The 262,157-nt window shown below is 41.2% G+C and overlaps 22 protein-coding genes and 1 non-coding gene across 34 annotated transcripts in view; 5 read left to right on the top strand and 18 right to left on the bottom strand.

The window, feature by feature from the left end:
- Window positions 1-72,165: 72,165 nt before the first annotated feature.
- On the bottom strand, window positions 72,166-75,394 carry LOC121976517 (wall-associated receptor kinase 3-like). The gene is made up of 3 exons (XM_042528707.1): window positions 74,492-75,394; window positions 74,214-74,339; window positions 72,166-73,629 (listed from the first exon to the last, which is right to left on the bottom strand). Exons 1-3 carry the CDS (start codon window positions 75,345-75,347, stop codon window positions 72,413-72,415), a joined length of 2,199 nt encoding a protein of 732 aa, XP_042384641.1. The 5' UTR covers window positions 75,348-75,394; the 3' UTR covers window positions 72,166-72,412.
- A 744-nt stretch (window positions 75,395-76,138) lies between these two features.
- On the bottom strand, window positions 76,139-77,415 carry LOC121978651 (wall-associated receptor kinase-like 8). Its single transcript, XM_042530967.1, has 2 exons — window positions 77,400-77,415; window positions 76,139-77,337 (listed from the first exon to the last, which is right to left on the bottom strand). Exons 1-2 carry the CDS (start codon window positions 77,413-77,415, stop codon window positions 76,139-76,141), a joined length of 1,215 nt encoding a protein of 404 aa, XP_042386901.1.
- LOC121976518 (wall-associated receptor kinase 3-like) lies at window positions 77,285-79,066 on the bottom strand. The gene is made up of 3 exons (XM_042528708.1): window positions 78,144-79,066; window positions 77,716-77,843; window positions 77,285-77,337 (listed from the first exon to the last, which is right to left on the bottom strand). The coding sequence occupies exons 1-2, from the start codon at window positions 79,048-79,050 to the stop codon at window positions 77,731-77,733; spliced, it is 1,020 nt and encodes a 339-aa protein (XP_042384642.1). The 5' UTR covers window positions 79,051-79,066; the 3' UTR covers window positions 77,285-77,337; window positions 77,716-77,730.
- Window positions 79,067-98,579: 19,513 nt separating this feature from the next.
- Window positions 98,580-102,329, bottom strand: LOC121978650 (wall-associated receptor kinase 3-like). Its single transcript, XM_042530966.1, has 2 exons — window positions 101,405-102,329; window positions 98,580-99,796 (listed from the first exon to the last, which is right to left on the bottom strand). Exons 1-2 carry the CDS (start codon window positions 102,327-102,329, stop codon window positions 98,580-98,582), a joined length of 2,142 nt encoding a protein of 713 aa, XP_042386900.1.
- Window positions 102,330-104,513: 2,184 nt separating this feature from the next.
- LOC121976516 (ALBINO3-like protein 1, chloroplastic) lies at window positions 104,514-126,090 on the bottom strand. Of its 4 annotated transcripts, XM_042528705.1 has the most exons (14): window positions 125,603-126,090; window positions 124,514-124,624; window positions 123,534-123,608; window positions 121,976-122,036; window positions 120,630-120,703; window positions 120,449-120,553; window positions 119,645-119,752; window positions 118,540-118,643; window positions 106,025-106,255; window positions 105,777-105,945; window positions 105,585-105,695; window positions 104,972-105,425; window positions 104,846-104,895; window positions 104,514-104,732 (listed from the first exon to the last, which is right to left on the bottom strand). In XM_042528705.1, the coding sequence occupies exons 1-12, from the start codon at window positions 125,966-125,968 to the stop codon at window positions 105,357-105,359; spliced, it is 1,584 nt and encodes a 527-aa protein (XP_042384639.1). In that variant the 5' UTR covers window positions 125,969-126,090; the 3' UTR covers window positions 104,514-104,732; window positions 104,846-104,895; window positions 104,972-105,356. The 4 variants fall into 4 exon arrangements, with proteins under 4 accessions (XP_042384639.1, XP_042384637.1, XP_042384638.1 ...); XM_042528703.1 differs by having other exon boundaries at window positions 104,514-104,895; XM_042528704.1 differs by having other exon boundaries at window positions 104,514-104,890.
- Window positions 126,091-126,287: 197 nt separating this feature from the next.
- Window positions 126,288-126,360, bottom strand: TRNAA-AGC. The gene has a single exon. It is a non-coding gene; the product is annotated as a tRNA-Ala (tRNA).
- Window positions 126,361-126,423: 63 nt separating this feature from the next.
- On the top strand, window positions 126,424-127,825 carry LOC121976514 (28 kDa ribonucleoprotein, chloroplastic-like). The gene is made up of 4 exons (XM_042528701.1): window positions 126,424-126,925; window positions 127,072-127,173; window positions 127,240-127,506; window positions 127,572-127,825. Exons 1-4 carry the CDS (start codon window positions 126,467-126,469, stop codon window positions 127,635-127,637), a joined length of 894 nt encoding a protein of 297 aa, XP_042384635.1. The 5' UTR covers window positions 126,424-126,466; the 3' UTR covers window positions 127,638-127,825.
- A 101-nt stretch (window positions 127,826-127,926) lies between these two features.
- LOC121976513 (E3 ubiquitin-protein ligase RGLG2-like) lies at window positions 127,927-131,041 on the bottom strand. The gene is made up of 11 exons (XM_042528700.1): window positions 130,542-131,041; window positions 130,188-130,272; window positions 129,949-130,092; window positions 129,769-129,882; window positions 129,586-129,683; window positions 129,290-129,369; window positions 129,025-129,130; window positions 128,804-128,931; window positions 128,528-128,711; window positions 128,262-128,318; window positions 127,927-128,165 (listed from the first exon to the last, which is right to left on the bottom strand). Exons 1-11 carry the CDS (start codon window positions 130,737-130,739, stop codon window positions 128,085-128,087), a joined length of 1,275 nt encoding a protein of 424 aa, XP_042384634.1. The 5' UTR covers window positions 130,740-131,041; the 3' UTR covers window positions 127,927-128,084.
- Window positions 131,042-132,495: 1,454 nt separating this feature from the next.
- On the bottom strand, window positions 132,496-135,838 carry LOC121978649. The gene is made up of 4 exons (XM_042530965.1): window positions 135,425-135,838; window positions 133,655-134,086; window positions 133,243-133,543; window positions 132,496-132,734 (listed from the first exon to the last, which is right to left on the bottom strand). The coding sequence occupies exons 1-4, from the start codon at window positions 135,836-135,838 to the stop codon at window positions 132,562-132,564; spliced, it is 1,320 nt and encodes a 439-aa protein (XP_042386899.1). The 3' UTR covers window positions 132,496-132,561.
- Window positions 135,839-136,590: 752 nt separating this feature from the next.
- LOC121976512 lies at window positions 136,591-168,504 on the top strand. Of its 5 annotated transcripts, none has more exons than XR_006110648.1 (14): window positions 151,151-151,643; window positions 152,567-152,708; window positions 154,693-154,906; window positions 154,993-155,093; window positions 155,840-155,961; window positions 156,042-156,133; window positions 156,601-156,706; window positions 157,812-157,966; window positions 158,458-158,585; window positions 163,395-163,525; window positions 164,490-164,587; window positions 164,667-165,482; window positions 167,644-168,074; window positions 168,294-168,504. XR_006110648.1 is itself a non-coding variant. In XM_042528699.1 (13 exons), the coding sequence occupies exons 1-13, from the start codon at window positions 136,775-136,777 to the stop codon at window positions 167,732-167,734; spliced, it is 2,484 nt and encodes an 827-aa protein (XP_042384633.1). In that variant the 5' UTR covers window positions 136,591-136,774; the 3' UTR covers window positions 167,735-168,504. The 5 variants fall into 5 exon arrangements, 2 of the variants coding, with proteins under 2 accessions (XP_042384633.1, XP_042384632.1); XR_006110647.1 differs by having other exon boundaries at window positions 168,232-168,504; XR_006110646.1 differs by having other exon boundaries at window positions 168,145-168,504.
- Window positions 168,505-170,616: 2,112 nt separating this feature from the next.
- Window positions 170,617-175,050, bottom strand: LOC121976511. 4 transcript variants are annotated; one of them, XM_042528697.1, is made up of 8 exons: window positions 174,912-175,050; window positions 174,232-174,498; window positions 173,852-173,942; window positions 173,450-173,755; window positions 173,273-173,373; window positions 171,442-171,529; window positions 171,202-171,300; window positions 170,617-170,880 (listed from the first exon to the last, which is right to left on the bottom strand). In XM_042528697.1, exons 3-8 carry the CDS (start codon window positions 173,904-173,906, stop codon window positions 170,876-170,878), a joined length of 654 nt encoding a protein of 217 aa, XP_042384631.1. In that variant the 5' UTR covers window positions 173,907-173,942; window positions 174,232-174,498; window positions 174,912-175,050; the 3' UTR covers window positions 170,617-170,875. The 4 variants fall into 4 exon arrangements, with proteins under 4 accessions (XP_042384631.1, XP_042384628.1, XP_042384630.1 ...); XM_042528694.1 differs by having other exon boundaries at window positions 170,617-170,796; XM_042528696.1 differs by having other exon boundaries at window positions 170,617-170,784.
- On the bottom strand, window positions 174,891-177,417 carry LOC121976510 (thioredoxin-like fold domain-containing protein MRL7L homolog, chloroplastic). Its single transcript, XM_042528692.1, has 6 exons — window positions 177,094-177,417; window positions 176,473-176,999; window positions 175,922-176,003; window positions 175,721-175,832; window positions 175,462-175,633; window positions 174,891-175,071 (listed from the first exon to the last, which is right to left on the bottom strand). Exons 1-5 carry the CDS (start codon window positions 177,274-177,276, stop codon window positions 175,512-175,514), a joined length of 1,026 nt encoding a protein of 341 aa, XP_042384626.1. The 5' UTR covers window positions 177,277-177,417; the 3' UTR covers window positions 174,891-175,071; window positions 175,462-175,511.
- A 216-nt stretch (window positions 177,418-177,633) lies between these two features.
- LOC121976507 (alcohol dehydrogenase-like) lies at window positions 177,634-182,162 on the top strand. Its single transcript, XM_042528689.1, has 8 exons — window positions 177,634-177,983; window positions 178,322-178,457; window positions 178,556-178,625; window positions 178,757-178,850; window positions 179,143-179,356; window positions 179,932-180,073; window positions 180,979-181,149; window positions 181,843-182,162. The coding sequence occupies exons 1-8, from the start codon at window positions 177,734-177,736 to the stop codon at window positions 182,032-182,034; spliced, it is 1,269 nt and encodes a 422-aa protein (XP_042384623.1). The 5' UTR covers window positions 177,634-177,733; the 3' UTR covers window positions 182,035-182,162.
- Window positions 182,163-182,507: 345 nt separating this feature from the next.
- Window positions 182,508-184,400, bottom strand: LOC121976506 (pentatricopeptide repeat-containing protein At1g10270-like). Its single transcript, XM_042528688.1, has one exon. The coding sequence runs from the start codon at window positions 184,278-184,280 to the stop codon at window positions 182,583-182,585; it is 1,698 nt and encodes a 565-aa protein (XP_042384622.1). The 5' UTR covers window positions 184,281-184,400; the 3' UTR covers window positions 182,508-182,582.
- A 379-nt stretch (window positions 184,401-184,779) lies between these two features.
- Window positions 184,780-189,049, bottom strand: LOC121976509 (PHD finger protein ALFIN-LIKE 8-like). The gene is made up of 5 exons (XM_042528691.1): window positions 188,729-189,049; window positions 188,599-188,631; window positions 185,855-186,083; window positions 185,339-185,465; window positions 184,780-185,252 (listed from the first exon to the last, which is right to left on the bottom strand). The coding sequence occupies exons 1-5, from the start codon at window positions 188,811-188,813 to the stop codon at window positions 184,998-185,000; spliced, it is 729 nt and encodes a 242-aa protein (XP_042384625.1). The 5' UTR covers window positions 188,814-189,049; the 3' UTR covers window positions 184,780-184,997.
- A 2,030-nt stretch (window positions 189,050-191,079) lies between these two features.
- On the top strand, window positions 191,080-196,459 carry LOC121976508 (probable magnesium transporter NIPA4). The gene is made up of 9 exons (XM_042528690.1): window positions 191,080-191,667; window positions 193,536-193,592; window positions 193,805-193,895; window positions 193,983-194,143; window positions 194,254-194,381; window positions 194,464-194,601; window positions 194,849-194,941; window positions 195,894-195,999; window positions 196,087-196,459. Exons 1-9 carry the CDS (start codon window positions 191,502-191,504, stop codon window positions 196,212-196,214), a joined length of 1,068 nt encoding a protein of 355 aa, XP_042384624.1. The 5' UTR covers window positions 191,080-191,501; the 3' UTR covers window positions 196,215-196,459.
- A 1,021-nt stretch (window positions 196,460-197,480) lies between these two features.
- On the top strand, window positions 197,481-199,727 carry LOC121976505 (probable receptor-like protein kinase At1g11050). Its single transcript, XM_042528687.1, has one exon. The coding sequence runs from the start codon at window positions 197,575-197,577 to the stop codon at window positions 199,459-199,461; it is 1,887 nt and encodes a 628-aa protein (XP_042384621.1). The 5' UTR covers window positions 197,481-197,574; the 3' UTR covers window positions 199,462-199,727.
- Window positions 199,728-211,843: 12,116 nt separating this feature from the next.
- Window positions 211,844-216,054, bottom strand: LOC121978648 (beta-galactosidase 7-like). The gene is made up of 19 exons (XM_042530964.1): window positions 215,872-216,054; window positions 215,530-215,625; window positions 215,336-215,448; window positions 215,176-215,242; window positions 215,017-215,109; window positions 214,803-214,946; window positions 214,620-214,714; window positions 214,438-214,546; window positions 214,277-214,361; window positions 214,085-214,203; window positions 213,824-213,988; window positions 213,584-213,765; window positions 213,416-213,507; window positions 213,229-213,338; window positions 212,875-212,982; window positions 212,672-212,779; window positions 212,426-212,571; window positions 212,047-212,359; window positions 211,844-211,954 (listed from the first exon to the last, which is right to left on the bottom strand). Exons 1-19 carry the CDS (start codon window positions 216,052-216,054, stop codon window positions 211,844-211,846), a joined length of 2,439 nt encoding a protein of 812 aa, XP_042386898.1.
- A 1,057-nt stretch (window positions 216,055-217,111) lies between these two features.
- Window positions 217,112-220,837, bottom strand: LOC121976504 (bifunctional aspartate aminotransferase and glutamate/aspartate-prephenate aminotransferase-like). The gene is made up of 10 exons (XM_042528685.1): window positions 220,646-220,837; window positions 220,363-220,585; window positions 220,199-220,292; window positions 220,013-220,116; window positions 219,050-219,298; window positions 218,842-218,955; window positions 218,418-218,501; window positions 217,755-217,925; window positions 217,551-217,664; window positions 217,112-217,456 (listed from the first exon to the last, which is right to left on the bottom strand). The coding sequence occupies exons 1-10, from the start codon at window positions 220,753-220,755 to the stop codon at window positions 217,316-217,318; spliced, it is 1,404 nt and encodes a 467-aa protein (XP_042384619.1). The 5' UTR covers window positions 220,756-220,837; the 3' UTR covers window positions 217,112-217,315.
- A 151-nt stretch (window positions 220,838-220,988) lies between these two features.
- Window positions 220,989-224,649, bottom strand: LOC121976503 (ammonium transporter 3 member 1-like). The gene is made up of 3 exons (XM_042528684.1): window positions 223,926-224,649; window positions 223,553-223,838; window positions 220,989-221,620 (listed from the first exon to the last, which is right to left on the bottom strand). The coding sequence occupies exons 1-3, from the start codon at window positions 224,568-224,570 to the stop codon at window positions 221,091-221,093; spliced, it is 1,461 nt and encodes a 486-aa protein (XP_042384618.1). The 5' UTR covers window positions 224,571-224,649; the 3' UTR covers window positions 220,989-221,090.
- A 25,479-nt stretch (window positions 224,650-250,128) lies between these two features.
- On the bottom strand, window positions 250,129-250,920 carry LOC121977928 (transcription repressor OFP13-like). The gene has a single exon (XM_042530329.1). The coding sequence runs from the start codon at window positions 250,649-250,651 to the stop codon at window positions 250,136-250,138; it is 516 nt and encodes a 171-aa protein (XP_042386263.1). The 5' UTR covers window positions 250,652-250,920; the 3' UTR covers window positions 250,129-250,135.
- Window positions 250,921-251,839: 919 nt separating this feature from the next.
- On the bottom strand, window positions 251,840-253,238 carry LOC121976501. 2 transcript variants are annotated; one of them, XM_042528681.1, is made up of 2 exons: window positions 253,074-253,238; window positions 251,840-252,988 (listed from the first exon to the last, which is right to left on the bottom strand). In XM_042528681.1, exon 2 carries the CDS (start codon window positions 252,766-252,768, stop codon window positions 251,962-251,964), a length of 807 nt encoding a protein of 268 aa, XP_042384615.1. In that variant the 5' UTR covers window positions 252,769-252,988; window positions 253,074-253,238; the 3' UTR covers window positions 251,840-251,961. The 2 variants fall into 2 exon arrangements, with proteins under 2 accessions (XP_042384615.1, XP_042384616.1); XM_042528682.1 differs by having other exon boundaries at window positions 251,840-252,985.
- Window positions 253,239-254,103: 865 nt separating this feature from the next.
- The window catches only part of LOC121976502, an 11,406-nt gene continuing 3,352 nt past the window's right edge, over window positions 254,104-262,157 (bottom strand). The window contains exons 3-4 of the mRNA XM_042528683.1: window positions 255,234-255,320; window positions 254,104-254,408 (exon numbers count right to left, since the gene is read on the bottom strand). Of these exons, the coding sequence (XP_042384617.1) occupies window positions 254,315-254,408; window positions 255,234-255,320 (181 nt within the window). The 3' untranslated portion in view covers window positions 254,104-254,314. The remainder of the gene's footprint in view (window positions 254,409-255,233; window positions 255,321-262,157) is intronic.

Below are 262,157 nucleotides of genomic sequence, written 5' to 3'. Positions count from 1 at the left end.
ATTTAAAAATTGATTTATGAGCTTAACGAATATGTTCACGAGCTAACGAGCCGAATATTATGAAGTTTGAGCTTGGTTTATTTATCTTAATGAGCTTAATTAAACGAGTTTAAACGAGCTTTTATCGAATCGAGCTTCGAATAGCTCACGAGCGGCTTGACTTATTTATACCTCTACACTCAACCATTAAAATTAATTTATGTGTAAAATACTCGATCCTTAGATATCTAATTTTTTTTTTAAAAAAATACCTTAGTGGACTGCTGGTTACCATTGTGTTTTTAAAGAACGAGATCAAAATGGAATTGAATTACTTTGATCGGATTCACTAGTTAAATCTGCACAAATGGATGAGATTTGATGAAGAAAATAACAAATCAATGTAAATGATAATATGACAAAAGGTGATTTGTTCGTCCCAATATTTTCATTAATTTGTCTCTAAATTAATACAGAGAAGATAAATCATAAATGACTATTAATTATTAATATAAATGGTCAAGACATTAAAAAAAAAAAAAAAAACTCAAGACACATTAAATTTTGATTTTAAAATTTTATATAATAATACCTCATATTTCAATCATTGCACAATCCCAAAGGACACTACTACAATAGAGCATCTTGCAAATAATATTATTGGCGAAAATAAAAAATGAACAGCTATATATTTTTTTTGGAATAGTCGGAGAGGACGGCGTCTCTTTTTAATTTATTTTTAATGAAAAGAACATTCTATCTTATCAATCACCTGATAAAATTATATAGCTGCCCTTACGTTCCTGTGGCAATCATTAAATCTTGATTCTGGAATGAATTCACACTAAATGTGTCTCCGTATTTAATCATCATGTAAATCTTTTATGTACTTATATAGTAAGGATAGATCGGTTCATCTGAGGAGAGTCTTTTTCATGATCACACCTAAATGATGTTATGCATGAACATGTTGTTGAAAAATTTGAATGAAAATACGACGTATGGGTTGTAATCCCACAACGATTGAAAGCAAGGCTTTTTGACTCATTCGGAACAAAAGGGGTTGGAAATCCAGGGCCCGGAGGACATCAATCCATTACTCGTAAAAATCAGTCAGGACACAGTATGTCTACATAAGGTAATTTGTTGGCCAGTATGACAAGCTTGTTTGCACGTCACGTGACAGGCCACGTGGCAAGTTTGCAAGAGCTTGCAAGCCACTTAGCCAACAGCAAGCCACGTTGTGGCTTGCTGGCAAGCATGCAAGCCACAACGTGGCTTGCTGTGCTTGCAAGCCTTGTAGCAGGCAAGGTCTATATAAGAGACCTTAAGTGGACTTCAAGAGAGCAGAGCAAAATTCAAGAGAGCAGAGCAGAATAAAAAGCTCAGTGAGCTTTGTGAGCGAAGTTGAAGTGGGCTTTGTGTGCTCCTCCATTCCTCTTTGAATCCCCATATTTCTTTCCCCATAGTTTCGAATATTTCATCTATTTTATAGACAACTATTCAAAATACGGGGTACAATTACTTGATGAGTCGCAAGTCTAAGTGCTTTAATAAGTTCAAAGAGTATTAGACTGATATGGAGTAACGTCAAGGTAAAAGTATCAAGACACTACGTTGAGATCGCAGTGGCAATTACCTCTTGGAGAGTTTAGGAGTTACTTATCAGAAGTCGGGATTTAATCCCAACTAACTGCACATGGTATACCCCAACAGAATGGTGTAGTAAGAAGGTATAGGACTTTTATAGAAATAGTTAGATCAATGATAAGTTATTCAGAATTACCAAAATTCGTTTTGAGGATATATACTGGAAACGGATGTGAACATAGTACATTCTAATTCAGAACTCTCTACTCCCATAGAATTGCAGAATGGACGTAAGCCTAGTCTGAAGCATATTCGGATTTGGGTGGTCTAGCACATAAGAGACACTGATAAGTTGGACAGGAGTTCACTTGTTTGTAGGTTATCCTAGAAAAACGAAAGGAGGTTTATAGTCCTAAAAATCAGAAGTTCATTGTTAGTACCAATGCACGATTTTTAAAAGAGGACTATGTAATAAACCATAAACCCATAAGTAAATTTGTTCTTAAGGAAATAATAAAGGACACGTCTAATCTAGTACCAATTGTATAAGATGGAATATCACAAGAAACTACAACACGTATCACAGATGATACACAATTGCAAAAAGTGCCTCGTCATAGTGGGAGGGTAGTTAGGCAACCTAAATATTCATGTTTTGGGAGAATCTTTGGACTTGATCCCTGGTAAATATAAACCTAATTCCCGGACATATGACGAAGCGCTCTGCGCTCCAAGATAAAGATTCAGCATCTTTGAAAAGAGCAATGAATACAGAAATAGAATATATGTATTCTAATAAAGTCTGGGAGCTTGTAAAACCACCGAATGGTGTAAAAACCATTGGGTGTAAATAGGTCTACAATAGGAAAAGATGGATAGATAGGAAGGTGGAAACTTTCAAAGCAAGACTTGTTGAAAAAGAAAACTTTTTCGCCGGTAGCCATGCTTAAGTCTATCCGGATTCTTTTATCTATAAGGACTATGAGATTTGGTAAGTGGATGTCAAGATAACTTTCCTTAATAGAAGTCTTGAAGAAAATATCCATATAAAGCAACCAGAAAGATTCATTACAAAGGGCAAAGAGCATCTTGTATGCAAGCTCAATCAGTCTATGGACTGAAGCAAAGTTTCAAGGTCTTGGAACATCCGGTTCAATAAAGTAATCTAGACCTACGGATTTAATAACCGGATAAGTCTTGTGTATACAAGAAGTGTGATAGAAACATGGTGGTATTTCTTTTTGATCCTGTCCGAACGCTGAATCGATGGACGCTGGGCACATGGTGCTCTTCCAACCGATGGCGGGGATCTCTGACCGACCGTATGGATCTCCGGCGAACCTGTAAAGAAGTCAGGCCGGGAAGGGGTTCCCGGCGATGACCCTCCGACGCTCAAGACAGACAAGAGGAAAATGATAGTGGCTTCGAAGATGTGAAATTGCGTGATCGTGTACCTCCGCCGAAATCTGAGGGCACTTATATAGAGCTGTGGGGAGGCTCAGGCACACCTAACGAGGCGTATACGTGTCCTTTGCCCATACCTTAGCATGGGCTTACCATAGGAGCATGCCTAACACCATACTGCTACAGTCCGAGAACCTCTCTGATGGGACAACAGAACCTTCTGTCGTAAGATTTTGCGTATGGTTTGATCGTTGAACATGCCGGTTGTCAGAAGATGTCTCCCAATGTCCCCTTGTCCTTTTGTCTCTTCTTTCCCCGCGCTGAGCGTTCATCCGCTCGGCAGGCATCAGTCCGACCGGTGAGATTCCACTCCACGTTCTCCGGTCGGCTTAGACGGTTCCTCCACCATTGCTGCTTTATGCTTCGGCCGAGCGGGCTGCTCGCTCGGCCCCGCGACCCTGTTCACCATGAGCGTCGGAAACCCAACTCCCCGTCGGGCTGTCTTTGATTCCGCTCGGAGCCTTCCGGCCGGTCGACCCTACTTTTCTTCGATCGGCCATTTGACTTTTGACCTCTACGTGTCATTGACTCCCCTCAAAGGGGGTCCCGCGTCCGTACCGACAGATCACTTGCCTCCCCTTCAAGTCTAGTCGAAGGAAGCGATTAGTCCGACTGACTGGACCGTCAGTCACGCCGAGCGGCGTCTATATGCAACTATCCTCCGCTCGGCCCCCACGGGGGTAGCTATAAGGTCAGTCAACGCCAACATTCCTCGGATCTCTTCGAAGTTTGCGCCAATCTCCATCATTAAGGCCGAGCACACGCTCATTAAATGCGCTCCAGTAACTGAACGCCACGTGGCAATGCTGCCGTCATCGTACGGCGACGGCGTGGTGTCCGACGGGATCGAGGCGGTTCGAAATGGATGGCCCGATGCGTGCTTCGGTTCCCGTGACCTGCATCCGACGGTGGAGGCCGCTCGGGCCCAACCCTATAAAGCCTTCGCCTTCTTCCCCAGCCGCATCTTTGCCTTCGCGTGCTCCCCCGTAGCTTCCTTTGGCGTTTCAATGCTCTGGTGATCTCGTTGCTACTTCTTCCGGTGACTCCGTGTTCCTCCTCGATCTCTATTTTTCTCTGTAAGGCTCTTCTTCTTTCCTATCTTTGATTTTCTTTGTGTTTCTTTCCCGAGTTTTGGTCCTCTGGGCGCTGTCTCGCTTGTCGTCCTCTTCTTTCTATCATCTGCCTTTTGTGGTTTCGTCCGTTCGGACAATGGCTAGCTCCTCTCAGCCTCAAGACCAAGCCCTCGGCCCATGGTATACTACCATGGAGTCGCGCTTCGATCGGCGCGACGCCGATATTCTGATGGACTCTTTTGAAATCCCTTCTGATTTTGAACTTATCTTACCCTCCCCCTCCGCTCGGCCACACAAGCCGCCGCGCGGAGCTTTCGGTGTTTTCCGAGACCAGTTCATAGCCGGTCTGCGCTTTCCAATCCATCCCTTCATTGTTGAAGTTTGTAATTTTTTCGACATTCCGCTTGGAAGCCTAGTCCCTAACACTTTCCGCCTTCTATGCGGCGTCATCGTCTTGTTCAAAATCCACAATATCCCCCTCCGTCCGGAGGTTTTCTATTATTTTTATTACCCTAAACAGTCCGAGCTGGGCACATACATGTTCCAGGCTCGGCTCGGTTTAGTTTTCTTCAATAAACTGCCCTCTTCCAATAAACATTGGAAAGAGTTCTACTTCTATCTTCGTCTCCCCGAGCGGGCCGCTTTCCGAACCCAGTGGCAGGTCGGACCGCTAATCTCCCCAGAGCTCAAAAGGTTCGAGACCCGACCGGATTATCTGCACGCTACCAACATGTTAGCCGGTCTGAAGTTTGACATCAATAAGTTCCTGCCTGAAGGGGTGATGTACATATTCGGCCTAAGTCCGATCAGGACCCCCCTTCCGAGTGGCTTCGGTAAGAATTTTACTTGTGCATTCGCTTTGATTGCTAAATGATTTTCTCTTTTTTCCTTTGCAGCGGACATCGTCCTGGAGTCCGTGATGGCCGGCATTTTGAAGAGGAAAGCGGCGGCGCTCGAGGCCGCGGCTGCCAAAGAGATGGAGGCGCTGGGCATTGAGCCGGTCGGCTCACACGAAGGAGAGAGCGACACGAATGCGGGGGAGTCGGCCGCTCAGGCTTCTCTCCCGGAGCCGGCGGTTGGCATAACTTCCAGCCGAGGGCCTTCCGCTCGGGAGGAAGGCTTCGCTCAGGAGGAAGAGCGCCCTCTTCGACAAAAAAGGCGCCGAGCGGAGACACCCCTGCGATCGGCCACTTCCGCGGTGCAGCCGTCCGAGCGGGCCATCGCCAATTCTCGCGGCAAAGCCCCAGCGGTTGAGGCGATTTCGTCCGATCGGACCCCATCTCAGCTGGATGCGTCCACGGACCCCCTCGAGGCCATTCCCGTCAGCGTTCTTCCGCCCGCTCCCCGCCAAGTTCAACGTTCGGCAATTTTGTCCTAGATGTCTGCGCCGGCCTCCGATCCTTCTCCAGCTTCCGCTCAGACGACTCCCGGACGGCACCGTACTATCAGGGTCTCCCTGCATCTTCCCACCGAAGAGCTGTTGCCCGAGTCCGCTCGGCCAACCGCGCCCGAGCACATGATCACAATGAAGGTGCCCTTGGCCGAGATGTGGGCCGACGCTCGGGCGCGCGTCGCGATGATTCCGCTCAGCAATATGGCCAACAGCCACATGTAGCAGGCCACTGGGGTAAGTATGTTTTCTTTGAAGTCTTTTACGTATTCTTTCCGATCAGCCACTAACAATCTTGCTTATGTCAGCGATGGGTGGAGGAGATCGCAGTCTCCAATCGTCTGGCTATGGTGGACGAGGAGCTAAAAAGGTTGAAGGCTTCGGGTGGCACGCTCGGCTCTCAAGGCCCCTCATACGCCGAGCTGCAGAAAGAACTCAAAAAGACTCAAGACCTATTGGCGGATGAGCAAAAAAAGACGGCCGATCAAGCCCATACTCTAGCCGAACTCGAGCGACAGGTCAAATCACGGGACCGCAAAATAAGCCAGCCACCGAGCGGAAGAACATGGCTATCGCCGATCTGGAGAAGAAGAATGTCGAGGCTCGGGGCCTGGAGCAAAGAGTCAAGGAGCTGATGGAGCAGCTAGATGGTGAGAAGGCAAGCCGCTCGGCCGAGGCGATTAAACATAAAGATGAATTGAAGACATTGCAGGAGTCTCTCGAAGCTTCTCAAGTCGCCTTCAAGGAATACCAAGAGGCGGAACCTCGCCGAGTCGCCACCCTGAGGCTGAATTACATCCGCTCGACCGAATTTTCTGAAAAAGTGTGCGAGTGGATGTATAATGCTTTTGAGCTTGCCATCACCGCTACAACGGACTACCTGAAGTCCAAGGCTCAGCTTCCCGACTCCACAACTATCCTAGCCGAAGATTATGTGGCGCTTCTCTCCTCCATCCCAAAGGACATTTATGATTTTCTTGAGTAGAAGTCTTCATGTAATTCGGCTGCTCGGCCAAAAACTATCCTTGTTTTGTAATTCGGCCGCTCGGCCTTAATTTCTCTAATGATATGCTATCCTTTCGCCTGCTTTTTCTTTTGCTAATCAATACGCGTGCTGTCCGCTCGGCTCACCAACCACCATTGTTCATGTTCCCGTACTTCTCCCCGTTATTCGCCTCTCATCCCACTTGTCTTGGGTGCGAAAGGGGTTTTTTACAAAGTATTTTGCATACCTAGTCCACTCGGCTGAATATATCTTGTTTCGCAAATGAACTTTTCGCTAGATGTTCATGAAGTACTTTTGGTTACTTGGTTGATCGGCCAAACGACTCACAAGTCGACTTCTTTATTGTTTTCTTCCGACCAGAGGATTTATAGTCGCCGGCGCGACTCTCGATATTTAACGTCGGATCTCGACGGTCTTCCGGCCGGAGGGTTTATAGTCGCCGGCGCGACTCTCGATTTTTAATGTCGGAGCTCGACGGTCTTCAGGCCGGAGGGTTTATAGTCGCCGGCGCGACTCTCGATTTTTAACGTCGGAGCTCGACGGTCTTCCGGCCGGAGGGTTTATAGTCGCCGGCGCGACTCTCGATTTTTAACGTCGGAGCTCGACGGTCTTCCGGCCGGAGGGTTTATAGTCGCCAGCGCGGAAGGTTTATAGTCGCCGGTGCGACTCTCGATTTTTAACGTCGGAGCTCGACGGTCTTCCGGCCGGAGGGTTTATAGTCGCCGGCGCGACTCTCGATTTTTAACGTCGGAGCTCGACGATCTTCTGGCCGTAGGGTTTATAGTCGCCGGTGCGACACTCGATATTTAACGTCGGAGCTTGACGGTTTTCCGACCGGAGGGTTTATAGTCGCCGGCGCGACTCTTAATTTTTAACGTCGGAGCTCGACGATCTTTCGGTTCGGCTGACGATGCCTTATACTTGCGCTAATTTTCCGATTTTTACTCCTGCATTTCAAATATACAGCCGAACGGAAAATATACAACATACATTACATTGGCGCACCTTTCACCCCGCCCGGTAAGGCTGGAGATGGTTCGCGCTCCATGGTCAATCCAGTTGTCGTCCGTCTTCATCCTCCAGATAATATGCACTCGAGCGGAGCTTTTCGATGACTTTGAAGGCGCCAGCCCAAGGAGCCTCCAGCTTGCCAACGTCCCCGACCGACTTTACTTTCTTCCACACTAGGTCGCCGACCTAAAACGCTCTAGGGATCACGCGCCGGTTGTAGTTCTGCTTTATTCTCTGCCGGTATGCCATCAGCTGGACGGATGCTTTGGCTCGCTCTTCGTTGATCAAGTCCAACTCCATGTTCCTCCGCTCGGTGTTGTCATCATCATAGTTTTGGATCCGGACGGTCTCCACGCCAACTTCAACTGGGATAACTGCTTTGCCGCCATACACTAAATGGAACGGCCTGACGCCCGTTCCCTCCATTGGAATTGTGCGGATAGCCCATAGGACGGCGAATTTTCTGAAAAAGTGTGCGAGCGGATGTATAATGCTTTTGAGCTTGCCATCACCGCTACAACGGACTACCTGAAGTCCAAGGCTCAGCTTCCCGACTCCACAACTATCCTAGCCGAAGATTATGTGGCGCTTCTTTCCTCCATCCCAAAGGACCTTTATGATTTTCTTGAGTAGAAGTCTTCATGTAATTCGGCTGCTCGGCCAAAAACTATCCTTGTTTTGTAATTCGGCCGCTCGGCCTTAATTTCTCTAATGATATGCTATCCTTTCGCCTGCTTTTTCTTTTGCTAATCAATACGCGTGCTGTCCGCTCGGCTCACCAACCACCATTGTTCATGTTCCCGTACTTCTCCCTGTTATTCGCCTCTCATCCCACTTGTCTTGGGTGCGAAAGGGGTTTTTTACAAAGTATTTTGCATAGCTAGTCCGCTCGGCTGAATATATCTTGTTTCGCAAATGAACTTTTCGCTAGATGTTCATGAAGTACTTTTGGTTACTTGGCTGATCGGCCAAACGACTCACAAGTCGACTTCTTTATTGTTTTCTTCCGACCAGAGGGTTTATAGTCGCCGGCGCGACTCTCGATATTTAACGTCGGATCTCGACGGTCTTCCGGCCGGAGGGTTTATAGTCGCCGGCGCGACTCTCGATTTTTAATGTCGGAGCTCGACGGTCTTCAGGCCGGAGGGTTTATAATCGCCGACGCGACTCTCGATTTTTAACGTCGGAGCTTGACGGTCTTCCGGCCGGAGGGTTTATAGTCGCCGACTCGATTCTTGATTTGGCTCGACGGTCTTCCGCCGGAGGGTTTATAGTCGCCATGAAGGTTTATAGTCGCCACGACTCGATTTTAATGTCGAGCTGACGGTCTTCCGGCCGGAGGGTTTATAGTCGCCGGCGCGACTCTCGATTTTTAACGTCGGAGCTCGACGGTCTTCCGGCCGGAGGGTTTATAGTCGCCGGCACGACTCTCGATTTTTAACGTCGGAGCTTGACGGTCTTCTGGCCGTAGGGTTTATAGTCGCCGGTGCGACACTCGATATTTAACGTCGGAGCTTGACGGTCTTCCGACCGGAGGGTTTATAGTCGCCGGCGCGACTCTTATTTTTTAACGTCGGAGCTCGACGGTCTTTCGGTTCGGTTGACGATGCCTTATACTTACGCTAATTTTCCGATTTTTACTCCTGCATTTCAAATATACAGCCGAACGGAAAATATACAACATACATTACATTGGCGCACCTTTCACCCCGCCCGGTAAGGCTGGAGGTGGTTCGCGCTCCATGGTCAATCCAGTTGTCGTCCGTCTTCATCCTCCAGATAATATGCACTCGAGCGGAGCTTTTCGATGACTTTGAAGGCGCCAGCCCAAGGAGCCTCCAGCTTGCCAACGTCCCCGACCGACTTTACTTTCTTCCACACTAGTTCGCCGACCTAGAACGCTCTAGGGATTACGCGTCGGTTGTAGTTCTGCTTCATTCTCTGCTGGTACGCCATCAGCCGGACGGATGCTTTGGCTCGCTCTTCGTTGATCAAGTCCAACTCCATGTTCCTCCGCTCGGTGTTGTCATCATCATAGTTTTGGATCCGGACGGTCTCCACGCCGACTTCAACTGGGATAACTGCTTCGCCGCCATACACTAAATGGAACGGCCTGACGCCCGTTCCCTCCATTGGAATCGTGCGGATAGCCCATAGGACGCCGAATTTTCTGAAAAAGTGTGCGAGCGGATGTATAATGCTTTTGAGCTTGCCATCACCGCTACAACGGACTACCTGAAGTCCAAGGCTCAGCTTCCCGACTCCACAACTATCCTAGCCGAAGATTATGTGGCGCTTCTCTCCTCCATCCCAAAGGACATTTATGATTTTCTTGAGATGTAATTCGGCTGCTCGGCCAAAAACTATCCTTGTTTTGTAATTCGGCCGCTCGGCCTTAATTTCTCTAATGATATGCTATCCTTTCGCCTGCTTTTTCTTTTGCTAATTAATACGCGTGCTGTCCGCTCGGCTCACCAACCACCATTGTTCATGTTCCCGTACTTCTCCCCGTTATTCGCCTCTCATCCCACTTGTCTTGGGTGCGAAAGGGGTTTTTTACAAAGTATTTTGCATACCTAGTCCACTCGGCTGAATATATCTTGTTTCGCAAATGAACTTTTCGCTAGATGTTCATGAAGTACTTTTGGTTACTTGGCTGATTGGCCAAACGATTCACAAGTCGACTTCTTTATTGTCTTCTTCCGACCAGAGGGTTTATAGTCGCCGGCGCGACTCTCGATTTTTAATGTCGGAGCTCGACGGTCTTCAGGCCGGTGGGTTTATAATCGCCGGCGCGACTCTCGATTTTTAACGTCGGAGCTCGACGGTCTTCCGGCCGGAGGGTTTATAGTCGCCGGCGCGACTCTCGATTTTTAACGTCGGAGCTCGACGGTCTTTCGGCCGGAGGGTTTATAGTTGCCTGCGAGAAAGGTTTATAGTCGCCAGCGCGACTCTCAATTTTTAATGTCGGAGCTCGACGGTCTTCCGGCCGGAGGGTTTAAAGTCGCCGACGCGACTCTCGATTTTTAACGTCGGAGCTCGACGGTCTTCCGGCCGGAGGGTTTATAGTCGCCGGTATGACATTCGATATTTAACGTCGGAGCTCGACGGTCTTCCGGCCGGAGGGTTTATAGTCGCCGGCGCGACTCTCAATTTTTAACGTCGGAGCTCGACGGTCTTTCGGTTCGGCTGACGATGCCTTATACTTGCGCTAATTTTCCGTTTTTTACTCCTGCATTTCAAATATACAGCCGAACGGAAAATATACAACATACATTACATTGGCGCACCTTTCACCCCGCCCTGTATGGCTGGAGGTGGTTCGCGCTCCATGGTCAATCCAGTTGTCGTCCGTCTTCATCCTCCAGATAATAGGTACCCGAGCGGAGCTTTTCGATGACTTTGAAGGCGATCGCCCAAGGAGCCTCCAGTTTACCAACGTCCCCGACCGGCTTTACTTTCTTCCACACTAGGTCGCCGACCTGGAACGCTCTAGGGATCACGCGCCGGTTGTAGTTCTGCTTCATTCTCTGCTGGTACACCATCAGCCGAACGGATGCTTTGGCTCGCTCTTCGTCGATCAAGTCCAACTCCATGTTCCTCCGCTCGGTGTTGTCATCATCATAGTTTTGGATCCGGACGGTCTCCACACCGACTTCAACTGGGATAACTGCTTCGCCGCCATACACTAAATGGAACGGCCTGACGCCCGTTCCCTCCTTTGTAATCGTGCGGATAGCCCATAGGACGCCTGGCAGCTCGTCCACCCAGCTTCCTCCCATATGGTCGTGCCGAGCCCGAAGAATGAGAAGAATCTCCCGGTTGGCTACTTCGGTTTGACCATTACTCTGGGGATACGCCACGGAAGTAAAATGTTGTTCGATGCCATAACTTTTGCACCATTCTTCGAGTTGCTTCCCGACGAACTGTCGCCCGTTATCACATATGAGCCGGCGAGGAACGTCGAACCGACAGATTATATACTGCCAGATAAACTTTTTGACCATCTGCTCGGTGATCTTGGCCAGTGGTTCGGCCTCCACCCATTTGGAAAAGTAGTCGACCGCCACCAGTAGAAACTTCCGTTGACCGGTCGCCATAGGAAACGGACCCACAATATCCATTCCCCACTGATCGAACGGATAGGATACCGTAGACGCTTTCATCTCCTCTGCCAGTCGGTGGGAGAAGTTGTGGTAATTCTGGCAGGAGAGGCACGTCGCGACGGTCCGATTGGCATCTTCTTGCAGTGTTGGCCAGAAGTACCCAGCCAGCAGGATCTTCCTAGCCAGCGATCGTCCGCCTGGATGTCCTCCGCACGATCCTTGGTGCACTTCCTGGAGTATGTACGCCGTGTCTTCCCAGCTCACACATTTCAAAAGTGGGCGGGAGAAAGCCTTCTTGTAGAGTTGGTCTCCCACGAGTGTGAACCGACCGGTTCTCCTCCTTAATAGCTAGGCTTCCTCCCGATCGGAAGGTGTAGCGCCCGAGCGGAGAAACTCCATGATGGCTATCCTCCAATCGCTCGGGAATGCGAGGCCTTCCATCCGGTCGATGTGCGCCACCAAGGATACTTGCTCAATTGGCAGCTGGATGACGACCGGTGATATTGCACTTGCGAGTTTGGCTAACTCATCTGCCGCCTGGTTCTCCGCTCGGGGTATCTTCTGGATAATAACTTCTCTGAAGTGGGCCTTGAGCTTTTCGAAGGCCTCAGCGTAGAGCTTGAGCCGAGCGTTGTTAATCTCAAAAGTGCTTGAGAGCTGTTGGGCGGCCAGCTGAGAGTCTGAATGGAGTGTCACTCGACCGGCTCCTACATGCCGGGCTGCCTGCAAGCCGGCTATGAGGGTCTCATACTCCGCTTCGTTATTGGTGGCTTTGTAGTCTAGCCGAACGGACAGGTGCATCCGTTCTTCTTGGGGAGAAAGTAATAGCACACCAATCCCGCTCCCGAGCCGAGTAGGCGATCCATCCACAAATAATTTCCACATAGCTTCGGGCTCGAGATTTTGGACTTCGGTAACAAATTCTGCTAAGGACTGCGCCTTTATCGCCGACTGGGGTTGATACTGAATGTCAAATTCGCTTAACTCCGTTGTCCATTTGATGAGCCGTCCGGATACTTCTGGGTTCAGCAGCACTCTTCCCAATGGGCTATTTGTCTGGACGATGATTGTATGTGCTAGGAAATAAGGACGAAGTCTCCGAGCTGCGAGGACCAAAGCAAAAGTCAACTTCTCGAGTCTAGTGTAGCGAGATTCAGCGTCTTTTAGAATATGGCTTAAGAAGTATATGGGTTGTTCTTCACCGCTCGTCCTCACTAATGCCGAGCCTACTGCCCGCTCGGTTGAAGATAAATAGATACAGAGCGGCTCACCTACAGCTGGCTTGGCTAGCACGGGCAAGGAATTCAAGTATGTCTTCAGCTCCTCAAACGTCCGATCGCATTCCTCGTCCCAATGAAACTTAGTAGCTTTGCGCAAGATATTGAAAAAAGGGAGGCTCCGGTCGGCAGTCTTGGAGATGAATCTTGATAATGCAGTTATCCGACCGGTCAGGCGCTGTACTTCCCTTAGATTTCTTGGGGGTGACATATCTTGTAACGCTTTTACCTTGCTGGGATTTGCCTCTATGCCCCGCTCGGTCACTATATATCCCAAGAAATGCTCGCCTTTTGCTCCGAATAGACATTTTTGAAGGTTCAGCTTGATTCCATACTTCCTCAGCGTTCGGAAGGTCTCCTCCATGTCCGTAAAAAGATCAGCCGCTCGGACGGACTTGATGAGAATATCATCCACGTACACTTCTAAATTGTGTCCGATCTGCTCCTTGAATACTTTGTTCATCAAGCGCTAGTAAGTTGCTCCCGCGTTCTTCAGTCCGAACGACATTACATTGTAGCAGTAAGTGTCGTCGGCTGTGATGAAGCTGACCTTCTCTTGATCTTCTCGGGCGAGCGGCACTTGATGGTAGCCCTGATAGGCGTCTAGCATGCATATCAGCTCGCAGCCGGCTATGGAGTCCACTAGTTGATCAATCTGGGGCAGAGGGTAAAAATCCTTTGGGCATGCTTTGTTAAGATCCCTAAAATCGATGCAAACCCTCCACTTGTTGCCCGGCTTGGAGACTAGCACTACATTTGCGAGCTAGCTCGGGAACTGGACCTCCCTTATATGGCCGGCCTCCAGGAGCTTCTCGACCTCCGCTCGGATGATGTCGTTTTGTTCGGCGCTGAAGTCCCTCTTCCTTTGTTTCACCGGCCGAGCGTCCGATCGGACATGAAGCTCATGCTGTGCGATACTTGGCGAAATTCCTGGCAGCTCATGCGTAGACCAAACGAAGACATCACAGTTTCTCTGGAGACATTTGATCACCTCCTTTTTCTGGCTTACCTCCAGATCGGCCGCAATAAATGTGGTGGCCTCCGATCGGGTCGGGTGAATCTGCACTTCCTCTTTTTCTTCATAAACCAAAGAGGGTGGTTTTCGGTTATGGCGTTCACCTCGATCCGTGGCGTCTTCTGAGCGGAGTTAGCTTCGGCTCGGACCATCTCGACGTAGCATAGCCGAGCCGCCAGCTGGTCTCCTCGCACTTCTCCAACTTTATCTTCAACCGGGAACTTAATTTTTTGGTAGAAGGTGGAGACAGCTGCTCAGAACTCACTGAGCGCCGGTCGCCCCAAGATAACATTGTATGCTGAAGGAGAGTCGACCACGACGAAGTTGGCAGTCCGCGTCCTTCTGAGCGGCTCTTCTCCCAGCGAAATAGCCAGTCGGACCTGTCCGATCGGCAGAACTTCATTGCCCGTAAACCCGTAGAGGGGGGCTGTCATGGGCAGCAACTCAGCTCGATCAATTTGCAGTTGGTCGAAAGCCTTCTTAAATATAATGTTGACCGAGCTGCCTGTATCGATAAAAATGCGGTGAATAGTATAATTAGCTATTACCGCTTTGATGAGGAGGGCGTCGTCATATGGCACTTCGATTCCCTCAAGGTCCCTGGGCCCGAAACTGATTTCGGGCCCGCTCACCCGTTCTTGACTACAACCAACCGCATGGATCTGGAGCTGCCTGACACTTGCCTTCCTTGCTCTGTTGGAGTCTCCTCCGGTCGGCCCGCCAGCGATTATGTTGATTTCGCCGCGGGACGTGTTGCCTCTATTTTCTTCCTCCCGTGCGACAGCCTAGGCCGCTCCTTAGATACCCGGGGATTGTCCTCGTGCCTCTGAGGATGATACCGCTCGGGAGACTGTCGTCGATCATCTTCACGGTGTCACTGTCGCCTGTCAGATGATGGCGATCGACGGTGGCTACTTCGGGGAACGGGGTGGGCGATCAGGGGAAGGCTTCGGCAATCTCTTGTGTTATGCGTGTCGGTCCGGTGGAACGAGCAAAACATGGGGGTCCATACCTTCTTTTTTGGTTTGGGCCGCTCGGCTGATACCTCTTGGATGACGTGGGATCTTGCATGTTGCTGAGGGCGGGCTGCTTCAGCTCGCGGTCCTCTGAGCGGCTGGTGGCCAGTGGGCGGCTTCCGCTCGGCAGGTGCTAGCCGCTCGGTTGGAGCTTCTTTCCTTCGGGCCGCCTGTGCTTCCTCCACATTAATGTACTCATTGGCCCGGTGTAACATATGATCATAGTCTCGAGGCGGCTTTCGAATAAGTGAGCGGAAGAAGTCACAATCCACGAGGCCTTGCGTGAACGCATTCATCATCGTTTCTGAGGTGGCAGTTGGAATATCCATGGCCACCCGGTTGAATCGCTGGATATAAGCTCGGAGCGACTCCCTGGGCTCTTGTTTGATGGCGAATAGACTAACACTAGTCTTCTGGTAACGCCGACTGCTTGCAAAATGGTGGAGGAAGGCTGTGCGAAACTCCTTGAAACTTGTAATGGATCCGTCTAGCAGCCTCCGAAACCACCATTGCGCGGATCCCGAGAGGGTGGTAAGGAACACCCGACACTTTACTCTATCTGTGTATTGATGTAGAGTAGCTGTGTTGTCGAACTTACCCAGATGGTCGTCCGGGTCGGTGGTTCCGTTGTATTCCCCGATCGTCGGTGGAACATAATGTTTTGGCAGAGGATCCCGCAGGATGGCCACTGAAAATTTCCGGTTGATCCGCTCGGGGGAGGCGTCCGTTCGGGGAGCCTTGCCTTTTCTGTTGTCTCGCATGGGCGCCTCGTCGGACGAAGATCCTCGGTCACGATTAACTGTTGCGGCTTCAGGAGGCGTACGAAATAGGGCCCGATGAAATGGAACCGTGGCTGGTGGTGCTTCCGCTCGGCCTCCCGACGCAGACGTCACTTGTTGCTCCATCCGCTCGGCTTGCGCCTTCTGTTTCTGTTGTTCCACAAGCTTAGCTGCTCTTGCCTCGATCAGAGCGTCGAGCTCCTCCTGGGAGAGCATCACGGCGTGCTGTCGTCCAGCTTCGTCCATCTCTTCCGCTCAGATGCAGGTGCATTCCCACAGACGACGCCAATTTGATCCTGTCGGAACGCTGAATCGATGGACGCTGGGCACGTGGCGCTCTTCCAACCGATGACGGGGATCTCTGACCGGCCGTATGGATCTCCGGCGAACCTGCAAAGAAGTCAGGCCGGGAAGGGGTTCCCGGCGATAACCCTCCGACGCTCAAGTCAGACAAGAGGAAAATGATAGTGGCTTCGAAGATGTGAAATCGCGTGATCGCGTACCTCCGCCGAAGTCTGAGGGCTCTTATATAGAGCTGTGGGGAGGCTCAGGCACACCTAACGAGGCGTATACGTGTCCTTTGCCCATACCTTAGCATGGGCTTACCAGAGGAGCATGCCTAACACCATACTGCTATAGTCCGAGAACCTCTCTGATGGGACAACAGAACCTTCTGTCGTAAGATTTTGCGTATGGTTTGATCGTTGAACATGCCGGTTGTCAGAAGATGTCTCCCAATGTCCCCTTGTCCTTTTGTCTCTTCTTTCCCCGCGCCAAGCGTTTATCCGCTCGGCAGGCATCAGTCCGACCGGTGAGATTCCACTCCACGTTCTCCGGTCGGCTGAGACGGTTCCTCCACCATTGTTGCTTTACGCTTCGGCCGAGCGGGCTGCTCGCTCGGCCCCGCGACCCTGTTCACCATGAGCGTCGGAAACCCAACTCCCCGTCGGGCTGTCTTTGATTCCGCTCGGAGCCTTCCGGCCGGTCGACCCTACTCCCCTCCGATCGGCCATTTGACTTTTGACCTCTACGTGTCATTGACTCCCCTCAAAGGGGTGTTGGTTGCTACTCGGAAAACCTAATGGTTCCACTGTACAAAAATTTTGTACAAAGGTCTGAACATTTTTCTTAGCTACCATGTGTTCTTTTAAATTAAACTTGGATCGCCTGCGGAACTTAACACGTTTGATCCAAATTTAATCTATTTGTTCTTTTAGGTTTTGACTTGGATCTCCTGCGGAACTTAACACGTTCGATTCAAATCACCTAGGTTATTAATTCCATTAAATATTAATTTCCAAAATTAGTTTCCAGTACTGACGTGGCGAGGCACATGACCTTCTTGGATATGGGAGCAACCACCACCGACTAGACAAAACCTTTTAAGGAAAACTAATATTTAATTTCCTAAAATAACTTTAGGTCAACCGAAAAGAACAATCAAATCACAAGGAAAAGAAAAATAAAAGAACATTACATCGAAAATAAATTCGAAACACTAAAATCGTATGACTATTGTATTTGGTATTATTTCCAAAAATAACTAGTATGATACGGAAAGAAAAATACTAGTTATACCTTCTAGAAAAACCTCTTGATCTTCTACCGTATTCCTCTTCTAACCTCGGACGTTGTGTGGACAATGATCTTCCGAGATGAGAAACCACCAAAGCACCTTCTTCTCCTCCTTGCTAGGTTCGGCCAACTCAAGTGCACCTCCAAGGATGAAGAGAAAACACCACCAATGCTCAAAGGGATATAAGCTTTCTCTCCTTCTTCTCCAAGCTTGTATCCGACCACAACTTGATCTCCAAAAGAAAGAAGAGGTTCGGTCACAACAAGGAGAAGAGAAAGCTTGAAGGAGCCGACCACACCAAGGAAGAAAAGAGGGAGAAGAATAATAGAGGTTGTGTCTCATGAAGGCACCCGAACCCCCTCTTTTATATTCCTTAGCTTTGGTAAATAAGGAAATTTAATTACAATAAAATTTTCTTAATTTTCCTTGACATGAATTAATTGAGAAAAAAAAATAAAATTTTCCAATTAAACTTGTAATGGCCGACCACCTCATGGAGAGCAAACAAGACAATTTTCAATCAACAATTAAAAATTTCTTATTTGTCTTCGAAAATTTTAAAAAAATAAAATTTCCCTTTAAAATCCCTTCATGGTTGATAAAAAGAAATTTTTATAATTTTAATTTTTCAACATGTGAATAATTTTCAAAGAGAAAAAATAAAATATCTTTCCTATCTACAAATAAGGAAAGAGATCTAATCTCTTTTCTTAATCTTTTGTAGAAGAGATATTTAAATTTTAATTTTCTTCAATAAATTATATCTTCCACATAAGAAAAATTTTAAATTAAAATTCTTTTAAATTTAATGGGGGCCGGCCACCTAAGCTTGGGTTCAAGCTAGGGCCGGCCACCCATGAACCAAGGCTTGGCTGGCCCTAGCTTGAACCACAAGCTAGCTTGGCCGGCCCCCTTATCATGGGTATGAAGGTGGGTATAGGTGGGTATAATACTCTATAAATAAGAGGCTACGATAGGGACCGAGAGGAGGAATTTGTTTTGGTCTCCCGATAAAATTATGCATCCCGTGTTCGCCCCGAACACACAACTTAATTTTATCAATAATAATTCATTCCACTAGAGAACTATTATTGAACTACCGCACCAATCCCAAATTATATTTTTGGGCTCCTTCTTATTATGAGTGTGTTAGTCTCCCTGTGTTTAAGATGTCGAATGTCCACTAATTAAGTGAGTTACTGACAACACATTTAATTAATATCTTAATCCAAGAATAGTACCACTCAACCTTATCGTCATGTCGGACTAAGTCCACCTGCAGGGTTTAACATGACAATCTTTATGAGCTCATCTTGGGGACATTATCAACCTAGATTACTAGGACACAGTTTCCTTCTATAATCAACAACACACACTATAATTGATATCATTTCCCAACTTATCGGGCTTATTGATTTATCAAACTAAATCTCACCCATTGATAAATTAAAGAAATAAATATCAAATATATGTGCTTGTTATTATATTAGGATTAAGAGCACACACTTCCATAATAACTGAGGTCTTTGTTCCTTTATAAAGTCAGTATAAAAGAAACTACCTTGAATGATCCTACTCAATACACTCTAAGTGTACTAGTGTAATTATATAGTTAAGATAAACTAATTCTTAATTACACTTCGACCTTCCAATGGTTTGTTCCTTTCTATTTTGGTCGTGAGCTACTGTTTATAATTTATAAGGTACTGATAACATCATCTTTTGTATGTGACACCACATACTATGTTATCTATAATATAAATCAATTGAACAACTACAACAAATGTAGACGATTTGACCAAATGTGATTCTTTATTCAAAATAAATGTTCACAAAAGCTTAGACTTTCAGTATACACTCTAACAATCTCCCACTTATACTAATGACTAAGCTGCCATATATCTGATTCTCATTCCCTCCACATGCCGATCAAAAGCTTTTGCCGGAAGGGCCTTAGTGAAAGGATCTGCCAGGTTATCTGCTGATGCAATCTTGGCGATGACAACTTCTCCTCGCTTCATGATATCTCGTATCTAACTTAGCCTATATGTTTACTCGCCTTATGGGCTCGTGGTTCCTTCGAGTTTGTAACTGCATCGCTATTATCACAATAAATTGTGATGATTTTGGGCAAACCAGGAATCACATCTAAGTCCATTAGAAAGTTCCTCAGCCATATTGCTTCTTTGGCTGCCTCAGAGGCTGGTAACATACTCAGTTTCCATGGTTGAGTCTGAAACGCATTTCTGCTTAACACTCCTCCATGCAATGGCTCCACCTCCTAAAGTAAACACATAGTCTGATGTAGACTTACTGTTGTCCCTATCTAATTAGATATCTAAATCCGTGTAACCCACAGGGAGCAAATCGTCTGCTTGGTAAACTAGCATATAATCTCTAGTCCTTCTCAGGTACTTCAATATATGCTTTACAGCAGTCCAATGTCCTTGTCCATGGTTACTCTGATATCTGCTAACCATGCCCACGGTAAAACAGATATTAGGTCTCGTACACAGCATTGCATACATAAGGCTTCCTACAGCCGAAGCATAAGGAACTGCCTTCAAATCCTCTATCTCCTTTGATGTCTTCGGAGACATCTCTTTAGATAGAACTACTCCATGCCTAAAAGGTAAGAAACCTTTCTTGGAATCCTGCATGCTAAAACGAGCAAGGATTGTATCTATATATGAAGCTTGGGACAGACACAACATTCTTTTCTTGCGATCCCTTATAACTTTGATCCCAAGAATGTGTGCACAATCTCCTAAGTCCTTCATATCAAATTGTTTGGACAACCATACCCTTACGTCCGATAATACCTTGACATTGTTGCCAATTAACGAAATATCATCTACGTATAGTACAAGAAATACCACCACGTTTCTGTTACACTTCTTGTATACACAAGACTCATCTGGACACTGAATAAATCCATATGACTGGATTACTTCATTAAACCAAATGTTCCAAGACCTTGAAGCTCGCTTTAGTTCATAAATGGACCGATTGAGCTTGCACACTAGATGCTCTTTGCCTTTTTCAATGAACCCTTCTGGTTGCTTCATATGGATGTTCTCTTCAAGACTTCCATTAAGGAAAGCTGTCTTGACATTCATTTGCCAAATCTCATAATCCATATGAGCAGCAATGGATAAGAGTATCCGGATAGACTTAAGCATGACTACCGGTGAAAAGGTCTCCTCATAATCGATTCCCTCTTTCTGAGTGTACCCTTTCACAATAAGCCTAGCTTTGAAGGTTTCTACTTTCCCGTCTGTCCCTCTTTTCCTTTTGTAGATCCACTTGCATCCAACGGCTTTTACACCATCGGTGGTTCTACAAGCTCCTGCACCTTATTAGAGTACATAGACTCTATTTTAATTCATTGCCTTTTGCCAAGATGTCGATCTATATCTTGGAGTGCTTCATATGTTCGGGGATCAGGTTCATGTTTACCCGGATCAAGTCCAAGACTCTCCCAAAACATGAATCTTTCAGTCGCCTTACAACCCTCCCCATTACGACGAGGCACTATCGTGGTTGTGTATCATGTGACACGTGTTGCGCTCTTGTGGTACTTCATCTTGTAATGTTGGTACTCAAGTAGACGTGTCCTCTAAGTTCTTCTAAAACAACTTTACATCGGGCTTGTGATCCATTATATAGTCTTCTTCTAAAAATGGGCATTGGTGCTAACAATGACCTTCCGGTCTTTAGGACTATAAAATAAACCACCTTTCGCTCCTTTGGGATACCCCACAAACACGCGAACTTCTGACGAGATTCTAACTTATCAAGATCTGGTTTCAAGACATGTGCCGGACTACCCCAAACCGAATATGTCTTAGACTGGGCTTCCATTCCATAATTCTGTGGGAGTAGAAGAAACCGATTTAGAAGATACTAAGTTCAGAATGTACTGCCGTTTCCAGAGCGTATCCTCAAAACGAATTTGGTAATCAATAACTCATCATCGATCTAACCATCTCCATAAGAGTCTTATTCCTTCGCTCGCCACACCATTCCGTTGGTGTACCAAGTGCGACAGCTGGGATTGAATCCCTACCGATAAGTAATTCCTAAACTCTCCTAAGAGGTATTCGCCACCACGATCAGACTGTAGTGTCTTGATACTTTTACCTAGTCGTTTCTCCACATCAGCCTTGTATTCTTTGAACTTATCAAAGCACTCGGACTTGCGGCGCATTAGGTAAATGTATCCGTATCTTGAATAATCGTTTATAAAAGAGACAAAATATTCAAAACCTCCTCTTGCCTGGACAGACATAGGACCACACTAATCAGAATGAACCAATTCTAACACTTCTTTGGCTCTATACCCCTTGGCCTTGAAAAGTCTCTTGGTCATTTTACCTTCTAAGCAAGATTCACAAGTTGGAAAATTTTCCAACTCTAATGAACCCAAAAGTCCATCGACTATAAGCCTCTGAATCCTACTTAAGTTAATATGACCAAGCCTTAGATGCCAAAGATATGCTTGGTTCATTTCCGAAGGTTCTTTTCTCTTATTCGAGTTAGAAGATGAGTTATAAATTTCCATGTTTTGCTTTGTGGAAGAAATTGGATTTAAAATATACAAATTACCAACTAATGCATCAAAACAGATAATTACTTTATTTCTCTTAATAACTACATCGTTACTAAATGAAACTGAATATCCATCCAAAAATAGTTTAGAAACTGAAATTAAATTCTTTCTAAAACTGGGTACATAAAGACAATTTCTTAAAACTAAATTTCTATTCCTATTAAAAGATAAGTAGACATCTCCCACTGCAACAGCCGCCACCTTAGTAGCATTGCCCATGTAAACAGTAATCTCTCCTTCAGATAGTCGTCAGGTTTCCTGGAACCCCTGCAAGGAATTGCAGACATGATCAGTGGCTCCCGTATCTACACACCAGGTGCTGGTAGATAACACCGCTAAACATGTTTCAACAACTAGAGCATGAGATATACCTTTGTTGTTCTGATTCCTACGAGGACAGTCCGCCTTCCAATGCCCTGACTGCTTGCAGATGAAGCACTTTCCCTTCGACTTCTTCATTCCAGCTTTAGGTCCTGTACTCTGAGATTTATTCACTTTCTTTGCTGAACCAACTTGTTTCTTCTTCTTCTTTCCTTTCGGTTTAGAAGTAGAACCATTTTCAGCATAGTGAATATGAGAATTGTGACGAAACAAACCTTCTGCTGCCTGAAGTTCTGTCAGTAGTTCCGCCAATGAATATACCCTTTTGTTCATATTGTAATTCAGGCGGAATTGCTCAAAACTTCTAGGTAGTGTTTGGAGGATCATATCGATCTGGGCTTCCCCATCAATTTCTCCTCCAAGGATCTGTATTTCGTTCAGATAAGCCATCATCTTTAGGATATGATCCCTCACAGGAGTACCCTCTTGCATAGTGGCTGTCATTATCTTTCTCATGGCTTCTTGTCTAGAAGCCCGATCTTGATGACCAAAGAGTTCTTTGAGATTGTTCATAATATCATAAGCTGTTGGTAAATCTTGATGCTGATGTTGCAATACATTTGACATTGAAGCCAAAATGTAGCATCGCGCCATCTCATCTGCCTTTACCCATTTCCTATGATATTCAATCTCCTCTTGGGTAGATTCACCAGTGAGTGCATCAGGACAAGGCTCAGTCAGTACAAACTTATAGCTTTCAGCAGTAAGAACAATGTCCAGGTTCCTTTTCCAATCTATGTAGTTAGGACCAGTAAGTCTATTCTGTTGTAGTATGATGGACAGTGGGTTGAAAGTCATCCTAAGAATCACAAATAACTTTTGGTCAGAACTCTAAATTTAGAATAATATTGATTCCTCAAACAATACTATTTTAAATTAACCAACACCTCAAAACACCGTGAATTTTGTATGCCACGATAGTGTGGACGTATACAAATTCAACATTTGTAAAAGGAGGGTTTTAACCCATTAATTTTATTATCTTGTCAACCTAACTTTTGACAAATAAAATTAATAGTTGGTTTCTTTTGGTCACACAAATAACAACAGTGACTCCGATGGGGAGGATACTATTATATGTGTCTAAGTGTATACCATTACTTAACACTAAGTCCATTAATAATATTATGCCTCTTCCGATGGGGAAGATCACACACTCTTAATTAACTTCCTATAGTCATCCAAAATAGAAGTCTGTTCTAGTGATCCACAAACAAGCTCATCCGATATGGAGGAAGGCACTCAGAGCCAACGCACAAGCTTGTTTGCATCACTTACAAACCAGTAATGGAGACCATGAGATCTACTTATAAATCCCTCTCCCACTTAGTTATTTATAAATGAGGAATTTTAACTATGCTAGCCTACTAAAACTGTATACTAACATACACACACAGCACAATATAAAAGAAATAAATAGAAAAATCTAATTTTCAACTATTATGGCTTTTATCTATGGTTGTCCTCCATGTGTTGTCATCCCAAGCTGCTGCCATATATGGCCACCGCCGCCGGGTCTAGATGTCGCATCCATCTTGCTCCTTGTTCCGCTGCGCCTCTGGTTCTCAAAAGGTTCCACGCTTTGCAAGATTCGATTCGCGACATAAATAAAGTTTTACATTTTTCGATCCTATATTCCTCGAAGGAATGTACATGTAAACTAGATCGAACATAAAATAAAAATTTACATTCATCGATCCTATATTCCATAAAAGGAATGTACATGTAACTAGATCAAAAATAAAATCCTAATAAAACTAAATACAGCTCCTACTGTATTTTATAATACAATCATGCACACACATATAATTGCCCTTGACATGTCCAAGGGTCCAATCACACACATAAAAACTATAAGCCATAATAGTTGGATCCTGCATCCACAAAGTTAGCACATCCTACTATTAACCTGCATAAATTATGTATGACATGTGCATAATTAAACTAATACCAAATACACAGAGGCAAAACCCTAGCTCTGATACCAATTGTTGGTTGTTACTCGGAAAACCTAATGGTTCTACTGTACAAAAATTTTGTACAAAAGTCTGAACCTTTTTCCTAGCTACCATGTGTTCTTTTAAATTAAACTTGGATCGCCTGCGGAACTTAACACGTTTGATCCAAATTTAATCTATTTGTTCTTTTAGGTTTTGACTTGGATCTCCTGTGGAACTTAACACGTTCGATCCAAATCACCTAGGTTATTAATTCCATTAAATATTAATTTCTAAAATTAGTTTCCAGTACTGACGTGGCGAGGCACATGGCCTTCTTGGATATGAGAGCAACTACCACCGACTAGACAAAACTTTTTAAGGAAAACTAATATTTAATTTCCTAAAATAACTTTAGGTCAACCGAAAAGAACAATCAAATCACAAGGAAAAGAAAAACAAAAGAACATTATATCGAAAACAAATTCGAAACACTAAAATCGTATGCCTCTTGTATTTGGTATTATTTCCAAAAATAACTAGTATGATGCGGAAAGAAAAATACTAGTTATACCTTCTAGAAAAATCTCTTGATCTTCTACCGTATTCCTCTTCTAATCTCGGGCGTTGTGTGGGCAACGATCTTCCGAGATGAGAAACCACCAAAGCATCTTCTTCTCCTCCTTGCTAGGTTCGGCCAACTCAAGTGCACCTCCAAGGATGAAGAGAAAACACCACCAATGCTCCAAGGGATATAAGCTTTCTCTCCTTCTTCTGCAAGCTTGTATCCGGCCACAACTTGATCTCCAAAAGAAAGAAGAGGTTCGGCCACAACAAGGAGAAGAGAAAGCTTGAAGGGGCCGGCCACACCAAGGAAGAAAAGAGGGAGAAGAATAATAGAGGTTGTGTCTCATGAAGGCACCCGAACCCCCTCTTTTATATTCCTTAGCTTTGGTAAATAAGGAAATTTAATTACAATAAAATTTCCTTATTTTCCTTGACATGAATTAATTGAGAAAAATAAAATAAAATTTTCCAATTAAACTTGTAATGGCCGGCCACCTCATGGAGAGCAAACAAGACAATTTTCAATTAACAATTAAAAATTTCTTATTTGTCTTCGGAAATTTTAAAAAATAAAATTTTCCTTTAAAATCTCTTCATGGTTGATAAAAAGAAATTTCTATAATTTTAATTTTTCAACATGTGAATAATTTTCAAAGAGAAAAAATAAAATATCTTTCCTATCTACAAATAAGGAAAGAGATCTAATATCTTTTCTTAATCTTTTGTAGAAGAGATATTTTAATTTTAATTCTCTTCAATAAATTATATCTTCCACATAAGAAAAATTTTAAATTAAAATTCTTTTAAATTTAATGGGGGCCGACCACCTAAGCTTGGGTTCAAGCTAGGGCCGGCCACCCATGAACCAAGGCTTGGCCGACCCTAGCTTGAACCACAAGCTAGCTTGGCCGGCCCCCTTATCATGGGTATGAAGGTGGGTATAGGTGGGTATAGTACTCTATAAATAAGAGGCTACGATAGGGATCGAGAGGAGGAATTGGTTTTGGTCTCCCGATAAAATTATGCATCCCGTGTTCGCCCCGAACACACAACTTAATTTTATCAATAATAATTCATTCCACTAGAGAACTATTATTGAACTACCGCACCAATCCCAAATTACATTTTTGGGCTCCTTCTTATTATGAGTGTGTTAGTCCCCCTGTGTTTAAGATGTCGAATGCCCACTAATTAAGTGAGTTACTGACAACTCATTTAATTAATATCTTAATCCAAGAATAGTACCACTCAACCTTATCGTTATGTCGGACTAAGTCCACCTGCAGGGTTTAACATGACAATCTTTATGAGCTCATCTTGGGGACATTATCAACCTAGATTGCTAGGACACAGTTTCCTTCTATAATCAACAACACACACTATAATTGATATCATTTCCCAACTTATCGAGCTTATTGATTTATCGAACTAAATCTCACCCATTGATAAATTAAAGAAATAAATATCAAATATATGTGCTTGTTATTATATTAGGATTAAGAGCACACACTTCCATAATAACTGAGGTCTTTGTTCCTTTATAAAGTCAGTATAAAAGAAACGACCTCGAATGGTCCTACTCAATACACTCTAAGTATATTAGTGTAATTATATAGTTAAGATAAACTAATTCTTAATTACACTTCGACCTTCCAATGGTTTGTTCCTTTCTATTTTGGTCGTGAGCTACTGTTTATAATTTATAAGGTACTGATAACATCATCTTCTATATGTGACACCACATACTATGTTATCTACAATATAAATTAATTGAACAACTACAACAAATGTAGACGATTTGACCAAATGTGATTCTTTATTCAAAATAAATGTTTAGAAAAGCTTAGGCTTTCAGTATACACTCTAACAAGGGGGTCCCACGTCCGTACCGCCGGATCACTTGTACTATACGTAGATAACATTTTTGGTAGTTGGAAACAATATCAAAGTGTTGTCGGAAGTAAGGGTATGGTTGTCCAAATAATTCGATATGAAGGACATGGGAGAATGCATATATTCTTGGGATCAAAGTAATAAGGAATCGCAAGAAAAGACTATTTCGCTTATCCCAAGCTTCATATATCGAAACAATCCTTGCTCGTTTTAGCATTCAAGACTCCAAGAAAGGTTTTCTACCTTTTAGGCATGGAGTAGCTTTATCTAAAGAAATGTCTCCGAAGACATCAAAGGAGATAAAGGACATGAAGGCAGTTCCTTATGCTTCGGCTATCGGAAGCCTAATTTATATAATACTGTGTACAAGACTGGATATCTGTTTTGGCCAAGGCATAGTTAGCAGATATCAAAGTAACCCAGGACCAGGACACTAGACTGCCGTAAAGCATATATTAAAGTACCCTAAAGGGACTAGAGATTATATGCTAGGCAGATAATTTGATCCCTCTGGGTTACACGGATTTTGACTTCCAATCAGATAGGGACAATAGTAAGTCGACCTCGGGGTTTTGTGTTTACTTTAGGAGGTAAAGTCATAACAATGGAGGAGTGTTAAGCATAGATATTTTTCGGTCTCCACCATAGAAGCTGAGTATGTGGCAGCCTCTAAGGCAACTATAGAAGTTGTATGGCTCAGAAACTTCATGATGGACTTAGATATGTTTTCTGGTTTGTCCAAAAATTATTATAATTTATTGTAATAATAGTGGTGCAGTAGCAAACTCGAAGAAAACATAAGTCCATAAGACAAGTAAACACAATAGAGCGTAAGTACCACACAATACGAGACATCGTATAACGAGAAGAAGTTGTTGCCGCCTAGATTGCATCAGGTGATAACCTATAGATCCTTTCACTAAGGTCCTTAAGGCAAGAGCTTTCGATGGACCTGTTGAAGGGTTGGGAATTAGATGTATGACAACATTTATAGCAGCATATTCTTTTTAGTATAAGTGAGAGATTGTTGGAATGTATACTAAAAGCCTAGCTTTTGTAAACATTTATTTTGAAATAAAGAATCACATTGGTCAAAAATTATCTATGATCCGGTGGTAAGGATGGGGGACCCTCGTTGGCGAGAGGTCAACGACACGTGAAGGTCAATGGTCAAGAGGGTCAACCCCAAGGTCGTGCCGAGCGGATAGAGTTCATGCCGAGCGGACTAGCGAACCGACCGAGCATCCGGCCGACCAAACATCCGGCCAGGAGTCTCCCAGGCCGGACGAAAGACAACCCAACCAGGGGTCAGGTTTCCGATGCTCAAGTTGAAAGAGTCTCTGGGCCGAGCGGACAGGCCGCTCGGCCAAGCCACAGGACAATAAGGCGCAATCCCATCCGAGCACATGAGCAGGGCTTTCTCGTCCGGTCCGAGGTATGCGCATTCCCGGAGGTCATGAGCGCCGAGCGACCGATCCGCTCGGCCCGGGAATAGGCAAGAGGTGCAAAGGGACAAAAGGGACAGCTGGTAACATCGTCCTCGAGACACCTGCCGCCGACAAACAGCATGGTCGGCAGCCGAAGCGGACAGAGTATCGTACGGTGGAAGTTTCCATCGTCACGTCAGGGATATGCCCGGACGATTGCAGAATGGCGTCAGACATGCTTTTCTGACACAACCCTACTGAGGTATGTTTGGGGAAGCGTGCACGCATCGAGAAGCGTGCCCGCGCCTCTCCGGGGTCCTATATAAGGACCCCCGGCCTTCGACGGAGGTATGTGATTCTCATCACTATAGTCACAGTAGCGTTACTTTGCTCCTCTTCTTCTTCATTGCCTGACTTGCGCGTCGGAGGGTCATCACCGGGAAACCCCTCCCTGCTCGGCTTCTTTGTAGGTTCGCCGGAGGTCTACACCATCATCAGAGGATAGCGGAGAGCGACACGTCCCCAGCGTCCATCGACTCAGCATTCGGACAGGATCAAACCCCCCGGTCGGAAGACCGTCGAGCGACGACGTTAAACTCCAGAGTCGAACCGGCGACTATAAACCCCCCGGCTCGAAGACCGTCGAGCGGGGACGTTAAACTCTAGGGTCGGACCGGCGACTATAAACCCCCCGGACGGGACAGCGTCGCGCAGATATACTAAGGCCCAACGTCTAGGGCCGATGATCAGCAAGCCTTGATCCTAAGGACAAGGAGAAAACAATGGCGTGCGCCTACTAACGCCGACCAGCGAAAAGCTAACGGAATGGAAGGTCGTTCGACCGAGCGGCGCAGTTGAGAAAAATGCTTCAACGAAAAACTAACAGAAGTTCCATGTGGAATGAAGGTCGTTCGACCGAGCAGTGCAGTTACAAGAAACGCTTCAACAAAAAACTAGCAGAGCAAAAATTGACATGCTAAAGTTACATTTATAAGTTCGCCGATTGGGAGGATTACAGAAAACACTTCATTCAAGATAATTGAAAACATGTTTCGGAATGGTGGTGAGAAGCGCCACATGCTCCGTAGCAGGGATGACCACGGATTCGGGGAGCTGACCCTTGGACTTCAGATAGTCCACCGTGGCGGTGATAGCCAACTCGAAGGCAATGACCATACGAGCGCAGACCTTCTAAGCAAATTCCGCCGAGCGGATGTACTTCTGCCTCAAGGTGGCGACACGGCCTGGTTCCGCCTCCTGGTACTCCTTGAAGGCGGCACGGGAAGCGTCAAGAGCCTCCTGCAAGGCCTTCAAGTCATCCTTGAGGGTCGCCGCCTCAACCGAACGACCCTTCTTCTCGCGGTCCAGCAGATTTGCCAACTCCTTTACCCGCTGTTCCAGGGCGCGGGCCTCCACATTCTTTGCTTCCATATCGGCGATAGCGGTATTTTTCCGAGTGGTTGCGAGTTCTATCTTGCGGTCATAAGTTTTGACCTGCTGTTCGAGCTGGGTCAGCATGTATGCCTGGTCAGCCGTCTTCTTCCGCTCGGTCTCCAGCATGTCCTTGGTCTTCGTAAGCTCTTTCTGCAGCTCGACATATGACGAGCTTTGAGAAGAAGATGGGCCGCCTGGACTCTTCAATCTCTTCAGCTCCTCCTCCACCATGGTCAAATGGTTGGCGATAACGATGTTTTCCACCCATCTCTGATGTACACAGGAGTGTTAAAACGCCGACCGGGAAGACTACATAAAAGAGCAGAAATGAGGCTTACCCCTGTGGACTGCTGCATGTGACTATCAGCCAGTTTGTCGAGTGGTATCATGGCAACACGGGTCCGGGCGTCCGCCCACATCTCAGCAAGGGGCCCCTTGATAGTGATCATGTGTTCAGGAGCCGTCGGCTGATCAGACTCGACCATAAACGCCTCAGTGGGGAGGTGCAGGGCGACCTTAATAGCGTGGCGCTGGCCCAGAGTCGTGTGAGCGGACGCCGAGGGATCGGAGGTCGGGCTGGACATCGAGGACAGAATGCCCGAGCGGCGGACTCGGCGGGGTACAGGAGGAAGAGAGCTGACCGGCACCGCTTCGATGGGGTCCGCAGGCAGATCCAGTTAGGAGGGGGCCCGGTCGGAGGAGAGTGCCTCGACCGATGGCGCTTTACCGCGGGGAGATGCGGTGCCCGTCCGCTCGGACGCTTGCACTGCGGAGGTGGCCGAACGGAGTGACATCTCAACACGTCGTCTCTTCTGGCTGAGGGGGAGTTCGTCGTCCGGCTCAGAGTTATCCTCCCGAATGGAAGGGTCCTTGCTGGACGTTGTACCACCAGTCGCTTCCACAGGTGAAGCTCGAGCGGCCGACTCCCCTGCATTTGCCTCGCTCTCACCCTCATGAGAGCCGACCGGAGCAATGCCCAACTGCTCCATTTCCTTGGGCGCTGCCGCCTCGAGTGTGATCGCTTTTCTCTTCAAGATCCTAAACAACACAGACTCCATTACGATGTTCGCTGCAAGGAAAAGAGAAGAAAATCAGTTAGAACTCAAGGCAAATGCACAAGTAAATTTCTTACCAAAGCTGCTCGGGAGGGGGGTCCGGCTCGGACTCAAGCCAAACATATACATCACGCCTTCAGGAAGAAGCTTGTTGATGTTGAGCTTCAGACCGGCGAGCATATTGGCTGCCTGAAGATAATCCGGTCGGGTTTTATACCTCTTCAGTTCGGGGGAGGTGGGCGGTCCGACCTGCCATTTAGTACGGAAAGGGAGCCACCCGGGAAGACGAAGAAAGAAGAAGTTCTCTTTCCAATGTTTGTTGGAAGAGGGCAGTTTATCAAAAAAGACCAAACCAGGCCGAGCCTGAAACAAATAAGTGTCCGGCTCAGACTGCTTGGGATAGTAAAAATAATAGAAGACTTCCGGGTGGAGGGGAATGTTGTGTATATTAAATAATACCACAACTCCGCACAGAAGGCGAAAAGTGTTGGGAATCAACTGGGCGAGCGGAATTCCGAAGAAATTGCAAACTTCGGCGATGAAGGGATGGAAAGGAAACCGCAGACCGGATGTGAATTGGTCGCGGAAGAAACAAATAGCGTCGCGCGGCGGTTTGTGCGGCCGAGCGGAAGGCGAGGGTAAAATCAGTTCGAAATCAGAAGGGATGCCAAAAGCGTTTATCAGGCTCTCGGTATCACGCTGATTGAACCGCGACTCCATGGTAGTATACCATGGGCCGAGAGCAAGGTCCGCGGGCTGGGAAGAGCTAGCCATTGCCAGAATAGTGGAGGAGGCAGGGATCGGAAGAAAACGCAAAGGCTTAGGGAAGACGAACGGAACAGTGACCGAAAGGAAAGAACGCGGCAAGGAACGCAAAGAAAACACAAGAACCGAAGGGAGAAAGGTAGAGAACCTTACAGAAAAGATGAGGATCGAAAGAAGAGGGCAAGGGGTCACCGGAGTGCTGAGGAACGAGGTCACCGGAGCAAGGAGCGCAGGAAAAGGATTCTGAGCACGTGACGGCAAAAGTGCGACGGAAGAAGTCGATGAGAGCTTTATAAGGGTGGGCTCGATCCGCCCAAGCCGTCGGATGCAGGTCACATGACCCGAGGCCCGCATCCAACCGTCCATTTCAAACCGATGAACGTCGCATCGGGCGTAAGGCAGCGGTCGTACAATGACGTCAACAGCGCCACGTGACACTCGGTCAGAGGAGGGCATTTATTGAGCCCCATCACGAGGCAGAACTTGCGTGCTCAACCATAATGGCGGAGATTTGCATGCATTCCGAGAAGATCCCACGGACATCGTCACAAGGCATTGATAGGCCAGTTGGGCAGCCCTCGGCAATTAGTCGATCGGCACTATTCGACCCCATAGTGGCCGAGCGGAGGTACACTTTTGGAAGTGGCAGGATGGTTGTCGCTTGGCCAAACTCATAGTCCAATCAGTCGGACTTAGCGCCTCCTTCGACTAGACTTGAGGGGGAGACATGTGATCCGGTGGTAAGGATGGGAGACCCTCATTGGTGGGAGGTCAACGACACGTGGAGGTCAATGGTCAAGAGGGTCAACCCCAAGGTCGTGCCGAGCGGACTGGTGAGCCGACCAAGCATTCGGTCGACAGAACATCCGGCCAGGAGTCTCCCAGGCCAGACGAAAGACAGCCCAACCAGGGGTCGGGTTTCTGATGCTCAAGGTGAAAGAGTCTCTGGGCCGGGCGGACAGGCTGCTCGGCCAAGCCACAGGACAATATGGCGCAATCCCATCCGAGCACATGAGCAGGGCTTCCCCACCCGGTCCGAGGTATGCGCATTCCCAGAGGTCATGAGCGTCGAGCGACCTGTCCGCTCGGCCTGGGAATAGGCAAGAGGTGCAAAGGGACAGCTGGTAACATCGTCCTCGAGACACCTGCCGCCGACAAACAGCATGGTCGGCGGCCGGAGCGGACAAAGTATCGTACGGTGGAAATTTCCACCGTCACGTCAGGGATATGCTCGGACGATTGCGGAATGACGTCAAGCATGCTTTTTTGACACAACTCTACTAAGGTATGTTTGGGGAAGCGTGCACGCATCGAGAAGCGTGCCCGTGCCTCCCCGGGGTCCTATATAAGGACCCCCGGATTTCGACGGAGGTATACGATTCTCATCACTATAGCCACAGTAGCGTTACTTTGCTCCTCTTCTTCTTCACTGTCTGACTTGAGCGTCGGAGAGTCGTTGTCAGGAAACCTCTCCCGGCTCAGCTTCTTTGCAGGTTCGCTAGAGGTCTACACCATCATCAGAGGATAGCGGAGAGCGCCACGTCCCCAGCGTTCATCGACTCAGCACTCGGACAGGATCAATCTACATTTATGTTAAGTGTAGTTGTTCAATTAATTTATATCGTAGATAACATGGTGTGTGGTGTCATGCACAGAAGATCATGTTATCAGTTCTTTATAAATTATAAACAGTTGCTCACGACTAAGATGGAAAGAAACAAACTGTCAGTAAAGTCGTAGTGTGATTAGGGATTAGTTTATCTTGACTAATAAATTACACTAGCACACTCTAAGTATATTGAGTATGACTATTTTAGGTAAGTTCTTTTTATACTGACTTGATAAAAGAACTAGACCTTAGTTATTATGGAAGTGTATGCACTTTATCCTAATATAATAACAAACACATATATTTAGTATTTATTTCTTTGACTTATCAATGGGTGAGATTTAGCTCGATAAATCAATAAGCCCGATAAGTTGGGAAATGATATTACTTATAGTGTGTGTTGTTGATTATAGAAGGAAATTGTGTCATAGTAATCTAGGTTGATAATGTCCCCAAGAGGAGCTCATAAGGATTGTCATGTTAAACCCTGGAGGTGGACTTAGTCCGACATGACGATAAGGTTGAGTGGTACTACTCTTGGACTGAGATATTAATTAAAATGAGTTGTCAGTAACTCAATTAATTAGTGGGCATCCGACATCTTAAACATAGGGAGACTAACACACTCATAATAAGAAGGAGCCCAAAATGTAATTTGGCATTGGTGCGGTAGTTCAATAATAATTTTTTAGTGGTATGAATTATTATTGATGAAGTTAAGTTGTGTGTTCGGGGCGAACACGAGAAGCTTAATTTCATCGGGAGACCAAAACCAATTCCACCTCTCGGTCCCTATCGTAGCCTCTTGTATATAGAGATTTATACCCACCACATACCCACTTCTTACCCAACCCAAGGGGGCCGACCAAGCTAGCTTGGAACCCAAGGTAGGGTCGGCCAAGACCAAGTGGTTGAGCCAAGTTGGTGGCCGGCCAATGCTTGGAATCCAAGCATGATGTGGCCGACCACATCACATTAAAAGGGATTTTATTTATAAATTTTTCTTATGTGGATTCTATGTTTTTAAAAAGAGTTTAAAATTTAAATCTTTCCTTTTATAGCTTTATACAAAAGATTAAGAAAAGATTTGAAATCTTTCCTTATTTGTAGATTGAAAGGTAGATTTTAATTTTGAGAAAACTTTCCTTTTTTAACCATGTTCATGATTTAAAAGATAGTTTAAAAATTAAATATTTCTTTTATAATAAAGTTTCTACAAAAGATTAAAAAAAGATTTGATATCTTTCCTTATTTGTAGATTAAAAGGAGATTTTAATTTTTAGAGATAACTTTCCTTTTTGAAAATCATCCACATGTTTAAAAGAAAGATTTTAAATTATAAAATTTCCTTTTTATAATCCACCATGAAGGGAAAAATTATTGGAGAATTTTTTTAAAAATTTTCGGAAACAAATTAGGAAGTTTTAATTCTTGTGTTGATTAAAACTCTCATTGTTTGGGATTAGAAGGTGGCCGACCATGTTTATAATGAAAAGAAAATTGATTTTTAAATTAATTAATTTTTCTTTTCATGGTAAAAGAATTAAGGAAGTTTTTATTTAAATTTCCTTATTTGCCAAGGCCAAGAATTATAAAAGAGGGGGTAGAGATGCCTTCATGTAAGCGAACTCTATTTTATTTTTCTCTCCCTCTCTTCCTTGGTGTGGTCGGCCCTTCAAGTTCTTCCCTCTCCTTTTTCTTTCTTCTCCTTGGTGGCTGAATCTCTTCAACCTTTGAAGCTTGGAAGGTGGTCGGATCTTGCTTGGAGAAGAAGGAGGAAAATGAGGCTTTGTTTCTAGCATCCCTTGGAGCTTGGTGGTGGTGGCCGGACCTCTACTTCTCATGGAGAATTCTTGGTGGCCGAATCTAGCTTGAAGAAGAAGGAGCTTGGTGGTTCTCATCTCGAAAGATCGTTGCCCACACAACGTCTGAGATTAGAAGAGGAATACGGTAGAAGATCAAAAGGTTATTTGCTTATAAAGAAAGGTATAACTAGTAATTATTTTCCGCATCATACTAGTTTTCTTTGTATAGTTATTTTTGGAAATACCAAACACAAGAGCCATATGATTCTAGAGTTTTTCAAATTTGTTTCGAATTTGTGTTTTTCTTTGTTTTTCGAATTTGTGATTCGATTGTTCCTTTTGGTTAAACCTAGAGCTATATAAGGAAATTAAATATTAGCTTTCCTTAAAAGGTTTTGTCTAGGCGGTGGTGGGTGCTCCCATACCCAAGAAGGCAATGTGCCTCGTCATGCAGTCCTGGAAGCCAATTTTAGAAATTAATATTTAATTAAATTTATAACATAGGTTGATTTGGATCAATAGTGTTAAGTTCCGCTTGCGATCCAAGTCTAAACCATTAAGAATAGATAAGTTAAATTTGGAATCAATAATGTTAAGTTCCATTTGCGATTCCTAATTTAACTTCTAAAGAACACAATAGGTTGTTTAGGAAAAGGTTCGACACTTGTACAAAACTTTTATACAGTGGAACCGGTACGATTCTCCTAGGACCAACCAACATATACCTCAAGTACCTAAGTACTCTTATTATGCCTTTCCAGTGTTCGACATCGGGATTACTCATGTATTTACTCAGTTTACTTACAGTGTAAGTTAAGTCTGGTCGTATATAACTCATCAGGTATAACAAACTTTTAATTAATCGAGAATACTCCATCTGAGATATAATTCTCCTTGATTCTTCGATAGATGTTGACTCATATCTGTCGGTGTTCGTGCCAATGCAGTATCATCCTTGGTGAATTTCTCAAGAAACTTGTTTATATAATGAGATTGACTAAGAACAAGTCCTTCTGATGTTCTAAGAATTTTGATTCCTAGAATCACATCAGTTAGGCTCGTGTCTTTAATGCCAAATCTTAAGTTTAACATGTCTTTAGTGAATTTGATTATCTTATCATTACTCCTAAGATAAGTATGTCATCTACATATAGGCACAAGATGATATAATTATTCTCTGTGGCTTTTATATAGATACATTTATCACATTCATTGATCTTGAATTCACATTCTTAATTTAATGACATTATCAAATTTCTCATGTCACTACTTTGGTGCTTGTTTCAAGCTGTATAACGACTTCACTAATCTCTAAATCTTATTTTTTACCCTGACATAGAAAACCCCTCAGGTTGCTCCATATAGATTTGTTCTTCTAAATTCCTATTTAGAAAGGTTGTCTTTACATTCATCTGATGTATTACCAGATTGCATAGAGCGGTAATAGCAAATAATACTCTAATAAAAGTTATTCTTGATATCGAATAATACGTATCAAAGTAATCAAGACATTCTCATTGTTAGTATTTTTTTAATTACCAATATGACCTTATACTTATTAATTGTAGCATCTGATTTTATTTTCTTCTTGAAGATTCACTTGCAACCTAGTGGTTTACTTCCATAAGGAAGATCCATAAGTTCTCAAGTGTGATTTTGCAAGATAGAGTCTATCTGAGATGTAATTACCTTTTTCCAATGAGGTCCATTAGAAGACCTTATTGCTTCTAAGTAACTATAAGGCTCACTTTCCAATGAGGTTCATTCCATAGGATTTTTCTATCCGAGCTCTTTTACTTTGACTGAGCTCAATCTCAACTGGTTCATCTTCTTCTTCTTCTTCTTGTATTTCATATGTTTGTTTTAAGGAGCTAACTTCCTCTCGAGTTTTATACGAAAATACATGTGCGAGTTCTTATGTATATTCGACATTTGTGACTCATACATAAAAAATTTAGATCAGGCACTAAAATCGATACACACTGCTATTATGAGCATATCAAATAAATATATAATCAATAGTTTTTGGTCCTATCTTAATCCTTTTTAGATTAGACACTAAAAATTTAGCAAGACACCCCCACATTCGTAAATATTTATAGAACAGTTATCTTCCATTCCACAACTCATAAGGGCACTTATCTATTTTCTTTTAGGGTACCTTATTTAAAAGATAATTAGCTGTTAACACAGTTTTCCACACATGAACTCTGGCAGCCCAGAGCTCAATAGAATAACATTCATCATCTCCTTTAGAGTGTGATTCTTTCACTGAGAAACTCCATTTTGCTAAGGAGTATAAGGAGCTATTATTTCATGTCTGTTTTCATGTTCAACACACAACTCAGCCAATGGTGATACATGTTCACCGCATCAGTTACTTCGAGTCACTTAATCTTTTTATTAAGTTGGTTTATAACCTCATTCTTATAAAGAATAAATTTCTCTATAACTTTATCCTTACTTTTGAACAGATACACATAATAGTATTTTATGTTAACATCTATAAAAGTGATGAAATATTTATTCCCACCACATGTTGGTGTACCTTTTAGGTGGTACACATCGATATGAATTAGCCGAGTGGTTCGCTACTTCTTTCAACATGTTGAAAGGATGACCTTGTTATTTTCACTTCAATACAAATTTCACACTTGTGTTTTGGGTCAAGGAGGAATGTAGGTATGCTTTGTATGTTAATTAATTTATGTAACACATCGTAGTTAACATGTTCTAGTTTACAATACTACAAACACGAAGAATCAAGCATAGAAACAGAAGGGTTTGCAATTTTATTAATCTTTGGCGTAATAACCATTACACTGAGCTTAAATAGCCCTTCAGTTATATAATCCTTCCTAAAAATATTTCATTTTGAACAGAACAACTCTGTCTGACTCAAAAATAATGTAGAAGTCATACTTGCTTAACAGCAATCTAAATATTAAATTCTTCCAAATCTCTGGAACATACAACACATTATTTAGAGTTAACTCCTTTCCCAAGATTAGCTTCACTTTTCCTTGGCCTACGATGTCCAAGGTTACTAAGCTCCCCATGAATAGCTTGTTCCCATCTTTGATGTCTTCAAAGTTATGGAGCAACTCCTTGTTGCAACATATATGTTTGGTGGCTCTAGTATCGATCCACCATTGCAGTGGATTTAAACCCACCAAGTTTAGTTCAGAGACCACGGTACAAAAGTCGTTCATTTTTTGTTCCTCGTTTAGATTGACCTCTTGCTTCTTCTTCGTCTTTCAGCACTCTGAAGATTTATGACCAATTCAGTCATAATTGAAGCACTTCTCAGAGGATTTCTTCTTACTTATGTCTTCTCTGGGTCCTAGCTTGGAAGACTTGGGATTCTTTCGTTTCAAGTTTTGACCATTCTTGATCACATTGACTTTCATAGTAGCCTAAGATAATAACTTTCTGTCTAAACTCTTGTTGTCTTCTTCAATTCGAAATCTAACAAGGAGTTCTTCCATATTTATTTCCTTCCGCTTATGCTTTAGGTAGTTTTTCAAGTCCTTCCAACCGGGAGGTAGCTTCTTAATGATTGTTGCCACCTAGAATGGTTCACTCAAAACTATACTTTCCAAGTGAATCTTGTGAAGGATCACCTGAAGCTCTTGGACTTGGCTGATCGCTCATAATTTTGGAGTCAATCATCTTGTAGTCCAGGAATCGGCCCATAATGAATTTTTTTCGCCCTCGCATCTTCCGTCTCATACTTCTTGTCTAGGGACTCCCACAACTCTTTCGTCGTTCTCTTTATGTTGTACATAACATACAATGAGTTACCAAGGCAATTAAGAATGTTGTTTTGATATATGAATTCAGAATAAGTCCATGCCCCCACCACACTGATGGTTTAAATATCGGCATCTTCAGCATACTTGGGAGGGTCTTCGATCAAGTACCGAGTCAGAGTAAGTGTGGTTAAGTAGAAGAGTATCTTCTACGGCCATTTCTTAAAATTCAACTCAGTGAACTTCTATAGCCTTTTCCCATGATTGATTGAAACATTTCTAATTGGGGCAGAGGGGCCTCCGTGTGATGAGTCTACTATACCTCAGCACTTTCTATGGCCATCTCAACAAAACGACTCTATTTTAAGATTGTTGGATAATTTTGTTGGAGATAGAGGGGAAGTAGTCCTAATTGAAATTACAGATCAAATCAAACTTAATTATCTATTGAATTGACTTGTGTTGATAATCTCATGTTGTCAAGCAGAGAAGGAAGAGCTGTTTAGGATGGCTAAGTTGGTTGGAAAATTAGGTTGCCTTGTATGCCCGAGTGTAGACTCCAGATTGTTGAGTCCGAGTGCAGACTCTCGACTCTCAAGTGTAAACTCTAGACTGCAGACTCTCGACTGCCAATTGTCGACTCCGAGTGTAGACTCCTGAGTCCGAGTGCAGGAAAGAAGATGTTGATACCTACTTTCAAATAGTTTCCTTCAAACAGATTCGTCTTTCTTCGATTGTGCTTTGAGATTATGATAGACGTCTATTTATCAAGATACAATAATAGAACCACGTATACAACCAAGCACTGGTTGCTCGTAATGAACTGAGAAAGTACCTGATTACTATCATAGGCAAACCACTAAGAGAAAATATATGGCAGAGAGAAGATTTGGGAGAACAACTGTAGAGAAAAATCTTTGCTATTAGCTCTCTCTTTGCTCTTGGTCATAACCTCGTTATATAGAAGCTTAGACCCTTATAGTATTTAAAGGCCGAATTAAAGTCATTTACTGCTCATTAACTCATCTGAAGGTTACAAATTCTTCATTAATCATCGATTAATATTTTTGTTATATTTGAAAAATAAGCAAAAATATTCATGTGGTAAAATATTGATTTCTTTGCTTAGACAAATTTTGTTCTGACTAGTCCAACATTCGACACATATAAATTATACTCGCACACGAGTCAACTGACTTCCCCTAAATTTTGGTAAAGATTATACTAGAGTAAAAATGAAAAGACTCTTTCAACAGCTAGTATTGAATAGTTTTCAAAAAAAAAAGTCATATATAGTATAGACTGTTTTATTTTCTTCCGCATGCATACGAAGTTAAGAACTAATGCGGTAGTTAACTATGAGAGAAAATTATTTTTTTTTTACAATAATTATTCATATGCATGGGTGATCCGGCGGTAAGAACAGGGACCCCCCATCTGAGGGAAGTCAACGCCACGTGGAAGTCAAAGGGTCGAACGGCCGACCAGAGAAGAGGAGACCGGTCGGCCGAGCGGGGTCTCATCAGAGTCAAAGGCACCCGGCGAGGAGTCAGGGTTCCGACGCTCGTTGAACAAGATTGTACGGCCGAGCGGGTAGCCCACTCGGCCGAAGGCATAAGGTAGCAATACTGCGAACAGTCTCCATAGAGCACACTACCAGGAATATCCTAAGTGGACCAGCACACATGATCGGCCAGACGCAAGGGGACTGCCGACCGGCCGGACACTCGGCACGGAGTAAGAAGAGACAACAGGACAAGGAAACATCCTCTGACAGCGGGTATGTTCGAGGAGCAGGCCATACGCAGGATCTTATTGTTGGAGTGTATACTGAAAGCCTAAGCTTTGTAAACATTCATTATGAATAAAGAATCACATTTGGTCTAATTATCTACATTTGTATGTAGTTGTTCATTTAATTTATATTGTAGATAACATAGTATGTGGTGTCACATACAGAAGATGATGTTATCAGTACCTTATAAATTATAAACAGTAGCTCACGACCAGAATGGAAAGGAACAAACCATTAAAAAGTCGTAGTGTAATTAGGTATTAGTTTATCTTGACTATATAATTACACTAGTACACTCAGAGTGTATTGAGTAGGACCATTTGAGGTCGTTCCTTTTATACTGACTTTATAAAGGAACAAAGACCTCAGTTATTATGGAAGTGTGTGCTCTTAATCCTAATATAATAACAAGCATATATGTTTGATATTTATTTCTTTAATTTATCAATGGGTGAGATTTAGTTCGATGAATCAATAAACCCGATAAATTGGGAAATGGTATCACTCATAGTGTGTGTTGTTGATTATAGAAGGAAACTGTGTCCTAGTGATACTGGGTTGATAATGTCCTCAAGAGGAGCTCATAAAGATTGTCATGTTAAACCCTGAAGGTGGACTTAGTCCGACATGATAATAAGGTTGAGTGGTACTACTCTTGGACTTAGATATTAATTAAATGAGTTGTCAGTAACTCACTTAATTAGTGGACATTCGATATCTTAAACACAGGGAGACTAACATACTCATAATAAGAAGGAGCCCAAAAATATAATTTGGGATTGGTGCGGTAGTTCAATGATAGTTCTCTAGTGGAATGAATTATCATTGATAAAGTTAAGTTGTGTGTTCGGGGCGAACATGGGATACTTAATTTTATCGGGAGACCAAAACCAATTCCTCCTCTCGGTCCCTATCGTAGCCTCTTATTTATAGAGTACTATACCCACATATACCCACCTTCTATACCCACCTAAAGGGGGCCGGCCAAGCTAGCTTGGGAACCAAGCTAGGGCCGGCCTAAGCTTGGGTTTAAGGTGGCCGGCCCTAGCTTGAACCCAAGCTAGTAGGGCCGGCCATAATTAATTAAAAAGAAAATTTAATTTTAATGTTTATTATTATGTGGAAGATTTAATTTAAAAGAGAATTAAAATTAAAATATCTCTCTTGTAAAAGATTTACAAAAGATTAAAGAAAGAGATTAGATCTCTTTCCTTATTTGTAGATTGGAGAGATGTTTTATTTTCTCTTTAAAATTATTCACATGTTAATAAAATTAAAATTATAGATATTTCCTTTTATTAACCATGAAGAGATTTTAAAGAGAAATTTTATTTTTTAAAATTTCTGGAAACAAATAAGGAAAGTTTTAATTGTTGATTGAAACTTGTCCAATTTGCTTCCTATTGATTTGGCCGGCCATCATTGTTTAATTGGGGAAATATTATTTTATTTTTCTCAATTAAATCATGTCAAGGAAATTAAGGAAAATTTATTGTAATTATGTTTCCTAATTTGCCTAGGCCAAGGAATATAAAAGAAGGGGTGAGGGTGCCTTCACAAGACACAACATCTATTATTCCTCTCCCTCTCTTGTTCCTTGTGGTGGCCGGTCCATCCTCTCCCTCTCTTCCTCTTGTGGTGGCCGAACCTCTCTCCCCTCCTTGGAGCTCTTGTGGTGGCCGGATACTACTTGGAGAAGAAGAAGAAGAAGAAGGAGAGAAAGCTAGCATCTCTTGGAGCTTGGTTAGTATTTTGGTTTTTCTCCTTGGTGAAGCTTTTCTTTTGTGGCCGAACCTTGCTTGGAGAAGAAGAAGGTGGTTGGTGGTTTCTCATCTTGGAAGATCGTTGCCCACACAACGTCCGAGGTTAGAAGAGGAATACGGTAGAAGATCAAGAGGTTTTTCTACAAGGTATAACTAGTAATTTCTATTTCCGCATCATGCTAGTTATTTATGGAAATAATACCAAATACAAGAGGCTTACGTTCTAGAATTTCGAATATGTTTTTCGAAGTTGTGTTCTTTTGTTTTTCTTTTCCTTGTGATTTGATTGTTCTCTTTGGTTAACCTAAAGTTATTTTAGGAAATTAAATATTAGCTTTCTATAAAAGGTTTTGTCTAGGCGGTGGTGTTTGCTCCCATATCTAAGAAGGTCATGTACCTCGCCACTTCAGTACTGAGAACCATTTATGGAAATTAATATTTAATGGAATTAATAACTTAAGGAGACTTGGGTCGAACGTGTTAAGTTCCGCAGGAGATCCAAGTCAAAACCTAAAAGAACAAATAGATTAAGTTTTGGATCAAACGTGTTAAGTTCCGCAGGCGATCCAAAATTTAATTTAAAAGAACACATGGTAGCTAGGAAAAGATTCAGATCTTTGTACAAAATTTTTGTACAGTGGAACCTCTAGGTTTTCCGAGTAGCAACCAACAATTTGTATCAGAGCTAGGGTTTTGCCTCTGTGTATTTGGTATTAATTTAATTATGCACATGTCATACATAATTTAGGCAGGATAATAGTAGGATGTGCTAACTTTGTGGATGCAGGATCCAACTATTATGACTTTTAGTTATTATGTGTGTGATTGGACCCTTGGACATGTCAAGGGTATTTATATGTGTGTGCATGATTGTATTAAAATATAGCAGGAGCTGTATTTAGTTTTATTAGGATTTTATTTTTGATCTAGATACATGTACATTCCTTTTATGGAATATAGGATCAAAATGTAAAATTCTATTTATGCCGCGGATCGAATCTTGCAACGCGTGGAACCTTCCAAGGACCAGAGGCGCAGTGGAACTAGGAGCAAGATGGATGCGACATCTAGACCCGGTGGCGGTGGCCAAATATGGCAGTAGCTTGGGATGACAACACACGGAGGACAACTAGAGACAAAAGACATAATAGTTGAAAATTAAATTTTCTATTTATTGCTTTTATATTGTGCCGTGTGTGCATGTTAGTTTACAAGTTTAGTAGGCTAGCATAGTTAAAATTCCTCATTTATAAATAACTAAGTGGGAGAAGGATTTTTAAGTAAATCCCATGGTCTCCATTACTGGTTTGTAAGTGATGCAAACAAGCTTGCGCGTTGAGTGCCTTCCTCCATAACGGATGAGCTTGTTTGCGGATCACTAGAACAGACTTCCATTTTGGATGACTATAGGAAGTTAATTAAGAGCGTGTGATCTTCCCCAACGGAAGGGGCATAATCTTATTAATGGAATTAGTGTCAAGTAATGGTGTACACTTAGACACATCTAATAGTATCCTCCCCAACGGAGTCATTGCTATTATTTGTGTGACCAATAATACCAACTATTAATTTTATTTGTCAAAAGTTAGGTTGACAAGATAATAAAATTAATGGGTTAAAACCTCCTTTACAAATGTTGAATTTGTATCGTCCACACTAACGTGGCATACAAAATTCACGATGTTTTAAGGTGTTGGTTAATTTAAAATAGTATTGTTTGAGGAATCAATATTATTCTAAATTTAGAGTTCACCAAAAGTTATTTGTGATTCTTAGGATGTCTTTCAACCCACTGTCCATCATACTTCAACAAAATAGACTTACTGGACCTAACTACATAGATTGGAAAAGAAATTCTGACTGCTGAAAGCTATAAATTTGTCTGACCGAGCATTGCCTGATGCACCCACTGGTGAATCTACCCAAGAGGAGATTGAATATCATAGGAAATGGGTAAAAGCGTATGAGATGGCGCGGTGTTACATTTGGCTTCAATGTCAAATGTATTGCAACATCAAGATTTTACCAACAACCTATGATATCATGAACAATCTCAAGGAACTCTTTGGTCATCGGGATAGGCTTCTAGGCAAGAAGCCATGAGAAAGATAATGACAGCCACCAAGAGGGTACTCCTGTGAAGGATCATATCCTAAAGATGATGGCTTATCCGAACGAAATACGATCCTTGGAGGAGAAATTGATGGGGAAACCCAGATCGATATGATCCTCCAAACCCTACCTAGAAGTTTTGAGCAGCGACTGAACTATAATATGAATAAAAGGATTTATTCATTAGGGGAACCACCGATGTAACTTCAGAAGGGTTATTTCGTCACAATGCTCAAATTCACTATGAAAATGGTTCTACTTCTAAACCGAAAGGAAAGATGAAGAAGAAACAAACTGGTTCAAGAAAGAAAGTGAATAAATCTCAGTGTACGGGATTTAAAGCTGAAGCCGAAGGGCAAGTGCTTCATCCGCAAGCAGGCAGGACAAGCGGACTGTCCTCGTAAGAACCAAAACAAAGGTATATCTCATACTCTAGTTGTTAAAACATGTTTAGCGGTGTTATCTACTAGCACCTGGTGTGTAGATACGGGAGCCACTGATCATGTCTGCAATTCCTTGCAGGGGTTCCAGGAAACCCGACGACTATCTGAAGGGGAGATTACCGTCTACATGGGCAATGCTGCTAAGGTGGCAGCTATTGCAGTGGGAGACGTCTACTTGTCTTTTAGTAGAAATAGAAATTTGGTTTTAAGAAATTATCTTTATGTACCCAGTTTTAGAAAGAATTTAATTTCAGTTTCTAAACTGTTTTTAGATGGATATTCAGTTTCTTTCAGTAACGATGTAGTTATTAAAAGAAATAAAGTGATTATCTGTTCTGGTGCATTAGTTGGCAATTTGTATATTTTAAATCCAATTTCTTCCACAAAGCAAAACATGGAAATTTATAACTCATCTTCTAATTCTAATAAGAGAAAAGAACCTTCAGAAATGAACCAAGCATATCTTTGGCATCTAAGACTTGGTCATATTAATTTAAGTAGGATTCAGAGGCTTATAGCCGATGGACTTTTGAGTTCATTAGAGTTGGAAAATTTTCCAACTTGTGAATCTTGCTTAGAAGGTAAATGACCAAGAGGCCGTTCAAGGCCAAGGGGTATAGAGCCAAAGAAGTGTTAGAGTTGGTTCACTCTGATTTGTGTGGTCCTATGTCTGTCCGGGCAAGAGGAGGTTTTGAATATTTTGTCTCTTTCATAGACGATTATTCAAGATATGGATACATTTATCTAATGCGCCGCAAGTCCGAATGCTTTGACAAGTTCAAAGAATACAAGGCTGATGTGGAGAAACGATTAGGTAAAAGTATCAAGACACTACGATCTGATCGTGGTGGCGAATACCTCTTAGGAGAGTTTAGGAATTACTTATCAGAGGTCGATTCAATCCCAATTGTCTGAACACCCCAATAGAATGGTGTAGCGTAACGAAGGAATAGGACTCTTATGGAGATGGTTAGATCGATGATGAGTTATTCAAATTACCAAATTCGCTTTGGGGATATGCTCCTGAAACGGCATGATATCGTTCCGAACTTAGTACCTTCTAAATCGTTTCTTCTACTCCCATAGAATTGTGGAATGGGCGAAACCCGTCTAAGACATATTCGATTTGGTAGTCCAACATGTGAAACCAGATCGATAAGTTAGAATCTCGCATGAGTTCGTGTTTGTAGGATATCCCAAAGGAACGAAAGGTGGTTTATTTTATAGTCCTAAAGACCAAGGTCATTGTTAGCACCAATGCCCAGCTTTTAGAAGAAGACTATATAATGGATCACAAGCCCAGAAGTAAAGTCGTTTTAGAAGAACTTAGAGAGGACATGTCTACTTCAGAACCAACAGGACAAGATGAAGTACCACAAGAGACGCAACACGATCACACATGATACACAACCACGAGACTGTGTAGTGGGAGGGTTGTGAGGCAACTAAAGATTCATGTTTTGGGAGAGTCTTCGACTTGATCCCGGGTAAACGATCCCCGTCCATATGATGAAGCACTCCAAGATATAGATGCAGATCTTGGCAAAAGGCAATGAATTCAAATAGAGTCCATGTACTCTAATAAGGTCAGGAGCTTGTAGAACCACCGATGGTGTAAAAGCCGTTGGATGCAAGTGGATCTACAAAGGAAAAGAGGGATGACGGAAGGTAGAAACCTTCAAAGCTAGGCTTGTTGCAAAGAGTACACTCGTAAAGAGGGAATCGATTATGAGGAAACCTTTTCACCGGTAGCCATGCTTAAGTCTATCCGGATACTCTTATCCATTCACGCTCATATGGATTATGAGATTTGGCAAATGGATGTCAAGACTTTCCTTAATGGAAGTCTTGAAGAAAACATCCATATGAAGCAACCGGAAGGATTTATTGAAAAGGCAAAGAGCATCTAGTATGCAAGCTCAATTGGTCCATTTATGGATCAAGCAAGCTTCAAGGTCTTGGAACATCCGGTTTAATGAAGTAATCCAAATATGGATTTATTCAAAGTCCGGATGAGTCTTGTGTATATAAGAAGTGTAACGGAAACGTGGTGATATTTCTTGTACTATACGTAGATGATATTTTGTTAATTGGCAACAATGTCAAGGTATTATAGACGTAAGGGTATGGTTGTCCAAACAATTTGATATGAAGGACTTAGGAGAATGTGCACACATTCTTGGGATCAAAGTTATAAGAGATCGCAAGAAAAGAATGTTGTGTCTATCCCAAGCTTCATATATAGATACAATCCTTGCTCGCTTTAGCATGCAAGACTCCAAGAAAGGTTTCTTACCTTTAGACATGGAGTAGCTCTATCTAAAGAGATCTCTCAAAGACATCAAAAGAGATAGAGGACATGAAAGCGGTTCCTGCTTGAGGGAAGCCTAATGTATGCAATGTTATATACGAGACCCGATATCTGTTTAGGCATGGTCAGCAGATCGAGTAACCCTGGACAAGGACATTGGACTGCGGTAAAGCATATATTAAAGTACCGAGAAGGACTAGGATTATATGCTAGTTTACCAAGCGGATGATTTGGGTTACATGGATTTTGATTTTCAATCGATAGGGACAATAGTAAGTCTACATCGGGCTATGTGTTTACTTTAGGAGGTGGAGCCATTTCATGGAGGAGTGTTAAGGAAATGCGCTTCGGACTCAACCATGGAAGTCGAGTATGTAGCAGCCTCTGAGGCTAAAGAAGCAGTATGGCTCAGAACTTTCTAATGGACTTAGATGTGATTCCGGTTTGCCCAAAATCATCACAATTTATTGTGATAACAAACTCGAAGGAACCACGAGCCTATAAGGCGAGTAAACATATAGAGCGCAAGTACCACCGATACGAGATATCGTGAAGCGAGGAGAAGTTGCCATCGCCAAGATTGCATCACGGATAACTGGCATCCTTTCACTAAGGCCCTTCCGAAAGCTTTCGATCGGCATGTGGGGAATGGGAATCGGATGTATGGTAGAAGATATGGCGGCTTAGTCATTAGTATAAGTGGGAGATTGTTGGAGTGTATCTGAAAGCCTAAGCTTTGTAAACATTCATTATGAATAAAGAATCACATTTGGTCTAATTATCTACATTTGTATGTAGTTGTTCATTTAATTTATATTGTAGATAACATAGTATGTGGTGTCACATACGAAGATGATGTTATCAGTACCTTAAATTATAAACAGTAGCTCACGACCAGAATGGAAAGGAACAAACCATTAAAAAGTCGTAGTGTAATTAGGTATTAGTTTATCTTGACTATATAATTACACTAGTACACCGTGAGTGTATTGAGTAGGACCATTTGAGGTCGTTCCTTTTATCCGACTTTATAAAGGAACAAAGACCTCGTTATTATGGAAGTGTGTGCTCTTAATCCTAATATAATAACAAGCATATATGTTTGATATTTATTTCTTTAATTTATCAATGGGTGAGATTTAGTTCGATGAATCAATAAACCCGATAAATTGGGAAATGGTATCACTCATAGTGTGTGTTGTTGATTATAGAAGGAAACTGTGTCCTAGTGATACTGGGTTGATAATGTCCTCAAGAGGAGCTCATAAAGATTGTCATGTTAAACCCTGCAGGTGGACTTAGTCCGACATGATAATAAGGTTGAGTGGTACTACTCTTGGACTTAGATATTAATTAAATGAGTTGTCAGTAACTCACTTAATTAGTGGACATTCGATATCTTAAACACAGGGAGACTAACATACTCATAATAAGAAGGAGCCCAAAAATATAATTTGGGATTGGTGCGGTAGTTCAATGATAGTTCTCTAGTGGAATGAATTATCATTGATAAAGTTAAGTTGTGTGTTCGGGGCGAACATGGGATACTTAATTTTATCGGGAGACCAAAACCAATTCCTCCTCTCGGTCCCTATCGTAGCCTCTTATTTATAGAGTACTATACCCACATATACCCACCTTCTATACCCACCTAAAGGGGCCGGCCAAGCTAGCTTGGGAACCAAGCTAGGGCCGGCCTAGGTTTAAGGTGGCCGGCCCTAGCTTGAACCCAAGCTAGTAGGGCCGGCCATAATTAATTAAAAGAAAATTTAATTTTAATGTTTATTATTATGTGGAAGATTTAATTTAAAAGAGAATTAAAATTAAAATATCTCTCTTGTAAAAGATTTACAAAGATTAAAGAAAGAGATTAGATCTCTTTCCTTATTTGTAGATTGGAGAGATGTTTTATTTTCTCTTTAAAATTATTCACATGTTAATAAAATTAAAATTATAGATATTTCCTTTTATTAACCATGAAGAGATTTTAAAGAGAAATTTTATTTTTTAAAATTTCTGGAAACAAATAAGGAAAGTTTTAATTGTTGATTGAAACTTGTCCAATTTGCTTCCTATTGATTTGGCCGGCCATCATTGTTTAATTGGGGAAATATTATTTTATTTTTCTCAATTAAATCATGTCAAGGAAATTAAGGAAAATTTATTGTAATTATGTTTCCTAATTTGCCTAGGCCAAGGAATATAAAAGAAGGGGTGAGGGTGCCTTCACAAGACACAACATCTATTATTCCTCTCCCTCTCTTGTTCCTTGTGGTGGCCGGTCCATCCTCTCCCTCTCTTCCTCTTGTGGTGGCCGAACCTCTCTCCCCTCCTTGGAGCTCTTGTGGTGGCCGGATACTACTTGGAGAAGAAGAAGAAGAAGAAGGAGAGAAAGCTAGCATCTCTTGGAGCTTGGTTAGTATTTTGGTTTTTCTCCTTGGTGAAGTTTTTCTTTTGTGGCCGAACCTTGCTTGGAGAAGAAGAAGGTGGTTGGTGGTTTCTCATCTTGGAAGATCGTTGCCCACACAACGTCCGAGGTTATAAGAGGAATACGGTAGAAGATCAAGAGGTTTTTCTACAAGGTATAACTAGTAATTTCTATTTCCGCATCATGCTAGTTATTTATGGAAATAATACCAAATACAAGAGGCTTACGTTCTAGAATTTCGAATATGTTTTTTCGAAGTTGTGTTCTTTTGTTTTTTCTTTTCCTTGTGATTTGATTGTTCTCTTTGGTTTTTCTTTTCCTTGTGATTTGATTGTTCTCTTTGGTTAACCTAAAGTTATTTTAGGAAATTAAATATTAGTTTTCTATTAAAGGTTTTGTCTAGTCGGTGGTGGTTGCTCCCATATCCAAGAAGGCCATGTGCCTCGCCACGTCAGTACTGGGAACCTTTTATGGAAATTAATATTTAATGGAATTAATAACTTAAGGAGACTTGGGTCGAACGTGTTAAGTTCCGCAGGAGATCCAAGTCAAAACCTAAAAGAACAAATAGATTAAGTTTTGGATCAAACGTGTTAAGTTCCGCAGGCGATCCAAAATTTAATTTAAAAGAACACATGGTAGCTAGGAAAAGGTTCAGATCTTTGTACAAAATTTTTGTACAGTGGAACCTATAGGTTTTCCGAGTAGCAACCAACACTTATGACAGGAGTCTGCTGTCCCATCAAAGACGTGCTCGGACTGTAGCAGTAAGGGGTCAGGTAAGCTTTTCTGACAAGCCCATATTGAAATATGGGCTGAGGACACGTATTCGTCTCAATATGTGTGCGTGAGCCCCTTCCCAGCCCTATATAAAGGGTCTCACCCTTCACCGGATGTACGCATTCTACGATATTGAGAGCCACTTCTTTGTTGTCCACTTGTCTGACTTGAGCGTCGGAGGATCGTCGCCGGGAACCCCTTCCCGGCCCGATTTCTTTGCAGGTTTGCCAGAGGTTCGTACGACCGGTCGGGGATCTACGTCAGCAACGTGGACAGCGCCACGTGCCCAGCGTCCGTTGATTCAGCGTCCGGACAGGATCAATTTGGCGCCGTGTGTGGGAATTCTCCTGCATCCAATCGGAAACAATAGACGAAGCTGGACGACCGCACTCGGTGATGCTCTTGACAGAAGAACTAGATCCTCTGATCGAAACACGAGCAGCTAAGCTTGTGGAACAAAGGCAGAAGTCGCAGGCCGAGCGGATTGAGCAGCAAGCAACATCAACATCAGGAGGCCGAGCGGAAGCACCGCAGGCCACGGTTCCATTTCATCGGGCCCTATTTCGCACTCCTCCTGAAGCCGCAGCAGTTAATCGGGATCGAGGATCTTCATCAGATGAAGTACTAAGACGAGACAGCAGAAAAGGCAAGGCTCCCCGAGCGGATGCCTCGCCCGAACGGATCAACCGTCAATTCTCAGAGGCCATCCTGCGGGACCCTCTGCCAAAGCACTATGTGCCTCCGGCGATCGGTGAATACAACGGAACCATCGACTCGGACGATCATTTGGGTAAGTTCGACAACACCGCTACCCTTCATCAGTACACAGATGGAGTGAAGTGTCGAGTTTTCCTTACCACCCTCTCGGGATCGGCTCAACGGTGGTTTCGAAGGCTTCCGGACGGATCCATCACAAGTTTCAAAGACTTCCGAACGACCTTCCTCCACCATTTTGCAAGCAGTCGGCACTACCAGAAGACTAGCGTGAGCTTATTCGCCATCAAGCAAGAGCCCAGAGAGTCGCTCAGAGCTTATATCCAGTGATTCAACCAGGTGGCAATGGACATTCCAACGACCACCTCCGAGACGATGATGAACACATTTACGCAAGGCCTCGTGGACGGGGACTTCTTCCGCTCGCTCATTTGGAAGTCGCCCCGAGACTACGACCATATGCTGCACCGGGCCAACGAATACATTAATGTGGAGGAAGCTCAAGCAGCCCGAAGGAAGGAAACTCCAACCGAGCGGGCTCCCATTGCCGAGCGGAAGCCGCACATGGCTAATCAGCCACCCAGAGGACCGCGAGCTGAAGCAGCTCGCCCCCTACAACATGTAAGATCCCACGCCATTCAAGCAGTGTCTGCCGAGCGACCCAAGCCTAAAAAGAAATGGACGCCTATGTTCTGCTCATTCCACCGGACGGACACGCACAATACAAGAGATTGCCGAAGCCTTCCCCTGATCGCTCACCCTGTCCCCAAGAGCGGTGGCCGTCGATCGCCATCATCCGATAGGCGACAACGCCCTCGTGAAGCCGATCGGATGATATCTGATAGGCGACAAAGATAGATTCCCGAGCGGCACCATACTCCGAGGCGTGAGGACAATCCCTGGAGGTCTAGGGAGCAGCCTAGGCCGTCGGCTCGGGAAGAAGAAAATAGAAACAACACTTCCCGAGGCGAAATCAACATTATAGATGGTGGGCCGACCCGAGGATACTCTAACCGAGCAAGGAAGGCTAGCGTCAGGTAGCTACAGATCCATGTGGTCGGCAGCAGCCAAGAAAGGGCGAGCGGACCCGAAATCAATTTCAGGCCCAAGGACTTGGAGGGAGTCGAAGTGCCACATGATGACGCTCTCCTCATCAAAGAGGTAATAGCCAACTACACTATTCACCGCGTTTTCATTGATACAGGAAGCTCGGTCAACATCATATTCAAAAAGGCCTTCGACCAACTACAAATTGATCGAGCCGAGCTGCTGCCCATGACAACCCCGCTCTATGGGTTTACGGGCAACGAAGTTCTACCGATTGGACAAGTCTGATTGGCGATTTCGCTGGGAGAGGAGCCGCTCAGAAGGACGCGGACTGCAAACTTCGTCGTGGTGGACTCTCTGTCGGCATACAACGTAATATTGGGACGACCGGCTCTCAGTGAATTCCGAGCGACCGTCTCCACTTTCCACCAGAAGATCAAGTTCCCGGTCGAAGACAAAGTTGGAGAAGTGCGAGGAGATCAACTGGCAGCTCGGCGATGCTACGTCGAGATGGTACGGGCAGAGGCCAATTCCGCTCGGAAAGCGCCCCGGATCGAGGTAAACGCCATAACCGAAAAATCACCCTCTTTGGTGTATGAAGAAAAAGAGGAAGTGCAGATTCACTCGACCCGACCGAAGGCCACCACTTTCATTACGGCCGATCTGGAGGCGAGCCAAAAAGAGGAAGTGATCCAATGCCTCCGGAGAAACTGTGATGTCTTCGTCTGGTCGACACATGAGCTGCCCGGAATTCCGCCGAGTATAGCGCAGCATGAGCTCCACGTCCGACCGGACGCTCGACCGGTGAAGCAAAGAAAAAGGGATTTCAGCGCTGAGCAGAATACCATCATCCGAGCGGAGGTTGAGAAGCTCCTAGAAGCCGGCCATATACGCGAGGTCCAGTTCCCGAGTTGGCTGGCGAACGTAGTATTAGTCTCCAAGCCGGGCAATAAGTGGAGAGTATGCATCGATTTCCGGGATCTTAACAAGGCGTGCCCAAAGGATTTTTATCCCCTGCCCCGGATCGATCAACTGGTGGACTCCACAGCCGGCTGCGAGTTGATATGCATGCTCGACGCTTATCAGGGCTACCATCAAGTGCCGCTCGCCCGAGAAGATCAAGAGAAGGTTAGCTTCGTTACAACTGACGGCACGTACTGCTACAATGTGATGTCGTTCGGACTAAAGAATGCGGGAGCAACTTACCAGCGCTTGATGAACAAAGTGTTCAAGGAGCAGATCGGGCGAAATCTGGAAGTATATGTGAATGACATTCTCATCAAGTCGGTCCGAGCGGCCGATCTCTTTAAAGACATGGAGGAGACTTTCCGAACGCTGAGGAGGTATGGAGTTAAGCTGAACCCTCAGAAGTGTCTGTTCGGAGCAAAAGGCGGGCGTTTCTTGGGATACATAGTGACCGAGCGGGGCATCGAGGCAAATCCCAGCAAAGTGAAAGCACTACAAGATATGCCGCTCCCAAGAAATATGAGGGAAGTGCAGCGCTTGACCGGTCGGATAACAGCATTGTCCAAATTCATCTCGAAGACGGCCGATCGGAGTATCCCGTTTTTCAAAATTTTGCGCAAGGCCACCAAGTTTCATTGGGGTGAAGAATGTGATCGGGCATTCGAAGAGCTGAAGGCATATCTGAACTCTCTGCCCGTGCTAGCCAAGCCAGCTGTGGGTGAGCCACTTTGTATCTATTTATCTTCAACTGAGCAAGCAGTCGGCTCGGCACTAGTAAGGGCGAGCAGAGAAGAACCTGTATATCTTCTAAGCCACATTTTAAAAGATGCTGAATCTCGCTACACTGGGCTCGAGAAGCTGGCTTTTGCGTTGGTCCTCGCCGCTCGGCGCCTCCGTCCCTATTTCTTGGCTCATACTATCATCGTCTGGACGAATAGTCCATTGGGAAGAGTGTTGTTGAATCCAGAAGCGGTCGGACGGCTCATCAAATGAACAACGGAATTGAGCAAATTTGGCATTCAATACCAGCCCCATTCGGCGATAAAGGCACAATCCTTAGCAGATTTTGTCACCGAAGTACAAAGGCCAGAGCCCGAAGCCATGTGGAAGATATTTGTGGATGGATCATCTACTCGGCTTGGCAGCGGAATTGGGGTATTGTTGCTCTCTCCACAAGAAGAACGAATGCATCTGTCCGTTTGGCTGGATTATAGAGCCACAAACAACGAAGCAGAGTATGAAGCTCTCATAGCCGGGTTGCAGGCCGCCCGGCATGTGGGGGCCGGACGGGTGACACTGCATTCAGACTCTCAGTTGGCCGCTCAGCAGCTCTCTGGTACTTTTGAGATTAACAACGCTCGGCTCAAACTCTACGCTGAAGCCTTCGAAAAGCTTAAAGTCAATTTCAGAGAAGTCATTATCCAGAAGATACCCCGAGCGGAAAATCAGGCGGCAGATGAGTTAGCCAAACTCGCAAGTTCAATAACGCCGGTCGTCATCCAGCAGCCAATTGAGCAAGTATCTTTGGTGGCGCACGTCGATTAGATGGAGGGCCTCGAGTTTCCGAGCGACTGGAGAACAGCCATCATGGAGTTTCTTCGATCAGGTGCAACACCATCCGATCGGGAAGCATCCCAGCAACTAAGGAGAAGAGTCGGTCGGTTCACGCTCATCGGAGACCAACTCTACAAGAAGGCTTTCTCCCGTCCGCTTCTAAAATGTGTGAGCTTGGAAGACGCGGCGTACATCCTCCAAGAAGTGCATCAAGGATCGTGTGGGGGGCATCCGGGCGGACGATGGTTGGCTAAGAAGATCCTGCTGGCCGGATACTTCTGGCCAACCTTGCAAGCAGACGCCGCTCGGACCTTCGCGACGTGCCTTTCTTGCCAGAAGTATCACAACTTCTCCCACCGACCGGCGGAGGAAATGAAAGTAGCTACCGTGTCCTGTCCGTTCGGCCAATGGGGAATGGATATTGTGGGTTTGTTTCCTATGGCGACCCGTCAGCGGAAATTTCTACTAGTGGCGGTCGATTATTTTTCTAAATGGGTGGAGGCCGAGCCGCTAGCCAAGATCACCGAGCAGATGGTCAAGAAGTTTATTTGGCAACATATCATCTGCCGGTTCGGCATCCCCCGTCGACTTGTTTCCGATAACGGACAGCAGTTCACGGGAAAGTTGCTTGAAGATTGGTGCAAAAGCTACGGCATCGAGCAACACTTCACGTCCGTGGCGTATCCCCAAAGCAATGGTCAAGCCGAAGTAGCCAACCGGAAAATTCTTCGCATTCTGCGCGCTCGGCTAGACCATTTGGGAGGAAGCTGGGTGGATGAAGTGCCAGGCGTCTTATGGGCCATCCGAACGACACCAAAGGAAGGAACGGGCGTCACGCCTTTCCATTTGGTGTATGGAGGCGAAGCGGTTATTCCTGTCGAAGTCGGCGTCGAGTCCGTCCGGATCCAGAATTATGACGATGATAACGCCGAGCGGAGGAACATGGAGCTGGATTTGGTCGATGAAGAGCAAGCCAAGGCGTCCGTCCGGCTGATGGTGTACTGGCAACGGATGAAGCAAAACTACAACCGACGCGTAATTCCCAGAGCATTCCAGGTTGGTGACCTTGTCTGGAAGAAAGTAAAGCCGGTCGGCGACGTAGGCAAGCTGGAAGCTCCTTGGGCGGGCCCCTTCAAAGTCATCGAAAAGCTCCGCTCGGGTGCTTATTATTTGGAGGATAAAGACGGTCGGCGGCTAGAGCGACCATGGAGCGCGAATCATCTCCAGCCGTACCGAGCTGGGTGAGAGGTGCGTTGATGTAATTTTATATATGTTTTGGTCGCCTATGTCCTTGTAATGCAGGAAGCAGAAATAATTAAAGGATGGCAAATAGCTTCGCCAAACGACAGTGTCAAAATTAGCCTTAATGGTCGTCGAGCTCCGACGTTAAAAATTGAGAGACGAGCCGGCGTCTATAAACCCCCCGAGCGGAAGACAGTCGAGCTCCGATGTTAAAAATCGAGAGACGAGCCGACGTCTATAAACCCCCTGAGCGGAAGACCGTTGAGCTCCGACGTTAAAAATCGAGAGACGAGCCGACGTCTATAAATCTTCCGAGCGGAAGGTCGTCGAGCTCCGACGTTAAAAATCGAGAGACGAGCCGGCGTCTATAAATCTTTCGAGCGAAAGGTCGTCGAGCTCCGACGTTAAAAATCGAGAGATGAGCCGGCGTCTATAAACCCCCCGAGCGGAAGACCGTCGAGCTCCGATGTTAAAAATCGAGAGACGAGCCGGCGTCTATAAATCTTCCGAGCGGAAGGCCGTCGAGCTCCGACGTTAAAAATCGAGAGACGAGCCGGCGTCTATAAACCCCCCGAGCGGAAGACCGTCGAGCTCCGACGTTAAAAATCGAGAGACGAGCCGGCGTCTATAAATCTTCCGAGCGGAAGGCCGTCGAGCTCCGACGTTAAAAATCGAGAGACGAGCCGGCGTCTATAAACCCCCCGAGCGGAAGACCGTCGAGCTCCGACGTTAAAAACCGAGAGACGAGTCGGCGTCTATAAATCTTCCGAGCGGAAGGCCGTCGAGCTCCGACGTTAAAAATCGAGAGACGAGCCGACGTCTATAAACTCCCTGAGCGGAAGACCGTCGAGCTCCGACGTTAAAACTCGAGAGACGAGTCGGCGTCTATAAACCCCCCGAGCGGAAGACCGTCGAGCTCCGACGTTAAAAATCGAGAGACGAGTCGGCGTCTATAAATCTTCTGAGCGGAAGGCCGTCGAGCTCCGACGTCAAAAATTGAGAGACCAACCGGCGTCTATAAACCCCCCGAGCGGAAGACCGTCGAGCTCCGACGTTAAAAATCGAGAGACGAGCCGGCGTCTATAAATCTTCCGAACGGAAGGCCGTCGAGCTCCGACGTTAAAAATCGAGAGAGCCGGCGTCTATAAACCCCCCGAGCGGAAGACCGTCGAGCTCCGGCGTTAAAAATCGAGTTGCGTCGGACAAGACAATAAAGTCGCCGATCGGCCAGGTAACCAAAGGTACTCGGCGAACAGCTAGTGTAAATTTCAGTTGCGAAAAAGTATACATTCATCCGAGCAGACTATCCACGCGAAATACTTCGTAAAAACCCCTTTCGAACACAAGAAAGGTGGGATGAAGGGAGAATTACGAGGAGAAGCAGGCGAATATAAACGGTAGTTACCGAGCCGAGCGGACAACACGCATATGGATTAGCAAAGGGAAAGTCATAGCATTATAGAAAATAAGGCCGAACGGCCTAGTTACAAAAAGTGATAGTTTTTTTTAGTCGGGTGGCTGGATTACATACAAACTACTCCAAATAATCATAAAGCGTCGTCGGGATGCCGTTGAGAAGTGTCGCCTGGTCCTTAGCCGGGATGACCGCGGAGTCGGGAAGTTGCTGTAGGACCGTTGGGCCGGCTAGAAGGGGGGGTTGAATAGCCCTGAATAAAACACAACCCTTTCTCGGACAATTAAGCTAACACTTGAAAAATAGATTAAGCAGAAAATAAAGCATAAAAACGAGGCACCGGATTTGACTTGGTTACAACCGGGGAGGTTGTTAATCCAAGGAAGATGGTTGCACTAAGAACTCCTTCAGGCGGAGAAGCCTCGTTTACAGCAGTGTAGGCACAAAAAGAATGAAGCTAATCAAAGCAGTGGAAGCACACAAGTGTTGTTACAATTTTTTAACTGATGAAAAGCTTCTGGACCAAGGCTATATTTATAGCCTTGGTCGGGGCGCCTGGAAGGGCTCCGCTGGAGGATAAAGTTTTATCCCCAACGCTCGATCACGTAAATCGCGATCTTGGTCAAAATCGGGGTCCGGGCGCCCCGTGCGCCCCGAAGCAAAAAGTCAACTACGGTTGACTTTTTGTCCGGGACCACTTCTCCGTTAAGTCCCCGTCTCGGTCCGGGTCTTCTGCTCCGGATCCACTTGATTGGGTGATCTCTGACATCCGGAATAGGGCTCACCCGAACCCATCTTCCGGTCTTCTCGAGCATGCTTCCCTCCGGCTTCTCGTTCCTCGGAATTGTCGCGTGTCCCTTCTCGTCCACCAGCGTACTCATCCGCAGACTTCGTCCCTCGATCGCACCCCGTGCCGACCTTCGCGCTAGCTGCGTCTCTTGCTCCCCGAGCAATCTTCCGCAGCGCCTCGTCCCTCGGACGCACCGCGTGCCGTCCTTCTCGCTAGCTGCGTCTTCCGCTCGAGTACCTGTGCTCCTAAGCTCCTGCACACTTAGACACAAGGTTAAATACAACGCAGGACCTAACTTAACTTGTTGATCACACCAAAACAACCTTGGGGTTCCAACAATCTCCCCCTTTTTGGTGTGATCAACCCAAGTTAAGCTAGGGTCAACAATAGATATGAAATTAATTGCAATAATATGCAACATGATAGAAAAAATTAAAATTTCAAATTTTAATTTACAATTTTTTCTACCTCCCCCTAGACTTATACTTTCCCTTCTCCCCCTTTGATCACAATAAAAATGGGGTTCCAAAAAAAACAATCTAAGGGTAAAAGACTTAAAAAATATTTCAATAAATTTCTAAGTTTTTAAGAAATTTAGAAAGTTTTTCTAAGTAATTTAAGCTGAGATTTCTTGTTTAAAAAGATTCTTAACAAAAAAAAATGATTTTTGAGAATAAAGAGATTCTAAGCAAGTAAATTTCTAATTTGAAATAAAATGTTTTGAATAACCTTTTTCAAGCACTAATTAATTCTTGTATTAATGCTTCATTAGTAAGTTAATTAAACATTTATTTCAATATTTTGGCTTCCAGGTCGTGGCGAGGCACTAGGCCTTCTTGGTTATTGGAACAACAACCACTTCCTTAGACAAAGCCTCATAAAGAAATTCTTTGTTTAATTTTCTCACTTAAAGCTCAAATTTTAATTTTAAAATTAATTTAAGCATGATTTAGGAACCTAATATAGGTTCCAACTTACTGGATTAACTAAAAAGTTTTTAGGAACATATTTTCTTGAAATGTTCCTAATTTGTCCAGGGTGATATTTAAAGTACCAATTTAAATTATTGAATCTTCTAACATTGGTTTTAGATGAACATGCATGGTTTTTCAAGTTGTCTACTTGAATTTTCAAATCATTATTTTCACGTTTCAATTTTTCATTTGCTAGTTTTAATTTATTTAATTCTTCTAAGGGACAAGACTTAGCTAGAATTACTTTTAAAATTTTATTTTCACTTTCTAATTTGCAGCAATCTTTTGTTAAAAGTTTAACAAACTTAAACATTTTATCGGGAGGAAGAGATCGTACCTGACTTACCTTGTCGATCTCGTTGTCCGTTTCTCCCCCTGAGCTGCTGCTTTCTTCCGACGTGTCTCCCCCTTCATCGATGCTCTCGATGCTCATTTCGGAAGAGCTTGAATCGCAGTCGTCGTCTTGATGACTCGCCATCAGTGCGAGTCCGGAGAATGCTTCGACTTCCGATTCGGACGACGTATCGCCCCACGTCGCCTTCAGGGCCTTTCGTTTTTGAATAGGCTTCTTACCCTTTTCCTTGTCTTTGTTCTTCAGCTTGAGGCAGTTGTCCTTGACATGCCCTTCTTCGTCGCAATGGTAGCAGCGGATCGTTCTTTTATTTCTACCCTGTGGATGGTTAGTTTTTCTAGAATTATATAACTTCTTAAATCGTCTTACCATCATTACCATTTCCTCGTCGTCGAGAGAAGATTCCGATTCAGGTTCGTCTCTCGAAGCTTTGAGGGCGACGTTGTTCTTTGGCTCTCTCATTCCTGCACATCTTGACTCATGCACTTCAAATGTTGAAAAAAATTCTTCTAATGAAATTTTTTCTAAGTCCTTCGAAATGTAAAAGGCATCTACTAATGATGCCCATTTTGAATTTCTAGGGAAGGAATTTAAAGCGTACCTGAGCGAATCTCGGTTACTTACCTCTTCTCCGAGATTCGAAAGTCTGGTGATGAGCTCCTGTATCCTCGAGTGTAGATGTGCAATTGTTTCACCTTCTTCAAGATGGAGGTTGGTGAGTTGGTTAAGTCCCGTCTCGCAAGCTTGGCTTCGGATGTTCCTTCGTGTAATTCAAGGAACTTCTCCCAAAGCTCCTTTGCCGAATTGTAGGTGCCGACACGGTTGACTTCTTGTGGAGGAAGTACGGTTAGCAGATGGAATTCTGCTTTCTTGTTTGCCACGTATTCGGCCTGCTCTTTCTTTGTCCATTGACTTTTTGTTTTGCCCTCGGGAGCTTCAAAACCGAGTTCCATTATTAATAATAAATCAAAATCGGTACCGAAAAATACCTCCATGAGCTTCTTCCATCTTGCAAAGTCCCCCTCGAATTTTGGCGGGTGGATGTTAGATCCGGCCATCTCGTTGCTTCGTTCGGCGGTTAGTCCTCCTGAAGTGTCTCTGCTCTGATACCACTTGTAGGACCGTTGGGCCGGCTAGAAGGGGGGTTGAATAGCCCTGAATAAAACACAACCCTTTCTCGGACAATTAAGCTAACACTTGAAAAATAGATTAAGCAGAAAATAAAGCATAAAAACGAGGCACCGGATTTGACTTGGTTACAACCGGGGAGGTTGTTAATCAAGGAAGATGGTTGCACTAAGAACTCCTTCAGGCGGAGAAACCTCGTTTACAGCAGTGTAGGTGCAAAAAGAATGAAGCTAATCAAAGCAATGGAAGCATACAAGTGTTGTTACAATTTTTTAACTGATGAAAAGCTTCTGGACCAAGGCTATATTTATAGCCTTGGTCGGGGCGCCTGGAAGGGCTCCGGGCGCCCTGGGGGGATAAAGTTTTATCCCCCAACGTTCAGATCGCGTAAATCGCGATCTTGGTCAAAATCAGGGTCCGAGCGCCCGGAAGCATTCCGGGCGCCCCGGAGCAAAAAGTCAACTGCAGTTGACTTTTTGTCCGGGGCCACTTCTCCGTTAAGTCCCCGTCTCGGTCCGGGTCTTCTGCCCCGGATCCGCTTGATTGGGTGATCTCTGACATCCGGAATATGGCTCACCCGAACCCATCTTCCGGTCTTCTCGAGCATGCTTCCATCCGGCTTCTCGTCCCTCGGAATTGCCACGTGTTCTCCGCAGACTTCGTCCCTCGATCGCACCCCGTGCCGACCTTCGCGCTAGCTGCGTCTCTTGCTCCCCGAGCAATCTTCCGCTCCGGCTTTCGTACCTCGGAACCATCGCGCGCACTTCCTTCTCGTCTGCCGGTGTACTCTTCCGCAGCGCCTCGTCCCTCGGACGCACCGCGTGCCGTCCTTCTCGCTAGCTGCGTCTTCCGCTCGAGTACCTGTGCTCCTAAGCTCCTACACACTTAGACACAAGGTTAAATACAATGCAGGACCTAACTTAACTTGTTGATCACACCAAAACAACCTTGGGGTTCCAACAGTTGCCCCTTGGACTTCAAGTATTCCGTCGTGGCCTTCATGGCAAGCTCGAAGGCCATGTACATCCGCTCGCAGACCTTCTCCGAAAATTCGGCCGAATGGATGTATTTTGTTGGATTGAGATGCGCTAGAGGGGGGGTGAATAGCGCTCGTGGCTATTTTGTTCGATTATCAGAATCGTAAAACGTTCGTAGAGTAATTAAAACCTCGTTCGGAAATTAATGCAGCGGAAATAGAAAAGAAACAAACACAAACAGAAGGACACAGAGATTTACTTCGTTCGGAGCCTGTGACGACTCCTACTCGAAGGCCCGCGATCCTTGATCGCTTCCGATGGGCAACAACTATAAGCTCGTTAAAAGATTACAATTATGAGTACAATTAAAAACTATAAGTATTATACCGACAACAAGAAATGCTAAATCTGAAGCTTCGGGTCGTCGGGCACTTGTAGCAGCACTTCGGAGTGTCTTTTGGAGCAGCACGTTGATGAGAGATCACTTGATATTCGTTGTCATGAAGTGCTGGTCGAAACCCCCTTATAAAGGGTGTTCAAGGCGCCTTGAAGGCTGTTCAAGGCGCCTTGAAGGCTGTTTAAGGCGCCTCCATGCAGCCTGGTCTTCCGCGTGGATCAAATCTGATCTGGTCGAACTTCATCCATTCAAGGCGCCTTAAACCACACTCAAGGCGCCTTCCAAGGCGCCTTCTGCCTTCTTCAAGGCGCCTCCAATGGTGCCGAGGCACCTCCAAGCTCCATGGAGGCGCCTCGGACACTGTTCATCCGAGGGAAAACTACCTTATTTTGTACCTGCAAGACTTGTTAGTCCCAAACAATATCCTGCAACACAAAATTAGCACAAAATAACAGTATGAATAATAAAAGAATGTTTATGACAGTCTCGGACTGTCCGGGTTGACTTCGGGTTTCCAACCGGAAACCCTAGGTCGACCCGACGCCTACTGTTCCCTCTATGGGGAACGCGTCCTCACTTACTCCCCTCAGGAGAGATTACCTTATGCCAGTCCGGTCCTCCAGACCGACTGGACTTTCTGCCTAGGGTTACCACCCCCTAGGACCTAAGGTTGCCGCCCCTTAGGGTTTTCCTCCACCTAGGGTTACCGCCCCCTAGGACCTAAGGTTGCCGCCCCTTAGGGTTTTCCTCCACCTAGGGTTACAGTCCCCTAGGACCTAAGGTTACCCCCCCTTAGGATTTTCCTTCACCTAGGGTTACCACCCCCTAGGACCTAAGGTTACCCCCCCCCCCCCTTAGGATTTTCCTTCACCTAGGGTTACCACCCCCTAGGACCTAAGGTTACCCCCCCTTAGGATTTTCCCTTGCCTAACCGCAGTTAGGACTTTCCTGAAACCTTATTTAACCATGTTAGATAACAAGGAATCTTAACTTTGAATCCCTTTGCCATTATCAAAACTGAGGTTTGATCGTCGGATGCTTACTGCACCAACAATCTCCCCCTTTTTGATTATGGCAACCGAAATTCAAAGTTAAGTAAAAATGCAATAAAGATACGCATAAATAAGCACAGGCATAAATAAAGCATAGGCACATTCACAACAAAATTTTCGTTTTAATTTTCTTTGAATTTCTTCCTACTCTCCCCCTTTGTCATATATCAAAATACCCAAGAGAGTGACGAAAATCTAGGCCTTAGCTTAACTTTCAAAGATAATTTTCAATCTTATCTTTCAAAGAGAATAAAAGAGGGTTAAGCATACTTTTGATAAACACTTAGTTTTTCTTGTAAGACTTTTAGCTAGGTGAAATCATAATTTTGAAAGCAAAATTCTTCCTTTAGTTTGAGAGATACTTTTAGCTAAATTTGAAAATACTTAGCTATGTTTTTATCTTAAAAATGATTGCGTTGAGAAAATATCTTGCCAAGTAGCTAAGTTTAGAAAATAATTTAACTAAGTTTAGTTAGAGAAAACTTAATTAAGTACTTAGCTTTGAAAACATTTAGCTTATAGAGGAGTTATAATTTAAAAGTCAGGTCATAAATAATTTTAATTTTAAAGCTAAGTTAAAACTAGCTTGAATTTTCGAAGATTTGCCAAAAATAGTTTTTAATTTTGAGGTCAAGTCAAAATTTTTAAAGAAAAACTAATTTTAAAACCGACTCAAAATCACTCCCCCTTAATTAATGCCTTAATAAATTTTTGAGTTCAGGAGTTCAAGCATGAGAGGTTAAAAAATTATTTTTCTAATTTTTCATCTCAGTCATTCTAGATTAACAAGCATGTTTAGCATATGAGTGAGTGTGTGATGGAGTTTACTTTAATTTACAACATTGAAAATATCAGTTAGAATTCCAAATAAGTGACCATTATTTTGAAGATTTAAAAATTAATTGAGTTTAGAATTTCAAAGAATTTAATAACTTCTGAAAAGGGTTTTGAAATTAATTTTTTAGAGGATATTTCAAATGATTTTTCAAATAATTTTTTAAGTAGTTTTGAAATAATTTTGAAATTAATTTTTCAAGGGATTTTTCAAATAATTTTGAAATGATCATTTTTCAAATGATTTTACAAATAACTTTTAAAATTAAGTTTTAAAAGATTTTTAAAATGATTTTTAAAAGGTTCTTCAAATAATTAAGTTTCAAAAGATTTTTAAAATAATTTTTCAAAGATTTTTCTAATAATTTTTAAATGATTTCTTAAAATATTTTTCAAATAATTTTGAAATGAAGTTTTAAGATTTTGAAATGATTTTAAAAAGATTTTTCAAATAAATTTAAAAGAATTTTGAAATTAAGTTTTAAAAAGATTTTGAAATTAAGTTTTAAAAAAGATTTTGAAATTAAGTTTTAAAATAATTTTGAAATTAAGTTTTGAAAAGATTTTGAAATTAAGTTTAAAAAAGATTTTGAAATTAAGTTTTAAAAAGATTTTGAAATGATTTTAAAAAGATTTTTCAAATAAATTTTAAATGATTTTGAAATTCAGTTTTAGATTTTGAAATCATTTTGAAAAGATTTTTCAAATAAATTTTAAAAGAATTTTAAAATTAAGTTTTAGAGATTTTGAAATGATTTTAAAAAGATTTTTCAAATAAATTTTAAAAGAATTTTGAAATTAAGTTTTAAAGATTTTGAAATGATTTTTAAAAGATTTTGAAATTAAGTTTTAGAGAGATTTTGAAATTATGTTTTAGATTTTTTTGAATAACTATCAGTTTGAATTTTTTTTTTTTTTAATTTCCTTAGTCATCTCACCCATCTAAATTTTCAATCAGGAAATCCTATAATTTTTGTGAGATGAATTGAGGTTCAATTTAAGGGTTTGGTTTAACTTTGTGTTAGATTCAGGTTTAGCTTTGGGTTCAACAAGTAAGCATTCTTTGGATAAACTTCTGGGCTATGGTGAGTCACAAGGAACTCATTAAAGTAACCATGTCTTCGAGGTTTCCCAAATAGTCCTACCCATTGAACTTAATATTAAACTTTGGTCTAACTAGTTAGGATCCATTTAAGGGTAGCTTCGGTCAGTTCCACTTGGCCAAATGCACCAGGTCGAAGCCATATCTTCCTAGACATGCGATGCCCAAGCTTCCCTAACGTACTATCATCCAAAAACTTCACCAGTACCATTGGTTAAGTTAAATCTAATCCATTTTAATCTAACCTTAATTACCCTGCCGGGTAATGTACTCTTGTTTACCCTTATCAGGTGGATTAATTTCGGAGGTGCCAGCTATTCTGGAGCCTCCTCCTATGTTATTGATTTATGTTTTATTAAGTTAAGTAAATAAAAGGTACTTGATTATAACTTGGTTTGTACTGTTTAAGTTTTACTTTAGATTTATAGCCCAAGTCTAAATTTCGTGATTTGACTAAATTATTAACAATCTTCTCTAATTTATCAATTTTATCTTTTAAAATATTATTTTGTATTTCTACTTTTCTAAGAGTTAATTTCTTATTTTTATTTGAATTAATTTTGTTCATTACATTATTAGCATGCATATCTAATTTTGAAGAGAAATCTATACTAGAGCAAGCAGGATTAGTTAAGCTAGTGCGATCATGTGTTGCAAAAACTGGATTTTCATATAATGTAAATGTACTAACCTTGATTTCTCCCTCTGGATTCTTGGGTCTTCTTTTTGGGCATTGTCTTTTGCAGTGACCCATTAGTTTGCATTTGGAGCATTTGATGGATTTCTTCCTTCTCATGATCATTTTCTCCTTCTCCTCCGATTGTGCCGGTCGAGTCTTACGAGTGGGGCAGTCGTTTCTATAGTGTCCTCTCTCCCTACACTTAAAACAGATTATGAGAGATTTACAATTTGAATTTACAATTTTACCTTTTAGATCCGTGATAGGATCCTCCCCCTTGACTGTTGCCATTTCAAATTCTGACTCAGATTCAGATATCTCGTCTTTGGCCATCAGTGCTATGATATCGGTTTGCTCTGATTTTTCTGAGTCTGGTTCGGAGGTTGACTCTAAGGATTCAATTTCAAATTCGGACTCAGGTTCTATTCGATCTTCTAACTCTGAAGGGATCTCATAAAGCTTGAGCACTTTCTCCCAAAGCTCCTTAGCATTGTTGAACTTTCCAACTCGATCAAGATCTGAATTTGTTAGTCCGCATAGGAGAATGTAAGTTGCTTTTGCATTTGCCTCGAATGTCCTTATTGTTTGTGCATCCCACTTGTCACAGGTGATGGGTACACCTTCTTTAGTGGGAAGAGTGAATCCAATATGGACTATGGTCCATATTTCTGCTTCGGTCTTTAATTGATGCTCCACCTGGTCTTTCCAGTATCTGAGGTTCTCGTCAGACAGCAGTGGTAGGCATGTGGAGTTGTACCCATCTTCGTAGGCCATTAGAAGGAATCTCGCAAAATAAACATAATAAAACTTGTTCCAAGACTTGGTCTTGGATTAGTAGTGCGGGAGAGAAAAAAAATAGTAATTCAGGAATTTTGAGAAAAAATAATAAAATATTATTAAAATATTACTACAAATTTTTGAAAACACGATATTTCACTAATTCCAATCAATGGTGAAAAGATGAAAATGGATTTTTTGAAAACAGTTTTTCAACCTATACAAACGACAAAGCCACGAAAAATGCTTGAATGGTGGTTGCAACAGTTCAAAGCGACCCCGCTCTGATACCAATTGTTGGATCGAGATGCGCTAGAGGGGGGGTGAATAGCGCTCGTGGCTATTTTGTTCGATTATCGGAATCGTAAAACGTTCGTAGAGTAATTAAAACATCGTTCAGAAATTAATGCAGCGGAAATAGAAAAGAAACAAACACAAACAGAAGGACACAGAGATTTACTTCGTTCGGAGCCTGTGACGACTCCTACTCGAAGGCCCGCGATCCTTGATCGCTTCCGATGGGCAACAACTATAAGCTCATTAAAAGATTACAATTATGAGTACAATTAAAAGCTATAAGTATTATACCGACAACAAGAAATGCTAAATCTGAAGCTTCGGGTCGTCGGGCACTTGTAGCAGCATTTCGGAGTGTCTTTTGGAGCAGCACGTTGATGAGAGATCACTTGATATTTGTTGTCATGAAGTGCTGGTCGAAACCCCCTTATAAAGGGTGTTCAAGGCGCCTCCATGCTGCCTAGTCTTCCACGTGGATCAAATCTGATCTGGTCGAACTTCATCCATTCAAGGCGCCTTAAACCTCACTCAAGGCACCTTCCAAGGCGTCTTCTGCCTTCTTCAAGGCGCCTTCTGCCTTCTTCAAGGCGCCTCCAATGGTGCTTCGCAGCCAGCTCATCCTTTGCACCCGAGGCGCCTCCAAGCTCCATGGAGGCGCCTCGGACACTGTTCATCCGAGGGAAAACTACCTTATTTTGTACCTGCAAGACTTGTTAGTCCCAAACAATATCCTGCAACACAAAATTAGCACAAAATAACAGTATGAATAATAAAAGAATGTTTATGACAATCTCCGGACTGTCCGGGTCTGACTTCGGGTTTCCAACCAGAAACCCTAGGTCGACCCGACGCCTACTGTTCCCTCTATGGGGAACGCGTCCTCACCTACTCCCCTCAGGAGAGATTACCTTATGCCAGTCCGGTCCTCCAGACCGACTGGACTTTCTGCCTAGGGTTACCACCCCTTAGGACCTAGGGTTACCGCCCCCTAGGGTTTTTCTCCAACTATGGTTACCACCCCCTAGGACCTAAGGTTGCCGCCCCTTAGGGTTTTCCTCCACCTAGGGTTACCGCCCCCTAGGACCTAAGGTTACCGCCCCTTAGGGTTTTCCTCCACCTAGGGTTACAGTCCCCTAGGACCTAAGGTTACCCCCCCTTAAGATTTTCCTTCACCTAGGGTTACCACTCCCTAGGACCTAAGGTTACCCCCCCTTAGGATTTTCCTTCACCTAGGGTTACCACCCCCTAGGACCTAAGGTTACCCCCCCCCTTAGGATTTTCCCTTGCCTAACTGCAGTTAGGACTTTCCTGAAACCTTATTTAACCATGTTAGATAACAAGGAATCTTAACTTTGAATCCCTTTGCCATTATCAAAACTGAGGTTCGATCGTCGGATGATTACTGCACCAACATATTTCTATTGCAGGGCAGCGACTCGGCTTGGTTCGGCCTCCTGGTATTCTTTAAAGGCCGCTCGGGAAGCATCGGCGATTGCCTTGTGCTCTTGTAAAGCCGCCTTGAGCTTTGCCACCTCGTCCGTTCGGGCAACCTTCTCTTTGGCCAGTTGGTCCATCAGCTCCTTCACTTTCTGCTCAAGACCCCGGGTCTCGACATTCTTTTTCTCCAGATCGGAGATGGCCGTGTTTTTCCGAGTGGTGGCCAAGGTTATCTTTTGGTCGAGCGTCTTGACTTGCCGCTCGAGCTCACCCAAAGTATGGGCCTGATCGGCCGTCTTCTTCTGCTCGGCCGCCAGCAAAGCTTGAGCCTTCTTCAGCTCCTTCTGCAACTCGGCATACGAGGGGCCTTGAGAGCCGGATGGACCGCTTGCAGCCTTCAGTTGTCTCAATTCCTCGTCCACCATCGCCAGGCGGTTGGAGACAGCTATCTCCTCCACCCATCTCTGACGAAAAAGAAAGAAAATAGAAGTTGTTAGTGGCCGATCGGAAGGAAGGCATACAAAACGTGGAAGAAAACGAACTTACCCCCGTGGCCTCTTGCATATGGCTGTTAGCCAAATTGTGGAGGGGGATCATCGCGACGTGCGCCCGAGCGTCGGTCCACATCTCGGTTAGTGGCCCCTTCAGGGTGATTGTGTGCTCGGGCGCGGTTGGGCGATCGGCCTCGGGTAGCAATTCTTCAGTCGGAAGGTGAAGTGTAACTCGGACAGTGCGGCCATGACCGGGGGTCGTCCGAGCGGATGATGGAAGAGGATCGGAAGCTGGCGCCGAAAATTGAGATAAAATTGTTGAACGCTGGACTCGGTGGGGAGCGGGCGGAAGAACGCTGACAGGGACGGCCTCAAGAGGATCCGCCGGTGCATCCAATTGAGATGGGGTCCGGTCGGACGAAATAGCCTCGACCTCTGCAGACTTTCCGTGAGCGCTTGCAGTGGGCCGGGCGGACGGCTGAACCGCGGACGTGGCTGACCGAAGAGGAGTCTCCACTCGGCGCCTCTTTTGTTGGAGAGGTCGCTCTTCTTCCGGAACGGAGCCCTCTCCCCGAGCGGAAGGCTCTTGGATAGCACTTGCGCCAGCCGCTGGCTCGGGGAGAGAAGCCTGAGCGGCCGACTCCCCAGTATTTGTCCCGCTCTCTTCTTCGTTAGAGCCGACCGGCTGGATGCCAAGCGTCTCCATTTCCTTGGCCGCCGCGGCTTCAAGTGCCGCCGCCTTCTTTTTCAGAATTCTAGCCATCACCGACTCCATGACAATGGTGCTGCAAAGGAAAAAGGAGGAAATTAGTTAGCAATCAAAGCGAATGCACAAGTAAAATTCTTACCGAAGCCGCTCGGAAGGGGGGTTCTGATCGGACTCAAGCCGAATATGTACATAACCCCTTCTGGGAGGAATTTGTTGATGTCGAACCGCAGACCGGCAAGCATATTGGCAGCGTGTAGATAATCCGGCCGGGTCTTGAATCTTTTGAGCTCCGGGGAGGTTGGTGGGTCGATCTGCCACTTCGTCAAGAAGGGGGCCCGCTCGGGCATGCGGAGGTAGAAATAAAATTCTTTCCAATGCTTATTGGAAGAAAGAAGTTTATTGAAGAAAACTAGGCCGGGTCGAGCCTGGAACATATATGTGCCCAGCTCGGACTGTTTAGGGTAATAAAAATAGTAGAAACCTCCAGTTGGAGGGGGATATTGTGGATTTTGAACAGGACAACAACGCCGCATAAAAGGCGGAAGGTATTGGGGACTAGGCTTCCGAGCGGAATGCCGAAAAAGTTGCAGACGCCAACGATGAAAGGATGGATGGGAAATCACAGACCGGCTGTGAACTGGTCGCAGAAAACACAAAAGGCTCCGCGCGGCGGTTTATGAGGCCGAGCGGAGGGACCGGGTAAAATGACTTCGAAATCAGAAGGGATGTCAAAACTTTCTATTAAAAGATCGGCATCGCGCCGATCGAAGTGCGACTCCATGGTAGTATACCATGGGCCGAGGGTTTGGTCTTCGGGTTGAGAGGATTGGGCCATGGTCTGAACGGACGAAATTGAAAGAAAATGAAAGGATAAAAGGAAGAAGATGGCAACGAAACAGTACCCCGAGGAAGAAAACTTGGGAAAGAAGTGCAAAGAAAATGCTAGAACCAAAGAAAGAAAGGAAAAGAACCTTACAATGAAGAAGAAGATCGAGGGAAGAGCACCAGAGATCGTCGGAAACAGAAGCGTGAGATCGCCGGGAGTCTGGAACGCAAGAGGAAGCAGTGAACTCGTGCAGACGCAGATGCAGTGAAGGGGAGAAAGCGAAGACTTTATAGGGCGGAGCCCGAGCGGCCTCCGCCGTTGGATCCAGGTCGCGAGAATCGGAGCATGAATCGCGCCGTTCATTTCGAACCGCCTCGATCTCATTAGAACACCACGCCGTCGTCGTACGATGACGGCAGCACCGCCACGTTGCATTCAACCACTGGAGCGCATTTAATGAGCGCGTGCTAGACCTTAATGATGGAGATTGGCGGAAAAGTCGAAGAGATGCTGAGTAATATTGGCGTTGACTGACGTTTTGGCTGCCCCTTGTTTTCGAGCGGATAGTAGTTTCAGTACGCCGCTCGGCCCAACTGATGGTCCAGTCAGTCGGACTAATCGCCTCCTTCGACTAGACTTGAAGGGGAGGCAAGTGATCCGGCGGTAAGAACAGGGACCCCCCCCTCTGAGGGAAGTCAACGCCACGTGGAAATCAAAGGGCTGACCGGAGAAGAGGAGACCGGTCGGCCGAGCGGGGTCTCATCGGAGTCAAAGGCACCCGACGAGGAGTCAGGGTTCCGACGCTCGTTGAACAGGATTGTACGGCCGAGCGGGTAGCCCACTCGGCCGAAGGCATAAGGTAGCAATACTGCGAACAGTCTCCACAGAGCACACTACCGGGAATATCCTAAGTGGACCAACACACATGACCGGCCGGACGCAAGGGGACTGTTGACCGGCCGGACACTCGACACAGAGTAAGAAGAGACAACAGGACAAGGAAACATCCTCTGACAGCGGGTATGTTCGAGGAGCAGGTCATACGCAGGATCTTATGACAGGAGTCCGTTGTCCCATCAAAGACGTGCTCGGACTGTAGCAGTAAGGGGTCAGGTAAGCTTTTCTGACAAACCCATATTGAAGTATGGGCTGAGGACACGTATTCGCCTCGATATGTGTGCGTGAGCCCCTTCCCAGCCTTATATAAAGGGTCTCACCCTTCACCGGAGGTACGCATTCTACGATATTGAGAGACACTTCTTTGTTGTCCACTTGCCTGACTTGAGCATCGGAGGATCGTCGCCGGGAACCCCTTCCCGGCCTGATTTCTTTGCAGGTTCGCCGGAGGTTCGTACGACCGGTCGGGGATCTACGTCAGCAACACGGAGAGTGTCACATGCCCAACGTCCGTTGATTTAACTTTTGGACAGAATCAATTCATATATATGGGGAAAAAACTTATACGGATATGTTGTGCGGAAGAAGTCAAGTAATCTGGTCTCTAGCCAACTGCCAAAATGTCCAATTGTCATCTCCTACTTTAATTCAATGACATCCTCATTAAATGATCGAAACAGAGTACCGTGTATTGTTAGGAGTTTTTTATAACAATCTTGGATCAACTATTTATGCTAACCTGATCAATTATTCTGATCAGAGAAGAAAATAATTCAAAGATGTATAGTGCACATGGAAACTTACAAAGATGTCATTAGGGCCGGCCCTAGATTTTAAAAGCTCTAGTATATATAAAAAAAAAACTTTTTTAATTTAAGTAAAAAATTTTTTATCTAAATTGAAGAATTTAAGTGTATACACTAATGTGTTATATTGGTGGACGAGAATGGCGATGTGACGATGCGACAATGGTTACGTTGGATTATGACTATCGATGTGGACGAAGAATTTGAGGATGAACTAAAATAGATTTCGAAAGATTAGAATTTAGAGAGATATAAATAGGAAAAGATTCGTGAATGAGGAATAAAATATTTATTTTCATATGTATTTTTCTTTTTTCGGAGCACTTTTATACAGAAAAAATCTATAATATTTTAGAATTTATAATTAGATTTTTTAATTTTTTTCCAATAAATACAGAATTTATTAAATTATCTTTTATAAAAAAAATATATACAAAAATTATTTTAAAAGAAAATGGCCCATCGGAAGGTGGGGCTCTGTGCACCGGCCCCACCTTGACAATCCCTAGGCCTGCTCAGGATGCCATACGTCTTGCGTTGCAAAGTAGCTGATAAAGGGCAAATAATGACTAAATATTATACTTTCAAAGAAGTAATGCATTGTACAGACAACCAAATACACACAGATTGACCATAAAAGGGACAGCAGAAACATTAGCAAACTTAAAGGAAGGAAATCTTTCAAGCGAGTTTAGCACCTATGTGTTTTCACCAATATATGCATTGTCTTCTTAAGCCCATATATACCACTGTACTTCACTTATCTATGAGTTGACTGGTGTTGCAAGCCATATTGTTACTACATGGAACTATCAATTAATGCAGTTTCTTCAAGACTATTAGCTTCAAGATCCAAGCAAGTATAAAAAAAAGATGAAGTTCCTCCAAGGCTATTAACACCGAGATCTAAGCAAGATGCAGTTACTCCGGGGCCATTAGGATTAGCTTTTGGTTTCTTTGCTCTCATAGCTTCGAGTTCCTCCTCCACTTCCTTCATTGTTGGTCGTTCAGTCCCATTCAGTTTGAGGCACCTCTCTATGAGCCTTGAAAATTTTCCAAGAATTTCTTCTTTTGCTTCCTCTAAAACTAGAGGATCGAGGATCTCAGGAAGTGAATTATCCTTCAATGAAGCAATGAAGTCCATAACTAGGTGTCTCACCTCGTTATTTATTTGGTAAGGAATTGCCGTTGTCCCAGTCAAAAGTTCTGCAAGAATAACTCCAAAGCTATAGACATCACTCTTGTCAGTTAATCTTCCTGTTTGATGGTACTCAGGATCTAAGTATCCATAAGTTCCTTGAACAATAGTAGTTACTGAATTTGTATCGCAAGTGACAGCCCTTGAAGCACCAAAATCTGCTAGTTTTGCAGTATTTCTTTCATCAAGTAGAATGTTAGATGATTTAACATCTCTATGGAAAATTGTTATGGAAGCTTCTGAGTGTATATAGGATAATGCTCTAGCAACTTCGTAGGCAATCCTTAAACGTTCTTCAAATGATAAAGGCGAGAATTGCTCATGATTAAGAAGATGATCAGAGAGTGTTCCGCCTGATATGAACTCAAATACAAGCAAAGGGACTTCAGTTTCCAAGCAACATCCCATGAATTTAACCACATTTCTATGGTTGGTTTGAGAAAGAATGAAGACCTCATTAATGAATTGCCCAAGCTCACATTCATTTGTTATCTTGGGCTTTTTGATGGCCACGATACGTTGATCTGATAAAATTCCTTTGTACACTTTTCCATGACCTCCGCCCCCAACAACTCGAGTTTTATCAAAATAATTGGTAGCTTTTTCCAATTCATCTAGCTCGTAGATCTTCATCCTTTCGGTAACAATTTCATCCAGAGAAGATTGTTCTTTTTTTAGCAAATCTAAATTTTTACTATAGAATTTCTTCTTTCTGTTTTGAAGATTTCTTTTTTTAATAATTCTCCACATCGCTATAATAGCAAATCCAATAAGCACACTGCCTCCGGCACTTGCACTAATAATCATAAGAATGTTTCCTACAATGGCACAAATAACACACAAGATTTCAAACATACCTTAAATTTAGCATTATATTATATGCTAAATTGCTACAACAATGATAAATGAGTACTTGAGTGTGAGTTATATATTCAAGTCAAATATGTACGAGCATCAAATCCCCTATGTTTAGTTTGTGTACTTAGTTTGTAAAATTACATGCTTGAATCTTGTGCTAGATTGTGTGGCTTGTAACTGTAAATGTTTGTAATGACGCGCCACCCAATTGTTTGAAGGAGAATTCAAATCCTACAGAGGGTTCCTTTTTGAAAGTCGAACGTAACCTAGAGGCAGTTAGTTAATCTCAATTGTTGACTATTGATTAACCTTGGATAGAACTCTCATTCATAGAAATTGAATTATAAGTGTTAGTTTTGGCCAAGGATCTTTAATTTCTCAACAGATTTAGTGGTGCTAGTTAGTTTATATGAGCTTTTGTTTCATCGTACTCAAATAACACTGGATCACATAACCAAAATTAATGGAAAAAAAAAGAAATGTTTAATGTTATTTTGATTTAAGAAGAATAAGATATATTGAATTAACGGGAGAGAAAACTTACTCATCCTGGTGTCTTTTGCATTGCATCCGTTGGGTCGATAAGGATTCCCACTCTTGCCTGGGGGGCATCTACAAGTTTTGTTCTCAGGACACACCCCATAACAGCCGGGCACATGACATGTACCAACTGTAACAAAATAATAAGAGTATCAAATAAAATCACTTTTGCCACGTTATTAAAACCATGTACAATCAAACAAAACGATCAAGCTTCCTTTCATTGTTAATTAATTATATATATATTTTTTGAATTGTGTAAATAGATATATTTGTACGTACCGGAACATCCGTCTTCTATGTAAGGATTGCCTTCGTAATAATAATCGCAGTGGCAGTCGTATCCGTGGGAGGATCGGTGACAGAAGCTGTTGAGACTCCGACACGCATAGGTTGTGGGATTGAGCTTAGCTTCGGCGCATGACACATTGGCGATGGTCCAGTCGACGGCGACCGGAACCTGTCCTTGGCCGTCCGACGACGACAAGTTGAAAGATTCCCGATCCACAATGAACGAGTGGCGGCACGAATTTTGTGACGAGAGGACGTTAAATCCGGCGAAGTCGAGGATGAAGTAGGAAGTGAATTGCTGCATTTCATCGGGTAAGGAGTTGATCAGGCAGCATCCGTCGGCGCCAGAGCAAGTATCTTTAAGGTCGACGGAGTCAACGTCGTCGCAGAGACTGGCGCAGGAAAATCCATCTTGAATGTCGGAGGAAGGGCTGGCGGTCGACGTGTTGAAGAAGGCGACGGCGTTGCAGCCAAAGGCGGCGAAGATGTTGCGCTCACTGGAGAAGCTGAAGGGCGAGCCGGTGAGGTCCATCTCCGTCGAAGTTATAAGGACTTCATTGGAGTTGTTGTTCTTACGGGAGCAGTCGGGCTCGATTTTCTGGAGTATTGTGGCTTGGGACTTGTTGGGATTGATGTTGAGGAGTTGGATGTCGCCGGAGTAGAGTTTGGAGGAGGAGTTGCAGACGACGTGGAAGCCGGGAAGGAAGCAGCCCTGCTCGATGCCGAAGGGGAAGAGGATGTCGACGTCGCCGCAACGCCTGGTACAGGTCGACTCTGCACTACTAATTGCTAAGAGCAAAAGAAACAGACAAAACATGCAAATTACATACTTCTTCGACATCATCATCAATCTCTCTTTCTCTCTTCTCTAATTTTGCAAGTAGCAAGCTCGATCGACGTGAGCTAGTCTTATTTCAACATACTTTTTTTTGGAAATTAATAATAATATGATTTCACTTCCACAGTCTCCATCGTTGGCATTATTATATATGCGACTGGAATTGGTCGCGATAAGGATTGCGTGGGTTTTGGTGGTTGGCAGTCGGATGAAGAAGACATGCAAATTTAAGTTCAATTAGCCGACGACTTGCATACGAAAGAGAAAGGAAAGGTGCCATAGTCATTTATATTTAGACTTATCATTTTCCCCTGATTTGGGTGGTTGGTCGCCCCTGGGTTGAGTAGTCTTCTGAGTCGACTTCTAACGACTGTTTCCACGGTTATAATTATTAATCATGTTTAAATTTTGAACAAAAAGTCATCTATAAACAGTTTGGTTGTCTGCCATATGATTACGAAATTAACAACTACTAATGTGGTATTGCACAATGGGAGAAAAAAAAATAATTAACAATCCTGGATCAGTTATGCTATGCTGTGCAATCAGAGAATAAAATAGTTCAAAGATTGCTAGTGCATATGGAAACTTGCAAAGAGATGCCATATTTGTTGTGGTACAAAGTAACTGATAAAGGGCAAATAATGACTAAATATTAGACTTTCAAATGAGTAGTACAGTGTGCAGGCAACCAAATACGCACAGACCGACAGTAAAGGAGTAGCGAGACATTAGCAAACTTATATACCTTTCTAAGTGTTTTCACCAAAATATACTGTTACTACATGGAACTATCAATATCAAAGACTACTATTAACTTCGATACCAAAGCAAGTATCGAAAGATGATGTTCCTCCAAGAATATCAACACCAAGATCGAATCTCCTCATATAAATTGATGCAGTTCCTCCGAGGCCATCAAGATCAACTTTCAGTTTCTTTTCTCTCATAGCTTCGAGTTCCTCCTCCACTCCCTTCATTGTTGGCCGTTCATTCCCATTCATTTTGAGGCATCTCTCAATGAGCCTTGCAATTTTTTCAAAAATTTCCTCTTTTGCTTCCTCTAAAACTAGAGGATCCAGAATCTCAAGAAGTGAATTGTCCTTCAATGAATCTACGAAGTCCATAACTAGGTGCCTCACCTCATTATTTTTTTGATAAGGAATTGCCGTCTTCCCAGTCAAAAGCTCTGCAAGAATAACACCAAAGCTATAGACGTCACTCTTGTCGGTTAATCTTCCAGTTTGATGGTACTCAGGATCTAAGTATCCATAAGTTCCTTGAACAATAGTAGTTACTGAATTCTTATCGCAAGTAACAGCCCTCGAAGCACCAAAATCCGCTAGTTTTGCAATATTTCTTTCATCAAGTAGAATGTTAGATGATTTAACATCTCTGTGGAATATTGTTACCGAAGCTTCAGAATGTATATAAGATAATGCTCTAGCAATTTCGTAGGCAATCCTTAAACGTTCTTCAAATGATAAAGGCAAGAATTGCTCATGATTAAGAAGATGATCAGAGAGTGTTCCGCCTGATATGAACTCAAATACAAGCAAAGGAACTTCAGTTTCCAAGCAACACCCCATGAACTTAACCACATTTCTATGGTTGGTTTGAGAAAGAATGAAGACCTCATTAATGAATTGTCCAAGCTCACTTTCACCTGTTATCTTTGGTTTTTTGATGGCAACTATGCGTTGATCCGATAAAATTCCTTTATATACTTTTCCATGACCTCCACCGCCAACAACTCGAGTTTTATCAAAACAATTGGTAGCTTTTTCCAATTCATCTAGCTCATAGATCTTCATCCTTTCAGTAACAATTTCATCGGTAGATGATTGTTCCTTTTTTAACAAATCTAAATTTCTACGGTAGAATTTCCTCTTTCTGTTTTGAAGATTTCTTTTTTTCAGAATTCTCAACAACACGATAACAGCAAAAAGAATAAGCACACACCCTCCAACACTTGCACTTATAATCAAAAAGATGTTTCCTGCAATGCAGACATAACAAAAGTTTCAGACATACTTTAAATTCAACATTATATTCACTAACTCTGAGCCAGAACCATAAATGAATACTTGAATCTCGCTTATATTGTCCTAATGATCTCAACATATTTAACCAATCTGTTTGACCAGGTTCATGAGCTTTGAATTTTAGATGTCAAGGTTAAGTTTTTGATCCAACCTGTGATGTTTTCATAAACAGCATTATTCTTTTTCTCTCTCTCCACTGTTTAGTCATATTTAAACAACACTTGGTCACATAATCAAAATGAAAAGAAAAAAAAAAATCAAAAGGAGAGGAATGTTTAATTCTATTTTAATTTTATATAAAAAATATGAATTAAAGGAAGAGAAAAACTTACTTGCCGGAGTGACTTCTACACCACATCCGATTGGATGAAACGGATCCCCTCCCATGCCTGGCGGGCAAAAGCATTGCCCGCCCTTTGGACACACTCCATAACAGCCGGGTGTAGATCGCATTTACTAACTGTAATAAAATAAAAAGTATCATGTAAAAATAAATATTTTTAATTAGCATTTGTATACGAAAACCATAATTAAAATGAAATAAAATGATAAAGGGCGACCAAGCATCCTTTCACGTGATTAAATTATGAAGGAAGGGGAATTCATTTGAGTTGTCTTTTACTGTAATTTGATCTTTGTCGTCGTACGCAAGCGAACAGTCAAAGATCAAATTAGTCGCAGTCGGATCATACAGCTAGCTAGCTCTAGTCCCTTCATTTTTATTTTGAATATTTTAATTTTCTAAATATTTAATTTGTACCAGAACATCCGCCTGCCTTGTAGGGATTGCCTTTGTAATATTCACTGCAGCTGCAGGTGTATCCTTTGAAGGAGGAATAGGGTTCGTAACACTCGCTGTTCTGACTCCGGCACGCATAGGCGGTGGGATTGAGCTTAGCTTCATGGCACGACGCGTTGGTAATGGTCCAGTCGACGGAGACCGGAACCTGTCCTTGGAATAGCTCAAATAAGTCACGCCCGCGAAGGTCCGACGACGAATTGAAATAGGACTGAGACACGAGGGTCGAGAAGAGGAACGACGAATTTTGTGACGACAAGCCGCCGCTAAATCCGGCGAAGTCAAGGATCAAGTAGGAAGTTAGTTGCTGCATTTCCCGGGGAATGTTGGTGATCTGGCAGCAGCCGTCGGCGCCGGAGCAAGTACCGTTAAGGTGGATGTAGTTGACGTCGTTGCAGAGAGCGGCGCAGGAATGCCGTCCGTATCCAGTATCGGAAATTTTGCCGGGGATGGATGTGTTGAAGAAGGCGATGACGTTGCAGCCGAAGGCGGCGAAGATGTTGCGGCTCTCGGAGAAGCGGAAGGGCGAGCCGGTGAGGTTCATCGCCGTTGAGATGTGGACTCCGGTAGTGGAGTTGTTGTTGTTTTGTGGGTCGACGAGTGCGATTTTCTGGAGTATGTGGGCATGAGACTTGTCGGGATTGATGTTGAGGATTTGGATGCCGCCGGAGTAGAGTTTGGAGTTGTTGCAGACGACGTGGAAGCCGGGAAGGAAGCAGTCCGACTCGATGCCAAAGGGGAAGGGGATGTCGACGTTGCCGCAACGCCTGGTGCATGAATTGATCGACGACTCTGCTCTACTAATTGCTAAGAGCAAAAGCAACAGGAGACACATGCAAATTACAGACTTCTTCATCATCGTCATCATCAATCTCCTTCGCTAATTTTCCTGGTAGCAATTAAGCTCGACGTGAGGCTCGATCACTAAATGCAAATAGAAATAAATAAATAAATAGAAAAACCAAGTTTTTTCAAAGACGAGGATATTTTGGCGTTTGCAGAAAAATCTAACCATAAAATAGGTCTTGTTTAAATGTTTTTTTGGGGAAATAATAAATCTTTCATTTCCATAGCCTCCATCGTTGACATTTGATATGAGCAATTGGATGATCGGTCAATACGAATCGAGTGACTTTTGGTGGTTGGCAGTGGAAGGAAGAAGACGTGCAAATTTGAACTGACAATTTGACTTAGTAAAGAGAAAGATGCCATATGCATTTATATTTCGGCTTATATTTTAATGCGATGGCTAAATTTTGGAAATGTCTTCTCGGTCGCCATCCCGTGACTTGGTGGTTGCGCCGTCGAGACCGGCGTTCGTTGCATCAAAGTGGAGTGGTCGAAAAAGTCCACTACATACGTACGAGTCTCTTGTCTGATACAAACATGAAACATGGATATAAAAAAGATGAATTATAAAACACATCTTCCATTAATTTATCTTCATTTTTCAAAAACTAAATCAAAATGGAATTGAATCTCTTTGATCGGATTCACCAGTTAAATCTCGGCATAAATGGGTAAGATATGATGAAAAAAAGAATAATCAATGCAAACAAAGAAGGATCAATGCTATAGTAGAACATCTTACAAATAATAAGATTCATAAGGTAACTGATGAAACTAAATATAGAATGTTATGTAGAGACTAGAACGCAAATCAATTGTTGTTATGGCCAATTGAGAAATTTACAACCACGAGGAATCAAGAGCCAACCTTAAATCTCATCAATGTCGGACTGGAAGTGATTGTGAAGTTATTTCACACCTTTATAAAGATTATGGAGATTCAGCTGATTTTGATAAGGAGGTGAAAGTCTAGTTGTTAGTAGATTTTATTGATTTAATGTTAGAGAATCTTCCTCTTAGATTATCAAATGATATTATTATGAACATGAGGATGAGTTTTTTCAACCAGAGACAATTGATACATGAGAAATCGAAGTTTCATCTTTTATATTTTTGATTTTGAGTCCATTTAAAGTTTTAAGGATTTTGAGTTTATTAAGACTATTTGATTTTTTTTTTCATTCTGTTAAGATTTTTATTTCCTTTTCTTTTGCATTTTAGGATTTTGTTTATTTAAGCCATTGTCTAGTTAATGTTAAAAAATAAATTGGATAAATAATATTTTTAGTTATACGTTTATGTTTTCCCCCTATTTCCTAATATTATTCCTAATTAACATATTTTAGAAAATTATTTTTGATGTTCATGATCGAATTAACTGAATCAGTACAGACCATAGGATAATCGTTATTTTATCCGACATCAATTTTTTTTTATTTGTCGATTTATCATTTTGCTCTTGTCGTGGTTCTTTTCATATTGTAGCTTATATTAATAGGATAATCGTTATTAATACAAGTATTTATCATTTTAATATTATTTGATGATTTGAATTTTTTTGGAGAACATATTGTCTGGCGTTTCTTCTCGAAAACAAAGAGTAGAGAGTAGAGAGTGATGGTCAAAGAGACCAGCACAAGGATAATGTTTTCATTATATCTCAATATATTTATATTTAGAAAAGTTTTAAGTTGATTTAAAAATATCTTGCCCAAGGTTTGAGTAGTTTGATTATGTCAAAAGTAAGATGAGACAGCACAGTATAAATCGAGAGTAACATCGGACAACACTTTGTGAAAAGTTAAAGTAATCTAAGTTAAGTTAGGATATCAATAATTTGTTTTATATGAACAACTCAAGTTAAAATAAATTAACATAAAATAAAAATAAAAATTTTGTAATCAAAATGCAAAAGAAGTGAAAATTTGAAATTAGTATCTCCCACTAGATTTAATCTTCCCTTCTCCTTTGATCACATAAAAAATGGGGTACCAAAAAAATCTAAAGATTAAGTTTTTCAAAAAAAAATGATTTTCAATATTTTGAAAAATTCTGAAACTTTTAAAAATTATTTTGATAGTATTTAAAATAATTTTAGAAATTTTTTTTGATATCATAAAAAAAATATAAATAATTTCTTAAGTTTGTAAAAGCTAATTTTGCAGAAATAATTTTGGAAAAAGTAAAGCTAATATTTAAAAAAACTTTTAAGTTAAAATTTCTAAATTTTAAAAAATTAGAAAACAATGAGTAACTATTTAAAGTATTTTTCAATTATAATTAAATATTTTATTTTATTAATTAGCTTCCAAGCTACGGCGAGACACTAGACCTTCTTGGTTATTATATCATCAACCACTTCTAGACAAAGCCTCATAATGAAATCAAATATTTAATGTACTCTCTAAAAGCCCTAAGTCTAATTAAACTTTAATTTAGACAAGTCTTTGGAACCCAATATAGGTTCTTCCAACTGAGTTAACTAGAAATTTTTTTGGTATACTTTCCGAGAAATTTTTCTAATTTATCCTTTGTGGTAATAAAAATACTAACTTAGACCATTAAATTTTCTACTACTTATATTATATGAGCATGCATGATTTTTCAAGCTCTTTATTTCTTTTTGTAAAATATCATTTTCCAATCTTACTTTATCAAATTCTTCTAATAGATAAGATTTTGCTAGAATTAATTTCAACTCTTTATTTTATTTTTCAAGTTTGCAATCATCTTTAGTTAATAATTTAATACATTTAAATAACTTATCAGGTGGAAAAGATCATACCTGACTTACCTTGTCAATCTCGTTGTCTGTAGCTCCCCTTGAACTGTTGATACTCCCTCTTCATCGATGCTCATTTCGGAAGAGCTTGCTTCATCTTCTGGTAGGTCCATTCAAAGCCTAGTGACACTTTTCTTGATATGTAAAGTATTCCAACCATAGACACACATAAGGAAGGAAAACTTTATTACTTAATTGTCAATAAATATTGTGTTACAGTTTACACAATCCCATATTTCTAATATGGGTTATAAATGCCTCCCTCGGGATTTGTTTAGTTAGTGGATCAGCTAACATATGACCTATTGAAATGTGTCGAAGAACCACCAACTCCTTTGCAACTAAATCCCGAATGTAGTGATAACGAATGTCAATGTGTTTGGTTCGTCCATGGTATTTAGGGTCTTTAGCATAGGCCAAGGCCGATGTGCTATTAACATACAACACCACCGCCTCCTTTGTTAATTGTGTCATGGTCAATCGCTGTAGGAAACTTTGCAACCAAACAACCTCTTGACATGTAGCAAAACAAGCCACATATTATGATTCCATGGTGGATAAAGCAATGCATGTTGTTTCTTGCTACTCCAAGCTAGAAATGGCTCCTCCACCCAACATAAACACATAACCTGAGGTGGATTTGCGTTCATCTTTGTCACCTGCCCAATCAACATCATTGTAACCTCTCAATCTTAAGTCACCTCCTTTGTAACATAAGACAAGGTCCGAAGTACCAAGACCCACCACAAAGCTAATGTCTAGCCGGATACATAACATGACATACATTAGGCTTCCAATTGCAGCAGCATATGGTACTTTAGACATTCCATTCTTTTCCTTATCAGTTTGTGGACATTGACTAATACTTAAAATATAACTCTTATCAACTGGAGTATCGATGAGTTTAGAATAATGCATCCGAAATCACTCAAGAATCTTGTTTATATAAGTCTCCTGTGACAAACACAGAAGTTTATTCGAGCGATCTCTGGTGATCTTTATTCCCAGCACATAATTTGCTTCACCCATGTCTTTTATCTCAAAGACAAAAGACAACCATTTTCGAGTGACTTTGATAGATTCCATATCATTTCCTGCCAATAAAATGTCATCAACATACAATGACAAAATAAGAATCTTTTCCGCCATATGTTTAACATACACACAGTGGTCTTCTTCAATCATCTCAAAACCAAATGAGATAATAGATTTGTGAAATCTGAAATACCACTGTCTACATGATTGTTTGAGGCCATAAATGGAACATTTGAGATGGCAAATTTTGTGCTCCTGTCCTTTTGCCTCAAAACCTTCCGGTTGAATCATATAAATTTCTACATCTAGTTCTCCATTGAGAAACGTTGTTTTAACGTCCATCTGGAAAAGTTCTAAGTCTAAATGTGCAACCATAGCTATAATAAGGCTAACTGATGTGAATATCACCACTGAGGAGAATGTCTCATTAAAATTTATACCCTCCTTTTGAGTATATCCTTTCACTACAAGTCGAGCTTTATATTTGTCAATTGATCCATCCGCCTTGCGTTTGACTTTGAAAATCTATTTATTTTCAATAGCCTTACGCCCTAGAGGGATGTTGACAAGTTCCCAAACTTGATTCTTACTCATAAAGTCCATCTCATCTTGCATTGCTTCCTTCCACTCATTACTAGCAGATGAAGTTAATACTTCTTTAACAAAAGTAGGTGTTGGAACCCTAAAGTTATTTTTGGTGTGATCAACCAAGTTAGGTTAGGTCCTGTTATGTTTTGATTCATGTGTCTAAGTGTGCTGGAGCTTAGGAGTACAGGAAGTCGAACGGAAGACGCGGCTAGCGAGAAGGACAGCACGGGAGAGAGCCGATGAGCTCGGTGCGTCCGAGGGATGAGATGCTGCGGAAGAGTATAGCGGTGGACGAGAAGGGTGTGCTCGACGTTCGAGGGACGAGAAGCCAGAGCCGAAGCCTGCTCGAGGAGAAGGTCGGAATTTGGATTTCGGTGAGCGCTATTTCGGTTGACCGAAATCACCTAGGCGATCGAAGTAGAAGAAGAGCTAGAGTGGAGCTATGGAGCTGCTAGAGGTGCCTTCAACAGGAGTTGAAGGCGCCTCCGCGACTTTCATGCAGAATGCGCCTTCAATGGCTGAAGGTGCCTTCAACAAGCCATGGAAGGGGCCTTCCATGGCCATGGGAGGCTCTTTCGACCAAGTAATTTTGGTCGTTGCGGAAAGGATAAAGTTTTATCCTTTGGCCTCACTGGAGGCGCCTTTTAGCCCTATGGAAGGCGCCTTCAGCCTGTGGATAAGTTTTCTCAGGGGCTATAAAAAGACCCATGGACCTAGGAAAGAAGTAACAACTTGTGTATTCATTTCCTAGCAATAGTCTGAGCTATTAACGAGTGTAAGAGGCTTCTTCACCTTCACCGAAGGAGACTTTTTAAGAGCTTTCATTTGTCTTGGATTAACAACCACCTAGATTATAACCAAGTAAATTCTGATGCCTCTTTCTTTAGTTTATTATTGTTTAATTTTATTTGCTATTGCTATTAACCTGAGTTGAAAGATCGAGAAGGTATTGTTTTAGTGTTTCAGGCAACTCAATCATCTTCAGCCTACTTACCCAAACCAACAGTAGGCTCATCATCATCAGCAAGCTGGCACACAAGGGCTTCCTCTTCAATCTCAAATTGATGACGAGGTATGTGTCCACGTTTGCTAGGCGTATCTGATCGTCTTGTTCTTCTATAGGTGTGCTCCCACTGGGCACAAAGCCCCCACTATCATGATCATCTCTACTATCTCCGGCAGCTTCCTAGTTAGGAAATAATTCCCTCCCTTTGTTGGAAGATGGTAGAATATCATTAGAGTCATCCAACTCATGGAGACCAAGACTCTTTCCAGTGTCGTCGATACTAGAAAATTCTGTTTATAAGAAAACAACTTCTCAAACATCATTTTCTATCATTCCTCCATTCGGATGTTGTCCGTACATGATATAACCCTTAGAGCCTCCGGGATATCTTATAAAGATAAATTTTCTAGCTTTAGGGCCAAGTTTTTCAAACTTGTGAGAAGTGTCATGGACATATCCCGCTAAACCCCATGGGCGTAGATTATCTAAATTTAGTTTTTCACCACACCATAACTCATAAGGGGTGGAAGGAACTAATTGTGAAGGTATACGGTTAAGGATATAGGCCGCAATCATTATAGCATCCCCCCAAAAGGATATTAGAAGGTTGGTATACGCCATCATCGACCTAACCATATCCAGCGGTGTTCTATTCCGTCTTTCAGTAACACCATTTTGTTGCGATGTATTTGGCATAATTAATTGCATGTGTATTCCTTTTTCTTCACATAAAGTTTGGAATTCATCCGAAAGATATTCACGTCCTCGATCTGTCCGACGAACTTTTATGGTTTTGCCTAGCTAATTGATTCTCAACCTCTACTTAGAAGTGTTTGAAGCTATCTAATGCTTCATAGCGATGAGCGATCAAATAGACATATCCATATCGTGAATAATTATCTATAAATGTGAGGAAATATGAAGCCCCTTGACGAATCTTCACACTCATGGATCCGCAAATGTCGGAGTGGATCAATTGTAAGAGTTCAGTGATTCTCTTAGCCTTTCCGAAAGGCTTGTGACATGCTTTACCGGCTAAACATGATGCACACGTAGGAAGATTGACTTTAGCAAGTGAGCCTAGCAAGCCTTCTCGAGCTAACCTTGTCATTCTATCTTGTCCTATGTGTCCTAGCCGAGCATGCTAAATTTTTAAATCAAGGTTATCATTAGTATTCACCACATAAGACACATGATAATCCAAATCTAATTTAAACAAACCATCCATGAATAAAGCATGACCATATATAACATTCTTCAAACAAATGTCAACTTGGTTGCTAGCAAAAGAAAAAAGAAGTCTAATGCCAATAATTATGAGACTGATAGTAGATTCTGCTGAACTCTAGGCTCATAGAGTACGTCATGGAGGGTTAAGACTCTTTCAGTCTTTAACTTGAGTTGATACACACCAACTCCAAGACTTCCTCACTGGAACTATTTCCCTTGTATACTCTTTGTGATCCCGCTGAGATTCGACGATAGTCCATGAATCCTGCTCGATCCCTTGTTATGTGCCTAGTCGCTCCTGAATCCACTATCCATTCAGGATTTGTTCGAGCAACTAAAATATGCGAACAAACATGCACAGTTGGAGAGCAAAGAAATTGGAATACCTTTTTCGGCTCAGTGCATTCACGAGCAAAATGCCCCAATTGTCCACAATTATAGCATTTGGTCTTCGACTTGTCTCTCTTTCCACTGTGCTCGCCTCTTCGGCACTTCGGTGTCTGCCCCTCTTTGGAAGTGGATGCAACATTTTGCCTCTTCCTCTTGAAGTTCTTCTTTGGACCCTTTTTGCCATGTTGTCTGCCTCCCTGGCGACAAGGGCAGTAGCGTGCATAGCTTCCTCGTGCTTAGCCTCTAACTCCACATGGCGAGAAATGTTAGAAAAATTCTTAATGCTCTCGTTGTGAGTGAGGATTTGTTTCATGTGAGTCCAAGAGTCTGGCAAAGATCTTATGACAGCCTGCACCTGCTGCTCATCAGTGAGATCGTGACCTGCAAACTTCAAGTCGTGGATCATGCTTGACATCATCTTGAGATGCTCAGTCATGTTCTGTCAGGGATCTTTTCGGAGGCCTCAAATTTCAAAACAAGAGCCCTTAACCTCGTGGTAGAGATTGCTCCAAAAGCAAATTTCAAGTTATCCCACATATCATTGGCAATCTTACACTTTTCAAACTCACCAATCCAATCATCCTGCATGATGCTTAACAGTGTAAAGCGCGTGCTGCGATCTTTGTTGAACTATGAGATGTAAGCCTCTTGATCTCGTCGGTGTAGAGTAGTGTTGTTTTCTGCATCAGTGTTGTTTTCTGCAAGTGGGTCATGAAAATAATAATGTGATCAAGTAACTCTTGCTCGTTTAAAAGATATTGGATTTCGATGCCATATGTCATAGTAAGCCATAATAAGATCAGGCAGCACCCTGTAAATCAAGAGTAAGATCGGACAACACCTTGTGAAAAGCCAAAGCCAAAGGTCAAAGCAATATCATATCAGGAAAAAATAAATAAATAGATAATTTTTTAACCTGAAGCAAGAAAGACATCATTTAACCCAAATTAAACAATCAATTGAGGATACTCAGTTAAACAAGTTCTGACCTGAAGTTTGACGATGTAAAAGTCGAGTCAACTCAGAAACATCATGTAGCAGAACAATCAGTGTTAACAGGTGCACATCAGTAACTCAGTTGCCAAGTAGGGAAAGTTACAAACACAAAATTATGGCTATCTATACAACAAAATGATCAACTGCCTTGATGGACGATGAATAAAATGTTTGAATGTTACTTTAGGAACTACAAAATTTTATATTATTTGGGGCAATCAGTATTCCTGCTTTACCCTATGAAACTCGACAATAACAATAATCAACAACAAAACATTTATTCTACTAAGTGGGGTTTGCTAGAAACTCTCATGATACAAGTGTGAAGATATTTCCTGAAAACTTATTAACGTCACAATATTCTCTAATAATGAAACGAATACAATTTCATAACACATGAACCAAAACACGCCAAATCCCCAGTGTAAAACAATTAGTTGGGTGTGATGGCTGTGGTCACTGAATATTAATTTCAATTGATTAAGTGCCTCCAAGCCTATTGACATCTTATCTTGTTCGAAAGGCGAAAAGACGGTAGACTGAGAACATGGCTCTATGGTTGACCTGATGAAGACTCCTCACTATCTTGCAAAACTAGGAGCATTAATGCTGGACCAGGAAGAGGTTCCTGGCGTTGGCCCTTTGACGTTCAAATCAGTTCCTGGCTCCGTGGAGAGTAGTAGAAAAACTGTAGCAACGAGCGTGTTGAATAGTAAAGTAACACATACCTCCGTCTGTGGATGGAAACTCCTTTTTATAGTGTTACTGTAGCATCTGTGCATGCATCTCAAAGCGTGTGCACGTTTTCCAAAATGTCCTAGAAAAAGATAAGTCAAAAAGTATTCATGACACTTTTCCTTAAGCAGACACACAAATCTTTGATGTGACATACTAGAAGCTTTTAAAGTATGATTTGCATGCTAGACATACTCTATTGTCGACGACACAAACTTCCAAAAGGGTACGATGAGATATATATAGATGCGTCCCACTGTAGGCCGATCGGATGTCGCTCGACGGGACATCCCAGCTCGGTGGTACTGAACAGAGCTATCTTTCTTCACTTGAATTTCCTGTTGTTGAGGGTTGCCTTTTGTTCGATTGAGAATGTCGTCCACTCATTAGGGACAGTGGGCCGAGAGATTTACCGTTTGTCTCTTAATCCAGTTGCAAACTTTTAGTGAATGGCTATTCGGACGATCACGTCCGATCGACATTAGAGGCACGTTCAGCCAACTTCGCCTGATATATGGATCTGGGCTTTTGACTGTTTTGACTTTGACCTCCTTCTCAGTCGCTCTTCCCTATTTTGACCCATCTTTAGCGGGGTCCCTCTTTATCACCATATCAAGTATCAAGATCAAAGTACCTACCCATTGATGCAATGCCTCCAAGACTACTACTATCATCAAGATCAACTCTGGATTTCCCGTTTGAATTTGAGGCACTTCTCAACAAGCTGTGTGATCCTTTCAACAATCTCTTCTTTAGTTTCCTTCATTGAAGCTACAAAATTCATAACTAGGTGTGTCACCTTATTGCTTTTTTGGTAATTAAGGAAATGCAATCTTTCCACTTTTAATAATTCCAAAGCTATAATATCACTCTTCTCAATTAATCTTCTTGGGTTATGGTACTCAGTATTCAATTATGCATAAGTTCTTTGAACAATAGTAGTTATGGATTTTCTTTTTGTAAGTAACAACCCTTGGAGCATCAAAATCTATTAATTTTTCAACATTTATTTCCCAAGCTCACTTTCATTTGATTGCAACTACACTATAACCTCCGTCACTAACAATTCAAGTTTTATCAAAGTAATTGGTAGATTTTTTTTTCTTAATTCATCTAGCTCATAGATCTCCTACTTTCAAAATGCTCAAAACTGAACTTTCACTCTCCATAAATTCAGAATACTATCAATTTCATGAACTGAATCTTTGAATTTTATAAGTATTTTGCGAACTTATTAGCGACAGATTTTTTTTCCCGTCGGTAACTTTAGCAATGGAAAAAACTCGGAAAGTTTATTTCTTTCTATTGCTTAATTAGCGACGGATTAGCGATGAAAATAAATTCTGCTGTTAATTTTCAGTAAAATTTTGATAGCACCTCCTTTAATTGAGTTTTCAATCTTGTTTCCACATATCAACGATATCTAACAATGATATCACATCAACAATGATATCAACATTAACAACGATGATACGGTGCATAAAAGTAGGGCTCGATAAGGTTAGACAGTCAGAAGTCAAGGGGACATGACAGTCAGAAGTCAAAGGGACATGACAGTCAAGGATATTCAGAAGTCAAAGGGGCGTGACAGCCAGCAGTTAGGAGGAAAAAGAAGGAGTTAAATCGCCTAATGTTATCAGCCGCATAATTACCGGTCGGGTGCAGACAGATCAGGGTCCTAGATCTGAGACATAAGATGCAGCCTGGAGTAATGCCTGGTCAACCCCAACTAGTCGGGTTTCCTCAGCTTGGTCTGCATAGCCAGGCCTAGTACTTTCAGTAAAACAACTCCCGGTCGGTCCTTTAGTGATCTAAGCGTGACAGATGGGACCCTTGTCATATCTTGTCTCCCTCATTAAGACTCGAGTCAGCTAGCACACCCGAACGGTCATCCTGAGCTATCCGTAGCTAAACTTGGTCGGGATAGAAAGCATTAGGAGACAACAATGTCAGGGAATTGTAACCTCTTGTGAGGGAATAATTGTCATACGTCAAGAAATATTCTAATGGTCTGCTATCATCTGCGAATGGAACCTTCTTTCCACCAATAGGAGGCCATCGTACACCTTCTCTCACCCGACAGACCCTGACACTCGACATTCTCTGACAACATGCAGGCTTTGAGGGTACGCACTCGTCTTCTACAGTTCTTTTTTCCTTTGTACACTATTCTTCTGGGAAAAAGGACCCGACTTAAGGGTCGGAAGGCCTGCGCCAGAGATTTTTTTTCCCGGTTTCTAGTCTCTAATGTTCCGTGTGTTTGTCTAAGTATGCGCAGAGCCTAAGTACCACTGGTCTCGTCACCACTGTCCTTGAACTCCATATGGAGGTCTGCCTTTCCAGTGTACATACGCTAGGTGTGTCCAAGTCGCCTCTCTGTCAATACCAACGTCATCTCAGCCGGCCTTCGTCTGACTCAGATTACGAATAGAATCAATTTGGCGTCATCTGTAAGAACTTCCTTCGCTTGTTCAGGAGCATGACGATGGAGGATACTAGAAGGATCAACGTCACCATGACAACAAGAGAGTACGAGTTATTCAAGGAGGGCAAGAGGCGAGCGGCTTCCAAAAAATAGACTACTGCTTCACAACCACCCAAGATGCCTGCAGTTTCAAAGGATTAGACCCATGTTTCTGACAGGGGGTCTAAGAGGAAATAGCCCGAGACTTTCCCCCAAGCCTTTTATCGCGAGCCCTGCTCGGACTATTATAATAAGGGCCCGAACTATTATAATAAGAAAGAGCAGAACCAGGCCTCCACGGCCAAGAGTTCCCCGCCCAGAGATCCGAAGAAGGGGAAAGCTATAGTTCTTCGGGAGGAGTTGAGGGAGATGCCTGAGGAGCAAGTGTCATTCTCTCTAAGGGTACTCGAGGAGAAGCTACCGAAGGGGTACAAACCCCCAACTATTGGAGAATACGATAGTAGCAAGGACCCGAAGGATCATCTCTGAAAATTTTGGAATGCTACGTTGCTGCACCAATATAGCGACGTCATCAAGTACCGAGTGCTCTTAAACACTCTGTCTGGCTCAGCACAAAAGTGGTTCGATGGATTGTCGAATGGATCTATCGCTTGCTTTCAAGACTTCAAGAACACTTTCCTGCATCATTTCGCCAGTAGCAGGAAGTATCAGAAGACAGACCACTGTCTTTTCGCCCTCAAGCAAGGGTCCACGGAACCTTTGAGAAGTTATATTAAACGCTTCAACCAGGTAGCCCAGGACATCCCGTCCGTTACCTAAGAAATCTTGATGAGTGTCTTCTCCCACGGTCTTGTAGAGGGTGAGTTCTTTTAGGCCCTCATCCGGGAACCAGTAAAGAATTTTGATGAGATGTTGGGAAAGGCAACCAGCTATATCAATGTGGAAGAAGCTCAGGCGGCTCGGCGGAAAGCAGACAAGATGCCTGCTCCTGCCAACAAATCGGAGAAAAGACCGCCTCAACCTTTAGCTCGACCCCTTTCCCCGCTCCAAGGATGCCCGACCAGGATATCCGCCCGGTCAGGAATCCAGGGCGACACATTGAGCTGAAACTGTCCAAGCCCCCATACCTAGTTAGTAGGGGCCCCATTATTGCACCTACCATAGGTCTCACACCCATTCCATGGGAGATTACGTCAAGTTCACCTAAGATTCTCACAGGATGACTGAACTAGGTCTGCCTCCGCCTAAAATCGCACTCAATCTTTAGAAGTTTTAGCCAACTTGCCTGCAGCCACAGGGCAATCAGGTAAACCTTGCCTAATAATGCACGTTATGGAACCCAGTAGCCAGGTTAGGGCAAGGAGCCAATGGAATCCCTTGAGGAGGAGAACAGAGAAAATATCACCATCCAGGAGATTGGCATAATCTTTGGAGGGCCCACAGATGGAGATTCTGCTAGAGCTCGGAAATCTCATGAACGCTACTTGGAGATACATGAGGTAGGATGTAGCCGAGAACAAGTTGCAGGGCCCGTAATTAGCTTCGGGCCACAATACTTAAAGGGATTGGAGCTCCCTCATGATGATGCCCTTATAATCAAAGTCGTCATCGCCAACAACCACGAGGCCAGAGTTTCGTTGACACCGGAAGCTATGTCAATGTGCTATTCAAGAATGCCTTCGAAGGCATGCAGATCGACGCTAGTGAGCTCCAACCCGTAGCTACTTCCTTGTATGAGTTCACTGGCAATAAGGTACGACCAATGGGTCAAATTAAGCTAGCCATATCTTTAGGTAGAGAACCATTGGTAAGAAGACAGAGGAGCACTTTCATCATAGTGGATTCTCCATTCTCCTATAATGTCATCCTGGGAAGACCCGCACTGCAAGAGTTCCGAGCAATAGTCTCCACCTTCCATCAGAAGATTAAATTCCCTGTGTGAGACCAAGTCAGGGAAGTCAGAGGCAAGTAACTGGTCTCTCGGAGGTGTTATATCGACATGGTGAAGGTCGAGGCTCGCAAGCCTCAAAAACCCAGGATGGAGGAATCCACGTCATCCAGGAGGAGTCTCTTCCTATAGCCGAAGAACTCATCCCTTGGGAGGAGGTTCAGCTCTACCCTGAGCATCCGGAGAGCATCACCCGCATATCCAACGACCTACCAATCGAAATCAAGATGGATCTAGTCGAATGTTTGACGCGTAACAGGGACGTCTTCGCTTGGTCCTCCAAGGAGCTACCGAGAGTCAAGCAAACCCAACAATAAGTGGAGGGTCTACATCGACTTCCGAGACCTTAACCAAGCTAGCCCTAAGGTCTGCTACTCGCTACCAAGGATCAACCAGATGGTGGACTCAACCTCGGGTTGCAAGAGGATCTGCATACTTGATGCTTATCAAGGATACCACCAGATTCCTCTCTCCCAGGAAGATCAAGAGAAAGTTAGCTTCATCACTGCTGATGGTACTTTATGTTATAGAGTTACGTCGTTCGGTCTATGCAACGCAGGAGCTACTTATCAACGGATGATGGACAAAATCTTCCGGGAGCAAATCGGGCGGAACGTGGAAGTTTGTGTAGACGATGTTGGTACCGAATTTGAAATTTGGTTATCATGTTTCTACACTCCTATGCACAACAAAAATTTAAAATTTTATTTATGATTTAACAATTAAATCAAAGGAGTGTTCGTATGGTTTTTAAAATAAACATAAACATGATTTTTATCTAAGCATGCATTACAATCTAACCATATAAATGAGATTATAAAAGCATAACAAAGATAAACTATCATGTGATTGATTTATATAATACTCATTTAATCATTTTATTTAGACATGTTAAACTATCTAAAATAACCATATTAGATCATTTAAGCATAACCTAAATAAAACTATTAACACATGCATTAATAAACATATGAATCAAAGTACAAACATAAGCATATCTTCCAAACAACCTGTGTTTAGGGATGACTCCAACTATTCTAGTTGTAGCGAAATAACTCCTCATTGTTGTCACGAGCTCGTACTTCCTTCGTTTAATCCGATCCATGATCGGAGTCCTCTTTCTAACACTTGATCGCACTAGAGGTTAAGTGTTGTTTTTTCATCGAGACGATCAAAACGATTTCCTCGAATATGAGGAAGGGGTTGCCCAATTACCCATTCACAAAGGGTTGTCTAATAGCCCTCAACAAGAGGCTATGCCTTCCAAAATTCTGCAAGAAGGTGGGTGGCAACATTGCTTCTCGAAGAGGAGAAGCAATAACAATGAGATAGGACTTTTCGATGGAAGAGAGAGAGAAGATCTCTATCTTCTTTCTTTAGAGGGTGCTGTCAAAATTTTCCAAATAGATTAGAGGATATGACTGTCGAAACTCCAAATAAAGGAAGAAGAAGGTTGTTGTCTGAAATTTAGCAAGCTCTCAAAATGTTGCTGCCAAAAATCCTTTCTCCAAAAATGAAGCCCTAATTTTCATCAAGAGTTTCACAAGAGAGCTTTCTTCTCTAATAGTTTCAAAAGCAAGAAGGAAAGAAAAAAAAACGTTGAGTGAGTGGGAAAGTGGATTAATGGAGAAAATGTGCTCCATTATTTCCAAAACGTGGAGGTTAAGGGAAAAAGAAAAATAATTTTTCTTTTTTATTTCATGTCACGTTGAATTTTTTTTCCATGATGCAATTTAATTTAAATTGCATTTCCTTTTAGCTTAAATTTTCAAAGCTCAATATCTTTTCCATTTTTACCTATTAAATTTTTAGAATTTTTCTAGAACCCAATAATATGAATCCATTGTAATCATATCAACGATCCAATATTGTTGATATGACAAACACATTTGCTCGCTATTATAATAATATAAATTTAATTTATAGACTTTGTGTGGAACTCTTCCACTCTCCTCTGAAACCCTATCAGATCTATATTTAATTGATAAATTACAAGGGAGTGCCCCTCAAAATCTCATTCTAACAGCGTGGTAGGAGCAAATCTCGGTATGGATCTGGTAACAACAACAAGACTCGTTCTAAGTCGAGAAGGAAGAAGGTGATCACGTGCTACAAGTGTGGAAGTAAAGGTCATATTAAGAGAGATTGTCAAGAGATAAAGAAATATGTTGTAGAGAACAAAGGTAGTTTGGCAAAGTCTGCAAACATAGTTGAAGAGGAAAATTCAGAGAGCAGTGATGAAGATATGTTATCAGTTATGTCAAGTTCAGAGTAGCTAACGGATGCATGGATCTTAGACTCTGCATGTTCATATCACATGACTCTAAACAATGAGTGGTTTGACACCTATAGGGCAGTGGATTCTGGTTCAGTGTTGATGGGAAACGATGCGTCATGCAAAGTTATTGGCATAGGGAACGTTAGAATCAAGATGTTTGATGGTGTGATCAGAACCCTATATGATGTCAGATATATACTAGAGCTAAGGAAGAACTTGATCTCACTAGGCACACTGGATGATATTGGTTGCAATTACAAATCAGTGAGTGGAGTGATGAAGGTCAGCAAGGGAGCTTTGACGGTAATGAAAAGACAAAAGGTAGCAGGAAACATTGACAAGTTGATAGAGACTACAGTTGTAGGTAGAGTCGCCTCGGTGGAGTCTGAATTAGATAGTACTGTCTTGTGGCATATGTGGCTAGGGTATATGGGTGAAAGTGGGATGCTAGAACTTCACAAGAGAGATTTGTTGAAGGGTGTTAAGACGTGCAAGTTTGAATTCCGTAAATTCTGTATTCTTGGGAAACAAAGCAAATTACAATTCAAGACGACACTAAACAAGATGGAGGGGATTCTGGACTACGTACATACGGATCTCTGGGGACCAGCCAATGTAGCTTCACGTGGAGATCACTTGTATTTTGTGAGTTTTACTAATGATTTCTTACGAAAGGTCTGGGTATATTTTATGCATCACAAGTCATAAACTTTTGCAAAGTTTAAACTGTGGAAAACTGAAGTGGAGAACTAGACCGGAAGGAAAATCAAATACCTTAGGTCAAACAATGGAACTGAGTACACAGATTCAAAGTTTCAAGAATTTTGTGAGCAACATGAGATAATAAGGTATTTCTCGGTTCGCATGACACCTCAACAGAACGGGGTGGCGGAAAGGTTAAATAGTATAATCATTGAGAAGGCAAGATGTCTCAGGCTAAATACAAAGCTTGCAAAGAATTTCTGGGCAGAAGCGGTTAACATAACATGTTATCTCATTAATAGATCACCAAGGGCAGCACTAGAAGCTAAAGTATCAGAGGAAGTATGGACAAGGAATCAAGTACATTACTCTCATCTTTGAGTTTTTGGATGTCTAGTCTATATGCACATATCTAGTGAGGAAAGATCAAAGCTGGATGTGAAGTCAAAGCAGTGCATTTTTCTGAGATATCAAAAAGGAGTTAAAGGCTTCGAGCTTTGGGATCCTAAGTCAAACAAGGTGGTGATCAGTAGAGATGTGGTGTTTGACGAAAAAACTATGCTACAACGTACTCAGGAAGAAGGAAAGGAAATACCACAAGCAACATGGAGAAAGATGTAATACAAGTGGAGCTAGAGACTCATGACTTCGATATATGATTCTAGCTCAGAGCAGATGGAGCATTGTACTATATCTAGTGATAGAATGAGACAAGTCGTAAAACCACCCACCAGATACGGATTCGAAGACTTGGTATCTTAGCCGCTTATCACTAGTAGCGGAGACCCTACATCTTTTCAGGAGGCAATACATAGCTCTAAGAATGACAGGAGGACGAGTGCTATGGCAGAGGAGATGGAGTCGTTGTATAAGAACCAAACGTGGGATCTAATGGAATGTCCTGAAGAAGAGAAAGTTATAGGGTGCAAGTGGATATTTAAGAAGAAAGAAGTAATGTCAGAGGGAGAAGAAGTGAAGTTCAAGGTTTGATTGGTAAAAAAAAGTGATATTCACAGAAAAAGGGAATTGACTATTAAGAAATTTTCTCTCCAGTGGTAAGACATACCTCAATTAGAGTTGTGTTGGCTTTGGTGGCACATCACGATTTGCAGCTGGAGCAAATGGATGTGAAGACGACATTTCTTCATAGAAATTTAGAGGAGCAGATTTTTATGTTACAACCCGAGGGATTTGGTCAACCCGGACAAGAACAGTTGGTTTGCAAGTTGAAGAAATCACTCTATGAATTGAAACAATCTCCTAGGTAATGATACAAAAATTTTGATTCATACATGATTCAAAAGGGATATAGGAGATGTGAGTATGACTGCTGGATATATGTGAAGAACTTTGAAGATAAATCACTGGTTTTCTTACTACTATACATAGATGACATGCTCATTGTTGTGAATAAGATAAAAGAGGTTGACAAAGTAAAGAGGCTACTAAGCAAGGAATTTGACATAAAAGATTTGGGAGAGGCCAAGAAGATTCTTGGGATGGAGATTCATGGGGATAGAGCTGCAAAGAGATTATGGTTGTCTCAACATAGCTATGTGGAGAAGGTGCTAGATATGTTCAACATGAAGAATGCAAAGTCGGTGAGCACACCCCTGGCGTATCACTTCAAGTTATCCATTACACAGTGTCAAAAGACGAATGACGAGATCCAAGAGATATAAAAGGTTCCTTATATCAGTGCAGTTGGTTGTCTGATGTATGTTGTAGTCTGCACGAGACTAGATTTGGCGTAAGCAGTTTGTATGGTAAGCAAGTTTCTCTTAAATCCTGATCGACCACATTGGGATGCAGTGAAGTGGATTTTTATATACTTGAGAAATACAACTGATTATAGCATCATGTTCAGTAGACAACCGGAAGATCCTTCAGTTGCTGTGTACGTGGATGCGAACTATGCAGGAGATTAGATAACATGAGGTCTAGTACAGGATACGTGTTCACTGTGGTAGGAGAATCTATTTGTTGGAAATCTATGATACAATCTATTGTTGCATTGTCTACTACGGAATCGGAGTACATGGCAGCAGCGAAGGAAGCTTTATGGCTTATAGGGTTGGCCAGAAAACTGGGTGTTCAACAAGTCGGAGTCAAGTTGTTATGCGATAGTCAGAGTGCTATCTATTTGGCAAAGAATCAGGTGTATCATGCGAGAACCAAGCACATTGATGTGAGGCTTCACAAGATCATAGAGTTGATTGTTTCTGGGAAAATTCAACTTGAGAAGGTTCACACTGCAGACATGCTGACAAAGCCAATGACTATAAAAAAGTTCAAGAACTTAATCCATATCTCTAGATATTAGAGGAAGGAAGCCCAGACCCAGAAATTCAGATGGAGCTTTATTCAGATACTTGTGTTCTTCGAAGGGGTGAATATTCGTCAAGCTGGAGATTGTTGATGGATGGCTTATATTTGGATGAAGGCCAATGCGATGGATGCTATGGACGAAAAATCTGTTAAGATTTTTCGTAATAAAATTCTGTTACGATTTTATATAATAGAATTCTGTTACAATTTTTCCGGGTCTGCGATTTATGCATTATTTATAGGAATCATTGTAAAATTATTGTAAAATAACAATCACAAGAATAATGTAATATGATTCTCTTGTGTAGAAAGAATTCTAATAAAGGTTCGGCCGTTTTGTGGAGTAGGTGCGTCGCCGAACCACGGTAACTCTTCTTCTTCCTCTTCTTCTTCTTCTACTTCTCCTTCCTCGTGTTTGCTATCCTTTTGTGCATCTTTGTCTTGTTGCTCTACGTAATCTCTTTCTCTTCTTTCACTTTAGAGATTGAAATATGTTGCCCTCTCTTTGCGCAACAGAGAGAATATTATTTTTTTTTACAATAATTATTCATATACATTGGGAGAAATTTTATATGGATATGATGTGCTGAAGAAGCCAAGTATGTTGGTCTCTAGCCAACTGCTGAATCTCCAACTGCCATCTCCTACTTCAAATTCAATGACATCCTCATCAAATGATCCAGAACAGAGTGTAGTGTAGTGTTATCATTAGGAGTTTTTGATAACCATCTTAGATCAACTATGTATGCTAATCTAGGGTCAATTATGTTGGCCAGAGAATAAAATAGTTCAAAGATTGCTAATGCACATGGAAACTTGCAGAGAGATGCCATACTTCTTGTGTTGCAAAGTAGCTGATAAAGGGCAAATAATGACTAAATATTATACTTTCAAATAAGTAATACATTGTACAGACAACCAAATACACACAGATTGACAGTAAAGGGACAACAGAACATTAACAAACTTAAAGGAAGGAAATATTTCAAGCAAGTTTAGCACCTATGTGTTTTCACCAATATATATATACATTGTCTTCATGAGCGAATACTCCACTATACTTCAATTATATATAAGTTGACTGGTGTTGCAAGCCCTTCTGTTGCTACATGGAACTATCAATTAATGCAGTTTCTTCAAGACTATTAGCTTCAAGATCCAAGCAAGTATAAAAAAAAGCTGAAGTTCCTCCAAGGCTATTAACACCGAGATCTAAGCAAGATGCAGTTACTCCGGGGCCATTAGGACTAGCTTTTGGTTTCTTTGCTCTCATAGCTTCGAGTTCCTCCTCCACTTCCTTCATTGTTGGTCGTTCAGTCCCATTCAGTTTGAGGCACCTCTCTATGAGCCTTGAAAATTTTCCAAGAATTTCTTCTTTTGCTTCCTCTAAAACTAGAGGATCGAGGATCTCAGGAAGTGAATTATCCTTCAGTGAAGCAATGAAGTCCATAACTAGGTGTCTCACCTCATTATTTATTTGGTAAGGAATTGCAGTTGTCCCAGTCAAAAGTTCTGCAAGAATGACTCCAAAGCTATAGACATCACTCTTGTCAGTTAATCTTCCTGTTTGATGGTACTCGGGATCTAAGTATCCATAAGTTCCTTGAACAATAGTAGTTACTGAATTTGTATCGCAAGTGACAGCCCTTGAAGCACCAAAATCTGCTAGTTTTGCAATATTTCTTTCATCAAGTAGAATGTTAGATGATTTAACATCTCTATGGAAAATTGTTATGGAAGCTTCTGAGTGTATATAGGATAATGCTCTAGCAACTTCGTAGGCAATCCTTAAACGATCTTCAAATGATAAAGGCGAGAATTGTTCATGATTAAGAAGATGATCAGAGAGTGTTCCGCCTGATATGAACTCAAATACAAGCAAAGGGACTTCAGTTTCCAAGCAGCATCCCATGAACTTAACCACATTTCTATGGTTGGTTTGAGAAAGAATGAAAACCTCATTAATGAACTGTCCAAGCTCACTTTCATTTGTTATCTTTGGCATTTTGATGGCAACTACGCGTTGATCCAATAAAATTCCTTTATACACTTTTCCATGACCTCCGCCCCCTACCACTCGAGTTTTGTCAAAATAATTGGTAGCCTTTTCCAATTCATCTAGCTCGTAGATCTTCATTCTTTCAGTGACAATTTCATCCGTAGAAGATTGTTCTTTTTTTAACAAATCTAAATTTCTACGGTAAAACTTCTTCTTTCTGTTTTGAAGATTTCTTTTTTTCAGAATTCTCCATAGTGCAACAATAGCAGAACAAATAAGCACGCTGCCACCAGCACTTGCACTAATAATCATAAAGATGTTTCCTATAATGACAGAAGATTTCAAACATACTTTAATTTTAGCATTATATGATATGAAACAATTACTGGACTAATTAATCAGCTAATCTTACCCCGCAATGATAAATATGTATGAGCATCAAATCCCCCATGTTTAGTTTGTGTATATCCTTAGTTTATAAAATTACATGCTTGAATCATGTGCTAGATTGTGTGGCCTGTAACTGTATATATGTATGTTTGTAATAGCTATATATACATCAAACCCACTAGCATTTAATCTCAATTGCTGACTATTAATTAACCTCAGACAACATTCTTCATATAAAATTTGCATGTGTGTTCTAATTGTCTTAGCTAAATAGGATCTCAACAGATTTAGTGCAGGTTCATGGGCTTTTGAATTTTAGACTGCAAGGTCGAGTTTCTGATCCAACCTGTGATGTTTTTTTTTTTTTTTGTTTTGTCGTACTCAAAAAAACAGTGGATCGGTAAATTAGAGAAAAATCCTCAATCACAATGTTAACTTTGCATGCAATCTTCATGTCCAAAAAATTTTATTTCCACTCCCTGCATGTAAAATATTATTTGTTGCAAACTCTCTCATGCAAATATTGATACCTAAATTGTCCCTCAAATTTTTTAGGTACAAAGGTCTAAAATTGAGTACAAAAAGTCCAAAAATGAATATAATTCTTCTTAAAGTCAGTACTTTATATTAAAAATCGAATATATTTTCTATCAAAATTGTCCCTCTTATTTTTTAGGTATAAAAAGTCTAAAAATAAGTATAATTCCTATTAAATTCAGCACTTTACACTATAATCTAGTACTCTATACTAGGATCGAGTATATTTTCTATCGAAATTAACCCTCATATTTTTCGGTATAAATAATCTAAAAATGAGTATAATTCCTATCAAATTCAACACATTAAACTAAAATCGAGTATATTTTGAGGTGAAAAAAGAATCGTACTTAATTTTGATAGAAAATATACTAGATTCTAATTTAATATACTGAATTTAAGAGGATTTATACTGATTTTTAGATTTTTTGTACCTAAAAATATCATGGACAATTAGGTAAATATGTTTGACTGGGGAGTGAAAACAAAGATTTTCATCGATAGACTGCATGCAAAGATTTATTTATCAATAGGGACTGCATGCAAAATTACCCATAGTGGATCATGTAATTAAAATGGGAAAGGAACAATAAAAAAGAAATAGATGTTTAGTTCTATTTTGATTCTAGAAGAATACAATTGGATTAACTGGAGATAAAAACTTACTTATTCTCGTGTTTTTTTCACTGCATCCGTTCGGTCGTGAAGGGTCTCCTCTCGTGCCTGGTGGGCATTCACATGTCCTGTTATCAAGGCACATCCCATAACAGCCGGGAATATGACATACACTAACTGTGACAAAATAAAAGTATCAAAAATTTGCACATACAAAAAAAAATAAATTATTAATAATTTAAATATAATTAATATAATTAAAATGTAATAAAATGATAAAGAGTTAGGATGAAAGCATGTTCATGCGCCTTCACTTTTTAATTTGAAAATTTGAATTGTGAAAATAAATATATTGGCACCAGAACATCCGTCTTCTATGTAAGGATTGCCTTCGTAAGCATAATTGCAGCTGCAGCTGTATCCGGGGAAAGGGTCGTTACAGTAGCTGTTTCGACTCCGGCACGCATAGGTGGTGGGATTGAGCTTAGCATCCTCGCACGACGCGTTGGAGATGGACCAGTCGACGGCGACCGGAAACTGTCCTTGGTATAGCTCATACAAGTCACACCCACGAAGGTCCGACGACGCGTTGAAAGAGTACCGATCCACGAGGGTCGAGAAGAGGCACGATGAATTTTGTGATGGCGAACCGCTAAATCCAGCGAAGTCAAGGATGATGTAGGAAGTGAATTGCTGCATTCCCCAGGGGATATCGCCGATCTGGCAGCAGCCGTCGGCGCCAGAGCAAGAACCATTAATTACGTCGATGTAGTTGGCGGCGTCGTTGCACAGAGCGGCGCAGGAACGTCCATATCGAGTGTCGACAAAAGCGTCGAGGGTCGACGTGTTGAAGAAGGCGACGACGTTGCAGCCGACGGCGGCGAAATTGTTGCGGTACTCGGAGAAGCGGAAGGGCGAGCCGGTGAGGTCCATCTCCGATGAGATGTGGACTCCAGTGGAGTTGTTGTTATCTTGTGGGTGGACGAGTGGGACTTTCTGGAGTCTTGTGGCTCGGGACGCATCGGGGTAGATGTTGAGGATTTGGATGTCGCCGTAGTAGAGTTTGGAGGAGTTGCAGACGACGTGGAAGCGGGAGAGGAAGCAGTCTTGCTCGATGCCGAAGGGGAAGGGGATGTCGACGTCGCCGCAACGCCTCGTGCAGGTCGATTCTACTGCTGCACTAATTGCTAAGAGAAAAGGCAACAGATGACAAATGCAAATTACAGGCTTCGTCTCCTTCATGATCACCCTCATCAATCTGACAATCTCTCTCTCCTCTAATTTTCCCGGTAGCAAGCACGACGGGAGCTCCATGACTAGCTACAAATAGCAATAAATAAGGATGGGTTGTTTTCAAAGATGATGATATTTTGGCGCGTGCAGAAAAAGTCTTATTCGACCATTATTATTATTATTATTATTATTATTATTTTTTTTTTGAAATAATAGATATTTCACTTCCATAGTCTCCATTATTGCCCAATAAGAATCGAGTGACTTCAGGTGGCCGGCAACGGAAGAAGACATGCCAACGTAGTAAGTTCGTTTTGACGACGACTTGGACTTTCTATGGAAATGATAACGATAATTTAGACTTATATTTTCCCCTTAAGCAATCTCCGTAAGTAATAAGATAACTGATACAGTGATAAGGATGACACCTGCTTGGTAGAGGGGCATCGTCACGTGAAGGATCACGGTCAAAGTGATCAATGTCCCGGGCAGGAGTCCGATCGAGCGAACCACCTTCCCAGTCAGCATAAAGAGTAATCAATACGACACTTCGACAGCTCGATCGAATACTGAGCTTCCGACGCTCATAAAATCTCAAGCAGGGAAGGACGAAGACTGAGCGGGCATCTCGCTCGGTTGAACAGTGGACGCAGCCCCAACCAAGCGAGCACGGCTCCCTCGCTCGACCAGACAAAGCCGAGACAGCGGACCATTGGCCAAGCGGACTCTCCCGCTCGGCCCGGCCATGAGGTCACCCGGACGGCAGATTGGCCGAACGGCTCTCCCGCTCAGCCCAGCCATGAGGTCACCCGGACGACAGATTGGCAGAATGGCTCTCCCGCTCGGCCCAATAATAAACAAAAAGATCAATTAATGATATCTTCCTAGGAACCAGTGTCACCAACAAGCGGCATGGTTGGCGGCATAGCCAGCGGAGAATCGTACGGTGAAAGCTTCCACTGTTATGTCAGGAATATACTCGAGCTGTTAAGGTATGGCATCAAACGCGCTTTTCCGACACGTCCTTTCCAGATATGCTTTGAGGAGCGTGTGCGCCTGGGGAAGTATGCACGTACCTCCCGGGAGCCTTATATAAAGACCCTCAGGCTTCGACGGAGGTATGTTCACTTCTACTGTGGCTACAGTTACGCTGCTGTTCTTTTTCTCTACTTCATTCGCTTGCCGTCGGTGATTGACTTGAGCGTCAGAAGATCATCGTCGGAGAACTTCTCCCCGGCTCGGCACTAATGACTTGTGGTTGCAGGCTTAGCTCATCGGAAGTCCACGTCATCTTCAGTTTACATTCAGTCAACGTGAACATCATCTCCCCAGCGTCCGTCGATTCGACTCACTCTCGAATAGGATCAATAACTATATTTTTAGGAATGTCTCGTCAGTCGTCATTCTGTGACTTCATGGTGCGGGTGCACCAGCGAGACCGGCGTTCGTTGCACCAAAGTGGAGTGTATGGAATTAGTCTTCTTACACAAACACAACACGTAAAAATGAATTGTAAGAGTCGATCGATGTACATGGCAGCTTGCAGCGTACCATACACGTCTACCATTAATCCATCTTGATTTCGAATTGAATCCCTAATTAGATCGGATTCAAGTAGAGAAAATAATCATTTCATATATGAACAAGAGTACACTAATCGTACAGAATGAAGGTAGAATGCAATAATCACACAAGAGAGGATCCTAATATCACATCTTTTGTTAATGTTTGGTGTTTCAAGTGCAAGATATATGATTACTGTAATAGCAATCATTTGGAGAGTGCAAATGTCTAGTTAATCAAGGAAGATGTTTCTGCTTGCCATCTTGAAGAAAAAGAATACAGCTTCTTAATTAGCCTTTTGTTTGATTCTTTTAATTGAGACTTTGATCGTGATGTGACTCAGACGTGGAGCTCCAAGATGTTGGCATATCACATGGTTCGTGATATAAAGGCATATTCACATGCGAAAAAGATTGAAAAAAAAAAAAAAGATATAACGCACATCTCTAAAAGACATAAGATTGTTAGGTCACGCTAAGTAATATTTAGATCCATATATGTATTGTTCGAGGATTATGAAAAACCATATTCGAAGAGATCCATCATATTTAGATCTATATATGTATTGGTTTGGATAACATAGTCTATCAACCAGTGCTTGATAGATCTGCCATTTTGTGTCAATAAAACAGGAGGCTTCAACCAGAAATGTCAGACTAATGTTTTTCACAGAACAGAGGAAGAGAAATTTAAGATTATTAATAAAAAAAGCAAAGTCAAAACATGATTCAGTGATATGTACGGAAGCAAGGGTCATCAACATTTGAAATAGTGTGATCCAAGTAGGCAAACTCATTTCATAACAGGAACAGAATAAAAAAATGTTTTTATCCACTAGCTGTTTCTAAATCAAAAGAGTTAGATCCAACGTGTTTCTGCCTGGGAGAAGCCTGCAAGTCAAAAGTAAGATCAGACAGCACCCTGTAAATCAAGAGTAAGATCAGACAGCACCTTGTGAAAAGACAAAGCATGAGCAATATCACAACAGGAGAAAAATAAAGATAGAATTTTCATCTTTCATTCAGTTGCATAACTTTGTGCTCAAATATAGCAATGACAGAAAGCATGCGACCACAAATCTAACCTGAAGCAAAAAAAGACACCATTTAGAAGATTACTCGAACAATCAACTGAGTAGAAACAAGTAAACAAGTCCTGACCTGAAATTCGAGTCAACTTAGAAATTGTGTAGCAGAACAATCAGTCACCAGGTGCACATCAGTAACTCAGCTTGCCAAACAGGGAAAGTTACAAAGACAAAATTATGGCTATCTATATACAACAAAATGACCAGTTGCCTGGATGGATGATGAGCATAATGTTTAAATGTTACAGTAGGAGCTACAAAACTTTATATCTACATGATGAAGAACTAAAGACAGCTGGAGCAATTTGCCGTGCATAATAGGGTGGTCATGACTACAGTGAAATTCTGCCAGTAAAATTGGCAAAGAAAAATTGACAGCCCTTTCTGCTTTCAGGTTAATACAAGAAACACTTTGATGTATGCAATTTACTTTGTGAGAAGATGTTGACCGATGAAATTTAATCTCTTTCTCTTTCATCAAGGGGGGACTGTGATGTCCGCTCGCTGGTCAAACTAGCAGTTTCTTCCTGAAGAGAAGGCATCATTGATAATGAGAATAGATACAACTTAAAATAGAGGCAATGCCAGATTCATTATACATTAATTTAGAATGACAGCTCTTATACACATCTATGTAAAACCAAACCGTCATTTAGTGCATAGAACCTTGATATAAAGACAGTTACCTTTATAACATTCCCAGTTCCTATGTTATCTTCATTGGACATCCTAGTTTTGGAATTGAGCCCTCCATTTTCAGTCACAGACAAATGCACTTCCTTTTCCTTCTTTAGGACCTGTTTAATTAGCCAAGTAAAATCCTATTCTTTGAAAACAGAGGGTATAAGGAAACACATTTTTAAGCATTTGAGAAACACCTGTATATCTGCATTCTCAATGGGTTCATCACTAGTTTCAATTGATGTGGCTTCCAAGCTTATCTGCTTGATGGCTATATCAGAATGTTCAGTTGCCTCGAGAGCTCTCTTCTTTGCTTCTTCCCTTTGTTTTCTCCTACGTGCTTCTTCCTCCTTGATTTGCTTGAACCTGTTTCAAAAATCAGGAACTCATGCAATAGGAAAAATGACATTAAGATCTGCCACTGAGAAGCTAAATATATATTGACCTTTCACCAGGACGTAATCCGCCTGTTATTTCATTTTGTTGGCCTTGACTGGGGTTTGACAAATCAGCTCCTACATCAGAAACAGTCTTCTGTGCAGTAGAAATAGTCTTCTGTCTAGTGGAGCTATCATCTCTGGTTGTAATATTTATGTAATCTTGAACTGGATTCTTAGCACCTCCAAGCTTTTGAAGCCATATTTGCTGCGCAGTGCTCAAAATATTATTTGTCAGCCTGTAAATCAAAATACAACCAAATTGATGAGACCTAATTTGATCATGATTATATTTTTTTTTTACTTTAACCAAGAGCTAGATTGCGACAAACCACATCAAAATAGAATTGCAGGCTTATGAGTCATCCTACCACAATTATAAAATTACTACAATTGAGAAGTTCATAAGAAAAAGGTCATCTGCTTTCTGCCAGTTTAGCAGTTTTCCTTCACTTTTTCCTTCTTTGATCCAAATATCAATCAAGATTTGAAACTAACAACTCCCTTATGAAAGACACATAACCTTAGCAAGATGGTGGGCATGGTTTTAAAAACCATTCCATGCCAATTGACATAGGTGAAAGTTGTCATTTCACCCCAACCAGCATGTGAAACAGGCTTGAAACTTTGAGAAGATCAGGTTTCCCCAAAGGAGCTTCCATGTGGGCTAGGCTTCCACAGGCGTAAGGTTTGGGACTTCCATTTCGCAACAGGGCTGCTGCGATGACACTTCAACAACAAGGTAGCCCAAGGGAAGGGATCTTCTACAAACGTGATTCCTGCTTATGAGTCATCCTACCAATGGTTTAAAGTGTCGTGCCGAAACGGTCGAAACGGGCGAAACGTCTCGTTCTGCTCGACAACCGGCACCGGCACGACCCCGGCACCAAACCCACGACAGGTGCGACGTGTTGCGTGACCCCGTCGTCACAGCAAAGGGGTCGCTCGACCCTGCAACAGTAGCGGAGAGGTCGCATAACCCTTCCGCTGCCGCCGTAGAGGCATCGTACGACCCTGCGGTCAATGCAGAGGGGTTGCATGACCAACGTGGTCGCGTCGAAGGAGTCATGCAATCCCTGCGTCCATGGCAGGTTGCGCAACCCTGCGACAGCACCGAATTCGTGCGGGCTCGCGAGGGTGTCGGATTTCAGATTTTTTTAAATTAAATTTAGATTAATTTTTTTAATCAACTCCTTGTTATAGTGGAGATAATCTAAAGAGACTTTATTAAACCCTAATAAAATTATCTAATTAATTTTATATTTCATTTATTTTAATTTAAAAATTATAATAAAATTTTTATTTATTTATTTATCTATTTTCATATCTGATCCGGTAGTAAAAATCCGGAATCCCATAAGGAGTCAACGCCGAGGGTAGGTCAAAGGATCTAGTGGTTCGCCGGAAAAGGGCAAGCCGACCGGACTCAGAAGAAAGGGAAATCTGATAGTAAAAGGCACCCTGGTATGGACCAGGGTTCCGACGCTCAAATAAAACAGTGCGTAAGGACCGAGCGGAAGGAAGTGCCGCCTGGACGGCGCAAAGAATCAAGCTCGTCCGGACGACGTTCATCGCCCGCTCGGCGGGCCGGACACCCCAGTCAGACGGCGGGTAAAAGACTGGGATATCTGCTGACAGCCGTCAAGTCGTATGGCTATGCCATACTTCTAGTCTGACAACGGGTGGTCCTGCCGTCACATCAAAGAACATGCTCGACTGTGGCAGCATGGTGTCAGGTAAGCTCTCTGACAAGTGCATACCAGGGTATGGGCTGCTGACACGTACGCGCCTCGGTATACATGCATCAGTTCCTTCTCCATCCTATAAAGGTACGCATAATACAAATTTGGCAGCCACTTTCTCCACCACTTACCTGACTTGAGCGTCGGAGGGTCGTCGCCGGGAACCCTTCCCGGCTAGACTTTTGTGCAGGATCGCCGGAGCTTCGTTCGACTAGCCGGAAGTTCACTCCAACGATTGGGAGCGTGCCGCGTGCCCAGTGTCCCTTGGTTCAGCGATTCGGACAGGATCAAATTGGCGCCGTCTGTGGGAACGCTCCTGCATCCGATCAGAAACAATGGACGAGGCTGGACGACAACACACGGTGACGCTTTCTAGGGAAGAACTCGACGCTCTGGTCGAGATAAGGGCCGCCAAAATTGTTGAACAAAGCCGAACGGCCCGAGCAACAAGCAACATCTGTCGGGTGGCCGAGCGGAAGCACCTCCGACCACCGTCGATTCCACCGGCCTTACCTGACGCCGGACCAGCTCGGAGAGATAGAGACTCTTCTTCAGACGAAATGCCAAGGCGAGATGACAGAAAAGGGAAAGCTCACCGGGCGGATTCATCTCCCGAGCGGACCAATCGCCAATTCTCGGAGGCTATTCTACGAGACCCTCTACCCAAGCACTACGTGCCTCCGACGATAGGCGAGTACAATGGAACAACGGACCCGGATGACCATCTGGGTAAGTTTGACAACACAGCCACGCTCCATCAATACACCGATGGAGTGAAATGCCGCGTCTTTCTTACCACTCTCTCGGGATCCGCTCAACGGTGGTTCCGGAAGCTTCACGACGGATCCATCACGAGCTTCAAGGAATTCGAACGGCCTTCCTCCACCACTTCGCCAAGAGTCGATGCAAAAGACAAGTGTCGACTTGTTCGCCATCAAGCAAGAGCCGAGAGAATCGCTTCGAGCTTACATTCAGCGATTCAACCAAGTGGCGATGGACATCCCAACGGCCACTTCGGAGACGATGATGAACGCCTTCACACAAGGCCTTGCGGATGGGGACTTCTTCCGGTCGCTCATCCGAAAGCCGCCCCGAGATTATGATCACATGCTACATCGAGCCAACGAATATATAAATGTGGAAGAAGCGCAAGCCGCTCGGAAAAAGGAAGCTCCGCCGAGCGGGCATCTACTCACGCCGAGCGGAAACAGCACCGCTCAGCAGCCGCCTAGAGGACCGAGGGCCGATGCAATCCGATCCCCCCATGCCAGATCTCACGTACAAGAGGTGGCTGCCGCTCGGCCCAAGCCAAAGAAGAGGTGGACCCCTATGTTCTGCACCTTCCACCAGACGGATACGCACAACACGAGGGATTGCCGAAGCCTTCCCTTTGTATCCAATCCTGTTCCCAGGAAAGCCGAACGACGATCTCCTCCCATCGACAGGAGACATAGGACCCATGAAACGGACCGGACCCGCACCGAGAGACGACATCAGCAGACACCCGAGCGGCACCGATCTCCAAGGCAGGAGAATCGCCGGGCGTCCAGAGAACGGTCACGACCGTCCGCTCGGGAAGAGGAAAATCAGCGTTATTGCCGGCGGACCGACCGGAGGAGACTCCAATCGAGCCAGAAAGGCGGGCGTCCGACAGCTGCAGATCCACGCGGTCGGCTGTAGCCAAGAGCGGGCAAGTGGACCGAAAATCACTTTCGGACCCGAGGACTTGGAAGGAGTAGAAGTGCCCCACGACGACGCGCTGCTCATTAAAGCGGTAGTAGCAAATTATACCATTCACCGCATATTTGTTGACACAGGGAGCTCGGTCAACATCATATTCAAGAAGGCGTTCGATCAGCTGCAAATTGATCGAGCCGAGCTGCTACCCATGATACGAAATTCAGCCGGTCGGACAGATCCGACTAGCCACCTCACTGGGAGAGGAGCCGCTCAAGAGGAACAGGACAATAAACTTCGTGGTGGTCGACTCTCCATCATCCTACAACGTCATTTTGGGACGACCGGCGCTCGGCGAATTCCGAGCGGTTGTCTCAACCTTCCACCAGAAGATAAAGTTCCCCGTGGAGGACAAAGTAGGAGAAGTGAGTGGAGATCAGCTAGCGGCTCGGCGGTCCGAGCAGAAGCTTGCTCCGCTCGGAAGGCGCCCCGAATCGAGGTAAATGCCATAACCGAGAAACCTCCCGCTTTAATTTATGATGAAAAGGAGGAAGTTCAGATCCATCCGACCCAACCGGAGGCCACGACTTTTATCGCCTCGGATCCGGAGGAAGAGCGAAGGAGAAGCTGATCCAATGCCTCCAATGAAATCACGATGTCTTTGTCTGGTCGACACATGAGTTGAGGAATTTCGCCAAGCCTAGCGCAGCATGAGTTGCATGTCCGACCGGACGCTCGGAAAAGGGACTTCAGCGTCGAACAAAATGCCATCATCCAGCGGAAGTAGAAAAACTTCAAGGCCGCCACATACGCGAGGTGCAGTTCCCGAGCTGGCTGGCCAACGTAGTCTCTGGAGGTCTGCATCGACTTTCGAGACCTAAACAAAGCATGCCCAAGGACTTTTATCCTCTCCCCGGATAGATCAGTTGGTGGACTCTGCTGCGAATTAATTTGCATGCTTGACGCCTACCAAGGATATCATCAAGCCCGGGAGGATCAAGAAAAGGTAAGCTTCATCGACGGCACATATTGCTATAAAGTGATGCCGTTCGGAAGAATGCGGGGCCACCTATCAACGCTTGATGAACAAGGTGTTCAAGGAGCAAATCGGGCGGAATCTGAAGTTTATGTGGACGACATTCTTATCAAATCCGTCCGAGAGGCCGATCTTTTCAAGGATATGGAAGAAACGAACGCTGCGCAAATACGGAGTCAAGCTAAATCCCGAAGTGCCTGTTCGGAGCTAAAGGCGTTTTGGGGTATATAGTGACCGAGCGGGAATCAAGCAAATCCTAAGAAGGTGAAAGCACTGCAAGACACGCCGCCAAGAAATACAAGAGAAGTGCAAAGGTTGCGACGGTCGGATAATTGCTTTATCCGATTCATCTCCGAATCACCGGAGCCGCCATTCTTCAAGATCTCAAGGCTACTAAGTTCCGTGGGATGAAGAGTGACCAAGCATTCAAGAGTGAAGACATATCTAAATTCTCTGCTTGTCTTGCCAAGCCGATCGTGGGTGAGTCACTGTATATGTATCTGTCGTAATGAGCATCTGTAGGCTCAAGACTTGTGAGGGCGAACGGCGAAGAGCACCGGTGTATTTTCTAAGCCACATTTTAAAAGACGCTGAATCTCGTTACACTGGGCTCGAGAAGTTGGCCTTAGCTTTGGTTCTAGCCGCCCGGCGCCTTCGACCGTATTTCTTGGCTCACACCATCATTGTCCGAACGAACAGTCCACTCGGCCTGTTGAATCCAGAAGCGTCCGGACGGCTTATCAAGTGGACAATGAATTAAGTGAATTTGACATCTAATATCAGCCCCGGATGGCCATCGATTTTGTGACCGAAGTGCAAAGACCAGAGCCGGAGGCTATGTGGAGAATATATGTGGATGGATCCTCCACCCGGTAGGGATCGGAATATTACTACTCTCACCTCGGGAGGAAAAGATGCACTTATCCATCCGGCTAGATTACAAAGCGACTAACAATGAATGAGTACGAGGCCCTTATAGCCGGATTGCAGGCCGCTCGGCATGGGGCCGGTCGGGTGACACTTTATTCGGATTCCCTGTTAGCCGCTCAGCAACTCTCCGGCACCTTTGAAATCAACGTTCGGCTTAAGCTCTACGCTGAGGCCTTTGAAAAACTCAAAGCTACTTTCCGAGAGGTGCTTATTCGGAAGATTCCCGAACGGAGAACCAGGCGGCCGATGAGTCAGCCAAACTCGCGAGCTCAATAACACCGGTCGCCATTCAGCAACGCTGCTGGTGGCGCATGTCGACCGGATGCAAGGCCTCACATTTCCAAGAGACTGGAGGACACCTATTATAGAATTTCTCAGTTCGGGCACCACACCATCCGATGAATATGCAGCCCGGCTCCTCAGAAGAAGAGCCGGTCGATTTACACTCATCGGAGATCAGCTTTACAAGAAAGCTTTCTCGCGTCCTCTGCTGAAATGTGTAAGCTCGGAGGACTCAGCTTACATCCTCCAGGAAGTACATCAAGGATCATGCGGAGGTCATCCGGGAGGACGCTCGTTAGCCAAAAAGATCCTCTTAGCCGGATACTTTTGGCCAACTTTACAAACAGATGCCGCTCGGATAGTATCTACTTGCCTTTCATGCCGAGTATCACAACTTCTCTCACCGACCGGCAGAGGAGATGAAGGCATCAACCATCTCATGTCCGTTCGATCAATGGGGAATGGATATTGTGGGTCCATTTCCGATGGCGACCGGGCAGAGGAAATTCTTACTAGTGGCGGTGGATTACTTCTCCAAGTGGGTGGAGGCCGAGCCGCAAGATTATTGAACAAATGGTTAAAAATTCATCGGCAACACATCATTTGCCGGTTCGGATCCTCGCCGACTAGTGTCCGGCAACCGGCGTGATTCAGGAAGATGTTAGAGGATCGCAAGAGCTACGATTGAGCAACATTTCACATCCGTGGCCTATCCTTCGAGCAACGGTCAAGCCGAAGTCGCCAACCGGAAATTCTTCGATTCGGCTCGACCATTTGGGAGGGAGTTGGCCGGATGCCGACGTCCATGGGCCATCCGAACGATGCCGAAAGAAGGAACAGGAGTCACACCGTTCCATTTGGTATATGGCGGTGAGGTTGTCATTCCGGTCGAAGTCGGAGTTGAGTCAATCCGGATCCAGAGCTACGATGATGACAACGCCGAACGAAGAAACATGGAGCTGGACTTGGTAGAAGAGGAGAGGGCGAAGGCAGCCGTTCGGCTGATGGCATACCGCCAGCGGATGAAGCAAAACTACAACCGGCGCGTCATTCCCAGATCATTCCAGGTCGGCGATCTTGTGTGGAAGAAGATCAGCCGGTTGGTGACGTCGGCAAGCTTGAAGCTCCATTCATCGAAAAGCTCCGCTCGGGCGCGTATTATCCGGAGGACAAGGACGGTCGGCAGTTAGATAGACCGTGGAGTGCGAACCACCTCCACCTTACCGGCGGGGTGAAAGGTGTATCACAGTAAATCACCATGTGTACATTTTTCGACTGATTACTGAAAATGCAGAAATGAAAAGTCAAAAGAGCGAAAATAAGGCATTATCATCGAAAACGAAGGCCCCGTGCCGCTCGGCCGGAGGTATATGGGTCGAGCCAAGCGCTCAAAATCGGGGGCCCCGTACCGTTCGAACGGAGGTAAATTATCCGAGCCAAATGCTCGACGAAATAGACCATGAGCCGTTCGGTCGGAGTACGTTCTCCTAGCTGGGTGACAAGTGCGCTAAATATAAATGTATATACTTTTTCGTCGCTTATATGCTTGCGATGCAAGCAAAAGATAAAAACACATTGAGCATTCTCCGATGAACGGTTCGCCCGTAAGGTTCATATCCGAGCCGGAGCTTGGACTCGAGGCCGGGCTGCGTATAGAATATAAGCATCGATCGAACTCAAGACCCGAGCTGTTCGGCCGCTGCATACTAGGGTGGCGAAAGAAAACCAAAACCGCTACCGATCGGGTGATAGCGGAGGTTATTGCTCGAACGAAGGCCCGAGCTGCTCGGCCGTGTGTAGTCTCATCGACGCGCGACGAGCCCCGCGTTAAAAATCGAGAGCCGCACCGGCGACTAAAACCGCGCCGTCGAGCTCCGACGATAAATATCGAGAGACAAGCCGCCGTCTATAAATAATCCGAGCGGAAGCCCGTCGTTAAAATCGAGAGCCGCGCCGATAAAAACCGCCGAGCTCCGACGATAAATATCGAGAGACGAGCCGGCTAATAATCCGAGCGGACGCGTCGACGAGCCCCGTCGTTAAAAATCGAGAGCCGCGCCGACCGGCTATAAAAACCGCGCCGTCGAGCTCCGACGATAAATATCGAGAGACGAGCCGGCGTCTATAAATAATCCGAGCGGACGCGTCGATGAGCTCCGTCGTTAAAAATCGAGAGCCGCGCCGACCGGCTATAAATATCGAGAGACGAGCCGGCGTCTATAAATAATCCGAGCGGACGCGTCGACGAGCCCCGTCGTTAAAAATCGAGAGCCGCGCCGACCGGCTATAAATACCCGCGCCGTCGAGCTCCGACGATAAAGATCGGAAGACGAGCCGACGTCTATAAATGTCCGAGCGGGAAGCCAGGCGAAAATCCAGCAAAAACCCCTTTGAGGCGAGGCGCGAAGTAATAGACGGTTAATCAGAAAAAAAAAAAAAAAAAAAAAGGGGGCGAACAAGTGAACGAGCGCCATCAATGGTGCCGAGCGGAAGAGTTTTAAGAAACACTTAAAAGTTGGGACGAGGGAAAAATTTCTCGCTAAAATAGGAAGGAACCGAAGATTGTCTAATATGCAAGCCGAAAAGGTCATTACACAGATAATCGGGGCCGAACGGCGGGAATTCAAAGAGAAGTTAAACAGAAACGCTCCTCACACATCAAAATCAAAAAGAGCGTCGGGGATGTTGTCCATCACGCTCGCCAGGTCCTCATCGGGGATGGTCAGCTCGGCAGGCAGATGACCTTTGGTCTTCAGATAGCCCACCGCCGCCTTAATGGCCTCCTCGAACGTGAGGGATATCTTGTCAGTAAACTTCTCTCCGAAGTCTTCTGAGCGGAGGAACGCCTTCCTCACTTCGTCCGAGCGGGCCGACTCCCCCGCTTGATATTCTTTGAGCGCGGCGTGGGCAGCGTCGCTAGCAGCTTGGAGATCCTTCAAGTCCCCATCGAATCTTTGGAGATCAGCCGAGCGGCTCTCTTTTTCGGTGGCCAGCAGAGCGTCGAGGTCCTTGATGCGTTGCTCCAGCCCCCGGATCTCCACCTTCATGTGGTCCATATCGTTGATGGCCTGTTGCTTCCGAGTGGTCACCGTCCGGATCTCCTTGTCTCGTTGTTTAATCATTGCTTCGAGCCGAACGACCTTGCTCGCCAGATCAGCAGCTCGTTTTCGCTCGGCTTCTAGCGATTTCTTGGCCTTCTCCAGAGCGGCCGTCGATGCGTTTTTTCAGTTCCTCCTCCAGCTCGGCCAACCGATCGCTAATGGCGATCTGCTCCACCCAGTTCTGCTAGCAAACACGAGCAGGTTAAAAACTTCAAATATGAGAGAAAGTAAGAGGAGGGGCCATACCCCAGTAGCTGATTGAAGGTTGCTGTCGCCGAGCTGCCCGGGAGTCAACTTGGCTATACGACTCCGAGCATCTATCCAAGCTTGCGAGAGGACCCGCTGTGGTGATCATCTCGTCAGAAACACCGCCGATCGGCGGCCATGTACGCCTCAAGGGAGGCGCAGAACGTTTTAAGTAGATTCGCCGCCGCCCGCCTCGAGATGGCCCGCCAGAAGAGGTGGGTAGCTCGCCTAAACGCCCGAGACGCTGCCGAGTCATCGAAGGGCCGACGGCGGAACTTCAAGCCGCCCTCGGAGAATCCGAGGGTAGGGTACTCGACGGACAGACTGCAGATCTACACCCCGCCAGTTGCGGCTCATCAAGTGTAGAGGCAGGTGCGGATTCCCGAGCGCCCAGCGGCACATCATCGGCCGAACGGCCCTCCACCTTTCTGTATTGCCCATGGCCTCATCAGGAGGGGCGGGGGCGTCCGGGGCTTCTGGGACCGTTGGCGTCCCCTCACCTTCTTCGCCGGCCGGATCAGCCGGAGCAAGACTCCGTTCGGCGGTCTCCTTGCTCGTCACCGCCTCAATCCGAGCGGCCTTCAGTTTGAGCTTCTCGGTGGCTCTGGCCTTCCACATGACCTCAGCTGCAGAAGCAGAGAATAAATCAGTTAGAACAAAATAAAGGGGGAGATAGGGAAGCTTACTCATGCTACAAGGCAGATCGGCTGGTGTAGAAGACAAGCCGAATATATGCATTACTCCTGGGAGAAGCATCTTGTCAATGTGATAGCGCTGACCGACTAGCCGATAGTCTGCGTCACCTCTAAACTTGCCGAGCTCCGGTTGCGCAGGCATAGCCGTCTGCCACTTGGTGCGGAAAGTGGGCTGCTCGGGAAAGCGAATGTAGAAAAAATGCTCCTTCCAGTGTTTGTTGGAGCTCGGCATATTATCGAAAAGGACGAAGCCTATCCTAGATTGGAAAACAAAGGTGCCCCACTCGGCTTGCTTGGGATAGTAGAAGTAGTGGAAGATTTTTGGGGTTAAGGGAATGCCGTTTAGTTTGAACAAAACTACCACTCCGCTCAGCAATCTAATAGAATTGGGAACTACTTGGCCGAGCGGAATGCGGAAATAGTTGCAAACTTCTAAGAAGAATTTGTGAGGAGGAAAACGTAGTCCGGCCAGGAATTGATCACGAAAGAAGACAACAGTGCCGGACGGAGGATCATTAGGCCGATCGGAAGGCGTGGCTAACACTATTTCGTGGTCGGTCGGTAGGTCATATGCTCGAGTAAGTCGCAGGGCGTCTTCCTCGTCGAACCGACTTTCCATGTTCGAGTACCAAAGACCCGGAACACCGCCGGTTGACTGCGAGGTACTGGTCATGATCGAAAGGCCAGAATGCAGGATAGAAGAAAATGGTTCAAGCGATGGGAGAAAACCGACTGACAAGGATGATTAACAGAAAGAGGAATGCGTCTGGAGCGAGAAAAAGGATCTTACAAACGCGGGAGATGATCGGAAGTTGCCGAGCGATCGTCGGAAAAGCTGAGCACGAAGTCGCCGGCGAAGGGAGGAGTGACAGGAATCTGGAAACGAAGAAGACGAAATGCGGCGGAAACGGAGTCAAAGGTCTTATATCGCCGCCCGGAAACAATCTCCACCGTCCGATCCAGGTCGTCGATATCGAGGTTGTCATCGGATCGTCCGTTTCAAACGGCGGCTGTCCCATCGGAAGTGACGCAACCGCCATACTCTGACAAATGCACGGTCGCCACGTGTCAGCCGGTTACTAGCCGCATTTAATGAGCTCCTCTCACCGTGCGCAGAGCACGTGATGGGTAGTGTGGGAGAACAACGGACATCGATTCCAAGAAAATACAAGGCACGGACAAAGTATCGCCGAACGGACAGATATCGCCGCTCGGAGGAGCATCCTTATGCATGGCCGAGCGGCCTAAGGCCATGATCATTGTTCGACAGATCGGCGGTCCAGTCAGTCGGACATTGCCTCCTTCGACTAGACTCGATAGGAAGGCAAGTGATCCGGTAGTAAAAATCCGGAATCCCATAAGGAGTCAACGCCGAGGGTAGGTCAAAGGATCTAGTGGTTCGCCGGAAAAGGGCAAGCCGACCGGACTCAGAAGAAAGGGAAATCTGATAGTAAAAGGCACCCTGGTATGGACCAGGGTTCCGACGCTCAAATAAAACAGTGCGTAAGGACCGAGCGGAAGGAAGTGCCGCCTGGACGGCGCAAAGAATCAAGCTCGTCCGGACGACGTTCATCGCCCGCTCGGCGGGCCGGACACCCCAGTCAGACGGCGGGTAAAAGACTGGGATATCTGCTGACAGCCGTCAAGTCGTATGGCTATGCCATACTTCTAGTCTGACAACGGGTGGTCCTGCCGTCACATCAAAGAACATGCTCGACTGTGGCAGCATGGTGTCAGGTAAGCTCTCTGACAAGCGCATACCATGGTATGGGCTGCTGACACGTACGCGCCTCGGTATACGTGCATCAATTCCTTCTCCATCCTATATAAAGAGGCTATTACTTCGCCGAAGGTACGCATAATACAAATTTGGCAGCCACTTTCTCCACCACTTACCTGACTTGAGCGTCGGAGGGTCGTCGCCGGGAACCCTTCCCGGCTAGACTTTTGTGCAGGATCGCCGGAGCTTCGTTCGATTAGCCGGAAGTTCACTCCAACGATTGGGAGCGTGCCGCGTGCCCAGTGTCCCTTGGTTCAGCGATTCGGACAGGATCAAATTTTCCTTTTTTAAAAGATTATTTTTTATCTTGTTTATTTTTTAAATATTTACGTTAAAGATTTTAGTTTTTAATTAATATATTTTATATTTAAAAAATACCGAAACTATATCGGCACGATACGGCACGACATGATACGGTACTGAAACTGAATCGTTCCGGTCCAGGACCAAAACCTCGGCACGGGTCGAAATTTTAAACCTTGATCCTACCACAATTATAAAATTACTACAATTGAAACTAACAACTCCCTTATGCAAGACAAACAACCTTAGCAAGATGGTAGGGGCATGGTTTTAAAAACCTTTCCATGCCAATTGGCATAGGTGAAAGTTATCGTTTCACCCCAACTAGCATGTGAAACAGGTTTGAAACTTTAAGAAGGTCAGGTTTCCCCAAAGGAGCTTCCATCTTCCAGAGGTGTAAGGTTTGGGACTTCCATTTCACAACAGGGTTGCTGCGATGGCACTTCAACAACAAGGTAGCCCAAGGCAAGGGATCTTCTACAAACGTGATTTCTTCTGCTCCCCTTTCCATATTCTAGATCCTTTCTCTTATGCCAAAAGGTAAATTATGGTGAAATAAATTACAATTGGTAGTGATCATAGTCATCTAAAAATTCATAGTCAAACAACTATATAGCTCCTTTTAACCTATATGCCTTGAAAGCATTCATAAGTATCATGCCAAAATTTGGGGGAAAATGTGGAACGTATTTATTGAGAGCAAAGGATGGAATGCAATGATGATGGCTAACCAATATAAACTGAGGCCTGAAGGAACTGAAAGAGCAAAGTAGCCAATCAACAGAGGAAGGAACTTTGTTACAGCTTGAGCATTCTGTTGGCTGGGATCATTAACCTGAAATATGGGAACGAGGAAGTATGAAAACTTTAAGAAAAACAGAGCTTTATCATGATCTATTGTGATGAAATTCATTCTTTTACAGTATCCCTATAACAGCAATTACAAAATTTGAAGACCACTCAAGCATCATAGGCATTGATACAGAACTGTAAAAACAAAAGTGAGATCCACGAGAAGAGACCAATTACATCCAAGCATACCCATTCTACTTATGGAGATTTTTAAAATGAGAATCAAATTATGGTCCTCTAGTATCAACAAAGGACGTGGCAAAGTTATCACAAATCAAGGTGCTTCTTTCTTAGCATATATGCTATTACTTTACTGTTTAATGATTATCCAATTGAAAAAACAAAATATTTACCAAAAGCATTAGTAAATTGGGAGCAGGTGACACTCCATGAAACCAACTTATAGGTCAAACAGTGTAAATGAAATGCCAGTAGCAATGTAGAAGAAATTATGCTTTGTTGGTCAGAATCTCTTTCTTATGGAACATTTATATAGTTAATTAGTTATGAACATGAAGTTTCCATGAGGTAGAGTACCTATCCAGTGGGATTCTTGAAACTGATAGGAAGAGCATCAATGCAACAGCATTTAGCAAATTGGTGGACAATAAAAACTAAGATCATTAGTTTGTGATACCAAGCCTCTAAAATAAATGGTTCTTGTAAAGTGTAAACTGAATGGAATCGCAGGTGATAGTACTTGTCTAAGTTTCCCAGCCTTTTGAAGATAGATAGAACTATATTGATGCTTTTAACTTTTTCAATTAGGAAGCTCCAATGCATACATGGAAGAGATACTACAGAAAACAGTCTAGGTCTTTGCATAAAATAACTACTAGCAAAATGGTGTATGCAAGTTAATGAGTAAGGAAGTATAGCACAAAAGATTTTCTTTTCACCAAAATTTACATTCAAAGGCTTTGGAGGTAACCTGGTAATATTAGCAAGAAGAATCTGTATGTGTATGTGTGTATATAAACATACCTGTGATGACTGCATGATCTGTGAGGATATGTATTGTGAGATAACTAGTAAAACTGGCAAAACCAGATAAGCAAATGTGTCTGACCATCCAAGAGGTGGATGACCATCCTGCAATATTATTAACAAGAAGACAGATGAGATTACATTCTTTGTTTTGAAAATAATTCAAATAACTGATTGCTGAGAGGGTAAATTTTAAATGAATTAAGAGACCAGTAAAGAAACATGAAATTGAAATAACACTTATGAGATTATAAGAACTTGGAGAATGAAGTAAGCAATTGAAGGTTAATGAGATGGAAGAAAATAAGCTGTGGTGTTGCTGTGGAAGTACAGAAGTGAGCAATCAAACAATTAGATGCTAGAAACCAGAGGTTTTATTGGCAAGTGCTTGTTCCATGAAAATTAATCTAGTGCTATTATGATTGACAAGGATGCCTTTTATTGGAATCTCTTTTCACAATTCTACAAAGGCTGAAAGAGACTGCCTAACATCTGAAACAGGTATCAAGTCATTCCCTATTGGAAGATGCGTATGGAGAAATCTAGAAATTCGCAGAGAAAAATCCTAATTAAAAAGAATTATAAAGCTTATTGTGACTCCATAATTGCAACATGACCTCAATTCCTCATTCACATTTACTCCTTATACAATGTCCGATCATGTAATTTCCATCCAGTGATACATGCTACAATACTTGCAAAAAATGAACTGAATTGCAAACAGGATAGCTAGTCAATGACCCATAATTAAAAGATAATACTGGATGATGATTTTAAGAAATCAATGTATAGCACACTTACCACAAAAGGAAAAAGCCAAGAAATTCCACTGCCACTTTGTCGGGCTGCAATTGTAGTAGGACCAGACAAAGAAGGTATCCAGAAAAAACCTTCAGTAAGGAGTCCCTATAATAACGAAGAGTCCAGGTTCATAGATATCACATAAAAAATGAGATAAAAACACAAGCAACCAATGAACAACCTCATTAGCAACATTTGACAAAGCCCTGTACAGTCCAATCCATACAGGTATAGTTAACAAGGTAGGCAGGCATCCTGACAGGAAAAATGTTGAATAAATAAAAAAAGTGAAGAAAGAAAATAGTAAAATTCTTATTGTTCAAAAAACACAAACATCAAAAAGTGTATGAAAGCAACACATAGCAGAAAGCAACAAACTTTCCTAAAGCTTCATAAGGAAAAAAATTAAGAGAAAATAAGTTAACATGGTATGAAAATGTTCAAAAACAATAATAGATCTTAAGCCCTAGTCAAAAATCAGTATATTTGAGTTGAAGTTATGAGGAGGGGTAGGGGAGACAAAGAAAACTCTTGTTGACATAATCAAAATTGATCTAATAGATCTACGATATAGTGTTAAAGCGGCAGGTTCCATGGACATGCTTCAATGTTCCATCCTTTGAGACTTAGTTTACTTGCTGTCACTTTTATAGGTCCTCCTCATTTGCTATTTAATGGGCCAAATAAATGTATGTATATTGGGCATGTCTCTACAGAGAGTAGACAAGACTCTCTTTTTAAAATTCCTTGCTTGCAACTAAACATGATCGATGTAAAATCTCTATTAGCCGCATTAATATTATCAACACCTTCTGTAGTCAAAATCCAGTGCAAAAACACACAGGATATAATGTCCTTGATAGCACTTAGTAGGATACTAGATTGCCCCACCTAGTCTTACGGGGAATTAAACACCTAGGCAATGCCTCATGTGGTAAACCTATATATACATATACTTGGTCAATTGCTACCGATACTGGGTAGTAATTCATATACACAAAATAGTGAGTTTCCACCATATAACTTTATGCATAGTCCATTAGCAGGCAAAGATCTATAAAGCTATCAATCTAGTTGGGACTTGTGACTTCTATCTGTTATTGTGTTAAATTTTCCCCCATTAGGAATGTACAAAAATAAAGACTGAGTATGATATATTAGTCTGTTCCTTGTGCTTATTGCACTGAATCAATGCTAAAATAGCAATTTATCTGTCATATGGGATTGAAGATGTTATGTCAAAGATAAAGCCTCATTGATGTATGTTAGATCTCGTGTATCTCTAGATTGCAGAATATGTAGACCTTGTAGGCTTGTAGCTAGAGGCATAACCAGAATATTTCTAGTATGACCTCTTGGCAAGGATATTTTTTTACCCAAGAGAAATTTGAAAGAACTGCTAAATAAAGATATTATGACTTAAGAATACCGAATGCGAGAAAAAAAAAGTAAAAAAGCAAAACCCCCTTATTAAAACAAAATCCCTTCTATTGATAGCAACAGGAAAAGATAAATAACAGCACTCACCAGCCAAAGGGTTTATACCAGCTAGTTTATAGAGGCGGGCAGTCTCCAGTTGTATCCTTTCCTGCATATTTGTAAGTATCTTTAGAAACATCTTAAACCTTTGTACAAGTATCTGCTACAATCTATTTATTTTTGTACTCTTTTCTTTTTTGTAAAATCTAAAGTTTTTTGGATAAGAGAACTGTTTCTCATGGTTGAACAAATTTGTAGCCATACAAGGGAGAAGTCCTGATAGGGTGAGAAAAATTAGAGATTGCATCTTGGACAGTTCAGTGAAGAAGACTAACTAAAGTTCTGTCTCACCATGGCCCACTATTCATCAAACATGGGAAAAAGAATGGTTCAGGAGAGCAACTGGGAACCATACAGCAGCATCTGTATAATTGTATACCATCATTGACAAAGTAGCCACACCTAGATAGGGTGTGGCTACTTTGTGTGCCAATGTCAAAGAACTAGAAGATGAATTTACCATCCTAGTATAGGGTGTTAAACTAATTGAACCTATGGACAATCAGTAAGGCAACATTATATTGTGTATATCATGCATTGGCCAAATGCCTCCATAGCTATCTTCACTAGAAATCATCTTTCTTGATTTCTTACTTCCCTTGAATATACAACTTTGTGAATTACATTCTCTGTTTGTATTAAACAAGTTTCTTTAAATAATTAATATGACATTAGTTGTAGCCTGTAGCAATTCTACGCTTCTCTTCTTGCAAATCTCAGTCAGGTAATTGCAGAAAGCTTCTCAGAATTCCCGTTTGTAACCTCTACTTGCTGAACTTCTTTCTTTCTGCACCATTCTTCAGAGGTCTAGTATATGCCATAAATTTCTCCATGAACTAGTTCCCACTAATATCTCATTCCATATCAGATTAATAAGTCTCTTAAGATAACTTAATGGTGTGCATAACCAATTCAATCAGTCAAGCAATGCTTTCCTACTTGTTAAGAGTGCCTCTATGTTCATCTGCCTTTTCTCAAAAGGCTAAATCATAACATGCTATCGTCTACCCAATTCCCATAACCAAATCTTTTCACAATGACAACGTAAGCCATACCCATTTTACAAGTGTTTTCTAAGATCAAATTACCAACCTAAACCCAGAATCCTATATTTCATCAGATTAGCATCAACTAATACAGTACATTGACTAGGTCTCTCCATAGTCATAATTTTAAACTAGTGCATACTAGTCCACCAGATTGCCAATCAGATTTATCTTCAAAAATTAGGTGGTGGAACAAAACTTTCAGAGATATTGCCAACTGAATTCGTCAGTAAAGAGTAACAAACACAAAGGCACTATAATTCTTCCAAGTGGTCAACTATCATAATGCACTTCAATCTTGATTTCTCCTTGGTTCCTACCAATTATGGAACTATCCAAGAATGCTAACAAAGCATGCACGTGTAGAGCTCAAAGCTTGATCAGAAAATAATGTTTTCAGAATTTACTATACACATAAGAATGCGAAGTTTTACCATTCATCCATGTAGGAGAACAACTTCACAAGCCAACAACAAGGATGATACAATATAATAAGTTACCTGATCTCCAGTATAACGCTGTTGAATAGCCTTAATTTGAGGTTGCAATGCTCGCATCGCAAGTGCTGACTCAACCTGTGAAAGTCACTTATTCTAGGTGATTGTTGTCTAAAATATCAAAGATATTTGTTGCTAATCAATTTGACAGCAATTTGTATAAGAAGAAATTCCATGAACATTGAATATGTACTATGTAGTTTGTCTAATAAAAGAAAACAAAAACTCAAAAGGGTGCATGGATCACTGTTAATAGAGATGAATAAAACTAGAAAAAGAATCCAAAGAAGTTCGATTAGATAAACCAATTGGCAAAGGCCAATTTGCACTGGATAACGTTGTGGCTACAAAATTGTCATGAAGTTTAGACTTGACTTGTAACAAACTTAGAGTTATCTGAAGTAAATTCAGAATGACCAACACACCTAAAAATCAAAGGATAACACTAGCATTTTGACCATAGAGGGTTTGGTTCAGGGTATGATGCATGACATGTCCTATCTCCAGTCAACATAAGTTTGATACACAGTTCAATAAAGCTTGCTTGCTCACTCTACTAAACCTTTATGATTATGTAAAATTGCTTTCTCTCGTATATTTTTTTATTTTATCTTTTTTAGCAACTTCACACATCTATCTTAGCATCTTCATCCCTATTAAACTAATTAATCTTCATCTCTGTTAAACTAATTTTTTCTACATGTTTCTTATTGAAAAATCCTCTGTTACACTCCCACTAGCTCCAACACACACGCCCTTTAAGGCTTTAACACATTGATAGATTAGTTTTAAAAAAGCCTTTTCTTTAAAACTCATTATGAGGACTATCATAAAGTTTTCTAAGTCAACAAAGAATTTGCTCAGCCCCTACTAATATGATCTAATTGTATAGGTAGTGTAAATAGCAAACATACCATTGTCATTGAATAGATTATCTAAAAATTCGTAAGTTGAAAGGTGAAAAAAAAAATAATGATATTAACCTGTTTTTTTGTCAAAGGAAATGTAGCTGCCTTTACAAGAATTGTCAGTAGAATAATTGCAAATCCATATGAATAAGGAACATGCAATGAGGATAATCCATCTTTCAAGACCTGCATAAAGGAATCACAGATCAAGATTTTCACATCTGGCTCGTTATAAAGGTTGTTAAAAACTTACAACTAATATACTTTAGACGTCAGTAACTTTACAAATGTATTTGTGCATCAATTTTTTTTCACAAGCATAATGCTACATCTAGTTACTCAGGGCTTATTGTGAATACAATATAAAGTTACATGATCTCACTGTAATCCAACAAATATAGTTATTTGGGAAATATCAATGAGCATCCGTTTGCTAGGGAAGTGACATACAGTGAAAACAAAAGTACTGGGTTATCAGATTTCTATGGTATTATTGCTTCATAAATTGACCTGATACCATATGAAACAAAACCCATAGAAATGAGGGGGGGAAAGTTATATTTTTCTCCAACATTTAGTTATTGCCACAACTAACTGAAAGGAAACACTTTTCACTTCTTTCTCAATAATAATAATAAATAACAGATATTAGTTCACAGAACCAGAAGTATTAGTGTATATGCAATATTTTACGTTCTTCCTTTTACATACTATGTAATTCTTCAATGCAAATCTCACAAAAAGTGATGACAATTTATCTTTATAACTAGAGCTATTCCAGATTTTATTTATGCAAGATGAAATGGCTGGATGTATCCCTATAAGAGAGAACTTCAGTTTCAACAGTAGGTGTTCGGACCAGAACATAATCATCAAGTCTCTGGCCTGTTTAAATAGCCTACAGCATCAAAATATAAAAGATTGTTTTTGCTTTTATTGATATAAAGTTCAGTTTTCGACTTAGTTATATATTTTGATTGTGATGTTTCAGCGTTTTCTTGGAAGAAAAAATCGTTATAACTTTACCAAAAGATCTAATTTTATAATTTACAATCAAACAGATTTTTTTATTAGACTGTAGTAACCCTAGCAAACATTGGGCTATTGTGAAGAAACCAAACTTCTATGTCATAGTTTTCGACTCACGCTTTATCGCATACCAACCTTGAGTACAGTCTCGAGGTAATTAGTGATTCCCGTCAACCAGTCATCACTCTGCTTCGAGCTTTTCTCGACGACATCGGAGGAGGAGACGGCCGCATCAGCGATGGTGTAGAGCAGACCCTCCACTCGGCCAAACAGCTCTCGGGCGAGCCCCTCGGTGGCCTCGAAGTCAGGAAGATGCGGAGAGAGTCCAGCTCTGACGTATAAGGATCCACGGAGGTAATCCGGAGAGGGGCGGCCGCTGTCCAACCCAAAGAGGTCTCGACGGCGGCGGAGAGGGAGGAGGGACGGCAACGGAGCGCTGGAACGGAAGGAGAAGTGAGGTCGACAGACGAACTGTAGGTCTAAGGAGAAGGCGAAAGCCATAGATGAGGAAGCTCCGCGAAACCCTCGCCGGCGGTGGAGGATGCGAGATAGCGAAGAGGGATGAGGTGCGCGAGATCGGGACGGAAGGCGCTGCAAGTGATATTTTTGTGGTGCGATGAGGACCAAAATGAGAGCCGAGTCTTGATCTTTCAAGACCAACCACGACTGACCACCGCGAAGTCAATAGAGCCTCCAAGCTGTTGATCTGGCAGATCTGAAGCTCCTGATGGGAATTGTAAGTTTACATTTTTAAATGCATCACGAGCTAAATTTTGTATTATAATTTTTTTGCAAATCGCGACGAGAAGGTTAAAAAAATTGGAGATGCGGGGTATCGATCCCCATACCTCTCGCATGCTAAGCGAGCGCTCTACCATCTGAGCTACATCCCCGTTGTACAATAACCGATATTTTGAACTTTAATAAGTAAAATATATGCAACGGATGTCCTGTGTCCTTTATCTTCGCCTCTCCAATTTACAGCTCAGGGCGGCAAGCATGCCCTTCAAGCTTACCATGGCCGATGCCCTTATCCCTTCCCTCCCGCCCGTTTTATTCTCTTCCGAGCCCTGGCTTCCTCAACTCATCCCTCTTCTCCGCTCGTCTAAGCCCCTCCGCCTCTCCTCTTCCCTTTCCTCGTCGTCGATTTCTCTCAGCAAGAAGCCCCCTTTTCTTCCCCTCGTGACCCGGACCTCACGCTGGGATTTCCAGAAGGGGCTCGACTTGGGAGTCACACCTGTGCTCGAGGAATTAGCCGGAGAAGAAGAGGAGCAGACCGAGAAGCCTGTGACAATCGCCCAGGGTTTGGACGGGTTTGTAGAGAAACCAAAGGAGGAGGATCCTTACGCTGCTCCACCGGACAAGATCAAGCTCTACGTCGGAAACCTCCCCTACAATGTGGACAGCCAGAAGCTCTCCCAGCTCTTCGAGAAGGCTGGCGCCGTTGAGGTCGCCGAGGTACGGAAAAAAAACTTTCCCTTCTTAGTGTTCGATGCACAAATTTGGTTTTTTTTTTTCCTTCTTCTTCTTGCGCATTGTTCTCTTTTCCTGCTCTGCATTTGCTTAGGGTTTTGATTGAAGTAATAACATCTGTATTTGCTTAGGTAATTTACAATCGGTTGACTGGCCAGAGTCGTGGCTTTGGATTTGTGACCATGAACACTGCTCAAGAAGCAGAGAAAACTGTGAAATTGTTTAATAACTATGTAAGTTGTCCTTGTAGTCATTTAGTAGGACATGCATCTTTGAAACTGACTGGTAGAATGAAACAGGAATTTGATGGCAGGCTTTTGTCTGTAAACAAAGCAGCTCCCAAGGGACCCCATGGGAATTCTGAAAGATCTTTTAGAATATTTATCGGCAGTTTGCCTTCGACAATGGATGATGACCGTTTGGAACAACTATTTAACGAACATGGAAAAGTGCTGGAAGCAAAAGTGATATACGACAACGATACTGGACTCTCACGTTGTTATGGCTTTGTGAAAATGGCATCGCAGTCTCAAAGGGATGATGCGATTGCTGCTCTTAATGGGCAGGTGAGTTCATATAATTTGTCTAATCGCATTCTATTAATTTAATTATTTTATCGTCTTGTTGACAGAGTTTGGACGGTCATACATTGAAAGTCAAAGTTGCAGAGCCACAAAGAAGAAACTTTGTTCTTTAATTTTAAAGAGCCGAGAACTGTTTCGTCTGAAAAGAGAAATCCTATCGACAAAATACTTAATGAGGTTCAATGTGCCTATCTATCAATTTTGTTAACCCTCCTATCAATTAGGGTTAAACTTAAACATTGGTCTTGTATCGTTATTGTTTTATTTACTACATGTCAAAGCATGTTTGCCTTGTCCATTATGTTACAACTATTGGAACTTGGAAAGAGATGTTTGGTTTAGACGAATTGAGTCTGAGATACAGTAAGTGACCAATGCCAATCAAGATTGACAATGAATTAATCAAATTTTCCTCAAAAGAATGTCTAAACCTAGCAACACCAAAAAAAATAAACAAAAATTTCAAACACAAAATGACACTAGTCACACTACTATGTCTTATGCAGTGTCTTGCAACAAGACCTCCATAGGAAGGCCTGCAGCAAGGCTTTTCACCTTGATCAGTAGAGCTTTATTCTAGTCTGGATTTCAGTACGGCAAAGAGGGCATGACTGAAGACTTTGGCCACAGGCGGAACATGTCTGCATGAAGTCAAATTAAACAAGAATAAGAATTAGAGGGGCACGGTATTGATAATTTAGTGTGTAAATTGCACGAGTGCTGCTAGAAGTGTTTACCTGGTGCCCACAGCCGAAGACCATGTCTTTTGGATTAGACAAACAAATTGGACAAATCTGGAAGAAAAAAAAAGTGTAATGTATATATGTGAAGAAATTTATCAAAAGCTAATATTCATGAATTTTGATAGTTGAGAACTTGCGCCTTGTTTACTTGGACAGGAGAGAAATAGCATCAAAAAGTAAAGAAGATAAGAGAATGTGGAGGGAAAAATTGCAGACACGCCAAAGTGTTAAATACCAATATTGCGTGTCGAAAGTAATACCTCAATTTCGAAGGCCGATGTTGGTGCAGTTCGTGCACTGGTTTCTGCTCTATAACCAGAATAGGGTGATGAACTTTGATGGAAATTCGATGACTTGGAGCTATCATATCCAAAAGAAGATTTGCTTTGACTTCCAGTGGGGGGAAGAAGAGGTACCCTTCGAGGAGACTTCCCTGTTCGACAACTGCTTGTTCATGGCAGATACGCGCCAAAGAAGAACATAAATTATTACAAATCAATTACATGGGGAAAATCCAGAAACTAGAGAAACCTTACCCCAATATCCCCATGTCTATAGTTGCTTTATATTGAGAAGGTATCTCCATTAATGCTGCGAGAGAAAATGCTGCCTCTTTTCTTGCTAGAGGTATATTCTTTGCCATTATCTCAGTAAAATTGACAAACTGCCGGATAATGAAACTCAATTAAGAGTTATTTCGCAGAGAAACTCAGACTTGTGCATACTTACTTGAATTCAACTCTACTGGTCTTTTTACCTGGAAATTGTCATAGGAACGGGCAGGTATGTTATCGTCAAATTCTTTCATCATGTCCCAAGGACCGTCTCCAACTCCAACTAAGATTATTGACAATGGAAATTCACTGCAATCGTATGAAAAATGTTACTGCTTTAATTCAAAGAATAGAGCACCCAGTTTTCTCAAAAACCACCTGAGGATTGTTGTATCTAATAGTATACATATTCGAAGATGGAAATGATACACTGTTTAGTATTTGATATAACAAGGAGCATAAACAAACCTTGCTCGGACAATAGCATCTATAGTTTTCTGCTCTTGAGAACCAAAGTGACCAAATTGGGTATCTACACTCCTTGTAACCTGCACGATCTAACCATTTAGAGACTGAAATATTTTCAAATAAATCATATCAATAGGTCGTTCCACTCTACCAAAAATTTATTATTGTACTAATCAAGCACCATGAAGAAAGCATTCTCTCCAATAGCAATAGACACACAGACACTAACCATAGCATGTTCATTTCTTATACTTTGGTTTAGGTTACAGAACAAAGAAAATTAGGGAAATATATACCTGTCCATCAGCAATTATCAATAAAACATGGTACTGACCACCAGTCTGTTCCACAATAGTCATAGCCATTTCAATAATTGGTGCAAAAGAGGTCGGGCCTATAGATAGGGTAAAAATTAAGAAAAAATAGGAAAATATATAGTGAAGCATTTCTACCTTGAAAGTAATTGAAAGAACAAATACCAGCCAATCTCAGATGAGGCAGTAGTTCTTTGTATCGTGCCAGAGTATTTTCAAAACCATTACAAGGTTGCTCATTTGGATAAAAACTAAAAACATCTTGATCGTGCGTGGATGCTGGAAAGATCAAATATTTTGGTTGTTAATAAAACACAAGGACAACCATTAGTAGTAAACGTTTACCATCTCCAAACCCAAAGCAAGGAATCAAGTTGTCTTCGTCAAATGCTGATAAGGTTCGTCCAATAATGGAGATTGCTTGTTCATAAGGATTCGGTGTTGTATCTCCAATGTGATGCAAGCTACGGCCACCAAATGAGAATTTGCCTGTCACCAAATTTATCAAACAGCGAGAATCATGACCTATACATAAATAAGTAATAAAGTTCACTGCGATATCAATCTCCATCAGATAGTCTGACCTGTCCACTCATTGCTCTTTGTGAAATCAATGCCTACAATTAAATTAGAGGACTCAAGGCCAGACTCTGCTAGGGCTTCGGTAACCTGCATTAGAAAAATTCAATCAATGAAGAAGATAAGAACGGTTAAATATTTGAATAGATATGGATCTTAAAAACTTGAAACTGTTAACAAGAATAACTGATTGAATATAGAAAATTGATCCAGGGAAGTAATCAGAGAAACCGCAAAAGAGAAACACTCATGTTGACAATTTGGTTAATTACAGATCATGGATGGAGAGCAAAATGATTTTTTTTTTTCGGCAGCAAGTTTCTGAAGATATTTGAGCAGCAGTTTTATGATCAAATTACCTGCTCCAAAGTCTCGTAGTTGTCGCTTATTCGCGAATACCTCCGTTCAATCCTCGGCCGCGGATCATTCGATCGAACGGCAGCAGGAGCGGAGTGGTGGTTGCTGTTCGAATTTCGATACTGAGTCACTTGCCGGGACTGGGCGTAGCTACGAGAATCCGTCTCCTGCGAGAATCCCTTGGCGCATTTCGCTCCCATCAAGGACAGAAACAATCGTCTCAACTACGAAATCGATTCTTCGCAAAAAAAAAAAAAAAATACAACAATCGGAGGACAGATGGATCAGGCGATAGGTTTCAGGATAAAATAAGAGAGAGAGGACACGCTGGAGAATCGAGACGTCTTGCTTGCAGCAATGATGAATGCGATCGGCGTAGATGACGTGAAAGTTCGTCGTTGACGTGATTTGGGCGGAACGACGGCGGCGTCGATTGCAAGAAATCGAAGAGGAGGAGCACGAAGAGGCGGTCGACGGTTGCGGACTAGACTTCATCTCGATCTTTCCTGCGTTCAACACGTGCTGACACTCTTTTTAAAAAAAAAAAAAAAATCAAATGGCGATTTACTATTTTTTTAATAATTTAGGCGATTTACTTAACAGCCTTTTTGGATAATAATCTGAAAAATAAAGTGGCTAACTTATTATTTTTTATATGGATATTTTACTTGAATGGTTAAACTAAATGGATACTTGTAAATTTGAATTCAACTTGTTGATGAATTAGATATTAGTAAACATTTGATTATCATGAAAACATTTGACTATCAAAATAAATTAGAAAGTGTTCATATAAATTTATCATGAATATTCTTACAATTATCTTTCTATTAAATCGATTAATTTTAAAGATATTTTTTTATTGACTATCAAAATAAATTAGAGAGTGTTGAACGATTATGTTTATATTGGAGAAAAGTTTTTACTGTGAGTATTCTTCGAAATTTTTAGCTAAAAAAAACCTGCACCATCCCCCGATGGTTCGTTGTTATCTTTAAATTGTAGGGGATATTGGTCAAATTTAACTTCGGCCTTATCAAAATTAGGTATTTTACGTGTTTGTATAAAAATCAAAATGGATACAATATTTTAATTAATTAATTTTAAAAAATGGATTTTTTTTTTCTCCATTTCTACGCGTTTGTATAAAAATCAAGTTCAACCAAGACGCCGAGTCATCCCTGGTTTTCATAATATTGGTAGAATTTTTTGCTTATTTAGTTGATTAATTATAGAAACTTTTGAATATATTTGTAGAGAAGCAGAAAAAAAAAAACAGCCAAGAAACACCTCTAATTAAAAATGAGGAAATAATATTTTGTTGACGATTAAAAAAGTAAAATTTATTTTATTCTCCTTTCGATATATATTTTTTTCGATTTAACTCTTCATGCTACAGAAAATAAATAACTGTCTATTTTTTAAAAAAAATTCAGGTATCTCATTCTTCAAATCAATTAATTTTAAAAATAACTGATTCGACTCTACAAAAATTTTTCATCAAGTAAATTGAAAATCGTTCCCAGACAAAATACCTACCTACTCGCTGCGGAGTTGAGAAGAACATCAACCTTTATTGGCACTAAGCAGAAAGATACAATATTTACACGCGTGTGATTCATGTGAATTCACAAAAAAAAAAAAATCACAGTGTAGATTGTTTTATACATGGAAATTTAGCAACAGATTTGATACACAAAATGAATCACTCTGAACAAAAAAAAATCACAGTGTAGATGGATTCACAAAATTAGTCACTCTGAACCAAGTGACTGACCAAATATAGAGTGGGGTTCTTCTGTGCAAGTCGTGGCTTCATCTCGGCAAACAACGAAGGTACTCTGAACATGGACCATGAACTTATTCACATAAAAGAACAACATGAATTTGAGGGATAGATGGAAGGAAGGGACCAAGCTTTTCTGCATTCTGGATGAGGCATTGTCTTTTGTGCACTTTGCGGCTGATACACCAAGAAAAAAATTCAATGTGTCGTGAACTTCATCCACTCGAAATTACAACTCAAGCTTGTTGCGAGGAATGCACAAAGCCACTCAAAGAAGGAAATACTAAAGTTTCGCTAAGCACAAAAAGCACAAGGGTCAACTCAAAGAAGAAAATTGTACTGATCATTGTTCGGTCAACTGTCCATCCAAAGATTGTAATGCCTCCGGGGTTGGACTGCAGATAAATAACTGTAAAAGCAATAGGGAAACATAAGGATGGAACAGAGAGGTTACAGAAACAAATCTGTATCGAGGATACTCTCAACAGATGTTTTATCATGAGCTATGCTGCAAAAAAAGAAACAATGTACCGAAGCACCTTTTGGCAGTTGAGAAGAACTATGCACATAGTTAATAAAGAGAATTTAGGCAAAGCAAGCTTCATACCATATGCCTCAGCAGATAAATGACAATTATGCTTGAATATCAATTGCATTAGCAAGTTGAAAATGCAAAATATCAGTATTTCTTAATTAAAAAAAAATTATTTGCAGACTTCTCTCACCAAACATTTTGATACAAAAGCTATTCACTTTCTTGCATGTCTGTGGATGGTGGCAAATTATTTCTAGCAACTTAAGTTCTTTAGAATTTGCCATGACATGATGGCAAGATATCAAGTCAAGACTTTGATGCTTCTTAATAGCTTTAGTCCAAAAGAACTAAACAATATAGAGAAAAAGTAAATGCTACGTACCAAGAGCTTGCCGTTTGTGATATGAGGGCATAAAAGAAGCCAGATGAGCATTATTAAACATTGTCGAATTTTCTAGTGATTCCAAATCATTCTCAGAATAATCTCTCGACGAGGAACACGCTGAAACATCCTCCATATTCCCTGATACACTTGTATCCTGCACTTGCGATTTAGTCGGACAGCATGTTGCATAGGCATGCCATCTACTAGCTAAGGATCCGATGCGTTGAGCCCTATGGGAAATTTTGGATGCTGCATTTAAACAGAGAACTATAACAACAACTTGAACAACAGATGAAACCTGTTAATATAAAACATATAAATTAATTTCCATATTCAAAGGTATCTTTGAAGAAAAACCAGGAACTTGTATGTGAAAATAAAAAGGACTAGTATACCAGTTTTAACTTACAGCTAAGCTTCCAGCATTAGTGAAATTGATCTTCCCACTATATCTAGTGATTTGAAAAAGGGTGGCAAATTGACTGACTGTGACAACCGAGAAAATGGAAAGCAGAAATATGCGGAACCTATGACTTATTTTTGAAAGATAGAAATGTAGGCGCGCATGTTCCTCCAAACACTCAAAAGTTTCTACATCTCTTTCCAAAAGCTTTCCATAGTCTTCGAAGTGAATAATTTGTAAATTACATATAAGATTGAACGACATACAAGCTGATAAAAGAATGATTGTTAAATAAACCCATGAAATCATTGAAGCTACCAAAACTGTTGTTGATCTCCATGTGGTCTCATAGAAGGTATACACAAAGCGGATAATTTCACGGGCGGTCATTACAAGAAAGCATGGCAATATCCACCAAAGTAGCAAATGAAAGAATTCCTGCCATTTGGTACACAATAAATCCTCAGTCAAGATCAATGAGAGGTAAGAAATTATCAGCCCAAACTGACCACATTCTCTTCCAACATCATCATTTACCATAAGGATAATAGATGTTGATTTGAAAATGAATTTACATGTTATGATTAATTTTTATTATAACAAACAATGAAAATATTTCCTTTAACTCTCCCTGATATACATTCAAACCACGTTTAATGAGACTTCTAAGAAGTAAATTCTCATGCAGGCGAATTCTAATTTAAGAAAACAATAAAAAAGCAACGGTCCATTGTCAAAGTCCAATGATGTCAACTAGACAAGGAAAGAAATATGCTTCCTCATGTACATAAAAGTTCTTGATATACTATTTGAAATTGTTCATTCATTATACATCCAAACCACGTTTAATGAGACTTCTAAGAAGTAAATTCTCATGCAGGCGAATTCTAATTTAAGAAAACAATAAAAAGACAACGAGCCATTGTCAAAGTCCAATGAAGTCAACTAGACAAGGAAAGAAATATGCTTCCTCAGGTACATAAAAGTTCTTGATATACTATTTGAAAATGTTCATTCAATCAAATAAATATTAATTGAACCTTATAAGGGACAAATGGAGACGATGTGTGACATCTAGAAGCGGCACAAGCACATCAAATGAACTCATTTATTTCAATCAGATAGCTGATTTTCTTCTTACAGCTTATAGTGCAGTAATATCTGCTACTCTCAGTTGTTAACCCAAATAGACTATGATTCACTGAGTGATTGAGTCATATCCATGTAAATTAAAACTCTAAAGGAAGCCCAAAACGCAATAAAGGAAATAGTAACTAGTGTTAGATAATCAAATTTGCAGCATTTCTTTTCACCAAATGCTTCCAAGCGACTAAGGTCCGTGAAAACAAACAAAAAAGTCACACATAATTTTCCTTAGCCAACAATTGATCCAATGTATTTAAACAAGAACAATAAAACGAGAAAATTATTTCCATAAATCTCGCCATTCATTAAAAAGGCCCAAGGTTCAATTTCTTTGTCCATGCTGATTCTTTTGGTTATTATCAGCCTTGAACAATAAGAAACATTTTTATATCAGTTGATCAATTTAGTTTAAAGCAGAATCATGAAACGAGATAATCTGTTTGCATAATTCACACTATTCGTTCAAAAGCTCCAGAGTATTAATTTTTTTGCCATGCTTATCTGATTGATTATAGTCAACCGTGAACGATCCGAAAGAATTTTTTAGCAATTGCTGTGCTATAACAGCAAGATAAAGGAAAAGGGAGATGATCGATCTGAGAAGCAAAAGAAAAATCGAAAAAACCCAACCTGGATTTTTCGGACATACTCCTTCTGAAATCTCTGGACATGGCCGTGGTGCTGATCCACGAACAAGAATCTCCGAATCCCGTACTTGAGAAGGTTATGCGAGATGCAAACAAGGGAGACGGCGGCGAGAGAGACCTCAGAGAGGAGGACGCAGAGCTCGAACTGCTCCACTTTGAACTCTTCGCAGACGGAGGGAGAGCACTGGGAGAGGAATATTGCAGCACATGGGACGGCAACTCCGAGAAGGAGGAAGGCGGCCCAGGATGCGGCGATGCGGGCCTGCGAGGAGGTGGAGTCAGGGAAACCGAGCAGACAGAGGAAGCCCTCGAGGCGGTGGAGTGCAACGTCAATATCATCCAACCCTCCCTCATCCGGGGTTGCCACCAGCGGAGCGTTGTCTGCGCCGGCGTCCATGGCCGGCCACGATTTGCTCGAGAAAGAGAATGAACGCACGTAGGTAGAGAGAGAAGGCCTGGGTTTTAAAGCGCTCCAGCTGACGACTTTGTGATGACACGAATTGAGACACGAAGGCGCATGCTCCCAGGCCCCAGCACCACGGCGATGTGACTTTACTCGTTTGGTTCGAGCCGTTCCTTACTGGTACTAATTAAAAGCGTCGTGGTTTTCTATTTGAAAGAAAAATAATTAATAAATTTAATTCCCAAAAAATATAGGAAAAAAGAATCTCCCGGATCGATTCAAAGCTTCTGAATTTTGACCCAAACAAACATCTTTGTGTTTACTTTTATTTATCTAATATTTTAAAGTAAAAAAAACACTTTTTTTCCTCGTGAGTTCAATAATGTTTTTATTTTAAAAATAATAATAAGAAAAAACAAGTCTTAGTTATCTTGCTTATTATGCGATCCAATTAAGTTCGTCACACAGCACGATATCTATAAAGTCCAACCATATATTTGTTAATTAAATATGAAGAAGAAAATATATAAATATTTCTTCAATAATTCAATATTATATAATTTACATAATAAAAAAAATCAAAAAACCTCAAAAATAATATAGATTGCCATTCTAGTTGACACATCATGTAAACCAGCACAACACAACCGAAAGGCTCGAAACCTAACAACTATACATATTTAAATGGAATATAATAAATAAATGAAATAAATAAATATTTTAAAATTTTCCCTTCAATAATAAATTCTAAATTCTAGAGCCATCGATGGACCAATACAATTGCCCATCGCACGCGCACACCGCCACGCTTTTGTTTGCTTCTTCGGTAAACAGCGCGGACCCTCACGACAACGTTCCCCTCCCCCTTCCGTCGTCACGTGCCCAGCTCACGGTGGTAGGTCCGCCATCCGCGGCCCGCCGTCGGAGCCCATGGCGGCGGGACTGCTGCTGCTGCTGAGGAGCTTGAGGCGGGCGACTCTAGTCTCGGCGGCGCTGGACCTGGCCGTGGCGGCGCTCGGGGTCGCGATGGCCGCGGCCGTCCTCTGCGGCTGGCGGGAGAGGGCACCCGCCTCTGCGGCTGCAGGGGTGGCTGCGGCAAAGATCGTGGCCATGGCTTGGGCGGGGATCAAGCAAGGGGCGGCGGCGGCGGTCGTTGCGTCGCGGTCCGTTGGGGACGCCCACCTCGTGGAGGACGACGACTTCCGGAGATTGAGAAAGGTAACTTTTTTATTTCTTTATTTAAAAAAAAAAGACAATTTTACTGCCTCAGTAAATTCCTTTCCCATCGTAAATTCCTTAAACTCTGATATAAAATTTCATAAATATTAAATTAAAATTAAATTAAATTAAACGAAATTATTTCACCAAATAACTAGAGCTATAAATGAATGGAACTGTAATATGTTAAAATTTATTTGATAGGGTAGTTGACCCGAGCTTAAAATGAATTAAGGAGGTATTTGGTTCTCTCCTAGGAATAGGAATCGGAATGAGAATCATTGTAGTGTGGAATGGGAATGAGTATGAGCATGGATATCACTCTTAAAAGTAATGTTTGGTTAATTGCATATTTTCTATCGGAATAAATCAAAATTTTATTTTTTACCCTTAAAGAAAAATAAGAGAAAAAATTAGATGAGATAGAAAAATATGATGACAAAGAATGAGGAGAGAGAAAATATGATGAGAGAGAAAGTATGATGAGAAAAAAGAAGGAAGAGAGTGCGATGGAAGAGATAGAGGGGAGAGAAAGTATGATGAGAGAGAAAGTGTAATGAGAAAAAAAAAGCGGAAAGAGAGTGTGATAGGAGAGATTAAGGAGAGAGAAAGGGTGTGATAAAATGATGAGAGAGAAAATATGATGAGAGAGAACAAGGAGAGAGAAGTGATATGAAAGAAAAAAATAAATAAATATATTTTGATATTTGATATTAAGGGAGAAAATTTAAGTTTTAGGTCAAGGGTATTTTTGGAATAAGGGAATATTTTGATTGATGAAAATAGGGTAATAACTCATTGAAGGGGAGGTACATGGGAATGGGTTATTACCCAATTTCAAGGATTCATTCCCTTATTTGTATTCCTATTCCTATAATTCAAACATTAACAATGGCAATCAATGATTCTCATTCTCATTCCCTACTCTTATTCCCCTAAACCAAACGCCCCCTTAAGTTCTTGAAATAATTATTCAAGTTGGGTTTGGTTTATTTTTTATAAGTTTGAGCTTATTTGAATCTTGGCTTGAGCTTAGTTCATTTAGATGTTATCGAGCTCGTAATTCAAATTTGGCTTGAACTTGATTTGAGCTTAGCTCGAGCTTGATTACAGCTTAATTCGTTTAGATGTTATTGAGCTCTCAATTCAAGTTTGTTTGCTTGTTTGAAATTTTTAATTATTTGATTGATTAATGAACTTATAATTTAAATTTATTTATTTATTTTATTTTATTATTTATTTAACATATTGAAAAAAAAATTATTAATAAATATAATTCATGAATATTGTTCACGAATGTTATTAATGAACATTGTTCATAAATATTATTTAATAACGTTAATGAGCTGAACACATATGTATTCAAACTTATTTATTTAGTTTAATAAGTTGTTTAAATTGAACGAACATGAATAAACTTTTATCAAGTCAAATATTAAATTTGGTCATGAACATTTGATTCATTTACAGTCCTATAAATAGTATAATAATAAAACTAGTTTTATCCGATACTGAATTATCTTTTTCTAAAGTTGTAGATAAAACGATTAAAATTAATAATTTTGTTTTTGAGAAAATGTTTTACCATATTAAAAGATTAATACAATTAGTTAAATAGTTATTTATTTTTTAAAATTTATAATTTATTTCTATTGGTAGAACTATTAAAATGAAAATTTTTATCTTTTTTTTCAATATATTTTACAAAAGATAAATACAATTAAGTTAAATAGCTATTTATTTTTTAAAAAAATATTTTTTAAAAAATTAGACTGATTGTTTATGAATGAAGGTTTTCGGCCAATATTAAAAAGTACTACAATATTAATATTTGATAAACAAATAGGAAAATTTTATTTTACCTTAATATCTTATTATTGTTTTAAATTCCTACATAATAAATATTTTAATGAGCTTTATAACAGCTAAAACTATACCGTCAGCTGATAGAACATCTGAATTATTAAAAAAAATAAATAAAAATAAATAAAAATCAAAGGATATGATAAATCATTACGGGAAAGGATCTTCTAGTCCGTAAATATTAGATTATTCCTTGATCTAATATTTACATTGGTGGGAGACAATGACCTCTACCTGTTTAACATGTAGGGGTCATTACCTTCCACCAATCCACCTTTAGAAGTCATTATAATCAATCAATTTTTTCCTAATCCAAGAGTAGATCATAAAAATGATCCGGAGGATCCCATTCCCATCATTTTAAAATCATACTTAAAATTTGAACCCATTAACAATAAATGTTCTAAAGGTTGATTTTTAAATAGAGTGATCCTACACTTTTTAAAAGAATATAAATATCGAGATTTCTTCCAACAACAATAGCGTATGCATGAGGATGAAGCAATCAGTAGGACAATTTGTATTGGTTTGGAATCAACTTCGAATTTATCTGCTGCATGAATCATATACAGATTTTTAAATATACTTGGTGGCAAAATAGTGAATACGCTCGTCCCCAGCGCCTCCGTCAATCCGTTCCAGGGTCAACACGGAGGAGATAAATCACGGGCGGCTACTAGTCTTTGGAATAGTGACTAGCACATAAGGGAGACATTTACCTCTGCTTTTGTCGAGATTCGAACCCCAGATCTCATGGTAACAACACCTCATGCGCTAGCCAAATCATCTTAGGTATATACTTGGTGGCAAAAGGCGAATACGTTCACCCCAAACGCCTCCGCCAACCCATCCGAAGGTCAAAACGGAGGAGGTAAATCAGGACGGTTACCAGTCTTTGGAATAGTGACTAGCACATAAGAGAGACATTTATCTCGACTTTATCGAGATTCGAACCCTAAACCTTATGATGATAACACCTTATGCGCTAGCCACTAGATCCATCCGAAAGGATATCTTAGGTATATACTTGAACTATGATCTGATTGATATCTTAGTATATGATTCATTCTAGGTCATTAAGATATGCTTACATGGCTCCATCCCGAGCTAGCCAAATCATCAGAGTCACCTAACACATGCTAAGCCAAGTTACTGAGTGTCGAATAGACCGTGTTCTTGAAATAACGAGGACCAAGAGGACTCGGCAATCGAGAACCAAGAACATGAGCCTAAGTGTCCAATCGCTCATATGAGCTAAGGACTCGGGAACCTGAGCTTGAGTGCTCAATACCCCAGGCTCTGAGAGCATCCATAATGCTCTAACGTTATAACACTCACCACCTCATCAAAAGGCATGGGGTCCACTGCCACATATTCGTTATAACAACACCTTTCTTTCATCCACATCGCTTTTAACGTTAATACTGATTATTCATGGACCCCACCATCCACTCACTCATCTTAAAACTATATCATATTAAATAAATATATTTTAAATATGTTTTAAAATATTTAAATAATTATTTTTTTTTAATAATAATCTTACGTTTAAAAATATAATTTTATTATTTTTCAAAAAAAAAATATTAATTTTTTAGATATATTTATTAAAAAAAATTTGAACGTTTTAAATAACTAGCTGTTATTTTAAAAAAACTTTAAAATCTTTTGTGTTAATCTTTCCCGTTATTTAAAAGTTTTTAAATAACTACATGTTATTTAAAAACAAAAAAAAAAAATTTGCACATGGGGTGGGCCCGCCCTGGCCCACCCCACGAACACTTGAACGTGTTCAAATGCTTGAACGCGTTCAAGCTTTTTAACGCCGCGTTGGCATCTACAACGCGGCATTAATGCACAGTAGCATTATAACGCAGCGTTTAACGCCGCGTTGTAGATGCTCTCAGAGCATCCACAATGCTCTAACGTTATAACATCCACCACCTCATCAAAAGGCATGGGTCTACTGCCACATATTCGTTATAACAACACATTTTTTTCATCCACGTCCCTTTTAACGTTAATACTCATTATTCATGGACCCCACCATCCACTCACTCATCTTAAGACTATATATATTAAATAAATATATTTTAAATATGTTTTAAAATATTTAAATAATTATTATTTTTTTAATAATAATCTTACGTTTAAAAATATAATTTTATTATTTTTCAAAAAATATATTAATTTTTTAAATATATTTATTAACAAAAATTTAAACGTTTTAAATAACTAGCCGTTATTTTAAAAAAACTTTAAAATCTTTCATATTAATCTTTCCCGTTATTTAAAAGTTTTTAAATAACTATATGTTATTTAAAAACACAAAAAAAATTTACACATGGGGTGGGCTCGCCCGGGCCCGGCCCACGAACACTTGAACACGTTCAAGCTTTTTAACGTCGCGTTGGCATCTACAATGTGGCGTTAATGCACAGTAGCATTATAACACGGTGTTTAATGCTGCGTTGTAGATGCTCTGAGTACCTAAGCGGCAAGTGCGAAGCCACATACAAGTGGTACCCTAACTTTAGCCAGGGCCCACTTGAAGGTTATTGTAATTTCTTTTCTATATGTAATTATTTAGCATGCAAATTTTGCGATTGGTCCATGATAGCCCAGGGAATTTTTTTTTTTGTTATTTGGCGTTAAAAGTTTTTAACCTGACCAGACTCAAATTCTTGGCCCAAGTAAAGGGAATGAGATCCTCTGGATCATCTTTTTTGATCGATTTTTGGAACAAGAATGATGGATTGGTTGTTAGGATCTTTCGTACGGCTAGAGAGGGGGGTGTGAATAGCCGCCCCAAATCGCTCTCGTTTCTTCCTACAATTAGGTTAGTCGCAGCGGAAAATACAAAGAAACGAAAGAGAAGAAAACCAAACCTTAACACGAGGATGTAACGAGGTTCGGAGATTAGGGCTCCTACTCCTCGGCGTGTCCGTAAGGTGGACGAGTCCGGTCAATCCGTCGGTGGATGAGTCCCCGGAGAACCGGCTAATACAATATACTCCTTGTGGGTGGAGAAACCTCGCCACAAACGTTTGCAACAGCAAACAAAGAGTACAAGAGCAGTAAGAAAAGCAATACAATATGAATACAATCGCACTCTACCAATTGCTTGCTTTCTTGTCGACTGGAGGTGAAGCAGCAACTTCACGCGACGCCTACAACAGCAGGAACCCAGCCGGAAGCTCACGCGAAGCTTTGGAGGAGCTCAACAAAGCTCAAGCACAGCAGCACTTAGAACAGCAAGAAGGAAGAAGAAGATCTATTCGCACAGAAGATGCCTCGATCCTTTATACCTGCGAAGAAGAGAAACTAACCGCTGTGTCGCAACGGCTAGAACCTGATCGGTCTGACCGATCGGCCTAAGCGCATGAGGCTTGTTTGTCACCGATCGGTCCCGCATCGATCGGTGTCGCGATCAGCCCGATCGGTCAGCGGACCGATCAGAGACCTCCGAGTATATGACCGATCGGCCGCCTCACCCGATTCACGGTCTGGACCCGGACCGAGTCAAGAAGATGGATCGGTCGGCAGACCGATCCACGGTTTCTTCTCGCGAGCTGATTTCGGACCACAGTTGAAATTCAGCCATCAGCACGCCCGATCGGTCACCGGACCGATCGAGGCAAGCGCTGTCACTGGATCGGTCACCGGACCGATCCAACTCGGTTTAGAGTGCCCTCTCTAACCTAGTTCGGAGAACGAGCTACCGAGCCCTCTCCGACTCCATATGCCAAGCTTCACTCACTTGGACTTCTCAACACCGGATGTCCGATCACCCTTGATCCATTTTCCCTTGCCCGGCTTCACTCACCGGGACTTTCCACCGGCTTCACTCACCAGATTTCACACTGCCTAACATCCCAGTTAGGACTTTCTCATTCACCTAGCTTCACTCACTAGGATTTTCACCGGCTTCACCAGGATTTCCAATCTGCGGCTTCACTCACCGGGACTTTATTGCCCGGCTTCACTCACTGTGACTTTCCTCCCAGCTTCACTCACCAGACTTCCAAACGCCTAACATCCAGTTAGGACTTTCCATCCTGGCTTCACTCACTGGACTTTCCAACCGCCTAACATCCCAGTTAGGACTTTCCACCGCCTGGCTTCACTCACTGGGACTTCTCCATGCCAAGTCTTCATACTTGGACTTTTCCTGCCAAGTCTCCATACTTGGACTTTTCCCGCCAAGCTCCTCGCTTGGACTTTTCCATGCAAGTCTCCATACTTGGACTTCTCCCGTGCCAAGCTCCCCTGGACTTTTCCGTGGCAAGTCTCCATACTTGGACTTTTCGCGTGCCAAGCTCCCTCCTTGGACTCTTGCCAAGTCTCCATACTTGGACTTTTCCAAGCTCCTGCTTGGACTTTTCCGTGCCAAGTCTCCATACTTGGACTTTTTCCGAATCAGTCAACCAGTCAACCTTGACCTATGGTTGCACCAATAATCTCCCAAACATCTATTCTTGTCCCATATCAAGAATAGAACTCTCTCACGAGTGTCAAACATCAACATGCAACACAACTAGGTCAACCTTGACCTAAGGTTGCACCGACAATCTTCCCAAGTCAAACATCAAAATACAACTCGAGTCAAGTCAACTCGAGTCGGGTCAACCAAGTCAACCTTGACCTAAGGTTGCACCAACAATCTCCCCCTTTTTGATGTTTGACAAAACCATAATCAAGTTAGGTTAACCCGATAACCTAACTTAGGTTTTCCAACCATCTTCCAATGTCCAATGTTCTTTCCTTGAACATTCTCTAGACATTCTCCCCTTAGGTTAACCTGATAACCTAACTTGGGTTCTCTAATAATTCTCCCCCTTTTTGACACACATCAAAAAGTATTCCAATGTTCTTCCTCGAACATTCCTTGACAATCTTCCCCTAGCTTAGGTTAAACCGATAACCTAACTTGGGTTCTCCAATAATTCTCCAATGAACACTCTCCCCTTTTTGACACACATCAAAAAGAATAAGGAGGGTATCAAGGTCAAGAGTTTCTTCCTAATGAAAGTCCCATACCTTTCATTGAAACTCTTATTTTCCCCTTGATACTAAGCTCAACAGTCCACTTAGTGATAATCCCATATCACTAATCCTCAAGGAGTAAAAACTCCCCCTAAAAGTCAACTCCCCTTGACTAATAGTTAAAACTCCCCCTAAAGGCCAACTCCCCCTTGACCATTGCACCAACAATGTCTTGGAGAGTTTCAAACCTTTAGAAATCTAAAAACCAACTTTCAGCCGAAATTTCAGACATGCAGTCGAATTTCAGCACATTGGCACGCTATCAGACCTCACTGGATCGGTCACCAGACCGATCAGGATCCCATTGGATCGGTCCCCAGACCGATCCACATTCACTGGGATCGGACTGCCTCTTACTGGATCGGTCTCCGGACCGATCCACACCTCCCTGGATCGGTCCAGTGACCGATCCACTCCTTTCTGGATCGGTCCAGTGACCGATCCAAGCTCCCTTATCAGAATTCCTGAATTTCCTTTACCCGAAATTCAGAAACCCATAAACAATTCCAGAAAATTTCAAAAATTATGAAACTTTGAGGATACACTCCTCATAACATATACAATCATGGAAAAATAGTTTTCTATGAAAATAACTTCCATTTTTCAATCTTGATACAAAGTTCAAAAACTTTGAAATAGTTCAAGTTTTAACTCAACTTTGTATCACAATGTTCAATGATGAATGCAATCACTAAGATGGCTTCATCAAGGTTTTCCAAATCAATTTCAAAATGATTTTAAACCTTTTAATTTAGGACCACAATCTTAGGGCTAAATGTACATGACTTGTACACAAGCTTTCCCTATGATCCCCAATTTCTTGAATTAGGCTCATCTAGGTACAAGAACTATGCACCTTGATCCTAACTCATGATCCTAATATCTCACACACATCTAAGGTGTATCAAACCACATTCAAGTCAATTTGATGTGAGATATGGGTTAAGGTCAACTTAGGCTAAGTTCTCATGCATTTTCTAAACTACACTTTGATCTCAATATCAAAATGTGTTTTTATCCTTAAATCAATTTCATTGATTATTAATGCAAGAGATGATGACATGTCATAAATGATATCATAAGTAAAAACATGTGCCAATGTCATGATGTCATGGCATAAAGCTTGAAAACTTAAATAAAGCATGACATATAATAACCTAAGCATTATCATGACATTTCAAATGATCATAAATTAAATATGGTGTCATGACATGGCAAATGGCAAACAACCATGGTAAGTTAACACAAATAAAATACCTAGATTACCTATCTAAGTATCCTTAATCACTTAGCTAACTTAAATTCTAATCCTAGATTGCCCAAAGTGCTCCAAGAAAATGTCAAAACCCAAGTTGGCATTTCTTGATCTCTTGTTTGATTTATACCATTTAAAATTCTACAAGAGTAGCACTTCTAAGTTAAGGCCCGGATTGCCTTGATTACCTAAGAGAATATCAAAATCCCAATTTGATATTTCTCTAGGTTTTTCAAAATTGTGTCAATTTAAAGTAAGATTAATATATTCTCACTTTGGCACAACTTACTCTTCCAAGGAGTGAATGACAAAGATTATTCCATTTCATTTTCAAAGGTTCCCAAAAACCTTGAAAATGCTCCTTGAGTGTCAATTTCCTCAAAGTTGGGTTAACTACCCTTCTTATTGGAGTTGACACTCTCTAACCCATCTATGGGGTAGAGAAAATGCTCCTAGGAACCCAATACCTACTTGAGCTCATTGGGTTCACTAAAAATTCACTAGGGATGACTTCCCTAGCAACCCTCCTAATGACCCTCTTAGGCTTTAAAGCCTTGGTCATTTGGGTCTCATCAAGATCAACTCTAGGGGTGACTCCCCTTGTGACCTTGGTGGTGATCTTCCTAGCCCTAGGTTTTATTCCATAATCGAATGGAACATTGTGGTAAGTGGGCTTGACCACTTGGGACTTAGGTTTGTGACCCAAACCTTTCTTGTCCTTGGGCTTTGGTTTTTGACCCTTAAACCCTAGAGATGACTTCTCCAAGTTCTTAAGAGCCTTTTCCAAAGTATCAAGTCTTGACCTCAAGACTTGATTCTCCTTCTCTAATACCTCAATTTTTGATTTGTCATTTTTCTTTGAGGTATTCCTAGGCATGTGTCTAGTTGTTTTGGGGTTTCTACCTAGGTTCTCCTTAGCCTTAGATGAGTTAATTCTAGGGTTAGCATTTCTAGAATTGTTCTTATCTAGGCTAACATGTTTGGCACCTAAGCATGTGTATCGATTTCTAATGTTATCATGCTTATCATTATTGACTAGTGCAATAAAATTTCTAGCATGCATCTTACTAGTATTGCACGAATGAGACTTAAATGATACCTTAGGGTTTGCCTTAGCTCCCCCTATAGAAGTGCTCGGTCTCTTGCCCTTGTGAGGTTGCCTCCCCCTCGGACAATGGCTCCTATAGTGTCCCCTTTGCTTGCATTGGAAGCACACGATGTGCTCCTTGCCCTTGCGTTTCGGGACTCCGGCTTCCTTGACCTTTGGCGCCGGTGGAGTCTTTCTTACCCTCTTTGGACACTTACTCTTGTAGTGCCCAAATTCCCTACACTCAAAACACATTATATGCAATTTACTTAAACTTAAAGTGTTTGAGTTACCTAGGATTGAGGATGAATGGATGTTCTCTTCTTCATCCCTCCCGGAGGTAGAAGCTTCTTCTTCGTGCTCCGAACTTGAGCAAGAGGAACTCTCCTCCTCTTCTTCCTTGGATGTTGAGTAGCCCTCAACTCCCAATTTGCTCCCTCCATGATGTGAGCTACTTGGCTCACTAGGCTCCTCTTCATGGCTTGAAGTGGAGCTCTCCTCATGGTACTTGGCCAAGTTATCCCACAATTCCTTGGCATTGTTGTATTTACCTATCTTACACAAAATATTAGTAGGTAATGAAAATTCAATTGTTTTAGTTACCTCATTGTTGATCGTGGATTGGTGGACTTGTTCCTTCGTCCACTTGTTCTTCTCTAGAGGCTCTCCTTCTTTATCCATTGGAGGAGAAAACCCTTCTTGTACACAAAACCAGTTCAACATATTAGTCCTAAGAAAATACATCATCCTTACCTTCCAATATGTGAAGTTGTCGTTGTAGAAGGGTGGAATCGTGATGTCTTCTCCGAATTGATCCATCTCTAGCTTTGCTCCCACGGGTGTTGATCCGACGAAGAGCGTCCTCGCTCTGATACCACTTGTTAGGATCTTTCGTACGGCTAGAGAGGGGGGTGTGAATAGCCGCCCCAAATCGCTCTCGTTTCTTCCTACAATTAGGTTAGTCGCAGCGGAAAATACAAAGAAACGAAAGAGAAGAAAACCAAACCTTAACACGAGGATGTAACGAGGTTCGGAGATTAGGGCTCCTACTCCTCGGCGTGTCCGTAAGGTGGACGAGTCCAGTCAATCCGTCGGTGGATGAGTCCCCGGAGAACCGGCTAATACACTATACTCCTTGTGGGTGGAGAAACCTCGCCACAAACGTTTGCAACAGCAAACAAGGAGTACAAGAACAGTAAGAAAAGCAATACAATATGAATACAATAGCACTCTACCAATTGCTTGCTTTCTTGTCGACTGGAGGTGAAGCAGCAACTTCACGCGACGCCTACAACAGCAGGAAACCAGCCGGAAGCTCACGCGAAGCTTTGGAGGAGCTCAACAAAGCTCAAGCACAGCAGCACTTGGAACAGTAAGAAGGAAGGAGAAGATCCTCGCACAGAAGATGCCCTTGATCCTTTTATACCTGCGAAGAAGACAGCGAGAAAACTAGCCGTTGTGTCGCGGCTTAGAACCTGATCGGTCTACGCCGATCACCTAAGCGCATGAGGCTTACGTTTGTCACCGATCGGTCCCGGACGATCAGGTGTCGCGATCAAGCCCCGATCGGTCGTGGACCGATCAGAACCTCTGATCGGTCCATAGACCGATCGCCCCTTCTCTACTCCCCTCGCTTCCTGATCGGTCTACGGATCTGGATCGGTCGGAGACCGATCCACGGTTTTCTCTCGCAGTTCTGATCGGTCTCGGACCGATCGATTGCAATGAGCCATCGATCGATTCGATCGGTCACCGACCGATCGGGCAAACGCAGATCACCGGATCGGTCACCGGACCGATCCAACTCCTCGGTTAGAGTGTCCTCTCTAACCTAGTTCGGAGAACGAGCTACCGAGCCCTCTCCGACTCCATATGCCAAGCTTCACTCACTTGGACTTCTCAACACCGGATGTCCGATCACCCTTGATCCATCTGGATTTTCCTGCCGGCTTCACTCACGGGACTTTCCACCGGCTTCACTCACCAGATTTCACACCGCCTAACATCCCGTTAGGACTTTCTCATTCACCTAGCTTCACTCACTAGGATTTTCACCGCTTCACTCACGATTTCAATCTGCCTGGCTTCACTCACGTGACTTTTCCGTCTGTCTGCTTCACTCACCAGGGACTTTCCTTCCCGGCTTCACTCACCAGACTTCCAACTGCCTAACATCCCGTTAGGACTTTCCCAGCTTCACTCACCAGGACTTTCCAACCGCCTAACATCCCAGTTAGGACTTTCCACCGCCTGGCTTCACTCACGGGACTTCTCTCGTGCCAAGTCTTCATACTTGGACTTTTCCGTGCCAAGTCTCCATACTTGGACTTTTCCGTGCAAAGCTCCTGCTTGGACTTTTCCAGCCAAGTCTCCATACTTGGACTTCTCCGTGCCAAGCTCCTGCTTGGACTTTTCCCAAGTCTCCATACTTGGACTTTTCGCGTGCCAAGCTCCCTGCTTGGACTTTTCCAGTGCCAAGTCTCCATACTTGGACTTTTCCAGTGCCAAGCTCCCTGCTTGGACTTTTCCGTTGCCAAGTCTCCATACTTGGACTTTTTCCCGAATCAGGTCAACCAGGTCAACCTTGACCTACGGTTGCACCAATAATCTCCCAAACATCTATTCTTGTCCCATATCAAGAATAGAACTCTCTCACGAGTGTCAAACATCAACATGCAACACAACTAGGTCAACCTTGACCTAAGGTTGCACCGACAATCTTCCCAAGTCAAACATCAAAATACAACTCGAGTCAAGTCAACTCGAGTCGGGTCAACCAGGTCAACCTTGACCTAAGGTTGCACCAACATTGGTGTGAGGTAATGAACCCCACATGTTAAATATGTGGGGGTCATTGCCTCCCATCAATGTAAATATTTGACCAATAAATGGTCCAATACTTATGGACCAGAGAATCCCTTTCCCAAATAGAAGCATCAGGCATTGGTACCCGAGGACTCGAGCTATCGAGCCAGCTCTAGCTGTCGAAATTGCCTAAGCACCCAAACACTAAGGACCTGAGAGGACTCGAGAACTTGACCTTGAGTGTCTAATCGCCCGAGTGAGCTACGGACTCGAGTGTCCGATAGCCTGAGCACAAGTGTTTGATCACTCGAGCACTCAAGAGCCTAGAATTCGGGAGTTTGAGCCTGATAGTTGCATGGGGATCTTTGTACTAAACCTTGGACTTGTGGGATCGAGAACTTAAATTTACAAGGTAACAGACAAATATGTTAGCATAACAAATGTTCTCATTATAGAGCAAAACGGGGTGTGCTCTTTGTTAAATATAAAAGATGCACCCTTTGAGAATGGGTCGGATGATTTTTCATTTTCATCTTCTCCCTATACAAGACAATGATACTAGCTCGTGGGGGGGGGGGGGGTATGTTGTTTTTTCTTCTATCTCATCTTTTTTGCTACTCTTGTCTAGAAGATTTGACTTGAGCGTCAAAGGAGTTTGTCGAGGTTCAATTCGATCCTCTTCTAACCAATATTTTGAAAATCGGACCGGTCACTGAACCGGTGCGATGATCGGGTCGAGATTTTTAAGGTTCGATCGGTCAAACCGATGGTTCAACCGTTATATATATATATATATATATATATATCATGCTTCAATCCTGATTAAACCTACGATTTTGAACGATTTTTTATTTTTTTCGGCTTTAATGATGGATCGGACCGGATCAAGGGCCGGTTCGCGGTTCAACCGGTCGGACCGGCCGGTCCGATCCGATTTTCTCAACACTGCTTCTAACATTTTCTTTTGAGCATAAGATGTCAACAGTTAAGAACGTCATCTCAATCCGAACCTGATAACGGACATCTTCCTCATCATTGACTTGTTGCCACACCTCCAACCTATTTGAGCTCTTCGCCGGCCATCAACCCATCACCTGATCATAGTAGAATCACATGTGGCAAAGGGTGACTCAACCTAAGCATTCCTCATCGTCCGCCCAATAGTGAGATGAATGAAATACATTATAGTCACGGAGCCTTCGTTTTTAGATGGAAGGGATTTTATTTCAAAGAGATTATTTCTCCAAAGATTAGATCCCTATTTTATATGTGGAGATTGTTTATCTAATATAAAAAAAAAAAATATGAGCACATTTTTTTTGCGCAAAATAACAAAGTAACTCATTTTTACCAAAAATAACTTTGTCCAAACTATTTCAAAATAATTAGGTCAACGGTAAATTGTGAAAAAATTTCTGATCACAACTTAAACTTTATTCTCAGTCCTCATATTAAAAAATATTTATTCTCACTTCCTAATCAAATATAATAAATATCAATTTACCTAATTGTCCTTTATTTTTTATAGGTATAAAAAGTTCAAAAATAAAATCCAATTCTTCTTAAATTCAGCACATTTGAACTAGAATCTACTATATTTTCTATCAAAATAAGCACAACTTTTTTTTTACTTGACCAATTGATTGACTTGGGATAAATCGATTGGTATGACTCCAAATCGATTGATCAGGTGGAAAAAGATACATACTCATTTTTTTTATAAAAATTATATGTAAGAGAACTGAGTTTTATAAAAATTATATGCAAGAGAACTGAGAAGGTAGAATAATTTGTTATAGAGAGTTTTGAGCCATTTCCATTAGGTCAACAGTGCGAAGAACTATTTTCAGTAAAAAATTATAACAGAGCGGTGTTTTTTTAAAAAAAAAACATTTTTCGATGATAATAATAATAATGGATATTGTTTTAATTTCCTGAGTAAGAAAAAATTAAGTGAAAAGTAGGGTGCATTTCAAACAAATGGTAAAACTCTGGGGCAAAATAAAATATTCTCGTTCTGCAAATCGAATCGGCCAAAACTGTTCCGCCTCTCGTTTCATGGCCACCGTGTTCGCGTCCATTTCCAGCTGCGCTTCTCTTTCTTCCCCATTCCATGGTGGAATCCCTCCTACCGATGCCACCTTTGATCCGCGAACTGTCACCTTTCGTTCTCTGATCCCGGTCGCCGGGCTTCCTCCTCCCGCCCCACATGTAAAATGGAGGATCTCGAGGTGGAACGGAGATCGCTCTTATCAAATCTGCGCATTCTCCGTTTCTCCTCTGTGGTCCTTGGTCTCTGCAACGTGGCGATTATCCTCACGGCCGGCGTGCTGGTGGGTTCGCTCCATCCCGGCTGTTCCGGCGCCGACCGGCTTGCGCTTGCCATCATCTCGCTTGTCGCGGTCGTTCGGATCGTTTACATGGTCGCAGCAGGGAAGGCGCAGCAGGACACGGCGGAGTCCATTGTCAGAAATGTTCTGGAAGGTCCCGTCGATGTCGATTCCTTGATCCGCTACGAGAGACGGGTAAGCTGAGCTCCTCATCCTTGTGTCCAATCAAGAAAAAAAGTTAATATAATGGAAAATTTGCATGCAGTCCTCAATCACAATTTAAACTTCGCATGCAGTCCCCATTAATAAAAATCTTTATTTCCACTCCCTAATCAAACATATTGGACACTAATTTACCTAATTGTCCCAATATTTTTAGATATAAAAAGTTTTAAAATGAGTATAATTCCTCTTAAATTTAGTACATTAAACTAGAAACTAGTAGATTTTCTATCAGATTGAGCATGACTATTTTTCTACCTCAATTGAATGGAAAACATACTAAATTTTCTTTAAATGGTGTTGGGATGGGAAATATACTAGATTTTCTTTAAATGATGCTGAATTTAGGAGGACTTATATTAAGTAGAAAAAAAAATCGTGCTCAATTTGATAGAAAATATACTCAATTCTAATTTAAAGTGCTAAATTTAAGAGGAATTATATTCATTTTTGGACTTTTTGTATTTAAAAAAAATCTGAGGGACAATTTTGATAGAAAATATACTCGATTCTAGTTTAAGTTATTGAATTTAAGAGGAATTATACTCATTTTTGGATTTTTTGTACCTAAAAAATTTGAGAGGCAATTAGGTAACGATATTTGCATGAGGGAGTTGAAGTAAATAAAACTTTGCATGCAGGGAATGGAAACAAAGTTTTTTTTTTGACATGGAAAATTAAAATTGTAATTGGAGATTTTTCTCTAATTTACCATTAATATATAATTTTAAAAAAAGTAATCTTGAAGGCGTACTAGTAGTACTGTGAGTGCTTGTTTGTGCTTGGTTGATTCAACCAACCTTTTTAATGCTAAAATCATGGCCAATTACAGAATAATATAGAATCGATGTCTCTTTTGGATGGAGAGTGACTTCTTTACATGGCTTTGTTGATAGATGAGATACAAGAAATGGTTATGGTGGACCCGGTTCGGCATGCTGGTCACTGCACTGCAATTTCTAGTAGCGCTTTTTCTCCTCTGTGTCTTTGCTAAAGACTTCTCCACGGGCACCAATGCAAATAATAATTGCTTGAGTGGTAAGATTGCCGCATTGAATATTTGTTGTTTGATGGAATTATTCAATTTCTCGTTTAACCTTTTCATATTGTCTATTGATACTATGTTGTAGCATAAGTCGAATAAGACTAGAGCCAAAGTTGGTCTTTGTTTTTTTAATGTCGTGTTCATTTGCATATATTATCCTTTTATGGACAGTTTGTAGGCATTTTGGTCTCCTCTCTATCCTGGCCTGTTGAGGTGCCTTGACCTAAGATTGGGTTGCCTATTGTCTTTCTACTTGACAATTGCTAAAAATATTTTCCTATTTGGCAATCTGAGATGGCTGATGTGCTCGACACATCTATTCTCCTGCAGTTGGTGGGCAACTTTTTGCCCTTCCTTTCCTTATAATAGATCTACCAACTCTAGAGTTTTCCTTGAAATGCTTCTACATTTCAAGATTCTAACATAATCCTATAATCATAAACTACCTGCTTTACCCTTATTTACTCGCAACAATGTGTGAACCCTTTCCTATTTTAAATGTATAAGCTGGATTGCTAGTTTACCTTTTGCATATCAGGGAACATGGATGGTAATGTCCTTGCAATGCTTGGGTATGATAATTTACCCTTACACCAAATGCAATCAAGATCCCTGTTCTGGTATTTAGGCACTTTTGGTGTTCTGTCAAAGCCTAACAATTAGCAACCTATTTCATTCAGGCTTGGGATCAAGCGGATGCATGGTGCCATGCTTTTATTTTGCAATTTCAACTCAACCCATTTTATTTGTAAAAATGATGTATTTACATACGTGCTGAAAATTATTGGAAATATTCCAAGATATATTTGGCCCGACCAACCTAAGATAAAAGAAATAGAAAACACTTTTTACCAAACCATACCTAAGTAGGATTGTTTTCCCCCAGTCCAGTCCTTGCATAAATTTAAAATTTTGATTGATGTTTTTTTCTGAGACTTTATTTCTGATTTCATTTATAGACCTGATTTTGCTCCACCTTAATTTTGATGGAGGAAATTCGAATGATTTAATTTGCACCAATCCCATTTTTTTTTAAAACAAAGTTCTTTTATTTCTTTGGGTTGTGGTTGTCATACTGTAGATATAGATATCTTCTAAGTGGAGTTAAATGAAGCACAAATATAAGAGTTAAAATGTATCATAAATTTAAAAGGTTTTGTTACACAACTTGATCTAATTTTGATCAAAGAAATAAAACATATATGAAACAAATTACATAATCTGTAAATATTTCTTTTAAAGAAAAATTTATAACCTGACCTGATATTAACTATAAAACAAACCTTGATCCTTTGTGAAGTCAGTTTTTCCAGTCAAATACCAGTTTTGTTTCTTATGTTATCAAAATCATATAGTACTAAAGTAAGATATTCACAAGTTTTATAGTTAAAATTAAAATAAAATTTTGACAAAAGAGATAAAGATTAGATCTTATACATTCATAAAATTTTGAAGTTAGTGGACTTAAATTTATATCTTAAAAGTTTCTTCACTTGGATACTTTCATTTTTTTAATCAACGAGGTTTGATTTTCCAATAAAAACACAAAATTAATCCTCTCTTTGTAGATCAACTAGAAAAGCTTCTACAGGAGCCTCAAGTAGTTTATAACAAGTATCTAATTTTCTATTAAAAATCTCTCAAGTTGGTTTTGGTTCTATCTTAATATTTGGCATGTATGATATCGGATTCTACCCTTGGTACATAATTTGTGTTTAAGAAAAGCTAATGACTTTCACCAGGGCAAGTTACTCTTATATTGACTGTGCAAATTATTGATAGATCAGAACCTTTTGGAAGAATTTACCTTTTTGATTGCTTTGTAAACCTTGTAGTCTGGCATATTTACACAATGGTAAGAATGGTTTTTATCTGTTTAATTTTCTTTCAATTTTTTTTATGTATCGTACTCAGTGAATTGTTGTGAAATCGCTTAGTATATGTTGTGCCTTATTCTTTGAATGCTGTTATGGACAGGACTCAAAGATACAGCATGGAAGAAAATATTGTTCATTTCTTTTCTTATTCTTGTTTGGCTGGTGGTTATCATTCAGTGTTCCACTGGTTCTGATGTATTAAAATGGAGATCCTTTTATGCAACCCATGATGCCGCATGGAAAGCTCATTACCGTGAAGTTTTTGACCATGGTATTCGAGAAGTATTATGTTGCCTAGGGCGTGCAAAATACCTGTACGATAAATATTTATTTTTGCATTTGGTGACCAATATGATAATTCATCTGCTAGAAATTCTGACTCTGTTTATTATTTCCTTAGGAGTGTCTTGGAAGAAGATGAAGTTTATTCTGTTGCAAGATTATTAGGTGATCTGGTAGCATACCGGGCATCAGGAACAGGGCATTTGGAGTTGTTAGCAGGTTTGTTAGGAACTGTCTATACTTGTAATTGTGTTAATTCAATTATACACCTGAAATTTTGAGCTGAAAGATTTACTCAAACACTGTGTATTAATTAAAATTTTACCCACCCAAAAGCTCTTTCATGGACTATATTGATGAATCTAGTGTGCTAAATTATTCGAAGAAGTCATCGTGTATGAAATTAGTTTATATCATCATTATTTATAGTAACTGTTTTGATCCCACAATTACCCATGTCTTGGGTCCACCACTGATATGATCCAGAAGGTTTTTAAATAGAGGACATGTTTGTCACACTATTAAGTAAAATGATTTTGTAGATGGAACAATCAATGATAACGAGTGTGCTGAAGCTTCTACAGGCTTTTCTGCTGGTACTTTTTTGCTGTTCCGCTTGTAAATTATTAATCATCTACAAAGAACTTTTCTCCATTACACATACATTGCATATATATTATATTTTATCTAAGCTACTGCAGGTTATAAACCTCTCTCGCCCTTGATTTTGTGATTAAAACTAAACAACTCAATCCATGTTGAAATTACAGAATGATGTGCCTATTATGTTTCATATGTAACCCTTCATGCTTGTCCTCTTCTGACTTCAATTGCAACATAGTTGTACTCCCTCTGTTTTTCTAGGTTCAGATAGTATACATAGTCTGCTACATGCTTTTGAAACTGTAAAATGCAGTCTGATACAGAACCATTTTAATATTTGTATTCTCAAACTTTTTTCACAGGACTTGCATTACTGCAGAAGCATAAACCAGCTTCTTTGCCACCCACCAACTTTGTTGAGGCACCTGATGTTCATCTTCATGAGGCTGCTGCTCTCCATCAGTTTGCTGAAGCCTCATATACAGTTATGTTTCCAAAAACTGCACATGTTCTTATTGCTTAAGCAGTTAAGCTACCTTTGTGTTTGACACAATCCTTTTGCAGGGACCACTTCTTGATTTTGGAAGAAATCCTATCCTCTTTCCATGCGCCTGGCTGCACAGACAAGGAGTTTTATGCCCATGGGCCCGTACTAGGTTTGTGTCTCACCTTTTTATCATTCTAGCTATACATGATCTTGACCAAAACAATTAACAAATATAAGGAGCTATATAGTAGACCACTAGAAATAAACTGAATTCTAATATAGATGATATATGATACTAGCTTCTTGTGGAAATGCACCTAAACTTTATGCTTTCTTAGACATTGGTATCTTTCTGCAGTAAGAGAAAAAGTGAATATGACAAAGTGTAGAGGATCAGTATACATCATTCTACAGTATTTGTTTTATTTATAAACCTTTCTAGAGAAGGGTTTGATATAAGATCCCTCTAAAACTCCAAACAGATGGTTAGATATGTAGAACTTTGATCAAAGATTTTTCCCCTTTCTTAATCAAACATTTGAACCATCCCTGTTTCCTTCTAACTAGTAAGACATGCTATTTTATTCTCATTAAAAGCTTATATTCATTCAATAATTTTATTTGCCTACATTCTAGGCGACCTAAACTTGAAGGTGATAACTGGTGGCGAGGTCATGCAGCAGCCTTTCTAAAGTATGTTAACATGCCACCAGAAGCTCTTCGTCGTGGGCGTGTTAATCAGGTAAGATTTCTATATGCTACTTCTATTATATTAGTATAATTATGAGTTGATTAGGTTGAAATTCATGAACCAAGCCTGTTGTTCACTCCATTTGTTTGAGTATTGTTTGTTCCAGTTAGCTTGTGGAGATAGTACAATGAGCTTTTAGTATTGTTTTGAGCAAGTTCAAAACCCAATGTTGAAACATGCAACTGCAAAGAAGCATATGGCATGTGGCAATACATGGATGATGGAGTTGTATCTCATTGCTAATGATAATATAGACAGGATTTGTTCATGGTTGAAGTGTTGGTTATATCAATGATAGTCCCTGCCTGCACCGATATATTACAACTATTAACTCGGTATGATCTCATTTGCGATGACACCAAAGATCTAGTGTCTGGTGACTCGCCCTCTTCCTTATATAAATCTTGTTTCACATATAAACAGTGAAATGGATATAATTCTAGATTAAAATATGAAGGAATTGAGAGCATACTCATTTGTGTTTCTCACTCCTTTTGCTTCTTTCGACTAGCCAATATCCCACTCCTCTGGTTCATCCGATGAAATAATTGACATGGTAAGCAATACCTCCAAAAAATCATTGTGTTTTTAAATAAATCTTCAGACAACTGGAGCTATCCTTACAAAAAAATTAAGATAGTATTGTCTTTTAATATCAGATGAAAAAACAAACTCTAGGATTATGCTCAATAGATGCTCTAGAAGCGTTGATGTACATCAATCATCAACTATGCAAGAAGAGCTATCCTCTTCGAATAAAGTTTTTCAACAACCAGGATAATGATTTGTGAACATTTTGTGTTTTTTTTTTCACACAGATGGTTAATCCATTGATGCTTCATCGAGCATCATTCAAGCATGCTCCAAAATCCAAATAGTTATCATTCAATATAAGAAGTACAAATGACATCCTTATCTGTTACTATTTTTTTTCTGTACTAGTCTAACATAGATTTTAGTTTATTTCTTCATGTTTCTCTGCGTTTGGGCAAGTTATTACTGGAGTTAATCCACTTTTACAATTTTTACTATGTAATCATAGATGTTTTTTATCTTAGATTTTCCCATTCAGATTCGTTTTCCTCTTCATTTGCAGACAAAGTGTGAGGCTGCTTATTTTGTTATTGTTATACACAACCTTAAATCTATAGTTATTTCAGTACGTGGGACAGAGACTCCTGAAGATCTTTTAACAGATGGTTTATGTAGAAACTGCACACTTTCAACAGATGACTTGGATGGAATAATTAAGTAAGTTCTCTTTATGTTCCTTGTTGTCTGGGTGTCCATCTGTACTTCAGTTAAAGTTTATTGAGTATATATTCCTACTATTTATGAATAACTCTCTGTCACACATAGGCATGTACAGTCAATTACTTCTCCCTTTTCTCCTGTCTTCCACTTATTTTCTTCCACCCCATTTTCTATTCTTCCTTACACGTAATCAGTTTGTCCATTCTTTATTTCTTTCCTTATCTTCACCCCATAGTGTTATTTAAGTGACTCCAGTTAGTCACTGTGAATGCTTTGATAGAAAGTTAATAAACTCCAATAGATGGGATAGATCTTTCGTTGTTGATGTCTGTGTGTTGGATCTAATGACCTCAATTACTTTACATGCTATTTAATATGTATTTTTTCTTCTTTGTTTAGCATGGATTTGTACTTCAGCTCTGAATTGGCAATAAATTTTTGAGTCATAATTTCTAGGCTACTGAATGGGATATTCTTTTAATTTTCAGTAGCGACCAACTTCCTGAAAATATCAAGGAAAGTGTTCTCTCATCATTCCCACATTATGGTCATTCAGGGATAGTTGAGTGTGCACGAGAACTTTTCATGCAGATTGATGGGCAACCTCATGAAAAAGGTGATATAATATAGTAACTTGTTGTCATGCTTTATCTATGCTTAGCAAATTTATTTTCCTAAATCTTTGGTTAACTGTCTTTCTCCCACACAATATAACTTCTACTTCTTGTTTACAATTAGAATTAATTTAAATGTCGTGTAATCACCTGTTTGTCTTATTTTCCCCTGCGTCCTTTTTTGTATTGTTTATTACCGTAAGCTAAAATGGTTGACTTTCTCATGGCCTCTGACTTTGTTCTGCTCATAAAGTTTTGGCTTTTTTGGGGATGTAGGAATTAAATAATTCCTCTTCATTGCTTATCTTCGTTTAGCATGATATACTGTTAGTTTTTAAATGTAGATGGATAATTAATTACATGATGTTAATTATCTACTTTAGGTCTATTGATCCAATGGGTGATCTGTTGGTGGACAGTCCAATTTTGGATGGTTAACTTGCATACTGTCAGCGCCAAGATCAAACAGCTCTTATATTGAGTATTATAGGTGGCTATTCTTGATTTCTTATCACCTATCGCCACCTACCAATTCCACTCTATTAGGCTCTGGTCCAACAATCAAATTAAATAATTTAGCCATTCTTTGATTTCTCCATGTTGAATTAAAATATATTGCAAAAAAATGATAGGTTTTATGTTCTAAAGACAAACTACACAACAGAGAGAAGATGGAGATGTGAGACATCATCAAATCTACAACCACTGAAGTGTGAACTCTGAAGTTTGAACCAAGTTAATCAAAGTCCAATTTCTATAATAGTGTAAGTCTAACAATGGTTGGTGATCTGTCTGAGATCTGCGGAGATGACGTGCTAGGTACGATGAACGAATGATTGACCGTCAAAAGACCTTTCTCTCCAAAAGAAGCTTCTCCTTCGATCCTACGCAAAAGGAGACGATCCAACAAAACGTCAGCACCTATAAACCAGGGGGAATCCTTGACGAAGGCCCTTCGACGCTCAAGTTAGTATGAGTCCGGCCGAATGGATGAAGAACAGTAAGAACGTATGCACGAGTAGAGTTGCAGATGTTAGTGAGTGTATCTTTGTCACGGAGAGGACGCCCCTTTTATATACCACTTCACATAACCTCCGTAATCATGAGGTGGCAAAATGTGTCAGAGTTTGTTAAGCAATTCATCATAATCGTCTGAGGAATCTTTATTTTATCCGCATGTATATCCCTTTTGTCGTTTATAGCTTCTGTTATTGTCGAGATTGTCGAAGGAGTATGCTATTATTATTGGTCTGCTGATGGGAGACACGATGATCCTTGAAGAAGTTTCTAGAAGAATATTCTCTGACACAAAGTTATTATGACACAAAGTTATTATTATGACAAGTTGTCGGGCTATTGTCTGCTGAGCATAATTTGGTCGGTCCTTGAGTCGGCTACCCTATTGAGATGATGTCGTTGGCTGAATATAATCCGACCGGTCCTTATGTCGACCGTCCTGTTAGGATAATGTGTTTGGCTAAATATAATCCAGTCGGTCCTTAAGCCGACCACCCTGTTTTGATGATGTTGTTGGCTGAATATAATTCGGCCGGTCCTTAAGTCGGCCGCCCTGTTAGGATGATGTTGTTGGCCGAATATAATTCGGTCGGTCCTTAAGTCGACCGCTTTTATTAAGTTGTTTAGTTGCATTCTGATATTCCACTGTTATGCATCATATTAAAATGCTCAATCATGTTTTGCGCAACATTAAAATATTTGCTGGAGAATGGTAGAGTGCATCATGCTCCCGGGAAATCCCTTTGATAATATATGTTGTGCTGGAATTCCGTTCAAGCGATAATAATATGAGTATAAGTGTCGTATGCCCGGTCGTCCCTTTACCTGGCCAAGCGTATGAGAAGTTACCTAGAGAAGAGCCACTTCGTTCTGAGAGACTTGATCAATATATTAGGCTGGACTGTATTTGTCCTGCTCGGCTTTTTGTACGGCCGGGGCATATAAGTTTGCCTGACTTTATGACCGGACGGGTTTATCTACCTACTGTCCCCAACAGTTGGTCTATTGCGGAGTGAGTCAATCGTCCTGGTCGGCCCTTAAGACTGGCCAGCTCCAATCATGATCGTCTTAAAATCTGGCTGGCCCCGAGACATCAAACTCCCTGGTTCGTGTGGCTTGAGGACTGACCATCTCCCTCTGTCCGGATTATAACTTGATCTGGTTGAATCTAAGAACCTTACTGGGCGCCTAATCAAAGCCAGATGAGGGAATATTGCTCCCTCTCTAGTATAACTACCACATCACTTTGACTTTGATTGCTCCATCATCTTGACCCTCGCTACCATGTCACCTTTCGGGTCCACTCATCATAACCTGTATCAGTTGGTTTTATGTTCTAAAGACAAACTACACAACACAGAAAAGATCGAGATGTGAGACATCATCAGATCTACAACCAATGAAGTGTGAACTCTGAACCAAGTTAATCAAAGTCCAATTTCTATAATAGTTTTAAGTCTAACAATGGTAGGCAATTGACCTATTGAAGTAATTTGTAGAATTGTAAAGCAAGGGCATAGATTACCATCTATGCAAAAGGATTAGAAGCGTATTACATTTCAAATCAAAGCAGAGCAGAAGTATGATATTTGTTAGAATTGTAAGTCAGAGTTAAAGCATGTTGCTTCCTTAAAATTTTATGCTGATACTCAACTTGAAGATACAAGCTAGTATATTGGTATTTCTTTATTCAATTTATATTTTACTGAATTTGGAATTTAGATTCATATAACTGCTGTATCATTGTTTTTTTCCCAATAATTAATCGGCTGGAGCCAGTGTGTGCCTATAAATATTGAGTGTTTGATTGGTATGGTGCAAGTTCAGAACTGTTCTGGGCATGGTGAAGCATAAGGCATTGAACTAAAATTAGGCCTTGGCACATGAGATGTGGATTGCCTAAAATTGTGAAAGACAGATCCCTAAGTTAAAAAAAAAAAATAAATCAATGTGTTGTATTCCATTATGACAAACAATAACAAATTATGCATGGAAAAATAGTTTTAAAAAATAATAGAGATTATTATTCACTAAAAAGACAACATTACCAATAGGGACAAAACTATTAACTCTCAACACTTCCCCTTAGGCTGGAGCTTAGAAACCTACTAATGTACAGCTTGTTACACACACAAATAGATAACAAATAAATATTGATCAAGCATAATTTTGAGGACTTGTAGCGCATGTGCCATGGTCAAGAGTTTTATTGGGTTCATGTTGAAGATAGCTATGTTCAAAAGAGAACACTAAGCTTCTAACTTTACTCGCTTAAATTGCTGCCAGCATCTGAAATTTTGTGAAGATAAAGAAAAAAAATGGATTATAAATGAGATATAGGCTAGTATCTCTATTCTCAATTGACAGTGAAATGGTGAAAATATCAGGGAGAGAGAATGAGCAAAAATTCAATATTTACTCCAACAGTAGAGAAAATATGAAAAGAGTACATGTTTTGACATGAACTCAAAAGAAGAGAGAGAAGGCACTGAAAGAATGTGAATAATTTATCTATCTTTCAAGTTTGTGATCAGTAATGAGAGTAAATTATTGTTGTAGACAGAAGGGATATCAGAATTTGAACATCTACTTAAAAGAGGAGAGTTGCAGAAAAGGAATAAAAAAACTTCAATCTTTTTTACTATGAGAGAGAAGAATATACTGGTAATGCAAAGTAAAAGTCTATCATTAACTTTGAGAGGGTAGAAATATTTGAAGAGAAAGAGAATTGCTAATCTCCTGAATTCTAGGAAAAAATAAATGAAAGATGAAGAATAAATTGGTATTGAAAATATGAATGTGCCAGTACATTAACTTGAGACACGAGGTTAAGGCGAGAGAAAATTTTGCAAAATTGGGACTTACAATTTCAAAGTCCTATTTATGTTTCCCTTTTTATGAAATTCCATCTTTTTGGGGGTCAAAAGGTAGCCTAGGGCCTTGTTATGAAATTTGCTGCATCTTTTTTTGAAATGGATTTTCTTTCCAATGCCATCGTTCTCATTTTTAAAATTTTCCTTGATGCTTGGTTTCATTAAAAATGTTAAAGCGAATTAAATTTGCTGCCTAGAACTTGTGTTTAGTCGGTCGATATTTGATATTTGTGCTACCTAAAGAGATGAGGGGACATGCTAGTAATTAGGAAGAAACTGGTGTTTGTTGGAGATGCGAATCCTATAATTCTCTGATGCGAGTGCTCATGAGTGGAGGAATATGGGGAGCAGATAAGGAACTCTGCAATCTGGACTGGGATGTAGGATTGGCAGTTGCATGGTGGGATGGAGCAACTGGAAATTTTGTACTAGTGGTTGTGGTCTGCAAAGGCATGACAACAATGGTAGTAGTGCAAAAGAAGTTTCTGTTACATCTGAGGCAGCAGCAAAGAAGGTCACTCACAGATGGTCAGTTTTAAGAAGGCTTTGCCTGGATGTTGCAAGCCTCGTTCCTGGGGTGCATGTCACACTGCACAATAACTGTGTGACACATGAGGCTGGATGAAGTGTGATTCTGGCAACATGCAGCTTACGGGGAGTGTAGAGCAGCAACACCACTGGAGGAGGAAGTCATATGGTTTTGATTTGTGTCTGACATTATGGTCAGGACTGACAGTTAAACTTGTGCAGCCAGGAGGTTAATTAGCTATATTCATAGACTGCATTGTAACATATACCAAAGGAATTAGCCATACATGTCGTGCTATTGCAGAAAATTTCTGTTTATTTGCTTCAATTTAGTCTCATGAATTTTGAATCTATGCATTACACAATTGTCTGATTTAATCCTTCTGTCACTAGATGACTTGCCATCCAAGCAATCTGGATTCCTTGCTTCTTTGGTGGGAGTAGGATGTGAATGCTATGGATACAAAATTCGTATTGTAGGGCATTCATTAGGAGGTTCTGTTGCAGCAGTACTAGGACTGAGAGTAAGTGCATTCTTATTTTTCATGTGCACGCAGATCTAATTTAATGGATCTACCTCCATAAATCAGTTATTGAGTAGTTGCATGCTTCATTTCCAGGAATCTTTTCCTGTTGCTTATCATAATTATATCAAGTATGTGATTTAAAATACTTAGTCAGCTAGTAACTATTTTTTAAGCACGTTTGTAACTTATTGAGCTTGGGCAGTTATTATACTTTGACAGGAAATGAACACATTTTTGTTTTCTTTTGTGAGAATAATGAATCTGAGTGTTGCTCCAAGTTCAAAAGGTTGAGCTGTTAACAACACTAGTCCTATGTTGGACTTGTTCTACCTCGCAATTGCAAGAAGTAACCTGATGTCAATAATGCCAGTAGCTAGACGGACTCCTTTCATTCAACTGCAGAGTGTCTGATTTACCTACAAGAATAAGAATTTGACTACTTAATTTGGGTGAACTTGATTGAAAAGACAATAGTGGTGGTTAAACTGAAAGAATCTAGTCCCAATGAACCTTGTCCTATGGTTCATTAGACCATAAAGAGATGACATGCTAACTGATTGTCAGAGTAGATATTCCTAAAATGAAGGGCATCTTGATTTGTCAAATCTAATTGGATCCATGCCAGGGCAAAGACATATTCTATGTTTCTGAGTTAGACCTGATTTGATTCATGTTTAGACTTAATTCAAAAGTACTCAGTAGATTAATAAGTTCCCATGTTGACTATTTTAAGAGCTCAATGGAGGATGATTCATGTAGCCAACTCCAAACGTATCTATAGTGGCACCAACAGTAGTTTAATCCATACATGTCTATCAATATATTTGGATCACAACTGAAAGTTCAACTAGCATAATTGTAGATTGCCTTGTCTCTTTCCTATTGAGAACTTAGGCTTTGCTTTTAATTTTCACCATTTCCATCCACAGTACTAAGTTTCATCTGCTTATTGTCTGTGCAGTTATTTGCTCGATATCCAAACTTGCATGTGTATTCATATGGACCGCTTCCTTGTGTTGATTCAGTTGTAGCCGAGGCGTGTTCAAAATTTGTTACTTGGTATGCATTATATAAACAACAACTATTGAATCAGTTTTTTTTTTAAGTTTCTGAATTTAATGTTGATAATTCTATACAGCATAGTATACAATGATGAATTTTCTGCACGGCTTTCTGTCAATTCCATCCTCAGACTTCGTGCTGCTGCCATTGGTGCTATTTCAACTGATTCTTTAACCAATTCAGGGATGATTCCAAAGATTGTCAGCAGAATTCTTCCTTTGAAGAGGTTACATGACGATGAGAAAGAGGGAATTGCTCCTGCTCCAGTTCCTGGGGAAGGCACTATTGCAGTAATTGATAGTAAGCCTAAAAAGAATCATTTGAAGTATACTATCAAAGGCAGTGTTTTTCTTTGTAGTCAAGCAGTTTCTTGTGTGGTGGATATGCCTATGCCTAATCACGGTCCTAGATCCCATTTTATTAATGGTAACAAAACATCTCCAAGAACATCACAGATAAATGGCGCACCTACTGAAGAACTAGAGCTTATTGTTACAGGGAACAGTCATACTGATCAACAGCTATATCATGATGGAACTTATATCTTTGATGAATCATCTTCTGAATTTCCTCGGGAGGGCAATCACTCTCATTTGAGTGCAGAAGTTCCATTTGAGAGTCCTGAAAATTTGTTTCACTGTGGTGATCGATCATCTTCATTCATGGGTGACCAAGTATCCTGTGTCCAGAACATGGAGGAAAAATATGTTGAGGTCTATATACCAGGTCTCGTTATTCATATAATCCGAATTCGGAAAAACACTTCACCCATGTGGAAAAGCTGGATAACTACTGATGCTGAGTATGACTATAAGGCTTTTCTTGCAAACAGGGAAAGTTTCAAGGATATTGTTGTCTCACCCTATATGTTCCTGGATCATCTACCGTGGAGGTACTATGAAATATTTTTTATTTTTTGCCATGTAGTTAACTTAGTAATTTAATTTTACTAGGAGCTCTCCTATTGGCACTTAATTCTTCTCATAAATAGATGCAGGCATTGCTTTGCACTATATTTCCAATTCTCAATTAGAGTTGAAGTAAAGATCAAGAATATTCAGATATTTCTTGTGATATAATGTTACACAGTCTTACAGGGAGAATGATAAGATCCATTTAACCGACCCCTAGAATTTGGATATAACATGGCTTGTTGATGCTGTCAATAGCATAGATGCCAGGTAAAGGTGAATCAATGAAAATGAATTTCAGCAATCCTTATGTGAGACATGGCTAAAACCATTTCCACATTGGAAGCCATGCATTGGAATTTTCAACGAATTTGTGGGTGCATGAGGTGGAGATTAAGAGATCTAGGTTGCAAAACCTGAATACCTTAAATCCAGTATGTTTATTCAATTGATGAACATATATATTGCAAACTTCATTTCTCTTAGCCCTGCCCTATGGCTGTGTTCTTCTAAGATTATGAAACAAGAGGAGAAAGGAAATAATGAGAGACAAACAAAGGTTATATCCTGTGAGAGGGAGAGTTCGGTAGGGAAAGAAAGACTAAGAAAATATTTCTTTTCCTTTTCCTAAAATTCATCTGTACAAATGAGGTGGAAATTATCATCACAATCTCCTCACTTTCCCTCATTACCACCCTGGCCTTTTCCCCAAACTCCGAGCCCCCTTTCCACCTCTATGATCGTTGTTTGATCTCCTCAGAAAGATTATGAGGGTACCATAGGAAATCTTTCCTTGTCCACTCCAAAGAAATGTACCATATACAAAAATATCCGTACAAGAAAGTACAACCTAAATTTATGATATCATAACTGATTGGATAGTGTTCACCAGTATACTAGAAGTTATACGTACACCATTGTGTAACATAGCTAACCAATATGCGAGTGGATGGACCATTGTTGGGTCAGATTCTTCATTTTTTTACGTGGATCTCTATTGATCAACAATAATCTCCTTTTAGGAAAGTGGATTTGATCATTATTGAATGGGAGACCTCTTGGCTATTTTTTTTAAAAACTTTTTTAAAACTAAAGTAAGAAGGAGACCTCTTGGCTATTTTTTTAAAAACTTTTTTTAAACTAAAGTAAGAAAGAAACAAGGATGAGGGTAGTTCTACAAGTGCATTTAATTGATTAATTTTTTTTTTATCAATTAGTAAATTCAGATAGTTGAAATAGTAAAGTAAATATGAATAACTAATAAGAATTAATGTTCATCAATTGATTCATTTTGAAATAATTTGTCAATAAAGCTAATTCTAAATGGTATGTAAAAGTTATAGTACCTAATATATTTAAAACGTGCTTATTAAGAGTGTGGTAAATTAAGGTTTATAAATTAAATTTATGGACACTAAAGTAAGTGCATTTAATTGACAATTTAATTAATCATTAAATTAATTGCTTGAGCTAGTGCAAAATTAAAAGTTAATATTGTGTGTGTTTTTATTTGTCTATTACTAATATCAAATTGAGTGAAATATTAAATCAATTTGAAGCATTTCTTTCTATATTTACCAATTCTGATATCATTGATCCTAGGATCCAAAACATTAGATACCTGGTTTTTTCGTATTCCAATCCCAATACTTATATCGATTTTGACATCATGGTATTTGAATCTCCTCTCCATGGAAGAGTACAATTGTGTAGATGACCAATGATACATCCTACCTGGCAGGGATCTCCTGCATTAGTTGATCCTTATAGGTGATGATATGATATCTTCTAAGGTTCAACTCTGAAAGGGGCACTCCTAGTGGATGAACTATATTCCTATTGATCACATATAGAGACTTTTATAAATAGGTGTATACTTATTTGGATCTACATCGTTGTATGTTACTGTTTTTCTTTATCGGACCGTGGTGTCAGGCATGCTTACTGTATTACTGGTCTCAGTCGCATGCTAGCATTTATCTGAGTACAATGAGGACTTCTAGTGTGGAATGCATACGCAACCTAGCTCAAGTTTCTGCATAATATGTTTTACCTAATATGTGATTATTGCAATTTTATACTTATACACGCTAGTGAAGTCCAATCTGTTCAACTGATGTTTTTTATTGCTAATCTTTCCAGGTGTCATTATGCAATCCAGAAAGCTCTGGGAACTTGCAAATATAACAGTCAGGATGCTAATGATCTGTCTAACGAGGAGAATGAAGTATAACCACTGTTTAATCTAATTATGCTGCTTTACTGAGTTATATTAGCACAATATAACTATTGACACGACCTCAGCTGAGAACTTGCAAGCCACATGTGATGTTGACACCATCGTCTTAAACTTCAATTGAAGAAACAATGCCTACTTTTGCAGTTGCTTCTGATGCCGCCATGCCAAATGGCTTGTTCTGGACATGCTCTTTCTTTCTGTTGTGATTCAGCACGTATTATAAAGCCATAACGCCGGCCCTCAATTTGTTTTTTACTGAACCTAAGCAGAGCTTGTTTCTGATATCTTCCTCTTTTCCAATGTAAAAGGAGGTAATTTCAGAAAGCAAAAGAAGGTATGCATCCTTCTGTGTATATTATGATGTATATTCTTACTTATTCTTCAACAGCATTTCTTTTCCCCAGTCAACTTGTACTGAGGTATAGTTCAGCGACGTGGTTAACTGGTTACTAGGAGATATCTTATGTCAGTAAACTTGTATAATGGTGCAGCTCAGCAATGAAACGACCATAAAGGAAATATTCACCTCTTTTAATGTACTTGTTGGCTGCAGAATCGGTAATCCTAAAGAGTCTATAACTTTGCTGGGAGTTCCTCGATGTTAACATCGTCAGATCTGTCCATGTATGGTGATTGTTACAGAGCTTTTGACAGAACAAAGTAACACTTTTTGGCTGCTGAAATACTTCAGATCTGTCCATTCAAATTTAGTTTTTAAATACTTTTCTTGGGAAATAGATAGTGAATCGGTTTACTGGCATTGACGATTTGGGTAGGATTGTTTTGCAAGTGAAGATGTTAGTTTGAGATAGATTGAAGATACTTAAGGAGACTGAGTAAAAATTGCGTGATTTTGATGGTTTTAAAGTGTAAAGCATGGCTTTGGCCTACGCTTTTGATGGTTTTAAAGTTGGGGAAGAGACGAGGAGGTGCCAATTGGCTCGACGTGGATTAAATCGAGTTGGTCCTAACCTCAACCTTGCACGGGCACGGCCGCACGGGTTTTAATGAAAAAACTTTTAAAAATATAAACATTTAAAAAATATTTAGTTTTGTGTGTGTGTGGTTGTTTTTCAAAACTTTAAGGGTAAAATTTAAACGGTTGAAAATTTCTGAGTGTCATCCTAGTATAGTATTATTGCATTGGTTTGATATACTCTTATTAAATTTATGGGTGGTCTATATAGAGGAATGTTCTTCTGCTATGCATTTCTTACGGTTTGATGTGGTAGAGATGATTTGGCATTCCACGTCAAAGCCTTGAAAAAAAACCACGGCATCATCCTCTCTTCTCGTCTTCTTTGCCGACCTCGCCAAACCATCGATTGTCACATGACGGTCGACCTTTCGCTGGACGCCCGGCCATCGCTGGTCGGATTGTGGTCGGATTCCGGCCACATAGTGATCAGAATCCGACTGGTCGAGGGGTGATCCGCCATGTCCCGTGAAAATCAGCAGCAACCGACGGGAGAGGTGGAGAAATGGTTAGTTTTTCTTTTTATTTTTTTTTGCTTACGTGGCACGTCCAGCTCATTATAGCCGCACCAAACCGCAGGGATTAAACCGCAGGCGAGCGGTTTTGTGTGTGTGTATATATATATATATAAAGAGAGAGAGAGAGAATTGTTATGCTACGGATCCTATTTTACGGATTGCTGCGGACTAAAGTCCACGTCATTTTTTTTTAACGAAAACTTTTTCTCTTCTTTGATTTTCCTTCGTTCTCATCGAACCGAAGCTCACCGCACCTCCTCGCGCCAGCCACCCTCGCGCCCCGCCGCCAACCGGCCTGCCCACCGTCGGCGGCCTCCGGCCGCCTGGATCCATCGATTCCGGCCACTATCGTGCCGGAATCCGGCCGCGATCTCGCCGGAATCTGGCGCGATCGTGTCCAGTTGCGATAGCGTCCGGAATCCGGCCGTGGTCGCTCCAGATTCCGCGATCGCACTAGATTTTGTCGAGATCATGGTCAGATTCAGGCGCGATCGTGTATGCGGGGCGGCTTCGGTTCGACGAGAACGAAGGAAAATCAAAGAAAGAGAAAAAGTTTTCATTAAAAAAAAAATACGTGGAATTTAGTCCGCAGTAATCCGTAAAATAGAGTTCGTAGCATAACAATTATATATATATATATATATATATATATATATATATATATATATATATATATATATATATATAAATAAAGTTATATATTTAATATTTTAATTAAATTATAAAGATAACAACATCATTACTTTAAAATCGACTCAAGCTTATACAGGAAACATGCTTAAACACAATTAAGTTCATAGCGACACCTTTAGAAGCTAAGTGATCATTACATACACGGATTGCTTCGATTATATTCAAATAAAAAGTTGTGCTAATGGATTATTTTCAATTTTTTTATCCTGTTCGATTCGACCAAGTTTTATCGGGTTGACATTGTCTCAAATCGACTTCAAAACAAAATCATTTTTTTTAATGAAATTCAAATCAGACTGGAACTAATACACCTATATGAAAATGATTTTTTTTCTTAATACAGATCAATTTAGATTAAATTGGAAACCCAAGCCGTTTCTAATTGGCTGCGAGGCGAGTTCTTGTTCGTCAACTTAAAAAGAATATGGCTATGGAACAAAAAAATGAAGCACCCTTGTTGCTTTAGCTTAACAAAAGGATATTCCAATGCATGAAACTCTCGTCATGTGAGATCCTGAGAAAAGATTCATTGTACACAATCTTATCCTGCTTTTTACATAAGACTGTTTCCAATTGCTTTAGCTTAACAAAGGGCAGATATTTTTTTTTTGACACTTCCACGTTTTTCATTGATCGAAGCTCTCATCAATGGCATTGATCAAATTGATCTCACGCGAATAAATTAGAGATTAGAAGAGAAAAAGGAAAATGATAATAAATCAACAATTACTGTATTTTTCATCACTAAATACTGAAGAAACTCAGGCCAAATGTAGAGTTTATGGCATAACAAGTATCCTACTCGCCCATGAGGTTTCTCGGCTCTTGGTCATTTCTCAGCCATCATCTCTCATTATCTGAAAAAAGAACTATAAGACTCATCATCAGCTTGATTTATCTTGTAACGGACCAGCAATTGTTTAAATTTCATTTGATGCATTCAACTTCCTACTCTGCAATTGGCACCGAGATTGTTGTTAGTTAACACTTGATATTGTGCATTTAACGCAAAAGCATCATCTAAACAAGGACTGAAAGGAAAAAAAGAAAATGAAATCAAAGTGATCGAATAGATAAATGAAATCTTGAGTAGGCAGGTAGTATCTGTTCTTAAGTTGGATTTGAGACACTCTTTTATGATGAATCCAGGAATCTTTAAGGAAAATTTAATTAGAGAACCAGAAGCCAATAAAAACACAAATACAAGTTGACAAGTAGAATTTGTTACTTTCCAGTAGAAACGAAAATGACAATATGGAGGGAGAAATGTTAACCTAAAAGCTGGATATAATTGTCATCCTCTTTTAATTTGAGTTCTAATGTAGGCTCAAGCAATGGGAAATCCCAGTCAAAATCCTTGATTTCTTCATCACCTGGACCAAAGACATCAACAAGAATGGAGAGGGATAAGAAAAGGTGCAAACACCAAACTCTAATGAAACTAGTAATACATATAGACAAGTCCTATCCCAAAACTTAAGGTCGATGGAAACTTCTGCCTATGCAAGAATTACCTAGCTTGCAGAATTTATCTGTCCTCAGGGGAAGTTCCTCAGGGACCAGTTCCATCTTTAAGAGATCTTCGTTATCCCAAGCAATATCCTACATTCAAATAGTTCTCCAATTATTGCATAATGAATATCCATTTAGCTGCAAATATGTCTTTCAGTTTTTCTAAAATATATTAAATTAAGATGCACAGCAAGATAACCTCAAAATATAAAGGAATAAAAGTAATAAATGATATCATATTCACCTGCAATAGGAAAAAAAAGGTGATACGAAGACAACCTAAGGAAAATAAGGAAAACAATTTCAAATAGAGGGGGAATCATCACCTGATGCATAATATATAAAAAGGAAAAACAGCTTCAACAGGCCATGAAAATATTGACAGACTAGGCCATTTAAATGAATCATCAAACGTGTATTTTTAACTATAATCTCCAAAATCAAGTGTTCAAAATAATTCTTTCAAGGAGAACTCTGTGATCATATCATGATTTACAAAGTTTGGGCAAACGGAACTAAAGCATCGATTGAATGAATATAATGGACAAATGTTCAGTAAAATTTCAACTGTTTACAGCTGATTTTAACTTACCAGCTAATGAAGCGAACACGTGATCAGAGTATTGATGATAAAAAGTTCCTGACAGTACAACTTTCAATAGAAAATGTCTGTTGCAGTTCTTCTTCATGCACTATTATTTCTGACTTTCCATTATCATAACTCAAGAATAACAATTCTACATATAATCTCAGCAGAATTCAAGGAAAAACAACACACTTTACAGTACTGGGCCTAGATGTAAAGGCAGCATATGAAGAACAAAAAACTGTAACATATTTAATGATAACAATCAAGCCTTTAAAGAAAAAGTTGAACACACCATGTCTTTTAAACACCTAATCTAGACATATCAGAATTATTCCTTTGGAATCTAAACGAATTATTCATGTTAGCTTCAAGTTGCACCAAAATTTTTAATGATAACAAGCCCATACTCCAATCATGTAAAATGACATAGACGCTGATCCTGTCCGAATCGTTGAACCAACGGACGTTGGGCACGTGGCGCTTTCCTAGTCGATGACGTAGATCTCCGTCTGATCGCACGAACCTCCGGCGAACCTGCACAGAAGTCGGGCCGGGAAGGGGTTCCCGGCGACGACCCTCCGCGTCTACACCGGTATTTTGGGGAGATCCTCGGTAAGGTGCTATATAGGGACTTACCTTATGTCTTCGGCCGAGCATGACTTCTGCTCGGCCCTTCGTTACTGTTCAATCGAGCGCCGAAACCCCGACTCCTGTCGGGGCGCCTTTTGCCATCGGTTATTCATCGGTCGGCCGGCCAGGAGGTCGGCCCATCCTTCCCCGGTCGGCCGACCGGTCCGCCCTTCTCCGGTCGACCACCTAGCCCTTTGACTTCCACGTGGCGTTGACCCCTCAAAATGGGGGTCCCCTGTTCTAACCGCCGGATCAGATGCATAAACAAATAGTAGAGTTTCATGCATAGCATTCAAACTACATTGACTGAACATCACAGTTCACAGGTAAACAATTGGAGAATGTCTATTCATCAGCCTAGATACAATGATTTAACAATTATATGAACATATATAAGTAGCACTTGAATAGAAAAAAGGAAAGAAACTTGAAAAAGTCTAATTATAAGCAATCAATCAATTTGTTGCTCTCTTAGAGAAACAGCAACTATCTAGTTTGACTTTGATATGGTGGGCATCATCATAACCAGCTATAATGCCAAATGGTAAATTGCAATCAAAATAGTGGTAAGAACTCATTACAAATTATATGGGAAAAAGAGTAAGAAAAATTACATTGTTTGTGCTAAGTGCTCTGACTGAAATTGTAGAACTATAATCCGTAACAATCCACTCCTGCATTGCAGCTAATATTTTCTCAACTTTCTTATGAACCCCTGAAAAAATGTATAATGGATAATAAGAGAAGTGAAAAAAAGAATCAATAAAATCCTAGAGCAGTATAGAATTCACGTTCATCTTCTTTTTGCTGTTGAAGTCTTCGCGAGTCCATTCCTGTAAAATGAACCTGCTCAATTCCCTCTTTGGCCCACTCCTGGCATTGCTTTATCTCTTCATCAGTGAGATAATTGCCCTTTGGTTCAACTTTGCTTTCAGGAGCAAGGAATCCAGTTTTCTTTTTCAATGTGGGAGCCTTGGATGCACCAGACACGATAGGCTTTCCTACTTTTGAAAGATCCCTTAGGGCTTTACGATCTTGACGCACCAACTTCGCTGGCTTGGGCAGAAGAACAGCTTTTGAGACATTGGCACCTTTGCCTGGATGAATCAAGACTCAACTTTTCAGCAACACTTCCCTTGCCAACAAGCAATATACAAAATCTAGTCTCAAATTACTGCTCCTATAGAAATTACCTCTGTCAATATGCAAATTTTCATTTTGAACAACCATAGGAGTTTGTGTAGCCATGTCAGCTTCTATTTCAACTTCCTAAGACCTGAAATGCTACGAAATGGAAAAGGAAACCTAGTAAGGCTGCTAAACAGGCCCACGTCCTCCACATTATGCGCACGCAACTATATTCATCATGCACAACAACAACAAAAAAAACAAATTTTTGGGGCTGAGCAAAAGAAAAGTAAGGGTCGGTTCGATGACCTAAGGGTTACTGAGTTGGGACTTGTAGAATAGCAAGAAGATACTTACATTGTTATCATCGGGTGAAAAAATGCTGCAAGAATCGGGAGAAAACATGTATCAGAAAAAGGAAAGCTATAGGGTTCCGAAAAAGTACCTTCAGACGAGAAGAGTCACTCCTTCTAGGCCGATCTGCCAGCGAGCTAGGGTTTGACGATCGGGATGAGGGAACGATGCGAGTGTAGCGGAGCGAATGAGAGGGTCGGACGGCAGCAGGGAGCCAGGGACGGAAAACGGGAGGAGGGCCGCAGCGCCGCGTTTCCAAAATTTGCTCTTCCCCGCTCGCATTCCGTGAAGTGAGAGACACAGTAGGCGCTTGCTTATGTCGTGTCCAAAGTCGTACGGCAGTTCTTAAATTTAAATGCTGTTTACGAAATTAATTAGATTAGCACAATTTGGATTTCATCGCCCCTGTTGTACCCAACTCAAAGTCATCACGAGATAAATAAATCGTAACATCCGAACAGACATGTGACAAACATAGTGTAATACAAGGATAGAAAATTTATTCCCCAACTGTCCCAAGGATCGATCCTGTCATCTCATTGTGATAAATTTCATCACATATCAACTCGGATGAGTCACTAGGTCTTCATGCTAATTATCATGCTTATTCTTCAAGAGGAGCAAAGTTTTGTTTCCTTAGTAAGAAGGAGAATTTGTTACGTTCCGTTCCTTTCGATAAATTATAGATCTTTTGGTGCAATATAGAAGAAATCACCAAAGTTACACAAGAACACAATAAGCACAGAGGAAGAACAAAAAAAAAAATTCCACCTAATAGTTAGAGTTCATGACTTGTTCGTTCCTTCTTATATGCATAGTAGTTTGCCAAATAGATACAAGAATGTTTCAGTCAAGGTATAAGATTGACTCAGATCTCTTCATTAGGCATTTCGATTATCACAGATGCCAGTGCTTGCCTCAAGAAACTTGCCTACAAAAAAATCCAAAAAAAATGATGAATTAGATTTATCGAGGTCAAATTTTACTAACTTTTATCATAGAATCTACTCAACCTCCTACTTGTGTTGATATTGCACTCGATATTTTCTATGTGATGCTTTCCAAGTACAAGGGAAGAAGAATTGGAAAGTGTTTAAAAATGCAGAGACAGATGAGATGTAGAGAATAGAGATATGAAGAAACGCATATGAAGAATGGAGGAGAGATCTAGGAGAAGATAGTAGAGATGCTACCTATAGAGATCAAAGGCAAGATATCTACTTGAAATCTCTTTTTCCATTTAAAAGTTGAAGAGAATTGACACTATATATCTAAATTAGCTTTTTGATTTCATTTACTATCTTAAATGTAACCACATTACCTTGTTGCTGCACAAAGTATTTTTTCAGTCAAGGGAGTAACACAGCACCTCTAAGAGAGTGATGGAATCTTCTCTTGATTTTTATCGGCTGATCGATCCAAGCATGATGGCCTTACTGCTTTGTAGTAGAAAAATGCCATCATCTTGGACCAATCGTCTCCACTCCGAACCACTGCGATAGAGAGAATTAGTAAGAGAAATGAAGGCAAAAGAAAGCAAATTTGATCATACAATTTGTACCATACAGTTGGATATCTACCTTTATCGCGATACAATATTTTTCCTGCTTTGGTGAAGATAATTTCAGGGAAGATAGATACTTGCAGTGCATCGACAAGATCATGTTCAACACAAGCATCGATAGCTACACACTGCAATTCATATAATAGCATCTAATGCTTTCAGACATTACACGAATAGTTACGGTAAGCAAAGAAAAAAAATAAAAACAGTGTCTCACCCTCGGCGAAGGCAAGCCAGACTGCCAAAACATTTGCACTGCTCTCTCCAACTCATTCCTCGCCCTCTCATTCTCTGAAGGCCTGTAAACAATATTGCAAATATTGATCGCTCAAAATTGTGACCATGATAGAGCAGCCATGGAGCTAAAACTAATAGCAGATTTGATAAAGAATAGAACAATTAATCAGCATTAGAGAATTCAAGAGAGTAGAAATAAGAAATTTGCATTTGTTAGTTAGATCCATTAATAATAGGCAATAATCTCAAAAACAATCAGAAAGCAATTCTAAGTTCTAACATATTAGAATTATTTCCTGAAGCTGATAGAATGAAACTCCAGGTTTCTTATATAACCAAACATGATCAGATATGCTTGGTTTTCAGGAATTATATAAGTAATAGGGAACAATCTCTAAGAGATTAAGTTGTTATCAGAATATATTCATGAAACTGATAAAAAGGAGAGCAATTCTAACATATCAGATATCTGTTATGTAAAAGATCAGATATGGAACAGTTACTATACGAATCAGTGAGAAAATTAACAACCTTTTGTATCTGTTGTGGACAAGTATAATCAGAGGATTGAAGTCCCTGAAGACAGTGTCCTCCCACTCTGCAGAGGTGATGTCTCTTATAGGCCGAATGTAGTTGTCATCCTGCCAAACCAACTCCTTATCGCTATCATAATTCTCATCTTCCTCGTCCTTCTTAACGTTCTTGATGGTAATCTTGTTGAAGAACTGGTCGAGGTTGAATCCCCGACCATCTGAGTCCTCGGGCCAATCAGGATCATCCTCTTCAACCACCAAGGGGTACTTCTCCAACAGCTTCTTCATCTTGATCTTTCTCTGGTCTGGGTCGGTCTCCTCCTCGACGATAGGGTTTGCGTCGATCACCTTCCTTATTTGCCTCCTCATTTCTTCCCTCTCTTCCTCGGTCATAAGCAATGAAGCTTCGTCATCGTCACAGTCTTCGTCCTCGCCGGTCTTTCTCTCGGAAGGGTTCCACCCGCTCACATCGTCCTCGTCTTTCCCGTCCCCGAGAACGAGCTCGACCGCCTTAGAAGCATAGGCCTTGGGATTGCAAAAAGGAAAGGTCTTTACTGCAGAAGATACAAATGGAGAGTAAAAGGAACGATCTTGGAAGGGAAAAGAGGGCAAGCGCTACCAGTGCTAAAGGCTTGGACAAAGAGATCCCGAAACGAGGAGATGAAGGCGATCCGAAGCAAACGTGCTTCCTCTGGCACCGGGAAGATGAAGAAGAGGAGAGAGAAGGAAGATAGAAGCCAGATGCTTCTTTGGGGCCTCGTGTCGAACAACTGGAGAGCAACGAGCAGTGCGGTGCCGCCATGTCGCAGCTTGCTGAACTTCGAGCAGACAAGCTGGGTACCGTACCGGCGAAGTCTAGCTCGCCGCTATGGCAACTCGATAGAAGTCCCGAACGGGATATGGAGGCGCTTTCAACCGTCAGATTCGATTGAGATTTGATCTCAACAGTCGATGATAAAACTGGAGGGATGTAAGGTTAGAGAAGGCCTCCTGGTCATTTTAGTCATTTGGATGGGTGATCATGTTTATCTTAGTAGATAAAAAATCATCTTAAAAATTAATCGATTTAGTTGGTGTCAATTATTAAACAAAATAATAATAATAAAGCAAAAAAAAAATGATAAAACTGGAGGGAAGTGATCACTCACTTAACAATTCGAGCCAACGAGCCGAGTCACCACCCTGAATTGACCTACAACATTGCTGATATTCATAACGAAGGCTTGTCTTTTTCTCTGTCTGCTTGCTTTCTTAATACGATGGGCTTCTTCTCCGCATCGCGATCTCTTCTCCGGCGATCCACCACTGCCAACCTTTCCTCCCGGCGATGGTACTCGGGAAGTGGATCTATCTCCGGCATCGACGGCGTCACGGCCGCCGGGTACCACGTCTCGGGAGGGCCGTCCTTCATGCGCGGGACCGTCTTTTGGGAACCCAATCGGCCCCTCACCATAGAAGAGTTCCAGATGCCCCGACCCAAGTCCGGAGAGCTCCTCATCAAGACGAAAGGTCCAGGATCGTCTGATTGCCTATCCATTTTTTCCTATTTGGTTGCGTCCGCAAAGCTTCTATTTATCCTTCTTTGTGCAATCTCTTGCAATCTTCGTTTCGTGGTTCGTCTAAGCAGTCTATGTGGTATTAGCATCATGTAAACAGGGTGAAATTTGATTGTCAGAATTGATCCAAAAAAAATCCCTTTTTTGGACTAGTTTTAACAAAGAATTTTGTTAGGAAAAAGGGAGCTTGTGTTGATAATCATTTAAGATAGCATATGTTAGGTTAGTTGGCCTTTTGTGTCCAAGTTATTATATCAGTCATTCCTTATATATTTGATGCTCATGTTTCAGCCTGTGGAGTCTGTCATTCTGATCTTCACGTCATGAAAGGCGAACTTCCTTTCTCAAGTCCTTGTGTTGTTGGCCATGAAATAACTGGAGAAGTAGTCGATCATGGTGCACATACTGACATTGGGGTGATAAAGAGGTAGATTTACATGGAGAGAGTTATCTTTTTGTATGTATACTTCCTTTGTCAGCTCATTTTATGAAATTATAATTGATCACTTGTGATAAGCTTTACAGGTTTCCGATCGGAAGCCATGTTGTTGGTGCTTTTATAATGCCCTGTGGAAATTGCTTCTTCTGTGTAAAGGTAGTTAATTTCTACTTTGAACCGCTATGAACCGCTATGCTTGTGCCATTATGACTTCTTAATCTGAGTTGGTTTTGGTAATAGCCTTATGAAATTTCTATATAATTGTTTTTATTTGGATGCAATGATAGGGTCAGGAGGACCTCTGTGAGGCTTTCTTTGCTTATAACCGTGCAAAGGGGACATTGTATGATGGTGAAACACGTCTATTTCTTCGCAGCAATGGTATCTTCAATATTTAGCAATGCTTACCTCTCTTACATTATTTCAAGGGCAAAAACTTCCATTTATATCCTAAAGCACACTGCATCCCCTCGAATTTTCACTGGAAGCTTTCATATATCATTTTTGGAGTGAAGTATGTTAGACATTGTTTCATTCAAGATTGTGATTAAACCTAACTGTTTCTATTTATGTCAGAATAGTGATGAAAAGCTGTAATGTTTAGTTATTACTATATTATTTGTTAATACAAAATTTTCATTCTCTGTTTAAGTCTGAATGATTGTCGTTTTAGGTAAACCTGTGTACATGTACAGTATGGGTGGGTTAGCTGAATACTGTGTTGTTCCTGCCAATGGGTTAGCTCCTCTTCCAAGCTCACTTCCATACTCAGAATCAGCAATTTTGGGGTGTGCTGTGTTTACTGCCTATGGTGCCATGAGACATGCAGCTGAAATGAGAGCAGGCGATTCTGTTGCAGTTATTGGAGTTGGTGGTGTTGGATCCAGGTGATTTTCTGAAGTCTAAAATCATATTGTTTGATTGGCTGTCTAGTTATGATCCATGCATTTTATGTGGGATTGTTATGCATTGCTTGCATATCTCAAATCAGAGTGTCTCAGTTGCCAGTACCTATATGCAAAGCACAAATCATATTTTTTTTGGCTTACCTAATATATCCAACCTAGTTCTTTCCCAAGTTGCAATAATGGCTATAGTTCTGCTCCAAACGATACTTTACTAAAGAAATGGAGTTTGCACTTCCCCTTCCCAAGTTATGTCTATTCAATGAAGATTTTAAAAAATTAATACATAAAGAGCTGCTACCTGAAACTTTTTACTATATTGATCTTTATGTTTTGATTAATAATTTTTACAGCTGAAAGTAAAATTAAATCAGCCTCCTTTAATATTTTAATGATGCTTTAGGAAAGTGATGCATAGATCAATGTTCCTGAGTTAATATTAGTTGAATCCAATTTTACTTACACTTTCAGACATCAAAAGACAGAAAATAGTGGAAGGGTACTGATATGTATTTCTTCGATGTTTGCATTATTTTGATTTAAGTGTATCACTTCAGTTGTTTGCAGATAGCAAAAGCATTTGGTGCTTCTGAAATTATAGCAGTAGATGTTCTAGATGAGAAACTTCATAATGCTAAAACGCTTGGTGCAACTCACACCATAAATGGATTGAAAGAAGATGTTGTTGATAAGATCAAGGTAGAAGTTGTTCCTTTGTTTTCTTAAATTATTTTTTTTCAGGTAAGTGAAGATAGAAAAAGAGTGTTCATATGACTTTCTTCTTCAGGTTTGAATTTCTGTACGCCTGTTGATTTTACTCTGATAATGGTTTGTCATTTTTATGGTAGATGGGCATGTGGATTATAATGTGGAATTCTCAGTTTATTTTCTGAATATTGAGTGTATTCTTGTGTTCTCCAAATTGAGAGGTCGTCCTTGTCTAAACTAGTGTGTCGCCGATGAAACCTATCCTACAACCTTATGTGTGACAATTTTAGTGTTATATGTCAGTCCTGCCTAAATGAGAGAAGTTTGGATATATAATTCTTCCACTTACGGTTTGATATCTCTGTCAAGTGAAGTTGGACATTCAATACCTATTCTCCAACTAGAGGAGTGTTAGAATATATAATCTCACATTATAATTTAATTATTTGGTTATTATATTTAAATTATTATATGAACGGGTCTAGTATCCTTTTTTTTATTGAATAATATTGATCCAACTTTCATTATTCAATTCCATATTTATGATATACATGCAGATATTTCTGTGCACCAGCTACATTCATTCTCTTTTTGATCGTGTTGGTATTCTCATTTGGTTATTTGCATGCTAAATACATTTCGGTGTCCTACGGAAGTGGTTTAAGTAATTAAGTGTCTTTCTGTGCAAAGGCCATTTAATTGCAATCACGTTTTCTTTTCTTTTATAAGTTGGCCATTTTCATGTATGCCTGGCTGATAATTGATGTCAAATTTCCTATTCCAAATGCAAAATCAGAATAGATAAAATAGTTTCATCTTTTGTCTACATGCCACTTTGTATAACATCCAAAACCTGGCGGTTGCTTAATGTTATCATTGGCTTGGATTTTTTATAGGAAATAACTGGAGGAAGAGGAGTTGATGTGGCAGTAGAGGCACTAGGAAAACCACTGACATTCATGCAATGCACTAAAAGTGTGAGAGATGGAGGGAAAGCTGTTATGATAGGTCTTGCGGCCACCAATGCTATAGGAGAGGTAGACATAACTCGTCTTGTCCGGAGACAGGTGAAGTTTTGCACCCTAAAATTCATTTCAACACTTCTCCATGGAAATATTTTATATTATGCAAGAGGGATTTTTCTATTAATGTAAATGCCTGTTCAATCCATTTGCAGATTTGTGCATAGTGTTTAATTCATATATAACTAGCTTACTATTTTTTCTTCCAGGACTTGCAAATATCAGGCTCAATTGAATTAAACATCGTGTCCAGGATTTTCTGCATCACTATAATTTTAGAACATCTAGTGATATGGAATTATTCACAGTATAATCTTGTATGGAGTTTCCTACATGAATAAGATCATGTAGTCTATCACAATATTTGGGGCATGTGGTTCTTATGCCTGTTGTATATAATGGCTCTTAGGTTGTTGAAATAAATGAACTGTCATGTTTTCATCTATTAACACACTTTAAGTTCAGCATATCATCAAAGGAAATCTTGTGAGAACCCATTATCTTTCGTGCAGCCATTTATTGCAGTATCATTTCTTGCATATCATTTAAGTATCATCAAAGGGACTAAAAGCATTATTATGTTTCTGACTAGTACTACTGGTTTCTTTGGTTGACATGATAATTTCATTGTGTTTTTTTTTATGTATCATTGACTTGCATCTTAAATAGAGTTCTTGGTGTGATAGATTCATGTAGTTGACTTAAAATATCTGTTAATCTAGTAGTTCTTTGTGCCAGGTAAAAATAATTGGCTCATATGGTGCGAGAGCAAGACAAGATCTTCCCCAGGTAGTGAAGCTTGCAGAAACTGGAATCTTCAATCTTCGTAACACAGTCACACGGAAATGCAAGTTTGAAGAAGCCAACGATGCATTTGACGATCTGAACCATGGTAAGATTGTTGGCCGTGCCGTCGTAGAGATTATGTAGTTCAATGAACCACTTTAACTGGACGCTTTGTTATTAAAAAATAATCCATTGTTTGCTCGCTGTAAACAATGGATGGATGGTTTTCAAGATTCTCTTCCATCACAAAATATTTAGTTGTTTATGCCCTATGTTCTCGATTGGATGGTTTTCAAGATTTAATGCTTCATTATTGCAGTCGTAAGTGAGAATATCTACAAGCTTGTGTCAGAACCATACTAGATAGCAAATACCATGATTCAGTTGACAAAATCTATTGGAGAATTCACTCATTTCATTTCAGATCCTGTCAACAGCTTAATCTAATTCCCCAAGTGTACAACTCTTTGATTTTTGACCAGCTATTATATTAGGCAAGTGAGAGCATGCCCAGATGCTAAAAGAAGGTAAAATGATTCTGTTGACAAAAGAAGTTTAATATGATAGATCATTGTAAAATATAAAACAGCACAATAATATTCATACAAGAACGAGCCTTCAACTGAAACTCCCTCCAATAAATTAAAAGTCAAATTCTCCTTTAGTTTTTGAAAGGTAAAGAAATGTCTAATTCAAACAGCTACCTGTTGTGCTTGAGGAACAACAATGCTTGAACTGACACCACCGAGTAGCCCTTCAATCTCCTGGCTTCGTCCTGCTTTGCCAAAAGTATCTGATAGCAAGGCGCTGAGTTCAGAAGTAGCATTTATCTGACTCCTTAGCATCTGCTCGAACAAATCTCGTGCTCGATCCAGGTTACCTACATTGCACAGAGCAGTAACCAAAACCTCATAACTCAACATGTTAGGTCTGATTCCCCTCTCCCACAGCTTGTCAAAAACCTCCATTGCTTGGCTGATCCTTCCTGCCTTCACCAATCCATCAAAGATCATGTTGTAGACCTCAACGTCGACTCTGAAGCCAGGGCTTTCCCCACTATTTTTGATCATCTTCTCCAAGAACTCCATCGCATCGTCTGCCCTCCCGACCCTGAAACATGCATCAATCAGAGTCCTGAAAGTTGTTGCATCCGGGTTAACTGACTTCTCGGGCATTTCGTCGAACAGCGTCTCGGCCTCAAGGAGCAACCTGTTCTCGCAGAGCTTTGCAATGATATTATTGAAGCAGCTAACGTCCATGATGAGAGGCTTCTTGGGCTGCCGGTGGAATGTCTCGATAGCCTCGACGAACTTCCCTTCCTTGAAGCGCTGGTTAACCATCAGGTTGTAGGTGTCAGTGTTGATGGCCGTGAAGCCAGGCGGGGAGTGGTTGTTTAGCATATTCTCAAACATTGCTTCTGCCTCGGCCAGCTTGTTGTGCTTGAGCAAGGTCTCGATGAGGACGTTGCAGGTGGCAGGGATCATCTTGAACTGCCGGTCTAACAACGATTGATACGAATCCATGGCTTCCTTGTCCATTCCTTGCTTGAAGTAGGCCTCCATCAGAGTCGAATGCACGATACCGTCGTAGACCAGGCAGCGATCGCGGAGCTCATCGAAGAACTGAAGAGCCCTCTCCATGTTTCCACGGTCGATGAAGCCAGCCATGATGGTGTTGTAGACCATGGAGTCAGCGCCATGGCCGCGATTAAGCATCTCGCGGAGAAGATCGATGGCGTCCTGCATGCGGTCGGCGTCGACAAGGCCCTTGGTGAGGTGGCGGTAGGTGACATAGGACGGGGAAAAGGGGGCGTTCTCCAGGATGTGGCGGTAGACATCGAGGGCGACATCGACACGGCCGGCGTTACAGTGGGCGTTGATTAGGATATTGTAGGAGACGACGTTGGGAACGATGTTGGATTGGTTGAAGAAGAAGGTGAAGAGGGCGACGACGTCATCTAGACGGCCGGCGCGGAGCATGGAGGCGGTGATGGCGTTGCAGGTGAAGACGGTGGGGCGGACGGAGGAGAAAACGGCGTGGCGGGCGGTGGAGGAGGCGGCGTCGAGGTCACCACCGCGGATGAGGGACTGGACGCGGTTGTGGAGGTTGAGACGGGGGCCGACGAGGGCGGAGGTGGAGTCGGGGAGGCGAGGCGCGTTGGGATCACGCGGCTGGCGATAAGCGTTCGGGTCGCGGCGGAGAGCGTCGAGAGGGGGCTCTATGCGTAGGCGGCGCTTACGTCGGCGACGCTCGGCAGCGGCCTCCTCGGCTGAGGAGAAGGCGAAGTGACGGGAGGGGGCACATAGCGCTGCGATGAGTTGCGGGCTGCGGAGATCAGAGGCCGCGCCGCCGCGGATTGAGCGGAGGAGGAGGTGGCGGAAGAAGAACATGGCGACGAGGAAAAGAAAGGAAGCGGAGCCGCAGCGGGGCGAAAGGAACGGCGGAGATCGGTGCAGGAAGACCTCAGAAACGGAAAATGAAAAACCCTAGAGAAAATTTCAATTTGCTTCCTAGATGTTTACAGCTTTATCGAAGTATCCTAATAAGTTCACTATTGTCCCCTCGGATGGATCTAATGGTTAGCGCATGAAGGGTTATCATCATGAAATCTAAGGTTCGAATCTTAACAAAGTCGAGATAAAATATCTCCCTTATGTACTAATCACTATTTCAAAGGCTAATAATCACCCGTAATTTACCTCATCGGTGTTGATCATGGGACGAATTGACGAAAGCGCTGGGACGAACGTATTCACCTTTTACCACCTAATAAATTCACTATTATCATCTACCCTCAGGCATTTATTTTCAGAGCCCACTCACTAAGTAAAGATCAAATGCCAGTGAAGTTTTAATCAATTGAAAAAATCAGCTTGATCACCCACAAGAAACCTGAAACCATCAATACTACAATCCAACATTCCAGTACTACAAGTCTACAACCTAACATCTTCTTCCTACATTCCAACAGTCTTAACATGAACTAAGTTAGTCTGGCAACTAAATGGTGCATGCCTGCTTAGTGTGGCTTCAAAGAAGGCTTGTTTGATGTCGGACTGAGAATCTCTGCTACATCATTCCATGCATTGCTCCAAGTTTTTCATACGTTATTTAGGTCTCTTGCTGCTGCAACCTGGGCACTTGTATTGCTTGATATGCTCCGCCTTCGCAGGTGTTATCCTAACACATTTTCCATGGAACCATTGTTCACAGACATCACAACAAATCCAGAACTCATCGGCTGCATAGTTGTCGCCGCACGCACCACATAGGGTGTTCTCGTGCTCCTCTTCCTCCTCTCTGCTGTCTAGATCTGTGAGGACCTGCATCTTTGAGGGTTTTTGTGACTCTGCGAGCTTTAGCTGCTCAGAGGCATCAAGGTAGGAGGCGTTCTAGATTAATTGCTTAAAAGAGGGAAGTTAATAGTAGTTGAGGAAATAGGCTCTACCTTCTTGGAACTAGACTTGCTGCTCTTGATGCTGCCATTGGAAGTCTTCTCTCGCGATGGCTTGGCATTTCTGGTTACGACTTCGTATACAGTAGGGAGACTGTTGATCATACTGTGTAGCCGCATCCTGCAGCATCATCAGGGACAAAAAATCAACGAGTCAGTCGAACCAGACTTTAATGTTAAGACGAACTCAGTTGGCAATTTTAACAGAAAAGTAACAACGATATCTTGGAACCACTACACTCGCAATATAATGGTTTAATAACTCACTGAATCCACTACACAGTCAACTTAATCATGTAATTGACAATGCAATAGGACTATAAGCTTATGAGAATAACTAAGAACTAACAAACCAACTTGATATGCTTTCAGTAATATAACTATGAAATTCAGACAGTTGTCAATTAAATATCAAGGATGACATGAAAGCAAAAGAACATAGTCAACAACAGCTAGGTCAAACAATATTTTTTCTTTCATCTTGATAGTGGTGTCAATCAAAGATAATACCTAGTCTCTTTCTTAAATTCAAAGCGTGCTGCGAAGTAGAAAGCAACAGCTAATAACCATGAATCACTGTGGACTGCAACAAGCGCAAGCCAATCATTTTCTTCCATCCCATCCCTAGCAAAATTGATTCCTAAAGCAGGCTCTGGAAGCTCTGGAGGAACTTCTTCAGCAGGCAAGTTGACTTCCCAAGTCTCATCTGGAAAACCATAAAGGCATAGGTTCTCTTTTTCTGCAAATTTTCCATGTCATCAGCAACTATATTCACCCCTCTTGGAATGATTACAAGTGTATCTTAAGATCATTGCAGTACATTCAGTGCATACTCCGGTGAATCAAGTTATTATGTTTAAGGTAGAAAAACAAACTTAGAAAGAAGATAATAGTCATTCAGAATACTAATGGTGATGAAACAAGCAAACCCTTGAAAAGTATCAAATAATTTATTTTAAAATTTTGTTTTTGTAAATAAAAGTTCTCTGATTTAACAAAACAATAGAGTGCAGCAACTCTTTTGCAAACAAAAAAGAAAAGAAACCAGAACGAGCTTAAAATGGGCACTAGAACTAGGGGTGGCAGTTTTCTCAATTACCATGACTGCATGACCTGGTAAATAGGTGTGGACAGGTTGCTGTGAAATGGTAGATACCCCTGTCACATGTATTAGATGAGTCTCAAATCAGCATACTCAGGAACGGTTACTCGTGCGCATGCACGTGTATTTGCAAAATTTAAATTTGATGGTTAGTGTGATTTTATAGGCATATTGTCATTCGAGCTTGACTAGCATAGTTTAGACGTTATTTATTAATGTGACGTTGAATTAGCTATTTCTAAATGTTCAATTTCTTATAATTTTTTACTATTAGAGGTACCACGATATCTTGAAACAAGACATGCTTCACACTTGTAGTGTGATATTACAGGTATGCATAGAATAGTTGATACCCACCATCATTATTCACAGGCATGGATTTGGATGTGTCAATTGAATTATGGATACCCTCTCCGTTACAACCCCTAAATAAAGAAGTGAAATTGGAAATGTTGTCCTAAATATTAAGATAATAGATCTCTCATATACAACAATATATCAACTATCTTCGGGATAATTATTTAATTAATCTAGAATAGTCTTTACACCTTATTTTAAGCATAACATAGCCTTTAAATTTCTTATATCTAGAGCAATATATCTTTTTATTCCAAACATAGCACATCTTGTGTCTTCTAACCATTAATTTAATAATGTAATGCTATACCACATCAAGAAATAGATTGCGTGCATGCTAGCGTGTGATGCTGAAAACAGAATACCCTTTCCAGATTTGATTTGCGATTCGCACCCAAATCTGATTACCTAAAAAATCCACTTTTAAATTTTTCATATCCAACTTTTTTTTTACACGCACTCAATCTGTTTGCTGACGTTATATTATTATGTTACATCAGCACCAGCTCATCATTTTAATGGTTTTTTACTAAAAGTAGCAGACACGTTTTTTTATTTACTCAAAAAAAATATTCTAATTTTAAAACTAATAAAAAAAGTACCAAATATAGTATTATTTCATTCCTACCTCTCTAGCCGACCTCCTAAATCCCCCTCTCTCTCATTTTCCAATGCATCCTCTCTATCGAGGATTAAAAAAGACCTGATATGTTCCCATATCAGGCCTACTCTCGGCCTGATATGGTCCAATATCATATCCAACCTAGCTTTGATAATTTTCATATCAGGCTCAGCCTAATATTTTTTCATATCATGCATATTGGTCTTGATATGGAAAATATCAGGCCATGCATTGAAAAACAACGTGGGATTTAGGAGGTTGGTGGGAGGAGTAGGAAGTGAATAACATTATTTTTGATGTTCTGTTTGCCGCTCCTTTTGATAAAGAACCATCATTTTAGTGATCGAAATATTAAAATAAATAACCCCCCCCCCCCTCTCTCTCTCTATATATATAATTTTATTTTTTTAATGTCATTTCACAATTCCACAATTTTTTCAAGCAAATTACTTCTCCCAGGCCACAAACTCCCCCTGGTCCCACCATAAAATTTAATTGTATTTACACTTATGCCCTTTTATTCTTCTACTTTCTTTTTTTTAATTGATTTTGTTGTTAACAATTAAAAAACAAACATTTTTTTGTTTTCACACCTCCAACATACATTTTTTTGACACTTTTTTTTTTACATTTTCTTGGCACATTTTTTTTTAAACATTTTTTTGGCCGGCCCCAACATTTTTTTATTGGTTTTGCTTGTTTTTTTTTTGTTAAAAACAAAACCAATAAAAAAACATAATTTAAAAAAAAAAGAAGTGAAATGTAAAGGGTATAAGCATAATTTTAGAGTGGGGACCGGGGAGGGGTGTGTAAGGTGAGTGGGAAAAGCAGCACTCTTTCAAGCAAATGAATTTTATATATATATATATATATATATATATATAGTTTTTCAGATTAACCAGTTCGACTAGTCAAAACCAATGGCCCGATAGCCAACACCAGTTTGATCTCTGGTTCGATTTTAAAAACATCTTTTGGAAGGTTGAGCTAGAGTAAATTGATTCAACCATGCCTCAAAAAAAAATTGGAAACAGAAATTAATTTAACAAAATATAAACTACATGTTAACGCTGGAGAAAACGTAGTGCCAGACAACCAAAAGCCTATCATCGCAACTGTCCTAACAATAAATAAATAAAGTAAATAAATAAACGCCGAAGAAAAGCAAATTACCTGGATCACACTGCGCGTAGAACTTCTCAACATCTGCACCACCAGCAGGAAGAAAGAGGAGGAAATGACACCAGAGATCCACGAACATGGACGAGAACAACCCAAAATCGAGTAAAAAAAAAGACGATACCGGTAGTGAGGGCCTTGATGATGCCGGAACGGCGGCCTCTGAAGTCGCGGAAGACCTGCTCGGGCTTGCGTACGTCATCGTCCATCCTCCACGAACCTGAAGGAGAGAAATCGAAGTCGTAACCCTAGCACCGGAGTAAAATCGGGAGGGTACCGCCGGTAGATTGAGAGGCACAGGAGATCAGCATAAAAAGATGGAGGGGAAAAGGTGTTAGGGTTTTCGACGGAGAAGAGCAGTCAGTGTGAGAAGTAGCATTGTGGCGTTAGGAATGAGAACTGGGTGAGGTTCAAGCCGATCTCGCTCTTTTTTCTTCTTTTTTCTACTATGTTTTTAAATGGATAAGAAAATGAGAAATTTGAGAGAAATGAAATTGTTTAGGGTGTTCCATTTAAGCCCATTATTTTATTTATTTATTTTTATTTGGCACCACGTGTCATACGATTATCCTATTACAAATTAAAATTAAAAGGGTGTTCCATTTAACGTGAACCGTCCGAAATATCGTTCCATTTAACATGAACGGTTCGAAATACCTTTACTTTATATCTGATTCAAAAAATTCTATGTTTCTGAATTGGATTTAAGTTTCAAATCTTGTGTAAACGCCTTGTTAAAATTTATTACTAGCTTTTAGTATATTTTGACTTTATATCATTTTTTATTTTATTTCTCTAATACGCAGTTTACTCTAATGCACGGATAAAGAAGATAAAAGAATCTATAAAAAATTATCTTTGGAGAAAGAGAATAGAAATGATAAAATAATCTCTTTCTTTACATATTTATTTTGATAGAGAAAAATATATTCATATAATATAATTTTATAAATAAAAAAAAATATATACATCAATTTTTTATATGTTATAATTTTATGAGTTAAAAAAGATATATCCATCATTTTTTTTATATGATATAATTTTACGAATGAAAATGGATACATACGTTATTTTTTTTTCCATCTGTTGTTTTCATCCGATTTTGAGATAATCGATTTTGACTAAAAACTATCTATTGATTGATTGCGTTTCTATTTGATGTGAAAATTTTAATGAAGTAAACGACAATATTTTTTCACCATGAAATTTTTTTCTTAATTTTACTTTATGTTCTTCTAAGTAAAGAAGAGTAATAACTTAGTTCAAACAATATTTAAATGAACAAAATAAATGAAGAGAATAAATTATTTGATCAAGTGTCTACAATGTGTAGAATCTGATTATTAGTTTCTACCATAGATATCAATTTGATTCTGTTTCCCTTAAAATAATAATCTAGTTCAAATAATATCTCAATAAGTAAAACAAATAAATTTTTTTATTATATTCACTATATTTTAAATTAATATTATTTGATGACTATCTGTAGCTTCTATATAATGGATATAAATTTGTTGCTAGCTTATATAATAGTAATTTTGTCATTTTGATTTTAGTTTTTTTTTAAGCGATAAGTGATAATTTAGTTAAAATAATATTTCACATATAAAATATTTGATAATTGATGAAGATATTATAATATTTATTATATTTTAAATAAACAGTATTTGATGATGATCAACCCGTATAAAAGTTAACAAGTAGATTATAGCCGACGGCTATGGTTCAAAGCCTTAAACTCTATCAGAACTTAAACCCAATTCAAAAACATAAGAATTTTTTAATCTGACAAAAAGTAAGGGTATTTCAGACAATTCACATTAAATGGGATGTCCATTTGATTAATTAGAAATCAGATGTCCATATGAAAATGGACGCCCTTTTTTTTTTGTCCAAAAATATTTTCCACGTTGTTTTTTTTCCAGAAAAATAATTTTTTTCTATAAAGTAAAACACAACCTTCCTTTATATTTCAATTGGCCATTTAAAATTGTCATTATAAAAATTAACTAGTCATTAAAAATAAAGGCTAGAGATAAACTAAAATAAAAACCCTTTACTTTCATTATTACCAAAAGTATTAATTTTTAAAATATTAAAAGTATACCTGTATTTTACTTTAAATAATCAAAATATTAATTAGAGTTGTTTTAATTTGAAAAAAAGATCTAATTTAACTAAAACTTATCAAATAGTAATAATTTTAATTAAAACTACTATAATTAAAATAGTTCTGATTAAAATTATTATAATATAAAATAATTTTAATTAAAATTATTATAATATTGAACAGATTTAAAGTAATTTTGATTAAAATGGCTTTAATTTGAATAATTTTGGAAAAAAGAGTATACTTTTGATTTATTTATTTTTTTTGCCAAAAATAAATATTTATTATTTTAATGTTCTTAATCTATTTGATAAATAAATGTAAAAATAATAATTATAATTATTTTATTTTTCTTTCACCTTGACTGATTGGCAACCCCAGCGAGCAATTATTCCTTTCCTTCTTCCGACGACCTGAAGACGACCTCTCTTCTTCGCTTGCAGATCTCGTGATCTCCGTCTCTCTGTCTGTATTTGATACAACGATTTCATTTCTGTCTTCCATCCTATCAATCCAATTCCTTTATTCCCCTCGTGGGCACTTCTCTGCCCGCAGCCGCCAGATCTCCATGGCCTGGACGGACCTAGAACGCCCCGCTTCGCATTTTTCGATCTGACGCCGCCGCTGCATGCGCCGTCTCCCCGAAGCAGGATCTAGCGGCGGGGGGCCGTCTTTGCGTCTATCTTCTTAGTGTTTGCACGGCCGATCTCGTATAGCGATTGAAGCGAATGTCTGAGTAGTGCGGGAAGGGCGGGGTGGCATCTAGGGTTCTTGTTTGGGGTTCGGGATGGCTCCCGCCGCCGAGGCGTCCGACGGGAAATGGTACACTGGAATGTCCTCGGATAACATCAAGGGGTTGGTCCTCGCATTGTCTTCTAGCTTATTCATCGGCGCCAGTTTTATCGTCAAGAAGAAGGGACTCAAGAAGGCCGGCGCTTCCGGAGTCAGAGCTGGTGATTTTTCCCCCTTTTTTTTAGTTGTGGGTCTCAATTTGTTGATTTGCTACTGATTGTAAGTCTGACCAACAGTTAAATATAGTTCTGAGTGCAGATTTTTTTTTTTTTTTGCTTTCTCCACTCTCTCGTGGTGTTTTCCGCCCTCTTTTCATTTAGCAATATGAACTGTATGATTATGATACTGGATTATTGACTGATGCTTTATTATGCTTAATTAAACAGGATTTCACCGTATCGCTAGTGGAATTAGGACACTTATTGATGGATTGTACTATAGACATTTCAATGTTAGACATCCTTTAAGTTTTGCTTGTAGTAGAAGTTGAAACAACGGACACTGGGCTGGGAATGAGCTTCAGTTAGTGCACTTTAGAAGTCATTCTTTGTCATTACTTGATAAGAGCAACCCGACACCACTCTCAAGCCTAAATAAATAAATAGAGAGTAAGTAGATTCTCACAAGGAGCATAAAACTAAGTCAACAAACTCCTGTAAATGTATCTTAACTTTATTTGGTGCAAAGCAAGGTTTTCACCAGCCATGCCTCCTGCTAAATGGAAGGGTAAGACTCAGGTAACAAACCTAGAATAGTTGAGACTGGTAAGATTTGTAACTGAAATTCATGGAAACAATTAGCTTCTAGTGATTGTTTAAGATCAATAAGGAAGTCATCAAAAGAATTATATAGGTAGAAACACACGAGTATATTTCGGCTACCTTATGTTTAACTAACATTCAGATTGCTGTTCTACTTTTATTTATCATCTTGGGTGCATCATTCAAAATTCAGATTTCAGATACTAGATATATGTCACTCTGTAATTTGATTTAAAATTATTTTAACTGAACTAGATTCAGAGTGCACATGGTTGAAGGGAAAAGTTACCCAAAATCTTCTAGGAAGTCCATTCTTATTATTGAATGATAAGTGTGAATCATGGATTATTTGCATTATTATAGTGGCAAATTCCATTGTCATATGTTGGCATATGATGCTCTTATTGCAATTACCTGCAATTTCTCAAGCATTTCTTTCTTTCAGCACTGGAATAAGTTTTGTTTAAGTTCTTCCCTATTAAAACAAGATTTACGCGATCTTATGTTATCATCACAAGTGTATGCATATACCTGTATTATGCCCAATAATGTTGCTTGTAAAAAGGAATTGATGCAGCATTCAGCACAAAGAAGTAAACTTTCTTAAAGAGAGGATTGAATCATTTAATTAGATTTATAGTGTACATGATTGGCGCATATCAAAGATTGAGTAGTTATTTTCTTCAAGGATTATAAAACACTAATAGGTTTAGAGGACCTATTGCCTGTGATCAATGAAGTTATTATTTACAGATAAAGATAAGTTGAGGCATTAGATTATGGACTTCTATGCTTTGCTGGGATATCCAGATGTCTTCTATATTATTACCGTGATGAAAGTGATCTTCTTCAGGGTTGTATCATACCAAATAGGAATTTGATAAATGATAATCTAGGACAGACCAAATGCCGTTAAATCATAAGAATTACTACTTTGTTTACATGCCCTAGCTAGGTGAGAGGTATTTCACACAAAGTGTAATTTTTTTGAAATTTGGATAGTCTTTTCCCCTTCAATTCAGTCCCTAATGGCAAACTTTTAGAACTCTGGTAACTCTCAGTAGTTTATATGATCTTGTTAAAAGTTGTTCTAGTATTCACAAGTTTGTTGAAGCCACTGTCTTTTCCGAATTTCACCCAAAATAGCTTATTGCAGCATTTGGCTGTCCATCATTAGTTTTGTGCAATTACCATCTTTATTTCTTTATTTCTTTATTTTTTTTCAATTACATGAAAAAGTATCTAAATATGTTTAAATTGGCAAACAGGGGCTGGCGGGTATTCTTACTTGTATGAACCACTTTGGTGGGTAGGCATGATAGCAAGTGAGTATGATCTTTGGTTTTCTATTCTTAATTAGTTCCTTTGGTAACAACATGGTGCCGTCATTTACTTTCTATAATTAGAATTTCATTATTGAATTGTGGCATGCAATAAAATAGTGAAATCAATGTAACATGTGCATTATAATTATTTGGGTTTGTTTGGTTTCTTTTTATGAACTTTGAATGATTACAATCTTTCCCTTTTGTAACAGTGATTGTTGGGGAAGTTGCTAATTTTGCAGCATATGCATTTGCTCCTGCCATTCTAGTAACTCCTCTTGGTGCTCTAAGCATAATCATCAGGCATGACCTTATCACCACCAGACATTTTGATACCCTCTATTTCCTTACCTTGTCCAGCAATTATTAACATAAAAATAGTGTTTCCAGTGCTGTACTTGCACATGTCATTTTACAGGAAAGGTTACATATTTTTGGCATCCTTGGCTGTGCTCTTTGTGTTGTGGGATCGACTACAATTGTGCTTCATGCACCTCAAGAGCGTGAAATTGAGTCTGTGGCAGAAGTCTGGGATCTGGCAACTGAACCAGGTGCTCGCTTTTCTCTTTCTCTAATATGTGTGTACTTTAAGTGTAATCCATTGTTAAGAACAATTGTTAAAACTTAGGAGGGGGCTAATATTTGGTTTATATTTCTTCAGCTTTTTTGTTCTATGCAATAACTGTGCTTGTAGCAGCCTTGATACTTGTAATCCATTTTGTCCCTCGATATGGGCAAACACATATTATGGTCTACATCGGCATTTGCTCTCTTGTTGGATCACTCTCGGTATAAGACAAATTTTGCTACTTTAGTCAACATTCTGGAATCTGAAAAGAACTTGTGTTATCTCCTCCCCATTTATTTGCAGGTTATGAGTGTGAAAGCTCTTGGAATTGCTCTAAAGTTGACATTTTCTGGAATGAACCAATTGATTTATCCCCAAACTTGGGTATTCACAGTTATAGTTGTTTCATGTGTCGCTACCCAAGTGAATTATCTCAACAAGGTACAACTATGTTCTTTGAGCATGTATATCATTTTTATTAATTAATTTTTTGTCATGTTTGAAATATTAACTGCTGCATCAGCGCACAACTGCTATTAATATTAGAAGTCACTCCAATAACAGCTTGAGCTGCTGTGGAAGTTAACTTGTTTAGCATAATTAGCAAATCGATAAAATTACCAAAACGATACAGATTGATCCCTCTCAAGTCACTAATGTTCTTGTGCCTTGTTCGAATCTTTTTCAGGCTCTTGATACATTTAACACTGCAGTTGTGTCACCCATATACTATGTGATGTTTACATCATTGACCATTCTGGCCAGTGTGATTATGTTCAAGGTAACTGCTTCTATATGACATTTGCCCCTAACTTTGATCTCAAATTCTTGGTACATTAAATCTAACTGTTGAATTGCTCATCTGCTACGCTAGTTTCATGTATAAGGATTTGAGCTGGCGCGATCTAATTCTAGGTTAACTGCTCCTATATGACTGTTGAAATCTTTGTTTCATTTTTGTTTGGAGTTTAGCATTATTATATTGTTGCCATATAGTATACGGCTTTTAACAATACTAATGTGTGTCAATTGGCAGTGAAACTTTAGATTTGCAGTGTCAGCTGGATGTACTTGAATATTGTAGAAGTAGGTTTAAATGAAGGTATTAAAAACATGAGGCTAGTTTTGTGATTGACCCAATGTATAACTCATATGGGGTATACGGGTCAACAGAGCCACATATGTAACCTATATCTAAAATATAGTAGAATCATTGGAATTGTCTATGCTACTTTGACCTTGACACTCCATAATTTCAAGAGCATTATGCTTCAATCTACACAATCCATATAATATACAAATTCATATGAACAATCTAATAAGTTTTCTGAAATGACAGTCACAGGCATATGTAGGTGGTTTGCATAAGCAGACCCCTCCTGAAAATGCAAATATGCATTTGAATCACTTTTTGAAACACTGATTGTTGTACAAGTCAATCAACAGGTAGACACTCATCCAGAATCTCTTCAATGATAAAATACCATTCATTTCAGCAATCTTCCAAATTTGTATGGAAGTATCAAGTGAACATATAGGCAAGTGGTTTAGAAGATGGATGAGTAGGAACCATGATTATTGTTAACTGTACTCCGGACATTCATTTCCACTATACAGGATCAACCATGCTTAAATCATGGTTGATAAGGTGTTATCAGTTTAAATTTATTTGCTTTTGTATCATGTGGGGTATAAGTTTGTTTTAATGTTCTTGACTATGGATTTTCTGACAGGACTGGGATCGACAAAATCCCACACAGATTGTCACAGAGATGTGTGGCTTTGTCACTATTCTTTCCGGGACATTTCTTCTTCACAGGACCAAGGACATGGCAGATGGTTAGTCGTGTCTCGGACTCAAATAAAATGATTTAACTTGGATTCATTGGGTGCGTTTGTTTCACAACCGGCTCCTTTATCTGGCAGGTTCGCATCACTCTGGCCGCCTTTCAAAATACTTCAACAGTGAAGATGACGATACCTCCGGCAACAACGATGGCTATTCCTCCGGAGCCACTCCTCTCAGGTCTCCTGACTCATTTTGGCAGCCATGAGGTGGTAACTTTTGTTTTAGCTCTGTACTTGAGTACCCCTGCGTCATGAATGTTAGTGTACCAAGGGAATGTTGCTTCCTTTTAAATTAGAAAACTGTAAAGATTTTTAGACCACGAAGCACAGTTTGAGACCCTGTAGACGAGAGTGAGAAGAGAGAGCGATTGCTAAAATGGAAAGGGGAAATTACATTTTGTTAAATATGTAATTTAAATACGTTTTCGAGAAAATTAGTTCCTGTGAGACATGACTTTTGAGTTCCAACAGCATTGTTAGTTATGTGGAGTGAGAAGAATTATCCTCGCCCCTTAATCTTTCGAGGATCTTCTTTGATAATAACAGGCACATTATTGGAAGAAATATTGTTGAAACAGAGTTTTTTATCTTCCTTAACTGTTTATTGCAGAAGCCAGTCAACCAAAGTTAATGAAATCAGAAACTGAAATTAACTTGGTGGGCTCTTAGATCCACTGGTCTTTGTCAATATACTATCATAAAAGGAGAAAAGAAAAGAAAAAAAATACAAAGAAAGGTGCCATCAGCGTCAGCTGTTGTGGTTGGTAGGGGTGTCAAAAATGAACCCGATCCGACGACCCAACCCGAGTCGATCCGAAAAAAATCAGGTTCGGGTTGGGCATTTTCGGGTTCGGGTCGGGTTCGGGTTGGAGGGTTGAAGAGTAAAAAAATTTCAGGTTGGGTCGGGTTGGGTTCGGGTTGACCCGGGTTGGCTTAAATATAGAGTTTTTTGGATCTTTTTGGGGTTAAATCAAATTTTATTTTAAAAATATAGATGTTTTTATGTATATTAATATCATATTTGTATGATAATGATGGAGTATTGAGATAAAAGTGAAGAATTATAGGGAAAATAGCCCAAAAAAATCGTTTTGAATCGGATTTTCGGGTTATATGGGTCGGGTTCGGGTTGATCGGGTTGGTCGGGTTCGGGTTCGGGTTCGGGTTGAGGTGTTTTGGGTTGAACTCGGGTTCGGGTCGGGTTCGGGTTGGGTTAAAAAAAAAAAAAAAAAAAACTCAACCCGACCCAACCTGATCTGATCCACCCGAATTGACACCCCTAGTGGTTGGTAGCTTCATGCCGGCTCTTTTATAATAAAAAATTAAATTTCTAAATAAAACTTTCAAACTTACAGGCATACTATTTAGACTTATTTTTTAATATATTATTATTATTATAATTATTATAAGATACGAAGAAAAAGAGAAAATGAAGCGAAGAAATTTTAATTAATTAATTCATTAATTAATTAATTAATGGATGAAGAGGACCTGGAGATGGGAATGAGCATCTTTCGCCCTCTTTGCTTGTGACCAACTGGAACAAAGCAGCGAAGAAGAGCGGCGATGTCGCGATCTCTGTGCTGGTTTTTGCTTCTCCTATCTCTTCCGGCGTCGAACATAGGGGCGGCAGTGGCGGAGGCAGCAAGCTGCCCCCTGGATCTGAACTATGTCTCAACCTTCCCCTGGGACGACACCGCCTGCCTCCCCGCCCTCGCCTCCATCAACCTCACCGACTGCCGCCAAACCCTCCAAAGCCTCTTCGGCATGGGGTCCGCGCAGCGCCTCCACGACACCGGCTTCTTCCGACTTCCCGACGATTCCACCGCCTCTGCCTGCCTCTCCGACTTCCAGTCCAACATCTCCGCCGCCCGCCCCTCCCTCTCGCCCTCAATCGTCTCCGCCTGCTTCCCCAATCCCAACCAATTCGTCTCCACCTGCGCCGGCGTCTACACCCTCCGTGACTGGGACGCCCGTGTCGGCAGCTCCTCCGCCCTGAACGCCACCTGCGATGGCGACCTCACCGACAACGTTCGATGCAACGCATGCCTCAGGGAAGGCATCAACGTCACTTCCACCCTCACCGCCCACAACGAAAATACCTCTAGCATCAACCTCTGCTTCCCCCTCACCATCCTCTACGCTTCCGGCGTCGTCAATCAGCTCGGCCCCAAGGATCCCCGCGCGGCCTATTGCATCTTCGGCCTCGCCCTCTCCTCCCGTCATAAATCCCACTCTGCCGCAATTTTTGGCTCCGTCTTTGGGGCTCTCGGCATCCTCCTCGTCGCCTGCGCCATCGTGTTCATCTTGTGCCGATCCCGCTTGAAGAAGAGGCAAAGCAGCGCCTCCACGGTGACGGAGAGGAGCTCGAGATCGTATCCGCGTCCCAATACCGGCTCGATCTGGTTCGACATTAAGGAGCTACAAAAGGCCACTGCTGGCTTCTCGCAGGGCAACTTCATCGGCCGCGGCGGATTCGGCGTCGTCTACAAAGGCACCCTTTCCGACGGCACCTTGGTCGCAGTAAAGAAAGTGCTGCAGCCGGACGTGGACGGTGGCGACGAGGAGTTCCGCAACGAGGTAGAGATAATCAGCCATCTCCGGCACCGAAATTTGGTCCCTTTGAGAGGATGCTGCATCTCTCAATACATCGACGCCGAGGAAGGAAATCAGAGGTACTTGGTCTACGATTACATGGCCAACGGAAGCGTAAAGGACCACATCTTTGACAACTCCAGCGGGATGAGGAAGCCCCTGACGTGGCCGCAGAGGAAGAGCATCATACTCGATGTGGCCAAGGGGCTCGTGTACCTCCACTACGGGGTAAAGCCGGCGATCTACCACCGCGACATCAAGGCCAGCAACATATTGTTGGACGACGAGATGAGGGCGCTAGTGGCCGACTTCGGAGTGGCGAAGGAGAGCATGGAAGGGCAATCCCACCTCACCACCAGGGTTGCCGGCACCCACGGCTACCTTGCGCCGGAGTACGCGCTCTACGGACAGCTGACGGAGAAGAGCGACGTCTATAGCTTCGGCGTCCTCCTGCTCGAGATCATGAGCGGTCGCCATGCCTTGGACATGAGAGCGCCGGCGAATATGGTGCTGATCACAGATTGGGCGTGGACTTTGATCAAAGAGGGAAGAACAGAGGAGGTGTTCGACGAGACGTTGACTAGGAGCGAGAACGACGACGGCAGGCCGCCGCAGCTGCCGAAGGGGGTGATGGAGAGGTTCGTGATGGTTGGCGTCCTGTGCTCGCACGTGATAGTGGCGGTCCGCCCGACGATATTGGCAGCGCTGAAGATGCTGGAGGGGAACGTGAGCGTGCCGGAGATTCCGGATCGGCCGCCGGCGATCGGGATCGGCTCCGTTTACGGCGATGGGAATACCTTCGCAGCTTCGCCGGCCGTGAATAGGCCTTCTCAGGACGCCGGTGGCATGCTCAGGTAGCTCAAATTGTACTCCACAAGCAACACCTTTCTTCAGGGTCCAAAACTGAAGAGTATTTCTTTTACCATCACAATTTTCAAGGGGATATTTGCAAAAGATTAACACTTAATAGGGGTAATATGAAATTTTATTGGGAAAACAAATTAAGACTAAAGCTGACCATTTGGATTTGGTCCATGGGATTGGTATGTCCTATCAAATAATTTAAATATGTTAGGTTGAATTTTTATCAATTCAAGTTTGTCGTGGGTCGATCTGTCTAGGTCTGCGTGGATGGGTTGGGGTCGTTGAGTTGATCAATCCGGTCAAATAATTTAAACGAGTTGTATTGAAATTTTATCAACCCAAGTCTAAAGTGGGTTGATTGACTTAGGCCCACGATCCCATGAATCGATCTGCGACGGACTTAGATTGGCTCGCGGGATAAAAAATATAAATAAGATAAATTTTAGGTCAATTTATTATTATTTTTTAAATAATTTTAAAATAAAAATAATTTTTTTTATATTTTTCATCAAATATATATATATATATATATATATATATATATATATATATATATATATATATATATATATATATATATATATATATATATATATGATCCTGTCCAAGCGCTGAGTCGACGGACGCTGGGGACGTGGCACGCTCCGCTGTCTCCGGCTGGTGGTGTAGATCTCCGGCGAAATTGCAAAGAAGCCGAGCCAGGAGGGGTTTCCTGGCGACGGCCCTCCGACGCTCAAGTCAGGCAACGAGAAATGAGAGAGGCAGCGTAACTGTGGCTACAGTGAGGATTGCGCATACCTTCGTCGACGTCTGGGGTCCTTATATAGGACCCCGGGGAGGCGCGGGCATGCTTCTTGATGCGTGCACGCTTCCCCAAACATACCTTAACGAGCCCATGTTAGAAAAGTACCATTAACGTCATTCCGCAATCGTCCGAACATATCCCGGATGTGACGGTGGAAGCGTCCACCGTATGATCTCGTGTACGGCTCGGCCGCCAACTCTGCTGCTTGTCGGCGGCAGATGTCTCGAGGATGATGTTATCCCCTATCTCCTTTGTCCTCTTGCGCTTCCTGTCTGTTCCAGGGCCGAGCGGTTCGGTCGCTCGGCAGGCATATCATTTCTACCCCGGTTGTAGGTATCGGTCCGACTGGGAGGACTCCCTGTCGTATGCTAGGATGAGATTGCCCCTGCCTGTCCTTGTTGCCTTGTGCACCGGTCAAACGGACAACCCGCTCGGTCCTGAATCCTTCTTACCTTGAGCCTCAGAAACCCGACCCCTAGTTGGGTTGCATTTCATTCGGCTCGGGGGATTCCCGGCCGGTCGGCCCTCTCAGTCCGGTCGGTCGTATCTCAGGGTTGAATCTCTTAACCTTTGACCTCCGCGTGTCGTTGACCTTCCGCCAACGAGGGTCCCCCGTCCTTACCACCGGATCACATGCCTCCCCCTCAAGTCTAGTCGAAGGAGGCGCTAAGTCCGACTGACTGGACTGCCGGTCGGCCGGAGTAACACCGCTCTGCCACTTTTCTAGAATGTTCCTCCTCACGGCCGCTCGGCCTCTTACTGTCGTTGGCTTTGCTACCGTGTCGACGGTCAACGCTGACGCCCTTCGGATCTCCTCGTGATTCGTGCAAATCCTCTCCATTAAGATCGAGCACGCGCGCTGCACGCCGTAATGGCGCTCATTAAATGCACCTCTATGGCATGGTACCACGTGGCGCTTCTGCTGGCGTCATCGTACGGCTTGGCGATGTGTCCGATGGGACATCGGCGGTTTGAAATGAACGGCCTGGTGTGGGCCTTGGTTCCTGTGACCTGCATCCGACGGTCGGGGCCGATCGGGCCCGACCTTATAAAGTCGTCACCTTCTTCCTCCGCCGCACCTTTGCCTTCGCGTGTCCCGCAGCCTCCTTCGGTGCTTCAACGTTCCGGCGACTCCGATTCTCCGTTTTCCGACGATTCCCCGCCTCCTTCCTTCGATCCTCTGCTTCTTTGTAAGGTTCTTCCGCCTTTCTTCCTTTGATTCCTGTGTTTTCTTCGTGCTCTCGGCCGCGTTTCGTCTTTTGGTTACTGCTTTGCTCCTCCTCTCGCTTGCTCATTTGCTCCTCCTTTCGATTTCTGCTTCCTCCATTGCTCTAGCGATGACAAGTTCTTCTCGGCCTGCTGACCCGGCTCTCGGCCCATGGTATACCACCATGGAGTCGCGGTTCGATCGGCGCGATGCCAAGAGCCTGTTTAACGCTTTTGATATCCCTTCCGATTTTGAACTGATTTTACCTTCACCTTCCGCTCGGCCGCACAAACCATCGAGCGGCGCCTTTTGTCTTTTCCGCAACCAATTTGTAGCCGGTCTGCGGTTTCCCCTCCACCCCTTCATTGTTGAAGTTTGCAACTTTTTTGGCATTCCGCTGGCCCAATTGGTTCCCAACATTTTTCGCCTCCTGTGCAGAGTTGTGGTCTTATTTAAGATACACAACATTCCCCTCCGCGCCGGAGGTCTTCTACTATTTTTACTATCCCAAGCAGTCCGAGTCGGGCACTTATCTGTTTCAAGCTCGGTCCGACTTAGTATTTTTTGACAAGCTTCCCTCTTCCAACAAACATTGGAAAGAGAACTTTTTCTACATTCGTGTTCCCGGGCGGCTCCCCTTCCGTACGAAATGGCAAGTCGGACCGCCCGTCTCTCCCGAGATGAAGAAATTTAAGACCCGACCGGACTATCTTCAAGCAGCGAATCTGCTAGCCGGTCTGAAGCTCGACATCAACAAGCTCCTACCTGAAGGAGTGATGTACATATTTGGCTTGAGTCCGAGCCGGACCCCCCTTCCGAGCAGCTTTGGTAAGAACTTCACTTGTACATTTGCCTTGAGTTCTAACTGATTTCCTTCTCTTTTCTTTGCAGCGAATATCGTAATGGAGTCCGTGCTGTTCGGAATTTTGAAGAAGAAAGCGGTCGCGCTCAAAGCGGCAACGGCCAAGGAAATGGAGCAATTGGGCATTGCTCCGGTCGGCTCTCACGAGGATGAGAGTGAAGCGCAAGCAGGGGAGTCGCCCGCTCAGGCTTCGCCTGGTGGTGCAACTCCTAGCAAGGAATCGTCCGTTCGGGAGGAGGATTCCGAACAGGAGGACGAACTCCCGCTCGACAGGAAAAGACGACAAGTTGAGAAGCCTCTCCGTTCGACAACCTCCGCGGTGCACGCGTCTGGGCGGATAGCCACCGCCTCTCAACGCGGCAAAGCACCATCGGTAGAGGCGCTCTCCTCCGACTGGACGCCCTCTCAGCTGGATGCGCCTGCGGCGCCAATCGAAGCGGTGTCGGTTAGCTCCCTTCCTCCCGCACCACGCCGAGCCCTCCGCTCGTGCATTTTGTCCACATTGTCCAGCCCGGCCTCCGATCCTTTGGCGTCCGCTCAGACGACTCCGGGCCGGCGTTGTACTATTAGGGTCACCCTGCATCTTCCTACTGAGGCGTTCATGGCCGAGTCCGATCGTCCTACGGCTCCCGAACACATGATCACTATGAAGGAGCCCCTTGCTAAGATGTGCGCGGACGCTCGGGCCCGTGTGGCCATGATACCGCTCGACAAACTAGCTGACAGCCACATGCAGCAGTCCACAGGGGTAAGGTTTATTTCTTTATGTAGTTTTCCCGATTGGCCTTCTAACCTTTCTTTTTTCATCAGCGATGGGTGGAAGAGATTGTTGTCTCCAACCGCTTGGCTATGGTGGAGGAGGAGCTGAAGAGGCTGAGGAATCAGAGCGGCCCGTCTTCTTCGCGAGACCCTTCTTATGTCGAGCTGCAGAAGGAGCTCGACAAAACCAAGGCTTTGTTAGAGGCCGAGAGAAAGAAGACGGCCGACCATGCGTACATGCTGGACCAGCTTAACAAGCAGGTCAAAAGTTATGACCACAAAATTGAGCTCGCCACCACTCGGAAGAACACCGCCATCGCTGATCTAGAAAAGAAGAATGTGGAAGCCAAAGCTCTGCAGCAGCGTGTGAATGAGCTAGCCAAGCTGCTAGAAGGGGAGCAGAAAGGCCGTTCGGAGGAGGTGACCAAACTCAAGAACGATTCGAAGGCCTTGCAGGAGGCTCTTGATGCTTCTCGTGCCGCCTTCAAAGAGTATCAAGAGGCTGAGCCGGGCCGTGTCGCCGCTTTGAGGCAAAACTACATCCGCTCGGCGGAGTTTGTGGAGAAGGTGTGCGACCGACTGGTCATCACCTTCGAATTGGCCATCACCGCCACGGCGGATTATCTGAAGTCCAAGGGTCAGCTCCCGGAGTCCGTGGTCATCCCCGCTACGGAGCACGCGGCGCTTCTTACCACCATCCCAAAGCATATTTTTGACTTCCTTGAATAAAGTATTTTCAGTAATTCGTCCGATCGGCTAGACTTTAATTTTCATGTAGCGTCTGTAACTTTTAAATGCTAATTTTAAATGAATGCCCACTCTTGCTGCGTTAGCTTTTCATTTCGAGTGTTCCTCTTAATTTTGCCGACCGGTCGCTAGACCTTTTTCCCGCAGGGAATTTATTAATTTCGCCGACCGGTTAAACGACCTTCCAATCTCCCTAGGATTTCTATGAGCTTTTCGCTTAGTGTTTTCCTTTACTGCGCCGATCGGTCAAACGACTTTCCATTTTTCATGGACTTTCTGCTAGTGTCTCGCTGAAATGCTTCAACGCGACGCTGCCTCGCCGCTCGACGGTCTTTAAGCCGGGGGGTTTATAGTCGCCGGTTCGACTCTAAGATTTAACGTCGCTGCTCGATGGTCTTTAAGCCGGGGGGTTTATAGTCGCCGGTTCGACTCTAAGATTTAACGTCGTTGCTCGACGGTCTTCAGGCCGAAGGGTTTATAGTCGCCGGTTCGACTCTAAGATTTAACGTCGCTGCTCGACGGTTTTCAGGCCAGAGGGTTTATAGTCGCCGGTTCGATTCTAAGATTTAACGTCGCTGCTCGACGGTCTTCAGGCCGGAGGGTTTATAGTCGCCGATTCGACTCTAAGATTTAACGTCGCTGCGCGACGGTCTTCAGGCCGAAGGGTTTATAGTCGTCGGTTCGACTATAAGATTTAACGTCGCTGCTCGACGGTCTTCAGGCCGGAGGGTTTATAGTCGCCATAGGGAAAGACCCTACGATGTCCATGCCCCATTGGTCGAACGGGCAAGACACTGTGGACGCTTTCATTTCCTTCGCGGGCTTATGAGAGAAATTGTGGTACTTCTGACAAGAAAGGCATGTTGCGACGGTCCGAGCGGCGTCCTCGTGTAGAGTTGGCCAGAAGTATCCAGCCAGCAGGATCTTCCTAGCCAAAGACCGGCCGCCTGGATGACCTCCGCAAGACCCTTGGTGTACCTCCTGGAGAATGTACTCGGCGTCTTTCGAACTGACACACTTCAACAGAGGTCGGGAGAAAGCCTTTTTGTAAAGCTGATCCCCGATGAGCGTGAACCAACCGACTCTCCTCCTCAATAGCTGGGCTTCATCCCGATCGGACGACGTGGCACCTGAGCGCAAAAATTCCATGATGGCTGTTCTCCAATCGCTCGGGAATGTGAGGTCTTCCATCCGGTCTACGTGCGCTACCAAGGACACTTGCTCGATTGGTTGCTGGATGACGACCGGCGATGTTGAACTTGCGAGCTTGGCTAATTCATCTGCCGCCTGGTTCTCCGTTCGGGGTATCTTCTGAACCACCACCTCGGTGAAGCTGGTCTTGAGTTTTTCAAAGGCCTCCGCGTACAACCTTAGTCTTGCATTATTTATCTCAAAGGCGCCCATGAGTTGTTGAGCGACTAGCTGGGAATCCGAGTGGATCACCACCCATCTGGCTCGAACATGTCGTGCGACCTGCAATCCAGCTATGAGTGCTTCGTACTTTGCTTTATTATTTGTTGCCCGATAGTCCAGCCAGACGGACAAATGCATCCGCTCTTCATGCGGTGAAAGTATCAGGATCTCAATTCCGCTTCCGAGCCGAGTGGACGATCCGTCCACATATACTTTCCATGTAGCTTCGGACTCGGGCTTTTGTACCTCCGTCACGAAATCTGCCAAGGACTGTGCCTTGATCGCCGGGCGGGGTTGTTATTGGATGTCGAATTCGCTTAGCTCTGTCATCCACTTGATGAGCCGTCCGGATGATTCAGGGTTTAGGAGTACCCTTCCCAACGGGCTGTTCGTCATCACAATAATGGTGTGCGCCAAAAAGTAAGGGCGCAACCTCCGAGCGGCAAGGACCAAGGCGAAGACCAACTTCTCGAGACCGGTGTAGTGAGACTCAACATCCTTTAAGATATGACTTAAAAAGTACACAGGCTGCTACTCGCCGTTCGACCTTACTAATGACGAGCCCACATCATGCTCGGTCGAGGATAAATAAATGCGGAGTGGCTCGCCTACGACCGATTTTGCCAACACGGGTAAGGAATTCAGGTAAGTCTTCAGTTCCTCGAATGCCCGATCGCACTCCTCGTCCCATTGAAACTTGGTAGCTTTACGTAGAATCTTGAAGAACGGCAGGCTCCGGTCGGCGGTCTTAGAGATGAACCTTGATAGCGCCGTTATCTGACCGGTGAGACGCTGTACCTCTCGAAGATTCCTGGGAGGCGGCATGTCTTGCAATGCCTTTGTCTTGCTGGGGTTCGCCTCTATGCCCCGCTCGGTCACGATATAACCCAGGAAGCGGCCGCCTTTTGCCCTGAACAGGCACTTTTAAGGGTTAAGCTTGACTCCGTATTTTCTTAATGTCTAGAAAGTCTCCTCCATATCCGCATAGAGATCTGCCGCCCGAAAGGACTTGATAAGTATGTCATCCACGTACACTTCCAAGTTGCGTCCGATCTGCTCCCTGAATACCTTGTTCATCAGACGCTGGTAGGTAGCTCTTGCATTCTTCAGCCCAAACGACATTACATTGTAGCAGTAGGTGCCGTCCGCCGTGACGAAGCTGACCTTCTCCTGGTCTTCTCGGGCGAGCGGCACTTGATGGTAGCCTTGGTATGCATCTAGCATGCATATCAGCTCGCACCCGCCCGTGGAGTCTACCAGTTGATCGATCCGGGGCAAGGGGTAGAAGTCCTTCGGGCATGCTTTGTTCAGGTCCCGGAAATCGATGCAGACTCTCCACTTGTTGTCCGGCTTGGAGACCAACACCACATTGGCAAGCCAACTCGAGAATTGCACTTCCCTTATGTGGCCGGCCTCCGGAAGCTTCTCTACCTCCGCTCGGATAATTACATTCTGCTCGGCGCTAAAGTCCCTCTTCCTTTGCTTCATCGGCCGAGCGTCTGGTCGGACGTGAAGCTCGTGCTGCGCTACGCTTGGCAAGACCCCTGGCAGCTCATGGGTCGACCAAGCGAAGACGTCGCGATTTTGCTGGAGGCATTTGATCAGCTTTTCCTTCTGGTTCTCCTCCAGGTCGAATGCTATGAAGGTGGTGGCCTCCGGTCGGGAAGAGTCAATCTGCACCTCTTCCTTTTCTTCGTAAACCAAAGAAGGTGGTTTTTCAGTTATAGCATTTACCTCGACTCGCGGCACTTTCCGAGCGGACTTGGCTTCGGCTCGGACCATTTCCACATAGCATCTTCGAGCTGCCAGCTAGTCTCCTTGCATCTCCCTTACTTGATCTTCCACCGGGAACTTAATTTTCTGGCAGAAGGTAGAGACGACCGCCCGGAACTCGTTGAGAGCCGGTCACCCCAAGATAACGTTGTATGCCGAAGGAGCGTCAACCACGATGAAGCTGGTGGTCCTTGTCTTCCTGAGCGGCTCCTCTCCCAACGAGATAGCCAGTCGAACCTGGCCGACCGACAAGACTTCGTTGCCAGTGAACCCGTAGAGGGGGGTTGTCATTGGCAGTAGTTCAGCTTGGTCGATTTGCAGTTGGTCAAAGGCCTTCTTGAATATTATGTTGACCGAACTGCCTGTGTCAATGAAAATGCGGTAAATAGTGTAGTTAGCTATTACCGCTCGAATGATCAGGGCGTCATCGTGTGGGACTTAGACTCCTTCGAGGTCCCTTGGCCCGAAGCTGATCTCGGGTCCGCTCGCCCTCTCCTGGCTGCAGCCGACCGCGTGTATCTTCAGCTGCCTTGCGTGTGCCTTTCTGGCTCTATTGGAGTCTCCTTCGGTCGGGCCTCCGACGATGATGTTGATCTCGCCTCGAGATGTGTTGCCCCTATTCTCCTCCTCTCGAGTGGATGGTCGAGGTCGCTCATGCGACGCCCGATGATGGGCCCCGGGCTGCTGACGATGCTGCCGCTCAGGGGATCTCCTTTCTATTCTTTGGACGGGGCTCCATTGTCGATGTCGCCGGTCTGGTGAAGGTGATCCGTGGCGGTAGCTCCTTGGCGCAGGATGAGTGATGGGGGGGGGGGGGGGGGGGCTCCGACAGTCACGGGTGTTATGAGTAGCTGACTGATGGAGTGAACAAAACATCGGGGTCCATACCTTCCCCTTGGGCTTGGGCCGATCAGCCGCTACTTGCTCGACGGCGTGCGGCCGAGTGTGCTGATGAGGACGGGCGGCTTCGGCTCGCGGTCCTCTGGGGGTTGGTGACTGACGGGCTGATTCCGCTCGGCGGAAGTTGGTTGGTCATTCAGAGCTTCCTTTCTTCTCGCCGCCTGAGCTTCCTCCACATTGATGTACTCATTGGCCTTATGCAGCATGTGGTCGTAGTCCCGAGGCGGCTTCCGGATGACCGAGCGGAAGAAATCACCGTCCACGAGCCCTTGCGTGAACGCGTTCATCATTGTTTCCGATGTGACCGTTGGAATATCCATGGCCACTTGGTTGAAGCGTTAGATGTAGGCTCGGAGAGACTCCCTCGAGCCTTGCTTGATGGCGAACAGATTGACGCTGGTCTTCTGGTGGCGCCTGCTGCTCGCAAAATGATGGAGGAACGCTGTTCGGAATTCTTTGAAACTTGTGATAGATCCGTCCGGCAGCCTCCGGAACCACTGATGCACCGATCCCGAGAGGGTGGTGAGGAACACTCGGCACTTCACACCATCTGTGTATTGATGCAGAGTGGCAGTGCTGTCGAACTTACCCAGATGGTCGTCTGGGTCGGTTGTCCCGTTGTATTCCCCGATCGCAGAGGGCACATAATGCTTCGGCAGGGAATCACGCAGGATGGAGTCTGAGAACTACCGGTTGATCCGCTCGGGCGACATGTCCGTTTGGGGCGCTTTTCCTTTTCTGACGTCGCGGACGGGTGCTTCGTCCGATGAAGATCCTTTGTCCTGATTAGCTTGCGCGACCTCCGAGGGCGTCTGGAACAAAGCCCAATGAAAAGGTATCGGGGTGGGAGGCGCCCCCATCTGAGTGCCGGTAGGTCCCTTATTTTTTCCCCATATTGAAAGCTGCTCCGGCCGCTCTTCGGGTGACGCTCGGCCCCCCGATGCTGATGTCGCCTGCTGCGCTGCCCGCTTGGCTTGAGCTTTCTGCTGCTGCTCCACGATTTTTGCTGCTCGCGCTTGGATGAGTACTTCGAGCTCCTCAGGAGAGAGCGTTACCAGAAGTTGACGTCCAGCTTCTTCCATCTTCTAGGCTCGGGTTCAGGTGCGTTCCCACAGACGGCGCCAATTTGATCCTGTCCGAGCGTTGAGTCGACGGACGCTGGGGACGTGGCACGCTCCGCTGTCTCCGGCTGGTGGTGTAGATCTCCGGCGAACCTGCAAAGAAGTCGAGCCGGGAGGGGTTTTTCGACGACGACCCTCCGACGCTCAAGTCAGACAACGAGAAATGAGAGAGGCAGCGTAACTGTGGCTATAGTGAGGATTGCGCATACCTTCGTCGACGTCTGGGGGTCCTTATATAGGACCTCGGGGAGGCGCGGGCACGCTTCTTGATGCGTGCACGCTTCCCCAAACATACTTAACGAGCTCATGTCAAAAAAGTACCACTGACGTCATTTCGCAATCGTCCGAACATATCCCGGATGTGACGGTGGAAGCTTCCACCGTATGATCCCGTGTACGGCTCGGGCGCCAACTCTGCTGCTTGTCGGCGGCAGATGTCTCGAGGATGATGTTATCCCCTATCTCCTTTATCCTCTTGCGCCTCCTGTCTGTTCCAGGGCCGAGCGGTTCGGCCGCTCGGTAGACATATCATTTCTGCCCCGGTTGTAGGTATCGATCCGACTGGGAGGACTCCCTGTCGTATGCTCGGATGAGATTGCCCCTGCCTGCCCTTGTTGCCTTGTGCACCGGTCGAACGGACAGCTTGCTCGGTCCTGAATCCTTCTTACCTTGAGCCTCGGAAACCTAACCCCTAGTCGGGTTGTATTTCATTCGGCTCGGGGGATTCCTGGCCGGTAGGCCCTCTCAGTCCGGTCGGTCGGGTCTCAGGGTTGAATCTCTTAACCTTTAACCTCCGCGTGTCGTTGACCTTCCGCCAACGAGGGTCCCTGTCCTTACCACCGGATCAATATATATATATATATATATATATATATATATATATATATATATTTGGTATTCATTTATTTTTAAATATATAAAAGGATATAACTTTTTAAAATATTGAAGATATTATTTTTTTTAAAAAAATTATTGGTGGGCCTACGGTTGGCCATCTAATCCACTACCTATTTTGGATTAGACTGAATTGAAAATTTTCTAATATGTTAAAATGATGGATTGGCCCATTCCTCCTATCAAATAGTTGGTCCTATTAAATAGTTGGTCCGCCACGGATCCATCAGTCCGACCAGTTACTCTAATGACTAATCAAAACCTCTCTATTTGATAAAAGGCTGTCTCATTCCTGTACAATTACCCTGTATTATACTATTCTAATTATTATTTTGACATATATTTCCCATCTAAATTCTAAATCGGAAGCAGCCTATTATAACCGTTATGAATTTCTACTACTGTTGTAGTTGTTATATAGTTACAACATTAATATTAAGGTTTGAGATATCTTAATTTTTTTTACTTAGTCGATTCATGAAATATATAATATATTAAATTTAAGTCCGATTAGATATCTACATTAGTTATTATTCAATTTTGAGTCTAAAAAATATCATTTAAAATATTTTGTTGAAGACACTAAAGAATTTTAGTTTATTTTTATTAAAAAAATTTTTGTTTGTTATAGTAATTATGAAATTGTAATACTTATAAATTATAGTTGCTATAATTATAATTTCTTAATAAAATATGCCACAGAATAATAATAATAAAAATAATATTAAATGATAGTTGTGAGAGCATCAATAATGTATTCATGTTATAACACCCGTCATCTCATCAAAAAAATATGAGGTCCACTACCATATACTTGTTATAACAACCTATCTCTTTCACCCACATTCCTTTTAACGTTAATACTTATTATTCATGAATTCCACCGTCCACTTAATTATCTTAAAATTATACCATATTAAATAAATACATTTAAAATATATTTTAAAATATTTAAAATATATTTTAAAATATTTAAAATATTATTATTTTTTTAATAAAAATCTTACTTTTAAAAAGTAATTTCACTATTTTTCAAAAAAAAAATTAAAATATATTTATTAAATAAAATAAAATTTTCTATTATTAATTTTAAATTTTAAATTTTTTAATAAATAAAATAAAAAAAACACGTGGGGTGGGCAGCTAGCCCACCCAGCCGCCCACCCCACGTTGCTTGAACGCGTTCAATTCGAATGCGTTCAAGTGGATACACCCCTCCATAACGCTGATTAACATCATTCGATGTTATTAACAGGTGGAATAACGAGCGTTACAAATGCTCTTATAAGTGGAACTTTTTTTACATAAAAAATTAAACTGGAGTACCTTTTAATGATTTTAAAAAATAAAAATTCTTTTATTATTATTATTATTATTATTTAGAATTTGTTTACGTCGCATTGCAATTGTTCATCTGTCACTAGTCAGATTTTGAACCAATAATTCATTGAAATTTTCAATAATATGTGAACTATAATTTGGCACATCCTCATTCAATATTTCAATTTCACTCTCTTGATTTGTTCCCAAGAAATGACAATAATATTCAAACAATTTCACATTTTCAACTATTATATATATTTTTCCACTTTTTAAATATTTAAAATAAAAAGGATCCAGTTGCCTTTTGCCTTCTTGGGTCAGCCGACCAATCCGGTTGAGATTCATGGCTGACTTTTTGGCATCCGAGTCAACAATACAAATCAGAGTTTGACTTTTCCGTTTGTTCAGTAGTAACATTCATTGAATCCAAAGAAGAGATTAAACATTCACACCTAATTCATTTTATTATCATAAGAATTTTCATAACATTGCTGTGGCAGTTGCTGTTTTTTGCCAAGAGGAAACAAACAGTCCTTTTTTTTTTTTTTTTATGATTTTAAACTATCATTAGATCAAGAGCATCTTCCAAAAACAAGGAGTGATTTTCGAGTTCCAACACAGGGATCCCCTCCAAACATCTCATCAGTTACAAGAATGGTGCACTCTTGCTTACCAAGACAAGCCTGTCAAAATATAATTTTTTTAAAGAAAAAAAAAATGAAATTCTAAAAACAAAGAAGAGAGAATAATGCATTAAAATTGCGAGTTAGCTCACCTTCTTAATTATAGCTTCAGATTCCGGAGCATGGCAATTGCCGATGTTGGGATAAGCTAAACACTCTCCGAGAGGAGTCCCATAACTCGCAAACTCTATCATCGAGATGTTTCTCCCTTGTGGACATTGAAGTAGTGCATATGGATCCTTGTTCTTTGAAAGTACTGATGGATAATGTAATTCAGACACATGGCCGCAAACGCGAAAGATGGACATGGTTTCGACTCCAATAGAGCGAGGATCGCCACCGAGTTCCTCGAAAAGAACAAGGAGGTTGGCCGAAGGTTTAAGAAAAGATCGAGGAATATGATACCTGAAAGTAAGTAGAACATGAGCAATGTTGGTTTTAGGATTGAGTTTAGATAGTGTTTTTGCTTACAATGATTGTGTTGGGTCTCCACTTGGAGCTTTAAAAGATGCCCAATATCTTCCAATGCTTTCCCCATTGATCCAAACCTCTCCTTTACCCATATTTTCAAGGTTGAGCACCACTGGATCATCGCCTTTTGGAGCATCAAATCTCGTCTACACGAAAGATTTATGTGTTGGCATATGACAATGAAGCATGGAGAATGCTAAAGTTGATCGACTAACCACTTATCTATGATGAACATGGTATTATTACCTTGTACCACATCAAGGGTTTGTTTGTATAACCTTGTAAAGATTTCCATTCTGCTGTTTCTGAACCTTGTTCGGAGAAGATGAGCATACTTTCTCCTGTTAAACCCACCTGTATTTGTTCTTGTCAATTTCTTCACGAACTTGAGCTTTTATGTAAAAGGGAAACCCCAAGTTGTCATTGTTTCTTTTGTAGACATAACATACCTTGTAGTGCCATACCCAATTTCTTAAATCTCTTAGCGAACCACCCGAACCTTGAATTCTCACACGTCGAAGTCCCGCAACTCTCCTCTCAAGATAGGGTCCTGAATCCTTCAAACCAATTGTTGAAAATCATTGATAACTCTGGAGTAACAAGTTAACTATTAGTAATAGTTGAGACTCGCGGTTTGTTTGTAAACTTGTATTGAATGTTTCATGTTCCAAATAGTTTGCTCAAAGCATGAGCACTACTAACTTATCGACTGTGGAAATCAGTATATTCTCTAGCAATGAGAGAAGTTTAGATCATTGTATCTCTTGCTAATTGGTAACTAGTATAGAGTGTATGGTCCTCACCGGAAGCCCAACCATAACACTGAGCAATGAGATATCATTCCATCCTTCCCTAAATTCTATGGGTTGCTCAAAATTTGGTAGTGCTCCATCATGATCACCATGAACAGTACCTGTTCATCAACTAAGGCCTTAGTTTTATGCTTATCATTAGCTTCAGCAAATGCTTTAAGCAGTATATATAACTTACCTACAAGTTTACCATTTATGAATACATGTAGTACATGCGCGCGAGAACTGACATGAAGAGTTTGTGGACCATCATGTTGGGAATGGTTATAGCTGCAGTGATGTGGTAAAGATTCAGCTGAAGTGATTGAAGTGGACGAATAGATTGATCGAGTATGTATTGCAGTACCTTATGGTGTACCAGAGATAATCTGTGGCATCTTTTATCAATGACATTTGCTCTTTTAGTTCTTTTGCAGTGAATGAAGACTTGTTCTGGCTAATCACTTCATCTGCAAATGCTTGCCATTGCTGATCTTGACTGAGATACTGAATCGGTGTCGCAGACCGTTCACCGGTTTGAGCACTCACCTAACAATCAAACCAATTTTAGAGCTCACCTTTGCTGTATGACTGAAACATAGATCACCTTTGCTGTATCGAAGGCAACATCCTTGCAATTTGGTAAGACATTGATTGATCTGGCCGATAAGTCATACATAGCCCCGCGAAAATGAAGAGTCGCTGAATCGTGTTTATCGTAATTGACAAGAAAGGCAACACATTGTCCTGAATTGGTTTGAAAGACATGTGCCTATGCAGAAGTTGGGCACTTAAATTCCATTAGGATCCAGAGCATGGAACAAAGAAACCTTTTGTTATGTTTTTTCCTTGAGAATTAAGTCTTAACCTCTTGTTGCTGACCAAGGGATGAGTTTGAGTACACTCCCCAAAGTAATGCATCCTCTGATTGCTTGATCACAGCATGAAGATCCCTAAGGTGCCCCCATGTAGGCTTCCATATTAAACCTACACGAACACAAAAAGCTTATGTTTCGTCTCGAAGGAACTGATCATGACAAAACTATTTTCGTTGAGATACCATATTCATCGAGAGGAGCTTGATCATAATAAGCTGTTGTGACATATGAGGAGGCAGATTTTCCAAAGTTTGTTCCTCCGTGATACTACATTCAATCGGGTTTGAAGGACATAACTTAGAACATATACCAAATTGTGAGGAACCATAAGAAAGAAAGCTACCATGTAGTAGTTCACAAAGCTTCCATTCTTTTTGGCAATAAAGAGTGCAACTGCAAAAGCGATATCTTGAGCTGACCTCGGTCTTGGATTTTTTCCATAAACTTGATACCTATAAAATTGCAATTTCTTAATTCACTTAGACAAAAACTTAAGTAGGATGTATCGAGAATTCGATCACATACTTGAAGGTCCAATTTTCAGTCCATATTGCTGGTTTTTTGGGGGAATTAGGCCCTGCAAAAGTCAATCCGCAGTTCAACCCATTGCAAGCGTTGATCTGTACCAAAAAAAAACAACAAACAATTCTTCAAGTGATTTCTAGAGATACACATGAACATTGCTTTAAATTGACAAGAGAGATCGACCACCGGATCAGGAGCATCGTCTTGCTTGCACATCATCCAGGGAACACCAGTTTGAAGGCCTACCGCCATTGATGCAGTCCAGTTGACGTACAGAGGTCCCTTTTCATGGAATGCAGCCTCAACTGTTTTGTATTCATTTTCAATCTACATAAGCAAGAACACAAACTAGTAAGTGAGTGTCATATGAAATACAAGCACTGAAGGATCACATTACCTGGGAAATTATGATCGGGCCACCTTGAGAGGCAAACAACCTCTCAGATTTCATTAGATCGACTATCTTCGTCACATACTTTCGCATGCGGAACTGCATATGGCAAAGCAAAGTTAAGGTTCATTCAGAAAGCAGAGGATACTGACAAAGAACACCTACCTTGAAAGGTTCATTATCAGACCTGAAGACAATGTCAGGAACATCATGCAACCAAAATGGCAATCCTCTGCACAATTGAATCGAAAACAAAAGGCATCAGGATGATAAAGAACACTCTCAAGTGTTCATTCTTTTTAATGTTGAAGCATTTTATATATACCCGTAACTCCATTCCGCTTGGATAAAAGGCCCGATTCGAAGGCTCACATAGAGGCCTTGAGATTGAACTTCCTTGATGAAGCTCACAAGGTCGAATCGTCCACTAAAGTTATACTGAAAATCCACAAATAATTGTGTGTCTAGGAATTAAGGAACACATGGAATTACTACATCAATGGATTGAAGAAGACTTGCCTGTCCTTGTATAGGTTCATGCACATTCCAAAATACACAAGTTTGTATCACATCTAGCCCTCCTTCCTTTGCTTTCGCAATGAGAGATGGCCACATCTGTCAAATATATACAAAAAAGGCATGAAAAAGATTTACCATAAACATTTTCTACTAGTACACATTAATAAATCAGTATATTATATTAACCAAACGTTGATCTCCAGGAGTCAATTGAACAATCTTTACAGAAAAAAAATCTAATCTTCCAGCTCAATCAATCTATCTATAAATCAAAATCCAATCCTATCTAGCCAGTTGACTAACAATAAACAAAAGATATAATTAATTGAAGGATTTGTTTACCTGAGGGGTGCTTCGAGGGTAATGGATGGAACCTGAGAAGAGCAGCCTACGAGTTCCATTGATGATCAAAGATCTTCCGTCGTAGGTTACTTCAGCGTTTCCTTCTGCTGCAGTAGCTATCTTCCATGTCGATACCAGGAAGAATAAGAAGAAAAACACCTTCTTCTTCAGATCAGCCAACATCTCTGGTTTCTCTATCTGCAAAACTATGTTTTAATCTCGCAGAAAGAAAGATGGTGTGAAGGAGTGAAGATATATATACATAAATTCATATGGAAGCACACGACTGTAGAGGCAATAATGATTAATATTTTACTAGATAAAAATTAAGGAAATGTAGTAAATGCCCGTGAGGAATTTATGGATAGATTGTGTGTTATTTTGATCGTGAGGATGATCACACGGTTTGACAGCAATTTATTTTACTTAATTGTTGTTAACACTACTGTTTAATCCATAAGTATTTTTTTTTTGTAGAAATATAAAATAAAATTTTGGAAATTATTTCATCTGTTGATGCATAAAATTAAGTAATTCAATCTTATAAAGAAGTTAATATAATTTATTTTTTTTAGATGCTTCATTTACAGCTTCACTGATTTAAATGATTAATTTTATATTTTGAAAGATTTTCTAACAATAAACTTATAAAATCAATGAGCTAGCAATAATTACCTTTTTTTGTATTTTATTAGAGAATAAATTTTATATATATAAAAAAATAAGATTATTGCTTTCTTTAAGATTCATTTAATTAATGGGAATGAAAGCAGAGGAGTAAAGGATTATGATGGGATCATTTTTAAAGTATCCTACTAAGTTTTATTAATGTTAAAACACTTTTATAATTTTTATTTATTAGTAAAATATGTCATACAAAATCAAATGCCTAGTTTATCAATTTTAAATTATCGCATTAATTGCTTAGTAAAAAGATAGTTTGGAAACAAAATAAAAATTTTAAAGGACGTTTAGTTTTGACATTAATAAGATCAAAATATTAAATGTCAAGAGATATTTTAAAAATAACCCTTCTTTTTAAAAAAAAAAGTAGATTTTTTTTAAGAAAAAGGCAAAAATATTCTATTAAAACACAAAAATATATAGAATTTTATATCATTTCAACTGTACTCAATATTTTCCTGTAAAATTGTTGTCTAACCCAATTACAAAAAGAAGTTAAAAATGAAATATTGAGATTTTTTAAGAAAAAGCAAACACAATTTAGAACTCTGTTGGATATGGTAAAACTGCTTTTATCCAAACTAGGAAGTGTCGTAGAAATTTGTTCAACAGTTTGACGTTCTTCATGATCAAACAATACAATATCTTACACTACTTGTAACATTAAAGAAGAAATACTCGTGAATTTACTTCTCTTAGAAAAGCACAATGTCTTCATTCTTGCCGGTAAACCAATTACTTCGGCGAAAGATCTCCAGAATTAGACAGCAACAGGTGGTTTGAGCAGAGCCATGGCTTCTTTTATTTTCTTCATTGCTTCTTGCAATGTTGACAGAGATGCAGCATAAGAAATCCGAATGCATTTATCATCTCCAAAAGCATCTCCTGGAACAAGTGCAACCTGCCAATACAAAAGCAATTATGTTAGATGATGACGACGACGATGATGAAACGAAGACTCAAATGGCAATAACACATTATAACAGTTAACTCGCCTGGGCCTTGTCCAAAAGGAACCGGCAAAGGGATTCGGAGTCTTCAATGTTTCCAAAACCTTCAACCTCAGATCCATAATAGGAGCTAAAATCAATGAACAGATAGAAAGCACCCTGTTGTAGGAGAATATTTGTCATATTCAAGTGAAGTAAATTGTTTTTTTTTTAAGTGCAAAAACTAAAAAGAAAGGGGACAAAAAAAACCTGGGGCTCTGATATTTTCACACCGTCCAATTCTCTAAAGCTTTTAACTAAGAAATCACGTCTTTCCTGGAATGCTTTCACCATTACTGAAACTGCTTCACCGCCGGCATATCCCAAGCCTAGAGCTGCAAGGCCAGCTTTCTGAGATATGCTGCTAGCACCAGAAGTAGACTGCAATCCCATTGCATTTAGGAGTAATCAAACATGACTGCTGACGAAAACTAAGGAAACTATCACTACTCGACTGAGTTGAAATAAGAAGTTTAACGGGAAAATGGTCATCCATTTTCTACCGAAATGGTCTAGAATAATTTGGGAGCCTTTGTTTATGTTTTAGCAAAGATATCTATTTCATAACACATTACAGTACATGATATCCATTTCATTCTTGTATCCAATAAATTTTCATTTACTCTAACTCATAGACATATTGTCTTCTAGGATGAAGGTAACTGCATATATGTCAAACATTTACAGCTATGTGCAGATAAGCATATAATAAATCACATATTACATAAGCTAGTAAGACAAGGTTTTTTATTCTTTATTAGCTATATATAGGGGGAAAAATGACCATGCAACAACAACAGACAATCTAATGATAATTATTGAAAAAGTATTCTATCAGGGAGTCTTAGACCTATCGAGAAAATGAAGAATTACCTGGCTTTGAATCTTTCCACAAGCTGCTAAAAAGTGTTTAGGACAGGCAAGGTACCCAAGTCGCCAACCAGTCATTGCAAAGGCCTAAAATTTAACAACAATCAAACAAAACATGAAAACAAGAACTACTTTTTCATTGCTTGCAAGCATTAGTGTCTTATTTAGTAAATAATGAACAAAATTGAATGAACACTGAGAATTAAAGTAAATCCAGTTGTAACAGAAATTATTCTGTAAAACACTGGTGAATAATTGAAATTTATGAAACTACAAATAAGATCAGAACAGTGAAACTAATAGATGCAGCAATAAAAACATTGGAGGCTGGTTCCAACTTTAATTTTTCATATATTTGTCAGTATAGCACTATCAGTTGCTAAAATCTAGAAAAATTAACACAAGGGTAATAAAACTAACTAATTACCTTAGAAAATCCATTTACAGTTAGAGTTCTTTCCCACATTCCAGGTAATGAAGCAAAGCTTGTATGTTTGGCTGGTGGATATATTATATGTTCATATATCTCATCTGATAACACCTGAAAGACACACAGATATCTAATGTCCTGAACATCTTCGATTTGAAGCATGTATTATGTCCTGACAAATAGACTTTGTGTTCAGAAAGCTAACCAGAAGTCTTGGATGTTTCTTGACTATATCAGCAATCTCCTCGAGCAGTTTCCTTGGATAAACAGAACCAGTAGGATTGGATGGTGAACAAAGTATAAGCAGCCTTGAGTTCTCATTAATTCTTGAAGCAAGCAAGTCAGGACTTAGAAGAAAGTTATCTGATATGTTTGTTGGAACAATTACTGGAGCTGCATCAGCCAACCTAGCCATCTCAGGATAGCTCACCCAATATGGTGCTGGGATCAAAACCTACAAAAGGAGATTAGTGCATTTCCATGTAAGATACCAGGCATAGTGGCAACTTCTAATCATTGCAGGATAAGCAGGTACCCAAGCCAATACAAATGGGTTGGGTAATTACAAGTGCCCAACAGAACACATCCTGCTGCCATCACTAGATGTTAGGCACAGCAACAAGCTAGAATCATATCAGGATCGAGGAACTACCACGGTGGTGGAAATGAAACTGACAAGGAAAGTCTGTTTATTTTCACACAAAATATCAAACACCTTATGGGCGGAGCGCCTTAGTCAATACTCTAATGCAAGTTATGCAACCGACCATATTTCCCCAACTATGAAGATTGACTACATCTGAGCTGATGGTTTCCAGCCATAGATACTAGCACAGGAATGTTCTATACATGGAATCTGCAAGGCTAATATGCCAAGTTCACATGCTTTAGATGTGGAAGCAGTTAATTTGCATAGTTCAAATGAAACACATACCATAATTTTCTGATCCTGATAAAACAAGCAACCTCAATAACATTTTGATGAATGTAAACAAACGATCATTTTTGCAGTTAAAATACACACACAATCCTATAACAAGGACAATTCGATTTGTGTAGATAATATTGTATTATCCAACTAAAAGTATAATCCTGGAATCAAAGGAAAGTTTATATGTACTAAATATAGTGAATGAATAAATAACAAAAGAAAATTGATAAGTTTTACCTCGTCACCTGGTGAACAAACTGCAAGCACTGCTTGCATAATAGATTGCTTTGCTCCATTGCTAACCAAGATTTGGTCAGGTGAATAAGACAAGCCATTCTCCTCTGTCATCGTAAACAGAACGTAGCAGTAATTTGGCACTCTAAAACTGCAAAAAGTCATAAATTTGATTTCCAATTCACTGACCTAGAAGCTTATGACAAATCGCCTTCCTAAGTTCCAAAGTCCCAGCATTTGGAGTATACCTCGTATGCCCTTCTCGAATCGCAGTGATCCCAGCCTACACAGGGGTTATTCAATCAGAAAGAGTTGCGCGTATGAAAGATAAGTAAGCGGACGACGAGATTCACCTCCGCAATAGCAGCGGGGGTGTCAAAATCAGGCTCTCCGGCAGCCAGCCGGATGACGGGCACACCAGCCTGAACGAGGGCAGTAGCATGGTCGGTGATGGCCATAGTCTTTGAAGGCTTCACCGAGCTCACCCTGGGATTGATTGAGACATCGACAGGCGTCGTCAGATCAGCAGATGGCTCCAACGTCGCCCTCGTTTCCATCGAATGATAAAGCCTTTTCCTGCCCAACAGTCCCACCATCAAACCCTACTCAAATTCTCAGTAAACAAGCATAACTTACTTGGAGAAAGGCAAGAACTTTAGTGTCGATTTCGAGTTCCGAAGAGATCGGAGGGAAATGAGAGACGGGGAGGAAAAGGAAGAACGGCGGTGGCAGAGAGGGGATTGCATCGACGACGGGTGACTGTTCCGGGATTATGCATCAATAGGTTTAAAGGAAAATTCTTCGAGGCTTCCTCCACAAACCAACGTTCTATTTTTTTTTTTCTAGGAATTTATTTTGATATTAATCAAAATTTAAGGAAAACTTTAAAATACATATATAATTTTCCAATATTAAAAAGATCGGCAACCATTCTTCCAAACGTTCACGTTCACTGAGAAGTATACAAAATGAATGATTCTTTCATGCTACAAATCAGAAATACTTAATTCCCCATAATTTAATCAAACACATCTTTGATTCTTTCATTGAATGGATCGATTGATCAGGAGCTACTTGATCATCAAACGTTCTGCGTGACGCCGGTGGCCGGCTGGTGCTGGGCGGCGTGCGTCGTGTCGTCGTTGTACCAGCCGTGGCGCGTAGAGTCGTACCTCTCGCCGTCGCCCCACAAGGCGTAGGCCTCCTCGCCGTGCACTGCGTCGTCTCCGATAAGGAGTTGCTCCTCCGACATTCGCAGCGGGACGAGGAGGTTGATGACGAGGCAGATGATGGTGGTGACGACGAGGTTCCAGCCGATGATGAAGAGGCCGCCGGCGATCTGCTTGAGGAACTGGACACCGCCGACGCCGCCGTAGACAGCGCCGCGGGAGTTGGTGACGGGGAGGAAGAGGGAGCAGAGAGTGGGCTCCGCGAACAGGCCGGTGGTGAGGCCGCCGAGCAGGCCGGCGACGGCGTGGGTGTGGAAGACGCCGAGGGTGTCGTCGACTTGCTGCAGGATGCGGGAGCGCTTGTGGACGATCATCATGGTGAACCAGGGGATGCTGCCGGATAAGATCCCCATCACGATCGCCGCCCACCCTTGCACCAACCCTGTTCACGATCACCAGTCTCCTCCATTAATCAGCAGCAGATCCAAAAATGCAGAATCGATCAACCGCTTCTAATTTGCTAAAATAAATGGATTTTGATCCCGAACACCTCTGTTCTTACTCCCTTTTTTCGGTTCTCTATCAATAAAATCACCTCTAATTTACAAAAAACTTGAGATGCTAACAAATTCGTCCATTATTAATTAGAAGCAGATCCAAAAAAAACACGATGGCTTATGACTAGTATCCTGAGATACAGGGTGTAGCCACATATGCCGTCCACTGAGCCCACAATCCGACAGCCCAACATGGTTAGTAGTTCAATTGTGACAAAAGGCGAATTTGTTCATACTCAGTGTTCTCGTCATAAATCACGGGTGACTATTAGTCTTTGGAATAGTGACTAGCACATAAGCGGAGGTATTTATCTCGGCTTTGCCGAAATTCAAACCTCAGACCTCATTGTGACAGCACCTCATGCGCTAGCCACTAGACTCATCCGAGAGGACACATCGTTAGTAATTCAAGCATTATATGTAGGGATGACGATTTTCTCCGTAAAATTGGAGCCCCACGGGGAAAACTCGAAATGAGAATGGAGATCTCCGATTTTTCAGGGATGGGGCGGGTTCGGGGCGGATATGGGAATATTATCCCCATCCCCGAACCTGACCCGAATATTATTATTATTATTATTAAATAATAATATGATTTTTGAAAAGTATTAATAATAGTGTTAATATTAATATTAAATTTTTTGAAAATATTATTAATAATAATATTATTAATATTAATATTAATATTAATATTAATATTAATATTAATATTAATATTATCATTAATAATATTTATTAAATAATAATAATATAAATTAAATTTGGAAATGAGTTGGGGATGGGGGCGGGAATAGAGATTTGATCCCCGTGGATTCAGATTCGGAGAATCTCTAAACCCGAAAAAATGAGAACGGGACAGGGATAGGAATGATAAATTCGTTACCGCTTCGCCCCATTGTCATCCCTAATTATATGTTATGTGAAAACTTGATACTGACCATTAAGCCGTGCCCCGAGGGCAATGGCGCCCGAACATCTGTGTGCTAAAATACGATTTATTCGCTCTTAACATCTCTATCAATTCATCTTTAGATTAATATAAAGATAAATCTCAAGTGATCATTAGTGTACGTGACTGAAACATAACAACCCAAAACCTCATATGATAATACCTTATATTTTCCTACCTCGAAAAAGAATCAACCAGCACGAGAAATTAATTTCCCAACCATAAAAGCAATCGCTTCCCTGTTCCGATTATATATATATATATAAAACAAGCTTGCATGCTCTATCATGTGAATCCAGACTCAAAAGTAAATCTTTTTCAATAAACTTTAACAAAACTTCATTGAAATTTTCTTGGTGTAGAAACTACGCAAAGAGTCCTTCTAAACAGGATCTTGATTTTTTTTTTAAAAAAAAACATTTTTGAATAGAACAGCTCACGAGTGAAGTTATTGGTAGATTTAATTTTTTTAAGACATTTTCCTCATTAAAAAAACGTTTTTGTCTTTCTTTTTCAGTGTAGAACAGGTCGTTGCTTGCCGGATGATCCAAAAAGCAAGCAAAGACTTTGACTTTGAGCAAAGCACTTAAGTGATTGCACATTAAACGACGCAAATACGACGATAAAAAGATTAAAAGACAAAAAAGAAAGAGCCGCAAAGTCTCGAGGAATCACACGAGCCAGATTCCCCGTCAATCTTTGCTGCCATATGCATTCATTTGATCGGATTTTCCTCGTCTTGAAAGATTCATTTTAATTTAATTCTATTGATGTTGAAATATTTTAGTTGAGATTATCTTCTTCTTCTTTACTAGTAACAATCGCAAAATTAAGGTGATGAAATTGCCAAAAAAAATAGTATACATACCGGCGCCGGGAGTGATGCAGACGAGGCCGGTGATCATGCCCTGCACCGCGCCGATCACCGACGGCTTCTTGAAGAAGATGACGTCGAGGCAGGTCCAGACGAGGAGGCTGGTGGCGGCGCAGATGTTGGTGTTGAGCACCGCCACCGACGAGTCGATGTTGGCCGAGTAAGGATCGCCGCCGTTGAACCCGGCCCACCCCATCCACAGGAGTCCGGCTCCGGCGAGCATCAGCAGCACGTTGTTTGGGGGAAATCTCTCCCTGTCCTTCGTCGACCTCGGCCCAACCTTCGACGACGCAATTGAAAAAAGGGCGATCGTTAATTAAGAACCTTCGATTGGGAACAGAGGACTAAATTAAAGCTCCATGCTTACCCAATAAGCGGAGGTGAAGCCGGCGATGCCGGAGGAGAGGTGGATGACGTAGCCGCCGGAGTAGTCGATGACGCCCCACTGGAAGAGGAAGCCTCCGCCCCAGAGGGAGAAGGCGCCGACGGTGTAGGAGAAGGTGAGCCAGAGGGGGACGAAGAGCATCCAGGCGATGATGTTCATACGGCCGAGGAGGGAGCCGGCGAGGAGGATGAGGGTGATGGCGGCGAAGACGCACTGGAAGTAGACCATGGAAGCCATGGGGTAGTAAGGGGTACTCATGGCCGTCTCCAAGGTGCCGTCCTTGTAGTAGTGGACGGTGGCCGGCAGCTCCGCCTGCTTGATGAGGAACTTCTGGCCGAGCGCAGGCTTGGCCTTGCCCCACAGAGGGAGGAGCTTGTCGCCGAAGGACATGTTGTAGGCCCAGATGACCCAGCAAAGCCACACGGCGGCGAAGGCGTAGAGCGCCATGAAGGCAGAGTTGACCGCCCACTTCTTCTTCACGATGCTGCCGTAGAGGATGACCAGCCCGGGGACGGACTGCAGCCCCACCAGCGTCGCCGCCACCATCTGCCATGCGTTGTCGCCTTTGTTCAGCCAGTCCGCCACCGCCGCCGACGTGTTGCCTTGGTACGCCACCGGCACTGACATCGTCGCTGCCGTAGTCAACTAACAACCACTAAATATATACAGAACTAAGAATAGAATTGAGTGAAATCGGAGATTCTCCTTCCTTTTGCTACCGTATTTATAGAGAGAGAGAGGGAGAAGATTCAGCCGGCCAGAAAAGACAGGGACATGGAGATGGAATCAGCCATCCATTATTCCGAATAATGGAATCACAATAATAATAATAATTATAATAATAATAATAATAATAATTATTATTATTATATATACCGTCTCGTTATACTGCACCCTTCCGCGCGCCTCCTGTGCGCACCGTTCGAGGATGCGACCACGTGGGGACCACCCATATTGCCATGTCGGTTGCCCTTCACGATAACCCATTATTTATTTTATCCTGTTCATCCCCTGCGCATAAAATAAAAAAAAATTATTTTAATTTTTCTTTTTACTAATACTATAACACAATTCATGACTTAAAAACAAAATCTTAAAATTATAAGTAAAAAAGTCAAAATGTTGATCCTATCGAGCAGTCAGGCATGGATATCAGGAAGTCTATGATTCAGAAGAAGCAGTGCCATAATTACGATCTTTAATTAAAAAAATAAATTTTAAAAATTAAATATTAATGTAGATAGATTTTCATCATCCAAAAATTTAAGGGTGCATTTAATTTGTAGTTTTTTTTATTTTCATTCTTAGAAAATAAGTATTTTTTTTAAAATAGAAAATAATTTTTAGATATTTTTTACTTTTCTAAAAAATGTTATCTATTTCTCTAGAAAGCATATGTGAAAAATACAAACCAAATATTATTTTTTAGAAAATGCATATTTTTTAGAAAATAAAAATAAAAAATACGCAAATCAAACACCCCTAAAATATAGATCCGCTACATTAACGATACCTCTAGTGCCGAACCCATAAATATGTGGAACCAAACACCCCTAAATTTTGAATTTAAAAAGGTTGAAATGAACTTAAATTTGAAATTTTCAATCATAGCTCTTGGTTTTAATTAAAACAACGATCTATCAATCTATAAAATTTATCTATGACTTAAAGTCAAAAAATCATATGTGATCTTACTTATCATAATATTTAGCATTTCTACTTCATTACGATCTAATTAAGCATCATAACTAGCAGCCTAATAAAATAAGTTTATACTTTACTACTCTCCTTCAATTAATGAAATACGAAAGAAGAAAATAATAACTTACTTCTCTTGGAAGATCATTGTTTTTGAGAAAAATAGAAAAAAGAATATAGGGAAGAAGAAGTAAAAGATGAGAGTTTTACTTTCTTCATTAACAACCTCGACTAGAGAAGAAAATGTGAGGGCTACGGGCTGCTCTTGTTGTTGGAAGAGGACAAATGTTGCATTTCTTGTTTGCCGAAGAAGATAAAGGAGAAGAAATGAGAACTTTTGTGCTTGAGAAGAGGAGAAGAAAAAATTATAGGTTTACTATAGTTGAAGAAGACAAGGAGAAAAAGTAAATGAGAAAAAAGAGGAAAGAAAAACTAATAGAGAGAGAGAGGCAAAGTGGTGGCGTAAAGTATGGTGTGATTGCAACATGCATATGAAGAAAGAAGAGAAAAAAAATTGAAATAGAAGATTTCCTCTAAAAATATCCTAATTTGTTTTAAATATCTAGTTTAAATTTTAAACTTCATTCAACCATAATTTAACCAAATTAACTTCAAATCAATCCTGATTTGAACCAACATCATTTTTATTTCTGCACTCATCCGTTGGATTTAATTCAAACTCGATTCAATTTTAATTTAGTGCCCACACTTCATGTCTTATAATTTAATTTATCCATTTATTATTATATATTTTATTTTAAAATTTAATACTTTTTCAAGTAGCAATATTTCATAATAAAAGTGATACCGATGGATAGTTTAGGCATGAGATTTTTAAATATATGATCAATTTTAATTTCTAACAATGAATGAATGATGATGAACTAATCAATCAAAGTGACCGTGAGAATTTTCAAATATATAATATTATTTTTTTAACTAAATACGAGAGAGGTGGTCCTCCACGTAGCTACGCCCATGCTCGAAGGGTCAGGAAGTTGGTCTAGCTCGGAAAGTCTGAGTACTCTTGAGGTTGGGAAGTTGGAGTACTCGGAAGATTGAAAAGTTAGTCCGACTCGAGAAGTCAGGAAGTCGGAGTACTCGACAGGTTGGGAACTCAACAACTCGGGAGGTTAGAGTGCTCGGCAACTGGTTTGGAGACTGGCTTAGCTTGATCGGTTGGAGACCGTTGACATGCCACATGTAATCTATGTAATCTATATTGACCAAGTCCTGGATCCATACTATACGGCCCTGCATTGATCGAGTCAAGAGATCTCTTATATGGACTCTTTATTGATCGTGTCAGGGACTGCTATATATGTGAACTTACTTACCTGTATCAGGTATAATAGGAATTGCAATGAGAAATCACAAAATCTACGAGAGCGAGTTTAATTTTTTTTTTATTAATGTTTACATACTTGATGAAGTCGTGGAATTAAATACTCGTAAATATTCTAATTTAAGTTATCGATTAGATTGGTTGCTTATTAATTTCCCCCCATGAATCACGTTATACTTATATTCTCGATGAATCTTGCAAGAAATTCAAAGTTGACTTTGATATAAAATGGCTTGCCAACCTTTTTTTCTTAGAAGAAGTGCTTTTGTTGTTGTTGTTGTTTTTTAATTTATTTGGATTGAAATTTACTCATTTAACTTTAACTAATTGATATTTGTGTTGATTCTTTCATTTCATTGCATAAAACTCATTAAACAAGCTAATTAATATAATGAAACATATTACTTATAATAAGTAGGAATATTCTTTCCAACTCTAGTTTCATTTCATTCGTCCGAATTATGTCATTCTCAGACAAAAACTGGTATATGACTTCATTCGAATTGAATTTTCTATTTATTTTGCAATGGAGACTGAAATCATGACTCATGAAAAGCAACAAAAAAATTATAAAAAATAAAAATAAATAATTAAAACTAGAATCGACAGTTGTCTCCAAAGATCAAAATCAATAAGAATTTAAAGAAGCAAAAGACATGGAATTGGTAAAGTTTTCCAAGGGTTTTAATAGACTCAACGAGCCATTGCAGCCATCCAAATCCAGCGGCTTAGTATTTCCATTTTGTGGCTATAAAATTATTTTACATAAATCACAAAGTGATATTTTAATTAAAATAAATAAATAAATAATAGTGTTTGGTATATATAAATAAAATTGTCCATATATTATATTCTCTTGACATCATTAATCAACAGTAAATGTCTTTTTGTGCATCTTTTTGGTGACGAAAAGTAAAAGGTCGTGTTATTTTGAGAACCATGGGATAAATTTAATTTGTTTGATGCATGGGATCATACAATTTAAATCTTGACAAATAACCAGTAAATAAATAAACAAATAAATTCATTCTATATTCTTTTGGGGTATTAATTCTGTTGCGTATAATATTCGACAGTAGTAGAACATTATTTTGTTGCGTAGAATCAACGATTGTTTATCTTAGTAGCTATTGATTTACGATTAAGTGTCAAGTCAGGATAGCCTACCGATTAGATAACTATCATTATTATTTATCTCAAGCAAGAAACATTATTTATTGATCTAAAATAATCCCAGTTGTTTAAAAGAAAGGTTTCTTGTTTCACTCTAATTAGGGATATATTGTATCGGCGATTCTTCTCGTGCCCTCTCGTCAAGTGTTTGAGTCTTAATGATGTAGATTATATCATACGGGAGATTCATGAAGCTATTTGTGGGAAACACATTGGAGGAGGGATGTTAACTCGAAAAATATTACTAGTTGAGTATTTTTGATCAACTATACAGGTAGATAATGTCTGCGTTGTTGCTACTTGTATTCGTTGTCAAAATCATCATAACCTCTCTCATCGCTCAATTGCACTCTTGAAAACCTCCACTATGTCATACCCCTTTGACCAGTGAAACATGGATATTGTAAGCTCCTTTCCGATTAGACCTTAATAGAAGAAGTCATTTCTCTTTGCGGTCGTTGACTACTTCTTCAAATGGATGGAAATTGAACATTGGCACGCATAACTGAATAAAATATCGAGAAGTTTATATGACAATATATTGTCTAACGATACGAATTGCCTCACAAATTCGTCTCGGATAATGGTCAATAATTTCAGGGTTGCAGATTAAAAGAATGGTGTGAGAGATTTAAAATTAAGCAAGCCTTCACCTAGGTGGCTTAGTCACAAATCAATGGGCAAGTGGAACTGTGGAAGTGACCAACCGAGAGATAATCAAAGGACTCAAGATTAAGTTGGACCACGTCAAAGGCAGTTGGGTGGATGATTTGTCAAGTATTCTCTGGGCCTATCAAACCACACCTCAGGAAAGTACGAGAATGACTCCTTTAATTTTCACCTGGTTTATGGTGGGGAAATAGTCATCCCTATAGAAATTATTGAAGAATCCATTCGAAGAAGCACCTATGGACAGGACAACTAAACAATCTCTCTTATATCTCGATTTGATCATGAAACTTGAGAAAAGATAGCTACTCGATTCATGACGTATCAACAACGGATGTTTCTCAATTACAACAAGCAGGTCTTTTCCCTCGCCTTCCAAGTTAGAGATTTGGTTTGGAAGAAGATCAAGTTGATCAACGACGTTAACAAGATGGAACCGTAGTGGAATAGACCATCCGGATGACTTGCAAATGAAGTTTAGAAGACGTAAGTGGCAAGAAACTCGATTGCCAATGGAGTGTCAATCACCTGAAACCCTATTTATCTTAAGCAGCTCTAGTATCCTTATCTTTTCAGTACCATATTTTTGTATTTCCTTCTCTTTCAATAAATTAGCATTTTTGTCAAACTTGGATTCTCTCACCAAACTCCCTCGATTCGGACATAGTCGGAGTCAAAATCGCGGCTGCAGTAGCAACCTCCCTTTCGCACAAGAGTCGAATGCATATCGTATTGTCATGTCCTTTTTAAGGCTCAACCCCCGCCGACTCGAACATAATCGGGGTTGAGATCTCGGCTGTGGTAGCAACCTACTATTCACACAAGGATCGAGCGCATATTGTATCATCATGTCCTTTTCAAGCACAAAACTCCCCCAATTCGGATATAGTCAGAGTCGAGATCTCGGTTGCGGTAGTAACTGTTGGGACCGATATGCCTGCTAGAGGGGGGTGAATAGCGTCTCATCGCTTCGTCTTGATAATATGCAGCGAAATACTAATACAAACACAACCAACGGTAACTCAGGGATTTAATTGGTATCCACCTCAAGAAGAGGTGACTAATCCAATGATCCACACACCGAGCACACACCTCCACTATGAAACACTCCTTCTCGGTCGCAGCTGAAAGCGGAGAAGCCTTACACAAACACCTCACAACAAGAATCACTCAAACAAGAAGAAAATACACAAAGGTATAAAATAAAACCTCTCCTTGCTTGATCTTGCTGATGTAGGTTGCCTCTTGAACCTTGGAGATGCACCCCAAGAGCCTTCAAGAACTGGCGGTGAAGATCGGAAGAAACTCGGTGAAGATCGCACGAAAAGTCGCAGGAAGAACGCAAAGCTCTAGCGAAGAAAACACTCCGCCCAAGCTTTATACAGTGCTCCCAATTGATCCGAATTAGTTCCAATCGATTGCCACGTCACATATGCACAATCTCAGCCATCCATTACTCGTTTCCTGCTCAACGGTCACTTCTCAATCGATCGACCGATCAATTGGGACCATCTGAATCGATCGGCCGATCGATTCAAACCAATTCTGTGCTCTCGCGTCCGCACGAGAGCTTCTCCTCCCCAATCGATCGACCGATCGATTGGTAGATCACAATCGATCGCCTGATCGATTGGGAAAGCTTCTATGCTTGTGAGTAATGCTCCCAATCGATCGACTGATCGATTTGAGTCATCCGACACTCGCAGCACACTCCAATCGATCGACCGATCGATTGGACACTGGTTCAATTGATCGACCGATCAATTGGACACTGGTTCAATTGATCGACCGATCAATTGAACACCCTAAACTTACCTCAAACTCAAGTTCAAGGTCCCAAACCCAACTCCCGGTCAACCATGACCTGTTGGGTATCCATGCCTAGCATTTGGCCAACACCCGACCAACCTCGAACTAGCCTTCTAGCCTCCTCCATCAACCTTACGTCCCTCAGATATCTCCCATCCTTCACGCATTGCCTTCAGGAGCTTCCTTCGGCCTCATCATAGTTGTCGGATTATACACCGCACTCGATCAACCTCGAACTAGCCTTCTAGCCTCCTCCATCATCCTTGCGTCCCTCGGATATCTCCCATCCTTCACGCCTTGCCTTCAGGAGCTTCCTTCAGCATCATCCTAATTATCGAGTTCTCCTTGCCAAGTCACACTAGGACTTACCTTGCCAAGACCACATGCTTGGACTTTCAACCTTTGCCAAGATCACACTTGGACTTTTCCAATTGTCTGGCTCCTCACCAGAACTTTCTCCCTTTGCCAAGATCACACTTGGACTTTTCAATTGCCTGATCTCACTTATCAGGACTTTCACCACTAAGTCTAGTCAACACTGACCTACTTGGATTTTCACTCTTGCCAACCTTCCTGTTGGACTTACCTTTGCCTAATCTCCAATTAGGACTTTCCCAGTCAAGTCTCCTGTCAACCTTGACCTACTTGACTTCTCTCTTGCCTAACCTCCAGTTAGGACTTTCCCAAATGCCTAAACTCCAGTTAGGACTTTCCCAAATGCCTAAACTCCAGTTAGGACTTTTCCATTGCCTAAACTCCAGTCAGGACTTCTCCACCACCTAACCTCTAGTTAGAACTTCACCATTGCCTAATCTCCAGTTAGGACTTCTCTACTGCCTAACCTCCAGTTAGAACTTCCAGACGCCTAACCTCAAGTTAGGACTTACTCAGTCAAGTCTTCTGTCATCCCTGACCTACTTGACTTGTCTTCTTCTCAACCTGGTCAACCCTTTGACCATCTCCACAACCGGACGATTGCCCTAGCAATCTCCATATATTGTCAAATATCAAAACTTATATCCTGACTCAAACTTGACTCAACTCAAGCTTAGTCAAACTGGTCAAACATGACCTAGGGAAATTGCCCAACAGTAACCTCCCATTGCACAAGGGTCGAACGTGTATTGTATCTTCATATCCTTTTCAGGGACAAACTCTCCTAACTCGAACATAGTCAGGGTTGAGATCTCAGATGTGGTAGCAATCTCCCGTTCGTACAAGGGTGGAGCACATATTATATCATCATATCCTTTTCAGGGTTTGAACCTCTTTGACTTGGATATAGTCGAGGTCGATATCTCGACTGCAGTAATAATCTCCCCTTCACACAAGGGTCAAGCACGTTTCATATAACCATGTTACTTTTTTAGAGCTCCAATTACCCGAATTAGACATAGTCAGGGTTGAAATCTCAGTTGCAGTAGCAACCTTCCCTTCACATAAGGGTCGAGTACATATCATATCGCCATGTCCTTTTCAAGGTTCAAACTCCCCCGACTCGGATATAGTCGGGGTTGAGATCTCGGCTATGGTAGGAACCTCCCATTCGCATAAGGGTCAAGTCATATTGTATCATGATGTCTTTTTTAGAGCTCCAAATCCCTTGACTTGGACATAGTGGAGGTCGAGATTTCAGTTGCGATAACAACCTCTTTGCACAAGAATCAAGCATGTACCAAAAACACCTCCTGATTCGGACATAGTCATGGTCAAAAGCAAGAAAACTAAGGGTGTGTTTGGTTTACGCATGTTCCATTTTCATTTTCTGGAAAACGCGCGTTTTCTAAAAAATAGAAAATGACTTTTCGCCGTTCTCTATTTTTCTAGAAAATGCTATCTATTTTTTTAGAAAACAGACATGGAAAATGCAAACCAAACACCATTTTTCAAAAACACGCATTTTTCAAAAAATGAAAATAAAAAACGTGCAAACCAAACGCACCCTAAGTTTTGAAAAAAAAATAATTCATGACGGTCATTACCAAAAGGATGATTCATTACAAAATGATGCTAAGATAAATCTACCACGTTCTCATCTAGGATGTTGTCAATAATCTTGGACATGTTGATGGTGGGGGTGTTAGAGTGTATACTGAAAGCCTAAGTTTTTGTAAACATTTATTATGAATAAAGAATCACATTTGGTCAAATTATCTACATTTGTTTGTAGTTGTTCAATTAATTTATATTGTAGATAACATAGTATGTGGTGTCACATACAGAAGATAATGTTATCAGTACCTTATAAATTATAGACAGTAGCTCACGACCAAAATGGAAAGGAACAAACCATTGGAAGGTCATAGTGTAATTAGGAATTAGTTTATCTTAACTAAATAATTACACTAGTACACTTAGAGTGTATTGAGTAGGACCATTAGAGGTTGTTTCTTTTATACTGACTTTATAAAGGAACAAATACCTCAGTTATTATGGAAGTGTGTGCTCTTAATCCTAATATAATAACAATCACATATATTTGATATTTATTTCTTTAATTTATCAATGGGTGAGATTTAGTTCGATAAATCAATAAGCCCGATAAGTTGGGAAATGATATCACTTATAGTGTGTATTGTTGATTATAGAAGGAAACTGTGTCCTAGTATCTAGGTTGATAATGTCCCCAAGATGAGCTCATAAGGATTGTCATGTTAAACCCTGCAGGTGGACTTAGTCCAACATGACGATAAGGTTGAGTGGTACTATTCTTGAATTAAGATATTAATTAAATGAGTTGTCAGTAACTCACTTAATTAGTGGACATTCGACATTTTAAACACAGGGAGACTAACACACTCATAATAAGAATGAGCCCAAAAATATAATTTGGGATTGGTGCGGTAGTTCAAAAATAGTTCTCTAGTGGAATGAATTATTATTGATAAAATTAAGTTGTGTGTTCGGGGCGAACATGGGATGCTTAATTTTATCGGGAGACCAAAACCAATTCCTCCTCTCGGTCCCTATCGTAGCCTCTTATTTATAGAGTACTATACCCACTTATACCCATCTTCATACCCATGATGTAGGGGCCGGCCAAGCTATGCTTGTGGATCAAGCTAGGGTCGGCCAAGCCTTGGTTCATGGGTGGCCGGTCCTAGCTTGAACCCAAGCTTAGGTGGCCGACCCCCATTAAATTAAAAGAATTTTAATTTTAAATTTTTCTTATGTGAAAGATATAATTTATTGGAGAGATTAAAAATTAAAATATCTCTTTTAAAAGGATCTACAAAAGATTAAAGAAAGAGATTAGATCTCTTTCCTTATTTGTAGATTGGAAAGATATTTTATTTTTCTTCTTTATAAATTATTCACATGTTGAAAAATTAAAATTATAGAAATTTCTTTTTATCCACTATGAAGGGATAAATTTTATTTTAAAATTTTTCCGGAAGTAAATAAGGAAAGTTTAATTTTTCAGAAAATTTTCCTTATTTGTTTGATCCTAGTTGTGTCCGGCCATAAGATGATTAAGAGGGAAGTTTAATTAAATTTTCCTAAATAACCATTGACAAAAAGAATTAGGGAAAATTTTATTGTAAATAAGTTTCCTTAATTACAAAGGCCAAGGATTATAAAAGAGGGGGTTAAGGTGCCTTCAAGGGACACAACCTCTATTATTTTCTCCCTCTTTTTCCTTGGTGTTGTGGCCGGCCATCCTCTCTCCCTCTCTTCCTCTTTGTGGTGGCTGAAACTCTTCCTTGCTTGGAGCTTTTGTGGTGGCCGGATACTACTTGGAGAAGAAGAAGAAGAAGGAGAGAAAGCTTGCATCCCTTGAAGCTTAGTTGGTGGAAAAAGTTCTTCATCCTTGGATTTTGGTGCTTGGCCGAAACTTGAAGGAAGAAGAAGAAGGTGCTAGGTGGTCCTCATCTTGGAAGATCGTTGCCCACACAACGTCCGAGGTTAGAAGAGGAATACGGTAGAAGATCAAGAGGTCTTTCTAAAAGGTATAACTAGTATTTTTCCTTTCCGCATCATACTAGTTATTTTTGGAAATAATACCAAATACAAGAGGCTTGCAATTCTAGTATTTCGAAATAGTTTTCGAATTTGTGTTCTTTTGTTTTTCTTTTCCTTGTGATTTGATTGTTCTTTTCGGTTGATCTAAAGTTATTTAAGGAAATTAAATATTAACTTTCCTTAAAAGGCTTTGTCTAGACGGTGGTGGTTGTTCCCATATCCAAGAAGGTCATGTGCCTCACCATGCAGTCCTGGAAGCCAATTTTGGAAACTAATATTTAATGAAATTAATAACCTAGGTGATTTGGATCGAACGTGTTAAGTTTCGCAGGAGATCCAAGTCTAAACCTAAAAGAACAAATAGATTAAACTTTGGATCAAACGTGTTAAGTTCCGCAGGCGATCCAAGTTTAATTTAAAAGAACATATGGTAGCTAGGAAAAGGTTCAGACCTTTGTACAAAATTTTTGTACAGTGGAACCATTAGATTTTCCGAGTAGCAACCAACAGGGGGTCGGGTGGCATGCCGACTGGTAGATGTCCATTCTCTATCAGTTGTCGAATGGTGTCGTCCATCCCATATCGTACCATCCAGATGAGAGGGGTGCCTACTAGGTTGTAAAATTCCTCCGAATGCAGGAATTTTCTCTTTCGGGTAATCCAACATCCATCTTCCCCATCTTGATATTCTTGGAACTTGACCATTTTGTCTTCTAGTTGCCCTCTTTGGCCTTGAACGTCACTTGAAGCTTAGACTTGGAGGCTTCCATGACCTCCGTGGCGGCTTTAGCTGCCTCTAGCTTAGTATGTATGGACTCCACTTCGCATAGTTGGGCCTCCATCAAGGCCTTGGTCGACTTAGCTTCCCATCTGGTGGGCCCCAATTCCACTTTCAGGGGCTCCAACTAAGTGTGATTGGCCTCCAATTCGGTCCTAGCTGTCGCCAACTCGGCCCTAGCAGTCTCTGCTATGCTCGGGCACTCTCCAGTGAAAACTTTTATTTTTGCCGCAGCCTCCAGCTCTTCTCTCTCCTTCCACTGCTCCTCCCCCTACGACTTCAGCTTCTTGTTCTCGGCCTAAAGGGATTCAACCTCACACTTCATCTTGTTTAGGTTGTATGTCACATAGATCCTCTCCGCCATCACCTTGGCTATTCCCCTCTTTAGTCGAGTGATCACTACTTGATCGGAAGCGGGGACAACTTGTTGTTTCTTCAAACGGTTGATCTCCGACTGTATAAGGGGCATTTCTTCTTGGGTCGCAACTAAGACCTCCTAGGAAGGAACTACGGCTAGCCGAGACTCCAGTTCGGCAATTTGAGCCAGTAGTTCCTGCAGACCCTGAGATATGGCAGGGTCGGTGTAGACCTTTTATTTATTCCTAGCTTGGACACCAACACCACATTGACGAGTCAAGTCAGGATTTGTACCTCCCGTATGTGCCTGGCTTCCATTAGCTTGTCAATTTCCGACTGAATCACTTGATTTTATTCCAGAGAGAAATTTTACTTCTTTTGTCAAACGACCAAACCTCTAGCAGTGTGTTTAGCCGGATAACCATTATAGTCGGAAAAACATCTATAACATCCTTTGACAACCACGCGAAGACATTATGGTTGCATGAGGGATATGCAATTAATTCTTGTTTGAGTCTGGAAGGGAGGTTGGTAGCTACTCGGGTGACCCCGCCTAGATGACTAGGATGAACCTGTACACTTTCATGATTCTCCACCAATTGGTATATCAGCGCCTCCTAGATGACTTGGACAACAGTATCCTGAGTTTGACAGGCCTTACGTGAGTCTATTTGGATTATATAAACATAGTATTTTCTCACCATCGATTGGTCACCTTTACCTCCCTGACCTAGCTTCAAACTAGGACCTTGATTTTCTAATAGAAAGTGGAGACTACTGCTTAGGAAATACTCAATGCTGGCCTCCCCAATATAACATTGTAAGCAGAGGTTTTGTTTGTGATAATAAAGGATGTTTATCGAGTCTGCATTAGTAGTTCCTTCCCTAAGGAAAGAGAGAGTTTAATTTGGTTGATTAGTTGTACTTCATGACTTATGAAGGCATACAGGAGATATGTATAGGATGAAATTCTTCTCCGTCCAACTGCATTTGATGGAAAGCCATTTTAAAAATGATATTGACAAAACTGTTGGTGTGATTTGCACTAACAAACTAACTTGAATTTTGATGAATGACAAGTAAGTTAAGTTAGGTTCTGTTGTGATCTAACTACATGATTAAGTGTGCGATACGAAGTCCAAATAGGTTGACGGACCGACCGAATATTTGACAGGAAACCCAGCTAGGTCAACAAGATGACTAGATAACTGGTACGAAGTTCAGATAGGTCGATGGGCTGACCAGATATTTGGCAAGAAATTTAGCAAAGTCGACGGACCGACCGGATAGCTGATACAAAGTTCAAATAGGTTGATGGGTTGATCGGATATCTAGCAAGAAATTCAGCTAAGCCGACGGGTCGACCGGATAACTGATACGAAGACCAGATAGGTCGACGGGCTGATCGGATATCTAGCAGGAAGTCTAGCTAGGTCAACGGACAGACCGGATAGCTGGCATGAAGTCCAGACAGGTCAACGGGTTGACCTGATGTCTAGTAAATTGGTAAGTTAAGGTAAGTCACCGGAGGAGAGTGACCAAGTGAGGGCGCGTTTCGATTGAAGGGGCAGTAGGCGTTGGTCCAGTTTAGGTCCATTTGAGATTCCTAAGCTGAAACCTTGACTAGTTCCTGGTCCTGGGAGAACAAGAACTAATTACTACTCTTTATTATTAGTTCCTGGTCTGCTGTTTGGCAGAGCGAGATGGTCGTTCAGCCTTCGTGCCTCCCTAGTTGAGCTTCATGAGCGTCGGAAGCTCGGTGTCTGATCGAGCTGTCGAAGTGTCGGACCGTCTACCCTTCCTGCTGACCACGGAGGTAATTTGCCCGATCGGACACCCACCTAACATTGACCATTTTGACCTCCTGCCGGTCGAGCCCTACCTTACCACCGGATCAGCTAAAAAGGAAAGATTTTAACAACAATTTAAATCTCTCTTTTAAATTTCCTATTGTGGATGGCTACAAAAGGAAAGGTTTAAAATAAAAAATTCCTCTTTTAAACATTGTAGATGGCTACAGAAAGAAAAGATTTTTAAAATTAAAACCTCTCTTTTAAATCATGGTTACAAAAAAGGAAAGTTTTAACAAAAATAAAATCTCTCTTTTAAACCATTGTAGATGACTACAAAAGGAAAGATTTTTTAAATTTAAAACTCTATTTTAAAATCATGTGGATGACTTCAAAAAAGGAAAGTATTTAAAATTTAAAATCTCTTTTAAAACATTGTAGATTACTACAAAAAGAAAGATTTAAAAAATAAAAAATCCACTTTTAAACCCATCTTAGTCGGCCCCTTGCTTGGGCGCCAAGCAAGGGGTGGTCGCCCCCTTGCTTGGGCGCCAAGCAAGGGGTGGTCGGCCCCTTGCTTGGGCAACATACAAGGATGTGGTCGACCATAAGGATGACTTGGGTGGATGCGAGGCTTTATAGATAGAGGCTACAGCAGGGACATAGAGGAGGAATTGGTTTTGACCTCCTGATGAGTTTGAGCTTCCTGTGTTCGACCCGAACACCCAACTCAAGTTCATCAATAATAACTCATACCACTAAAGAGTTATTATTGAACTACTGCATCAATCTCATATTACATTATGTGCTCTTTCTTATTATGAGTGTGTTAATCTCCCTGTGTTTAAGATATCGAATGCCCATTAATTAAATGAGTTACTAACAACTCACTTAATTAACATCTAGATCAAGAGTAGTACCACTCAACTTCATTGTCATGTCGGAACTAAGTCCACCTGCAGAGTTTACATGATAATCCTTATAAACTCCTCAAGGAGACATCATCATCCTAATAAATAGGACACAGTTTCCTTCTATAATTAACAATACACCATATAAATAATATTATTTTTCAACTTATCGGGCCTGTTGATTTAACGAATAAATCTCACCCTTTGATAAATTAAAGAAATAAATACTAAGTATATGTGCTTGTTATTATATCGGGATTAAGAGTACACACATCCATAATAACAGATGTTTTGTTCTTTTATGCAGTCAGTATAAAAGGAATAACCTCAAATGGTCCTGCTCTATACACACATAGTGTACTAGTATAATTTTATAGTCAAGATAAACTAATATCAAATTACACTACAACCATTCCAATGGTTTGTCCCAATCCATCTTGGTTGTGAGCTTCTATTTATAATCTATAAGGAACTGATAACATGATCTTCTGTGTGATACCACACACCATGTTATTTATAATATAAATTAAATGGACAACTGGATTTAACTAAATGTAAACATTTGACCAATGTGATTCTTATTTCAAATAAATGTTTATATAAAAAGCTAGACTTTTAGTATACATTCTAACAATAATCTATCATTCCTTTGAAATATCTGAATATCCTCTTCATCGCTTTCCAGTATCTCGATCTTGGGTTTGATTGGAAACGACTAACTAAGCCAACAACATAGCTTATATCAGGACGAGTACACAACATAGTATACATTAAACTACCAATAGCTCTAACATATGATTTTTTCTTCATTTCAAATATTTTCTTAGGAGTCTTGGGATACATACTTTTGCTCAAAATAGTATCTCTCGCTATAGGTGTATGTTCAATGTTGCAATCTGACATATTGAAGTGTTATAGCATATTAATGATATAAGCTTCTTGAGACAAATCCAAAAACTTTTTTGATCAATCTCTAATGATCTTCACTCCTAAGATGTACTCTGCTTCTCCCATATCTATTATGTTAAATTATGATGAAAGTCAGGATTTGAGTTCTATCACATACTTTATGTCACTTCTAGCTACTAGCATATCATTAATATATAATGATAAAATAATAAATTTTTATTTTTTTCTTTCTTAGGTAAACACAATGATTCTCATTGATCATTTTGAAACCATAAGATAAAATGACTTTATTAAATCTTATGTTCCATTGTCTTGACGCTTGCTTTAGCCCATATATAGATTTCTTAAGTCCACATACTCTATTTCTTGGTCTTCAGCAATGTAACCTTCTAGCCGTGCCATATAAATTTCTTCATCAAGATTACCATTAAGGAAAGTTATTTTTACATCCATTTGATGTAATTCCATGTTAGATTATGCTACTATAGTTAGGATGACACGTATTAATACAAATTTCACAACTGGGGAGAATGTCTCTTCAAAATCAATACCCTCTAGTTGGGTATATCCTTTTGCAACTAAACGAGCCTTGTATCGATTAATCGAACCATCTACTTTCCTCTTTATCTTGAGAATCTACTTATTCCCAATAGCCCTTCAGCACGGAGGAAGATCCCCAAACTAGATTCTTTCTCATTGACTCCATCTCCTTATCCATTGTAATTTTCCATTTTTTTTTCTTATTGAGCTTCTCAAAGTTTCCTCAATTGTCCGAGGTTCTTCGTTGTCAACTGGAAGAATCATCAATGCATCATTCTTAATGTCAAATCTTCTCCGACAAATAATCAGACGACTACTTCTTCGTAGGTTAGACTATTGAGAAACCGACTCATTCAGTGACAAATTACTCCCACTAGGTTGACTAGATTTAGGCATATCTTAATTTGTTGATAAAGAATGTTATCCTCCTCCTCTATCACGTATAGAGGAATAGTCTTATCAACTTCACCTCATGTTGAGAATCCAGTTTCAAGAAAAGTAACATCTCTTGACTCTATTTCAGAGATGGTTTTAACTTGTCGCTCACCAATGAAGACATAACCCTTAGAAATCTCATAATACCTTATAAAGATACAATTCTTACTTCTGGGTCAAAATTTTTCATATTTGTGAGTCTTATCATCAACGTAGGCAGCTGACCCCCAAGGTTTCAGATTACTCAAATCCAACTTTCTACTTATCCAACGTTCATATAGGGTAGATGGAACTGACTTTGAATGCACTTTGTTAAGTATATAGGTTGCAACTTATAATACATCTCTCCAATAGGAGATTGGCAAATTAGCCTACGCCATCATAGACCTAACGATTTCAAGAAGAATCCTATTTTTCTTTTAGCAACCCTATTTTGCTGTGGAGTTCCAGAGATAGTTAGCTATTTAATAATTCATTTCTCATTATACATTATCTTAAACTGATCAGACAAATATTCATCTCTATGGTCAGTGTGCAGGGTTTGAACCTTATGTTCCAATTGATTCTCAACTTTATTCAAGTAACGAATGAAGCAATTTAATGCTTCATATTTGTGAGAAATCAAATACACATAACCAAAACGTGTGAAGTCATCAATAAATGTAATGAAATAAGAACTTCCATTTCTAACCTTTAGATTCATTGGACAACAAATATCTGAATGAATTAATTACAATGGTGATTCAGCCCTTATAGCCTTACCAAATGATTTCCTAGTTGTCTTTCCAATAGGACAATGCTCACATATAGACAAGTTAATCTTAGCATGAGTACCTAAAAGACCCTCCTTAGCTCATCTATTCATTCGTTCTGGTCCTATATGTCCTAGTCTTGTTAGTTAGAACCCTAAAGCCAATCATTTGATGATTGTTGTATGAACTCATTGTATCATATTTCTTATGTATATAAAGGCATTTATTTATGGTTATTATGCTTACTTGTATTGGTGCCAAATAACTAAGTATAATAGCGTCCTTGAGTAGAAGGTTCTTACCTATATCAATCGATTGGTTGAATCGATAGTGAGATGATATAGGGAACACTACTCTTAATCATTCCTAGTCAAGCATTAACATTCAGGGACAATGTTAATGCGATAAGACTAGCATGTAGGTCAACTCGATGACTTGATCTCACAAGTCATGGATATGGAGATATCAAGTTGACACATGGGTATGCATTGGAGACTGTATACTGAATGACCCGCCATGAGAAAGTATCATGGATCATTATATGAGTGTCATATACTTTCTCATATGGGTATTAGTATGACTATTAGTCCTTGAACCTGAAGTCACCATGGTTCCCTACATAAGGAGTTACATACTTTGACTTCGTCAAACGTCACCCGTAACTGTGTGGACTATAAAGGCGATTACTGGGTATGTAACAAATTATGCGGAGGGATGTGAGTGATGTAGATGGGATCTATCCCTCCTATATGACGGGAGTGACATCATTATTCTTGATAGAGTGAGACCACTAAGTGCATGACCATGCCCAAATGAGTCAATATGAGATGTTGAGCTCATTTGATTGAGTGAGTCTACTTGGGATTCAAGATTTAGATTGATTAGAGGATGACACGGTCTATGCCTCACATTGATCAATCTAGATGTCAAGGATAGAAGGGCACTTGTTATATATTGTGAGGGGTCACAATTAGTAGTCACAAGGTAATGTTGGATCTCAATATTCTTGTAACTTGGATAGTAATGATGTGTTGCTAGATACCGCTCATTACTTATGCTTCTAAATGAGTTTAGGAGCATTGCCAACGTTACAAGAACCTATAGGGTCACACACAAAGGGCAATTAGATGGAGATTAGGTTCATTTGATGAACCAAGAGGATTAGGTTCATGTGATGAACCAAATTGGATTAAGAGTAATCCAAAGTAAATTAATTGAGTTGGACTCAATTTGATTCATGTGTTAAATGAGTCTAATTTGGACTTAGACTCATTGAGCCAATTTAATTCAATGAATAGAGATTCATTAAATTAAAATTGACTTGAACCAATGGTTAGATTTGATCAACCATGGGAGATAAGTGGTCAAGTTTGACTTGACTTGAGAGGAAGATGAAAGGTCAAGTTTGACTTGACCATTGCCACCTCATTTGTGAGTTGGCATTAAGTGGACTAATGATGATGTGCCACATCATCAAGACCATTTATGTGTGTGTGCCACCTCATGAGGGAGACCAAGAGTTGTGACCCTTGGTATCCCATGGAGGTTTAAAACCCTTTTGATGTGGCCGGCCACATTATTGGAGCATTTGGTGCTTGGTGTAACCTCCTTCTTCTTCCTCTCTACCTTCCTTCTCTCCCTCTCCTCCACCATTACTGATCCTCTAAGGTTGCTAGCACATCTTTAGAGGTTCTCTCCATCGATTTGTTCGTGTGGATGCGCATAGAGGGTTGTACACTTGACAACCTTGAGATCCGGCGAACCTTGGATGAGCGGGATACGTGAAGGGCTTCGCTACAAAGGTATAAGTCTCTTCCTTGTAGATCTAGTGTAGATCTAGGCTAGAAAACATGTACACGAAGTTTTTATGAAATTTTATAACTTGCACGGATCCGGTGGCATGGGATTCGGGATTTTCGCAACGCAAAAAGCGGTTTTTGCGGCCCGAAAAATCCAACAAGTCTAGCATGCCAAATTTCATCATTAACATCAACATTACTAGTAAGAGCAATATTTAAAAAATAACCATTATTATTATTTAGTTCTACATCAAAAATCATAAAATCATTTATTACATAACCATGCCCAATTAACACTGAGTTAATATGAAGTTCCACACAACGTCTATAAAAATTTACACAATAACCTAAATCAAGAAGACAAGTGACGAAAACCAGATTCCGTCGAATCTCGGTAGTATATAGGACATCATATAGAAACAAGGTTTGTTCACCACGTAGGTTGAGCTTGCAAGTATCAATTCCTTTGACTTCAATTCTTGCATTGTTTCCCACATATATCCATTTGTTGTCAGCTGGTATTCGACGATATTCCACATATGCAGATCTATCAAGAGATACATGTACTTGCAACATGATGCTCATGTAAATAAGATAGAGATGGATCTACCTTTTTAAGCTCAGTACAATCTCGAGTAAAATGCCCCCTTTTTCCACAGTTGTAGCAGGTCAACTTGCTCTTAGGTCTTTGTCCATATTTCTTTCCTTTCTTCTTGATTTATTTTTTTGCAGCAACTGCACTAGCCTCCATTCCTTTTCCCTTCCCTTTCTTAAACCATTTTTTCTTATTCTTAGAACCAGAACTTTTAGCTACAAAAGCTTGACCAGAAATCCTTACAGATTCAATCCTCTCCGTCTCAAGTTCAACATGACGTGAGACATCAGTGAAAGTCTTGATACTTTCACTATGAGTTAGGTTCTATTTCATCATTTCCTAAGAATTAGGAAGGGAATGGATAATTGCCTGAACCTGTTGTTCATTGGTCAACTCATGACCGATAGCTTTTAAGTCTTGAATCATATTACCCATCTCTCTGAGATGTTGGGCCATGGTAACATTCGAGTTTTTTTTTACAACTATCAAACTTGATTGTTAGCTGACGGAGCTTACTTAGACTTACTCCATTGTACTTCTCTCTAAGAGCTGCTTAGACAGCATGAGTCGATGGTAATGACTCATACTCAAATACTAGGTCATCCACCATTGAACTAATCAATATTTTCTTAGCAATGGATTCCTTCCTTTTCCATGCCTTATAGGTATCAAGGTTGCGTCTGTGCTGTACTATGGAACCATCAGTCTGTTCGTCCATGAATTGATTTATAGCCTCTAGAACTTCATGTTCCTCAAGAACGTATTGTATCTTGAGGTTCCATATTTTGTAGTTATCCCTATATAATTTTTCTCCTTGATTGAGTTCAGCTATGATATTTTTAGTTGACATAATCTACATAAATAAACACATTATTTATTATTTAAGTGTATTTCATATGCATGTAATTAATTATTGACTCAATGTAAATTAAAATTTGTTTACAAAATCAAGTGATAAGTATGTTTTCACTCATCATTTGTATGTGTCAATCTAATTAACATTGATTAATTATATCACACACATTCTATCTAATGAACTAATTATTTTCATATGAACTAATCATTTTCACATGAACTAATAATTGAATATGAACGAATCCTAAAGCATAGTTGTTTTTCTTTTTCATAGAACATAACACTGTTTGTACAAAGATAACAGTTTCCACTACATTATTTTTAGAAAAATAAAATGAGCTAGGAATGTTTGTATATAATGACAATAAACAGAACACTAATAACATAAATAAGCTAGCACCACTAGAAAATATACTAATGCAGTAGACACTATAATCCCTTTCATGCCAGACTTAATAATGGCAAGATCAACCTCAGATGTATCCATTAGATCCATTTCTGGATCTACCACACACTCTTCTAGATTCTCTTCTGATTCTTCAGGATCCATCTCTAGATCCCTTGCGGGATCTATTTCTGGATCCTCCTCAAATTCTTCAATGTCCATTTCTGGATCCTCTTCAAATTCTTCGAGGTCCTTGTTTATGGGATTTGGATCATCCTCAGATTCTACAAGATCCATTTCTTGGGGATCTAGATCCTGTTCAGATTCATCAGGATTCTATTCCAATTGAAGTAACTATTGGCACATCTCCGAATAAAAGATATGCCCTTTAGAGTAATCCCATAGTTGGTGTATTATATCACTGAGATATTCTGGGAGTGACTGAATAAGAGTCCATCTTCTGTTTTTATCCTGGACTAGATACCCTTCTTGCTTGATTTTCCAGAATATTCGATCGAGCCGACCAATAAGCCATCTGATTCCATGATCGAGGTCATATTCTAGCTCCTTGATCTCCTCCCAAAGCTCATGTTGTCATTCATAATGACCAATCATCATGTATATTATTCGTGATATTTGAAATTAAAAAATGATGCTAGCACAAAACTGACAAACTAGTAACAAAATCTATCAATGCAATTCTCACTAGAACAAATATATACAGAATACATAAGTAAATAAGAAAAATAAATTTTCTTTATTTAGGGAGTCTCATGTGACTGACACATTGGGTTCGTTGACCAACTCATGTGTTCGGTCTATTTTCCAATCAGAACTAATCTAATTGGACAGAGATGCTTTATCTATGTTTGCTCTGGTTTATATCTAACTCATTTTATCAAATCTTGCCCCATTAGGCAATTTGACTCATTTGATCAAATCCAGCCCATTATAACAAATCTGGCCTGATTTGATTAGCTTGGCACATGTAATTAAATTATTCCAATTAATTCAATAATATGCTACTCTAGTTAAACCAACCAATGACTTGAACCAGATCTAGGTATTATTAAATCAAACTGATCTAGTTAAACCAACTAATAGTTTAAATCAGACCTGAATTTGATTGGACCAAGAGTTCCATTTTCAATTAATTAAATCATAAATTATTTGAACATGCATTTAATTAATTAAATATTTCCAAAAGCTAATTAAAAAATGTCATTTACCCTCTTTTTAAACTAATAAAAAAACTTAATTAATGATGTAGAAAATATTTTATTTTTAATTTATAAAAATCAAATAATTTCTCAAAATTAATGTACTTCGTCAAAAACACTGTTCATCCTTTTTTTAATCAATTAAGATTTTATTCAATCGATTCAATTAAATGAATTGATTGATTAATCGATTAAAAATATGAAAAATTATCGTGCAAATAAAAATATTGTTCATCTTCCCCGTTTTTCCTTTTTTTTTCCACCCGTGCTTCTTTTCTCGTAACAAATACGGTTGAAGCCTTTCATACACGATTCTCTGTGTTCACCGGCCATGAAAGCCAATAGTCTGCCAATGATTAATCACAGTTCGTGATTTCATTCAGCAGATGCAGATCACGATTTTGTCAACAAAATCACGGGCAGAACAAAAAAAAATTCCAAGAGGTTTTCATGCACTTAGAACTAATGGCTCTGATACCATTGTTGAATCTAACAACATGAAACACAAATAAAGCAGGTAATCAACTTACAGTGATCTCACGAGACAAACTTTGTCACCATTTGACGTCAGAAGAGCGATCACGAAACGATATCGAAAAGCTCTCTGCAAGGTTCACAAACCAAAACCCTCTGCTGTTTGAATGTTCTTCACTTTACCAGCAATCACCTCCTCGATCCCCCTCTGCGATCTCTTGGATGCATAAATTTATAAGATGAAAGCATCGGTTTGTAACCGATGCTTAGATGACTCTTAATCGCAATATACGTTGAGGGAGATGAACCAATCATCTCCTCAACGTAAACTTTGCAAATCTTTTGCAACATATCGAAATCCAACAGTATATACTCCTTCAAGGGTTCTTTGGGTTTTTGTTTGAGAGCAAACAAATCATGTGAAGTTTTTTGATATTTTCGACTGGTGGCAAAGTGTTGCATGAATACGGTCTAAAACTCCTCAAAAGTTTGAATAGAAGAGTCAGGAAGATCGCTGAACCACCTCTGTGCTGAGCCTGAGAACGTTATTAAAAAAACTCGGCACTTAACGCCATCTGTATACTTATGTAATAGGGAGATCTTTTGAAATTTGCATATATGATATTCAAAATTGGTAGTATCATTATATTCCTTGATCTGTAATGCTTGAAACTATCTTGGTAACTCATCTTTGAGGATGCACCTTGAGAAATGAGGGCCCTAAGGGCCTTTTGTTCCATTAGACTCAAAGGTCTTTCCCCTCATAAGGACCTGGTGGCAGAGGGTTTCTCTTGAAGATTCTATAGAGGATTCCTTTATAACCGATGTACTGGGGAACGCGGTCTGCGGTGTTTCCGTAGGCCAGGACTTCTTCTGATGAGGAGTCGACATTGCTTTAGCTGACTGAGGCGATGGCTTGGTTGGTTGATTGGTTCCTGACGGGAGAGGTTGTTGGAGTTGCCCTTACAATACTGTCTACACCATCGCAACTATCAATTTGTGAAAAATTCTCCATTGCCATGGCGATGATGTTGGATTTTTCGGTGTTATCCATCCTAACGTCCTACTTCAGGTCTTTACTCAATTTTTCTATAGACGATACCAATTTGATCCTACTTGAGAATGTCGATGAATGAACCACTGGTGAGTTAGCGTCAATGCTAACTTGTCATCAATCGCCTAGCGACAATGAGGATAGGCAAGGAGATCCACTGGAGCTTAGACAAAAGAAGACGAAAGAGAAAGAGGGTTAGAATGACAACCAAGAGATTCCAAGTGAAGCCACTCTAACACTCAAGTTAGTTTTTGGTGTGGTGAAGGAGGAAGAATGAAGAGTAGTGTAGGTCTAGGTAGGCCGACTAGAGGGAGATGAATAGTCCTAAAAAGAAAATTAGAAAAATCTCTTGCTTTATACTTGACAATGACATAACATTAATTAAGCACAATTAATTAATATTAAAAATAATAACATAAAATAAATAAAAGGATAAAAGAATTACTTGATTACAACATAGGTAGTTGTTAATTTAAGACAAGTGAAAGTGTACTAAAAAAGACTCCTTCGTTGAAGGCTAAGTAGCTTCTTATAAATCTTAAAAACTCACATATAACTAAAGAAATAAGTACAGTGATTATTTTTTAATTCCTAGATCCATGGGGCTTCTTATAGCCTCCTATGAGAATGTTACTGTTAGTTCATGTTAGTTGGAGGCGCCTCCAAAAAGATTTAGGACGGCTCCAAGAGGATAAAGATTATCCTCTTCTCAACGGTAGTCAAATGACTACTGTTCATTGGAGGCGCCTCTATGAAAGTTCCAGGACGCCTCCAAGCGAGGCGCGAGGGCACCTCCAGTATCCATTAGGGTGCCTCCATCAAGAGGCGCGAGGGTGCCTCCATCAAGAGGCGCGAGGGTGCCTCTAACCTCCATCAGGGCGCCTCCTTTAAGAGCGCGAGGGCGCCTCCAATCATCTTGGAGACGCCTCCAACCAACTTGGAGACTCCTCCAACTAGCTTGGAGGCTCCTCTAACTAGCTTGGAGCTCCAGTTAACCTCCAAATGATTAACTCTTCCTTGCGCCTCTTTGGGTGATGCTTTGACCGTTCAAAATTGAGCTCACCCAAACCCAACTCCAATCTTCTCCTTGAGCAAGCTTCCTCCTCGGATTCTCATCCCTTGAACGCTCCATGCGTGTCCTTCTCGTCCACCGATGTACTCTTTCGTAACTTTTCATCCTTCAGATGTACCGAACCGTCGACTTGTTTCTCATGCCATCCTTCTTGCTTGCTACATCTTCCATTCGGCTTCTTGTGTTCCTAAATTCTTACACACTTAGACACAAGACATCAAAAGACATAGGACCTAACTTAACTCGGTTGATCACATCAAAATTAATCTGGGGTACTTACAAGTAGTTCTAGGGTTTTGGATATTTTTTTGTGTGTATATGTGCCCCTAGAGGTAAGTCACCTTTTATATGGCATTGGCTGAACCTTATGCTCTCCACGTGCCCTCAAATCTATGAGATCGTTATCTTCCTGAAATAGTCCCAAAATCCTTATATCAGTACGTGCATTATTCTTTTCCTGAAATCGTCCAAAATCGCAAGATCCACACAAGCGTTGTTCTTTTCCTGAAATAGTCTGAAATCCTAATTTGAGGCACAAAAGAGACAAACTCTATGGAGATGGGGGCACCACGAAGTCGGGGGCACCAAGGAGTCGGGGTGCCTCGGTTTTCTCTCGACTTGAATCGTCACTTCCACAAGATTACTAACCTCTCATATTCACGTGATGCTCTTAGATTACCCCTGGATCAATCGCCTTTACTCCATTCTTTACTTTGTCATTCAATTACTCTATTTGGGACTCCATGATGACTTAGGCGTTGGAGAGCCTCACCTGGGTAACTCCCAGTGAACCATTTGGCGCATGTTAATCTCCACAAGAATCGACAACATCACGAGAAAAAAGAGAGAAGAAGACTTCGACGTCATTGCTCTAGGTTGTGAGGTAAATTTCTACCGCTACGTCATTGTTGTGAGATTTCCGCATTGTAACAATACCCCTCCTCTTTCTTTCCTATTCAAAAATTTACTCTTTAAATTTACATTGTCAAATTCAAATATGAGGGCATAGGTACATTAAAAAAGTTTTTAGGAGTATATTGATTTTAATTTGAAGTAATTCAAAATTTTCTAAAATTATCAACTAGTTATCCTAAATTGACTGATGGACATAAAGCTTGAAATTTTAAAATTTTAATATTTTAATATTTTTTTTAATGGACAAGTACTAGGAATTATTTTGTATTATTGTTACAGGATTTATTTGATGGATTTGAAAATTTTGGAATCACTTGGAATTAAAATCCATTTATTATTAGAAGTCTTGTTAATAAAAAAAGTAGATCTGCTATCTTAACGATTCTCAGTACCGGTCTCATAGATATGGAAAAAGATTCATGTAAATATAAAGATAATAGGCGTATGACGGAGTAACCTAGAAATCTTCTTAATGTAACTATCTTAATTTGATATTGTAAATTTAAAGTAATAAATTTTTGAATGGAAAAGGAGGGGGGTATAATAGAAATTTCTGGTCTGATTTTAGTATTATAAAAGTTAGATATGAGAAATCTGGATGGACAGTTTAGTAAAATGCCGAAAAAAATAAATAGATGGAATATGTTTCATGAAAATTTCATTATACCAATTTTACAACTATTTCCCTCTTTTCTTACTCTTCAGTGTCAAGAACAGAAGATCTTGAAGCAGAGGAAGAGGAAGAGGAAGAGGAAGCAATGAATCTCCAAAGTAGTTCCACGAACGCTGCTACGATAACTTCGTGGGTGCTCTTTCCGTTGGCCTTCAGGTACCACCGCAGCATCTCTTCCAGCCACGCCCAGTCTCTCACTCCATGCGCCATCACCATCTCCTCCATCGACCGCTTAAAATCCTCATACGGGTCGTCCGACTCCACTTCCATCGCCACGCTCCCCTCCAACGCCGACGGCAACACAGAGCTCGTCTCTGTCGTCCCCGGCTCAAAGAAGAGCCTCTCCGATTTCAGCCCGCCGGCCACCAACTCACTTAGGCACGGCAACGACTCGGCGAGGTCGAAGAACGCACCGTCCGGGTCATGCTCCAGTCTGAAGGAAAGCGTCTTCGGTCGCGTGCAAGGAGACGAGGAGGCGGTGCTGTGCTTTAATATTCTAGAGAAGAAGGAGGAGGTAAAGTCTAGTTTTCTGCCCATGACCAGTTTCGACCTTCTCGGCTCAAGAGGATTTCAGATTTGATGGAATGATCAGAGAAGTGAGCAATAAATAGAGGAATATGGATTTCCTCCATTGTTCGTGATGGTCTCCCTCCAAATCTCCCATTCCAATACAATACAGTATTTAATTTGAAAAAAAATTGACAGGCAGATCAATAAAAAACTGAGAATGTGACAATAGATCGCATTTGTTGTTCAATGTCTTTTTTGGTTATATGTGGTCCATGTGTCGATACCAGCAACATTTGAACTTTGAAGAACTTTAATTCTACGAGGAAAAACAGAGAAGGTAGTTGGTAGGAAGATAGGAAGTCTCTTAATGGCAGGGCTCAAACTGTTCATGGTGTGAATAATGTGCACGAGAGGAAGATGTGACAGAACAGGTGACTCAACAGCATTCGTATTTGTCCACTGCTAGCTACAACGAGCAGGGAAAAGCCTCTAGGCTTTGATGGACTTTAATTAGTCTCCATGATTAATTCTCACATTGCTATATATATATATATATTCCTAATTAAGGGAGAACAAGAGCTTCTTGTCCCCTCGTCGAAGAACATTCATCTGCTTGTATTTGTCCTCTACTCTTTGTTCTAATTCTTCGTTCGTGTGCACGCACGCACGCACACGTAAACCCTTGCAAGCGAGCATAAAGCACTGCTTCATTGGGTCCATGATACATGATATAAACTTTAATAAGCTGCATGTCTTGTAGCATGTCAGCTAATGAGAGCTTAAAGGCAGCAAACATGTCTGCTAAACCCAAACATTACACTTTGGAGAGAAAGAAAACATGGAAGCACTCAATGGAGACAAGGCGGAATATAATTAATAATGCTTGGTAGGGGCCAAGTAGCTAGTAGCTTTGAAGGTGCAATGTTCCATCGTTATTTATGTAGTTCAATCACAAATCGACAAGATTGATTGTCATGGTTGTAAGGACGGTACAAGGACTTTGTCTTGTCAAGCTTTGCATGACCATCAACGATATCTACCACAAAGACAAAAGACTAGTGCTCAAAGTTGTAGACACCATGAGCCCCTTGCTATTAAATATATTTATTGCCTTTATAATTTGTTTACAGGAGAAATATATAAATAGGCAACATAGACATTCTATCATCCATTCTTTTTTTTTTTAAAAAAATATTTTTCTTTTTAAATTTACTGAAAGTTTATTGATCTCATTCCTTTTCCTCCAAATATCTTCGACGAGAAAAGTCATGGTCCTTTCGGAAAGAAAGGAGCACGTGGGCCCCGCTGTGCCCGAAATTCCAAACCCGATTCATCCGCTATTCGTCCGGACCGACCGGGCGGCGGATCTTCGCCTTCAGCTCCGCTTCCTCACCCCACGACGGCGCTCGCCGCCCCGACGATAACCGCTTCATCGCGTCCAGCCCCGGCACCTTAACGCTGTCGCAAGAGTCTACGGACGCAGACCCTTGTCCCGTCTTCGTCTTTGTCAACACTGCGCCGCCCTTCAGCGACAAGTTATCCAAACCCTGCTGCGCCGACACCACTTTAGACTCGATGACGCTTCCTTCTCCGGCGCCGCCGTGGCCTATGCACCGGAACATATTTATCCAACTGCCCCTCTTCTTTCTCCCCTCCTTCCGCCGGAGGCGGCACCGCTCCTTCTCCGACAGTATCTTGCCGACGCAGGACACCTTGGGGGATCCCGGCTCCGCATCCGACACCGCCGGCCGCTTCTTCTTCTTATCCTTGGGGAAGAACCTGCACTGGGTGGGGCGTCGGACGGAGCGGCCGTCATAGGCTGACGCCGCCTGGACGTTGGCGCGGGGCAGGGCGATGATGGGCGGCTTGTTCTTGGAGGCCGTCGGCGACGGAAGCGGGTTCGACTTCGAGCAGGAGAATCGGTCGGAGCCTAAGGAGCGGGACTTGGGGTTGGTGCCGCCTTTGGTCGACTCCTCCCGGTCATAGACGCGGTAGCCGAGGCTCCACCCCACGGCCGGAACCTCGACGGTGCCGTAGGCGATGTGATAATTAGGATCAGCATCGACATCCTCCGACGTGGCATCTCCCAGGCCGATGGTTAAGCTAGTGTTGCTGGCCAACCTCTCCGTATTGACTCGAGGCATTGTTGGAAGGAGGAGGATGGACAAGGAGAATTAGGAGAGTAGTTACGGTCGTGTCTAGTGGAGTTTGATGGGTTTAAAAGGAAGAAGAAGAGGAAGAAAAGGAACCAGAGGAAGAAGAGTCAATTGGAACAATTGTGCAGTACAGTAGATTGAAGACGACGTTGATGGGAAATATTGGCTCCGCCACAGCATGGCCCAGTGGACTGCCCTCTCAAGTCTACTGAGAGAAACAGTGGGAAATCAGTTTGTGTTTAAAAAAAAAACACTTTTGTATTTAACTTAAATAAATTGTACTTTGAACTTACCCGATAAATAAATTAGTAATACCATCCTTCACGGCGGATTCATCTAAGTATACTAGGACTCTTAACCCCCTTCTAACAAGTCACACACTTAGCATGAAAATCTCTTTCAACCCTTGTGACAAAAATCACACCTTGCATGCTTTTATCAAACAGCATTAATTAGTAAAACAAGAATCCTAGATCACAATAATTGAACTCAAGACAAGTTGTATCATATATTTGATCCACAATACAATTTAAGCAGACACAGTTTACCGACTGGTATTTTTATTTTTCATTTGAAATATATAGAAAATGCCTTTCAGTTGCATGTGAATTTAGATAAAAATAGTGTTTTTTATTTGTATGTGGATTTAAATAATGCTGTTTGATAAGGAGAAAAACAAAGCAGCTGTATACCAGGCATGCATAAGCAGTGACAAAAGATGAGCAAAGGTCAACTGCATTTTGTGGTTGGTCGTCCACGTTACTGAGGCCTTAATCAATGGAGTTGAAAATTTTGGCCAAATTGAATTTCTATATGCCAACTGAGGTCAACAAATTTACAGAACCAATGGGATCGTATTACAGGGAAGAAAAAGAAGAAAAAAGCTTAAGAAAAAAGTTGATCAGTTTGTGCAATCAACACTTTTCCAGTTTAACATGTTGATATAAATTTGTCTGACCAATATATTTGACCGGGTCAATGTCTGTGTTACTATGTGGTTCAACCAAACATTGTGCCAGTAACTGAAAAATGTCTGATGGCCTCATCCAAATTTTTCAAGTTAATTTCTAACAACGGGCACTTCCAAGGTAAAATGTGAATGCTGAACAAAAAATATGTAAAGCGGCAAAACTAACATTTAAAAAAATGTGGAATCGACGTGCTCACGGCTCCCCTACAACAGCCCCATGTCATATGGAGGGATATTCAACAGGAGCAAGCGGCAATGACATGGTGGGGCCTCTGCAGGCGGTGAAACCCTGAGATCGGCCCCTATCCGATTCGGATAGAATACTATGCGCTTACTATATATGTGCCAAGCACTGAAGGCTAGCAAAACTAGCATTTAAGATATCATTGAATGGCCATTGTTTGTGTTTCAAGGAAAACTTATGCAAACTTTTTGAAGATGTAGTTTGATAGCATCATCCTTCGAGACTAAAAAGTAACAGAATGGAGATCATGGAACAGAGAACATCAGGTAAATAGGCTGCAACATCATAGCAACTCTTAGTTTCAGGCATATCTTTCAAACTTACTTATCCTTCTGCTCCTGAAGAAGAGATGCAAGACCTACAGGCGACTGATTAGTTGCTGAAGGTTCTTGCTTGCTCACAACATCTAAGGATCTGCATTGAACATGGAGAATAGCATAAGGTTCTTGTTTGTTCAAGTAAACATGTGTTTCAGAATATTGTCCACTATATACCTACACCCAATCTCATTCTTATGCTTCTTTTTGATACAATCTAAATTATGTGGCATGAAAACACTCACATCAAAACATACATTTGTTAAGTCATCTGATTTCCACACACAACTAACTCATTGTGTTCTGAAGGGAAAAGGCTCTCTAAAAAAAAGCTGAAAGAGACAATTTACTACATTTTAGTAATTGTAAGTGATATCCAAAACATAAACCCCGAGCCTCATTGTTTCCAAAGTACCCTTGATGATAGTGTTATACCAACTACAGACAACTGTTGTCATAAAAATGGCTTTCTATTCAGATGAACAAAGTTCCCTATGAGAGTTTAACCATTATGTCACTAGATAATGCGTCATCCAATAAGAGTACTTCAAACATTTAGTTGGTGTTCAGTGAAGTGCAAATCGCAGGAAAAGATCTGATTTCCATATGAATAATCAACCATAGTACTCCCTTTAAGGAGAATAGTGCAAGTGTTTTGAAATTTGCATATTATGAAATATTCAAACTGGAAGGAATCTTCGTTGTCCAAAACATAGTATTTTGCATCAGTTGAAAAGTTACAAGAAGTTCAATGATAAAAAGAAACACGTCAAGTCTGCTTTTAATCACTTTATGCAAATATATTCGGAATAACATGCCTAATATACTAAAAGCAACAGAACAAAAATTACCAAATCAAGAGCATCAAGCTAATAGGTACAAGTACAGCTCTTTTGGTTTAAGGCAAATGTTTTAGACTTACTTATCTTGCTTCTGAAGAAGAGATGCAATCCCTATAGGCCATTGATTAGTTGCTGAAGATTCTTGCTTACTGCTAATGAATGAGGATCTGCAATGAACAGGGACCATAAAATTAAGATTTTTTCTTGTTCAAGCAAACATGTCTCAAGTAAGAGATTGGGCATAAGTGACATGTGGCAAGCTGCATTGCTATGATAAAAAAGTAAATGTTATTCTTATATTTCTTCTAGGTTTATCTATATTAAATGTCAGCTGTTGACTGCAAAGAAAAAATATATCATCAAATCATTTGACTGCATAAGTGCAACCAATCCATTTGTTCCATAACTTCCTCATTGAAAAAATCCCAAAAGAAACATGAAACAGTTAATTTCATACTCATTTTGTTAATTATCAGCAAGGTCCAACACATAAACCCAGTCCTTCATTGTTTTCAAAGCATCCTTAATGACATTTGTGTTGGTGCAATATCCCTCAGGTCAAGGTTGACCTGGTTAACCAAGCTGAGTCTTGGTTTGGGTTTAGATGTTTGACAATAAGATACTGATTGAAGGAGAGTCAAGTAGGTCAAGGTTGACCAGATACTTGACTGGGAAGTCCTGACTGGGATGTTAGGCAGAAGGAAATCCTGGTGAGTGAAGCCAGGTGAAAGTCCTGACTGGGATGTTAGGCAGATGAAAATCCTAGTGAGTGAAGCTAGGTGAAAGTCCTGGTGAGTGAAGCCAGGCAAGGGAAATCCAGATGGATCAAGGATGATCGGACATCTGGTGTTGGGAAGTCCAAGTAGGTCAAGAGAGTGACCGGATACTTGGCATGAAAGAAAAGTCCAAGTAGGTCAAGAGAGTGACCGGATACTTGGCATGAAAGAAAAGTACAAGTGGGTCAAAGGGATTGACCGGACACTTGTTGGGGAGTCCTGGCAGGTCAAGGGAGTGACCAAATACTAGGCATAATGTACCAACAAGTCAAGGTTGACCGGATGTTGGTTTGGGAGGTTCGGGACTTGGTTTTGGGCAAAAACCAAGTGCTGGATCGATCAGTGGATCGATCCAGATCTTTCCCAGCGAACAGAGAGCCTCTGGATCGATCGGTGGATCGATCCAGAGGTCCCAATCGAACAGCCGATCGATTGGGACGCTGCTGCTTTGCGCGATAAGCGCTGGATCGATCCGTGGATCGATCCAGGCGTTTTTTCCAGAGCACAGAGACGCTCTGGATCGATCCGTGGATCGATCCAAAGTCTCCCCGATCGATTGAGAACATTCGAATCGATCGGGATCCGACCGTTGGCGTCGATAAAAGCCGCAGGCGCACGATTCCTTCGGTATCTCTTCTCCGATTCACTCCAGATCTCTCGCCAACTCCTCCACAGTGCTCTCAAAGATCAGATCGCCAGTTCTTGAAGGATCTTGGAAGCTTTCCAAGTCAAGAGGCGGATCAAAGGCAAGAAGAGAAGCTAGGGTTAGGGTTTTCTGTACTCATTGTAAGCTTTGCGCTTGTATTTCGTTTCCCTTTCCTTTCTTCTTGTACTGAGAGTCTTGTAGGGCTTCTCCGCCCTCGGTAGTTACCGAAAAGGAGTGTTTTCATAGTGGAGGGTGCGTGCGTGGTGTGGATCCTTGGATTAGTCACCTCTTGTGAGGTGGATACCAAGTAAACCAACCTTGTTAGCGTTGTGTGATTGTTTCTGTTATTTTCCGCTGCATATCCTTGAAGAAACAAGCAACAACAAGCGACAAGCACGCGACGAGCTATTCACCCCCCCCACCCCCCCCCCTCTAGCTACTTTTGGTCCTAACAAGTGGTATCAGAGCAAGGCCGCTCTTCACCGGAATCATCGCCGGAAGGGTCAAGCATATCAAGAAAAGCTAGAGGGTGAAGAAGTTGGAGCAAATTCTTCAAGTTCAAGACTTTATCAAGCTCAACTTCAAGATGCAATTCCAAGATGGGCTTGGATTTGACACAAGGGTGGCTCCACCATACACTTCCACGAGTTTCGATTCTTGGAAATCAAGAATCGAAAACTTTCTTATGATGGAAATAGAGCAATGGTTTGCTCTAATGGAAGGCTTCAAAGCTCCAACGAACTCCAAGGGCAAGCTTCTAAAGAAAAGCAGATGGAGCTCGGAGCAAATTCAAAGGGGCGAGGCAAATGACAAAGTGACCAAGCTTTTGGTCAATGTATTGCCTAGCTACATCTTGGCTCAAATTGGAGAATTCCATGCCAAGGAGCTTTGGAGCAAATTGGCCAAGCTTCATGAAGAGATCCCCTCCACTGTACGAGATCAAGAAGAATCCAGAGAGGGTGACTCTTTGGAGCAAGACCAAGAGGAGGACTCCGAGGTTGAGAGATGCTCAACCTCCGAAGAAGAGGAAAACCAAGAAGCTTCATCCTCAAAGGAATGCAACGAAGGGAACAAGGAGGGAGCATACTCCTTGTTTCATATTCAAGATGATGAAGCCTCCACCTCTAGGATTGAGGGGGAGCAATCCTCGGTGACACCGGATCAAGAAGAAGGAGAAGCTTCTACATCCGGGTCAAGAGAAGAAGAGGAGGAAGAAGCTTCTACCTCCACAAGTCAAGAAAAATCGAATGGAGGAGGATCAAGGGTTGATCAAGAGGAAGCTTCTACCTCCGGATCCAAAGAAAAAGATGCCACCCCTACAAGCAAAGGTATAAATATTTCAATTAATAATAAAAATCATATCATATGCTTTGAATGTAGGGAACATGGGCACTACAAGAGCAAGTGCCCTAAATTGGCCAAGAAGAAGGGCCAAGTGGCACAAAAGGACAAGGTGAAGCCCAAGGAGACCATCCCCAATACAAAGAAGAGCAAGGAGCATATTATATGCTTCTCTTGCAATCAAAAGGGGCATTACCGGAGTCAATGCCCCAAGGGGAAGAAGGTGGTCAAGGCTCAAGGAGGCACTAGTCAAGGGGGAGCCTCCAAGGTAAAAAGGAAGGTAACTTTCATTGAGCCTATTCCCTTGCAAAATGGTAAAAAGCATGCTAGGTCAAATTTTTATCATTTTAATGCAATTTACCATAAGAATAGAAAGCATGAGGGCTTTAAGGAAAAGCATGTGGCCCTACATGCCAAAACTACTATCCCTAAGGCTAGGAATGTAGGTAAAAACCTAGGCGATAACTCTAAGGATTTAAGATACAAGTCTAGAAACAAAAATGCTCATGGATCAAACACTAAGGACTTAGTGAGAGAAAATCAAGTCTTGAGGTCAAGACTTGATAAAATGGAAAACACCCTAAAAAGGATGGAAAATATCCTATTAGGGCAAAATGAGCACAACTTAGAGTTAGGAAAATCAAAGTCATCCGATGGCCATAAAGGTTTGGGATACAAACCAAAAACTAAGAAGGATGTGCCTAGCTATCATAGGGTTCCATATAGTTATGGCACAAACCCTAGGTCTAGTGGTCAAGTCAAAAATACTAGGGAAGTCATCCCTAAGAGTATTTTTGCAACAAATGTGACTAAGACTTCTAAGAAGTCAAAGAAGGTCACAAGGGAAGAAATCCCTAGGGTTGACCTAGAAAATGTGACCAAAGCTTCTAAGAAGCTCAACAAGGTCACTAGGAAGGTATCTAGGGAAGTTATCCCTAGTGAGTACCTAGAGCATCCAAGGAGCACCAATAGGTGTTGGGTTCCTAGGAGCATCTTCTCTACCCCATAGATGGGATAGAGAGTGTCAACTCCGATTAGAAGGGTAGTCAACCCAACTTTGAGGAAATTGACACTCAAGGAGCATTTTCAAGGTTTATGAACCTTTGAAAATGAAATGAAATTATTATTTACTCCTTGAAAGAGTAAAATGTGCCTAATGGTGGAAAAATTGATTTTAATCTTAAATGGCACATATTGGGAATTCATAAGAACTACCAAGTTGGGATTTTGGTATGTTCTTAGGAAATTTAAGGCAATCCGGGCCTTAATTTAAAAGTGCTTCTCTTGTGAAAAATGAAATATGCCAACATTTGAGGATGCGCTTAATTTCGACGGGCATAAATTAATCAAGGGAATTAGAAATGTCAATTTAGGCTTTGGTATTTTCTTGAAGCACTTTAGGGCAATTTAGGTTTAAGTTGTAAGTTTAGCTAAGGTTTTAAGAATACTTAGATAGTTAATCTAGGTATATTTTATTTATGCTAAATCTTGCCATGATTGTTTGCCCATCATATGCCATGACATCATGTCTATTTTTGCATTCATGTTTTATTATGAAAAATTAAAAAAAAAAAAAAAAATTATCATGTCATGACATTCATACATCATGTAGTTATAGGATATTTTCTTTTGAAAATTATTTCTTTTTGATGTATGCCATAACACTATCATGCATTATATTTATTTCCTTGTAATTAAGGACAAATGGCATTTAACAACACTTATTAACAAGTGACATCCTTGGTGGATGTTTACCACTCAAAATGCCTAGATAAATATGCATGAACCCTAGATTAGGGCAAAACCAAACTCTACATCTCACAAGGACCTATAGGATGACTTGTATGTGTTTTAGTGCACATTAGATACAAGTGAGATGTTAGGATGATGAACAAAACTCAAGGTGTTGATTTAGTGCATTCTTTTGAGTCTTAAAATTCATCAAAACACATAGTTATGTGTTTTCCCATCATTGGGAAAGCTAATGTACAAGTCATGTGCATTATGCCCAAGGAACATGATGGGATATTGGTTTTGAAAATGTTTTAAAATGTTTTTGGGAAAACCTTGGTGAAGGCTATCTTTTGATAGTAATCACCATTGAATAGTTAGACACAAACTTGAAAAAAAAAACTTAAGTTTTTGCAAGTTTTCAAGTTTGTGTCAATCTTTGAAAATATGAAGTATTTTCATAGAAAACTATTTTTCCATGATTAAGTATGCCCTAAATAATGTCTACACGAAATTTCATGATTTTTGGATTTTTGTAGAATTTTATAGGGGTTTCTGAAGTTGACTGAAATGGAATTTCAGCAACTATCAGAACTCCGATCGATCCATGGATCGATTGGAGTGCCTGAATCGATCCGTGGATCGATTCAGAAGGCAACTCTCGCGAGCAGTAGCTCGCTGGATCGATCAGCCGATCGATCCACAAGGCCTGAATCGATCAGTGGATCGATTCAGACAGGTTCAATCGATTGGAACCCAACTCCAATCGATCCAAGTTGCTGATTTTGGCTGGGAAGGCCTGATTTCAGTATCTTTGAACCATGTTTAGTCTATGTGACCATTCCAAACCCTTAAAAATACATTTGTATACCTAAAAAGGGTGTTTTAGTGTTGAAAACAAGGATGGAATGGTTAAGGAAGACTTCATTGAAGTTTAGGTTGAGGTTTGTTTCAAATTTTGAATATTTGAACCTCAAAACTTCTAAGTTTGGGTTTCCTAAAAGTTTAGGGATTCCAAGTCATTGTTGGTGCAATGACAGAAGTTACCACCATGTCTTTAGGGGGAGGGACTCTTTAAAGACATGAAAATTATTTTTCATAAACCTTGGAAGGTGGTTAACCTTCTGTTAAGAGAATGCTCATGGATGAGCATTTGAACTTGAAATGGGGAGTGGATATCCTCATTATTTCAAGTGGGAACTCAAGGGGGAACTCAAGTGGTTAGAAAATGCTCAAGGTTGGGTATTTGTCTACATTGAGGGAGAAGTTAAGGATAAATGAAGGGTATGGGACCTTCATTATTGTGTTGATCACAATGAGTGAAGTTGTGATCACGATGAGCAACTCTTCAGGGGGAGAGTCTTCAACAGATGGAGTTGTTGAAGTGCGCCCAAAATTGGAGCATAGGTTGATGTGTGTCCAAAGACGGGTTGATGTGTTTTATTAGTAGGGGGTTGATGTGTGCCAATAGGGGGAGAATGAAAGGAAGTAAGTTAAGTTTTCATTACCTAGAGGGAATTTGCCCTCTTAGGGGGAGAATGAAAAGCTTAACTTATGTGTTCATTACCTAGTGGCATGAAGAAGGAGGCTATAGGATTAGCCTAACTTACATGTGGGATTGTAAGTGTTATTGTGGTATTGTCAAACATCAAAAAGGGGGAGATTGTTGGTGCAATATCCCTCAGGTCAAGGTTGACCTGGTTAACCAAGCTGAGTCTTGGTTTGGGTTTAGATGTTTGACAATAAGATACTGATTGAAGGAGAGTCAAGTAGGTCAAAGTTGACCAGATACTTGACTGGGAAGTCCTGACTGGGATGTTAGGCAGAAGGAAATCCTGGTGAGTGAAGCCAGGTGAAAGTCCTGACTGGGATGTTAGGCAGATGAAAATCCTAGTGAGTGAAGCTAGGTGAAAGTCCTGGTGAGTGAAGCCAGGCAAGGGAAATCCAGATGGATCAAGGATGATCGGACATCTGGTGTTGGGAAGTCCAAGTAGGTCAAGAGAGTGACCGGATACTTGGCATGAAAGAAAAGTCCAAGTAGGTCAAGAGAGTGACCGGATACTTGGCATGAAAGAAAAGTACAAGTGGGTCAAAGGGATTGACCGGACACTTGTTGGGGAGTCCTGGCAGGTCAAGGGAGTGACCAAATGCTAGGCATGATGTACCAACAAGTCAAGGTTGACCGGATGTTGGTTTGGGAGGTTCGGGACTTGGTTTTGGGCAAAAACCAAGTGCTGGATCGATCAGTGGATCGATCCAGATCTTTCCCAGCGAACAGAGAGCCTCTGGATCGATCGGTGGATCGATCCAGAGGTCCCAATCGATCAGCCGATCGATTGGGACGCTGCTGCTTCGCGCGATAAGCGCTAGATCGATCCGTGGATCGATCCAGGCGTTTTTCCCAGAGCACAGAGACGCTCTGGATCGATCCGTGGATCGATCCAAAGTCTCCCCGATCGATTGAGAACATTCGAATCGATCGGGATCCGACCGTTGGCGTCGATAAAAGC

This window comes from Zingiber officinale, chromosome 4B (assembly GCF_018446385.1).
Source record: "Zingiber officinale cultivar Zhangliang chromosome 4B, Zo_v1.1, whole genome shotgun sequence".
In the NCBI taxonomy this organism is placed as follows: Eukaryota; Viridiplantae; Streptophyta; class Magnoliopsida; order Zingiberales; family Zingiberaceae; genus Zingiber; species Zingiber officinale.
Note: the sequence above shows the minus strand (reverse complement) of the source record. Positions and strands in the feature narration are given on the sequence as shown.

What these genes read in the sequence shown, in the direction of transcription:
- LOC121976517 (XM_042528707.1), bottom strand. Translation starts at nt 75,347, where the DNA reads ATGATGATGTCGAAGAAGTATGTAATTTGCATGTTTTGTCTGTTTCTT. An exon ending in CATAGAAGACGGATGTTCCG is followed by an intron (nt 74,340 to 74,491) that starts GTACGTACAAAT and finishes ATTTTGTTACAG; the next exon opens with TTGGTACATGTCATGTGCCC. An exon ending in TGCAAAAGACACCAGGATGA is followed by an intron (nt 73,630 to 74,213) that starts GTAAGTTTTCTC and finishes GTGCCATTGTAG; the next exon opens with GAAACATTCTTATGATTATT.
- LOC121976518 (XM_042528708.1), bottom strand. Translation starts at nt 79,050, where the DNA reads ATGATGACGATGATGAAGAAGTCTGTAATTTGCATGTGTCTCCTGTTG. An exon ending in CAAGGCAGGCGGATGTTCTG is followed by an intron (nt 77,844 to 78,143) that starts GTACAAATTAAA and finishes ATTTTATTACAG; the next exon opens with TTAGTAAATGCGATCTACAC.
- LOC121978650 (XM_042530966.1), bottom strand. Translation starts at nt 102,329, where the DNA reads ATGGAGCTCCCGTCGTGCTTGCTACCGGGAAAATTAGAGGAGAGAGAG. An exon ending in CTGCAATTATGCTTACGAAG is followed by an intron (nt 99,797 to 101,404) that starts GCAATCCTTACA and finishes CTGTCATTATAG; the next exon opens with GAAACATCTTTATGATTATT.
- LOC121976516 (XM_042528703.1), bottom strand. Translation starts at nt 125,968, where the DNA reads ATGGCTTTCGCCTTCTCCTTAGACCTACAGTTCGTCTGTCGACCTCAC. An exon ending in TGTCAAATGTTGCTAATGAG is followed by an intron (nt 120,554 to 120,629) that starts GTTGTTCATTGG and finishes TCGTTATTATAG; the next exon opens with GGACTCCTTACTGAAGGTTT. An exon ending in TTGAGAATGCAGATATACAG is followed by an intron (nt 105,696 to 105,776) that starts GTGTTTCTCAAA and finishes CTAATTAAACAG; the next exon opens with GTCCTAAAGAAGGAAAAGGA.
- LOC121976514 (XM_042528701.1), top strand. Translation starts at nt 126,467, where the DNA reads ATGCCCTTCAAGCTTACCATGGCCGATGCCCTTATCCCTTCCCTCCCG. An exon ending in TGAAATTGTTTAATAACTAT is followed by an intron (nt 127,174 to 127,239) that starts GTAAGTTGTCCT and finishes AGAATGAAACAG; the next exon opens with GAATTTGATGGCAGGCTTTT. An exon ending in TTGCTGCTCTTAATGGGCAG is followed by an intron (nt 127,507 to 127,571) that starts GTGAGTTCATAT and finishes TCTTGTTGACAG; the next exon opens with AGTTTGGACGGTCATACATT.
- LOC121976513 (XM_042528700.1), bottom strand. Translation starts at nt 130,739, where the DNA reads ATGGGAGCGAAATGCGCCAAGGGATTCTCGCAGGAGACGGATTCTCGT. An exon ending in GATGCTATTGTCCGAGCAAG is followed by an intron (nt 129,131 to 129,289) that starts GTTTGTTTATGC and finishes ATACGATTGCAG; the next exon opens with TGAATTTCCATTGTCAATAA. An exon ending in TCTTCGGCTGTGGGCACCAG is followed by an intron (nt 128,166 to 128,261) that starts GTAAACACTTCT and finishes GACTTCATGCAG; the next exon opens with ACATGTTCCGCCTGTGGCCA.
- LOC121978649 (XM_042530965.1), bottom strand. Translation starts at nt 135,838, where the DNA reads ATGGACGCCGGCGCAGACAACGCTCCGCTGGTGGCAACCCCGGATGAG. An exon ending in CTAATGCTGGAAGCTTAGCT is followed by an intron (nt 133,544 to 133,654) that starts GTAAGTTAAAAC and finishes TTATATTAACAG; the next exon opens with GTTTCATCTGTTGTTCAAGT. An exon ending in TCACAAACGGCAAGCTCTTG is followed by an intron (nt 132,735 to 133,242) that starts GTACGTAGCATT and finishes TTGCTTTTACAG; the next exon opens with TTATTTATCTGCAGTCCAAC.
- LOC121976512 (XM_042528698.1), top strand. Translation starts at nt 151,335, where the DNA reads ATGGAGGATCTCGAGGTGGAACGGAGATCGCTCTTATCAAATCTGCGC. An exon ending in GTCGTGGGCGTGTTAATCAG is followed by an intron (nt 156,707 to 157,811) that starts GTAAGATTTCTA and finishes CTTCATTTGCAG; the next exon opens with ACAAAGTGTGAGGCTGCTTA. An exon ending in TGGGCAACCTCATGAAAAAG is followed by an intron (nt 158,586 to 163,394) that starts GTGATATAATAT and finishes TTCTGTCACTAG; the next exon opens with ATGACTTGCCATCCAAGCAA.
- LOC121976511 (XM_042528694.1), bottom strand. Translation starts at nt 173,906, where the DNA reads ATGGCTACACAAACTCCTATGGTTGTTCAAAATGAAAATTTGCATATT. An exon ending in ACAGCAAAAAGAAGATGAAC is followed by an intron (nt 173,374 to 173,449) that starts GTGAATTCTATA and finishes ACATTTTTTCAG; the next exon opens with GGGTTCATAAGAAAGTTGAG. An exon ending in GAGCACTTAGCACAAACAAT is followed by an intron (nt 171,530 to 173,272) that starts GTAATTTTTCTT and finishes ATTTGAATGTAG; the next exon opens with GATATTGCTTGGGATAACGA.
- LOC121976510 (XM_042528692.1), bottom strand. Translation starts at nt 177,276, where the DNA reads ATGGCGGCACCGCACTGCTCGTTGCTCTCCAGTTGTTCGACACGAGGC. An exon ending in TGTCCAAGCCTTTAGCACTG is followed by an intron (nt 177,000 to 177,093) that starts GTAGCGCTTGCC and finishes TGCAATCCCAAG; the next exon opens with GCCTATGCTTCTAAGGCGGT. An exon ending in GTCCACAACAGATACAAAAG is followed by an intron (nt 176,004 to 176,472) that starts GTTGTTAATTTT and finishes TATTGTTTACAG; the next exon opens with GCCTTCAGAGAATGAGAGGG.
- LOC121976507 (XM_042528689.1), top strand. Translation starts at nt 177,734, where the DNA reads ATGGGCTTCTTCTCCGCATCGCGATCTCTTCTCCGGCGATCCACCACT. An exon ending in ATTGCTTCTTCTGTGTAAAG is followed by an intron (nt 178,626 to 178,756) that starts GTAGTTAATTTC and finishes ATGCAATGATAG; the next exon opens with GGTCAGGAGGACCTCTGTGA. An exon ending in ATGTTGTTGATAAGATCAAG is followed by an intron (nt 180,074 to 180,978) that starts GTAGAAGTTGTT and finishes GATTTTTTATAG; the next exon opens with GAAATAACTGGAGGAAGAGG.
- LOC121976506 (XM_042528688.1), bottom strand. Translation starts at nt 184,280, where the DNA reads ATGTTCTTCTTCCGCCACCTCCTCCTCCGCTCAATCCGCGGCGGCGCG.
- LOC121976509 (XM_042528691.1), bottom strand. Translation starts at nt 188,813, where the DNA reads ATGGACGATGACGTACGCAAGCCCGAGCAGGTCTTCCGCGACTTCAGA. An exon ending in CATCAAGGCCCTCACTACCG is followed by an intron (nt 188,632 to 188,728) that starts GTATCGTCTTTT and finishes CTGGTGGTGCAG; the next exon opens with ATGTTGAGAAGTTCTACGCG. An exon ending in CTACGCGCAGTGTGATCCAG is followed by an intron (nt 186,084 to 188,598) that starts GTAATTTGCTTT and finishes GAAAATTTGCAG; the next exon opens with AAAAAGAGAACCTATGCCTT.
- LOC121976508 (XM_042528690.1), top strand. Translation starts at nt 191,502, where the DNA reads ATGGCTCCCGCCGCCGAGGCGTCCGACGGGAAATGGTACACTGGAATG. An exon ending in GTGGGTAGGCATGATAGCAA is followed by an intron (nt 193,593 to 193,804) that starts GTGAGTATGATC and finishes CTTTTGTAACAG; the next exon opens with TGATTGTTGGGGAAGTTGCT. An exon ending in GCTCTAAGCATAATCATCAG is followed by an intron (nt 193,896 to 193,982) that starts GCATGACCTTAT and finishes TAGTGTTTCCAG; the next exon opens with TGCTGTACTTGCACATGTCA.
- LOC121976505 (XM_042528687.1), top strand. Translation starts at nt 197,575, where the DNA reads ATGTCGCGATCTCTGTGCTGGTTTTTGCTTCTCCTATCTCTTCCGGCG.
- LOC121978648 (XM_042530964.1), bottom strand. Translation starts at nt 216,054, where the DNA reads ATGTTGGCTGATCTGAAGAAGAAGGTGTTTTTCTTCTTATTCTTCCTG. An exon ending in AGCTCCTCTCGATGAATATG is followed by an intron (nt 214,204 to 214,276) that starts GTATCTCAACGA and finishes GTGTTCGTGTAG; the next exon opens with GTTTAATATGGAAGCCTACA. An exon ending in TTGCCTTCGATACAGCAAAG is followed by an intron (nt 213,766 to 213,823) that starts GTGATCTATGTT and finishes TTTGATTGTTAG; the next exon opens with GTGAGTGCTCAAACCGGTGA.
- LOC121976504 (XM_042528685.1), bottom strand. Translation starts at nt 220,755, where the DNA reads ATGCAATCCCCTCTCTGCCACCGCCGTTCTTCCTTTTCCTCCCCGTCT. An exon ending in GTGGAAAGATTCAAAGCCAG is followed by an intron (nt 217,926 to 218,417) that starts GTAATTCTTCAT and finishes ATGGGATTGCAG; the next exon opens with TCTACTTCTGGTGCTAGCAG. An exon ending in TCCTTTTGGACAAGGCCCAG is followed by an intron (nt 217,457 to 217,550) that starts GCGAGTTAACTG and finishes TTGTATTGGCAG; the next exon opens with GTTGCACTTGTTCCAGGAGA.
- LOC121976503 (XM_042528684.1), bottom strand. Translation starts at nt 224,570, where the DNA reads ATGTCAGTGCCGGTGGCGTACCAAGGCAACACGTCGGCGGCGGTGGCG. An exon ending in GCTTCACCTCCGCTTATTGG is followed by an intron (nt 223,839 to 223,925) that starts GTAAGCATGGAG and finishes GCGTCGTCGAAG; the next exon opens with GTTGGGCCGAGGTCGACGAA. An exon ending in CTGCATCACTCCCGGCGCCG is followed by an intron (nt 221,621 to 223,552) that starts GTATGTATACTA and finishes GATCGTGAACAG; the next exon opens with GGTTGGTGCAAGGGTGGGCG.
- LOC121977928 (XM_042530329.1), bottom strand. Translation starts at nt 250,651, where the DNA reads ATGGGCAGAAAACTAGACTTTACCTCCTCCTTCTTCTCTAGAATATTA.
- LOC121976501 (XM_042528681.1), bottom strand. Translation starts at nt 252,768, where the DNA reads ATGCCTCGAGTCAATACGGAGAGGTTGGCCAGCAACACTAGCTTAACC.